The sequence below is a fragment of the Canis lupus genome, chromosome 6 (genome assembly GCF_048164855.1).
Source record: "Canis lupus baileyi chromosome 6, mCanLup2.hap1, whole genome shotgun sequence".
In the NCBI taxonomy this organism is placed as follows: Eukaryota; Metazoa; Chordata; class Mammalia; order Carnivora; family Canidae; genus Canis; species Canis lupus.
Window position 1 is genome coordinate 77,132,056 of NC_132843.1, and position 260,168 is coordinate 77,392,223.

General features: G+C 38.2%; 1 protein-coding gene and 1 long non-coding RNA gene across 6 annotated transcripts; one reads left to right on the top strand and one right to left on the bottom strand.

Moving 5' to 3' along the window:
* The first annotated feature begins 56,979 nt into the window (after positions 1-56,979).
* Positions 56,980-183,532, top strand: PTPRC (protein tyrosine phosphatase receptor type C). Of its 5 annotated transcripts, XM_072831315.1 has the most exons (33): positions 56,980-57,136; positions 57,218-57,333; positions 116,681-116,701; positions 120,177-120,368; positions 122,787-122,918; positions 125,079-125,219; positions 126,014-126,079; positions 127,258-127,284; positions 129,386-129,592; positions 131,705-131,833; positions 133,002-133,142; positions 137,272-137,391; positions 142,222-142,425; positions 144,011-144,222; positions 148,436-148,496; positions 156,650-156,758; positions 157,479-157,513; positions 159,394-159,503; positions 160,061-160,151; positions 160,242-160,318; positions 164,185-164,221; positions 164,316-164,413; positions 165,126-165,251; positions 167,703-167,860; positions 168,068-168,203; positions 170,121-170,270; positions 174,204-174,294; positions 175,556-175,689; positions 176,835-176,969; positions 178,779-178,901; positions 179,124-179,299; positions 180,812-180,947; positions 182,443-183,532. In XM_072831315.1, the coding sequence occupies exons 2-33, from the start codon at positions 57,261-57,263 to the stop codon at positions 182,719-182,721; spliced, it is 3,927 nt and encodes a 1,308-aa protein (XP_072687416.1). In that variant the 5' UTR covers positions 56,980-57,136; positions 57,218-57,260; the 3' UTR covers positions 182,722-183,532. The 5 variants fall into 5 exon arrangements, with proteins under 5 accessions (XP_072687416.1, XP_072687417.1, XP_072687419.1 ...); XM_072831316.1 differs by lacking the exon at positions 120,177-120,368; XM_072831318.1 differs by lacking the exons at positions 120,177-120,368; positions 122,787-122,918.
* Positions 183,533-247,016: 63,484 nt separating this feature from the next.
* Positions 247,017-251,211, bottom strand: LOC140635962 (uncharacterized). The gene is made up of 3 exons (XR_012033330.1): positions 251,087-251,211; positions 247,816-247,885; positions 247,017-247,375 (listed from the first exon to the last, which is right to left on the bottom strand). It is a non-coding gene; the product is annotated as an uncharacterized lncRNA (long non-coding RNA).
* Positions 251,212-260,168: the final 8,957 nt, after the last annotated feature.

Consider the following 260,168-nt stretch of genomic DNA (forward strand, 5'->3'; position numbering starts at 1 on the left):
GGAATCTTAACCATTCTGAATAAGGATTCCCACAAATTCATTTATGTTATGGTGGGTCGTGGAAATTATGTAACTGGTCTTGCATTGGGATGGGAATTTTGGGTACTGTGCTATCTTCAGTAATAGCTCACGCCCCATAAGGTTTCCCAAGGGTGAGTGGGGACTACCACCTGCACACGATCATCCAAATCAGGGACACCTGGGGGGCTCAACGGTTGGGCAGCTGCCTTCGACTCAGGTTGTGACCCTGGGGTCCAGGATCAAATCCCGCATTGGGCTCCCTGCATGGAGCCTGCTTCTCCCTCTGTTTGTGTCTCTGTCTGCGTCTCTGTCTCTCTCTGTTTCTCTCTCTCTCTTTGTCTCATGAATAAATAAATGAATCTTTAAAAAATCAGATCTAAACTTTGGATCTTCATTATCACTTCTACCTATTGGTTATTGGTTATTAGTTGGTTATTATTATTGGTTATTGGTTATTGGTATTAGTTGGTTATTAAGACCTGTGGTTTCTAGCTCCTACATATGTTTAATATCCATTGCTGCCTATCTGTCTCTCTGCTAATGGCTTTCTTCAAGTCTTTCTCAGGTCTCCCTTGGTCATTGATGCTTTTTCATTGGAAATGTCTGACTCTGGTTCAATCTTACATTGTCCAATTTTTCTTCTGTAGCAAGGTCAAATTCTGCTTGCTACTGCTGCTTGTTTTTGTAAGTAGAGTTTTATTAGATCACAGCCATTCCCATTACATTACATCTTACATGTGGCTGTTTTTGTCCTATAGCAGCAAAATTGAGCAGTTGTAACAAAGGCTGGCAAAAGCTAAAATACTATGGGACCATTTACAGAAAGAGTTTGGCAGTCCACGTTTTATAGTTTTCCCCAAATCATCTAACATGCACGTTTAATCTTTTAATTTTACTGTTTAATTCTGGATTCGCACACCATTGTTTGCAACATAAATTCTTGGCTGTTTCAACTGGCATATGCAGTTCTTTGTAGGCCCCCTTCTATGTCTCTGGACTCCTTGTCAACAATATCTGGACCATTGATTGGTTTCCCATTGGAGAGGAGACAATTGGGTGGGTGGAAGAAAGAAAGCAGAAAAGAGAAGTCGAAGGTTTATCATATTTACTTTAGAAGATACTCTAAATGCCACTCTCTGTTCAATGGCTTTTCATGGGACCACACTTTCTCAAGATTATTGAAACTCATTTATATTTGGACTGCAAATACAACTTACCCAACTGAATATTATCCAAATAGAAAAAATATTCATTGAGGAAAATATGTTTTCCTCAAAATGTAGTGCATTTCTATTAAGAATAACTAACATTTACTGCTTACTATGAGCTTAGATGTTATTCTAAGCATATTTGATGCACCCACTCATTGCAACTTTTAACAGCGCTATCCTGCTGGTGGAGAAAAGGAGGCTTGGAAGGGTTAAGCTATAATTAGTAGGCAGGAAAGTCAGAATTCAAACTCAGATATCCTCATTCCTGAAACTTCATATTTAATTACTATACTTGGGTCCTTCTGAAGTAAATCACTGCTTTTCCTTGGTGTGAGATCAGGTTCTCTGGAAAATATCATAAGGATAAATAGTTTAGAATTATTCCTAAAATAAAACTCTACATTTTGTTTAGGATGACCTACATGAAGCCAGAAGGGCAATCGTTTCCGCTGAGATTGAGGATGCCTATGTAGCCAAACATTTTATCTGTTGGAGATTAAAGGTGACTACTGGAATTTGTGAAGTTTGAAACCCCATGGTATAAGGGGTTGGCGGTTGACTTTGGGTTTTCTTATTTATTTATTCTCATCTACTGATGAAAATAACATATTTTGTTGTGGATTGAAAAAGTAACCCAACTTGACAAGCCCCATTAAACCCCAAATGGTTATCATCTCTGGAATTGAAATCAAAATATTTAATTTTACTATGTTCAACCTGGATCAAACTTTATAGCTGGGCATGGATGTTCAGCAAGGCAAAGATTCTTGGTCAAGGTCATTGGGCAGAATCAGAAGCAGAACCAAGGGCTTAATAGATGAACCAGTGTGCTTAATAACCAGGTCCTTCATTTCATGGTTGTATGTACTGTGGCTTATTGCTTGTGGCTTTTGACATCAATATAATCACTTACTAGAAACAAAATAAAACCTTGAGTATGTGATATTATCCATTGTCAGGCATATGAGGTTACAATACTCTATCTCTTTAATTCTTCAGCAAATCTACATCCAGCACATCATGTATGTGGTAATATCAAACCCTTGATAATTAAAAACGCTTATCTTTACCATGCTTGTGTTCACAATGCCAGTCAATTGCAGTCTTTTTTTTTTTTTATCATGACCTTGATGATAATACCAGAGACCTCAATTTTCCTCCTTTTCAGCTCAAAATGTCACCAGTCCTCACTCTTCTTTTCTTCTTTCTAGTTTCCTTTATGGAAGGTCTTTGGTATTTCTAAGACATCCATGTGTACCCTATTTCTTTTCCTCTTTTACTTCTTTCAAAACCTGTTTTTTTGTTTATTTGTTTTAAAGATTTATTTACTTCTTTATTCATGAAAGACAGAGAGAGAGAGAGAGAGAGAGAGAGAGACACAGGCAGAAGGAGAAGCAGGCTCCCTGCAGGGAACACAATGTGGGACTGGATCCCAGAACTCCGGGATCATGCCCTGAGCCAAAGGAGACGCTCAACCACTGAGCCACCCAGGGATCCCCAATACCTGGTTTTGAAATAGTTCACTATCTTTTTTCATTTCCAATCACTTTGTTCCTGGACTTCTTTCCATCATCTTGAAAGCATGCTCAGATGCTCCTTACCATGGAAAATACTCTCTTTGCCCCACCATCAGCTACAGCTACAGCCTTATTGTTTTGTTTTCAGTTAATTTCCAAATTTCTTGAAAAGTTCTCGGAGTTAATTGCCTAACTTCCTAACCATTCGTTTATATCCTCTGGTCATATGCCTTGTTTCCCCACCTGTCAGTTGAAATTGCTCTCTCAAAGGTCAACCTGTTAATTAGACTTACTGTGGTGATCATTTTGCAATATGTACAAATATCAAGTCATTGTATGTGCACCTGAAACTAATATAATCAATTATATCTTGGTAAAAAAAATCAACAAAAACTTATAATTGTCAAATCTAGTAGATCTTTCTTATATTTAAGCTGTTTTCACATGGCTGGATTATGTGATTTTTTTCTTGAAAATATTTCCTCTTTTAGCTTCTGTGACCCTGTCATTTCCTGGTTTCCTCTTACCTCTGTATTACTTCTCAATTTTCTTATTTGGTTCCTCCTCTGTCTCTTGCCCATTAAGCTCAGATAGTCCTCCAAGACTCTGTACTAATTTTTCTCATTGGCTTCTGTCCACTGTTTTTGAGTAATTTTTCCTTCCTTCCACAGCTTCCCTCATCACTGTTGTTGAATTTCTGAGTCATGGAACTCTTTTGAGTAGCTGACCAAAGCTATGGACCCCTCACTCAAATTTTGCCATGAGAATATAACATTTGTTGAGCTAACAGTTTTGAGCACTTACTACATGATCTACTAAATCCTCACAACAACCTCATGAGATTAGGTAAGGAATTTGAGTTGGGTTGAATAAAGAAACTTGCTAAAGATTCACACCTCCTAAGGTCACTTGGCTAGGTTTCAAACCTGAACAGTCAAATTCTGCACACATTGTTAGCCGAATCATGGCCTCCTGAATCTCTTTTAGGGACTTCTGAACTACCATCATCAAGATGATGGCCACAAAACCTCTCTCCCTAACTACAATCTGAATTCTATATATACTCGTCTTTCTGAAACAGGTTTTATTGAGGAATAATTGCCATACACGAACTGCACATATGTAGTGTACAAGTTAATATGTTTTGAAAGGTGCCTATATCTGCTAAACCATCATCGCGTTTAAGACAAAAAACATATCCATCATCTCCAAAAGTTTCCTGAGTGACTTTTGCATCAGTGCCCCCTGCCCCTCTCCAACCTGCTTTGCTCAGAGACAACCAATGGTCTGCTTTCTGATACTATTTTGTTCTATTGATATATTTGTCTATCTTTATACCAATACCACACAGTCTTCATTACTTTAGCCTTGAAATTGGGTAGTTAATCCTCTTTTGCTCTTCTTTTCCAAAAGTGTTTTGGCTTCTCTATGTTTCTTGAATGTTCATGCAAATTTTAGATTCAAATGTTAGAATCAGCTTATCAATTTGTACAGAAAAGCCCACTGGGATTTTTGAAAGGGGTAACATTAAATCTATACATCAATTTGAGTAGAATCAGTATAAAAAAAGTCTAGTCGTCTGACCCATGAGTAAAGAACATTATTTATTTAGATTTTCTTTAATTTCTCCCAGTAATCTTTACTGTTTTCAGTTTATATGGAAAGACCTTTTGTCAGATTCATCTCAAAGTCATTGTTTTTTTATGCTATTGCAAATACTATTTTTAAATTTTCCATTTCTGATTGTTCATTGTTAACATAGAAATACAATTTTGATTTTTGTATAGAGATATGTTATTCTACAACTTCCCTAAATTAATTTTTCCCCCTAGTAGCATATTGTCCATTAGATTTTTTATGAAGATGATCATGTTGTCTTCAAATAAAAAAAAACTGTATTTCTTCCTTCTAGTCAGGCTGGCTTAGCTATTCTTGCCTTAATTGCCAGAATCTTTCACACAAAGAAAGGAAGTGGTGATAGTGGGTGTCCTACCTTATTCCTGATCTGAAGAGGAAAGCATTTAGGTTTCACATTAAGAATACATTAGCTGTAGAATTTTCATGATGCAGTTTATTAGGTTAAAGAACTTTCCTCCTATTCCTTGTGTTGCTAAGAATTTTTATCAGGAATAGACATCAAATTTTGTCAAATATGTCCTCTGTACCAATTGAGAAGATCATAGAGGTCGTATTTTTTATTTTTTGTATATGGTAAATTATTACATTGATTTTAAAATGTTAAGCCAATCTTGTGTTTTGGGTGTAGACTGTACTGGAATTCAGTTTGCTAAAATTTTGTTTAGTATTTTTCCATCTATATTCATGAGGAATATAGGTCTGTAGCTCTTCATGTGAAGTCTTTGCTTAGATTTAATATCACGATATTGCTAACCCAATACACAATGTTGAGAAGTATTCCTTCTTCGACAGTCTTGAGTAGTTTATGGAGAATCAGTATAATTTCTTCCTTAAATATTTAGTGGAATTCACTGGTAAAGCCATGTGGACTTAAAATTTTTCTTTCTAGGAAGATTTTTTCTGAAGATTTATTTATTTATTTGAAAGAGTCAGAGAGAGAAAGAGAGAGAGAGAGAGAGAGAGGATGAGCATGAACAAGGGGAGAGGCAGAGGGAGGAGAGAAATCCTCAAGTAGATTCCCCGCTGAGTGCTGAACCCAATGTGGAGCTTGATCCCAGGACCCTGAGATGATGACCTGAGCCAAAATCAAGAGTTGGCTTAACCAACTGAGCTGTCCAGGTGCCCCCATTAAAAAGATTTTTAAGTTTGATTTATATAGTAGCTATAGAGCTATTCTGATTATCTATTTCTTCTTGAGTGAATTTGTTTGTTTATGTCTTCTAAGGAATTTGTCCATTTTACCTACTTTTTCAATTTTATTGACAAAGCTTTTAGTAATATTTTCTTATTGTACCTTTAAATCTATAAATTTTATAGTGATGTCAACTCATTCATTCATTTTTTTCAGGATTTTTATTTATTTATTCATGAGAGACACACAGAGAGAGGCAGAGACACAGGCAGAAGGAGAAGCAAGCTCCCTGCAGGGAGCCCAATGCAGGACTCAAGCCCAGGACCCCAGGATCACAACCTTAGCCAAAGGCAGACACTCAACCACTGGACCACCAGGTGCCCCTCTTTCATTCTTGATATTGGAATTTTGTGACTTCCCTATTTTTTCATGATCTAAATGGTTCAAATTTTATTAATTTTACTGATTTTCCTCAAAGAATGAGCTTTTGAGCTTTTGATTTTACAGATTTTTCTTCATTGTTTTTCTGGATTTTAGTTCAGTAATTTCTGTTATAATCTTAGTACTTTCTTTTGCCTACTTTGAATTTAAGTTGCTGTTTTTTTCAAGTTTATTAAGGTTGATGTTATCAGTTTAGAATTTTTTTTGGAACTATAATTGTTTAGTGCTACAAATTCCCCTACTTACTTCTTTCGTGGAATCCCCAAAATTTTAATATACTGTGTTTTAATTTTTTTCAGTTCTGTCATAATTCCATTTTCATTTTAAAATGCTTTCTAATTTTTCTCTTGATTTCTCCTTTGAACCATGGATTATTTATACATATATTATTTAGTTTCCACCATATAAAGATATTCTGAGGATATTTCTCTTATTGACTTCTAATTTAATTCCATGTTGTCAGAAAACATATTTTAAAAGAATTGACTCCTTTAAATTTATTGAGTCTTGTTCTATGACTTGGAATATAGTTTATCTTGGTAAGTATACCATGTGCAACTGAAAAAATGTATAATTTCCTGTTGTTGGAAGGAGCACACTATAAATGTCAATTAAGTCAATTTGGTTGATAGTGTTGTCTAAGTATTCCACATACTTCATGACATCTGTCTACTTTTTAAAATCAATTGTTACAGAGACATATTGAAACCTTTAATTATAATTATAGATTTCTCTCTTTCTTACAGCAATTACATTAGTTTTTGCTACCCACATTTTGAAGCTCTATAATCTGCATAAATATTTAGGATTGTTATGGTCTGTTGAAAAATACATCCCTTCAACATTATGAAAGCATCATGTTTATTATTGATAATATTTCTTATTTGAAATTGAATTTTTCGGATCTTCATATAGCCAGTCCAGCTTTCTTTTAATTAGTGTCACCATGGCACATCTTTTTCCATTCCATTTCTAAGCTAATTGTTTCTATTTAAATGTCATTTCTTATAAGCAGTATATATTTAAGTTTTGTTTTTATATCCAATATGACAGTCTTTGCCTTTTAAGTGGTGTGTCCAGGCTATTTACATTTAATGTGGTTGTTAATACTTAGATTTAAATATATTATTTGTTTTTTGCTTTGTATTTGTCTCATTTGTTCTTTATTCCATTTTCTTCTGTTGCCTGTCTTCTCTTGAATTGAGTAATTTTTTTGTTTCTATCATATCTTTGTTGACCTATTAGCTACATCACTTTTATCAGGGATTTTCTAAGATTGGTTCTATACCTGCTTATTAGTCAAATTTTCATGATATTATATTATATTATGTGTACTATAAGAACTTCACAATAGTATATTTAATTTATCTTCTGCTGTTTCTTGTGGTATTGTTGAATACATTTTACTGTTACATATGTCATAAACCCCATACTACCTTGTTGTTTTTTGTTCAGGTAATGAATTCTCTTCTAGATACATTTAAATAATAGGGAAAAACATGTATGCATTTACCCTTCTAGAAAAGTGGTAATCTTCATTCCTTTTTGTACATTAATATTTTTGGGTAGCATTATTTTCTTTCTGCTGAAGTACGTTAATTAATTAGTTAATTAATATTTTTGTAGTGTAGATCTGTTGGTGATGAATTCTTCAGCTTTAGTGTTTCTGAAGAAGTCTTTGGCCCTTAATTTTGAAAAGTACTTTCTCTATAGCATTTTCAATAGTTTTCTTTTTTTAATGTCAGCATTCCAACAATGCTATTTTCTCATATGCCTTGTTTCTAGTGAGAAGTCTGTGGTCATGATTATCTTTGGTCTTCTCTATGCAAAGTTCCATTTTTCTGTGGATGTTTTCAGTATTTTCTCTGTGTCATTGGTCTTGAGCAATTTGATTATGGTGTGCCTTACTATAGTCTTCTTGTTCTTCTTGTTCTTTTTCTTCTTCTTTTTCACTTAGGTTTCATCAAACTTCTTTTACACATATGGGTTTATGGTTTTCATCAAGTTTGGACATTTTCCATCCATTTTTTTCAAATGTTTTTTCGATCCATCCCTTCCAAAGGACTTCAATTAAATGCATATTAGAGACTGACATCACCAAAATGCAGAGTAGAAGAATCCAGCCTCTGTCACCCCACAAAAATAAACACTTAGGCAGCTAAGTGAACAAAAGTAGCTCTGGGAGAGCTCAGGAGTTCACTTAAGACACTTTGGCAACACATTGGTGCAAAAAAACCCTGAGAATAACCACACAAAAAGGGAAGGAAGAACAACTTCATTTTGCCAACCCCCCACCCCCACCCCAGACTGAAATTTCTCAGTGCCAAGAGGGAACTCCCCAACTAAAGAGTTTCCCTTGCTGGGAAAGGGTGGGTGATTAGCATCTCGAAACTTTTGGGGTCATGGAATAAAGGACCCAGTTTAGATTCACCTTACCCAGATATCAGCAAAGCTGAGGCAAATAGAAACAGCTTGGAAAAGGAAAAGGGCAGGGGCAAGGAGATTAGCCACATAGTGGAAGTGACCATGGTTCTCAATGGCCTGCTCTACAAAGGATCCCAGCAGATTTTGCTGCTGAAGAAATCAAAGGCCAGCACAGTCTCTTTGGACCCTGTAGATCTCACTGCTCATGTTTTCTTCCCTATAGGTTTCATTTTCATAGGTTCCAGCTGCTTGGATACCTTCTCTGTTCCTCCTACTACCCCATTCTCTGCTGGAGCCCAGGATTCACACTGGCAACCAGCCTTGGCCTCTGCAGTTGCACAGTAAAACACAAGCTCAGACCCTTACAGCTGGCTGTCACTGCTGTGTGCACACTCTGGGCTAACCTCTCCAGCTGTGTGCCTGCACTCTACTGTCCTGATTCCCACCTCAGGCCTCCACTGACATGTGTGTGCAACCATGGTAGTGCACACCAAGAGCCAGGGTTCTCACAGCTGTTTGTGGGCCCAGATCCAGCTCCATCTCTTGTTACAGGCATGTATCATTGGGTTTACTTGAAGCTAGCATAAATATCTGTGTATTTGCCTGCCCCTGACCAGACTCTTGCTACTGGCTTTCTCTTGTGCAAGTGCCATGGCAACAGCCCGCAGCCATGGGAGTGGACGCTAACAGCCAGGACCCCCACAGTGGTTGTGTCCTGGCAGTTGACCACAGCCCTTGCTTCTGGCCCTGGGCCTTACTCCTACATATATCTGAAATCAGCCATTATTACATAGAATCTGCAACCAGCCCTGCAGCCTAATGTGTGCTCACCACCTTGGCCACCACCACTGCTTGCCTTTGACCTGATGGACCTGGAGGTGTTCCTGCGGATTCCAACGGTCCTTGAAGCCAACTGAAGACTTACCCTACAGTGCTTGTCAAGGACCAAGCAGTTGTTGATCCCAGCAACCTGAGCCATCAAGACATCACACAGGTTGAACCCAGAGTCAGCACACATACCACATGCTCTTGCACCGAGCACCTTGCAACATTAGACCCAGGATCCTAGGATGCTCTAGTGTACCCCTACCCACAGACAGAGGCCTTTCTTTATGGAAGTCAATCTATAAAGACTGGGGAAGAAGACTATTTCTTCAAATATGCAAATACTTGCACAAAACGACAGAGATTGTGAAGAATCAAGGAAACATGACACCCCCATAGAAATACAGTGAGCCTTTAGAGACTGATCCCCCAAAGTAGAGATACATGAATTACCTGACAGAGCACTCAAACTAATTGTTCTAAAAATGTTTGGAGAGCTATAGATAAATAATTTAACAAAATTAGGAAAATAATATAAGAACAAAACGAGAAGTTCAGAACAGATAGGAACATAAGAAAGAACTGAAGAATACAGTGACTGAACCAGAGAATTCAATAGATGGTTCCAAGAGCAAACTCTATCAAGCAGAAGAAAGAATCAGTGAAACTTGAAGACAAAGCCTTTGAAATTATCCAGTCACTGGAGCAAAAGAAAAAAGAATGAAAAGGAATGAAGAAAGCCCTCAGGATTTTTATGATGTTATTAAAAGAAACAATCTATGCATTTTTGGAGTCCTGGGAGGGAGAAAGGGGCAGATAGCTTATTTAAAGAAATAATGTCTAAAACCTTCTCCAAACTAGGGAGACATTTGGAATCCAAGTTCAAGAAGCTCATTGGTCCACAAACTTGAAGTTCAACTCAAAGAGATCTTTTTGGGGACATATTATAATGAACTGTCAAAATCTTGAAAACAGCAAGAGAAAAGAAGCTTGTAACTTATAAGAGGAACTTCATAAATCCATCAGCAAATTGCTCAGCAGAAACTGCAAGATCAGGACAGTGGGATGATGCATCAAGTGTACTGAAAGAAAAAAAATGTCTATCAAGAATACTTTATTTGGTAAAGTTGATCTTCATAAACGAAGGAGAGATAAAGACTTCCCCAGACAAGTAGAAGTTGAGAAAGTTTATCATCATCACTAGACCCGTCAACAAGAAATGCTAAAAAGAGTTCTTCAAGAATATATTTGCAAATCATTTATTTGATAAGGGGTTAATATCCAAAATATATAAGCAACTCCTACAAGTTAAGAGCTAAAACACAAACAAGTAGATTTAAAAACAAAGAATTTGAATAGACATTTTTCCAAAACAGACATACAAGGAGCCAAAAGTACATGACAAGTTGCTCAGCATCGTTAATTATTAGGAAAATGCAAATCGAAATCACAATGAGATATCAGCTTACTCTATTAGAATGGCTATTATCAAAGAACAAGAGGTAAGTGTCGGTGAGGACGTAGAGAAAAGGGAACCCTTGTGTACTGTTAATGGGAATGTAAATTGGTGCAGCCACTATGGAAAACAGTACGGAGATTCTTTTAAAAATTAAAAATAGAACTACCGTATGATCCAACAACCCCACTTCTGGTTATATAGCCAAAGGTAATGAAATCACTATTCCAAAGAGGTATCTCCACTAGACACTCAATTTGGCTCTTTTTAAATAACATCTATATGTCTATCTAACTTTTTGAGTAAATAGAATGCAATTTTAATAACTATTTTAATGCTCTTGTTTGCTAATTCTGCTATCTGCATTACTTCTACCTCAGTTTTTATTGATTGGTTTTTATTCTCATTATCAGTCTTATTTTCCTACTTCTTTGCCGTATATGGTAAACTTTGATTCGATGCCAGAAACTTTGAATTTGCCTTGTAGGTGCTGCATATTTTTGGATTTCTACATCATATTGAGTTTTCTTCTTTGAGAAAAACTTTGAAATCATTTTGTATTTTTGAATTCTGCTTTTAAGATTTGTTAGGTTGGTCCAGATTGGCATTTATTCTAAGGCTAATTATTCTCTACTACTGAGGCAAGACTCTTCCAAGTATCCTATCAATATCTTGTGAATTACAATATTGTCCATTCCAATTGATGTGAGCAAACATTGTTCTCAGCATGTGTGAATGCCAGATACTGTTTCCTCTGATCCTCTTTAACAGTTCTTTCTCTGGCCCTGTATTGTTTCCTCACATGCATTTGCTGGTCATTATTTTGCTGAATACTCAAGAGAACCTTTTGGAGATTTCCTGTGTAGTTTTCTAATTTTCTTTACTCTGTCCCACACACTCTAGCTGTATTGGTTTTCCCAGACTCACAGTTCCATCTCCTCAACTCAGGGGATTTTTTTTCAGCTCCATACCATGGCCAGCAGTCTCATTCAAATTGGTAAGCTAAGGCAATTGTAAAGCTTCCCTTGTTTGTCTCCAGTCTTTCAGGGACTACTTTTCTTCATTGCCTTGTGATAATCTTCGCTTCATATATTTATTTAGTCCTGGTTTGGTGACTATGAAAAAAACTGAAAAAAATAGGAGATATAGATCATTGTGGAATAGAGTATAGATTTGGATAGGCTACTCAGGTCCTCTAAGAGTGATTAATCTGAAGAAATACTGAAGGAATTGAAGGAGTGAGCCATGAAGCTATCTTGAAGAACTTTTGAAGCAGGGAGATCAGCAAATTTAAGAACAATGATGGGAGCATCACTAGCTTGCCAAAGAACCCTATGTAGGTCAATGTGGCTTGAGACAGTCAACAGGACTGAGAAGATGAGACAGGAGAGAGAGCCAGGTACTCAAATAATTTGAAACTCATAGGAAAGGAAGGATTTTAGATTTTATTTTAAGTATTATGAGAAGCTATTATAGGATTTTTAGCAAAGGTACATGTTTAAAAGAAAGAGATTTGACATTTTAAAGGGCTATACTAGATGTTATGTAGAAAATGATTATGAAGGCTCAAGTGTAGACTCTGATTTAGACAAGGGTACTAACTTTGGAAGTAGTAAAACCTGATTAAAATCTGGAATATTTTAAAGGAGATGCTGAATATGAAATAAATTGTGAGGTATGAAATGAAAGAGGTATGAATACAGGGTATAAGAAAGAAAGATGTAAAGATGTATTACTAAGTTTTTGGTCTAAATAGTGGTTTCATTTACTACTACTACAGATAACAATGAAAAGTTTTGATGGGGAGATTTAAGTTTGTCAAGAAGGCAGTTGAATATTCAATTCTTCTGTGTTCACTATTCTCAACTCATCAGCATACGTATGATGTATGGGGATCACTAGGATGTGTGAGGCTTAAAGAAGTCTAAAGATTGAGTTCTGATGCATTTTAAGATGCGGGGCTGGAGAATTGAAATTTAATCAGCAAAAGACCAAGAAGGAGCTGCCAGCAAGGTGAGACAAAACCCAGGAAAGTGTGACATCCTGGAACCCAAGCACAGAAAGTGTTTGAAGAAAAAAACCATATCAACCATATCAAATGTTACTAAGAGATCAAAGGAGATAAAACTGAGAATTAACTGAGTTATTCAATATATAGGTCTTTGGTAATTGTACATTTATTATTATTCCACAAATCTTCAAGTTTGGGAAGCATTCCATTTATTTAATTAGATTAAGTTTCATGATATGCTCACTTTTTTTTCTCCTGAGTTTGGATGAAAATTTTGCTTTTCTTATTTGTCTGTGTTTAAATCAAGGGATATTCCATATTTCCCATTTTTTTACTCACTAGGTTGTTAAAGCTCAATAGGGAATCCAGTGCCCTACCATCTTAGGGATGATAGGATATGTTCCTAGAAGGACTGCCCGGTGGAGCTCTTTCTAACAGTGTGAGCAGAACCTCGTGGGGTAAGGGTTCACCTTGTGCCTAGGGAAGAGTTAACTTCTCTTCACCACAATCTAACGTAAGAAGCCAGTATTCCACTTAAAGTTTCTCTGTTTGTTTTTGAATATTATCATACTATATATATGTACCCCCAAAGATACTTGAAATCCGTAAGAACTCAAAGGTACAATTCAATAAAGAATACACTCTACTTTTCATTCCATTAAAAATACTTCACTCCATCTGTGATTAAAAATATAAGAACAAAATTTCAAAATAGAATAATTAACTGCAAAACCTAATATCCTGTTTGTGTGTTTTTTTACCTTAGATAATTTTTTATTTAAACACTAAAAAGGAATTTTAAAAGAAATGTCTATTAATAAGCTCGTTAATTTTCTCGATATTTTATGTGCCTGATTCAACATGTTGGTTTAATTTTAACTTTAGAAATGCAGTTGCCTCATTTAATCTACTACATTCTTTATATCTGAGTTGACTCTACTTTGTACAATACATCTCTTGTTTATTTAATCATTGAGACGCCATTTAGGGAGGTTTAAACGATCCAAGAGTAATATATTTTCTAAATAAAGCAAACACTTTATTTATCAGACATGGTGGTAGCCTCGGGGAAAACATAGTGTGAGATTTTTTTAAGGATTAGAAACAGAGTAGAAGTGGGTGTTTGGTGTCAATGTGTACTCTGCCCCCAGTGACAAGGGCCCTGCCAGTGACACTCTTCACCAATGAGAGCAGCGCTTCCATAGAGGTGCAAGAAGCCAGCAAGCCCACTTGATAGCTCTTCCTCCCAACCTCACAAAGGAAATATTCCAATTATCTGTCTGGAAAGTAAGTAAAAGAAGAAAATGGGGACAAAATCTATTATTTTCAACCATATAGCTTCAAATTTTGAAATAAATGGTACTGAAGTGTGATAAGAACCAGAAGCTACAGAACTTCTCTCACACAAAAGTGAAGGAAGTAAATAAGAACCTCTCTCCTGCTTTTTTAGTCTTTGTGTCATAGATTTTTTTTTTTTTAATCTCACCCTCTGTGATGGTTAATTTTATGTGTCAAATTCACTGGCCACAGAGTGCTCAGATTGAACAGTATTTCTGGGTGTCTGTGAGGATGTTTCTGGCTGAGATCATCATTCGAATCAGTGGGTCCAATAAATTAGATTGTCCTCCCTGATGTGGGTGGGCATTATCCAGTCTGTTAAGGGACTGAAAAGGACAATGCAGAGGAAAAGGGGATTATTCCCTTTTTTGCTTCCCCGTTGAGCCGGGACATTTTCTCTCAGGCTGCAATTTACATCATTGGTCTCTCTAGTTTTCAGGCCTTTGGACTCAAACTGAATCATATCACTGACATTCCTGTGTCTTCAGCTTGCAGACAGATATATAATACATATACACAATGTATATATGTAAGTGTGTGTGTATATATATACATATTTAATAGTTTATTTAAAATATATATAAAATTATCATCTATCTATCATCTATCTATCCATCTATATCAATGTTTCTTCTTTTTTTTTAAATTTATTTTTTATTGGTGTTCAATTTACTAACATACAGAATAACCCCCAGTGCCCGTCACCCATTCACTCCCACCCCCCGCCCTCCTCCCCTTCCACCACCCCTAGTTCGTTTCCCAGAGTTAGCAGTCTTTACGTTCTGTCTCCCTTTCTGATATTTCCCACACATTTCTTCCCCCTTCCCTTATATTCCCTTTCACTATTATTTATAATCCCCAAATGAATGAGAACATATAATGTTTGTCCTTCTCCAACTGGCTTACTTCACTCAGCATAATACCCTCCAGTTCCATCCACGTTGAAGCAAATGGTGGGTATTTGTCATTTCTAATAGCTGAGTAATATTCCATTGTATACATAAACCACATCTTCTTTATCCATTCATCTTTCGATGGACACCGAGGCTCCTTCCACAGTTTGGCTATCGTGGCCATTGCTGCTATAAACATCGCGGTGCAGGTGTCCCGGCGTTTCATTGCATTTGTATCTTTGGGGTAAGTCCCCAACAGTGCAATTGCTGGGTCGTAGGGCAGGTATATTTTTAACTGATTGAGGAACCTTCAATGTTTCTTCTATTGATTCTGTTTGCCTTGGGAACCCTAATACACCTTCCATTTCATTCTTGAGCTTAACAAATAAAATAATGAGGTTAAAACATGGCCTCCCTCTGAAAAAAATATACTTTGTTATTAGAAGTCTTACATGTAACTAGGGGATCTTTGTTGAGTGCTCCCAGGATGGCCAGACCTGATCTGTATATCTGAGTTCTTAAATTAGGGGAGAAGAGCTTCCTTTTTGTCTAGATAAGGCAGTTTTGTCTAGACAGTGGAAGCCAACAACCTCAGCATCTCAGATACGTAGCAGAACAGAGTTCTGTTTCTCGTTCATACCACATGGATTGGCGGGGGATTTCTTTTGCTCTCTGCCCACTGTAGTCATTTGGGGATCAGCTATGGCTGATCCATCATACAGCGGAGAATAGGTAGCCCAGTGAATCATATATGGCTCTTAATACTGCCACCCAGAAGTCACACATCACTTGCACTCACATTTTTATTGGGCCAAGCAAATATGCTGGTGAAACTATTCAGGCTTGAGTAGAGAACAACAAAACCACATCGTTAAAGTAGATGGTGGTTCTCGGGGTTCATGGCAGGGTTACCAGGCCGTGGTTAGAAACACAGCTGCCAATATCTTGGGCTATACTAGCTGCAAGTTTAATGATCCAAGGCCAGGAACCCAGGTCGGGAAAGCATTCGAAAGAGAGAAAACCCAAAGTGAGACTTAGCTGGGTTAAGTTCAAACTTCTGTTCTAGCAAAATAGATTGCAGAGGCAGATAGCAGGATCTCTTTAGAGTATGTAGAATGGATATCGAGAGGCTTTCTGTGCTCATCTCCTCTTCCTGATGTTTATTCAAATGTTGATCCCAATGGCAAAGAATGTCTGTTTTTTTTTACAGTCGCTGCATATTTAGATTCAGGTCCTGACTTCAAAGAACTTCAAACTAAGTCGATTCTGACCCTTTTCAAAGTATTTCACCATATTGTAGAAATAGACATCTTGACTGTGTGCTTTATTTCTACTAGAAATTACATATGAAAAGTTATATTTAATCATCTATTTACAGTCCCATAATAAAGCTGTTGTGGCTATTGTTCTAGAAAGAGAGTGAGGAATATTTATTGAGAACTTTCTCCCTGCTAGACATTTGATATGCGTTATATCCCTTGATTCTCCCATCACTCCTGTGAGTATATCATCACTAATTTGATGCTCAGAGACTGTTTACCAAGTGCTTACCGTATTCTGGGCCCTGTGCATTACATATTTTAACTGGTTATCTCATTTAATTCTCGCAACAACTTTAGGTAACTAGATAGCTATTGACAAGTGAGAAAACAGGCACAATAATGTTAGGTTAACTTTGTCAAAATATTAAAGTTAAAATATAAAGGAGTGGATTTTTGTACTACGTTAGTCTGTTTGGCAAATCCTATTCCATTATATCAAGTTGCTTTGGTTATTGAGAAAAAATCCTAAACTAAGAATGACTTTTAAAAATCTAGTTTATTCCATTATATGCTACCAATTAAAATTTCAGGTATGTTGAATTTCTAGAACTCTATCCATGACTTAACTTCCCTCTACTTATTTTCCTGCCTAAATTGCTACTTGAGTGTTCCTCTCTCTATCAGCAAAAGTTAATTCATAACTGAAAACTCTACTAACTATAGTTTCAAGCATAAAGATATTTATTGCTTTCTTAACAAGAGGTCTGGAGTAGGTGATATCAACGTTGATTCACCAAAATCCTGAGTTGGTATTCTGTCATTCTGCAGGATTTCTTAATGGTACTCCCCAGAAATGATACATCATTCCTACTTACATTTTATTGATCCAAGCAAGGATAATGGCTGGACAATTACTTGAGTAGGGCAACTATACCACATCATTTAAAAAGATGATGGCTCATTGCTCCAACGTCAGAGAGAATGGGTAGAAAGCAAAAAGGACATCTAAGGGAGAGCAAAAGAAAGACAATGGAGAGGGAAAGAGAAATCTCTTCTGACTTTCTTCTATCAGATAAAAACTTCCCAGAAGCTGATGCAGCAGGAGCATGCTCTCACATCTTATCGATGATAACAAGTGCACATTGCAATCCTTATCTACAAGGAAGGCTAACAAAGGAAATATGGCTTTTTCAAAGTTTGTTGTGGTTGGTATTTTTCCAAAATTTGTAGTATGTGCAAAAAAAAAAAAAAGAGAAGAAAGGTAGAAATTTATTGTATGTGGTGGAAAGGGGAGAAGAGTTAGGGAACTAACATGAGAAAGTTTAGCCAACTATGACTGCCCTATGCCTCCAATACAGTATCAAATGATTCAAAAATGGTTTATTTGTTCAGCCCTGAAATTCACCTCATGACCCAGTTTCAATATTACCTTCAATTAAAGATTTAAAAAAATCATCCAATTTACCAAAAATTTCTTCCAGTTTTAATATTTTCTTTTGATTCCTGCATTAAAGTGCCATTAAATTAGCATTTAATTTCAGTGGAAAGAGCCTTCCAATTTTGAAACTTTCTACCTTCAAATCTCATGCCCATCCTATCCTCACCGTCATATCCTAAATAGCGATGTCAAGTCCTGTCAATTTTACATCAAAATTATTTTCACAATTTTCTTCTACTCTTATCATGCTTATTTCCAGGCATCATCATTTCTCCTTTCAGCCAATGCAATAGTATCCAAGTTGATTTCCTCACTTCCCTTCCAGGTTCCCTATATGATATTCTTCTCAGAGTAGTTCAAGAAGATTTAGAAATGTAAGTCAGATTATGCTGCTCCTTGCTTAACACTCTTCATGATCTTCCTATTGTGTAACTTTTACAGCCCTTAATATGCAGCATATCCTCCTAGATGGAGAACTTCTTGAGGTGAAAGAAGTTAATATTCTAGTTAATATTCTACATTTAACAAACTGGGCAATGCCTGTTATATATGCAGGTGTGTGTATTAGATGAACGAATGAATGCTAGAGTTGTAAGTTTCTATCATCATAGTATATGAAAGATTTATAGTAGGAACTCTTTGAGCAAAGTTCTTCCTTTTCATAGAAAAGATATTCCAAAGGCCCCTTTACACAACCATTTGGATAATGAGATCATCTAGCCAAATGGGACAAAATAGTATTGACTGATTTAAACCGTGTTAACACTGAAATTAGGTAAATGAAAACCTAGCATCTCTAACACGGTATTTTCAATTCTGTTATATCACAGGATCTTCCTACTTTAAATGTCAACATTTTGTCTAAAAATAGTTCGATCCACCATTTTACTGTCTTAAAATGATACTTCAGAGCTATTCTTTTTTACATTCAACTATATTAAGCAAATAGGATAACTAGTCTGGCAGCAAAAACAATCCTCTACTATGAAATAATATGTCTAGTTTGCTAAACAGTTTAACTTAACCATAAACATGTATCTACTAGCTACAAGGAATATAAAAATTTAACTATGTTTTCTGTATTAGTTTCCATTTATTTGCATTAGAGTATTAATGAGAATCTTAAAAGCAGTTAATGCATTTTTTTTTTTTTTTTAGTTCCTGGCCCTATATGACAATTTTCTTCTTTTGACATCTCCCTGTTCATCTTTTGTGCCTTACTCTGGTCTATATCCCATGCTAAGCCAAAACAATTCACGTGGATGGTAATTTACCTCAGAAATCATACACTAATTAAAGATGATCTCTTGTCTCTCCACACTTACTCCAAAGTCAGTCATTTAAAGTACGGTGTCTTAATTAACCTTGAACTCTACTGTTGCAGTTCTGCTGTTGATGTTCGCGTTTGGCACCTCACAGATCCAGGCAATAGAATCCTTCCAATGGTAGTTGCTGGTTACATAATGCTTATGGACAAGCCTGCTTTCCTTTTTTTTTTTTTATTAAACATTTTTTTTAAATTTTTATTTGTTTATGATAGTCACAGAGAGAGAGAGAGAGAGGCAGAGACACAGGCAGAGGGAGAAGCAGGCTCCATGCACCGAGAGCCCGATGTGGGATTCAATCCCGGGTCTCCAGGATCGCACCCTGGGCCAAAGGCAGGCGCTAACCTGCTGCGCCACCCAGGGATCCCCCTGCTTTCCTTTTTAAATCTGCACAGCAAAAGAGGTTTTACAGAGACTAACATTTGTTTCTACTGTTACTCTGAAAACTCTCTCCAATATTACTCAGCAGCCCTTCATTCTACCTTATTTTACCTACTGCATGACAAAATGTATACTCTATATCCTACTTGTGCTCCTAGAAAAAGTAACAGTAATTAAAATCCATCTGCTTGCCATTCACTGGGGTCTCACTATGCAATTTTTTATATTTTATTGTGTGATAACAAAACTGTCCTCTCAATTGCAAAGCTACGAAATGTAAAATGTTGTGTTTTTAAATGTCACTATTTCTTTTAATTCCGTATTTCTTGATTTTTGTGATTTTTTTCACTTGTTACATATCAATCCCGATTGTCCCCACCATAGCTTTTCTTATGAATATATATAGCAAATGGCCCTTATTTAAAGTTTCTGTGTCAAGAATAATGCTTGTACACTGCAATAGGTAAGCTCTATTTGAATCCTTTACTTGAATTAGATCAGAAATTACTTGGTTGCATTGATACCTATGCCATTTTATACCATCAAAATGTACTCATTAAAAATAGTCTTGGGAGGGGTGTCTGGGTGGCTCAGTAGGTTGAACGTCAGACTCTTGGCTTGAGCTCATGTCATGAATTCATGGGTCATGAGATGGAGCCCTGTGTAGGGCTCCCCGCTCCATGGGGAGTCTGCTTGAACATCTCCGCCCCCCTCCCCTCCTCCCACTCTCTTTGTCTCTCCAATAAATAAATAAATCTTTACAAAAATATGTTTTAAATGTATCATATGTACTAGTGATATAAAAACTACATTAATTAACTAAATTTCGAAGAATTTTAAGTGGCATTATTTGACAGTTTTTGCCTTGGCAGTATTTTGTATTAAAATCTTAAGTCATCTGGTTCCCTATTATCTAATCACAAATGTATGATATGGACAAGTTCACTTATCTTAAGGCACAGCTTTCCCCTGAAACTCTGCAACACAGAGGTCCTGGACCTGGTCGGGGACACATGGGAGGACCAGAGGTATATGGTATGTAACAGACAGAGAGAATTGTCATATTTCTCTTGGCTGTGAAAAAATCCACTTTTGTTTAAGCCAAAAAAAAAAACAAAAACAAAAACAAAAAACTACGGCATCCTAATGAGTGGGTTTCTCTCCATTTCATATCTATCAAAATACCTGGCAAAATTTAAAAATGAACTCTATAAACATTTTCCTTTCAGGAGAAAGCAAAGCCATCTGATTTTGTGGCTATCATCATTTGTAGCAGTAAATGTAGAATAATCTTAAAGATCCAGCACATAATCAAACGACAAGTACTCACTCAGTCAGGGGTAATATTACCCCCAGGGAACATTTGGAAATAGTGATAGAAAATTTAGGTTGTCTCTCATGGGGGTGAGGGAGGGGGTGCAATGGGCACCTAGTGGGGAGAGGCCAGGGGTCCTACTGAACATCCCTGATGTCCAGAGGAGACCCCACAGCAAAGAAGAGCCAACCAAAATGTAAATTATTGGATTGAAGGAAATCTATCATTTTAAGTCATCAGAATGTGACATTTCTGTGGGGAAAAAAAAGTTAATTCTAAGAGTAAACCTTTTCTTTCTTCCTTTTTTTTTTTTTTTTTTTTTTTAGAGACATCTAAAATTTCAGAATCCAGATTAAAGCTGCTCAGAGTGACCAAGTCTGATAGATGGGGAATAATTTGGTGGAGGGGACAAAGTAGGGGGTATTTGTGGCGACTTTGGTAGTGCACAAACACAAAGCACCCCTATGAGCTGCCTTTTGAAGGAGGAAAAAAAAAAAAAAAACCCTGTATCTCAAGCAGAGTGTATGTAGCTCATTAGTTACCTAACTGGACTCTCTGTTCTTTTTAAGAGAAACTTCCTCTGGGGTTGGGAATGGGGGGAAGGGGGGCACTCAAGGGATGGGAGGGGGCGGGCCGTTTGCAAGTCTGAGGAATACAAATCTTTGAGGTGACTAAATTAAAAACATGCTATGAAGCTATAAACTCACTCCCGAAACTGTGGCCTGGGGTCAGCATCCCTGCAGGAGAGCCGTTTCCTCAATGCCTGCGCTTGTTAACATTTTCTGTAAGGAGCAGCCCGGGGCTAAGTCAGCTCGAGCAGGACTCTGCAAGCCCACATCAAACATGACAACAGGCGGGCGGGGGTGAGGAGGCCTCGGTGGGAGGCTCACCCTGTGTGCCCATTCCGTCCTGGCACACCCCGGGAGAGGGGCAGGGACAAATGTAAATGTTCTGTTGCATTGAAAAATCACTTTGGATGATACAAAGCCTATTCTTTTCCCCTTGAAAAGCTCCGGATTTCTGCAAGAGATGATGTCCGTGGGGCCCCACAGCTACCAGGCCACAATTCCTGGGCCTGTTGGCTGCACACAGTGTAGGTGGTGGCATTTGCCAGCCCTCCATCCCCCCCTGATCCCTTATCACCAGCACCCTTCCTGCTTCAGTTCTCTTAGGACAACGAAGGAGACAAAGAATGACATCACTTTTCATCACAATTCCAAGGGGATTGGAAATGGTTTTCAAGCAATGCCAGGGAAAAGATGATGTTCTCTTTCTATTGTGTTTTATCTGTTTTAGAAACCGCCTAGAGCAATTCATTGGTTTCATTTTACCTCCTCCCTGTCCCCTCTGCCCCACTCCAGGACTACTGCCATTACTTGGAGATGTTTTTTGGTCATTGTGATGGGCGTCTAGGGGGAATGCTGTTGAACCTGCTGCAGCGCTCAGAACAGACCCTCTCCAACAAAGAATTATCCGGCCACAGGATTAGTAGGGCCAAGACTGAGAAAGCATGGCCTAATCCAATGTCAAGGACACAAATGGAACTCAATGCTCAATAGTCCCTCTACTTATTAGAGAAACTCCGTAATAATGCTGCCAATCAAAGCAATAATGCCTCTCAAAGATAATCATGTTCTAGATTTTGAGTATGGAATTAGTTGACAAATATTTTCAACTGACACCCACTCAGACACATCACTTCAAGAACACCTCTCTGTCCAGAAGAGAAAATTAGTTTAATTAAGTTATGAGTAGTAAACAAAGCTCTAGAATATTCAACCGCAAAATACAAAATAATCACAGGAGTTCATAAATGAATGAGCTATCTCGTATAAGCCAGATATGGCAGTTTTGCCTATAAAGACACATTTAAATCCCTTTATGTTATAATCATTGTGTTACAATTAAGTCTCAAAGGCTCCAAAGAGATGTAGGCTATTAAAATTTCAGGACACCTAGGTCCAAACCTCAAAAGAATAAGTACTAATTTAAAAATATAAGTAAATACCACGTGTTTGTTGTTTTCTTTTTAATTATCTGCCTGCTTTTTCATACTGCAAGATCAAGTATAGAAAAGCAAAAGACCTGAGATGAAAATTATTTAGGAAAATACAGATTCTAAATCATCTTGAGTTAAGGTCCATGCACTGTTTTCTTGGGCCAAATTGTTGGTCTCGATCCTGTAAAATATAAAACTCAGCCTACATGGCTGGATTCGTTATGAATTATGTAAGTGCTCTATTGTTGCAATCACTTAGGTGGTCAGCATTGGTTATATGACTCAGTGTTCAAAATATGTACTTTATGTAATTCATCATGCTCTTGGCATTTTCTTACCTTTAACTGTTTATATTTTCTTTTATACTTGGAAGTGCTAAAATAAACGAGACACGTTTTCTGCCAAATTTAGCAAGCTCCCAAATAACAGCTTCTTTTACACTGTATAAATAAAGTCTTTGTGCTAATGGGAGATGTACTTAGCAACTTTCAGATTTCTACAGGTAGAAGCACATGACTTAACATTTGAAATCCTCATGTCTGTCAAATCAACACCATGCCATGATCGTGTAAAATACATGAGAGAATACTTGCTGTGAAAATTGAAGAGCTTTTTTTAACATTGTTCCCATTAATAGATTTTCATTAAACTCTTTCAAGATGCATTGTTTTATTAGGTGAGTTTAGGGGCAGCCTCTGAGCTATGATAATGAGCTGTCTCTATTTACCACTGGGTTAGCATTGTGACCGTGGCCACACCAAGTGCTCTTAGCAACCACAAAGATCCAAAGGCCACTCCAATTAAGTCAGATTAAATGAAAAAGACAATTATAAAATCTTTCTTTTAGATAGTACCTAGAAATGGTACTCTAGAAATATGATTCAACTACATCTGACAATAAATAGCCAATAGCCATTGGCCTATAGGGATATGAGCATCGGGCCTCAGTTGCCTCCCATGTAAAATGAAAGAACTGCATGAAACGGTCAGCTCATCTCATTAAGTATATCCCTTAGAAAATCTTATCCTTTTAAAATAGTTGAGTTTTTGGAAGAGTTATTTTAAATTTGGTGAACTATTGCCATTCCTGGAGTCATTATGTGCATAGTTGATATCTAACAGATAATCTCAACACTTCAAGCTCTTAAAATGGTTAGGGTTTTTTTTTTTTTTTAATTTTAAGTTACTACTTGAAATTTTAAGGCTTCTGATGCATTTCTAAGAGTTCAAGAAAATATAAAAGAAAGCTGGATTGATTTCTTTACTCGTAAAATGTGAGCAACTTATTTACATCTTGGGTATTTAAAGTTGACGTCCCAAAAATAACTTAATAATTAAATGTGCATATAACAGAACTTTCTCTCCACTTGTGATTTTGAATAAGAATTCTTACGAATATTATAGTATTACTAATTTACAATGAATTACTTGTTATTATCAAACACAACACTGCTCTATGAGAATCATTGTATAGCATTCTCATAAAGAAAGAGAGAGCCAAAAATCAAAAACAAAATAAAACAAAACAAAAAAAAAAGGGAGGATGTTTTTAGGAGTTTTTAGTCTTGTTGGAAAAAGCTCTTATTGCAGCAAATATTGAGATGTGTTTAATCACCAAGGCTTATTGTATTTACAAGAGGGTGTAAAAAATTGAACACATGGTTTATTGAGGTCCCTTTCCTCCGTCTCATAACTCCCTATACCTCTCCCCAACCATACACGTGCCCAAGAGGGATTGTTAGCTAACTTGAATCACCTTACTGTCAAGGAGCACACCTTGTCCAAATGCTGTCTGTACTCCAGGGGATCCAACCTCTATCTTCATTGTGCATTGCTATCCCTTATCACCACTCCTCGGAATTCCAGGTGGCAGACTGGGGGAAGGCCAAAACTCCTTCTCAACTGGAGCTTGAAAAATAACAGAGTGGAAGAGATTTTTTTTCAGCTTCTACAGCCCATTTATTTTGTAAAGGGCAAAAGAAATCTCAGAGGGAATTTGGAATGAAGGAAAGACAGAGGGTAAAGCTCTAGCCAACATCAACAACCCCATAGGTTTCATAGAGTAAATCTTTGAAAAGCTTAAGGCCTGCAGAGGGGGAGTGAGGTGGGGTTGATAGCAAGCTAGCCTAGGTCACATGGTCTTTCATTCATGTCTGTGTGTGCATTCCCAGATCTATTTCCTTCTAGTCCCTGGATCTGAATTCTACTCACTCTTCTACTGTCAGTAAAGCTCTATGTTTGCGCAAAGGAAGAGATCTCAATCTCAGGATCCTTTATGATGCCAGCAGCAGAGGATTTCCTTTATGTTCCTTTTCGTATTAGAGATTTTTGCCCATTACAAAACAAGTAAGTTTGCTTTTGCTGGCTTTTCTTTCTGTACATACCCCATACTCGGACCCGCTTGGGACTGTGCTTAATGAATATTGTCTTTCTCTAATGCAGAGTCTTTTAAAAACAATATTTGGGGAAGAGTTGTCATTATCTTCTGCACATAGCTGATATATTTATAATAATATGAACAAACTACATGTAAATAGTGATTTGTGCATTTTTTTATTTTTTATTTTATTTTATTTTATTTTGATTTGTGCATTTTTGCTGAAATACTTTTATTACGTAAGAACATAAATAATATTTGATAGTATTTTCATAATTTAAAACCCTAAAATTTGTCATTTTTAAAAACATTCTATTTTCAAAAGATTGCACTATTTTAATACCCATGCTATTTTATGTTTAGCTGGCACTATTTAAATGTGTGAAATAAATTATGTGGAAGAAAAGCAGATGTATTGGTGAACTGTTTTCTGACAGGCTTTTCAGTTGGATGTCAAGAATTCAGGTCATTTGGGTCGTTGAATATCCTATTACTTGGCAGCAATTTTTTTTTTTAATATTTTTTCCTAAGAAATTGTAGTAGCTATTTTTGGAAAGTGCCTACTTCCTTATGAAAATCCTGTCTTTGGAACATACATAAATTCAGTGTTATCCTCCTACCTTTTCTTGGTCTCTTTTTCTGTTTCTCTTTTTCCTTTCACAGTAGGAGTCTAAAGCTTTTATAATTTGGTGGCTCCTCTTTAGGGAACACAGAAAGATCTTACCGTTGCAAATGTCACTGAAGTATACAACCATGTAAACAGCTTGCTAAGACCCTGAAAGGGACCTGTATAAGCCAGAAGCCCTGAAACCCACTTTAATAGTTTCAAGGGAATTTTATTTCTGTTTCAAGGGAATGCTTTATTTCCGAACTTATGCACACTGGAATTTAATACTTGCCTTTATTTCTTTCATGTAGGAGAAAGCTCACGTACTAGCAAAAATGAATTCTTAGGACTTCATCAAGATAAAAACCTTTTGCACAGCAGAGGAAACAGTTGACAAAACCAAAAGACACAGAATGGGAGAAGATATTTGCAAAGGACATAGCAGATAAAGGGCTAGTATCCAAAATATAATGAACTTATCAAACTCAACACCCAAGGACAAATAACCCAATCAAGAAATGGGCAGAAGACATGAACAGACATTTCTCCAAAGAAGACATATGTTTGGCTAACAGACATGTGAAAAAATGTTCAACATCACTTAGCATCAGCGAAATACAAATCAAAACCACCTCACACCACTTAGAATGGCTACAATGAACAAGTCAGGAAATGACAAATGTTAGCAAGGAGGTGGAGAAAAGGGAGCTCTCTCGCACTGTTGGTGGGAATGCAAGTTGGTACAGCCAGTCTGGAAAACAGTATGGAAGTCCCACAAAAAGTTGAAAATAGAGCTACTAGCAATTGCACTACTATTTACCCCAAAGCTATAAATGTAGTGATCCAAAGGGACACCTGTACCCCAATGTTTATAGCAGCAATGTCCACGATAGCCAAACTATGGAAAGAGCCCAGATGCCCTTCGACAGATGAATGGATGAAGACGATGTGGTCTATATACAATGGAATATTACTCAGCCACAGAAAAGAAATCTTGACATTTGCAATGATGTGGATGGAACTAGAGGGTACTATGCTAAGCAAAATAAATCATCAGAGGAAGACAATTACATGATCTCACTCATATGTGGAATTTAAGAAACAAAACAGATGATCATAGGGGAAGAGAAGAAAAAATAAATCAGAGAGGGAGACCACCCTTAAGAGACTCTCAATCATAGGAAATAAACTAAGGGTTGCAGAAGAGGAGGGGGTTTAGCGGGTGGGGTAATGGGACGATGGACATTAAGGAGGGCATGTGATGTAATGAGCACTGGGTGTTATATGCAACTGATGAGTCACTGAATAGTACCTCTGAAATCAATAATACAGTATATGTTAAATAATTGAATTTAAATAAAAAATAAAGAAAAAATTACTGTGAGATAAGCAAAAGGATTCTGATATTAGAAACCCTCTTCCTCATGTTTAGACTGTATGTGACTCTTCCCTTCTCCCTTTTCCCTTCCAGCACAATCTACATCTAGTCAAGTGATCTACTTATTTTGTTGAGGACAGACACCAAAGTAGTCTAATTGAGTGGGAAGTTTCTTTGTCTTGGAATATGCTCAAGTCTCAGCTGACTCAGTTCTGGATTCAACCCTGATACGTATTCGGGAAATATAAGTAAAAACAAAATCATCTTTGAACCCAGAAACCCTCTCCACAAAAGCTGAGGAAAAAAAATCCCCACTTTTAGTAATGAATAAGTACTAATCCAGAATGTGATGTGTCTCATAATCCACTTAAAAGAATGGAAAGACAGAAAGAAATCTCATCTCCTAATATAGCCATATGGATATAGTCCATTGCATACATGTTTTTAAGATTCAAGATAAAAAAAATAGCTAGTCCTCGAGTAAGAGAACTTTGATAGTCACACATAGTTCATCCTAACTCTACCAGAATTGGCATCACTATCTATGGAAACTGATTGGCTTTATTCAGAGGAGAAACAAACTTCTACTATCTTTATGACAGAAGGTAGTTTGCAACTAGGAGCAAGATACCCATCACAGTTAGGTTCTTACCCTCCCACAAACACCGAAAGATAAGGGTACAATCTCCCTTAACATTTACATTTCCAAATGGTGGCTCCCAGGTCTTTGAGAGGGTCCTGGATCACAAAGCTAACAAAAGGCCCATCTAGTTTTCTTAAAGGATATATATGTACATTTTAAGGAGAGAGTACTTAAAATGACAAGTTTTCTAATGTAAATCCTCTAGGAAAAAGGATGGGGAAAAATCTTTTTCCTTATTTTCAAGAGAGAAGATTAAGCCTTTTATATTTAATTTGAATTTGCTCTTACAATGTCATAGATGAAAAATATAGCTCAATGAGAGAGGATTTTGTTACAGGTGTTTCATGTATCATCTCTGTGCAAGGACTTGTCCTATTGATGCTTGTCTTGTCTAGATGTTATTTTTAAATTTGAGAGAGAGAGAGAGAGCCAGCATGTGAGCGGGGTGGGGGAGTGGGGCAAAGAGGAAGACAGAATCTTAAGCAAGCTCCACACCCAGTGAGGAGCCAGACATAGGGTTCAATCACACGACCTGAGCCAAAATCAAGAGTTGGACACCCAACCTACTGAGCTCCTTCTTAGATATTTTACACAAATTCTTTCCAGAAATTTTTATGTTAAAAACCCAAAGTAATTTATATATTTTTGCTATGTGCAATCTTTCTTAATTGATCCTACCTCATGTTTATATCTCTGTAATTTTGTAATTCTATAACTATGAAAAAGAGGACCCGTACCTCAAGTGTCACTATCTGGCTGACAGAGGTTTATAGTACCTACCCCTGCTATGACATTCCTCAATTATGCAATACTGTTGGAGCTATCTCACTGAGTAGGGTTCCCTATCTACTTGAGAAAAGTAGAAAATCCATTCAATCTATAAAGTGGTATAATTTGGCTCCCACCTTCAGTAATACAATGGTCACTATGAAAAAATGCATTACCCTGTTCTCAAAGTATATATTTTTAAACTTTCTATAATATTTAATAATATTGATCATTATTTCCTCTTTAAAACTTTGTTGTTAGAATGGAGAGGGACATTGGAAATAATAAGACTATGTTTCTGTGTTGGAGATGAGGACAGAATGGCCATAGAAGATGGAAAGTGTTGTCCAGAGTCATAAACTTAGAAAATATCTAGACACAACTTGCCCAGTTCTCCTCTCTTTGCCTCCTCCAGAAGCTGCTTTTTACCTGGTAAGAAGTGTTAGTCAAGACTCTTTTATGTTTGCTTTTCTACTACCTCATTCTACCAAATGGCTTACATGATCAACTCTATATGACTACAAAAGACCATGGACTTAGGAGTAAGACAACTTAGATCTGAACCTTTGTTCTGTTATTTCTTATTAACTTATGAACGTGTCACACTGCATTCAACAACAATCATTCAACACTTGAAGGAGGTACTATAAATGAGTTAAGTTGGTGGTATAAGACAACATTAGATACTGAAAATCAATCATCTAAGTTTCCATGTCAAGAAACTAGAAATGGAATAGCAAAGCAAGCCAAAGTAAAGTACAAGAAAGGATAAATAATATATAGAAGAGCAAAAACCATATTAACTAAATATATGTGAGAACACCAACAAAATGCCCAAAATTGGTTCTTTGGAAAGATTAGATCACTAAAACTGATCACGAGAAAAGACAGAAAAGACAAAATATTAACACTGCTAATTTAAAAAAGAGATCACTACAGATCTTATGAACTTTAATTTTTTTCCAGTTTCATTGAGATATAATTTGAAATATAATACATGAAAGTGTACAGCATAATGATTTGATTCATGTATATAAGGCGAAATAATTACAACAGTAAGTTTATTTAACATACATCACCTCATATAGTTATAATTTAGTTTTCTTTTTATGACAATTGTTAAGATGTCCTTTGGTAAAAATTTTTAAATATACAATACTGTACTGTTAACTGTAGTCACCATTCTGTATATTACGTCTCCAGAACTTATCACCTTATAATAGGAAGTTTGTACCTTTTGATCACTTTCATCCATTTCACGCCCCCCATCCCTCACCTTCTCACCTCCAGCAACCACCAATATATTTTCAGTATCTATGAGTTCATGGTTTTGTGTGTGTGTGTGTGTGTGTGTGTACACACACAAGTGCCTGTGAGAATGTATTTAGATTCCACATATAAATGAGATCATTTGGCATTTGTCTTTTTCTGTCTGGCTTATTTCACTTAGCATAATGCCCTGTGGTTCATGTTGTGGTTCATGTTGTTGCAAATGGCTGGATTTCCTTTTTTATAGCTGAATAATATTCCATTGTATATGTACACATGACATTTTTAAAATCCATTCTCTCATTGATGGACACTTGGGTTGTTTCCATGTCTTGGATATTGTAAACGATGCTGTAATAAACATGAGGATGCAAATGTCTCTTAAAGGCAGTGATTTTGTTTCCTTTGGGTATGTATCTGAAAGTAGAATTGCTGGATTATATAGTAGCTCTATTTTTAATTTTTTGAGGAAAATCCATACTGATTTTCATAGTGGCTGTGCCAATTAGACGTTATGAACTTTAAAAAGGTGGTAAAAGAATGCTAAGTGCAATTTTGTATCAAGAAAGTTGCAGTTTTGTATTTTTTGTAAAAATGCAATTTTGTATTAAGATTAAATAAACAAATTTCTTGAAAACACAGTTTATCAAAATTTTCTCAACAAGAATTCGGAAATATAAAAGCCTTTTTTTAAAACAAGTTGATTCCATTATTAAAATGTTTGCTGTCCTCTTCCCTCAAATACCCTCCAGCCAAGGTAGTTTTTCTAAGTGACACCAATCTTATACAAATTCTATCAGGAAACAGTAAAAAAGAAAACAATTTCTAATTTATTTTAAAAGAAAAGTAAAATCTTTTTATCAAAAGCTTACACTGGCATTACAAAAAAGGAAAAATATAAAAGAATGTAAAAATACTAAATAAGATATCAACACACAAATACAAAGAAATATAAAGAGGAAAAATATTTAACCATGTACAAGTTAGTTCAAGAATGCAAGGGAATTGGTTTTAATATTCAAAAACCAATCAATATATTTTACTACATAATTAAGAGTGAAGAAGAGATAGGGATCCCATAATCATCTCCTCAGATGCAGGAAAAATAAACACACCATGCCACAAAAAACTCAGTGAACTATGAAGAGAGAGGCACTTCCTTAATTTAAATATAGAATTTCTGTAAAAAACCTATAGCAGATACCATAGTTAATTGTACATTAATGAAAGATTTTCTCCTGAGTTTGAATCTGAGAAACTCTTGCCAAGTATCATTACTGTTTTTCTTTTTCTTTTTTTTTCATTACTGTTTTTCAACAAGGTGCTGGAGATCCAACGTAGTACAATAAGACAAGAAAAGGAATAAAGACATAAGACTTTGATAATGTAAGAAATATGGTCAGGTATATGGAAAATCCAAATGAACCTGCAAATCATTAAAATTCACAAGTGAATTAAACAACATGGAAACTACAATTGATTAATATGAGGTCATTATACAAAAACCAATTACATGTCTATATATCAAGAGCAAACAAATAGAAAATGAAAGTAAAAACACAATGCAATTTACAATAGTATCAAATTACATCAAATCTTTAGGAAAGCAACTAATAAAAATGTGCAAGCCATCTACAATTTAAAAAAAAACCAGAAAATTCCTGAGAAAAAATTAAAGAAGTTCTAAGTAAATGGAGGTATATGCCATATTATTCATGATTTGGAAGGCAAATAATGTAAAGATATAAATTATCTCAAAATTGATCTATGCAATATAATCTAAGTCAAAATCTCACAATATATTTTAAGAAAATTGCCAAATTCTTTCGAAAATTTTTGTGGAAATGACCAAAATTAGTCAGGGCAGGGGTGCCTGTGTGGCTCAGTCAATTAAGCATCTGCCTTCGTCTCGGGTCATGATTCCAGAGTCCTGGGATCGAATCCTGCATCAGGGCTCCCTGCTCAGTGGGGGGTCTGCTTCTGCCTCTCCCTCTGCCTGCTGCTCACTCTGCTTCTGCTCTTTCTCTGTCAAATAAATAGATAATATCTTCAAAAACAATTAGTCAAGGCAATCTCATAGAACAACACTGGAAGGCTTATATTTTCATATATCAATGTTTTTAAAACAAAGTGACAGTAACAAAGTATTGATATAATAATTGCACAAAGAACCCAACAGAGTAAAAAATAAATTAAAAAAAGGAACCCAACAGAGTCCAGAAAAGACCCAACATTAATAGTGTAACAATTTATGACAAAGGTACCAGTGGAATTTACTAGAGGGAGAAATTATTCTTTTCAATAAATGGTGCTGGGTCAATTGTACATCCATATAGAAAAAAATATCCTGACCTGTACCTCAAAACCATGGATAAAGGTCAATTTCAGAGGAATTATAGATCTGAATGTCAAAGTTAAATAATAAATCTTCAGGAAGAAAACATAGCAGAATATCTTCATGAAGTTCAGATAGAAACAATTTTATAAACAGGACACAAAAATTTGTAGAAGGAAAAATAAAAATACATGAAATGAATGAATGAAAAAAATGAATGAAAACAGAATGAAATAAAAACTGGCAAAATGGATTACATTAAAAAGGGCAACTTCTGTTCATTAAAAACAAGTGTTAAGCGATACAAAGTCGAGCCATACAGTGGGAAGAAATGATTTGCAATACATATGTCCGACAAAGACTTAAATTTATAATATATAAAGAATTTCTACAAATCAAATAGGAAGGGAAGGACAACTCAAAAAAAATAAGTACAAGACTTTAACACATACCTCACAAAAGACAATATGCAAATAGTCAATAGTCTAGTGAAAAGTATTCAATTTTATTCATCAAACAGGGGATTCAGATTAACAGGATGAGGTGATAAGATTACACTCCTGTTGGAATAACTAAAAGGGAAAGGAGGGGAAGGGAGGAAAAAAGGAAGACAACTCCAAATATTGGTATATGTGCTGCCGAAGCGAGCACAACAACTCCAAATATTGGTGAGAACTGGAAGCAGTTGCAGTGCTCACACACGGGAGTGTAAATTGGTACAATCACTTTGGGAATAGTTTTGACCGCATCTAACAAAGCTGGAGATAGGCGTAACATCTGACCCAGAAATTCTAGCCTGAGACTGGGTCTCACAAGAAATTGTGTGCGTGCTCACCAGAACATGCGTCAGAGTATGACAATAGACATATGACAGCAGCCTTATTTGCAATAACCAAAACCTGGTCAAGAGCCGGATGTCTATCAATAATTGAGCGGAGTGACACAACTGATACACTCATGAATGGAATTCTAGAACACAACTAGAATGAACAGGCTACAAAGACAGTGCAACATGAATGAATCTCAAAAATACAATGATGCATGATGGACGCCCCCCCCCACGCAATCGATTATGTATTATCTCTGTGAAATTTAAAAACAAGCAAAATAACCAATCCTGCTATAGAGTTAAGACAGCAGCGACCTTCAGAATGGGGACCCAACTTTGGAGGGGGGAATTACTAGGAATAAGCACAAGGTGGTGGGAGGTTTGGAAATGTTGCCAAGGATCTATTTATCTTTTCTTGCCTTTTGGAAAATTAATTTTGTATGAACTTTGCGAAAATTCATCAAGCTGACTGTGATTTCTTTTGCGTTTTTCTAATAAATACATTAGTGGAAAGTTGGATGCCTTGTTTAAAGCAGGCAACCATTACTCAGCTTTCCCATATTATTCTTATGCAAAAATTAGGCCCTAATTACTACTACTGCATGTACAGTAGTACAGTCTTCTAGTTTTCAAGAGGAAAAAATTGCAAATTTTTAAGTAAATCCTTCTGTTATTTTAATTCCAGTACAGCTAACATCATTATCTTAGTTAAATCCTGCTTATTTTTCAACGCGAGCCACCAATTCAGATAAAAACAACCGCAAAAACAACAACGTGGGCCAAAAACAATAATAATAGCCACAAGTCTTTAGTGCTTGCTTTGAAATTCATCTCTCAGTTTTATAACAGGGATACTCCTACGCTACCCAATACTGATTTCAACATTTAAATGAAAAAAATGTATGGAGGGGTTTATTAAAATGTCTGGGGTAGAGCAAGTGATTGAGATATGGTGGCTACGGTTATGTTGCTGTTTGAAATCATAACGTGTCTCTTAAAATTTATCTTGATGATCTTTTATTTTGATGGAGCTTTTGCTAAAATCTCATTGTAATCGTACTATAATAGCATCGCATCTACCACAGAGTGGATATTCCATAGAGATTTGCGGCTTACGTATGTGTGAATTGATTGATCAATAATGACCTATATTTATATACTTCAGAGTTTCAGCATATTTGACATTATTTTGATGGAATATACTATATCGTGTTATACTGTCTTAATGTTAGGCTTCTGGAGATCGTGGGGGAATTTAGAGCTAATGATAGATGTTTCAGAATAGCTATAGATGATTTTCAGGTAGCTGGAGTTAGTTAAGTGTCACCAAAACACATGTAACATGTGTTTCCTACCCCACCTTCGGGAGGTGCTAAGAATTGGCTCACAATACCCCTTTTGCCACTTCTGAACTCCATCTTGCGTTCTTCATCACCTGTGATGATGCTCAGGAGAGGGCAGTCTCCCATGTGCCACCACCGACTCAGCCACATACGCCACCCCTCTTACCATCTTTGGTCTTTCTTATTTTCAGCTCTGATGACAGGTCTCCTGCACTGCGTCCCTTGTTCAAAGTGCTGGTGCTGCTGGCACCTGCCACTGCTGCTGTAATCCACAGCCATACACAGCGAGGCGGCCGACGCATGCCACCGAGGGGGGCACTGTCTACGCTAAGGGTCATGGTGGACACCAGCAGCACCACAGCCTGGGGCTGGAGAAGCGGCCGGCAGCATTTCTCTGACACCTTGTACCATTGCACTTTTAGATTTCAGCTGCATGCTTGCTGTCATCTTCTTTTCCATCGCAGGGATCCAGGGGACTTGAACTGGTGCTGGATGTTAGCAAGCAACATACGCTATTACGCAGGGAGGAGGAAGTGGCCAGGGGGAGAAGTCAAGTTAAAAAAAAAATACAGGAGCCCCAGAAACAAAGAGGGATGGGAAAAGCTCTTTAGCTGCAAGGAAGAAAAAAAAATAGCTTCAAAAGACAATTGAAATCATAGTCTAATGTTCTGATTTCAACCAGTCTATCTGCTGCATCTGATGCAAACAACCAAGAGAGGGGACCCTTGAGTTAGGAGGCTTAGAACTTGGTTGCCTTGAACTGATATAGAAGAGACCTGCCAGCATCAGAAGAAATCAGTTTATCTGGACACAGCCCCAGGACCTGGTGGTGCTGAATCGTCCTTGGGCATCACGTTCCTCTATTCAGAGGAAAGCCACCCCCGCACTTTAACACTATTTTCCAGATTTGAACGTTAGTATATGAGAACCTTGGAAACCCCTAAGTCCAAAGCATGTGTTTTTCCAATTACCAAGTTGACAGTCACTCAGGTAAATGATAAATGAATTTGTAGAACTCATTCGGCTAATTAATGGCAGAAATAAAACTAGATTCTAGATCTTCGATTTTCAGCTGCGGACCCCATCCGCTATAGCACTATTACAGAATTTGTCTGATCCTTTCTTGAGAATGGGTTTACTCAGAAGAATGAATGGAACAAACCAGAAGAAGGGCCCTAGTAATTGTGTCACTTTACCGTTTCTTGCTTGAACTGCCCCACGTACATTTGCAAGAACAACGTCAAACACATTCTAATCCACTAAGGAAGAGAGTAGAGAGTAATCTCTGTCCTTATCAAGCAAAAGTTGGTGTCTTATTCTGTTTGTTGCACGCTTCTGACTTTTTAAATATGTAAGCGTGCTACTTTGTAAGTAGGGGTCTGAGGCTAGCCCTGGTGAATATCTAATAAATACGACTGTAGAAGTTTAAAATTAAGAATACATTTCCTCCCTTTAATACACATGATGCAGGAAAGTACAAACCACGCAATAATGTGATTCGGGTTTGTCCAATTTCATAATCGGGTACACCTATATGGAAGCAATACATGTGCAATTCATCTGTAAGATATGCCAATGGAGTGGGAGTGAAAGTCAAATGTCAGCTCTCTGGTTATGGTTAGGCTTGCTTTGCTAATGGTGCTTTAAACAAGTAGAAAGAGATTTTCCTTGAAAATGTTAACAGTCACTTTGACTTTTCTTATGATTAAGCCTGCCTACAGTATATGAATAATTCTTTCCTTAGATATGGAGGAAAAGACAGTGTTAAGGAAGTTATTTATTTAGAATTTCAAATTCTTTGAAATAAAAACCACATACTCAAATGCCATCCTGAGTGAAAAAGGAAAAGAAATGTGAGTCTAAACCTTAAAAAGAGCTTAATGTCATTGTGTTTTGTTGAGAAAGTCAATACCATGCCCAAGCACAGCGTATGTTGGTCAACAGGATCATGCATTTTTCAAATAGGATGGGATTAAAGTCAGTGTGTTCTTCATGAGGAGCAAAACTTTTTAAAACGTTCGTGTTTTAAAATGATATAGCGCCCATTACAGAAAACTAAATGAGACTAAAATCTACAAAGGAGAGAATAATATCACTCGACAATCTGACACGCAGAGATAATCCGTGTTTTCCTCTCCTGATACATACTTCTGGACCATCTCTCTATGCACACATTTGTGTTCACACGGGCATGCACACACGTGTACACAAATGGGATCTCACAAAATGCGCAGAATCGACTCTCCCCATCCATCAATAAACTTGCCCATTTCACAGAAAGATGGACACGGTCATCAAGAATGTGCATTTGAGTCACCCCTTTCTACATTTTTAACACAGCAGCAAAGTGAGCACTACTGAATTATACAACACTGAAAATGTCAGAGGGTGCATATCAAATAGTTATGCTAAGACACCATCAACTGGAAGCCCACCCATGAGGCAAATTTGCATGTTTCTTATACTTACTCTTTTTTAAGATTTGTATTATGAGTATTTAAACAAAAAGAAAAAGAATTGTACAGTGACCATCCACACACCTGCACGTCGATTCACCAATTTGTTAGCGTTTTGCTGTATTTTCCTTGTCTGCCGGCCTACGAAACTCTCATTTTAATCTCCTCTATTATGTTCTGAGATAAGAAAACTAATAAATAACAAAAAAAAAAAAAACCCTTGACACTTTATTCTTAGACTTCAGCCTGAGTAAACAAAAAATTATGGATATCCTCCTACATCCACATTCATATCATCATACTATTACTGGATACCTAACTAAATTACCAGAAATCCCTTGACATTATTTAATATGGAGAGATGACTTGGTCTGAAAGCCAATTTGTACAAGTTAGAAAAAAAATTTCCTTTTCATTACAGTTGGGTCTGTTTGAGTCTCCTCAAACAAATAGTTTTTTAAGAGCTGGCTTTAAACTACCGTTGAGTCATGATTTTATCTTACAAGCGTGTTACGTGATTTCCAGGTGAACATAAACACAAATATAACCGTCATAACAGCATGTGCACATGTATAACAGCGCGATTTTTTTTCATGTCATGATGAAATTGTGTCTAGTGAATATTTGGTGGTGAATATTTGTGCGTGAATTTCACACGCAATTTACTTTGTGCTCGATTTTGTGTATACATAGAGGATCCTTTGGGTGTCAACATTTGTAAACCTTAAGGTAAAAGAGCTGTGTACATCCGTTGACATGGAATCACTATGTGTTTGTGCAATTAGCTCCTCTTGTGTTCAGAAAACCTAGGTTCACTTATATCCCTTTAAAACTATTACTGCAGAACATCGGGCAGCGGGTCACCGTCTTCAGACACAGTAAAACACGGGCCTGGTCCTTATATGGCCAACAAACAAAGATTAAAGCAACAAGCAACAAATACAAGCTGGCTTCCCAGGATCCTATTCATCTGAACCCTTTGGGATCACAGGGATCGAGCTAATAGAAGGGCGTTCCTTCCGCAGTCATTAGTCAGCTGACTAGGGCCCCAATAGGCGCTTTCCTTCACAATATACTTGAGGAGATAAAGTCAATTTTGTCATCGATATGTCCTCGTCTCCCCACTCTTTTTTTCTTTCCAATCATTGCCTAACCATGGCAGAGATGATCGATGACATGGTGACAGGGAAAGAGGTCTTTCCTCACGTATTTCTAGGCCTAGCGGATATTTGCGAGCCACCCCAGGTGTCCTCCATCACACATTCTTTAACTGAAGGCTCCTGTCATGAGTTAGGATGAACACATTAGCCAGGGGCGGGGACTGTGTGAGCTCTAGGGGTGTCACCAGAGGGGAGCAGGCTTCTCCTGTTTAGGAGGAGCTGCACATCCTGGAGAGCCAAATGCCCATGTGCTGTCAGGAAACAGGAAGGCCACTGGTGCTGCTCTCCTCTGCAACCACAGGGGGACTCTGACCTGGGGCACTGACCTCAGCTCCTGCAGCCGGGAGCTGGGAGCTCGGCCTCACCCTGGAGAGAACCTGTGCTGTGAGACTCAGCTGGTGGCTTCCTGCCCCACCGCCTACCCCCCACTCAGCCATTAGAAACAAGTCCCCCAGGAGGGCAGGGCCAAGACGACGGTCCTCTTGCCCATCCAACACAGAGAAGCTCTACGAGGCCGTTAGTGCACCCTAAGCTGAGCAGGTATGGTTAAAAAGGGAACCACTGACTTCCTGTGAGCGCGCGTTCCTGTGTCACCCTTGCTCTGCTGCAAAGTAGAGGCTGTTGAGTTCATCACAGAGGAGGAGCTCTCAGCACCCTGAAGGTGCTGCTCCAAGGAGTTTGGGTTGTGGGTGAGGAGGGCATTCTGTAGTGAGACGAAAGTCCACGCTCCCCGTGTGAAGGTCACTAGGCCTCTGGTTTGCTATGTCCCTGACTTACGGCCACAAGTCATGGATCTGTGACTCTCAGAGGTTTGCTCACAAGGTTCACAGCACACACTTTGCAGCTGCAGCACCCAGCGAGGAGGAGTGAAACCAGTGGAGCATTTCAGGCTGAGCTCATTTCCGCCCACATCAGAAGCAACAGAGGAGTTTGTGGAGAGCTGCACTTGGGCCCTCCATTAGCTGTTTTACATCTCACAGACTGAGATGCCACTTCCTACACCATGTGTTAGTGGGGAACCACGTGGACGCAGCGCTGTAGGGGAACCTAGCCCTAAGTGTGCTGAGGCTTTGAGAAGTCTTTCCTTATTCACACTTGCTTTCCAACAACGTCCTTCACAGATAAACTCCACTCCCTTCTCCCTCCTGGGATTTTATGACACTAGACCCGTTCTGAGTGCATGGAGAAAATGAAGTGAGGAAGGAAACAAGGAAGGAAGTGGGGAAGAGAGGGGTGAGATAAAGAAGGGGTGGAAAGAGAGAGAGAGGAAGAGGGAAGAGAGGGAGAGAGAGAGAGAATGCACCAACCAAAAGTTTATTAAAAGGGCCATGACATAAGATAAAATTTAGGGGCTCCTGGGTCACCCAGTCGGTTGAGCATCTGGCTCTTGGTTTCAGCTCAGGTCATGATCTCATGGGTCCTGAGATCAGACCGTCTGTGCTCAACAAGGAGTCTTCTTGGGGATTCTCTCCCTCTGCTCCTCCCTCTCCACTCTCTTTTTCTCTCCCTAAAATAAATAAATGAATCTTTAAAAAAAAAAAAAAGATAGAATTTTAAAAATGAGATGTTACCAAGTTGCACATTCTTTTTTTGAGAGAAAATGGAAATGAGTTGGTAGCAGTGAGAAAAAGGAAGCATTTATTTAAATGATACAAAAGAGGAGGAGATGGGATAGAGTCAGAAAAGGGAGGTCTTTACTTTTACCCACATTTACCATACCTTATAAGTCTGACCAGTATAAATACTGGTGAATACTCAGAGGTTTTCATTTCGTTGAAATGGACAGTCTCAAATGCATGAATGAGACATGTTTTAGACCCTTTGCTTCTGGCTCCTACCATCAGCTCCATGGCTTGTCCTATGGGTCTGGACCTCTTCGTGGTGTCGTGATTATTGTCCCTCCACTCAGTCAAATCTATTGACAAGAAGATTTAGCAAAGATACATTTTATTATATTCTTCCCTTACTTAGACTGCTTTGATGGTTCTTCACGACCTGCAGGCTGAAATCCAAACTGCTAGTAACACAGTCAAGGCCTTTTCTGGCCCGAGAAGGGCCTGCCTCTCCATATTCCCACTTTTGCACACCATGATTCTGTGAAATTGGAGCGTTTTGTTGGAAACCCCTGTGCAGTACACTTGTGCCTGTTGTTCCTCCAACCCCTCACCCCAGCTCGATAATCTCCTTTGTGCACCTTCTACTGACCACTCAAGCATAGTTGATCACTTCCTTCTTCTTGCCACAATGTTATTACATTTTTATCACACTGCACTTTAATTATTTGTTTATAAGTCTGTTCCCCTAACTAGACAGTAAGCTGCTGGTGGGTACAAGCTTTGCTCCTACTTATTCTTTGTGTTCTTATATCCTATTACCAATGCCTGGACTATGCTAGATGCAATTCTACAAGTATTCGTTAAAGAGTAAATACTTGAATACTCCACTGTAAGAAAGTCTTGCCCCATGTGGTTGCTCAGGGCACATTCTCTTGCAACTGTCACAAAATCTGACTTAGTCTAATTTAAGCAAAGAGGTATATTATTGGCTAAAGTGAGATAAAACACTTAGGGCTATCACTAGATTCGAAATAACTACATTGAATGCATAAAAATATCATGTTTTCCCACCCATGGTTGCATACAGGCTGTTTTGGCTTTAGCTTTAGAAATGATATGGTAGCAAGAGCCAAAGAAGGTCCAAGCCTTTTTAATTTTTTTTCAATTTTCAGTCCAGCGGACAAAAAAAAAAAAAAGGAAAGTTCCTTCGCAGAAATACCAGTTAAATTCACCTGAGCCAAACTGACTCTGATTGGGTTATGTGCTCATTGTGGAGCCCGTTTCTCTGGCCAGAAGAATGCTCTACCCAGAGGGGTTTAGGGCCAAATCTGTGCTCCATCCGTGAAGGCAGCTTCTTCCAAGCCACAGGGCTGACCGTGGAGAGGAGGACATATACTCACAGAGTCCCCAGAAGGAGGAAGAATGCCACTGGGTGGGCAAAAGCAATAGGTCAATTATAGAGTAATGAAGGAAATACTTGGTTCCTTAAACCTAAGTTTGAGAAGTTGGGAGCTTCATTTGTTGCCTAATTTTTAGTGGCAAGATCAGAAAAGTCATCCATTTGATTTTAGTGTGACTCTTACCACTCAATGTAGATCTTTTAAATGGAAATTTTGTTCATTTTGATAATGGAGTTGTATTTATGGCACCAAGAAAACAAAGTATTTTGATCAGAAAAGTCAAAATTGCTGATTCATATGGCCCGATGGGAAAGGGCATATGTAAGGGATAAGGCTAGTGAAATAGTCACAGTTTTCAAAAAATTAAATGTAGCTTTCACCATCGTGTTTATTATAAGAGCTTCTCTAGTGGGGCCTCCGGGTGGCTCAGTCAGTTAAGCGTCTGCCTTTGGCTCGGGTCATGATCCCAGGGTCCTGGGACTGAATCCTCAGTTGGGCTCCCTGCTCAGCGAGGAGTCTGCTTCTTCCTCTCCCTCTGCCCCTCCTCCCCTGGCTCATGCTTGCTCTCTCTCTTTGCTTTCAAATAAATAAATAAAATCTTAAAAACAAAACAAAACCCAAACTACTACTCCAGTTGTCTATTATTATTTAACAAACTATGCCAAAAATTAGAGCTTAAAACAATTCAGAATTATCTTATGATTCTGGGGACCAAGAATTTAGATCGGACACAGTGCAGATGACTCATCTTGCCCTGCTATTTGGGGCCTCAGCTGAGGGTCACACAAATGTCTGAGGGCTAGAGCAATTGAAGACTTTGCTGAATATCTTTTTTTCTCTCTAGATTTCACTCTGGCAAACCCAGTCTGCAATCTATTGTTGTGTGTACTGCGACCTAATATTTAAAAATTTTTTTAATGTAAAAAAAAAAAAATCTGAGGAGGATAATGTACCAAGAGGTCTGGAACATTTTTGTATCCCAGGATAAATCTTTATTGGGACACAGTTAACATACAGTTGCTTAAATATTGTCTACTCTCTGGAACCATATATCCTGCAAAACCCAACATACTTACTCTGATTCCTAACAGAGAAATTTGCTGACTTCTACTTTAAATGACTTCTACACGTGGCTGCCTTAGGCTTAAGGCTCAAGAGTAAGTATTCACAAGACAGGAAACGAGAGCTGCCATTAAAGTCTTTTCTATTGTTCAAGTGATGTCACAGACTGTGTAGCTGGGGTGGCTGGGTGGCTCAGTCAGTTGAGCGGTAGACTCTTAATTTTGGTTCAGATCATGATCTCAGGGTCCTGAAATCAAACCCCGCCCCTCTTCAGGCATGGAGCCTGCTTGAGAGTCACTCTCTCCCTCTCCCTCTGCCCTCTGGCTCTCTCTCTCTCTTAAAATAGAAAAAAAAAAAAAAAAGAGGAGTGTGTGGCCATCTTTGATCTCTCACACTTTCCAAAAGAGAAAATGTTTGGAGGGCGGAGGGCATTTGTTGAATTATTTTTTCCTAAGTAAGTGAATGTTTTTGTAATTACTATTGAGTTATTCAAGTGATAACATTTCTTTGCCTCCAAATGAACAAAAAAAAAGCTAGTTCTATCTTGTGTTCACCTTTAATTTGGAAATGATGATAAAATGTAGGACTGGAGGTTTTAGCATTTTAATGAGTGTCAGTGTTCTGGTCTCATTCTAATAAACTTTAAAACATTTTGTTTTTGATCTTATCACAGTGTGTTCGTTATTCATCCAGATGTTTCCGAACTGGGAAAACCGATTCCTTTTTAATAAAGGAGTCAATGATTATTAAATAGCAATTCCCTTATTTTCTAGTTCATGCCAAATCACAATGAAATGCAATATTAGCTGGTAACACTTTCATGTGTCCAGGCTGAACAATGAAATCTGAGTGTGATTCTTGGCCAGTGTGCTGACTAGAAAATAGGTGGGTAGCTTCCTTGGCCCATTTCCCCAAAACATAATGAAATGATTAGAAACGTAAAAACCCCTCACAGCCCATCTGAGCCAACTGATTACATATGAAAACAAAACACAGGTGCCATCCTGATGCATGGTGGCAGGTTCCTTCAGCTTAGTGATTCTAAAGAACTTATACATGGTTATTAAATTGTTAAGTAAGAGGTTGGAAAAGTTGGACCCCCGGTTTTTGAAACTCATGTTTAAAGATGGTTACAAGTTAGGCGTTGGGATATTTTGGAACTATGACTAGAATCTTACGTGGAAAAAGTTAACATTTCAATTTTTGTCCTTTTTGCTACCAGTAAGTTTCACTAAGAAACTATCCTAAACTTTTCCAGTTGAGACAATAATGGATTGTGCAAATCATTAGCTGAGGAGGCTAAGGTATTCGAGATAATTTTATAGGTAGGAAGAGGTGACTAATTTCCCATAAATAGAGAAATAAGAAAAAGAATGGCCAAGTGGTCAGAGAACAAATGGAAATGCAAGAACAGAAAGAAGGTCTCTTGGATCCTGGATCCTTGTCTAGATCACAAACTGTTCTCTAAGGAACTAGCATTTCTTGAGCCAATTCCGTGTATAGGACATGGCTCTGGATGCTTGACATATCATTTCCTTTGGTTCACATTCTAACGCTATAAATTAATAGCTACCATGAGGAAACTGTGCTAAGAGAAGGTGCCAGTCAAAGCAGATAACAAAATAGGTTTTCATAAGGTCTCAAAACTTAGTGGCAGCATTTAAATTTTTAGGAAGAAAAACTGACTAGAAAGTGTGCGTTCTCTATGTATTACGCTGTATCGCCATCTAACAAAGTTATTTGTATGTTAATGTTTCCTCATGTGGGAAAAAAATGCCCATTTTTCATGTATCTGTGTATTAAGTTACTTGTTCTTTTATACATACCATCATTCTCTCCTTCCCTAACACATGCATACTGGGCACCTTCTAGAAGTCAGGCACTGTTCTGGCACCATGACTTAATGGTGGGCAAGACAAGCAGGCCCCTTGTCCTTAGGGAGTTTAAATTCAAGTGGAATGAACAGATGAAAGGCTAGTAAATAACCATACAAATAAAACATCACAATTATTGAAAAATGTTACAAAGGGGAAGATGAAAAAGTTGAGATGAAGGAGAGGATGAGAATTGGCCCTCTTCTTTTGAACCTGGTCAGGGACCAGGATAGTTAGGTCATGGATGGTTGAGCCATGATGTAAAAATGAGAAGGACCTGATGATGGGAGGTCAGAGGAAAAGAGCATCGTTCAAGTAAACAGCATGTGTAACAACCAACGTCGGACCAGAACAAGCACTGGAGAACCATAGAGTGAAAGTCAGTAGGCTCAAAGGTGAGAACCAGGCTGGGGCTGGAATTTACAGGGCCTCATGGGTTCTGATCAGGGGTTTGGGTCTGGTTTGAATGGCAAATGGAGCCCATTAACAGATTTTGTGCAAGGACACAACATAGACATATTTACATTTTAAGAAACTCTCTTGCTGCCTCGTGGAGAATGGATTGGAGGAGAGGAAGAGTAGAAGCAGAGAGGCACTCCAGGAGAGGAGTGATGGCCTACCGGCATGGCAGAGTGGAGGGGGGAAGAAGGAGATGGCATCGACATCCAGCTTAGATGCACAGTTGAGAAAATGCATTTCTGGATTGGGCTTGGTAGCTCGACATGAAGATGAAGAAGAGCGAGGAAAAGGGAAGATGCGAGGTCATCTGCAGGTGTCTGAGCTGAGAGTAACCGGGTAGGTGGCTGTACCCAACATGAAGCTGGGGAAGTATGCTGTGGCAGGACAGCAGGCCTGGGGTGGGGTGAAGTCGAGGGTTCAGATTCAACACGGTTGCCTGTGGAACACCCAAGCGCCTTGAGCTTTCGGGCCATAGGAAACAGGGACACACACACGTGAGGTCTGCACTGAGCATAGGAAGTATGAATGGATCTGTGAATCCATGGACATCTCTGGTTTTTCAGTTCACGGAAGTCAGTAAGATTATCATGAGAGAAGGTGTGGAAAAAGACGAGGGCTCTGCGCCATAATATTTAAAAGCTGGATGGGAGAGTTTAGGTGGTAGACCCCTGAGAAATTGCTTTTTGTTTTACATGTATTAGCACTGTTGATGGCTTCTGAGAGACAGGTAGGTGTGTTTGATTAAAAATGTTACTTGATTCTGTGTCATTTCCATTTCCATTTGAGTTCCATAGATTTACATTCACTTGGTTTTTTTTTTCCTCTTTTTTCCTTTTTTTAAAAAAATAAATTTATTTTTTATTGGTGTTCAATTTGTTAACATACAGAATAACACCCAGTGCTCATCCCGCCAAGTGCCCACCCCAGTGCCCGTCACCCAGTCACCTCCAACCCCCCGCCCACCTCCCCTTCCACCACCCCTAGTTAGGAGTCTTTCATGTTCTGTCTCCCTTTCTGATATTTCCCACTCATTTTTTCTCCTTTCCTCTTTATTCCCTTTCACTATTTTTTATATTCCCCAAATGAATGAGACCATATAATGTTTGTCCTTCTCCGACTGACTTACTTCACTCAGCATAATACCCTCCAGTTCCATCCACGTCGAAGCAAATGGTGGGTATTTGTCATTTCTAATGACTGAAGAATATTCCATTGGATACACAGACCACATCTACATTCACTTGTAAGTGAAAACTCCTGAAGGCAGGACTTTGGGGAACTGGGTTGGGCTCAGATTCTTACCCTCGGAACCTGGGTTCAAATTTAGGTTCTGTCTCTTATAAATGAACAAGGAAATTTTCTTTCCTAATCTGGGCCTTCTAATGTCTCTGAAAAAAATGATGACACAACACTTCCCTCATAGAGGTGCAACGATCAAGAGGGTAAATTCACATGAGTGCTTAGCACAGTGCTCGACACATAGTAAGTACTGAATATACTACCACCACCTTGTCACTACTACGTCCAAGCAGGATGCTGTGGTTAGGAGTCACGGGATTGGAGAAAACATAACTAACTAGAGCTGAGACTTCCGCTTGGGTGCTTTAAATTATATTCCTGCCCTGTGAAATTGTACAAGTACATGCTCTTTTTCCATTTTTACTCTAGTTCACTCACTACTGTGGTGTCCTTCGATAGTGCTTAGTTTACAATTTTTTACCACGATAACTTGTTACCTTATATATTAAATATATCAGCAACGCACAGAAACTAAAGCATCAAGATTACTTGATGAGTAATACTATCTTCTCTTAGAAACAGGTAACTTTTTAAAGATAATATTCCTTCAGTACTAAGAAAACCCCAATGCTTGACAATTAGTCGGAGAGAAAACTAAGCAGATCTTAAGACCTGAGTTGAGTATACCCTGAAGCTTTGAACTGTCTCATATTCATCAAAAAATTAAACATACACACACATGTACATGTATTTGTTCATACGTGTATCACCTACATATATATTAGATTATACTGTAGTTAGTTGTGCATGTGTTATTCTTCTCTCTGACCAGAACTCCTAGAGGGTGTGGATAATATACTACTTATTTTTATGTGCACTGTGCTCTACACATAGTAGAATGCTTTGACACTCTCATTTCTACTACTAAGTTTTTATGGAAATTCTTTTCTTATCCAAAGTCAGAGCATTTTTGGTAGAAATGTCTAGCTGGCCCCCAAAACTGATATTTATTCTCCCCTGCCATAGTGTGCTGGCCAGTAGATGCCCAACCGAGACTACATTTTCCTGCTACTCCTCCTCCCTGTATCTGGGTCTGACAATGTGACAAGGTATTGTCAAGAGAGCGGGAGGCAAGGTGACGTCTGTCACCTCCAGGCCTAGGTTTTTAAGAACTGTCTGTGCCTTATCCATGCTTTCCTTCCCCTTTTGCCACTCAACAAAGATAATAGCAAGGCCAAGGAACTGGGTCCTTTCTACCTTGAGGCTTCAATCACTGTGTGGAGAAGACCAACAGCCAACCTTGGCACCGCAGCTTGGTCTGTTTTGTGAGAACGAAGCTCTGTCTGTGTTTGAGCTTCTATAAATATGAAGTGCAATTTGTTCCAGCAGGTAGCACTAACCCTAATGGACCGAGTGCTCATGAGAGTGAAAGGGACTTGCATTAAAACAGAGCTACACCTCTGGAAGCTGAGTTTGGTTTTACGTGCTTATTCTGTTTCTTTCTGCACACAGTGCAGAAAATGAATTTTTCTTGGTAAACAGGAAGACTAAAGGTGCCCAACTAAGCAAGTATAGCAGATAGAATTTTGTAACCTTAATCCAGGTGTTCAAAACTTGCCATACTTCTTTATTTCTGTGACTCAGTCTAGCTCGAACCCTCTGCTGTATTTTATACCAGAAAGGGCAGGACATTTCACTCCCTTCTCAGGGTTGTGAAGAAGTTCTGTAAATCTCAGGCTTTCCAGACACGTTAAGAAGGATGCTGTAGTTAGCTATGCATTTCACAACGAAGGACAATACACCTCTGCCCATGGGCTGGAGTAGCAGTCTTCATGAAACATAAGGTGGAAGAGACAGATGGAAATTAAGTAATTATCCAAATAATGTGACAAGTGCCATGAAACAGATGAAAAAAAAATAGTGGGAGAAGAATGGGAGGCTGTTCTGTCCTAATCATTGAAGTAAAGGAAGACTTCTTATAGACAAGGACAGTAGATCCTACCTATAGGATTGGAAGGATATTGCCAGATAGGAGAGTTCTTAAAGGAGAGAGGGCACCGTATATAAAGTCTCTTACCTTGATGAGGCCATGGGAAACAGGAGGGGCCGAGCCTGACTGAGGCAAAGTTGATGGGAAAGGATAGGCTTGTGGAGGGAAATGAACATTGGGCCCAGTAGGCCTTGGGGTCCTCTTAAGCATTTTTCTTTGAATCCAGATTCAGTGGAGAAATACTGATGGGATGAGGGTCAGGTGCACGAGACACATTTCATTTGGAAGAGACCTCTCTCACTAGAGGGTGGAGAATGAATGGGGGAGTGAGAAATCGTAGTAGGGCAGAGAGAGGCAAACGTGTCAGAAGGCCACTGTGGATGTTTATTCAAACAATGTTAGTAGTTCGGACTAAAGGGCGGTGGGGTACATGGAGAGAAGTTGCTAAGTCGAGGCTATATTTAGGAGGAGATGCGGAGAGAAGCTAGTGATGGATTGAAGGAATTCAGTTTTGGGAGCGATCCCAAGGTTTCTATTTTCACAGCGAGACGGCTGGTGGTGCCACAGACCGAGGCAGAGAAGCCAGAACAAAATCGTATTTGGGGAAGAAAGATTAGGAGTTGAATTTTCATCCTTTCTCTTTCACTGGTTTTCCCTCAATGTGGCCACAGGGTCCATTTTCTGAGCATATAAGGCCCTTGGAATGGTAGCTACACTGCTAGAGCTCTCATTATTTTACCAGATGCTCTCACGCCAGACTAAGACACTCTCATTTTAACTACGGGGGACAGAGTCAAGTATACAAAAATAGAGTGAGAAACAAACATCACAGAAGATCAGACCAAAGGGAGAGCTGAGTGTGGGTCTCTCACACACGTGACTCATAAAATTATATACCACACATCTCTTCTCACTCTCCAAGGAAGTTTGGCTTCTCAGAAATCACACAAAGAAGTACTTTTGCCCAACTCGGTGGCCCAAGCAGCAGGTTTTCTCACCTTTGTATTCTCAGAAGCAGCAGCTCGGATGCTTTGTGAGGCACAGTATGGCAGCTCTCGCCACTCTCCCTCCATTGGTTTGTAAACTAGTGTGTGCGCCTTCAAGGCCCAGGACATTGGCTCTGTTCCTCAGGGGCAATGCGACCCGTCGAGTGTTCCTCATCAAGTACTTCATCTTGGCTATAATTCTGCACACAGGGGCCTGGAGGACCAGGACTCCTCAGAAGAAGTGGCATGAGGCCCCTCCATGGGACCTTCCTGAGGCGAACACATGGAGCGATTTATGTTTTTCAAACTGGTTTTCTAAAATAATACAGGATTTTCCACCCTCCAAACAGCATGTTGTATCCCATGTTGTCAACCTAAGAGGAAATTTAAGATTGCATCTAACTAAAACCAACATAACCCGAGCTAATGTGTTAAAGGCTTTAGACAAATCAGAGTAGAGGGTGAGCCTTTTTATTTATTTATTTATTTATTTATTTATTTATTTATTTATTTAGGTTTTTGTTTGTTTGTTTTGTTTTGTTTTGTTTTGTTTTTTTGAGGGTGAGCCTTTTTAATGTGTTTCAGTGATTGGCCAAAGCGATATGCAATGGCTCTAAGATGCCAAGGACCTGCCTGTTAAAAATCGCAACAGGGATCCCTGGGTGGCGCAGCTGTTTGGCGCCTGCCTTTGGCCCAGGGCGCGATCCTGGAGACCCGGGATCGAATCCCACATCGGGCTCCCGGGGCATGGAGCCTGCTTCTCCCTCTGCCTGTGTCTCTGCCTCTCTTTCTCTCTGTAACTATCATAAATAAATAAAAAAATTTAAAAAGAATAAAAAAAAAAAAAGAATCGCAACAGACTGAAGTTCTAGGAAGTCATTACATCAAATTTGCACATTCTCTCATGTGTCTGGCCCTTGTTTTACTTAATTTAGCTTTTTAAAATTTAATTTAGTACAGTCCAATCCACAGCTCATCTAACACCGTTTACTTTGTGACTCTGAGCCTGGGAACATCTGCACACCTATATGCTTTGAAATTGATGAGATCTGCTGTTAGCTTTTTAGAAAAAAAAAAAAAATCTGTTTTTTTTTTTTTCTGTTTTTTAGTGTCCATTTATGCCTTTGCCGTAATTTCAAGCTGGATTCAGAAATCATAACTTAAACCTGCATACTTTGCAACTTTATTTGGTTTATAACACTGTCTATTGGTCATTTATTGGTGTTATGCCGCTGTTCCACAGCGCTTCCAAGCACTGAGTGATTCAAAGATGGGCTTTTAGAAATGTTTTATGAAAAAAAATGAAACAAATTATGCCTACTATTTAACATCATTTTCAAATGGTCAGAGCTACCAAGAAAGAAGTTACCACCAGCCCCTGCTTCCATATTAAACTGATGAAAACTTGGAGAGTTCAGTGATAGAAAAGTGCATGCACAGGCAAGCACATCCACGCAGGCGGTGAGGACTGCAGCTGAGGGGACAGGGTGCAGGGGAAGCATCAGTAACAGTTAGGATATAGAAAAGTGTGCATCACCTCTTGCTTTTGATTTTCTATCTGTTGAAAAAGAAAATATATTATCCGAGTGCTATTGTGACACTAAGTTAACTAATTAAACAAGCATGCAATAAATGACTTAGAGCAAACCAGTTATAATTAATGCACATGGAAGAGTCATTGGGGGGAGTCATCTTCCATCACATGCTGTCATTCTATTTACCAACATCATATTTCATCATAAATTTGGAAGCTGATATATCAGCTCCCGTGCTACATTTGCTATGTGTTATTTATATATATATATATAAATCTTCCAATTGGAATAGTCCAGAAAGGAAAGTCCTCTGTTGCCAGGAGCCAGCATAGAAAGAAACGCAGAGAGAGGGCTTAGCTTCCTGAAGCCTTCAAAGGAAGCAACAAGTGTTAAACGTGGTTTGTAATCCGAGTGTGGGGCCTGAAGTAAAACACATACATCTCAGCTTAGGCCTTTTGGAACAAGAATAATGTGGAGTCCACAGAAGATCAGGTCAATAAGTGGAATATTCTCTTAGTTTGATGAAAGCTACAGGGCTTTCTTAGCAAGGCCGATTTGGAAACTGGTATGAGAACTCACTGCCCATCTCATAGTTCTTCACATGTATTACTCATTTATCACACAGCCTGAACTCACTGAGACATAAATAAAATAATCGCACGTCCTGCCTGCCGCTGGTTGGCTATCCTGCTACATTCCGTTGATTCTGAGATGCACATTTTATAATACATATTTTAACATCACTGAAATCAGGATGCATCTTGTAAGTGACAGCACCTTGAAGTCCATTAAAGGAAATAGAATAGGGCATTTCCTTTTTTCATGCCTTAACAGTATATAGGGCAGTTCTCATAACCTCCTAGTTACTTTTGGGTACAAAAAAGGTTTGTTCCACCAAGTCAAACCCTTCCATTTCATATTCAATTTAACTCCTTCACCCCTCCCAGAACTTTGCCTGTGTGATTTGCAGAAGGAACTTGTAGGGTCAGGTCCTAGGGGAGCTCCTCTCCACCCCTCCCTTGTGTCTTTCTTTCTTTCTTTCTTTCTTTCTTTCTTTCTTTCTTTCTTTCTTTCTTTCTTTCTTTCTTTCTTTCTTTCTTCTTCTTCTTCTTCTTCTTCTTCTTCTTCTTCTTTTTCTTTCTTTCTTTCTTTCTTTCTTTCTTTCTTTCTTTCTTTCTTCTTTGTTATGGTTGGAAGAAGGAATATAATATATATTCTATTGTACATGCTTTTAATTAAAACCCAGTGTGTTTATAATATTAATTGGATGCTTGCTTCATTAACTAGTTTGGTTCTGAAAGCAACAGTAAGGTAGTACGATCGGCTCCATATTGGAGAGAGTTAATTCTAATTCTTGCTAGAACTCAAGTTTAACTCTGTTTCTTGACCACTAGGACTAAATATATATATCTAGATATATATATAGATATATATATCTAGATATATATATCAGTATTGTATCTTTTGCATCAGTCAGCATCAGTTAAAGTTCTGGTGTTCAGAGTAAGAACATCTGTAAAGCAGTGCTACCCACCCCCCTTATGCAGCTTGATGCTGGGGAGACTTATTTTTGTCTGGATTTGCATTTTACACAAAGACAGAGGGGCAGATTTATCAAGTAGCACTGATTTCTTTGCTCAAGAACTAAATTTTCAAAGGCAAATTGGCAGAATGCAGGAATGTATTTTTAGAGCAAATCATAAAGATGTACAAGTATTCCCTCCTTTACGCTCTTCTAATATTTTGTTAATTGATAGCAGTGTGTACCAAGTTCTATAAGTGCTGGTGTTCGCTAGTTCCGTCATTGATTTAACTGGTAAACATTTCCACTGCCATTTCTACTCTGTTCTACAGCAAAGCTTCCCAACCATTTTGCTCGCCCCACTCTTGCCGATTCCCAATATGTTGGCCACACCATAGCTTCATATGTAAGTCTTCTTTCATTCATTTGTTCATTTATTCATCTATTCATTCATTCAATCATTTATTCATTCAATAAGTATCATTTACGGCAACCACTGTACTAAGCATCCCTCACGCTTCATGGTTTATCATCCGGAACATAGGTTTATGTTCTAATGGGGAAGATGGGTAAGAATAAACAAATATGTCCCTAGATTTGGAAAAAAATAAAAAATGAACCAAACATGATTTTGAAATAGAAAAGAAGAAGGGCCAGAGTTTAGTGTGAACAAGGTGGCAAGTGACATTCCATGAGTTGAGAAATGTGTACCGAGGCTGGATTCTATGTAAACATGTAGATTGGAGAACCACTGAGAGGCTAGGATCTACCACAACTTGCTTTGTATTTAGAAAAGATCAGGGGCGCCTGGGTGCCTCAGTTGGTTAAGTGTCTACCTTCGGCTCAGGTCATGATCCCAAGGTCCTGAAATGGAGCCCTGTGTTGGGCCCCCTGCTCAGCAGAGAGTCTGCTTCTCCCTCTCCCTCTGCCCCTGCCCCCTCCCTGGTCATTCTCTCTCTCTCTTTCTCTCTCTCTATCCTCCTCTCTCTCAAAAAAAAAATAAATATCTTTTTAAAAAAAAGTTCAAATCTATTGCTCCATGGGAGAAACACTGAAGGGAGATAAGATAGAAGCTTGAAGATCAGTTACAAGATGGTTTCAGCAGTGATGGGAGCTTGGTCCTCAGTGATATAATTGGAAATGGAGCACAGTTAATATAGTGGAGATAGACTAAATGGGACTTGATAATAAATTGAATGCAATTGTGATAGAGCAGGAGAAATGAAAAAAAATTACACTGAGGTTTCATAAGTCATTTGATACACGTTGGTGCATTTGCAGATATGGATAAGATGGGGAGTTGGGTGAGATTTAGAGAAGGCTTTCACATCCTCTGGAGTTGGCCATGTGGCAATCTAGAGTACAGGTCAAGAAGGCAGGACCCAACGGGAGTCCAGAGACCTGGACTGGAGCTCTGATGGGAGGTAGTCACCAGCATGGAAGAGCTCACCCAGGTAGAGAGAAGTAGGCCCAGAACTGGGCTTTCATGTACCACAATGCCTAGAAGTCAGGTACAGACACAGGACTCAGCAGGGAGCTGCTGAGGGTAAGACCTAGTGAGCGTCAAGAAAAATCCAAAGGCAATGGTGTTTTGGAAACTGGCAAAAGACAAGGGAGGGAGGGAGGCTGACCATAGTTAATGGTCCTGAGAAATCACATAAGATGAGAGTAGAGAAATAAGTGACGGTACAAGATCCTGCAAAATGGAAATCATTGGCAGGACGATTCAAGAATAATGCTTAAAAAATTTCAACAACTCCCCGTATATCTCTTAAGATAAAGTCAAATCTCTTAGAACCACAAAGCCTCTCAGAGTTTGGTTATCATCTCCCTCTGAAACCTCATGTGTTTTTCTTTGTGGTTGTTTTTTTTCCTTCTTTCTTTTTTCTTTCTTTCTTTCTTTCTTTCTTTCTTTCTTTCTTTCTTTCTTTCTTTTTCTGACTCCTTTTTTCTTAATTGAGATGTAATTGATACATCACGTGGTGTAAGTTTAAAGGATACTATGTGTTGACTTCATATATTGACATTATATATTATGGAACACACATTCCAGGCTCTGCTTCTGTCTGTGCCAGCCACACGTGTCTCCTTCTGTTCCTTGGACACTTGGACACACACACTCTCCTTCTTTAAATATAAGGTTCTTTCTGCCCAGAATGTTTTTTTTTCCCTCCCCATGCCCACTCACCTTCCATTATGTTTTTTTAGGTCTACATCCATTGCTTTTTATTACAGGGAAACTTCACCCACAACTTGGCCAAATACCCTATTGTACGTTTCAATAATAACATCAGGAACGTCCTGTGTGCTGAACTTGTCACGGTGATTAGTTAATTTCTTATTGTCCCTCCCACCAACATGGAGTAGGGAGGGGGCACGTCTGGTCTTGCTCACCATTCTCTCTTCACATTAGAAAAAAATAATTGTCTTACATGCTAGGAGACAACTATGTATTTATTGAAGGAGTGGATGAATAATGTCTGCTTCTGCAGTTTATCTCATATAATCTGTTTCTTTCCTTTTTTAAAGAATTTATTCATTTGAGAGAGAGAGCATGAGCAAGAGGGAGAGGGGGTCGGGGGGAAGATCAGGGGAGAGAAAGTCTTAAGCAGATTTGGTGCTGAGTGTGGGCCTGACACTGGACTGGATCCCACCACCTGAGCTGAAACCAAGATGCCAATGACTCACTGCCCCACCCCGGGGACCCTCTGTTCTTTATGTAACCTTTATTATATGTGACTGAAATATCTGGGCAATGATGCTTAATTTAAATAAAATGTTATTTACCTATTTAATAGTACAGCTTTTAAAAATCTATTAGAAGTTAGTCAGCTATGATTATTCTGAAATCTTATTGATCAAGCTTGGAGATGATTCTGGATTCGTACCATCTCAACCACGCAAGAAGTGCCACACTCTTTACTACATTTAAATTCTGATGCTGTTTCCTGGTCCCTTTCCAGCCTCAGCTGTTCTTGAATGTATACATTGGTCAGCAGCCTGCCCTTTCTCTCTCTTTCTCAGAATCAAGAGAGTAGATCCCATCAGTTTGTCACAAGAGTCCCATTTCTCTGAGGCTGTTTTGCTCCTCCTGGGTAGGGCTTGGATGCTAGGCCTACACGTGATAAAGCAGAGGGTTCCTCAGCTGCCCTGTGGGAAGGCCAGCTCCTGACCAGCCTCTTGCCTAGAGAATCCAGGTTAGTGCTGTCCACTTTCAGAGGGGAGCGGTGCTCTTTCCCCCAGCTAACTGGGGGGGGGGGGAGGGTCTTCCTTTGTGTCTCCCTACTGACGCTCTGCGTCTCAGGAACATCAAGCCTCAGGCTCACCTTCGCTTCCACCCTGAGGCTCTCTGAACTGAGCACATACTTAGCCACTGCTCTCTGTCTTCATGAGGCTCTATTTCTTCACACCTTTGTAGGATACAACATGAATTTTACTACCCAAAGTCTCATATTTCCCATAGACACCAAATTCAATTGTAATATGCTTAAAAATGTATGTATAGAACTCAACTCATGTGTTGCTAATCAATCTCAGTGTCTCTTGGGTAGAATCTGCCCACTTGTCTAAGATGGAATTCAATCTCCTAAATTCTTCCCACTTCTTCAAAGTCATGATCTACAAGCCCCTTTAAAAATCTCTTCTGAAGGCTTCGAAACCCCTCCTACCTTGAGCCTGTTATAGAGCTTACTTTTAATACTTAACTCCCTTGCATGTCAGGGGCTCTCTTCCTGGCTTCTAGTTTTTTCTGGCCTCTCGTTTTGCCAAATAAGCTGCCATAACAGCAAGTGAAGAGAACACAAGTATTTGATTACAGATACTGAAGGCTAACCCCAGGTAGTTTTCCATTGCAAATGTCTTTGGAGAAATAGGCTCTGGAGCTGAGTACTTGAATTTCTGACTCCTGACAAGCCCTTCTCATCAGGCTTATCTCCTGAAGAGTAGTGCCCACATTTGCAGCTATTTTATTTAAGAAGACATTTGCAAAAAAAAAAAAAAAAAAAAAAAAAAAAAAAAGAGAGAGAGGGAGAGAGAGAGAGAAATCAAAACAAAAGAGAACAACATGTTTATGGAATCAATATTCTAACTTTTAGAGATTAAAAATTGTTTTAAATACATAGAAGAAAGATTAGGGAAAGAAGTGAGAAAAATGAAGAAGGTTAGTAAAGCAAGAAAGGAAAGTGACATGAAAGTTGGAGATGATTTGAAACATAACCGGTCTACTTCTTAGCTCTGAGAACTTAGGCATAGCACCTAAGCCCTCTGACCTTTATAGGTAAGATGGGGAACAACACCACGGTCCGTCTTACGCATTATTGTACAAATTAGAACACACAATTCAAGGGCTAAGCATATTCCTGGACTTAGCAACAGCCCAGTAACTTAGCTGTGGTAATAATCATAATAAAATCAAAATCATACCCCCGAATATCTCATTACAATGTCATTATTCAGAATTTCAGACGTGAGACCATTTTCATTTGCTCAAAGGAAGGTGTGCAAATTTGGCTCTGGGTTCCCAGTAGTCAGTGACAGAATAAGACAGTAAGTTTATAAATATGAAAAGATCTATTCCCTGAAACACAAGAACCCTGCAGTAGTAGGTTTCTAACCCAGGATCGTAGAGTTACTGCAAGGATTCGGTTTGTCTGCAAGTCTCTTAAGTATCGTAGGTGCCTCAAATAATAGTGTCTTTGTACAGGTGCACTATTTTTTTTAAAATGAATAGGACACTGTGATAATGATGCCAATTGGTTTAATTGTATGACTGAATTCCTAGTAGCTTTGTGCCAGTACCATTTTCCCAATCAAGGGACTTGCCAACAACACAATCAGAATCATGAAAAGTGCCATATTTTAACCTGCTGTCTTTTAATAAAAAAGATTGGGAATGTGTCACTGGGGGAGTGGGGGGGAGAAAATGTTAGCTTTTATTAAAAAAAAACAACAACAACACAAAAACCAGTTCTCAATTCATTGGCCTTCTTTCCCTCACCAATAGCACCAAGGAGACCTCAGGTCACAGAAGCATTCTTTTTTTGAAGCAGGATTTGCTGCTCTAGATGTGACTGATCCCATTGCTAGCCCCACCAGGGTATCTGTGGAAGATTAGGGGCAAAGCTGTTCAGCTTCCTGAGAGTGCTTTTGCAGGGAAAATGGGTTTGACTATTGGTGGGGGGTTGAATGTCTTCCTAGTGAATGATACTGGTTGCAAAAAAATAACCAGATAGGTAATTGTGCTTTTTTTGTTGTTTTGGTTGTTGAAACAAATACAGGTAGTTTCTACTGATTCAATCAGTATGTCATCTTGCCAACCCCCATTTTGTCATCCTTCCCCTGAATCTGTTTTATCCTCTTAGGTAAGAGAATTATTGATTATTTGGGGGGTGGGGATATGATTTTTTTAAAAGCTGCAATGAATATTATAAGGGTGTATTATTTGGAGAGTTAAAAAACATCTTCCCTGAAGGAAAAAAATGGTTTAAAAGGCCTACTAACTTGGTCTAATTACTTGAATTAAGGAAGTAGGAGGCTTTTGCACTGACTTTGAACAACTTTCTTGACTTCCTGCAAAGAAGATCCTTTACAGTATTTTTGGAGAAGTTAGTAAAACCGAATCTGACATCACTACCTAGCAGTTTGTGTAGCTAGCAAAGTGGTTTGTCCTTAGGGTTAGCAGAGGAGGAAATTGCTCCCTCTCTGATAAGACAACAGCAAAGAGTATGCATTCATTTCTTTTATTTTTGATTCAGTTTCACAAAGAAAACCTTTTGCAGAGATAACTATTATTTTGCTTTTCAGAAGGACGCATGCTGTTTCATAGGAATACGGCTGATCTCCAGATATGACCATGTATTTGTGGCTTAAACTTCTGGCATTCGGCTTTGCCTTTCTGGATACAGGAGTGTTTGTTACAGGTAAGTACAAGTATATTTATATATCCCTAGTTATTTTTTTTTTCTTTGTGGCGGGACATTGGTTTGAAATAGGCAAAAAAAATAAGTTAAGTGTTGGAACTGGAAATGAGGAAGCTCACCATAAAATGGTCAAGGCTGTTGTAGCTCAGAGAGACATGGCTCTATGTGATAGGATACATTGTTACTGTTTAAAAAGGCATAAATGTTTGGGGAGAAAAATCACAACTTAAAAGAGACGCTGTCTCTCCGTATCTTTGTTTACAAACTGTTTAAGGATATTACAAAAGTGATGTTGTTGCCTAACCCTCAGATACATGAATGTAAATTTATGAAAGCCTAAAGAACTCTTAATGACAAAGTAAATGAATTTTCATCCTTTTAACAAAAAAATGGTTTTTTGTTTTGTTTTGTTTTTTGTTTTTTAAGTCGTAATATGGCTTTGGTTGCACGTAAGCCACTCTTTCTTTTTGAACTGGAGTTTGCTTCCTCAAATTTTGATTACCACTAAAATATTTTTGTTGAGTACTTAGCTATATATGATAGTCTAAAATTGTACATCTGGGTATTTAATAAAATATTAATTTGATGCATATTCTTAACACAGATGTATTTTAAAGAAGTATATGGTTTTCTTCCTCATAGTTTTAATGATTATTTGCTTTGGAAATTTTTACGGGGCCACCGCCCTTCCTGGGTGATGGGTAAATATCAGAGCCCTAATGAGATAAAAATATTTAAACTCTTAATATTCGTGCAAATGTTGTATTCTATAGGAAAGTGTAATGGGGATTCTCAAGCACTCATTTAAGTTGAAGATCTTTGTATACTTATCTATTTAATGGACATTTCTTGAATAGTTTTAGTTTGAGTCATGAGTGCATTTCGGTTGATTGTTAAATGTAACTAAAAAATTGGTATTTAATATGACTCCTTACGATGTATCTAGAAGCTGTTTTTCATTATTGAAAGGGCATTGAAAATGACATTTTTGTAGGAATTCCAAATAAGTCAAACAAAAAAAGAAAATCTTTGCTAAAAGTCTCGCCTACTGGAATTCACTTTGAAATCTGTTTTTGACTTTCCACCACTCTTCTTTCCTCTGAAAGGCAGGGCAGTAGTTACCTCTTGAGCTTGTTACATTGCTCGTTGATATTTTGTGTAACCAAGAAGAGTGGAAAGTAGCATAAGACACTGTTTTGTTTTTTACTGCAAAGATGGGTTAAAAATTTTTTGATATAGCATTTTTGTCTTAGTACAAAAAATGCTTAACAAGCTATCTTCCTTATAAAGTTAGTTATCATAATCAAATCCAAATTGTAATGAATAATGATTTTAACCAGGTGACAATATGTGTACTCTCATAAATCAGAGTGAATATTGATTAAAAATTCCCCCTCAAGAACTATTGTGAAGCATTTTTAAATGAGCACAAAGAATCACTGAAATATTTTGTAGGACACAGAGCAAATCATCATAAAATTTCAGCTCACTCTATTAAGGATTTTTACTGTAAGGAATATCTTTGCATTTATGATCAAAAGTATAAAATTATCTAGAAAACTTTAAATCAATTGTGCCGAACAATTTGTACTTAAATAAGTGGATAGATGTAGATTTATTTTGAAGGATCAAGCTTAACTTCAATTGCTTACATATATATCTAAAGCAAATACTTTTTCTAAAAGGTATTGATAGTCTTCCTGAAATTTAAAGTTAGTTTTAGAAAATAGTATAGGTCTAATTATCTGTGTCTGCAAATCTTGTTTAACATATAGATCTAATTATCTGTGTCTGAAAATCTTACTTATCACCTTTGACGTGCTGAGAGACATTTTGTGATTCAATGTATGATTTGGGAAGTTGTTAGTATTTTAAATTATGTATTTTTCCTTATTAGCAACAAATGAGTTTGATTACATGTTTGATTTTAACATGTTAAAATTGAGTTTAGTGATCATAGGAAATAATAGGCTTTTGGGCATCAAGTTTGTATTGTGTACTATAAAGGAATTAAAAAAAAACCCACAAAGCCAAATGTAGAGAGACATCAATTAATGGATAAATATATGCATAATTCAGTTGTGTTATTTAATATCTAAACTACAAATGCAGGCCAGGCATAATTAACTTTGCCATGGCACCAATGCTGGGTTGAGCTCTACCCAAATGCTTATAATCTCCTTGCTCTGTGCCTCTTTGCCACGATAACTGGAAACATTTGTTGAACATTTCTAAATAATTCTAGGGGACAATGATAGTTTTGAGAATGCAGGTAGAGATGAATGTTCCCTGACTCTAAAGAAGGTGTAATGCTGGGCAAATCTCTCCCTCTATAACATACCAGCTAGAGTATATGAGTTGTGTGAGTTACGAGTTATAACAGTTTAGCTTCACTTCCTGGTCATATTCTCCATTTCCCCAGATACATTAAAGACATATTTCATGTTACAAACGTGTATTATGCCTTGCACATCACAGGCTTTCAAAACAAATTGCGAATTGAATTTAATAAGCAATCTTATTAAGTTCTAAATTCTCCACAATTTAGAGATTTGGGGATGTGAACATTATTTTGTATGAGTCTTTTACAAGCATTTTTCTAATAAAAATCTGCCTGTGATTCTTATCATTGCTTAGAATTTGAAATGCATTTTGTTTTTTTTTTTTTGAAATGCATTTTGTTTGAGAAAGGGTAAAGTGCACTTGGGGAGGGGCGTCTGTCTTTCCTATTCCTGTCTCATTCTATATAACTAAGTAGAGAGGCAGAGAGGTTAGCTTGAACTGGGTCTTTTCTGTGTTCTGGGCTACTTGATATCCTTTCACCGATGACAATTAACTAGTGTAGGAATATAGATATTTCTATATTCTTCATATAAATATACATATACCTATACACACATTATAGTCTAGTGTTTATGTGTGAGTTATATAACACACACACACAAATATCTACTTATCTATCTTCTGGTTCTTCATATTTGTCTACTTTTAAATATCAGGGTTCTATGGGCTCTAATTCTTGGCCAGTTTTATTCTTGTTTTCTGTGCTCAGAGTTCCTTACCATTACCTGCTACGTATTGATGATCCTGTTTCTCATCTCCATACTCATTCCTGTGAGGTGCAAAAAAGAAAAAAAAAGAAAAGAAAAGAAAAAAATCTGAAGTGTATTTAATGCTCCTGAGTCTTATAATTTTACTTTTTAATAATCTCTAAAATCTTTTCTTCTTTCTTCTTCTCCCTTGACGTCATCTTAATTCATGCCTTTATCATTTTTTACCTGGAGTATTATTATAGTTTCCTAATCTAACTGAAGTCTCATTCATTTCTTTCTATGCTCTACACCTTAAGAATCTAAAAGGAAGGGAGAAGAAAAATCCCTCCGATATCTTCTCATTGCCTTTGGTAGCTATGCAAAACACCTCGCCAGAGCAACTGAGTCCACCAATGAGCTAGGAGCTGGGCCTGGAGCTGGGCAGGGATTGTTTTTTTTCTTTTTTCTTGTATGATTCATTAAAATAGAAGCCACAGTAGGCAGTTTCAACACTCTGCTTGGCTTCTGTACACTTCCTCAGGACCTCGAAGGCTCTGTGCAAGTCCTATTTCCTGTTGAATGTTTCCTTCCGTCACTCATGCCACAAAATATCTCCACTGAAATCACACACTTTTTGCCACTCTTCTGTGGCATTTTTCACATACTATTTCAATTTATTGTTGATGGTGGTATTAATATTATTATTTACTAATCAGTGCGTTTACTTTCATTGCAACCTGTGTATAAGGAAGAAACTATGTCTTATGACTCTTTCTGTATCATCTGTATCTGATTTCTTACCAGACACTAAAAAAGTAATGGGTGGGTTTCTTTGACAAAACTGAAGATTATAATAATGAGAGAGAAAGGGGAAGAATATGAAAAAAATTCAGAAGTAGAGGAGAGAGAAAGAGAGAAACATGAGATGAAAAAATTAGCCAGAAAGGGGAAAGATAGAGGGAGTTAGACAATGTCATCAAGATTAAATAGAATAATTTTGGATCTGGATCCCTACGGGCTTTGCCTTTTTCAAAATTTAATTGATTATTTTGCTATTTCCTTCTTTCATCTCCCTGTTTTCCCTTCTTATCTGGAAGATCTTCCTAATTTCTTAAAAATCCATAGTTCAGTAGTGTTATTCCTAAATTTTTCTTGGCCTGCTCTTTGGACATTTTTGCTAATGGCATTTCATTTGGTGGGGTAGTTTTGTTCTTCAGGTACAAATAACTATAGGAAGAAAAATAAGGAATGAGGCAGGGAAGGCGATACTCATCTAAAAGGGGGATGAAACACAGAGTCAGGTCCAGTCCTTGCAGGTACAGGCATGGACACTGGTAGTGCTGTGGGACTGTTTTCAAGGGCTCACTCTACATATTGCGTTGCGTGCACACAGAAAGTTTGCAGGGAGTCTGGACATCATTTCTTACTAGATAACAAGATAATGAATTTCAATTTGAGTAGGTAGAAAGCAGAGATTTACAGTTAGTTTGATTAATTTTGCTGGTGAAAGCAGAGTGTTAACACAGACAAGGTTTTCTGTTCAGATCATGTATATATGTAAGTCATCTGGGTTCAGAGTAAGAAATTTGTCATCACCAAATACCGTTGATCTTTTTCTGTCATCTTATAAATTTAGGGAAATATTTGCACAATAGAATGGAAATTGAACTTAATCTCAGTTTAAATTTAATTTCAGCCTAGTCTAAATAGCTGTGTCAGTGCTGGATACCTAACTACATACTATTTGCCTATTACTAATGGATTAGTGCTGTGACTTTTATATATGTGAGAAAAATACTCTTTAGGGAAGGATGGAGAAAAAAATGAAATACTGTAAGCTATTTGTTTAGCCATATGATGTGATATCTATTTCTACATAATACTGAAATATATAGACATATTTTGTGTACATGGCTATAACCAATATTTAGATGGGAAAATATCTAATCATTGCCTCAAATGTTTAATATGCATTCATTTTTATATGTCCAAGTGCTACTTCAATTTCAGTTTGCCTGGAGTCTGGGGAATGGCTACTATAAGCAGAGTATTGTGTATTCAGGAATAATAACAAAAATAAGAAAAGATAAATAAAATTTTGACATAAATAAACATAAAGCCAATGTTAGTGAAATATATAAGCACCTTCCACGTGCCTTCATAATATCGTCAATTGACTCCCCTTTGAAAAGATCATCAGCAAGATTATCAATACTTTTATTAGATTCTTCAAACTCAAACAAACTAACATCTTCCATGGTGCTTAGCTATAGAATACTGTGTTTAAAAAGTAAATGTTTATTTCCTACTAAAAATGAGCCACAAATATCTGAAATGAAAAAGTTATTTTACTATAACTTCAATTTCTCCTGTATATACTGCACGTGTGATAAAACTATAACTACATGCCATGATATTCAAATGAAAATGATTGCCATTCACATAGTTAAAAACTACTTCCAAGCAAAACATGAACAACTGCAGGAAAATCATCAGCCCTCCAAAAAGGTGATCTGATAATGCTGGAGCACAAATCAAGAGCTAAGGGCAATTCAGCATCACACTCACATGTATTAGAAAATGAACACCTACTCTGGCAAACGTAACAAAAAGCACTGATATGCAAGAAGAAATTCTCTGCATTGTAAATAATAGTAATAATAAATTGTCCTGATAGTCATGAATATAGACTAGAGAATCTTATATAAATAATAATGATGTTAAGAGATGATAGCAAAGGGCCGATATCATAGCAGTAAAGTGTGGTCACCAAATTTTATATGCCTCCACTTAAAGAAAAAAAAAACAGTAATTTGTTTACTGATAAAAGAAATACCAACCATCACAGGAAATGAGTCAGGCGCCATTCTGCACTGGAGATGGCATTTGGATCGAGAAGCATTTTGAAAATCGAATTCAATGAATTATATGATCTCCATTCAAATAATTTTCTATCTTTGATATACAGTGTCCTCACCTATAATGTGCTTTAAGCACTAAAAGTGATAACACTTGTGAAAATGCTTTGAAAACTATGAGATATCATGCAAAGTTGTGTGTTTTACTCATGTGATCCCATAAAATCACAGCACAGAGCTCTTTATCATTGACACATGATTCCAAATCACATCTCTTCCTTTGAGAAACTGGGAGGAGATACAGTTTAAGGCTATGTGACAGAGGAATAAACCCTAATAGATCTTTGAATTCTTTTAACTTTGCACCCCCTGTTTTAGGGATTTTCAGGCTACTCTGGATTCTACCTCTTAAATAGTCTGTAAATCCAACTCTTTGCTAAAGGTTCTCATTGTTTATTGTAACAAGAGCCTGCACTCTTGCCTCCTTTCAATCCATAGAGTTTCCATACCCACCTCCACCAGGAGGATTGATGTAAAAGGGTAAAACTTACCTTTGTACATCCTTCCTTCAGTGGCTCCCAATTGGATAGAGAATATACTGATCCCATGATTTTGATCCCAAGGATGTTTAAGAAAATAAGCATTTAATTAAAATATACCTACATTTATGAGTTTTCCTTGAGAACAGCTTCTACAGAAAAAAAAAATATCTGTTAAGCCAGCTTAATTCCTTGAATATTATTATATAGCCTGATTAAATCATGACCAATTTTTTTCATGAAGAGAATTTTACTAAACTTATGTTCAATAGCATTACTTTTCATTCAATTTTTATAGTTACTATTAAATTCATTAATCAAGTTTTATCCACATCCAATTTTACTGATTAGAGACTTATGCCTCTGAGAATTTTCCTTTGTGGTTATAATATTTCTAAGTGAATTTTTTTGTCAAATAATAGAAATATAAAATTTCCCAAAAATGTTTTAATTCTTCTATTTAGCCAGAAACAACATTACTTGTGTGCAAATTTAGCCATTGCTTCTTTCTTTTTTCTTTTTTCCTTCTTTCCTTCCTTCCTTCCTTCCTTCCTTCCTTTTTTTCTTTCTTTCTTTTTTTTTTTATATTTCAATGTTACACAAAATGTAATGGATCTAATGTAATTATTTACTTCTGTCAATTTTTTTTTTTACTTCTGTCAAGTTTTAAATTGGGCCATGTTAGACATTTTCAAATTTATATTGTGTTGAAATTTCTATCAGCAACAATCATTTTGTTATTGAGAGCTCTTTAAGCAAGATTCATTTTGAGATTTTAAGGGTTTTGATTATTTCTCAAGTAGCCAATGGAAACTTTAGAAGTACTTACCAGATTGCTATATAGACTAGAACTGTATTTTTATTCTTTTTTTTTTTTTTGTATTTTTATTCTTATTCATGTGCCATTCTTATTAGTTTACACAGCTTATGCCAAATTCTTACTAGTTGCTATAGCAAAAATTAGAAGAATCAAGATGATAAATTTAATGTTTTCAATGTACATCGGGAGTGAGCTCAAAATAAGGTGTCAAATCATTCTACTCTTGTCTCTGCAGTTAGGAAAAATAAAGTTACTAGCATGGTATGCGCAACTTTAATTTAATCCACACAGATTTCTTTCTAGCTTTATCTGTAACTACTTTGCAACGTGTACTCCACAGTCGAACCTTAACAATGGAGGTTAAGGATACTGATGCCCTGCACAGCCAAAAGTCTATGGTTTAACTTTTGATTCCTCCAAAACTTAACTACTAACAGCATACTTTTGAACATAAGACTTAATGATAATATAAAAAATTGATTAATACATATTTTGTATATCATGTGCATTATATACTATATTCTTACAATAAAGTAAACTAGAGAAAAGAAATGTTATTAGGGAAATGAAATCATAAGGAAGAGAAAAAAACATCAACTGTATAATCCTCTTGTAACTTGCATTTTTTCCTAAAAATAGAATGTTTTCTTGTCTCCAAACTGTTGGCCATGCTGTTTCTTCTTCCCTCCACATTTTTCTTAACTGGGTAAATTATAATTGCTCTTCAAACTTTAGTTCAACTGTCACTTCCTCTGGGCAACCCTCTTGGATATTCCCTGCTCTTCCAGTCCTTTCACACATAGGCAGGTGTTTGTCTGCTGCGATGATCCTATGAATAATCCTCTTGGAGAGCTTTTTATTTGGGTGTCTTTCATAGTAGCTGGTGAGCTTATGTAGATTATCATTGGGTCTCTGCTTTATTTATCAATAGGTAGATAAGTACCCGTGGATCCTTGGAACTTATTTGTTAAATGAATGGATAGTTGTCTGTATAGTCCAACCCTGTATGTAGAAAGTACTTAACAACGTATAAAAACACTTTTAAATCTGTCCTTTTGTTGTTGTTATTTCAGCAAATTATTTATGGTAAAGTTTCTATATGATAGGAAAGCTCAGGAAATAGGAGGAAGAAAAAATTACTTAAAATCCTTGCTCACATTTTTTTCTCTTGGTTTCTATCTCTGTTTTGATTATGTGCTATATTATGTGCTATATGTTAAATTGCATATCCCATTTTTTTTCTAAGTAAACCATGATTATTCTAGGCAACTTGAGAGATACAGAAATGAATAAATAGGAAAAATTAAAATCTCCCAGATTCTCAAAACCCATCACTAAAATCATCCTGAATATTTATTTCACCAGTCTAGCTAAATATGTTTATTTATTCATTAATTCATTTCATGCACAAATATTTTATGAGTGCTTTCCCTGTATCTTCAGCTGGGAATATCATACTCTATGCCTAGCCTCGGAAAATCTATACTCTCATCATGGCAGTGGCTGCTTGGAGATGGGGTTTTAAATCTTCCAAATTCTCCATAAGCTTTCTCATCAAAGTAATAATATACCTTGCAGCAGATCATTAATTATGTTCTCCATCTTTTATAAATTTGGATTAAAAATTGTTATTTTAAAAATCTACATATAACATACCATTTAAGTAAAAACTCTGTTCTTGCCAAACAACATCTAGGCCCCTGTTCCAACTAGATTTCTTCTTTATGCCTTCAGTTATAGAAGTTCTGAAGCTGCCATTGAGTTGCGTAGATTATTATTAGATATTTAATAAATAAAGGTGGTACATGCAAAGAGGAACTAGCCAAGAGTTCCAATTCCCTTTGGTTTGTTTGTTTGTTTTTTTGTGATTTAAGCTGAAAATTAAAGCTTCATTTGGAGAGACATGTTAAAACATACACAGCATGCAAACTAATCCTTAAATTTTTTCAATGATCTTTCATATTAATTTTCCAAGGTCATTGGTTAATAAAGGCTGATATTTCATCCTTTGATGAAAGGATGTCAGTCTGATTCTAGGTCTTTTTTTTTTTTTTTACACTGGATTACTCAGCCTGGTTAGTCATTAGCCTAGTAACCAGGTAATGAGGACATGACTACTTGATGATACACAAATCACACCAAGATGAAAGGTGCTTGGTAGTGTCTCAGAGGTCATTTGTGTGAAACATACATTTCAGCCCAATGCACCTGATTTAGCTATGTAGGTGAAACATTGGGCACCCAATCACTTTCATATCTTTAGCAAGATCTAAGCTAAGATTTTGTCTCATAAAAGACAAAGGACATCTTTGATTAATTTGTATTTACTATGAATATTGATGCTGCATTAATAATGCAAAAGTAATGTTGCCATCATCTTGAAATGGAGCTTAAGAAGGTACACCACTGAGTCTGTCCGGAGGTGAGTGATATGATGGAAAGAATGGATTTTCCCCAACCTAATTTGTTTTTGATATTACATAAAGTGAAAGCCATTGAATAATTTACCAAAGTATCTATCTATATATATATATTTTTTTTTTTTAATTTTTGAAGTGCAAGGGAAGTAACTTGACCTTTGTTAAACTCTTTGATCATGGAAAACACATGAGGTTCTCATCTTATTCCAGGAAGTGTAGACACCAGATACGCTTTTTATAGTTATCCAAGAGGCATATTAAATAAATCTGGTAGAGCTATCTTATGGTTTTCTACTTCAGGGACAGGTTGGCTAAAACTCAAGGGGGAGGAAAGAAAAAAATATGTTTATTGTTTGGTTACTATGATAAATTTGGGCTGTCAATCAAGTAACTTAGGTCAAGTATTCTACTTTAAATTCTTAGACTCAGATTTTCAAATCCCCCCCCCTTTTTTTTTGGTTTCAAAACTATGATTTTTAACTTATGCCTAATAAGTCCTAAGTCTTTCTGTCTTTTTAGTGACCATGTTTTTATTTCGAAATTTACTGATGGAACCTTTAGGTATGTTCAAGATACATAATAGCTAAGAAAAAATAAAGCAGAAGATATCAGTTCAGAGTATTGACTGTGAGAGGGAGTGATGATATGTGGGAAGTAGATAAGCAAAACAAAAGGGCCAGGATGCTGACAAAAATAATTTAAAGAGATAATACTAGAAATATTGGATTCAAACAAGCTCTAACCTTTAATATGCTTAAGAAATTGGCTTGGAAATGTTGCCTGGATTCCATTCTGAGCTTTCCAATTGGAAACATTACCTTTTAAATCCTCAGTTTCCTTATGTATACAATGGAAATTATAGCAGTAGGTATTAAATGAGATAACTTACTCATTGACTTAGCCATTTTAAAAATAGAACCCCTATTATGTGCTAGGAACTATTCTAAGTGCTGACACAGTGGTAAATAAAACAGAAGTACCAACCTTTATGAAGCTTACATCTTAGCAAAAGAGATGAAACCAAGTGAATAACTGAGAAGGGTTCAGATATTGATGAGTTCTGTGAAATAAAACAGTATGACATGATGGAGACAGGCTAAATTCGGGGAGTGACTGGCTCTTTAGACAGTGATCAAAGAAGGCCTCTTAGAAGTAGAATCATTAGGCTGCTAACATTGGCTAACAAGAGTTTAAAGATTTATGTAAAGGAGAACTGGCAGGTGCAAAGTTTCTTCAGAAAAACAAAAAACTTGGTGGGTACTAAAGGAAAGGAGGTCAAATGCTTGCAGTATGGTGAGTCAGAGCTAAGTGGTTTGTGGTGGAGCTGGAGAGATATGTAGAAGGAGAAGGCCCTATAAGGCCTTATTGAAAATGGAAAGAATTTGGATTTTTACCTTAAGTATAAAGAGAAGAAGCTATTTGGAAGTTTTAAGCAGAGAATGACTAATCTTATTTCCATGTTAAAGAGACTACTCTGGCTGCTGTGAGAATAGATTGGAAGTGAATTAAAACCTTGAGACCAGTTAGGAGCCAGTTGGATTGATGGAAAAGAGAAATGGGTTGGTATCTGGACTAGGTGCTGGCAGTGGAGGTGGAAAGAAAGGACAGATGTATATTGGATCAAGAGAAGTTTCTGTGTGGAAGAAAAATAGGAAATTATACAGAACAAGACATTTTTTCCTCCTGAGCAATTAGGATGAGAAACACCCCAGTTGGAGTAGGCAATCGAGGATTCTATTTTATTCATATTAATGTTTGAATTCTCATTAGACATTCAACTTGAGATATCTAGAAGTCAATTGGAGTTAAGAGTGTGGGGCTCATTAGGACTAGATTGGAGTCATACCTTTGGAAGTCACTGTATACAGATGGACTTTAAAGCCAAGGGACTGAATGTGATACTGTAAAGGAATGTTTAGAGTCAGAGGACCTAATTCTGAGCCCTGGGACACTCCATATTTGGAGGGGTTGAGAGGAGAGACTAGGAAAAGAAAAGTGAGAAGGGGTAGCCAAAGTGGGAAAGGAAAAAAAAATTGTTTTGGATGTTGAGAAAAAGGGGCTTAGCATGCTTGCTGGCATATAATAAGAATCCAATTAATTTCACATAAAAGTCCAAATCCGTGTCTCTTGAAAAGTTGATTGAACAGTGATTGTGAACTAATTATTGTCAAATATCCCTACTTAACTTTAATACTGTCACAAAAGTATGAAAATAATTTGTAATAATATTTGTAAGAATTAAATATATATGTATGTATGTGTGCATATGTACAACATATATCTCCTTTGCTAGCTTGGCTATTCAAAAAAGAAAGATATGACTTAAACTAATTTTTAAAATAAAATCTATATAAAATATATTGAGAGACAAATTAATTAAAAATTTAATTGAAAATGTCTTGAAAAGACAATGTTATGTTGAATCCCTTGTGTGGTATGGTTTGTTTCGATGCACACTGATAGAAAACTTTAAAAGTACTATTTAAGCTAATACATGGACAGGTTAGGGGGTTTGTTGAACACTAATAAGTTACACAAAAGGCTTATCTCTAAATCAAATTTAAAATTTTTTACTTCTTTGAGGTATTTAAAAAATAATTGGTTATTACTTAGGCTTGTATTAGGTAGGACCAAATAGCCTTCATAATTATACAGCTTACAAATAGAAATTTGTCCTTTTGGGAATATATGTATTTCCAAAGAAAAACTGCCAAGGCTGAAGTTAAAATATGTTCATTTCAGCCTTGGCAGATTTTCCTAAAAGAGATATAGCTGTAGATATAGCTCAACTTACTTTTGTACCAAATGATAATTAATTAGTAAGGTAAATTGTTCATTAAAAAGAAAAATAGTGCTACCATGTGCCAGGCACTATGCTCATACTTTATAAATATGATCTCATTTAACTTAAGTATGCATATGCAAATCATTATGGAGTCTAGCTTATACTTGACTTTAATATCAGTAAAGTTGTCAGTTTCCTGATATTTTTTCATAGTTTACTGATTATCATGACCTAAAAGGGAATAGCTAATTGTAATTTTTCTTGTTCTAATTTTAAATACTAAAATTGAGAAAGGAGTGAAGAAAGGGAAGTAATAATGAGCTTTTCCCAAGTGCCTGTTACTCTGTAGGATGCTTCGCCTGTATTGTGTTATTGAGCTTTATCTTTCTACATTTTGTTTCTAATCGTTCAGAGTATTAAATAATGTTCAGATAAACCTTGGTCACTAGTGTGAATAGCAGAAAACAGAATTATGGCTAGGCCAAAAGAATAAGCAATCTAACTATTCTTGATATTTGTTGTTGTTATTATTATTATTATGGTATTTTGCTTAAGTTGAAAATGGGTATGTCAGATGTTTGGGCAGCTTACAATGATCTCAAAAATGAAATCATATTGAAAAGGCTCAGCACAGGAGAAAGTTGTGCGGCTTTCTCTTCCTGTCCTACTTCATTTTCACAAGGATATAAAGCCATAGTTTTAGCACATCTGCTTCATAGCATGTGAGAGACAGAACGAGAGGGGGAGAGAGATTGAGAGTGGGAGAGAGGAGAGAGGAAAGGGGTGGGGGGCAGAGGCCAGGAAGGAGAGAAAGTGAATCAATTTTTTGCAGACAATATTTTAGTGTGTGGAAAATAGATAATCCTGCATGTAGGCACATGCATAATTTACTGGAATGCAGGAAATCTAGCTGTATGTAGGTAGTAGGGAACTAAAAAGCCTGGGAAACCTCAGCCATCCATTTTAAGATGTGTTAACTCAGTTATGCAAGAAAATGTCACTATTTGGGTTTGGGTTTTTTTTTTTCCTCCCTATTTTGAGAATAAAAGTTTGAATGAAGGAAATAACTTTCCATCTTGGAAAAAAAAAAAAGGAGTCAGTATCATTTCAATGTGTAGAGCTGTGATACCACATGGCAACTTTAGAACAAATGGAACCCACAAGCCCATCTATAGGTTCAAGAAGGAGAGGTTCTCACACAGAGGGAGATTAAAAATATTTTCAGGGTGATCTACACCAGAAGATCATGAAGGCCTTTGAAATAAAAGATTATCCCTGTTTCAAGAATAGAAGGTGGTTTTATGTGGAGGGCAGCGAGAAGGCACGATAAAGAACTATTGGGAATGGCTAGTAGGAGATCAAAGACCAGTAGAACCTCAAAATTCTGGAAATGGAACAAGTCAGATACAATATAAGGAGTACTTCAAAGATGAGGGAACAAGAATAATAAAAATATCTTTAGTTGTCAGATGTAAAATTTGTGCCAGTTTTGCCACATTTTATTTTTCAAGAGAACTGTAAAACCAAAGATATTTTTTGTTGACATCAATTTAACTGTGCATATTTTTCTCATCTATCATAATTAGTCAACTTTCCTAAAGAAAAAGAAAATGCATTATGCTCAGAGTCTAAAATGTCTTTTTTTGGTTATCCTTAATAGAATGCATTCCCTTAAACTAAATTTTAATATTGACATTTCTATGTAGAGGGTGGCCATAGAAAATGAATGTGAAATCACATAATAAAGTAGGGTGAAATGAAATAATAAAAAGATTGTTGCATTCTTTAAGCATTTGCAAAACTATAAAGGAGTGTAGAAGTTGTTATTACTATTATAATTAGCTTCTCTTTTGGTTTTTCACTTTGAGAGTTGGCTTACAAATTGAAATCTCGATTTTAAAAAAATAAGAAAGTGTTCTCATCCTAACTCTAAATCAAAGTACAGAAATATGGAATGTTCAAACCACTGTCAGTGTAGATTCCTATTTTGTAATTACACTACCCTACAAACGTTTGTATTTGTTAAAGAGCTAATAGAATAAAGAGAAGAAAGAATCAGTGCAATCTGCAATGCCATGATTTTGTAGAATCTTTGCTCTGGTATATGTTTTGTCAGTTTATGAAAGGAAATGCTTGCCATGGACTTTTGTTTTTCTAAATTATGACCTTTAGATTTCAAATAAAAATATATACAGAATGATGTTTCTGGAAAAAAATCAAGTGCTCTTTATTTTAAATCATCCATTATTCTATTCCTTATTTAATTTAGAATATATTTCTATAATTCCTTTAAAACAAAAAGTAAAGCATGATTCATTTAAAAATCAATTCTGGCTTTCCTTATGCATGAATTTTCTCTGAGGTAGGACTTCTGAAGGATATCAGATACCATAACTCGTCCTTCATTCTAGGCTTCCATTTTATGGGCTGAACATCTGGATTTGATGGCCAAGAAAACATTTCCTTCCTCTGACTTTTCTAATAATCTTCTCTATCAGATACACATGTTTCATGTTTGTCAGTAAAATTGACCTAATTTTCATGTCTATTGTTTTAACATGCAATTAGAGAATTTTTACTGACCAGTTTTTAAAATACATTTTAATTTTGTATGAAAATAATATTAAGAGCCAGTCTAAAAGTAGTATTAGAAACACAGATATTTTCCTTTATTGTGGTCATTGATTTAAGATCCACCAACATGTTGTTAAAAGGTCCAGAGGTTAACAATAATGATGGCACATGGGGCGGATTAAAATTCTTTTTGAAAAAAAATTACTTAAATTTTATTTAGTATCTTATTTTCTTCTGATTAAAAACAATATAGCTAGTGGAATGAAACACTGACATCTAAATTTTCACTCTCTTGTTTTACAAGGAAAGGGGATTTGAAATTAGGATTTAGGGGTTATGTGGCAACCCAAAATTTATTCACACAGGTTACAAGTACTAGTTTGTTTTCAGTGAAGAGAGGACAAGGAAATGTTTTCTCTTGTTATCTATTGTCTTATTTTACAATTGTAGCAATTGATCTACTGAACTCTTCAGTCTGCAAAATGTAACAGGTAACAAGCAACTTTGGTCCCTCTCTCACTCTAAAATACATGAGTATTAAAATGAAAAATTTAAAACTGATCAATTTTCTTGCCTACAATATTTAAATTACTAAGAATGTATTTAAAGATGCATAAATACTTTGGGGAACTTTTATCTCAGGAAATATATCAATGGGTTTTACCTGTCAAACCCAGTCAGTGAATTAATTAACAACACTACTATTCAGAGGCAGATTTTCTCTTTATTTTTATGGTCTTTGTATTGCAGGTATATACTCAAAAGAAATTAATATACACACAGGATATAAAAGGACCAGAAAAACGTGTCTTCACATTAAAACAAAAGACAATGAAGATGCCTTTTATTTTTAGATAATACATTTAAATTTTATTGTATTCTTCACTATTTACCAAGAGTCAAGAATTGTACAAGACATAGGATTCTATTGAAGTAGCAATGTTATTTCCTGCCTGTATTTGGGTTTGGATTCCTAGAGAAGAAATTTTAAAGAAAGAGGAAGAGAATTTGGAAATTTGGAGGCTACAATAATACAAGCCAACAATATTTACATAACAGTGCAATTTTAGAGAAAAAGGAGACTAGAAATCATCTAATGTAACTCATCTATTTTACAAAATAATAGAAAACTGAAACTCAAAAACATCTAATGACTTGTCCCATGTTTTACCAAAAATGAAGGGATTTCATTGGTCCAGCAGTCCTCCAGTGGATCACGAGGTTTTACCCATTTATCAAGTTTGCCTGATATAATGAAATGAGTATCAGATTAGACTTTCTGGGACAAGTCTTGAGTCCTTGATCTATCACTAATTCTTTTTCACTAGACTTAGACTCTGACATGTGGTGTTGGATACGTTATTTAACTTAATTAAACCTCAGTTTCTTTTTTAATGAAATGAATTGCTGAGTTGAATTGCTCAGCCTTGAATGGACTGCTATGTTGGCTTGGATAAAAGAGCTGTCCTGAGGATGTTTTGCAGTATCCCTGGCCTTGCAACTGGATGCAGTAGCTCACCTCCTTTCTCTCTTCCTGCAACAGTCATGGCAACCAATAAAACATGTCATCAATGTCCCTTGAAGACAAAATTTCCAGCCCTCACCACCTTCCTTTAGAAACACTAATTTATTTGAAATCATTTCTTTAGGACTTACCCAATAATAACACTGTGCTAGTCTAGACTATATGCTTAAGTCTTGGATGCTTCATTAGAAAGTGCTTGCTAAGCATTATTCCATGAGGTTTGTTGTGTACTTGTTACATTGACCAAAGGGGGCATCCTATAATTTTTGGAAACAACAACAACAAAAAAAGATCAGGGGGGCCAGAATGGCTCAATGGTTTAAGTGTCCAATTCTTGAACTTTAGCTCAGGCGTTGATCACAAGGTTGTGAGTTCAAGCCCCACTCTGGGCTCCATCTTGGCATGGAGCCTACTTAGAAAAAAAAAAGATCAGAAATATTCACAAGTAAGAAACTTAGAGTAGCAATGAAATATTAAATATTAGAAAGATTTTAGGAAGACTTAACAAAACAATATCAAAACTATTCAATGTAATTGGCATAATTTTTTCACATAAGAATTATCTGTGTATTTACCAGTTGTACCAAAAGGTACAACAACAGTTTAGCCATCGTTGAGACTCACTACACATCATAGGTGTCCACTATCCATGTTTCCTTCTAAGACCATTTTAACTGTTAGGGCAGTTATTTCCAGTAAGACTTCTCTAGAACAAATATTAGGTATTTCATAGTGAATAGGATTGCAGGTATATTTTCATCCTTTGCACAGGGAAGAAATAGGCTCCTACTACTCTCAGTTTACATTAAAAGATTTTATCGTTTCCCTTTCTTTCTCTTGTCCACCCCCATTTTTCCCGCAAGTGGGTTCAGGTACCTGCCAATTGAAGACAAGAGCCTCTTATAGAGACAGTGTATGCTCAGGAGCTACAAAGGGACATTGGGAATTTGCCTCTAGCAATCGATAGCTGACCAGAGAGCTAGTCTGATGAACTGGGCAACATGCCACAGGGTGACTTTGTCATACATTGCTACAAATTCCCCTAAGGAACTTTATTACTTGTGATTTGAGGAGGAATGCATGTCGGGGAGGTGGTGTGGGGGGTGGCTGCACAAGGAAAGTTTAGTTGTGACAAAGTGGGAGCTGAGAGCTCAAATAGGTTGGTTGTGTTTTGCCAGATGGAGATAAAACCTGAGGCAGCCACATCCTGTGACTAGAAATTGTTAAAGTGGGCAGACTTATATCCGGAAATAATAGTAAAGTGCACAAGACAAGGTGACTAAATTAGAGAGAGGAAATCGATTTTGTTTAAATTAGAAGATCTTTTTCTTGACTTTATAGAATATTTTAGCACCATGAGGGAATTAAGGTCATCATACACTTAGTGTATATATGTGTGTTCATATGTAAAATAAATATTGTGATTTATCTTGTTTTCAGTAAAGCAAAGTTTAGACTGAGATCCAAAATACTTGGTTACTGGAGAAGAGAAAATTAGCTGGGTCTTTTTCCTAATTACAGTGTTTATAATATTTCAGAAATGCAACTTTTCTAATTTTACTAGTTGATAAAATATGAATGGAGAAAAAAATCTTTTTCTGATACTGTATACTGTCATCAGATTATTACTAGTGCTTTAGATTTTTTCCATTAAAGAAATTCAACGTTAATAAGACTTACCATTTTCTATTTTTATTGGGGTCAAACAGTGGAGGTTTAATTTTCCCCCAAGCTATAATAAAGGATGTCATGAATAAACTACTTTTTTTCATTTTACATAAAAATAGATTCATTATAGATTTTCTTTTTTTTATTTTTATTTTTTTAATTTTTATTATTTTATTTTTTATTTTATTTTATTTTTTATTTTTATTTTTTATTTTTATTATTTTTTTTTATCATTATAGATTTTCACCTAAAATTCCAAACATACCTGAATAAAGCATAGTCAGTTTTGTGGATGAAAATCAGTTGTCATTTTAAAAAATAAACGTTTTCATTTTGATCTCTGTTGCTACTTCTGGGTTATGACTGAGTCCGGAAGCAGAAGTTGCAAAACACTGTGAGAAAATTTTTACTCTATTTTTTTTTTCGATCTCCACCCGAATGGAAATACCAGAAGTCTGAGAGGAAAGTCCAGTTTTGCTAAATGTCCAATTTGGTGTTGCATCTCCACATCTGGATTATGTCTTCAATTATGTCTTTAGAGCTCCCCTCTATCCAATCAGAATTGCTGCTCATGTTTAACATCCCTGTCCTCATACCAAGAGAATTCTTTTAGGTTTCTTATCGCCACTGGCTACCTCTGTACCCCATAAAGGTATGCATTGGTGCCATCTCTTCCATAATTATACAGAAAGAAGTGTAATCATGGTTATTCAATGAGTGTGTTAGACTGAGCTTATCCACTAACCAGCTTGGTGCAATAGAACAGTTTTTTTTTGTTTTTGTTTTTTCACTTTTCCAGGGAAGAGGTGTAAGGTCATGTAGATTGAAGCCATCCCACGTGCCAGCAGGGGCATCTTTCTGACCCCCGTCTCACTAAAATGCCCTTTCTTTTTTTTTTTTTTTTAAATTTTTATTTATTTATGATAGTCACAGAGAGAGAGAGAGAGGCAGAGACACAGGCAGAGGGAGAAGCAGGCTCCATGCACCGGGTGCGTGGGATTCGATCCCGGGTCTCCAGGATCGTGCCCTGAGCCAAAGGCAGGCGCCAAACCGCTGTGCCACCCAGGGATCCCCTAGAATGCCCTTTCTTATTCACTTTTTAGTTTCTCTGTGAGCTCCACTGAGGGAGAAAGTTTTCCTTCTTTGCTTTTATATCTTCTGTGCCTGACATTGGAGAGTAGGTTTTAAACATATATTTATTGAATTAATAATGAAATGGATGAATGAATGAAACCCTATAATTTTTTCAGATAATTCGGTATCATGGGAATATTTTAGATTATTTTGTGTAGTAGATAGACAAATACTCATGACTGATATTCTAAAAGAATGATGGAGAACTCCTGAACTTGAGTATTATTTTACTATATAATGTTCTTATAAAAGGAGGGGATAAAATAAGGGAATATGTGGGTAATGGTATTCATGAAAGGAGCACAATACATCAATGCTTCACTTTCTTGAGACTAAATGAAATGGATAGCCTAGAATGTTCACCCTGACTCATTAATCTCCAGTATATGGAAAAAATATTTCTTCTATGTGAAGTGGTACAAGTTGTGAAGTTTTTTTTGCTTGACCTTTTAAGGATGAAGGTAACACATTTTCTATGCCTCTTCTATGCTTTCCTGTCCCTCTCACCCCCAAAAAGGTGGTTAACACTTCAGTATTTGGGATACTAAATGGAACATATCACACACACACACGAGTACATATGACAAGACTTAATGGAATTGCTTTTCTGTTCTTCTTATGCTTCTTTTTGGTAAATTATGATAATTTGCCCCCCCCACCTCCCCCGGTGAAACTTCAGAGAAACTAGCACAGTTATCTGGTTGCTTTTCTTAACAATCAGAAAAGAAATCCAGTTCCCCCTTCCCTTTGGAGTAAAAGTGTTTAGAAGAAAAAGTATTTTTTGCTCCAACCATTGGAGAATGTTAAGTGGCATGCACGGTATGGGCCTACCTTTCAGAAGCGTGCAGCAAATACCCACACTGGCAGGCCACATTCTGCATTTGGGGTGGTAAAGGGGGGGAGAAAAGAGCTTTTCCTTCCCGACAAGATGTTTCAATATAAACATTTTTAAAGAGTCTTAATGATGAACTTAAAAATCAAAGACCAAGTTATTTCATGTAAAACCAACACTTTTAGAGATGTGACATTCTATTTCATTAAGGTCAGAAACTCAGAGGCTGATTAGAATGGACCAATGAGACCTGGGCCTAAAGTAGTATCCAAATAAGTCTGCAGTCTTTAAGAAGGAGGTGGAAGCGTCTTCAAATTTTGACTTCTGCTTGTTACCACCTGGCGCCTGCTTTGTCATAAGCTACAAATTTGCTGATTTTGTAGGAAAAATAGACGTCCTTTCTACAGATATTCAGGTATCACTCTATGCCAGGATATTCATGTATCACTCTATGCCAGGGAACGAAATACAAAGCAGTGACAAGACATGTGCCCCTCCCTCTTGTTCCACATGGGGAGGCCCCGCATGCTCACTCCATGACCACCATCGGTGGGGACTAGCTGAAGGAATGGATGATGTATGTTTGATGACCAGCCCATTTGGGCCTGAAGGGTAGTCTGTTTAATTTTCCTGTGGAGCAGAAATGTGATGTGATGAGCACTGGGTGTTATACGCAACTGATGAATTATTGAACACTACATCTGAGACTAATGATGTACTATATGGGGTACCTGAATTTAAATAAAACATTTTTTTTCCTGGGGAACTAGTTCATTAGTTTCCAGCCAAAGAAGAATATTTTGGCAGTTTTTTTTTTAAATGCATATAGTTATACAGGAACCCTTGTCCATAGGCATTTGACCATTTCTTTAAGATAGAGTCCAGACTTGGAATGACTGTCCTCAAAGTCATTGACTTGACATGACTTGACATGACTTGACATGACTGTTCCTCAAAGACCAGGAACATTTTAAGTCTCCTCATGCATAGTAACAAACAGTTCTGCAGAAAGATTCTCTTGCTTCTGCTCTTCCTGGCAATGTCTGAGTTTCCTTTTGCACATATTTGCTAGAATTTATTTCATCATTTTAAAACATATATTCATTTTATAAGTGCAACTGGTATTTCTGAAAATTTCTATTTTGCATTTAATGTGATAGCTATTGTTTTCTTCCTACACATCATTTGCTTCTCTTCTGTGAATTGCATTCACGTGGTTTGCACGCTTATCTTTTGTGCAGCTGTGTTTAAATTTTTATTCCAAGTTATATAGAAGAAGAGAGGAATAGATATACTCTGAGTTGATACAAATGTTAGAACGAGGACCATACGTTGAGGTTACTAGGTTGGCAGCTGTGATGTAGTCTAGAGAAGGAAATACATGTGCGTCTGTCAATTGTCCTTCTTAAAAAACTCTTAACTGTTAGTATCTGGAACGTTTAGGGTATACTTGGGAAGCCATCATGGAGACCGGTGTCCATCCTCCCAGGAAGAGACCCCCTTACAAATTCTGGGTGACTTTAGCAGTAAACACTTGAGCCTCCTTATCTTCAGAGAACCTACTGGCAGCACAGTGATTCAAAGTGCACTGTATCTTGCACTGGGATTCTTCACTTTTTGCTTCACCCCAAAACTTCCACTCCTAACCACATGCCTATCTACCAACTTTCACAGCAGCCTTTTGAGAACAATATTCTCAGTAAGCTCAATATTCTCAATTCCTGTTGGAGGGGCATTATGCTATCTGAGTGAAAGAAATCTTAGAGGCCATGAAGGTCAATGCATGTAATCCCTTCTACCACAAACCCTCACTGTTTGAATATAAATTCAAACATGGCTTTTTAAAATGAAAAGCCCAGTGTAATGGTGAATAGCTCAAATTATTTGAAATCTGTGGTTTCCAAATCTCCTATGCTAAGGCTGAAACTTGTGGTTCTCAAACATTTTAACCTCAATATACTTTAAATGGTCTTAAAAAGAATATAAACTCCATTCTTAAACATAATTATAGACCCTGAAGAATTTTTCTTGATTCGGGTTATATGTGTATTTATCTCAATGAATGTTAAAACTGAAAATTGAAGAATACTTACTTACTATTACTTTAATAATAGTAAACCGAATACATGTTGATATAAATAGCATACTTTTAAAAGATTTTTATTGATTTATTTGAGAGAGAATGAGAGAGAGAGAGAGAGAGAGAGAGAGAGAGAAAGGATGAGCAGGGGGGAAAGACAGAGGCAGAGGGAAAAGTAGACTCCCTGCTGAGTCGGGAGCCTGACGCGGGACTTGATCCCAGGACCCCGGGATCATGACCTGAGCCAAAGGCAGATGCTCAACCAACTGACTGAGCCTCCCAGGTGCCCTAAATAGCATGTTTTTATAAAAGATAATGACAAATTACAAAACAAAGATTTAATAAGAATAGTGGTGCTATTCCACATTTTTACGAATTTCTTGAATGTTTCCCTGAGTAAAAGGATATTTAGACTCTCCTATCTGCTTTTACATTCTATCTGTTGCAATATCCTAGGCCATGCAACACCTAAAAGCATGTATTTTCTACTAGTAAGGGGAAAAAAGGCAAATAATAGTATCATTATAAAAATAATTTGGCCTTGAAGTCCCCTTAAAAGGTTTCTGGGGAACCCTCTGTGTCTCCAGAATATATTTTGAGAACCAATGGCTTAAACCAACTGGATAAAACTCTTTCCCTCACAGCTGCATAGAATAGGACTATACTTCCTCCATACAATACTTTTTTAAGTATTGAAATGTATTTCTTGTATTCTCACACATCTGTTCTTAGAAAAAGATATCCTGCATTTTCACATAGCCTTTCTCTATTTGGCAGGCTATATGGCATCCCATCCTACCTCCTGCCCTCGGGTTAACCTCTTCTGAATACTCCTGGGTGTCCACTTCATTGCTGATGTATGATATCCTAGACTGGACTCAGCAATTCAGGGATCTGGGATGGACTCAGCACACATACATTCCAAAAAATGGCTAGCGAGAAGCTACCGTGTTTATCTGGTTATCCAACTTTTTATATTTTATTAAACTCCAGCCATCTCAGAGTCAAACCTCACCAGGTTCAAGTAATGTGTTTCCTCCATGCTGTATTTGTTATTTGAATAACAATATCAACGAGAATAATCATAACAATCACAGACAATAGTCAGTATTTGAAATGTGCCAGATGCTATGCTTAATGCATATATTCATCCACTTATTTAAATCTTACAATAATCCTGTGTGCATATATTTATTATCCCCCCTTTACGGATAAAGGATGGGAGTTACAGAGGAAATTAGATAAATTGTTTAAGATTACATAGCTCAGAGAAAACAAAGCCAGGATTTTGTCCAAAACAACTCCATCCCAGAGTCATTTGGAGTGGGAATATTCTGGGAGCTGTGTGTTCAGATAAACAGACAAAAATAAAACAGAAGCCTACATTACTATAAATATAAATAGCGATATTTATTTTAAAGATTCATTTATTTTAGAGAAAGAGTGCAAGCAGGGAGAGGGGCCGAGGTGGAGGGAGGGGGCAGAGGGAGAGGGAGAGGAACAAGCAGACTCCCCGTTGAGTGAGGGGATCCATCTCAGGACCCTGAGATTGTGATGAGCTGAAATCAAGAGTTGGCCACCTCACCACTGAACCCCCCCAGGCGCCCCTTATTTTAAACTGGAATGTCATCCATAGGAGTGGCTTATTGGGTAGCGATGAGAGACATGGAAAAGGATGGAGAGACAGGGAGGAAGGAACCAAGTAATTATGAAGACATGAAGACCTCTCAAAAAGCATCCACTCCTTATTCCAGATTCTCTTGCTTTTTTTTGTTGTTGTTGTTGTTGTTTTTCAGCTTTACATCCACAGTGCCCCTCCACCCACTGGGTAGTTTCCCTCTCTCCTCTGTGAGGACAGCCTGACAGACAGGGGGCATGTTCTTAGCTGCTTGACCGCTGCAGTTGTGTCCTCCAGGCATTCCTGCCCCTGTACCTGTGTCATCTAGGTGTTCTCAGAGGAGTTATGAAAGTTGTGGCTTCTCCTTGAACTCTGAGGACTTGCTTCTGGACTAACCACTCCCTCTGTGCAGCTGCTGGAACTGCCCTGTGCCCACTGTGCAAAGGTGGGAGACAGGAGCTGAATGACCGGGGTCCCAGCTGGAGCAGCAACCCCTTTGCGGTGGGAGGAATGGAGCATCTGTGTCTTGCTTCCCAGGTCTCCACAACTGGGAAATGCAAGAGACTCCGAAGTCTGTGATCACTCTCTTGTCGCACGAGGGTGTCCTCCCCACACAATGGCCTGGCAGGCAGGCCTGAATTTCCTTCTTCTGTGTCCTGCTGAATTCCCTCGACCTGGGCTCTGCTGAGTACACCTGCTCCCCTCTCTACCTGTCCGCATTTCATTCTTTGCGGTCCATTAAGGGAGCCGACCCAAGCTGGGAGTGGTAACCATTTGAATAATAATGGTCTTTAACTTTTTCTCTTTCCTTAAAAAAAAAAAAAAAAGAAAGAAAAAGAAAGAAAAAGAAATAGAATTCATGAGAGGACTTTTAGCTGCAAGGTTTTTCTATCTAATTAAATGAGCTTAAACTTCTTGTGAAGTGTAAAAAGGCACAGGTGGGTTTGTGGAAGTAACGGAAGCAATCCTGAGCCTGAACAATTCAAGGTGCTGGCAAGCTTCTGGAACCAGTCAAAGGAAACTTCCCTGAGCAGCTTACTTAGTCTGCTGAGTAATGACCTGATGTGGACATTGGTGACCCGTGGCCTCCCCCTGAATGCAGAGCTGACCTGGTGGTCTTGATAAATCATATCAATTACAAGGTAGTTTTAGGGTTGGTTAAGACTTTATTTTTTATTATTATTTTTTTATAAGATGGCAGACTTTAAAAACTAGACCACCTGGATTACACCGTAGCTCTGCCCCATACTATATTCCTCTGGGAGAGTTGCTCCGCCTCTGTGCCTTGTCAGTAAATGGTGATAATTCGAGTATCTACCTCTCTTGTACTGAAGAATAGATGATTGCCACACAGGAAGAATTAAATATATGTCAGTAATTATCATGATCGTTGCTGTGCTATTATTCTTTTTATTATTATTCCTTTTTGCGCGACAGCAGGTTATCTGTCTACCAGCAGAATAAGAGAACACAAGCAAAATAACTTTTCAAAATTAATAATAGCAATAACACTTGCAGCACTTTGGAACTGTGCCTCCTCCCCAGTCCCCCACCCCCAATACATGCCTCGAGGTCCTCTAAGGAATAGTATGTCAAGTAGCAGGAGGACCCGGGGATGAAGAGGAAGGAAATTATAGGATTTAAGGCAGTGTCTACTATCATGTTGATATATCCAGGTCAGCTTGCATATTTTAGGAAGGTTGTTCTGTGGATAACTGAGGTGAGAATGTGGGATTTTGATCTGCTTCTTCCAGACGATGCCTGTGGCCTGAGAAATAAGGAACAGACCATCTTCCCACATTTGAAAGGGAAATGTATAAGAATGGGAAAATATTTGTCCAAAACAGCTGTTTGATATGAATTCTGGCCTATGAAGTGTCTTGACAGCATAAAAAAATATTTGGTTGGCAAGAAAAGACTTAGAGTTGTCATGTGTATAGAAAACCCAAGCCCCTACCTATGTTTCTGAGAACAGGTTTCAGAGAACACGGTTTTTCCTTGTACCCTTACTACTGTCTCATTGGGGCCCAATGTGGGAGCTGTTTCCCTGTAGGAAACCACTGTTTTTTGTTTTTTGTTTTTTTTTTCCTTTGTCAACTAATGATTTTTACTAGTCATGCTACTTGATGATAACATCAAGGAGAATGGTAATACTTTTTGGAAATTTCAAAAATCCCAACTCAGATATTTAGCAAATACTTTTTGAAAATTCCGAAAGTGCCAACTCAGATGTGCCAGGGGCTGTTTTCCATCTTTGTCTCAGGAGTTTATTGCAGGCTTGTGTGTGCGAAGCTCTGGGTCAAGGCTGTTTGGAAAGGAGCCCCAAATCTCCTTTCTGAAGCTAACCTGACCCTGAGGGTTGCCAGATTGCCAAGAGAAAGACTGACTCTCCCACTGGCCCGGCCCTCCTCCTCGCTCCTTATAACTCTAACACTGGATGAAATGCTTGAATAACTCTTTCCATTTGACCCTCAGATACTCCTATATCATTAGTGGTTTATGATAAGAGAAAGAAAAAAATATGACCCTTATCCTCTTGAGGCTGATGTTCTGGGGGACCCGTCATGAAAAATTCAGGTCTCCCAACTTGGAGAGTACCTTTGGAATCTGAGTGGGATTGGAGCCAGGACAAGGGGGACTCCTTTGGAGTATTCCTATCGCTTTTTATAGGGCCCTAATAGATCATTTGACTATATTTCATAAGGGAATACATTCTATTATTTGGTATCATTTTGATGGGCATGTTTTGACACCGGGATGGGCTAACGGAGTCCAGTTAGCCACGAGTGCAGTGAGAGCCACGTGGAGGCAAAGACAGTAAGTGATGCACAGAGCAAAGTCCCCAGGGTACCATGTGCAGTGGCCAGCCCAGTGTGAGCAGCTTCCCATCGTGAGGTAGCGAAGGTAACTGTAATGATACTTGTATCCCAACCTCTCCAAGCACTTACGTGTCTCCAAGAACAGAAAAACTCTGAACCCAGTTGGTGTGACCCCTTTTCTTGGATCCTTACCCTCTGGGGTTGATAGACCCAGGAGACACGTCCCAGTACGTCCCATATAGAGCATGGCAATAAGTACCATGGCACAGCCCAAGAAGTGTATTTGGCAAAGTGTTGCACTGGTTGGCAAGTAACTTCTGACTGGCACACTGAGGATAAAATGGGAGTGGGGGGCCTTCCAAGGAAGCTTTTCCTTGTCCTGGAAAGACAAGCTCATGCCTGCGCACTGTTTATATTGCCCCTGGTTTATCTTTATCTGCGAAGGGCAGCTCCCTCTCTCTCAATCTGCTTCAATAAAGTTGTAGGTAGCATCGTGGATTTCTACTCCGAGACGTTTGAACAATAGGACACACACGTGCATGTGGAGGAGCAGGTTTTCTCACTGGTGTAGGAAGGAGAGGGCAGGAAACAAGGGAAAGATCTTTTGGTGACCATGGTGCCCCCCAGGCGGATTCTTGGGCCTGAACAAATCTTTTCAGGGCCAAAGTTTTGCAAGAAAATATTCATAAGACCATTCTATTTTTATGAAACAAGGAAATAATGGAAGCAATTGCCAAACATGTCTAGATGCTGAAGCAAAGGTAAAACTAAAGATTCTGTGAATCTATGAAACTCAGCTTAAGAGATGATATATAAGAGCGGGTTTTGCATATGCAGGGGTCTGCAATAGAGCTTTTTTATCCAGCCTTAGTGAGGCCGGACCCGGAAGTTAACAGCATAACATAGTCCATGAGCAAAGTGATCCTACAGCACTATTTTCAAGGTAGACTATACATACTTCTGCCGTGGATCTACTTTTTAAAATAGTAGATTCGTTTTTATTTGTCTTTGTAAGTTAAATGCAATTTTTGCTTGAATTCAGAGGACTGCAAGAAACTTCAGCAAGAATGCTGCTGTAGGTCGCTGTATCAGTCAGCTTTGTATCCATTTGGCAAACAAAACAGAATTACTGGTGGCTTAACAGTAATTCTATCTTAAATTAGAATTTCTAAATTTCGAAAGAAGAGCTACACAGCTGGGGATCTAGAGGAATGTAGTCCCTGCCTGGCACAGAGGCATCAGGATGGCTTAAGCAATCCAACCTCTTTTCATGTGTCTTCCCTACCATCCTATACTGTAGGCCTTTGTCCTTGTGCTAGCCATCTCCTGTCTCTTGATGGCTGCTGTGCATCCACACCTTTCATCTGCATTCCAGGCAGGAAGAAAGAGAAGGACAGAGCGGCAAGAGATTTTTCCTAACGAGCTTCTGTCTTTTTATTTGGGAATGAAAGCCTTCTCCAAAAGACTGTGTTCCCTTATTGGCCAGAAATACATCATTTGGCCATTCATTTCTGTAAGGGGTGGGAAGGAAGCTCTGAGAAAGGACACGTTAGCTTTCCAGACTCTACTGTAGAGTTAGACAATGAAGAATGGGGTTGTGAATGGCTTTTGAGTACTTACCCTTGCCTCTTAGTTGCTATAGCTGGTGGTCACTGCCTATGATTGAATCTGTATCAGACCATTTGTTCAGATAAGTTTCCCAATATATACAGATTTTTTTAAAAAATGGTAAGCTTGCCTCAGATGGGAACAGTTCTCTCTTACAATAAGTGATGATGTAAGATCCCAACTTCTTTGGCCAAGTGACTTTGGAAATTCAAGATTTCGGCTTGCTGGCATTACCAACAGATAACAGAAAATGGGGCCATTTATCCACTCATTCTGTCATTTGAGCTGTGTTTCTGAATTCTTACTACCCGCAAAGCAGTGAGCATGATGGGAAGAGCATAGAGGGAAAAAGTCACACCGTTTGCCTTGAAAATATGTTGCTTTTATTTGTTGGACAAGACACATACACAGGTATGCCAGCCAGGAGTTGTCAACATGCTATGGAAACAGAGAAAAAAAAAGAGAGAGAGAGAGAGAGAGATACCAATGAAAGCTGGAATGTTCAGGGAAATATTCAGGTAATTAATAGAATTTAAACCCTAAGATGTCACAGGCATTGTAGGCAGCATAGGGCATGAGAAAATATGGTGACAAAAGCAAAACCAAGGGAGAGGGAGCCAACTGGTACCATATTTGCTTGCAGAGCAAACAAGGAAATGTTAGAAAATTACTCAGGGATTTCGTTTGTAGCTAACCCTGGATGCAGAAGCCAGAGGTAAAAGGACAAAACAGTGGAATGTTAATTGTAGCATGGTCAGCATAGCTTCCAGAGGTGGGCACTGCACAAAGGACAGAGAGTAGAGGGTGGCTCAGCGGTTTAGCGCCGCCTTCGGCCCAGGGTGTGAGGCCTGGGATCGAGTCCCGAATCAGGCTCCCTGCATGGAGCCTGCTTCTCCCTCTGCCTGTCTCTCTCTCTTTTGCTGTGTGTCTCTCATGAATAAATAAATAAAATCTTAAAAAAAAAATAACAGAAAGTAGAGCCAGCCCAGTGGCTACCTGGGGGAAGAGCATTCCAGGTACTCAAACCAAAGGTAAAAACACAATGTGATGAGTTTTATATAAACATATCCAGAGGGACGCAGTAGCAAAATACTCTGTCATCTAACGTAGGGTTTTATAGGCCATACGGGAATTAGCTGGCTGAGGAAGACCAGGGAGGACACGACTCACAGAGGAGATGGGGGGTCGGTAAGCCCTCTGACGTATGGACTTGCTTACAAACTGAGTGCTTTGATTTTTGCCAAGCTCCTCCCAGACCACTACTCAGAAGGGGAAAAAGTGTTTAGAAGAAGGAAGTAAGGGGACCTGAGGATGTACAAAAGGGCCCTTGCTTTTGGCAAGCAAATACCAAGTGAGGTTAATACTCCCAATAGCCTAGTTTGGAGGAAAGACAAAATGATCAAGATCAAATGGTCAAGGTTAAGATGAGAATGAGAGAGACAGCATTAGGTAGATTCTGTATCAAGAAAAGTGATTTTAAAAGAGAAGAGAGGGGACATTTGGGTGGCTCCGTGGTTGAGGGTCTGCCTTTGGCTCAGGGCGTGATCCCGGGGTCCTGGGATCGAGTCCCACATTGGGCTCCCTGCAGGGAGCCTGCTTCTCGCTCTGCCTGTGTCTCTCTGTCTCTCATGAATAGATAAATAAAAATCTTTTTTTTTTTTAAATGGGGAAGACTGAATTATAGCAGCAGCTAAAATGTACTCCAGGAAAAATCAAAGACATTTCCAGATTAGGTGGGAAGGGTACACATTTAAGAGCAGAAGTAAAGGAGAGGAGAAAGATGGAGTCACAGAGACACCAAGCCTCAAAGGGCACAGATAGATGTCCTAGGCTTTCAGGATCGAGGAATCCATTTCTCCCAATGGAAGAATTGGAGCCCCGTGGTGAAGAGACATATGCTGATGGAAGATTCGAGGCACACAACACAACCCTCCCATCCATCCGTAATACAAGCAGCCACAAGAGGCATTTTCATATATGTTCCCTGGGTGACACGTGACATAAGAGCCTGAAACGTGGAACCGATATGTGATCATTGCTGGTGACCTACAAAGAAACCCTTTTGTATGATTCAGCCTAATGGGAAGAGTTTCAAAGGAGTGACTTCTGCGCAAATAGCACGGTTGAAATAGTGCCCACAACTATCGCAGTGGGCAAAAATTACAAAGAAATAGCTAAGTGTTTGCATAATAACCACAAAAATATGAACACACTTATTTTCAGAATTCAAATCATGGTACATTTTAGAGTATGTTTGGAAATGACTAATTCTTACTGTTGTTTCCTCTGGCGCCAGATTCCTGTGCAAGGTTCTTTATCTCTGACTGGTCACGCTCACATTGGTTGTCTGCCCGCTTTTCCGGTGCTCTCACACACCCACCTGCACACAACATCCTCCTTTTATGCTTTCTGCCTTCCTTGCTTGCACCATGGGGGCCTCCCTACCTCTAATCTGCTATGTCCTCATAAAACTAGATTTAAATTAAAAAAAAAAAAACCTTGAGTAACTTCATTCTTTAACCTTCATACGTCTTAATATTACGTCCAACCAGTTGTTCATGAATTGCTCTCTTCAGCAGGTGAAGATAATGTTTGCTCGTGGGTATGCATGTGTCTACAGAGAAAATGAGAGCACGTCTGTTTTTTTGACCATAACTAGAAGCTATTACATGCTGAGAAAAATAAAATAACTTATTTGATTCTCTAAGAAATGATCTGATGACTTAGAAACACTTCCTTATAGACTTCATTTATGTAGGGGGTGGGAGATAATGGAGATGTGTGATCCAGATTTTTTCAACTCATAATCTGAGATGTACATGGACTGACTTCTTTTGAAATAAATTATTTAATTAGATTTAAAAGCTAAATATTTTTAAAAAATATTTTCCTTCAGTTTTAAAGTTTCACGTTTTTATAGTTTCAATTTAACTGTCGTTGAACATCCCGCTGCTGAATCCTATGGGAAAATGAAGGATATGACGAATCCTTGACTTGCCCGTTCTGTTAAAACAGATGCAGCTTCTCATCCAGAACCTCTTCCCCACCCCCAAGCAAATGAAAAACCTATTTCTTGGACAATGACATTTTTGGGGAATGTTTTGAGGAATTTTTAAAAATCAAGTTGTATTTTAACTTAACTAATAACCTAATCTTTGAGCTGAAAAGTCCAATGAATAATGGAGTCATTTTTTCCCAAACTATACTTTCTTCTCTACCTTTTGTTCTTATCATCCTGAAAATTACGTTTGTAAAGAGAATAAATTTCAATCAAATATTTCTTTGGCCTCACTCAAAAGACTTTAGTAAAGAAAAATTAAAATATGTTCCCCTTTTAATTTTCTGTTATGAGCATCTTAATTCAGAACTGCAAGGGCAAATGCTATTTTTTTCATGCTGAAGGAACTCAACTATTATTATTAGCTTCTGCTTTGAATTTACTTTTATACTTATCTCAGGAGTTTTGACAGTGACATAGACATTTTATAAATTAGGTCATGAGTGAAATATACTCCTGGCATAGCTCAGCTAGGGTCCACATGACAGACCCAGCCTTCAATGCTAAATATGAATGTTTCTATTGTTGATTTTCTTTAGCATTTTAAAGGAAAGACACTGGAAGACAAAATCTCCATGACAACATTTTTATAATAACTTATTATTGTTATCCAACCCCACTAGGTATAAAAATTCCTAAATATGAAACCTGATCAGTTTGGGGTTTAATGATGGCATTAAAAAGAAACATCACTGAAGGAATACGTAGAAAATAGGATGCGAGGTAATTTTGAACACATTTGATACTTAACAGAGACTTCAAAAAGAAAAAAACCTTAAAGAAATCCCCTAAGGATCTATTGCATGCTAAAAGCATTAGGAGATTTCTCTATTTTTTTTCTTAAAGATTTTATTTATTTATTCATGAGAGACACACAGAGAGAGGTAGAGACACAGGCAGAGGGAGAAGCAGGCTCCCTGCGGGGAGCCCGATGTGGGACTCGATCCCAGGACCCTGGGGTCACGACCTGAGCCAAAGGCAGATGCTCAACAGCTGAGCCACCCAGGCGTCCCCGAGAGATTTCTTTAAAGCTTTTTTTTTTTTTAAAGAATTTTAATTTCACATTACATTTGTTAAATCCAAACATTTTTTATTATTTTTTTTATTTTTATTTTTTATGATAGTCACAGAGAGAGAGAGAGAGAGAGAGAGAGAGAGAGAGAGGCAGAGACACAGGCAGAGGGAGAAGCAGGCTCCATGCACCGGGAGCCCGACGTGGGATTCGATCCCGGGTCTCCAGGATCGCGCCCTGGGCCAAAGGCAGGCGCCAAACCGCTGCGCCACCCAGGGATCCCTATTTGTTAAATCCAAAGCTTTACTTCCAGAGACTCCAAAACCATTTATAAACACAATCCTCAAAACACAATTTTGGGACAATTATAAGAAGTACAATGAACAAATAACAACCTTTTCTTCACTCCATGTGTCTATCGAATTATTCCTCACTAGCTCTTTCTTCTCCTTTCCAGACTCTTTATTTTATTATTATTATTTTTATTTTTTTAAGTAGGATCCATGCCTAATGTGGGGCTTGACTCATGGCTGTGAGTTTGGTTGCATGCTCTACCAACTGAGTAGACTTTTCAAAGTTTTTTTTTTTTCTTTTCCAGCCTCCCAGTCTATACTCTCTCACTTCCCATTCACTTACCCGCCTACCTCTTTCTGGTTTTTTCTCCCAGCACGCCACTGAAACTACGTGCATGCTTACACTAGAGTTGCCGGCTCTGCCCGCAGGTTCTAAAAAATTAAATCCAACGGACCAAGCTTGAGCATTTACTTCACCTCTCAGAGACGTTGGCCATTATTGACAGTTTCCTTCCTTTTGAAACTCTTTCCGCCCTTGGTTTCCATAAAACTGATCCCAGCCTTCTGGCTCCTCTTTCTGGGAGAGCTCCTTAAACGATGGTGTTGGCATCTTTCTGGGTGATATCACCCACCCCCATTGCTTCTTTTGTCTTCTGTCAGTGGTGGCTTCCCCACCAACCTCTCTAGCTTTGCCTTCTCTTCTGTGTTTAAGGCTCATTTGTCCACCCGTGTGCCTGCGAGGCATCTTCAACAGGTACCCACTGGCATCTCGAACACAACATTCCCAAAACCGAACTCAAAATTTGCTTCCCTTAACCTGCTTTGCTGCCATTTTACCTATGCCAGTGAATTCTATTGGCTTCCATACTGCTGCCCAAGCCAGGACTTTAGAACAGGTTCTAAATTTCTTCATATCTCTTGAAATACCCTGTCTGCTTCCATAGCCACAGCCTTGATCCAGACCACTCTGCTGCCTACAGTAGTCTCTGAGGTTGTTATTATCCCCCATGCCTCTGTGTTTTCTAGCTAATGGGACATTCATTAGAAAAAAAACAACAAAAAAAAAAAACCAAAAAAAAAACACCACTTGATTTTGTATTTATTTAATTATTTAGCTCTTTATGCCTTTCTATGTGACTTGAAGCTCAACGAGAGCTCACTGTTTCCATGTGAGCTAAACTTGGGTCTTGACTGGTCCATGTGAATCATGGCGACTACATTCTCTTTGACTGTGATGCAGTTTAGAGCAGCAAAATATAAAAGGAGTTTGGGGAAACTGTCCTTAGTCTTAAAAGGAAGGCAAAGGAAGCCAAGGCCCCTTTCCTGTCTCTGGCTGTTATTGTCTGAAAATGTGACTCCTTGTCATTTTGACACCTTCAGAGCAGTTAGGCCCATACCCTGTGAAGGTCAGAGAAAAAAATATGGAAGAAATCTGGATTCTGGTACTATTATTGAGTCACTGAATAAATTTTTTTTAAGAAATAAATAAACTCCTTACTGTGTATCCTGTTTGAGCTTTTTTCTTCTTCTGTTAGTTGTGGCTGAAAGTATGTTAACAGCTGTTTAAAGACCTTCTACAACCTCCTAACCTATATGCTCCTCCTCTTGCATGCCTAAACTCTACTCTGCAACCCCTGAGTGGGATTGCTCCGTGCTTAAAGCTCTACAGTAATTCCTGTTTCCTGTGGATAGTGTTTAAACTTCTGGGCATATAAGAAGATGCCTTCATCAGCAGCATCTCACAGCCCTTCCAGAAACATTTCTAGCCCCTTTTCCACCTTACATCTTGTTTTCTAGCCACAAAGAGCTCTTACTTTCTGAGATGAATTAGGTTCTCAGCTCTGAACCATAATGTTCTCCTTCTCTGAAGGACCCATCTTCCCTTCCTGCCTAATTCCTTTTCAACTTAGATATTCCTTTTTGTCAGGGGGTCTTCTATTGCTACCTCAAGAATGGGTTAGGCACTCTCTCTCTCTGCTTCCATCGCACACTGTGCTTCTCTCCACCGTAGCACTTAGCACACTGCACCTGTGGTTGTAGCCAAGTGGTTCAAAGAATTGACCTTGAGCCATACTGTCTCTGCCACTCACAAATTCTACATACCTTATATGATCATGATGATTGAGAAAGCTTATATATGTATGGTACATATTTCCAGATATTGTAGATAGCCTGGCATAGTGTTTGATTCACATAAGTATATCCAAGCAATACATCGATAAGTGCTATGTGCACATTAGTTGTTATTATGACTGTGCCTAGATTAACTTGCTATTTCTATTAGGCCGCAAGTTGGCTGAGGCCATGGATTGTGTGTCCATAGCACTAAGCATGGTATCTTATACGTAATAGAGATTTGAAAAGATTTACTGAGTGAATGAAGTGTTTATTTTAAATAAATGAAAAGACCTTGCTTTTGCTTCCATTACAGAGGTAAAACCCCCTTCCATATCCTCAGTTTGTTATTCACAAAAGTGAAATAGCTCATTTTTGTCACTCCTCCAGTGATACTAAGGAAAGCAATCTATGGAGAAAATAAACAAATTATGATGAAAAACTACAGAATAATATACATTCAAAGTGAAAAAATATTTCCTGAGGAATACAGTAGAATAAAGTATACACACACACACACACACACATATATATATATCAGCTTTAATATATGCATATATATAATAAAATATATATATTTTTTACTTGTTGGTATTTTTTAAAGAACAAACTCAATTTTAGGAATTTTGAAGTCATGAGATGTCCACAATATACTTCTCTCCAGACATTGCCTTAATTCAATGAATTCTGCGCTATGTGTGAACTATGTATTCCTATGGGGCCAAAAACCCTTAAAACCAAGCTTCTTTAATTGATCAGCAAACTTCTGTGTATTCCTTTGGCATACTGTAAAGTAGCAATCAAAAATGTTTTAATGCAAAAATTGTATTTAAACACTTCCAACCTAATCTAGATTTATCTTCTTAAACCAAAGAGCTTTATTTCCCTGCAATCATCTGCTCCTCATGTGCAGTAGAAATGACACAGCCCCTTTGGCCCAACGACCACGTCCCTTGTGATGTGCACTGGAGCAGCATCTCATGGTCATTGCCATTTTGCTGTTAGATAACACAATACTATAAACATCCGTAAAAGTTTTGAGCACATTTTCAATAAAGATATTTAAGAATGAACTCACAATTAGGGAGTAGGGATTTTTTTCTATATTGAAGCATAATTAACACACAATGTTATCTTCATTTCAGGTGTAGATACACTGATTCAACACTTCTAAGTATCACTCATTTCTCACCACCAGAGGTGAAGTCACCATCTGTCACCAAACAACGTCATTGCAATACTATTGACTATAGTCTGTCTGCTGTACTTTTTATCTCTGTGACTTATCTATTTTATAACCAGGAGTTTGTACCTCTTGATGTCCTTTAGCCTTTTCACCCATTCCCCTACCCACGTCCCCTCTGTAGGGATTTTATAAAACATTTCAGGTATTAAGTAGCTGGTTGGCTAAGCTTTATTATATCTCTCAGTTATGACATTTGGATTCCTTAACCATACCATGACATATAACATTGTCTTTTTAGGATTGTGACTTGCAGCATCTGCATTGTGACTTATGATGACTGGGCCAGGATTGCAAACATGTACCAGCTGTGCGATGACAGTGCCCAGTCTCAAAAATATCTATTTTTAAAATGAAAGGAAAGTTGTTTCATTTTTCTTTGAACTACAGAAGCATTTTTTTTAAAGTAACTCTTAATTTAAGAATAATTTCGGATTTACAGAAAAGTTGCGCATAAAGTTCCCATTGACTTTTTACCCAGCTTTCTCTAATGTTAACATTTTACAAACCTTTGTCAAAACTGAGAAATAATCATTCGGATTTCACCCATTTTTTTTTCACTAATGTCACTTTTATGCTAGTGAATCTAATCCAGAATACCACTTTGGATTTCTTCCTCCTGTCTCTTTGATGTCCTCAGATCTGTGACAGGTTTTCAGTCTTTCATTGTTTTTCATAGTCTAGAAACATTTGAAGAGTTACTGGTCAGATAGTTTGTAGAACATCTTTGAACTTGGGTTTGTCTGCTGTACAAATTGAATCGTAATGCTCTTTCTTGAACGTAGAAGCTAATCATAAATAATTTTCAAGAGAATTGTATTAAAACTAACATTTTTAGGACTGAGTACTTTACAACATCATTACTAGCGTACATCATTTGATTTTCACGATGACACTGAAGCTCAGAGATCTGTGATTCTGAGTCCTGGTCTTCCTCATCAGCTGTATTGTTAGCATAGCTGTTTTTTTTCCCATCAATGTTACATTTGCTTGCTCTCTGTGAAAATCACACAGTTGAGCATACATCACAGATTCACTTCACAAATCTTACTGAATTCAGATTTCCTTACAGAAACTTCCCACCAGAATTTGCTATAGCTTTTCTGCAGCTGGTCATTTCCTACTTCAAATCTGCATCCCTGGTAATGGCAGCAGCTATTACTCTGAATGCCTCCATATATCTGACCCTGTACATATCTCTGATCTTTACCACACCACTGCAAGATACGTATTATCTACCCAGGTTTCAGATAAGAAGGCAAAGCTTACTCTCAGTGGGGAGGCCTTATCCCAGCAGGGGTAAGAAGCAGGCGTTTACCACATTACCGTGGAGCAGGGGACCATCCACTCTATCTATATGGCCCTCCAGTCCATGGCCTTGCCTCTCCCAGGACATATATTAAAGAAATAGTGATCTTGAAGAGATATTGGATTGAGACATATATGGGGGAAGGGAACAATAAGGGAGGGAGATTATAATATTATACAAAGAATGCGCAGAGAGTGGCATGATGCTACCTGAAGTGAGGGCTTATTCAAGCACGTCAGTGTAATATTAGCACATAGAGAGGGCTCAATATTAACTCCCATCATTATTATTACTGCCACTATTTCTACACCAGGGAGAAGCGCCAAGTGATTTTAAGTATTTTCTCATTTTCCTGATTCTTCCATTCTATATGCTTCATCTTAAAAGGATGTTCCTCTCTGTTCTAAGATACTCAATGGGGCAACTCTTCTGATTTATTCAAAATGTGTTGGCATATTATTGAAGCCTCCACAAGTAAAGGATGCTGTATAACATGATCTTTACCTTCTAAAAAATATCTATGTTCCTTTTTATTTTGTTTCCATCATTGTATCAAAACCAAATCAGCAGAACATATAGAGATTAAATATGGTTTTAAATAATATTTTCTCAGACACATATAATCAATATTAATTCTCTAATTACAAATGTAATAGGTTCATTTTAAGAGTTTTAACACAGAAATATGTGAGTTAGCTGGCTAGTCATGCTAATAGTTGATGTTAAATAGTTAATGTTAATGTAATGACACATGTGCTTCTAGACTTCCTTCCCCAGGCACTCATCAAAGTGTCTGTATTTAACTTACCAAATTATTTAATTGTACCATATATTTTAAAACCAAGAGAATTCACACTCTACTTTCAGAAATTGATCATTGCCACCATTAGTTTGCATAACCCTTTAAAAGTTATGAATGTCATAGAGTATGCGATTCTCACCTATTCCTGATCTGAAGGCCTCGTTTCAAGGGTTTAGAGCAAAGAATGACTCTAACAAATCTTGCAGCCATCCTTGCAAAATTGAATTATTTCTCAATTCTATTCATTTTATGAATATAGTAATTGTAGGGTTTTTTTTTAAAGATCTTCTTAATTTATTTATTTGAGAGAGAGTACGCGCATCAGAGAGTGCAGGCAGGGGGAGTAGGAGAGGGGGAGGAAGAAGGAGTGGAAAGAATCTCAAGCAGACTCCCCAGTGAGCGGGGAGCCCAACACAGGGCTTGATCTCATGACCTTGGGGTCATGACCTGAGCCGAAACCAAGTCAGATGCTTAACTGACTGAGCCACTACTCTGCTGTCCTATAATTGTAGTCATTAACATGGAATTAATTTTTGTGAGTAACAAACATCTAAATTTTAAAGAAAATATAATTTTGTTGAAGTATGTGATAGACTGTGAACGAAGCATTTATTATTAAAAAAATCCTAATGTTTTCTCAATAAACATGCCTCAAATTTACCTTTATTTCAATACCGATATTTAGCTTTTATTCTTTTAAAAAGTATATGCCTTTGGTAATATCCTGCTGATAATAAGAATCTACTTAATTTTAGCCTCACCTCCCACTTTATTAGGATCAACTGGAATAGATTATTATAAAGAAACAAAATAATGTCCCCCTAAAAAAGAAAGAAACTAAATCTATGAACTTCTTGTGAGATTTTCCATAAGAATTATTGCAGTCCAGGGACACCTGGGGTGGGGGGCTCAGCAGGTGAGCGTCTGCCTTCAGCTCAAGGCATGATCCCAGGGTCCTGGGATCAAGTCCCGTGTCGGGTTCCCTGCAGGGAGCCTGCTTCTCCCTCTGTGTGTCTCATGAATAAATAAATAAAATATTTAAAAAAAAAGAATTATTGCAGTCCAAAGTTACTCTTTGTTTTGTGACATGAAATGACGTACTGCGTCAAGAACCAGATTTCCCTTGTCATAGGTTAGACATAAAAATATTTTTCTTTCTCTGTAAATTCTGATATAAGTTATGAAAATATGCTAATCAATTGATCAATCAAAATATGGGGGCCTTCTCTCTTGGGAGGTATTATTACTATGAACAGGAGGCAGCACCTCTTTCCTTCATGTTTAGCCTCACCCAACCAACAGCTACATTCCTGGTTCTGAAATGCGGGGGTAATGTTTCTTGTACCTGCTGATTTCATTTGAAAGGATAACTGGAGAGTATTAGAAGCATTATTCTAGAACTGTGCCAATGACTGGCATACTATTCCCGCCTCAAAATCAAGGACTATACCTCAAAAGTGAGGCTGTGGGTGCTATATAAGATTAAAATAAGATTTTATCTTAAGGATAAAAATAAGTAAAAGAAATGGTTGAAATGAGTCATTTTATTCAGGCCGTTGAAAGTCCACAGAGATCTCCAAACATAGCTGAAGGACTCACCATTGTTGTGGTTGTTCTTAAATAACTTAATTCAGTCAAACCAGTTTTAAAGGTAATACACGGGGTGTTGGTGGCCTCTCTGAGGCCCCGGTTAGCACCGGACACTACGAGGACCCAAGTCCAAAGGAGCCATGTCCTGAGGTTTTAAAATGGTGACTATTTGAGCAGAGGCCTGACATGAGCCTAAGTTGTTCTTTTGACTTCGGGAGTGCCTCTGCTGATCAATAAGGTGGAAAAGTAAACTAAAAATGAAGCTGAAAAAGGGGTCACATCCTTTTCTTTCCAGCTGCAAAAAAACTTTTTTTGTTTACAGTTGTTAAACTTAAGAAACAGATGGCAGATCTCTATCAGTCAGTGAGAGCGTTCTGAGGTAGTTTTGGGGATGGTTGCCAGGAAGCTGGCCCTCGAGACGGGAGGGCACAGGCATTGTCCGAGCACCTTGGTGAGGGGAACCCTGGGTTCAGAACCCGTGGGAATCTATGGGAGGCAGCTGTGTCCACTGCTGGCAGGAAGATCGAGTCATAGAAGATAGGTCATTGGAAGATCCCATGGGTTTGACGGTTGAGATCTTTACCATGACCTGTAAGACTTGGACTTGATGAAATGAAGCCTTCCAAAGGATGAGGGAGAGTGCAGAAGGAATATGATAAAATACAGCATTGGATGTGATGGAGCACATTCAAGCTAAGGGGATATACTCAATCCTATAAGCTGGCGATGCAACTGTCTTTTATTCCTTGCTGGGCAAAAATTGACTAATCATAGAACAATTATGCCCAAATCCAGAATTCAAGACACTAGGCACAGAGAGATTCTTTTTTTTTTTTTTTAAGAGTTTGAAGATTTTATTTATTTATTCCTGAGAGACACAGAGAGAAGCAGAGACACAAGCAGAGGGAGAAGCAGGCTCCCTGTGGGGAGCCCCATGTGGGACTCGATCCCAGACCCCGGGATCATGACCTGAGCTGAAGGCAGACACTCAACCACGGAGCCACCCAGGTGCCTGAGATTCTTACCTAACTCATAATTTAAACAAAAGAGAGCGAGAGAGAGAGATTTTGTGTGCCAGTTATACAAATAGATGGCTCAGCCCTGATAAGGTTCTTAAAATAGTTTGAACTATTACTGAATTTCTGAATTTCATTTGAAAATTGTCCCGGAGCCAAGGCCTCTTTGCCCCTCGCCCGTATTTTGTCCACTGATGGGCAACAAGTGGAAAAGGCACAGGGATGGACTGGTACTAACTGTAATGAATATTTTTTTTTTACCACCACCTGGTGCCTGCTAGCCATTCTGGAAAGCTGTCTACAAATATTCCTCCACCTAATCCCCTTGTCAACCTCTCATCCACTAGGTATGATGATCCTGTCTCCACGTACAAGGACAGTAAAGCTCACAAGCATTGTTGAACCCACACAAGGCCCCAGTTGGCTGGACCAGGATTCAAACCCGTATCAGTTTGAGTACAATGCAAAGCCCAGCCCTTTCTGGGTACAGTTTTGCATTTTGTTCTTCCTTGCATGACATAAAGTAGATAGATATGAAAATCTGAGAGCATATGAAAATGCCAAGAGGAAATGCAATACCATCTTATGAAAGGAGAAATTACACATGCCGTGTGTTACAATGAGTTTCAAAAGTATATTGCTCAAAGTTTTATTTCCATAGGACCATGGGCCTATATTAAGATTAAAACCAAAAATATATAAAAAAACTATATTAAGATTAAGATTAAACTATATTAAGATTAAAACCAAAATATAAAAAACTATATTAAGATTAAAACAAAAATATATTAAGATTAAAACCAAAAATATAAAAAAACACAAAAATATTTGTTATATATCTTCCGTCAGCTGGCTGTTGTGTGGGATGTAAGGGATGCCAACTTCACCGGTGCCCTTGAGCAACACAAATAGAGTCAAATGCCTGAAGATGTAATCATGATGATGAATAGCAATGGTTAGTACCCAGGTACTGAGTTCCAAGTGAGGAGGTGCTCAGTGCTGACTTGCTTATTTGGTACTTCACAGACATGGCCCTGTCTTATTTAGTAGCCATGAGAACCTTCTGAGTAGGTATTATGGATTAACTGATGAGGAACAGATGCTCAGAGACAGCAAGTCGTTTTTCCCAAGGCCACATACCTAGACAGTTGCAATGGAGAGATCCAAACTCTTGTGTGCTGGTTCCAAAGTCTATGGTCTTAACGGGAACCACTTCCTGTAAAAAGATAGCTCATCACATAATCCAATTTGTGATACGCATCCCTAAGAGTGGTACACGTGATTATCGCTCTAAACATTAGGGGAATTCGGTGGCCTTGGGAGATCAGGAAAACTGTCATGAAGTTGGAATTTGAGCCACATCCGAAAATGGCTCAGATTTAGGGTCATGAAAAGAAGGAAAGATATTCCAGGCTAGGGTCACGGTAAACCGAGAGAGAGAGGGGAGGGCGTGTGCTGAAGCCTTGCTGGGTTATGATAAAATGCCTTTAAGCTGAATTTGAAATGAAAAAAAGGGATTTTGTTTAAGCGTATTGATAATGTCAGAGGAAAGGCAGGTTGGAGATGGAGTGCGAGGAGCTTTCTACAATAATAGTAAAGATTTGGGAATTTCTAAACTATTTTAACAGGAAACATATCGGTACATTTAAAAAGTAGACCGATGTGGCAATCCTCCAGCATGTGTGGAGAAAGGGGAGGAAGCTGCAGTTTAGAAACTGAGTATAGAAGTCAGTGAAGCAGGGGCACCTGGCTGGCTAGGTAGGCGGAGCGTGCAGCTCTTGATCTCTGGTAGTGGGTTCAAGCCCCACACGGGGCATAGAGCTCAGTACAAAAAGAAAAAAAAAAAAGTCAGGGAACTAGAACATGGGCAGTACTTGGACTAGGGTGAAAGCAATGGAAAGGGGAAGAATGCAGAGACCCCGAGTGTTAGATATTCAAGGGTTAGTTATTGAAGTTCAAAAGAATACTATGACATGCGTGCTCTGAATCCTCTCCTTCCAGGACGTGGCACGAGCTGGTTAGTAGGAAATGCAGGAGTTTTGGCATCTGGTGGACTGGGATTGAGCTATCGTCTTCATGTGTCTTCACTTATAAAACAAGAGTAATAATACTGCATAAAGATAGTATAAAAATAGGAGGCATTCAAAAATTGTCTCTTTTTGACTCAAGATAGAGGATGAATTCTCTGACTTAAGGAAGGCATGGAAAACTGACCCACTAGAAATTTTTCCAAAGAAGCTAAAGAAATTATTATCTCATGACCTTTTCTGGGATATGTTATTTATGGATTTTAAACTATTTTTTAATTGAAAAAAATTTTTTATTCTTTTAATATTTATGTATGTTAATACATTTAAAAATATATTTTTCTGCATCATGAAACAATTGCTTTTAGTCGAATATATGAGACAATTGGTAGAAATACTCAGCTTGGATACCCGTCGGCAGCGAGGGTGGAAGCATGGCCTGTGACAAGGCAGCAAATGCTCGCATGCACTTCTGTGTTGTCTGGCATTACCTCTCAGGAGGCGGCAGTGGGATTTGAAGGAAGTCACTCGACTTATTTACATCTGCCTGCAAATGGTGTGATGCAGACCGTCCTGGCAGTAGAGCGACGAAGTGACGAAGGGTTCTGCTCATGTAGGAAACACCATGGCCTTGTCTCATTTCACAATCTTGAAGTCCAAGGAATGCGGCATCTATTAACAAATGACCAGACTTGCCTTATTTTTGTTGGTTTGTTCGTTTGTGATCTGTCTTCTCCAAGTTTCATTGGGCGACTCACGAGTCCAATTCCATCGCGGGCCAAAGGGATGGTGACCTTCTATGTCACGAACGATAAGATTGGATCTAGCTTCTTTGGTCTTTCAAACACCATTGGCAAATGTTTCCCAAACGAAGTGTTTTCTCCAGGAAACAAATCATCATAATAACCCACCTTATCTTTGAGATGCCCTTTTGGTGAAATAAAAGCACATCGACCTGATATTCTGTTTTCTTTCTTCCTTTTATCTTTTCGTTTCTTCTTTCTTTCTTTCTTTCTTTCTTTCTTTCTTTCTTTCTTTCTTTCTTTCTTTTCCTTCTTTCTCTTTCTTTTCTTCTTTCTTCTTTCTTTTTTCTTTTTTTTTTGTAGCAGTTAAATGTATAATCAGACAGCTTCAGCATGAACTGGAGAAGTTGTGGTTTAACCCTGAGATAGAACTGATTATGCCGGTGCTATGGCAACCCGTTTCACCATTCGGACTGCTTGTGTGTCTAACCACAGGAGCTGCGCCTCTTCCTTTCCTATAAAGACTTAGAATCAGAAAAACAGAAGTACAACGAAGACAAGAAACCACAAGAGCAGCAAAGACACTGCTGTTAGCTTTTAGCTGTGCAAACAGCACACTCGTGAGAACAACACACTGAAAACCTTCTCTGTTTGAAAGTGTACCTTTTCCCGTTAAACCTGGGATTCCTTTAATGATTCTGAAAGCAAATCTAAGGTTTCTGTTCAGAGTTTTCATTAAGAGGAAATGAGAAGTTAGTGTTGCATTTATCAGCCTTTGCTTCTATTACCCTTCCCTTCAGGAGAGAAGGCTTTTGTGCAGCTTCAGCGGCCATGTGATTCTGTTTGGGAGATAAGGGCCTGGTTTGGTAGGTGGCCTCCCCCAAACCTAGCATTTATTTTCTGCTTATTTCCTATTATCTTGTACGTAGCTCACACACACACACACAATTACTATTGTTTAGAGTCCACTCCTTGTTCATTAAAAAAGGTCTCATGGGTGATGCTGTGAGTCACTAACTCCAGAAGTGGACTCAGGACACGGTGCTCCCCCTTCCTTGTTGGCTTCCTTCCCCACCGGGTGGCTCACCTACCCATTCACTCCTGCACCCATTTCTTCTAAAAGATATAGGTTCCCTTTTTTTTTTTTTTTTTTTACAGCACTTAAAAAAAAAGAGATTTATTTATTTGAGAGAGAGAGAGAGAGAGAGAGAGAGAGAGTGTGCCCAGGGAGGGGGAGGAGGAGAGGCGGAGAGAGAACCCCAGGCATACTCCGTGTTGGACATGGAGCTCCTTGCAGGGCTGGAGCTGCAGCCACGGGGGGCTGGATCCCGGGACCCTGAGATCATGAGCTGAGTCGGAGCCAAGGGGATCCCTGGGTGGCTCAGTGGTTGAGTCGGAGCCAAGAGTCAAGAGGCTTTATGGACTAGCCCCCCCTCCCCCCCGCCCAGGTGCCCCTACGAGGTACAGATTTCATTAGCACAAGCTTTCCGTGCTGTTCCGTGTTACAGGTGGGCATAGTAAGGCCAAGCCATTGTCAAGCATGTTTTATTTTTTCCTTCCTTGAGGACTTGCCTAAAAAGACTGAAGGGAAAGCTCCATACCTTGGCTTTACTTGGTCACAGGCCTGTCCACACCCTCCCCTCTTTTCTTTTTCCTAAAGAAATGTTTTTTTTTTCTCTCTCTCTCTCTCTCATAGTCATTACTCAGCATTTTGCAGTTCTTAAGAATAAATTTTCATGTGCGGCTTACCTCTGAATCCCATTTTCATGGTTCACACGTGATATTTGACTCCCACCTCAGTCTGCGATAGGTCTTTCACCCAGAGACTGGGTTCAGCATCCCAGGTTTTCCCTTAAGACACAGTGTGGTTGGAACAGGCCCGACGCTTTCGGTGTCAGGCAGATGTGCATTTAAAAACCACACTCTTTAGCCTTGCACAAACATATTTATTTTTTGAGGCTTCATCCATAAAAAGAAGATAGTGTTTTTTACATTGTGGGGTTCCTGTAATGATTACCTGAAGTCATATGTAAAATTATTTAGGGCAGTGCCATCTACATAGTGGCTGATTATTAAATAGTAATTATTATTACTACTACTAAGGACACCGACAAAGCAAATTCATCACCTAGACAAACATCCTTCGGTGACTCTTTCTATTTCTTTAGCTATGATCTTGCTCTATTCCTACAGAAAACCCACAGCTACAAAAACAGACACAAAGGGACTAATATATTTAGAAAGTTTTTGCTATCTGAGGTATATTTTATAAATTAGGTACTTATCCCTGGATTTAGACAAATAAAAACAGGTATTTTGCCAAGAAACAAACTGACATTTAACATGAGAATACAGGCATACTTCATTTTATTGCACTTTGGCTTTAATGTGCTTCACAGACACCAGATTTTTTTTTTTTTTTTTTTTAACAAATGGGAGGTTTGTGACAATCTTGCTTCCAGCGAGTCTGTCAGCGTCATTTTTCCAACAGCATTGGCTCAATTCGTGTCTCTGTGGCACATTTCGATACTCTTTGCAGTATTTCAAACGTGTTCATTATTATTATAGTTGTGGTGGTGATCTGTGATCAGTGACTATGATTCGCTGAAAGCTCAGATAATGATTAGAACTTTGGGGGGGGGATAAAGTATTTTTAAATTGGAGTCATGCACATTTTTTAGACATATGGTATTGCACACTTAACAGACCACAGTATAGTGTAAATATAACCCAAGCACTGGGAAACCAAAAAATTCATTTGACTCTCTTATTGCACTATTTGCTTTATTGTGGTGGTCTGGGGCTGAACTGGCAATATCTCCGAGGTATGCCCTGTAAATCTATTCTGGGAAATGTTTTTAGAGTCCAGTTGACCCTTGAATGCCCAGGGGGTAAAGGGGGCCAACTGCCCTGCACCGTGGAAAATCCAAGTATAACCTCTGGCTCTCCCAAAACTTAACTACTAAGAGCCCTACTGTTGACTGGAAGGCTTACTGGTAAGAAAAACAGGCTACTGGCACATATTTTTATATCTTCATACATATCTTTATATGTTTCCCATGCTGTCTTGTTACAATAAAGTAAGCTGGAGAGAAGAAAATGCTGTTAAGAACGTTACAAAGAAGGGCACCCGGGGGGCTCCGTCTGCCTTCAGCTCAGGTCACGATCTCAGGGTCCTGGGATCGAGTCCTGCATTGGGCTCCCTGCTTCTCCCTCTCCCTCTGCCCCTCCTCCTGCTTGTCCTCTCTCTCTCTCTCTCACTTGTCCTCTCTCACTCACTCTCTCTTTCAAGTACATAAAATCTTAACAAAAAAAGAAATTGTAAATTATTAGAAAAAAATAAATTACAAAGAAAAAATGTTCACAGTACTGTCCCATAAAACAATCTGCATGTAAGTGGAGCTGTGCAGTGCAAAGCTGTGCTGTTCAAGGGTTAACCGTACACGCACAAGGGAGGTACCTTTCCGGATCATTCTCAATCCTTGTTCCCCACGGTAATCTCCATTAGAGCTTTCAGAAACTACCCCTGCACAAATCACACCTCAAATCTCCTGGAGAGGTGCAGCCCAGAAGTTTGACTCTGCTTTAATCTGAAATTTTAATCTGGTGCAAATACAAATCCTAATTTTGTATTAATTGGGATTATAATAGTGTTTATTCTTTCTCGCTTTCTCTCTCTCTCTCTATGTGTGAGTGTGTGTGTGTGTGTGTGTATAAAGTTATATGTAACTGATACAAACCAGATTCATAAAGTGCGTTCCACTGAGGTTCCACAATCCTCTTGTTTCATGACAATGTTTATACCATGTCCATGAAAAAAAAATGGGTAGGTGGCAAATGGTTCTGGAAGATTCTGGGTTAAACAAAGCTACATAAATTTCTCTTTGCCTTTAATATGTTAGCACTTTATAAAAGTCTCTGAGGGACATCTACCATGAAATACTTCCGAAATAAATTTGACTGTGGGATTTTTTTAAGACTTGAGAATCTAAATCAAAGACCTCAGGTTGACCATCAGTACACAGGAAGTGTTAATCTAATTTTTTGTCTTTCTCCCTGACTTACAGATAACTATTTAAAGATAAAAATAAAGGCAAAATAACTAATCTTTTATGGAAGTTCATCTTGTATTTATTAATTTTTGTTGGGATTTGTTTCATCAACATGGCTGAACTTGATAATATAATGTCTTAAAGCCAAATGTAAAAGACATATAAATGCATGCCTGGTTTTAGAGGTGAATGTGTTTGCGTGCTCATATGTCCTCACAACTGAACAAGAATATCTGTGGTGTTTCACATAAAAATTCTTTAGGAGACCGCTAGATATGATTGCTATATTTAATAATGAATTCCTTGATTTTATTCTACTCCAGGCCTTATGCCTTTTGCCCTCCTTATGCTCAATTCAGTTTTACATACTGATAACTTTATTTGTATTTTTATTCAAATGTGTGTGTGTAGTTTGAAAGTTTGAGGTTTATAGTAAAAACGATCAGTCTTTTGTCCCCATCCTGGTTCCCATCCTCAATTCCTGCTTTCCAGAAGCAAACAAACATAAACCCTTGGAGATATTTTGGCATTTTAAATGGCTCTTTCTACTGTACTGCTGTTTTGTTTTGTTTTCAAGTATTTGATCCGGTATCTGTTGGCTTCCTTTCTTAATCTCGAAATGTTGGTTTTTATAACCCTTTGCTCTCTGTTCAGGACAACACCATGTTGTCTCAGTTTTTGAGGATATGAATTACAGTTGGTGTCAGGGCTTCGTCGGCTCCTTGCGTTGTCTCTCTTTCTCCCAAGTCTCTCTTCTGTTTATCTCCATCTCTGTCTTTCTTGTTAGAGGCTTTGGTCTAGTGTTTCTCGAATGTCCATTTGTATTTAAAGTGTGTTGCAACTCTGTGGTAATTGGTGGAGCTTGGGAATTATGGGTCTTACAAAATTGCATGAAATCAAAAAAGCATTGAAGCTCACTGAGTTTTAATTTCCTTATCTATCAAAGGAACTACACGTCAATGGATGTTCACATCCTATGTTTCCACATGTCTGGAAATCTCTGAAATTATTTTCTGGTGGTGAGCAGTAGCTGTTTTATTCGTGAGATTCCAGGCATAATAACAATACAACCGATGTTTTAACATAAGGTCTGAGTAAAGAAGAGGAAAATAAATTATGAGGAGGTGGACACTCCTTCAAATCTCAGATTTCCTAGGTGTGTGACTATGAGCAATTTACTAAACTCTGAGTCTCAGTTTCTTTCCCTATAAAAGAGGAAAAATACTTGCTAACCCACTGGCTTGCTTGGATGACTAAATGCAAAAACATGCAAAGCTGCTGGCATAATGCCTGATACATAATAGCATTTCAGTAAACTGCTGCTGTCATTATTATATTTACTGACAAGCTAGTGGAGGAAAGACTATTTCCTATGTTTCTCTGAAATCCAGATCAAAACTTGTTTGTCCCTTGCACAGAGTGCTTACCCCATAGATACTTATTAATTTGATGTGATTTGTGGGATTTGTGGTCTGTGGATCATATACCAGGTCCACAGAGTAAGTAAAAGTAGGATCTTTTGATTTTTATTTATGTGCTTTATTATTATCTTGCCTTACTAAACAAGGAAAACCATGCACATCTGTCTTAGCCAATCCTTTTTTTTTTTTTTTTGTCTTGATGTGCTTATTTCACTTTTGTATGGCCTTTATATTTATAGAGGTCAGATATACATTCTCAGCCTTCAAAACATGCCACCGTTCATTTTAGGGCAGATGCTGAGAATAAGTATTTATTTCATCTATTCTGTTTCACTCTTCTGTCCTTGCACTGTTCTTAGATTTGCCGTATTAGACGTTTAAATTCCTTTGGAAATGACGTTCCATTTCTTTGGGGCGGGGGCCAGGGTTGGGGGTAGGGGTGATGGTGGGAACGGGTGGTATTTAAAGCCCAAGTAGGTCCTTTGAAATGTCATTTTCACTCAACCGATTCCCAGTTTTTGCTGAAATTTCTGATCAGGGACTTAGGGGTGTGACTTCAAGGTAACTTTGATTCAGGATCACTTAAACATTTTGAGTCCTAAAGGAAACATATTGGGAAAAGTAAATTCAGTAACAATACATCTGTTAGAATAACACAGCTTTGAAGATCAAGTGCTCTGTTATCTACATTTTCCTGTGTTTAATGTACTTAGTCAATTCCACTGGTGATTCACAACAGGATTATAATGGAAAAGAGCGCTCGGCCAATGATTTACAGATTTTTGGAGCTTTGGTGCCACCTACTGGAATGTTTCTAAATATTCCCTTGTCTAAATAACGAAAATAGGTGCTTACTTAAAAAGTGTAGAAAATGCTGTCCCAGAAGACTGAAGTTAAAAGAAAAAAAAAAAAAAGATAATACGTAGAAACACTAAGTAGCTTACTATGCTCTAGTTCATTGCATTTGTTTCCTATATTTATAGAATTTCAGAGTGCTCAGTGCAGTTTATACTTTTAGAAGAACTGATGCCTTCTTTTTATTGTCACACACACATAACCCCCACCCTCCTGTCTACACACACACACACACACACACACACACCCTCTTAATCCCCACTAACATATCCTAATGCTATTTATATATATATATTTTTTTAATGCTATTTATATTAATACAACTTCTTAATATTAAATAGGTGTTTATTATGTCCTGGTTATTAAGTCCTTTATGCAGACGTCTATTTGCTTTTTCCAAGTCTAGTTGGCTCCACTAACAGGATATGATTACTTTGAAGTTCTACACGAGCCAGGGCATAGAGAGTCCAGGGGTGTCTGCCTATGGCAAACAGGTGAGATAGCTCCGTGAGTCCTCTTGCTTTGCACTGGTCTCACAGATCACTGTCACCATGTGCTGCAGCAGAGGGAGTAGGACAAGAAATAATTAAATATTGCACGCGACAGGTCTGAGCAGGTCTTCTTAACGATGAGGCTTCGGCCAGTCGCTCCATCCTATGATTTCTATAATGTTCTGATAATGTCTGCATATGTACAATGCAATAGACAATTGAGGTCATTGCTCATCTACTTTAGGAGGAATCACAAAATGTGATGGAAGGTGTCAACCAAGTACTGCAGACATTTGGTACCGTCGCCTCTAAATATTCAAGTAACTTCACCTATCTACCTTATCTGATAGGTAGAAACAGTCTCCATGGAAGTATTTTTTCCTGTACTGCTTGTATTTATATAAGTCATTACAGTGTTGTAGTTTTTTTTTTTTTTTAAGAGAATGTGTCCTTTAGATATTAGTTAGATTTTAACTAGGCTATTTAATGTGGATTATCTTTCTAGGTGTTCCCCCATGGAGATTTGTAGTTAAGTTTTTTGACATTTTAAAGATAATTGAAAGCCTTTTTAATTTATGAAATCTAGTAGATAATGGTTTATTGAAATTAATGTCATTTCAAGTTGCATTGCTATAGTTCCTGAATATTCTCTTAAGGACATTAACTTAAATTAGGAAGTGGTTTGTTGTTTTTGAAAGTTCATGTTAGTGTGCTTCCGTAAGATTTATTGAGTGCCTAAGTAATTTTCATGTGATTTATCATGTTGACTAGAAGTGGTACAGGGACTGAAAAATCTGTTTATAGGGATTTTGTGACTATGGGAATAAGTTTAGTCTCATATTGAGTCTAAACAGTGATGCTAAAGACTTGGAATCTTCTTTCAAAGAGATAAAAGATTGTGGGTGTACTACTCTATAAAGAAAATGAAGTAAAACATAAAATAAGCTACAGTGTTGCAAAATATCCTGAAAAAGCACCCAGCAGAGGAATTTAGAATCAGATTCTGAGATAAAAGGGTGTAAAGGAAAACGCATATTCAATTTGAGAAACTTATGGAGCGTAAGCATGATCATGTGAACCATCTTTAGATATTACGTTGTTTGCCACGGATACTAAATTTTGTTGCATTGAAGATTAAAGGATTTGGGGAAATGTTGAACGGGCCCATGATTAGACCAGAAATACATAGATGTAGATATACACTTAGAGAGAAGCTATTTTTCTGTTTCCGAGCTATGGAAGCCTCTTCTCAGATAAACACGAAGTCTGTGAGCTGCACTACTTTTTGTTGGATGTCACTGTAGTTTGGTTGACTTTCCTGTCAAAATCATATTCTGTAGTAAATTAAATTGACACACCTCTGATTTTTCTCTGGTATTTACCTCTGCCATACATAGAGCATGTATCCAGCAAACTATAATTTAGCCTAAATGTCTACATTTAGGGTCAAGTTTATTTTAGCACTTGTAGCACCATTAGTCATTTACTCTGTAGTCCAATCCTGATTAAGATGCTTCTTTATTTAGCTAATGAGCTTTTAATACATACCAATCTTTATGTAACCTCACACATTGGCTTAAAGAATTTCCATGCTGAAAGGTCAGGTGGAGAGGAAAGGCGATAAGGATCAATTAATGAGGAAAGCAGGAAGCCCGAGAGTTGACAGCACGGTCTGCAGAGTCAGACCTGCTCAGGTTCAAGCCTGGGCTAGTATGTACTGGCCTTGTGAACTTGGCTAACGTACTTGATTTCTTCAGCTTCATAGGGTGTTGTGATCCTTAAGAGAGAAAATACAAGCAACAGACATAGTATGTACGGTGCCTGGCATACCGTGAACACTCAATAAATATCAGCAATTAATGATAATAAAATATCATTTCAGTGTGATTCCTCAAAAAGCTTTAGAACTCAAGGAATTGTCTTCTCCATTTTGGTAATTTATCTTGCTCTCCTTTTCACCTCTTGGATTAAAATATTATATACCACATATTTCGTTTAAAGACATTCCCTGAAAAAAAAAATAAAGACATTCCCTGCCTTAAAAAAAAAAAAATTATTTATTTATTTATTTATTTATTTATTTATTTATCTATTTATTTAGAGCATGAGTGGAGGGAAGGGCAGATGGACAGGGAGAGGGAGAATCCCAAGTAGATGCCACACTGAGTGTGGAGCCCCATGCAGGGCTCAATCCCAGGACCCTGAGATCATGACCTGAAACTAAATCAAAAGTCAGACATTTCGCAGACTGAGCCACCCAGGTCCCCCCCCCCCCAAAATTCATTGCTTTTGAAGCAGTTAGAATTAAATTAATATCTCTGGGGTATTTAACATGTATGTGACCTGATGAATAATCTACTGTTTAGAATCATTTCCAGCATATTTAGTCTAGTATTCATGGTTATGTGAAAAAGGAAGCTACCTGGGGCACCTGGGTGGCTCAGTCAGTTAAGCACCTGCCTTCAGCTCGGGTCATGATTGCAGAGTCCTGGGGTCCAGCCCTGAGTCCTTGGGCTCCCGGCTCAGTGGGGAGCCTCCATCTCCTTCTCCCTCTGCAGCTCCCCACTACTCATGTTCTCATTCTAATAAATAAATAAATAAATAAATAAATAAATAAATAAATAAGCCTACCTTAAAAAAATAGAAAGCTTCTTTATTATCCCAACAATCCTTTTTTTTCCATTTCCATACTAAATATCTGACAAATGATAAATCCGTTCCATAACAAGTCCTATATCATTTGTGCTACATATTTTGGTGCAACAAACTAGTAAATCAGAACAATAGAGTATAGCGCGGTCTGTCGAGTTAGTGACGGATCTAGTACAGGCAACATTAGGATTCCTCTTTTCTTTGTCATCAAATCTACTATTTGATTTCTGTTCTACATTTATTGATCCAATGGCTTCCATCATTCTCAGGAACAAAATTTAATGTCTTTATCATAGCCTATAAGGAGGCTTGCTCCTGGCTTCTCTCCCAAAGGTGATGTCATCAGAGCTGTTGGATTTCTCCTTTGCATTTACTCCTGCTCAAAACCACTCACCAATTACTTATCGACCACTTACGGCTAAGCAGGGCACTTAGCTACACATCTGTGGCTGCTTCTCTTTCTCCTCATCTTGTTGTGTGACTTGCTGATCACCAATGGCAAGAATTTTATTATGAGTCATCATCAGGTTCACCTATGACCGAAATGTCTTTTCAGATCATTGGAGTTATCTATTGATAAGGATATAGACATCTTACAGATTGTAATATTTCCCAGAGCAAAGGACCATGCCTTTTACGTTTTCAAACTAACACCTAATATCACACCAGCAAAACAATAAATATTTTTGAACTTACTGAATAAAATTAACTTGTTTCAAGTTCCAAGGAGTTAGGACTTTATATTGAGAAGGAGCATGTCAAAATCGTTTTAGATATCTAAAAACTTATGGACTTCTTAAAGAAATGTATCATATGAAATGTGTTTACACACTCAAATTAACTTGAACATTTTGAATGTGGCAATATGCTAAACTATTTATGCTTATGAGGATTATTTTTTCTTTCACCTAAAACACAAGAGCTGTCAGCCATTTCTATGGTAATATATATTCTTTAATTTTCCTAATTACTTCCTATGGAAATCAACACAATTTTAAGAACTTGATTTAGAAGAAAATAAAAACAAATGAGGAGAAAACTACTAACGGGAAAATAAAAATTAAACAAAAAATTAAAATATTATTTTACATGTGATAGAAAAATGAAAGCTAACTAAACAAGAGGAGGGACAAAACTCCAAATCATGTAAATTAAAAACAATACTTAAGTATGAATTATGAAGGAAAAGTAGAGAACTTTCTACATTAAAAAAGCTTATGTAAATTACACGAATTGCAATTTTCATAAAAGTCAAAATGAGATGTTCTGCATAGGACAAAAGATATGCTTAAGCAACATAGCATATCTGCACAAGGCCACTGAATGTCATGGATTTTAGTAACAAATGAAAGAGCTTAAGTCAACTCGGGGGCCACTAGAACAAAAGGCTTCGATACTCTGCCTCCTGTGGCCCTTTCCTCCTTTTTTTCTTGCCTCTTTGACTCAAATCTTGTTCAGCTGTGCTGTTTAGTCTATTCAGAAGCATAAGTGTATGTCCTCACTGTTAAAATTTGCTCTATATTTTCGAACAGAATAATGTTTTTCTTATAATTTCTCAGTTGTTCATTAACCACTCTTAATCCTGTATAATTACTAATATTTGAGACTTGTTTAAGTAAAATGAACTTTATACTGAAACAAATCCTTGAGAAAGTTGGCCCAGGAACCCATGTCAGGATGAGCTGAATTCTGGTAAATAATTTTAAGTAAGCTAAGTGAATTATACTTGTGACCTTTAGAGTCGTTTGTGTGGTAGGTGGAACATGCATTAAAATATTAGATATTTTGCTTCTATAGATGTCACTTTAATAAAATAACCAATTTAATTTTACTTGTGGTTTATCTAGTTAGTAAAGAATTTTAATTAACAGACTTCATTGGGATATATTTACTGTTCTTTTAAGAGTTCTTCCCATAGGTGATATGCTATAGCATGACAATGAAGATCAGTAGCCTGAGATGATAGTATTTTTTTCTTTGTCTTTGACTTGCACAGGACCTCCCCTCTTTTTCGATCCAGGCATCTTTTCTAGATCATGGCTCCATCTGTGTACTTGCTTTCCTATGACCCCAAATCATTGTAAATGGTGCCTTGAGCATAGCACCTGAGCTTAAAGGCTGCCTAGCGCTCTCAGTGAGACTTGCTGATGATCTTCCTGCTCCACCCACCCCAAAAGGCAGGAAAGCAATGAAATCAGTAATGTTCTAGTTTGTAATTTTAAAGATCAGTTATATATAAACATATTTATGATGGGAGCAAGTAGATTATTCCACAATATGTATGATCATTGTAGGATCCATTTAAGAATAGGCAATACCCCAAAGTAGAATTTCTGTGATATCTTGTCTTTTTAAGAAAAAATTTTGGTGGGTACTTGCAAGCTGTCAACATTAAATTTACACATCTGAGATGATTAATCTGAAAGATCACAGAGACCATGTTATTCTTGACCATGATAGGATTCCTGCTAAAGTTTACAACAAGTGATATAACCTCTTAAGTTTTATTTTGTAAATTACAATGCTGATATTTAACCTACCTCAAAACTTGTTGAGGATCTGTGAAATACTGAGTAAGTGCCCAAAATAAAATACTGTTGATTGCCTTTTTATTAAAAGTTTCCTCATTAAACCAACCTGCCTTCTGTAAAGTCACAGTACTTAAAATCTCAGGATTTTCCATTAGGAAAGACCTGTCAACAAGAATTTGTAGGTATAATTGCTTAGCCTCCATTATTGGTGCTTGTGATAGGTTTTTAATTTTTCTATTTTTTATTCTGCCTCAAATCTCAGTTTATTGACATTATTTGCAGACTGTTTCACCATTGCTTGAATGAAGATGTTGACTAGATGAGTTTAATTGTCCATTTCTCTAATTTCAGAGTTGTGGTTTGAAAAATGGCTAATTTTAATTGTCTTGCTTATTACAAATGAATATTGGAGTGTACTGAAGTTGAGGGTAACAAATATTTCATGAAAATTGGCTAACGTCTGGAATAAATTACCTGTTTTGTGTCCAGTAGCTCCTACTTTGGTGGTACACTTTGTGAAACTTTTGTTTTTGGGAGGCTACATCTAACTAAAACAACTACAGTTCTTGGCATGTTGGGATAGTAAGAAATTGTTGGAATGTTTTGATGAACTGGCAGCAGCATGTTTGCAGTCTATTTACAAGTTATTCAATATTCATGTGCTGCTGACCTAAAAATAAGTCTTAACTATTCATCACGGCAGGCCGAGGGAGACCTCTCTACTTGTTCTTACTTCAAAAGTTGGAATTAGTTGCTCTTTTCACTTGATGTAACAAAACCATACTTGTGAAGTTTTATCAAAGCTGAAATGTAATCTCTGCTTAAATTGTGCTGTAAATTTGGTGTTTGGTGATCCACAGGCAGGTAGCCTAGAGGAGGAGCACACTTGAGTGTCAACTAAAGGAAGTTTCTCTGGTGGCCTTTTCACACTTCCCAGCATTAAACACATTTCTTGTACTTTTCATTTTCCTTTTTCACCTCATTTTACTTCACCCTGCCCCCATCTTGCTTACCCCTCAAACCTCCAGATGGCTTTCATTAAATGGTATTTAGGGCTGATGAATTATCATCCTTGAATGTCCTTCTCAATATGCCACATTTAGGACACATGTTTAATTTTCTAAAACACTATCCTAATCTGGATGACTAATTTGAGCCACTGTCCCAACTCTGAAACTCAGCATGCACTGCCAGTCTTCTCGCCGCGCCCCCATCCTTTCTCCCCCTGATCCCCCACCACACCTTACAAAATTGAGATCAAAGAAATCTCGTTTTGCGATTGTTAATTTAAGGATTTAAAAACCAAATTTAATACTGTTTCACTAGTTTTGGCCTTTGAAGTAGGTAGACTTACGGGTTTTATTCTGCAAATTGCTGGTGGTCATGAAACCATTCATGTTATGTTTGTATTATGTTATCAACCAAATAACGTTTGGAAAAAACACCTAATTTCTTTTAATAAGCTCTCAGATCTGTTACTGCATCTCTCATTTGTGATGCAATAGGACACTCTGCCTGTATTAAAAGGGCCAAGAGTAAATGCCTTTTTTGTTGAACATGTATATAGAGTTGGCAGTTAATGCTGAAATTTGTCAAATGGCCCTTCCAAAATTATACTTGTGAAATATACAAAAAAATAAATTGATCTACTTAATTTCTATTCAAAAAAAAAGAAGAGAAAAAGTAGAGAACTTTAATGAGGGGCCGTTGGGGGGCCCAGTCGGTTAAGTATCTCCCCTCGGCTCAGTTCATGATCCCGGGGTCCTGGGAATGGGCTTCATATCAGGCTCTTTGCTCAGCTGGGAGTCTGCTTCTCCTTCTCCCTCTGCAGCTCCCCCTGCTTGTGCTCTGCTCTTTCTCTCTGTCAAAGAAATGAATAAAATCTTAAAAAAAAAAAAAAAAAGTAATGAGAAAGTAAGAAAATATTTGATACAGTATAAATTTTAATAATATATACTTTAATAATTTGATAATTATGATTTATATATAATATAAATAATACATGATAATATATAACATATAATACACAAATACTTTTTATATTAAGGAGTAAGCCAGGGAACATCATTGAAGACTACTGGGTCATACTCATCTGATGATACTTCTGAGGGGAAAAATTTTTTTTCAGATCAGAAAATAAAACCTCAAGGCAGGAAGGTGCCTTAAATACTAGTGCACCTGTTATTTTATTTGATGCTTGATTCCTTTTCACATCAGTTCACTATCATTTGGGAAAGAACTTTATGATCTTGTTAATAGCCATTACAAAGAAGGGGGATGAAAACATGCCTCACTCCCCTGCAGACTCAATCCAGTTCCCATCACAGCAATAAAACTAGATTTTCCAACATTCCCACCAGCCCACTTGATAAATCCATCCAATCGATCCACGTTAGCTCTCATCTCATTTGATTTCATTTATTTCCTTCTTGATAACACCCTCTATTCGTAACTCTTGTTGACTTCAATTTCCCTCCTACATAGAAAATTAAGTCACCTTTGCTGTCCCTCTCCTTTAATATTTATTCAACTTCGGGATTCTATCCTGGGCAGTCCTCTTTTTTTATGACTGGGGATCTCCTTCCCCTTTGTAGCCACAATATCCATTTATATGCTGATCCAGAGCCTTAGCCCAAATGCACATCCTGAGCTACCAACCTCCACCTCCACATATTACTAAACATGTTTAAACAAAAGTCTCAAACATACCAAATTTTCCTGTGTCTTTTGCTTTTCTTTCTCCTTTAGCTTGGTGAAAGCCTCCATAATCTACCTAACTGTAATTGCCTAGTATGCTAAACCATCAACCTGAACGTTTTCCTTTTGACTCAATCCCTGCCTTTCTTACTTGCAAAGATCCACAAAGTCTTTTATTTTATTTTTAAGGATCCACAAAATCTTGATAACTGCTTTCAAATATTTCACAGATTTTTTTTCGTGTCTTTTTCTTTTTCTTTCTTTTTTTTTTTTTTTTTTGGTACCATTTTCCTCATGTAGAACATCATCTTTCTCACGTTTTTATTTTGGTCTCCCGATATTTCTGTCCCCTGATAACCCATTTTCCATTCTACAACAGGGTCAATAAAAAATTAAAATGCTTCTGCATTAGACCTCCCTTAAACACCTTTCTCTGATGGCTATCGAAAGCCTGTAGGACAAATCCCAACTTCTTACTCCTCTAGGACTAAGCTAACTGTCCATAATCCTTTAGGTCACACCTTAAATGTATTCAAGAAACCCTCTCTATTACCTCCTCCACCAGCTGGCCATCAACCCTGGAAGTCTAAATTAGATGATCCCTCTATGTGCTTCTATAGCACATTCTGTCTCATTGATCACATTGTATGACTTTTTTTTTTTTTTTGGTCTATATCTCACACTGAACTCAGCTCAATGGACAGGAAATTTCTACATCTTGGTTATGTTATATCCCTAGAACGTGGCATAATGTCTAGCACAAAGTAGGCACTCAATAAATAATCGTTATCTAAATAAATGAATCAATTTGGGGGAATCTTTTGCAGGCTTGAGATTAATTCTAATAGCTCTCCTTTATTTTATTATTTTTCTTATTTTACCTGAGATTCAAAAACTAATAACATAGTTTTGACACACACACTTGGGCTTTCTAAACATGACATTCAGCGAAGGAATGTAGCTTCAGTGGGGTAAAATGTACTGAAAATTGCCACTTTGTGAATGTTAACTAGCATGGAGAGTATATATATATATATATATATATAATGTGTATATGTATTCATGTATGTATACACATATATATGAAATTTGACATTTTCTAAGAGATGTTTGTTTTCTTATTTTCAGGAGTGAATGTTTCCAGTTCTGGTAAGAATTAATATTTGCATTTTATTTATTTATTTTTTTGCAAATTTACGTATTTAATGTTGATAGAATTTTCTATTATTATCTAGTAAAATCATTTTATAAGGACGAATGTTATAATAATCATTCTTGATATTTTCTTGTTCTTAATATTCCTGCTTATAAGACATAAAGTTTGAAACTACTTGAATGTATCATTTGTATACATATTATTGTGTATAATTTATAGCTTTTCTTAAACTTGGTAATAAATTACATGGCAGGATTCCAATCTCTTTAAATTTTATCGTTACAAACAGTTCAAGTTAGATCACAAAATTTTGTAGCTCAAAAATTGGTTAAGGAATTATCTGAGAAATTAGACTTCTATACATATTATATATATGTATATACATATATATAAAAATGAGAAACTTTGAGTTTAGTAAGATATTTTATCATAATCATGTCTAAGTTCTATTGTCACAATGGAATTAGTAGCCTTAATGAATATTCTAACCCTGAGATAAGTTAAGTTTAAACAATGAAAATGTTAAAAATAACTTCATACATACTACATGCAAAATAAGAAAATAAGTTATATCACTTAAATGTTATTGTTGTTTAAAATGTATTACTGATTTCTTGATTCACCATATGGTTGACGTTATACAATAAAAAGGTAAGTACAGCCACTACGATAATTCTGATTTCATAATTCTAATGCAGAGTTCCAGTTAGGTGCATTCAAAATGTTCTGGGAATTGGGTAATTAAAGGAATTATTTGTGTAATTAAAATTCATTCCAAACTATTAAAACAAAGAACTATGTGAAAAATAATAAAACATTCCTGAATCTGTGTAAGTAGTATACTCTCTTATTTTTTAAAAGATGTAATATTAAGATTTTATAGGTGCATGGTATGGCAGAGAAGTTTCATAAAAACATGAAAATCATTAGTGCATAGATGTGATTGGTTTATGCCGGCTACTCTCATGCATTTTAGCATCTCCGCCTTTTACAAAAGATTAAGTTCATTTCAATCATATAAATTAGCTATTGTTGCAGGAGGGGAGGAAGAAGGGGGTAGGATGGGGAGTGAATGTTTAAAATGGTAGATGACTCATCATCTTCTTGAGAGAGTTCCCATTGTGTCTGAACTGTCAAGCCTCCAAGTGATGACATCAGGTAAGTCAAAATAGTGACCCCAAATGCAAACGAGAATGGCTCTGGTGAATGTTGCCAGCATGAAAATGATCAATGGAAACCAGTAGTATCTCCAAAGTGAAGATGAAGGACAATGTAGAATTGGCAATTGGAGTGTGGTTTTTTTTTTTTTTTGATCCTGAATTAAATTCTTATTCCATTGAATTAGGGAAAGTGCATTGAGCTTCAGACATATGCAAGAATATTAAGGCTTCTAGGTAGGAAGGCAATTTTCTGAACACCATTTTTTCATAGATCTTGAAGTGAATTTGCTTGGTGAGATAGAATCTTTAGGAATGCTACTCTTCAACGAAGCACAGCACTATTATGCGAGGTATTTGGAGTGATTTTCCCATTAGTCTCTTTGTAATTCAAATCTAAAAGAAAAGTGGGAGTGGGTGATAAAGGGACGACATTAGGACGTTTCTCTCAAAGTGGATGTATCAGCGGAATCCTGCCAACACCAAAGATAGTTTAACCTGAAAACAACAAATGAGAAATTGTTCAAGTCTCTAATGATGAAAGTGTACTAATGTTATTGCATAGAATTGTAAGCTCCTCCCTCTCTCCCTTCCCTGTTCTCTCCCTCTCTTCCTTTCTGCTGTCTTTTCTTCCACCCCCATGCCTCCCTCTTACTCAACAATGAGCAGATGAGAGAATAAGTCAAGCTAGACTTACAATTTTACACTGAAAGCCAAGAAGGAGCCACTTGCCTATTACTTAGCTAGATCTGTTGACTTGTACTATGGGTGAAAGTTTGTCAGTAAATATGTTTATTTGGGAGTTATTGGGTTACGACCTTCTAGAGACTGAAAATTTTCCCTGGAAAACAAAGATAGTAACAACTGTACTATCACTTTGGATTTCTGTAGCCACAGAAGAGTTCCACATTATTTCATGTGCATGACCTTGGGGCAGTTCAAGAGGGTATAGATGTTTTTTTTACCTATTTAGCAAACATCAATTTCACTTTGCCTTTGGTATTAGGGAATGAAATTAGGACTTCTGTGTGTCCTTTCTACTTCCATTTTCTTAATTCCCTATTCAGTAATCTTTTAATTTTGGTTCTTGATTCTTATCACTTCTACTCTTTACAGTTTCTCCCCTTCTTTCTCTTCCCTTATTCGTGCCATGTTCTCTTACCCATTCTTGTTGAACTGAATTGTTAAAATACTTGTGTAATATCATGCAATTTTTTGTTCATTGAATATTGAAAAACATAAATTTGGCTATTCGTAGAAGCAAATGCATGGTAAAGATAGATGATGTAGAAAAAATACTATAACCTCAATATCCAGAAATCACAATGTGGCACTTTTTTTGTTTTGTTTTTTAATAACGTTTGGTGTAATCTCTGCACCCCCTCCCCCCATTCTTGTATAAAGAAATACACATTGTGAGTAAGAGAATACCAAAAATTTAAAGGCCTTTAGTATAGGGTACTAATGTGCCCTGCAGAAAGCTTTTACCAATTATAGACTCCAGTCAGCTGGGCCTATACCTATTTCAACACCACCTTTTCACATGGTTTTTTCTTCCAAGGGGAATTGAAACTGCAGAAAATGTTATTTCAAGTTCTCAAATTGTATTTCTTATATTCTCAAAAAGTTGAAAACATTTTTGTAGACTTGGGCCACTTGTGTACCTGAGACTTTGTTTCCCTTTTACCCAATCTTTGCTTTGTTTGACTCTGATTTTTTAAAAAATAATCACTTGTACTTAGGATTTTATCTTTCATTCTTTCTCCTGGAACACTAGTCCTCCTATAATCTCCTTTGGAGTTTCTCTTTCTCTTTTCCTCATTGATAAGTCATATATATTATATGCATATGTATATCCATATATTTTTTTTACAATTTCTGTTGATCAGTTTTCTTTCTGCATGTGCTCCACCCTTCTGAGAATCTAGCAATTAAATGGGAAGAGGGCAGGGAATAATTGCTTTCAACTTCACTTCCCCATTTGTATCTTTAGCCTCTGTTCTATAGCTCATTTTATATCTAAGTCTATGCATCTGTACCTCCATATTTATATTTATATATATACGCATGTGTGTATATATGTTTTGGTATTTACTAACATATACACACACCGTGTACACATATATGTATATATACACAGACCATATATCATGTCTGTATGTTGTGCGTGCATATACACATATATGTATAAATATTTATATGCGTGCCATAAAGGACTGGGCAGTTAGTAAACTCAGATGAATATATGTTGCAGGATATGATTCACACACTTATTTTGTTTTCCTTCTTCCATCTCCCATGAACACAATAGGACTGAACTCAACAGAAAAGCCCAGTGCTCCAGGAGACCCCTTACCCACCCGCACCACTGCATTCTCACTCCCAAGCATCTCTGAAAGAGAAAATTACTCATCAGAGACCACGCCTCCTCTTAGTCCAGACAGTACATCGACTGAAGAATCCCGGAATTCTTTGGATAATGCTAATTCTCATGATGTGAAAGGTTGGCACAGAAGTGTTAATTGAAATGAGTTTGGGAGCACTCGTCTTTTTGAATTCGAAAGTTATCAGAACAGCTTTTCTCTAAATTCTATGTGCAGTTTCTATGTGTGATGTTACTCAAGTGTGCAAAGTGTAGGACGTCTAGGTGTTCATGCGATACTGACTGACCAAAGTAATGAATGCATACTGGCAAGGAGGGGTGGAAGGGGGGCCCCCACAAGTCACGTTGGGGGGTAGGAGGGGAGTTTCTTGGGCAACCTCTGAGCTACACGCTCTGCATCATCGGCCCGGTTTCTGCTTACTTAAGTTTTTCGCAGCTCTGGACATCAGATTTCACTATTTCAAGGCTTTGTCAGTCTAGCCCTCCCTGGCTGTAATTCAGAAGAAGAACCTTTCTCTGTTCAACTCCAGATTCTCAATATCAGAAAATTAGTGGAGATAGACAAATTATTTTTTTAAAAAACCACACTGAGGATGAATAATCCAGTTTTGCTATGTGCACTTCCTCCAGGGATATTTTCATTATTAAAAAAATAATCAAGGTTGAGAGTCCTAATGGTTTAATTTAAGGTTCTGTGGCCACATTCATAACAAACTACCAGTGACGTGGGAGGCATTTTCTTTCCACGGAAGACCATGGAGGCTCTTCGGAATCCCAATAAATCTGTGATTTGCTCATTCTATATTTATTTATTGTTAGTTCTGTCAGCGTATTCAGTACCTAAATCAACCATCGTGAGGTTTGTTTATGCCTTTTCTGAAATAATGTGCCATCCTGTCGTTTTCTGAGGCAAGTAGGTTTATAGACATACTCCGATCAGAGCCTCAGCTATTTGCTTAACACTGCCATTAATCTCGGTTTGGAAAACACGTATGTATGGCACTATCTGAGAAATTTTTTTGGGGGGGTACATTGTAATGTTTTGAATACCATATTGATAAAGTTTATTGCCTGTAATATGCAGTTAAATAAATGATAAATGCCTCCTTATGTTGATTACAGAACCGAACATTCCATCTTTCTCTGCTGCCCTAGCAGAGTAGTGGCCAGGACCTCTGTGAACATTGCAAGCAATCGGTTTCATGGCCCAAAATTAAAAAAAAAAAATGAATGTGAGGATGAGGGTGTTGATGGCTAAGTAGAACATTTCAGGCTCAAGGTTTTTCCTAAATAAATGGCACACTTCAGAGGTTCCATTTCAAAGGTTCCGCATTTACTTCTTGTACACAAACACATGCATACACCATTCCATATGAAGCAAAATGTGAGAGGAAAAGTTTAAAATGGAATATATTGGGAATGAAGATGAACAATATTAATACTAACTTGCCCTGGCACAATAATACTGCTAGTGAGATTAGCTTGGAAGGTTTTCTTACACTTTCCAATAAAAGAACCCATTTTTTCTCCTCTAGAGAGTCATCTTGCTATCAGGTGATATTTCAATTATCTACTGGGGTAAAATCTGTATGTGTTATTTAATTTTTGTTTGTAATTGATGTATGCTGTGGGATACAATCGGAATTTCCTGCTTACTGATAAGTATAGGGGGGAAAATTCCCTCAATCCATTTTTCTAACACTGTAATATCTTCAAACGTTTTCAGAATCGTTCAACAATAATTAACATAATCATTTAATATTATTTTTATAAAAATGTGTTATGCCTTTTGCAAAACACCACTATAGAAGTCTATACAAAGTATATACTTATGCTTATATATACTAAAACGTATATATATATATATATATACACACACACAGTATTTACTTTACACACAGGCACAATGAAATCTGCAAATCCTGATCCTTTAAAGATACTGTTTATATGGGTGGTAAACCCTCCAGACTCTAGACATGGATTCTGTGACAATGTGTATGTGTGTGCGTGTGTGCAACTGTTTCCCCACATTTTTTTCCAATACTAGATATAATAAACCTAGTGTGATAGTTAAAGTATTTCATTTTTACATTGAAAAACTGTCATGTGATGAGCATTTTTGCATATGCCTTTTGGCCACTGTATATATTAGATATCTGTTACATGTCTTGCCCATTTTTCTTTTTTCGATTTGCATATTATATATTGTATATTGAGGGATTCTTTCCTGATTCTTCCTACAAAGCACTCTCTCAACTTTCAGTGTGTCGAGTTGAAGGAGAGTTGGTTCAAAAAGCTCCTAGGGCCTAGGGGGTCCAAAGCCACCTGGAAACCTGAGTCATCTGTGATATCATGGCCCAAAGGGAGCCTCTGGGAATATGTAAATCAAGGACTCAGGTGCCACCTTCCTGCCAGGTGAATTTAAGTAGAGGCAGACACACATTTCACGGTCTGGTAACCAATATAGTTATAACCTCCTAGTATTTAAATGTCTCATCTGCGGGGAAATACTGAAATGATCTTGCTTTCTTACCTTAGGTGTCACACAGCCGCCTCTCCTCACGCACACAGGCTCGCAGGCATCCTCTGCCGGACCCGACCCGCAGACACCCAACAGCACTGTTGCCCTTCTCGCACGCACCCCTGCACCAGGCAGGAATGACCCATCAGGTTTGCGGGGTTGTCAGGCTTAAGACCAGTGTGAGGGAGTCCAGCCACTTGCTAAACGGGTAGCACCTGCCAGTTGGTGAATTTGCAATTTCCTACTTTCCTGGTTACGCTTAGTCTGTGAGGCCGCACCACTCAGGTCCTTGTGGCAGAGAGGAGATTGCCCAGAAGGAATCTTTCGAGAATAAAGGACAGACCTGTTTTGGGGGAAACAGTTATGTAGGGTGCTCTATACGTTTATATTTGAGGCCAGCACCGTTGCCCAGTGAAAACTTCTTGCTGGCAATAAAGAACAGTATATGTGATTTGTTGCTTAAAGACCTCTGACCAATAAACAAAATCGTGAAGGGTGAATGACTTCCATCATCAATGAAGGGCACTAAGAAATCATAACCACAATTTAATTGCTTTTTTTTTCAAGAATGGAAAAAAAAAAAAAAGAAATAGATGCTTCCCAGTCCCCATTCAAACATTAAAGCTTCTTTCCAGCTGAGCATCTCCGTGTATAGAAACAAGGCAAAGCATCCTCCCCCTGGTCTTTCCAAAGTCAGCATCTCCATCGCTTCGTGGTGTCTTTTTTTATCCCGAGAACCGCGATGCGGGCAGACACCTGCAAGACTGTAGTGGCCCGAGGGCCTCGGATCATTTCAGAGATCTAAACGGGGGAGCCCACGGGGCTGGCACCGCAGTGGCCTTGCCTCAAGCGGGAATTGAACACGGAAACCAAGCAAATCACGGAGAATGATGGGGTTTTTTTTTGCAGTATTAACGCTCTTCCCTTGGTGCAAAGATCATGACAGGCTGTGCACCTGCTTTAAGAGCTGTCAAGGGAGCTGCCCTCGGCCCCGCCTCGCTCCACCCAGGCCAGCTGCCCCAGAACCGCAGGGAGAAAAAAAAAAAAAAAAAAAAAAGTGGAGCTTCCAGCAAAGCCAGGAATTCCCAGGCGGTGCGTGAGCTGGGCGGTCCCTCACCGGAGGCGCCCTGCCCTCCCCAGGGGACTCCTCCCCTCCAAGCCGCTCCTTGCACTGATTAAAAACTGATTAGGATTAATTCCCCTAATTAAAATTGTAAAAGTCACTTCGAAAGCAGCTCAGAGATTACCTACGCAAGGGAACTGTAGTTTTCCTATAAAATAGGAAGGTAGGGGATTTAAGGAGGGGGCGGGGGAGGGGGGAGCTGGAGAGCAAGGGCCCGGGCAGGGAGGTGGGGTGGGGGGGAGGCCAGGCTTGCGCAGGGGACTGGGAAAGAACACGCTAGAAGGCAAGAGACAAACCCGCCGATTCTTAAAACTTGGCAGAGGACCAGTTCTGGGTCAAAAAAAATATATATATTATTATTATTTTTTAAAGCAGGAAAGGGCCTGGGGAGCGGCTGCTGACGGTTTCCGTGGCGGCGCAGTTAAACCGGGGGCGAGTGGGGGGGCGGATTGGGGAGACGAGCAGAGACCCAAACCCAGAGTCTTGGCAGGTGCGGTTGGGGTGCGCTGGGTGCGGCCCCGCGGTGGGCGCTGCGCGATGCCCGGGGGCGGGGTTGGGGGGGCCCTGAGCTCTGACCCCCTGACCCCCGCCTCTCTATCGGTGTGCTCCTGGGGGGGCTTGCACCCCAGGGGAGGGGTGCCAGGATCGTCGGGCGCCGCGGGCTCCAGAGCCACCTGCTTTCCCCCGGGGAGGGGCTCCTACGGCGGAGGGGGTGTCCTGGGGGCGGGGAGGCAGAGGCATCCGACAGTGGCCCGAAGCACCTGCACCCACCACCCCACCCAGCTCCTCTCTGCACCCAGAGAGGCGCACCCATGGGTGCACAGGGCAGGTTGCGCTTCCCCGTCCGCCACCCTCCACCCGGGCTTGCACACCCGGAGCTCCGCGGCCGGCCTGGGGTGTCAGCCCCCCACGCGGTCCCCTGGGTGCATTCCCACTGCCACCCAAGGCCACCCGCCACCCAGGGGGGGCTTCTCTGGGTGGGGCCCCCGGACCGGCAGTGCTCGCCCCGATGGCACGTGCCGCGTGCGCCCGGGGTCCCACGCACCTTGCAGGTGTCCGCGCGGTTCTACAGAGCAAGGGCCCCCCGGGGCTGGGCCTCGGGGTCCGGGGTCCGCTGGGGGGCCCGTCTGGCCGTCCCCTTGTGTGGGAGACACGACGCCAGCGGCGACGGCCTTTGTGCTTGCAGGGTCCTCGGGAGAGTGGACCACCCCTCGCACCTTCCCCGCGGACCCAGCTGCCACCCCAGTAGCCTCCCCCCCGCCCGCACGCAGCAGCTCCGCGGCGCCTCCGCGCGCCTCCAGCATCCCGGCCAATGCCAGCTCCTCAGGTTCGAGCCCCGGGTCGGGGGGACAGTGACGTGCAAGCTAGGGACGCCCTGCAGCCCTTTAACCTCAGGCCGGACATCATTTGGAGGTTTCCCGGTTTACCAAGTTTCACATATTGATATTAAATTAGACAAAATAAACTTGCCAGGAAGCTTTTTTCTTTTTTCTTTGCATATTTTATTTTGTTATTCGCACCGTGAACGTTGATGGCAAAGAAGAAAGATAACAGGCTCTTGTGTCCTCTAGCCCCACCCGGGGTCAAATCCAGCCTCGTTGACTTATGCATAAGCTACTCATAATTTGTGTGTGTCTCCTCTGTTAAAAAGAAAAAAAAAGGATATTATAATATCCATGTTATAGGATTGATATGGGAACTGAATATGTAGAAAGGCTGGCAGGCAATTAATAATAATAATAATAATAATAATAATAATAAAGAGTAACTGGTATCCGTATTTGGAATCCGTATTTGAATTAAAATAAGGAAGTTGTAATTGAAGGAGAAAGGAGTAGTGTGAGGAAGATGGCACATCAGGTAAGAAGCGCACCAAGGAGTGGATAGTTTCTCCAGACTTACATGACGTCAAGCTCTAATTATTGGAAATGTTGGTTATCTTAAAAGGCCATTGGCAGAGAAAGTGCTGATTCATTTTCTTATTTTAAAAATAAGCACAAAAAAAAAAAAAAAAAAAAAAGAGCAAGCGTTCATTCCAAGGAGGACTCCTGTAGTGAAGATGCGGTTGCCCTTCCGTATGACAAACTCATTAACTTTTATTCTCTGTTCATTTCCTTGCAGATGAGACTCATACGTCCACTTCACCCGCAACAAGCACTAACCATACAACTGCTCCCACAACAATAGGTGACAATCTTACCCCCAGCCATACAATCACACCACCACCATGTACCTGGGATGGGCTCCTAGAAGGGTCTTCCGTTTGCTCTACACTGGGCTCCTTCTCTTGAGAAGTTCAATGAAGTATTCTAACCACGGGGGCTGTGGCATAGCAGTGAGCCTCGCACCACGTATTTTAGCAGGGCAACAGCTGGTGAGATCAGGGCCAGCTGTTGTAGGGCATTCCTGCTACCGGAATACCCTACCACCCCACTGCTCTAGTGAGCAGCCCCCAGGAGTTGTGTACTGTGTGCAGATGCGTAGAGAAATAATCGCATACACTGAGACTTCTTTCTCCAAGAGTGGGCTGAGGTATTAGTATGAAAAAGAATGATTCTATCAATGGAATTCTCCATTCCAAGTGGTGAATAGCAGGGGATTGTTTCTAGAGCCCCAGTCATGCGATGTGGAGCAGGAAGCCAAGGCGAGGGGCCTCTAGAGAACGAACCCAGCAGTCGGCAGTGCCAGTGGGTGGGTCGGCGGTGGCGGAGACTGCAGGCCCACCGTTCTTTCCCCAATTCTTGCAATGCAGAGACCAGATTAGCAGAGCTCTCTCGGCTTTCACAAAGCACATTTCCACTCGTTGTTTAGTTTAGTACATGTGCTTCACCCAAGATGTGTTTCAGTTTCTGGAAAGAGCCATTAATTACCCTGGATCCAGTAGATGCGCAAACAACTTAGCAACAGTTAAACTAGGGAATGAAGCAGCCTGTGCCTATTTTCTGAATTTTTAAGCAAAGGTGTAAGCTGAACTCTCCAGGGGTTATAATTATATAAGTCTGTTTTGAGATTAATCAAGGGGATGAGGAGCTTTAAATGTCTTTGGCTGCGTGGATAGTTGGGCATGTCACCACCCCGTAATCAAATGTGTGCTCAAAAATCTGAATATTATTACGATCACAATCACGTTTAGTGGGGAAATTCATGAAAACGTTTTTCTAGAACTAGCTCATGAGTTTATAACATTTGAAGTTTTGATGGGAAAATATCGTATTAGGCAAACCCTGCACTATTAAACCTAATTCATAGACTTGACAATTTATGAACTTGAAACATGATAAACCACCCTTTCCCACAATGACTATAGCAGAGATATTGTAAATGAAATTTTAATAATTTGCACTCCCTTTTTTTTTCTCTTACAGTTTCCCCAGAACCTAGGCAAACATGTGGTAAGTTTATCTAGAGGTTGTGTATATCATTTTAGAATATCACTTTAATTATTTCCTTCTTCCTTCCAAGCTTCAAGACCCAGTAGTAGTACACTAAATCCACTGGCTCTCATTTCCCAGCAATGATTAGTCCCAAATCTTCAGAGCCAGTGACCTTCAGGGGCAAGAAGCTTTGACGTCATGTCCAAACCTAATTTGGAGCACCAGGAATACTAATTACTAGCTAAACGACTTTGGTGAAGCCACTTAACTTGAGTTTGGGTATGCGTGAAATGAAGATAGCAAGTTTGCTTTAGGGTTGCCGGGGGTGGGGATGCAGTGTGATGATACACGTGCAATGGGGAGCAGGCCTTCAAGGCTGGTCAAGAAGAATCTGTTTTTGTCTCTGCCCCTGTCTTTCTGTCTTGCTGGGGTTTTGGCTCAAAGCAGGTGCTTGAGGACAGTTTGTACAACTCTTCCCACCTTCCTACTCTCCTCTCGGAGAAAGTCTTCCATGGTGGGGGCTTCACCCTACAAATGTTTGGGAATCTCACCGCTAAAGTTTCCGCCTTCAGCAGCTCCCCATGCACCTGATGCAAAGATCAGCCCTCATATGTTGGCTTAATTAATATGGCCTTTTTTTTTTAAGATTTTATTTATTTATTCATGATAGTCACACAGAGAGAGACAGAGAGGCAGAGACACAGGCAGAGGGAGATGCAGGCTCCATGCACCGGGAGCCCGACGTGGGATTCGATCCCGGGTCTCCAGGATCGCGCCCTGGGCCAAAGGCAGGCACCAAACCGCTGCGCCACCCAGGGATCCCAATATGGCCTTTTATGATCACATTCCTCCTGTATTTTTGCCTCCTTACACTCGTCACTTAACCAGTGTGAAACTACTTACCGTTTTCTAAACACACAGTGATTGCACAATGCCTCTGTGCTCTTCCCCGCTCTTCGTCCCCCACACTTAGGACCCCACTCCATCTTTACATCTTTATCCAGCCCCCCCCATCTGTTTTGCTATGTCCTGCTTGTATTTTAAAACACAAACTGAGTCACCCATCTCCTCTGGAGAGCCTCTCCTATCCCTGCAATCGGAATAAGTGTCCCCCCACCCTACTCCCATATTATTTTGTGCATAATCTTGTTTTAGGTGTTTGCATATCTTATGCAACTCACACCTGTGCTTGTCTCTATGTTAGACTCCATGTTTCTAAAAGCTGATCATTCCTAGGGCTTGGGACTTCTTTTTTCTTTTTTAAAGATTTTATTGATTTATTCATGAGAGACCCAGACAGAGGGAGAAGTAGGATCTGCCCGGGGAGCCCGATGCGGGACTCAATCCTGGGTCCCTGGGGTCACGCCCTCAGCAGAAGGCAGACGCTCCACCGCTGAGCCCCTCAGGGGTCCCGGGACAATGTCTTAAACAGAATAAGGGGTTAATAATGTTCTTTGGATTAAAAATGAGTGAATAAATTAGCATTTGTGGAAAAGATATTTTTACCAGTCAATGGAATGTGTTTAAATAAAGGAGAGAATGCGACATGGCACCAGGAGAGGTACTTCGGAGGGTTTATTATAAATAACTTTACATAGGTAAAGGAATAATAAAGCCTGTGGTCCTAGAATTAACGTTCCACATATTTGGAGAAACAGGTAATCAAAAACTGCATTTCAGAAAGAAAGGAAAACGATAAGCAAGAAGAAATTTGCTAGACACCTCATTCATTTGTGCATCATTCAACAAATAATTCAAACAAATGAGCCCGTGCTAATGACAAGTTTCATGCAACAATTTGGGTTTATGATGATCAACGTAGACTGGACTTTGCTGTCATAGAAAATACAGTCTAGTTAGAAAGACAGTAATCTATTAACCACCCAAGTATAAACTTAAGAGCTGAGGTCCTTGATGGGCAGCAATAAAAGGGAATTTTGAAAAATCAATTAAGGATACACTTGATGTGTTTCTTCTCATTTTAATGTTTCTGGGGATATTTTGTTAGATACTTGATATTTTTGAAAATCTATATTAAGGCGTTTGCATTTGAGGTAGGTTTATTTGTTCTGAAAAAAAATTTTTAAATGATAAATAACCCTCACTTTTTTTCTTTCAGAGGACAGATACGCAAATATCACCGTGGAATATTATTATGAACCTAACTCATTTGTAGCAAAACTAAATGTTAATGATACCGTGAATTGTGACCAATGTAAGAAAAATGAGATCTCTAACCTAAAAGAATGTGAAAACCTGAATATTACTATAAGTCACAGTTCATGTGACAGTCCAAATAAAACCTTAACCTTAGAGGTACCACCAGGTAAATATAAATTGGTTTCTATTTGTATATATGCAAAAAAGTACAATTCTATGTGTCTTGCATTCTAGTGGTTGCTGGAATCTGTCGGCTGAGTGAGCAGGGATGAGGGACAGGAAGTCAGCTGGAGGCCAGTGGGTGAACTTTCCATTCTCCTGACCCAGTGAAGTTAGAAACTCTTATAAGCCTTCTTAATTATTTTCCCTTCCTTACACTCCTTTTACACAGTATTTCGTGTAGATTAGGTGTAATTTATTCCACTGTGGATAAGTGATTATCCACAAGCTTTCTAAATACAGGTGTGTCTGAAGTATATTGGGGGAAAACATGAAGTCAAGGATTTGATGGTAGTGGAAAGAACAAAAATACTTTCACACAAAAAAAGAGAGCTATAATCACGTTAAGGTGATCAAGGCAGGTTTGCTCCTCAGCTACTGCTGGGAAGAAGGGCCTAGGGCCTCGGGCCCACTCCACTACAGCCTATCTTAACAAAATGTGTTTTGGAAAAGGGATTCAGGAATTGTGTAAATTTGTTGACTCTCTGCCATCACCTAATAATTCAAGAACATTGATTTGTTAACATCTAAATAGGCTAAAGTTTGCTTTCATATCTTGGCTATTGTAAATGATGCTTCTTTAACCATAGGGTTGGATGGATCCTTTTGAATTAGCATTCTTGTATTCTGTGGGTAAACATCCAGCAGTGAAATTGCTGGATCCTAAGGTAGTTCTAATTTTAACCGCCCTACTGTTTTCCACAGGGGCTACACCCATTTGTATTCCCACCAATAGTGCAGGAGGGGTCCTTTTTCTCCATATCCTCACCAACACCTCTTGTTTCTAGTGTTGTTGCTTTTAGCTATTCTGATGGGTGTGGGTGTGATGCTATAGCTCATGTAGTTTTGATTCGCATTTCCCTGATGATAAGTGATGATGAGCATCTCTTCATGGGTCTGTTGGCCATCTGCATGTCATCTTTAAAGAAAAGTCTGTTCATGCCTTCCGCCCGTGTTTTAATTGGGTCACTTGTTTTTTAGGCGTTGATTTGTATAACCTCTTTATATATTCTGGATGCTAGCCCTTTATTGGATATGCCATTTGCAACATCATGGATATAGCTAGAGAGTATAATGCTAAGTGAAATTGTTAGAGAAAGACAAGTACCATATGACTTCACTCATATATGGGATTTAAGAAACAAAACAAACAAAGAGGGAAAAATAAGAGAGAGAGAGAGAGAGCCAGAGAAAGCAAGAAACAGATTCTTTTTTTAAAAAAGAAGATTTTACTTATTTATTCATGAGAGACACAGAGAGAGAGGCAGAGACACAGGCAGAGGGAGAAATAGGCTCCCCGTGGGGAGCCTGATGCAGGACTCAATCCCGGGACCTGGGATCAGGCCTTGAGCCAAAGGCAGTCGCTCAACCACTGAGCCACCCAGGTGTCCCAAGAAACAGACTCTTAAGTATAGAGAATACTCTGATGTTACCAGAAGGGAAAGGGGATCAGTAGGTGATGGGGATTAAGGAGTGCCCTTGTTACTGTATGGAATTGTTGAATTGCTATACTGTACACTTGTAACTAATATTACACTGTATGTTAACCAACTAGAGTTAAAGTAAAAACTTTAAAAATACATAGGTCAAAGTTTGATATATTTTTGAAAAGTTACTGAAGTTAATTATCAATTAGAAACAGAAAGTGACAACTTAAAAGACGCATTCCCTGAGGCAGAAACCCCCATAATTCTGTGTAATAATCATTTAATAAAAAAATCAGAGTAATTAAAAAACTGAAGATATAAGTAAGAAGAAGAATGAAGAGAGTGTTTTAAAATGTGCAAAAAAAAATGCAATTTCATCTATACATTTGCTTGGGTCCCATTTTTTAAAGGTAAGATAAATTCTCAATAAAATGCTGCCCAAATGTGTGATATTAAAAAGAATAAGCTAAAAAACTGAGACATGCCTAACTCTGAATTATTAGACTCTGTCAAAAGCACTCTAAACGCTTGCCAAAGATTATATTATGAATATAATTTCAGTCATTTTAATTGAGCATGCGGCACACATTATGAAACACTCATCATCTATTTCTATATCTGGTTTTTGACAGATCGTGGAAATTTTGATCTGGAAGACTGTACACAGAAAGAGAAAGCAAATACTTCTATTTGTGTAAGAGTAGAAGAAAAGAAAAACTTTACTTGTGACAAAAGTAAAATTAAATACAGACTTCAGTGTGGTAAGAATATAGCTTTGATTAGAGTATTTTTATGGTAGAAAGTTGTTCTAGATATTATCTATGCCTTCCTTCCTTCCTCCTTCCTTTCTTCCTTCCTGTATCCTTCCCTCCCTCCTTCCCTTCCTCCTTCCTCTTAAGCCCCCCACCACCCTCTACCTTCCTCCCACCCCCCACTCTTTTGATCCATAGTATACTTGGAGTCAAAACTTTGTATTCTTTATACCACTCACATTCACCAAACAGACAAATACATTCCCAAAAAGATAATCTTTGAAATAGTAAATAGTCAATTAATTTACAAGAATTTTCTTGGCAACTGTTATACACAATGCCCAAGGCATTGTTGAAGGATTATCAGAGAAGGATGTTATAGGATAATTATGATACACATACTGTAATAAAAGCAAATGTAAAAAAAAATAAAATAAATAAAAAGCAAAAGTAAGGTCATACTACTCAAGAGTTTATGTGGTCAGCCCTCCATCAACAAAATTTATAGACGACCTCAAGAACACTTACATGAAAGACAAAAATGGGAAAAGTACAGTAAGTACCCCGAGGAATAGGAATTTGGGTTCATATGAGGGACAATAATTGAGATACAGGTTCTTTTTAATAACTAATGACAATGATTTATTTATATTGGAATTTCTTAAAGTGGAAGCTCCTTTTTTTTTGGTATAAATCCATCTGCTGAGCCATACTTGGCAATTCAGATAGACAGACACACATACACACATACATCAAGGGTGCAGAGTGACTCTGGTTGTAGTCATCATGCTAAAAAGAAGATTCATGGCTATAAGACAGGTAGTGTGAGGAAAGCAAGAACAAACTCACGATGAACTGATGGCAAAACAATGATGTATCTAAAGTACCTATTAGGCAAAGGCTAGCACAGATGCAGTCTCAGCTTCCGAACAGAGAACTCATTCCATCAATTAAATTAGAGACACTCTCAAATTCAGTTAGACTTCTTAATATTTTCTTTAAAATTGAGTGTGGGAAAATTGTGCATTATGATGATAGTTCCTAGTATCTTTTACATATTATTTACTATTTGTAAAAGTTTCCCATCTGACAGATATTATAGTTATGCAATCTAAAGAGAAAGTTAAATGTGATATATTGTATTCATATACTAATATGGGATATTTATTTCTTTCAGATAATCGTACTCCATCTAAAGACATGCAATTTGAATGGGAAGGCTTTGTACCTGAAACAGATTATTCCTGTTACTTGAATGTATCCTATAATGGCCAGCTTGTTTTGAACTTAAGTAAAATTATTGAAACAGATTTTGGAAGTGAGTATATTGCTTATGCGTATGCGTAAAATTTCTTCTTATATTCTTACAATTCTTTGAGGAGCACAGAAAATGATGTCGTAGGTGTGAAGAGGTTTCAGGAAATGGATACGTACCCCTTTTTAAAGTAGGATTTCAAAACGCATGAGCAAAGATCCAAACTTTTGTCAAGTTTTTCTGTGTGTGTGTGTGTGTGTGTTTGCTTGTTTGTTGTTTCAACTGCAAATTGTAGGCTGTTGTGAGATTAAGGTAGAAACAAAACTGAGGTAATGATATGGTTTGTTCACTCACTTCCCCTTTCCTCCTGCAGCATCATTCTCGTGGTGTGCTACTGCACCCTCTGCCCTTCTGTCAAGCGCTGCCTTTGACAGGAGTGAGCACATGGCTAGTAAACACAGCAGCGAATCTAAATATCAATGGCAAAATAATAATTAGCACTACTAGGATGCCGGCAATGTAAATCACAAGACTGCAATAGCCAATAACAGTTGGAAAATACCATTCTGGAAAAATCATAGCATTTGAGGGGTTGGAGATTCGGTGAAGGGAGGAAAAAGTGCTAAAATCCTACTCCTATTCAACAGAAGGATGGAGATTCCAAAATGTAGACTCTATTAGGAAAAAATATGTGAATTATGTGTATGACAATTGATGAGTAACCACCAAAGAAAGACAGAGAGAGGAGGAAAAAGTAGTAGAGAAAAGGAAGAAGAAGCAGAGGGAGAAGAAAGAGGAAGAGGAGGAGGAGGAAAAGAGAGGAGAGAGAGAGAGAGGGAGAGAGAAGAGGAGGTGGAGGAGTGGAAGTGTCAGGGAGGGAAAGAGAAAGGGAGAGGAAAAAAATACTAGTAGAAAGCAGTAAGACAGCAGAAATATGCCACGATATATCAAAAATCACCACAAATAAATATGGCCTCAATTTACCTTTTGAAAGACAGATACTCAGACTTGAGTAAAGACATAATGTGGCAGGATTTTGTAGCCTGAAGGGATAGCAAGTGATATTTTAGGAGAAATTTTATCACTTTGCTGTATGCCGAATGACAACCAATGGAGAGTGCTTTTAAGAACCAAAACAACAAAATGCAAAGATAGTAGAAGGGAGAAAATAACCAAGTGTAGAGTATCAAGTTACTGAAAGAAGAGAAAAAAAAAGTTATTGAAAGAAGGAACAAAATTATAGTAAGAATTTATTCAGCAACGTAAAGACTTGTTTTTTAAAAGAATAATAAAGTAGTCCTCTAGCAAAAAAATGAAACTCTCCTATTGACTGAAAAAAAAAAAAGAGAACTAAGAGTAAATTATTTTTACAAATTAAAAGCAATTCTGCATCCAATATGAAAAGTCAGGTAAAATGAATAATTTTCTAGAGCTTACAAATTATGAAAATTTACCTGGGAGGGGTTAGAAAATTGGAATTAACCTTACAGTACAATATCTCTCTACTCATTTCCCACTCACTGTCCGCTTCTCTCGCTTGCTCTTAAGAAAACATGAAGACAAAACAAAACAAAACAAAACAAAAAAAACATGAAGACAAATTTGCCACGTGTTCAAACTACTCAACAGAATAGAAGACATGGAACTCTATCAGCTCATTTTGATTATTCTTAAGGTTTGGGATAGGCTAAAGGTTAATGTTCAGTGAATTTGCAACTTGAGAAAGACTCAGGCAACTATAGGCCAGTCTCTCCTGTGAACATACATACCAAATAGTAAATTAAGTATTAGCAAAGTAGGATCCTTCAGTGTATTAAAAATATATATAATTACCAAAAAAAAAAGATATACAAGTGGCAAATAAGGATATGAGAAGATGCTCTACATCCTATGCCATCAGGGAAATTCAAATGAAAACAAGAATGAGATACTACTACATGCCTATTAGAATGTCCAGAATCTGGAACACTCAGAGCATCAGGTACTTACAACACACGGAACAAGGCTGCAATCAAAAATAAAAGCATTCTTGACTAGTAGGAATGCGAGTGGTACAGCCACACTCTGGAGGACATTTTGGTGGTTTCTGCAAAACGAAACATACTATTACCATACAATCTACACTCCTTGGTATTTACTCAAAGGAGTTGAAAAGTTATGTCCACACAAAAACCTGCACAGGGTTGTTCATAGGAGCTTTATTCATAATTGCCAAAACCCAGAGGCAACCAGGATGTGCTTCAGTAGGTTCATGGGTAAACTATAGTATAATCGGACAATGGAGTACTATTCTCACTAAAAAGAAATGACCTGTCAAGCCATGGGAAGACATGAAAGAACTTTAAGTGCCCATTACTACCTGATGAAAGGCTACATACTGTATGGTTCTGACTCTATGATATTCTGAAAAAACTATGGAAGCGGTAAAAAGATCAGTGGCTGCCAGGAGTGGGAGAGGAGGGAGAAATAAATAGAGCACAGAGCATTTTTAGGGCAGTAAAAATACTCTGTACGATACCATAATAATGGGTACATGTCATATGATACATTTGCTCAAACCCGTAGAATATGACACCCAGAGTGAGCCCTAATATGAACTATGGACCCTGGGAGATGGTGATGTGTCAGTGTGTGCTCATCACTGGGACCACCCTGGTGGGGGAGGTTAGTAATGGGGGATACTATGCATGTGTGAAGGCAGGGGAATATGAGAAATCTCAGTACCTTCCCCTCAATTTTGCTGTGAATCTAAAACTGCTCTTAAAAAAGTAAGTCTTAATAATAATAATAAATAATAATAATAATAATGTTTTTAAGTAAGTTTTACTCCAGTAATGTAAGAATCCTTCAGCCTTAGAAAATAGCAGTTCAACCATTTTACATAGCACTTAATTCAGGAAACAAGGCATTTCTCCAAGACCATTGCAAAAGGAGCCACATTCTTAAAAACAACAAAGAAAAAGCTTTATTAATTCACCTACTTCATGATTCACCAGTTGAAAGCATGTAATTCAGTGTTTAAAAAATATATTAAGACTCCCCATCAGAATCAACTGTAGAACATTTTCATCACACCAAAAAGAAACCTCATCTCTGTTAGTAGTTGGTCCCCATTTCCCTCCTACTTTCCGCATCTAGGTATTTACCAATCTATTTCCTGCTCCAATGGATGTGCCTATTCTGGATATTTCATATAAATGGAATTGCATAGTATGTTGTCTTTTGTGACTGGCTTCTTTCACTTAGCATAATGTATTAGGGGTGCTTCTATGTTGTAAAATGTATCGATACTTCAATTTGTGTATCGCCTGATAATATTCCATTGTATGGACACACCTTGTTTTGTTTGTTCGTTCATCAGTTGTTTAGGTTGTTTCCACTTTTTGGCTATTACGAATAATGCTGCTATGAATGTCCATTTCTAAGTTTCGTGTAGACATATGTTTTCATTACTCTTGTGTTCACACCTCAGATTGGAATTTGGGGATCATACGACAACCTTATGTTTTGAATTTTGAAGACCTGTCAGTCTGTTTTCCAAAGTGGTTCCATCACTTTACATTCCCGTGAACAATGTGCGAGGGTTCTAATTTATACGCATTGATTATATTCTTCATCTCAAGTTATGATGACTAGTTACTGGAAGCTTCCAAATAATGACGGTTAAGTTTACCAGTACTACCAATGGCAGATTTTCAGCACAGTGAAATCTAGAAATCCCAAGACAAGTCAACAATAATGTATATGAGAGGAAGAGGATGTTCTTTTTTTTTTTAATTTTTAATTTATTTATGATAGTCACAGAGAGAGAGAGAGAGAGAGGCAGAGACACAAGCAGAGGGAGAAGCAGGCTCCATGCACCGGGAGCCCGATGTGGGATTCGATCCTGGGTCTCCAGGATCGCGCCATGGGCCAAAGGCAGGTGCCAAACCACTGCGCCACCCAGGGATCCTGAGGATGTTCTTAAATATCTTCATGTCAGTAGAATACTTTGGGTCCACAGTGCCACTTTAGAGTGACGTTTCCTCTGTCAAGTGACCTCTAAAGCAAATTGAATAAGACCAGATGTCTTTCTTTTAATTTCATTAATTCCATCCTCAATATGTGGTTTATTGATCATCATAATTATGATTTGAAGAATGTATTTTCCATGTCTTACTTTTAATATTTTGTATTCTTATTCTTTTAACAGGTCCAGACCCACCTAAGAATCTTATCTGCAGCAGTAAAAACGCAAATAGCGTAGTGATCATCTGGGAACCCCCTATAAATACTTTTCATGGTTACAATGTTTGTTATCACATTAATGAAGGTAATTTGTATGCAATTTAATTCTATGTCAGGAAAAATAAATCCAGAAGTGGAAAGCACTAGAAATGTGGATTGAACTAGTGAACCACAGAGTGACTGTGATGGGCACTCAATCTGCCTTGATTTTATTTTTTTAAGATTTTATTTATCCATTCATGAGAGACACAGAGAGAGAGAGGCAGAGACACAGGCAGAGGGAGAAGCAGGCTCCACACAGGGAACCCGATGTGTGACTCGATCCCAAGTCTCCAAGACCACACTCTGGGCTGAAGGCAGCGCTAAACCGCTGGGCCACCAGGCCTTGATTTTAGAACAGCCTCTACTCACTATGGGCTCTCCAGCCTCTGACATGACTAAAGCCCAGAACATCCCCAATATTTGCTTGTCTTTCCTGATGTAACTTCCAATCTTTAACTCCAAAGTCTGGAGAAAGAAAATCTCCGGAAGATAATACTCATTATTGTCTTCCAAATATATGTGAGTTGCACGGTTTGAACTCATTATTCAGGCCTGGAAAGAAACAATCAAACAAATGCCTTCCAAACCTTGCTCCTGGTGATGCACACAAAATATCGGGTAAATAAAAATGAACATGTACCCATTTAGTCATGGAAGCCAGTTTGGTGGCAGATGGAATCTTGGAACATAGTTCTAGTTAGGCTTTGGGGACATAAATGTTGCCCCCCAAAATGTGCTATGTCTCGTTCAACCATGAGTCCTCCAAATGAGAAGCTATTTAAGAGAAAAACATCTCCCAGATAACTTAAAGTATCCAAAATGCTTGTAGAAAAATGCAAGCATCAGTGGACCCTCTCCAAGCAGACTCAGCACATGACATGACCCACTTGCCAATCCCTTACTTGCAGCTCTACAGTAGCGCCGAGCCAAACATCACACAGAGTTCCATCTCTCTGTTTGGTGGGCAAAACAGACATAAATTTAAAATGCTGAAATCACTTATTTTTAGCATGTTGTTTTATATTTTAGTGACATTAATGCTGCCGATTGTTTGAATCTTAATAATGAAACTAGTAAAGCAAAGTCAAATACACAATGCATTTTCAAATTAGCAGAAGAGGGCTCAACGGTTGTGGAGAAGAAATATATGTCTTGTATTTGATGTTATGGTAATTTCAAAAGTTAAGTCTAAGAGAAAGGAAAAAATGGAAATCGCAGGAGGAAAAAATAGCAAGATAATTAGATACTTGCTGCTTCATCAGACATCACTTGTACAAACTTTCTTGGTTTGGATTCTGCGTGGACACATTGTCTGGCTTTCTTTTCTCTCCTCTGAATCTTCTACTCACTACTCCTTGCTCTGCATTCTTTCTTTTCTACACTGTCTGCCACAGAGTATTTTGTACGGAAGGGTATATGGTGAAAATTTATGAGCAGTGTTTATTGCCCTTTGTACTCTGTACAGTTTTTTAAGCCTGTATTTTAAGAAGTCAGGTTAAGGGGGGTGTAATTATTTATTAGCAGACTGACAAGTTTTTTATTTTTTATTTTTTTTGCAACTAGTGTGGCTCCTTTTTATTTAGAGCTACCCAAATATGTGGCTTAAATACATTTAAATAATGTAACACTTGAACAGGATTGGGAGGAGGAAAAGGGCGAGCGGGCCCATATGGCGGTATGTGTGTTCTTTCCTCCAAAACTGTTGATTGATAACTGAATCCAACCTCTGCCTTGGATCCTGCACCTGCTTGAAGAACCATTTGGAACCAGCCTACACACAGTCCGTTCTCCCCTATAGCTATCAAAATCAACTGCCCTAAGCAGAAGAGCATTCTTCTGTTCCTCCACTAATCTCAAACATCTGCCATGGGATCCCCTTCCATTTTATCATGAAGTTGATAGGATTATAATATTGTTAAAGTGATTCTTTTAACCATTCTCATTATTTCAAATAATGTCACTATTCAAAATCCACAGGACTGGGGCTCCTGGGTGATTCCGTTGGTTAAGCCTCTGACTCTTGATTTTGGTTCAGGTCATGATCTCAGGGTCCTGGGATCAAGCTCTGCACTCAGAGTCTGCTTGAAGATTCTCTCTGCCGCTCACCCCTCCACGCTCTCTCTCTCTCTCTCTAAAATAAATACATAAATCTCTAAAAAATTCACAGGAATGAAGCTATTGCGGTTTATATTACTTTTTAAAATTAGGTATTACATTTGATTTCATTATTTCAAAATTCATTCATTTCAAGGTCTCTGAATGTTAGGTATTGAAAGAGGAGGAAAGTGGTATTAACATTTATTTAGTTTCTTCTGTTCATTGGGTGTTTTTGTAATTTTTTTTAAAGATTTTCTTTATTTATTCATGAGCGACACAGAGTGAGAGAGAGAGAGAGAGGCAGGCAGAGGGAGAAGCAGGCCCCATGCAGGGAGCCCGGCGTAGGACTCGATCCCGGGTCTCCAGGATCAGGCCCTGTGCTGAAGGCGGCATTAAACCACTGAGGCACCTGGGCTGCCCGTTTTTGTAATATTTTAAGATTCTCTTAAACATCTCAATAATAATGCTGAAAGGAGAGCTGCATAAATGTATTCATAGTTCATATGATGCAACTGAGGGTCACAGAACTTCTGAAAAATGTTCAAATTCAGCAGCTCTTTTTGTTACTGTGTTGTGATGTTTTTAGCATGAGCTACTTTGGGGCACTGAAGTATTTTGTATTAGCTTAATTAAAGGTGCCAAGCTCTCAACAATGGAGAACAGACTTCTATGCTTTGTTGCATCCAAAGTATTAATTTAATTTTATTTTTTTTAAAGTATTATTTTTAAAGGTTACTGAAACCAGTCTGCACCCTTCAAGATTGTAATAATGTTGCTGGAAATTTTGTATAATATCTTTTTTTCTTTTTATTCTTTTCCCCCTCCTCCTCCTCCTCCTCCTCCTGCTCCTCTTCCTCCTCCTCTTCCTCCTCCTCTTCCTCCTCCTCCTCCTCCTCCTCCTCCTCCTCCTCCTCCTCCTCCTCCTCCTCCTCCTCCTTCTTCTTCTTCTTCTTCTTCTTCTTCTTCTTCTTCTTCTTCTTCTTTTCTTCTTTCCTTCTCCTTCTCCTTCTCCTTCTCCTTCTCCTTCTCCTTCTCCTTCTCCTTCTCCTTCTCCTTCTCCTTCTCCTTCTTCTTCTTCTTCTTCTTCTTCTTCTTCTTCTTCTTCTCCAGGAAAAGGCTATTTTTTTTTCTTTTCATTCCAGCACAAAATTCTTTGGGGATCAACAGGTTTACACTATGTGGCATAGTGTTCAAGAAGATACTTTAGAGCCATCTAGGAAGCTGTTAATGGATTTCCTGAGGTATTGATATATTAAAAAAAAAAAAAAAGGAAATGACAAGTAAGGAAGCCAGTGTCTTTCTAACCCTTAAGTGTAACATATGTGACTTGAAAGTTAGGTCTGTCTCTCTGTTGCTCTAAGAAAAGACAAATTTCAAAGTACTATGTCAAGTTAATCCTTAACATGTTCTGTACACCATGTGCTTTTGGATTCAGTGTCCTTTAGACAAAGTAGAAGAGGTAGAGATGTGCACATAAAATATCTTGGCATTGCAACCAAAAGCTTGAAACCCTTTTCAACTGGAAATGAACATTCTGAACCACCTTTTTAAGCACTGAAAACTTTAATTCCCAAATAGCAGTATCTTTTGAACAACACATTCTTCAAAATTAAATCAGAAATTTGACTTTTATCAAATGAGCTAGGATAAAAGCTTCATAGAACTACATAAATGAACCATTTTGATACAGAAAGGTTGTGAGGTTATATATGCAAACATACAAAATTAGGTCACTGAGTGGAAGCCAGAATGGCCTTGATAACAGCATCTTGATATTTAGATTTTAGCTGAGTAAGAAGTTGGGCATCGTTCTAGCTGCCAGATGCCATGGAAGGAGCATGCAGAAGCTGTGAGAGGGGGTGGGGAAGTGGGGGTTTGGGTGCCTGCCCCTCTCGTGAGCTCACACCTTTCCTGCCCTCAAAGAGAATTCTAACTGGGGAGAGAGTAGAACTGAGCTGGCAAGTGTGCCTCAGTTAACTCTCGCTTTGGGGATTTCTGGGAAAATAGACCCTCAGGTTGGAGCACCGTATCTTACTTATTTAGGATTCCGTGGTAAAGTAGAGATATTATGTAGAATCTCCGTATTATGGAGACAAGAAATTAGTACGTGTTAGATCTTTTCTGATACTATTTTGGCAAGTCCACAGGCACAGCAAGCTGGACCAGAGAAGTGAGGTGTCCAAGACCAAAAAACCGTCTTGGCCCCACTGCAAACCCTTGTCCCTTCTTCCGCACCAGACAGTATGCACAGTGGTGAAGACAAGAGCATAGATTCTGGAACCTCAAAGCCTGGTTCCCATCCTGACTCTGTTCCTCCTTTCCTGTGAGCTCACGGGCTGATTGCTTAGTGTTTCTATGGCTCAGTTTTCTCATCTGTAAAATGTGATGATATTAAGAGAACTGGCCTCTGGTGCTAATGAATCCGTGTACACCACGTATGATTGTGCTTGGCACATAGGATGATCTATCTATTCATTATTTTGATCATCATCATCATCATCATCATCATCATCATCAAGATCATCATGTTATCACGTAATTGCTATCCAGCCTCATGATGTCAACTTTGATCTTCTTTTAATACGTCTTGACTGATGCCACTCGGCTACTCAAAAATAGTAGCTGGTGAATTTGCAGTTTAACAAATGCTAACTCTACGGCTTGGTCCTATGTCCCCTACACCTTCTGGCCAGAATCTGCTGCTCGTGTCAGGCTCATCCCTACATTCAGAATGCTCCTTCTTTCATTTGTAATGCTTCCTTTTTTTCCCTTATAGAGATTCAGTCACATGCCTCTGGCCAAGAAGAAGCTTACTTTCATCAGGAAATGTGCCAAGAGTTGGGTGAAACAGTGAAACAACATCAACTGCAACAGTTGAACCCTTATACAAAGTACAGGGTATCAGTAAAAGCCTACACCAATGGAAAAGTGCGACGTGAAGGAAGTTGTGAAGTGTGTGATGTTAAGACAAATGAATCAAGTAAGTTATATGCTTTGTTTTTTTGTCCTGTGAAAGGCAAGGAGCGAAGTATGAACTTTTGAGTACAGCATCCATCCATCCTTATGCTTCATTTGGGAAACACATTGACGTGGCTCAGTGGCTCATGTGTTAACATCTAGGGTTTATAATGACTTAAAATACAGTGATTTGAAAACTGATACCCTGGGTTCTCTGTATTCCTTGTGTATTATCATAGAATCATAAGAATGAAGCATGAGGGCATATTAACTGGTACAATTTTTAAGATTTCAGGCCATTTAGGTACCTAATCAACTTAGATAAAAATGCATGATCTATTGTTTTCTTTAGTATCTAGAAATACTAACTGTAATCAGATGCCCAATAACGTCTCACTCGGAGAGCAAATCGTTCACTTGCTAACCTCTGCTTACCTGACAAACCACCTTATAAAACATACTACTTTATTGGCCTTTTCTTCTCTTTGTTACGCTTAACTACCTATTTTATTTTATGGCATATTTGCATTCGAAGTTTCCTTTCAAAGGCCTCTTGCCAACTGTATGATGTAGTTATAGTTTCCAGGATCTAAAGCTAAATCTATCTCTCAGGAGAGGAAGGAAGTCAGGAAGGAAGAAACGCCCCGGTGTCAGCCAGTATCTGGCACCAGGCTCATGAAAAAAAAATTGTCTTATTCGGGGCTGACAGTAGAATGCTTTTAATGAAATGTAATGTCGGTTAGGTTCTGGTTTTAAAAGTCCAGATCCTCAGAGTGCCTGGGTGGCTCAGCTGGTTAAGCACCTGCCTTCAGCTCAAGCCCTGACCTCAAGGTCCTGGGATCGAGCCCTGCGTTGGGCTCCCTACCCAGCGAGAGCCTGCCTCTCTCTCCCTGCCGCTCTTGCATGCACGCTTTCTCTCTCGCTCACTCTGTCTACTCAGATAAATAAATAAAACTTAAAAAAAAAAAGTCCAGATCCTTGAGCTTTATAGGTTTATTTTCCTAAATTTCTGTGAAGTCACAGAAAACAAAGATAATTTGTTGCTGCTCCTGAAGAAAGCAGCCAGCCAGGTGGTTACTAGGGTCCTGTACGTACCTCAAGAACAGAGGAGCTCGGGGCAGCTGGCTGGCTCACTCAGGGGGTAGGGCATGCAACTCTTGATCTTGGGGTTGTGAGTTCGAGCCCCATGTTGGGTGTAGAGATTACTTAAAAACAAAAATCTCAAAAAAAAAAATGGAGGTACTGGACTTTATAGAGGCCCTCAGGGTCCCGTATCATTCTCTTCTCTCCCTGCCCCTTCCTTCCCCTCCTCTCCACTTCCCTTTCTTTCCTTCTCTCCTCTAATTCTATATACTCCCCTTAGGGGGTGGCATAAACTCTCATGACTTCAAGTACAACATATATGCTAATATTTATTAAATGACTAGGTGGCTTATCTTTAGGTGTTTTGTTACAGCGTTTTGATGTATATGCTATTATAACTTCCTCATCCATAACCCGCAAAATCAACACTTAAGATAATTTACATTGTACACGTATATTGCCCAGTGATTTAAATATGCATTTGCAAAGGGACTAAAGTAACAAATGTTTCTTCATTTTGATAGATCCAGGCCCAGTCAGGGACTTACATTTTTCACGGAAGTCAGATAATAGTGTGCAAGTGAGGTGTAAGCCTCCTGCTGCCTATAATGGCCCCAAGAATGGCAACTACCACCTGCAAATCAGAATTGGAGATGTCCTGGTTAATGATTTGCTTAACAAAGCTTGCGAATTCCTTGTAGAAAATCTTCACTATTCAACAGAATATAAGTTTAAGGTAAGAGTATGACTTCTATAGTCACTGTAGTACTGATATACATCATATGACTGTTAGGTCCTACTTAAATAATACTAAGATCAGCGTTCATGTGAGCTGGAGAAACTCTGTGTCTAATGAAATCACATTTAAAGTCTAATGAAGACTTAGAAATGCCTTATGTTTAACTCCAAACTCTGCATCTCTAGTTCTTAAAATAGTGGTTTCAGGTAAATATTTTGTTGGAATATTTTTGACCTTCAAAATGATTTACTTACAGCAAAAGTATTGCTCCTGTGTCAAGAAGCACAACATTTTAATGCCGTGGCATATGACTTTGTCAAATCTTGTATTTACCTTGACTTTTTGTCTTTGTTAACATGAATTTTTTAATTACAAAATATCTTACAGGTACATCCAGGTTAGAAAACAGTAGAAATAGACATTACGAAATACCAGTGAACATGGGGAATGAAAAGACTCACCCGTAAGCTTAGTGTCTACTAATCATTTTGTGAATGTACCTCGAAAATGAAAAAACTCCATCTTTGCCCTGGTTGTAGGGAAAAACCCCAGCTCAGTCTTCTGTTCTGTGTCCTCTGTGAGTCTCCTGTACTGTTCACAGGCAAGACTACACTGATGACACCTCAGGTCACTAAATGGGTGGGGGCTTTTCCCCGTATCAAGCAAGTCTTCATGGCACCAGCTGGGTGTCCTACAATTTAGGTCAAATCAGACACTATCCGCCTGGAGATAGTTAAGGGCTCAGTCCCACAAGACTGCTCCCACCCCACTTCAGATGCCAAGTGCAAGTAGTTGGTCCCTAGGTTACCTTCAACTTCTGTCCAACTTCGCTACAAATCAGGGATTCCCATGACCCTCTCCTTAGGTCTGATTATTTGTGTGGCTCATGGAACTCAGGGAAATGCTTATTTACATTTACCAGCTTATTAAAGGATCTGATAAAGGATGCAAATGAGCATTCAGAAGAAGAGCTATGTAGGGTGATGTCTGAGAAGGCTCCACACACGGGAGCTTCTGTTCCCATGAAGTTCCCATGAAGTTGGGGTGCATCACTCTCCTGATGTGGGTGTGTTTGCCATCTGATAGCTCCCCAAAACTTTGTTCTTTGGAGATTTTTAAAAAATCGATTGGAAAGATTAATAATCAGCCGTTAACTTCATTTTCAGCCCTTCTACCTTCTTGAGATAATGGGCGGCGGGGCTGAAAATTCCAAGCTTCTACTCATGGCTTTATCCTTCCAATGACTAGCCCTCGGTCGGGAGCCCATTCATTCACCTCGTTAGAATGAAAGACACTCCTATCAGGGAAATTCTAAGGGTTTCAGGAGTTCTGTTCCTGAAACAGGAACCAGGCAGAGACCAAAATATATTTTCCATTATCTCACAACTTCCATCCCATGTGATGCATATTTATATGTACGCAGCTTATATATTATCAACATTCTGAACACACACTTTTTCATATATCACTACATCGTGAACATTTTTCCACATTAAATATTCTGCTACTATGCAATTTTTAATGGTCGTATAAGATTTTTATCATATGGCTTTATCACGTTCTATGAACTGTGTTTGTTTTCATCTCTGCTATAATCAACAATCCACAAACACACTTACGGGTAAAAAGCAAAATCTTTGAATGTGTCTTTAGCCATTTCTGTTTAAATGAATTCCTGATAACAAATGTTTGGGGTCAAAAGGAATTTACATGTATTTTAAGAGTTTTTGCGATGATTTTTTTTTTCTGCGATAATTTTACCAAATTATCCTTCCTATTACAGTATATGAAGTGACTGCTCTTGAGAGTCTCACCAATACTGGGCATGTCCTTTTTCTTTGATGTTTAGTAGGTGAAATATGGTATTGACGTCTCTTTGTTTTGCTGTTGAAGATAAATATAGTTTTTGTTGTTACTATTATGGCTCCTGTGGTAACATACTCTTTACATCCTTTGCCTAGTTTTATTTGGGGAACTTTTCAGATATTGATGATATTCAAATCTTTGTCTTATGAGTTGCAAGTTTTATTCCCAGTCTGGAGTTTGTTTCTAAATTTTATTTATAATACTTTAAGACACACAGTTTTTCCTTTTACCTTTATTTAGCCAAATTTATCAGTTTTATTTCTGATTTAATGAAAATTTCCACAGTCAATAGTTGACTCTTCAATATAATGTTGACAATTGGTTTCATATCCTTTATCACTTAAAGAAATGTTCATATATATAATAATATATTATACATATTATATACATTTATATATACATATGTATATATTATATATTTCTTATAATATATTTTATATATTATAATGTATATAAATATGTAACCTTTCTTCTTGTTTGTTTAATCAGAGACATCAAATGTTTCAATTGCACTATATTAGATGATGCCATGGTTGTGATGACATGATGTGATTTGTTTATATGGTGAATTATAGTAATAGGTTTTGTGATGCTAAACCATGTCACATTCCAAGAGAAAATCGTGCTCTGTTGTTGTGCATTATTCCTTGAAAGTATAATTGAATTAAATAGCTTATTTTTTTTTTGTCTTTATGAATGGATATTCATCAATGAGATCACTCAATAAGGGGGTAGAGGTAGTGGGCATAGGCATTTGGCATAGGCGTGGCCATGCATCATTCTTATTATATTTTGGTATAAAGGTTGTGCTAACCTGATAAAGCACATTGGAGACATTTTCCTGTTTTTCTACATTTTATAACTTTAAATAGAACAGGGATGATTTGTTCTCTGAGTAATTTGTTTTAATTAAGCCTTTTAACACAGAGGAATTCTTTCTGAACCATTTACATTTTCTTTCAATATCATTGTGCTTTCAGATATTTTACACTTTTTTTCCAAAGAATAGTCCATATAAAAGAAATATTTTGTTATCACATATCATATACGTTATATTTCATCTCCCATTACTTTTCCAGCACCCACCCATTAAATTCTATTTCTTTTTAGTTTCTCAAGTACATATATTTAGGTACTTTATCTGATGCTCTTCTCTCTCTAGAATTTTCTTCTCCTATTTGTCAATATGATAAGTTATTCTGGAAAAATACAGGTAAACATCATATTAAAATACAATCTTCAAATTTAAATTGGTATATAATTATTTAGTAATTCATTCTTTTCTCTGCCCTCCAGAAGATTGTCTCTTGTTTTCTTCATTGCACATTACATAATTCATTTTCATGTTTCTTTTTGTCTCCACTACAAAATTTATGCCATCACAAGGAACCAATCACCTTAGCTTTATTCTTCATTGTGATCTCTGGTTAGTAGATTGATAAAGTTGTTTTCATCATACTTAATTAACGTGGATTTATTTTTATGTTCTCCTGGTAATTTGGGATTAAAAGTACTTTTCTGTCCATCTCTTTCTATCTTTATTATCTAACAACAAAATAACAAAAAAAGAAAAGTTAAAGCTATGAACTGTCCTTTGGTAAAATTTTGACTGTATGCCATGACTGTGTTATTTGTTACTAATTTTTAAGTGACTGACATAAAGTTTAATGAGTGGATTTTAAAGTAGAATGTTCTTGTTATTGATAACTTTCAAAGAATTTATATCTGCAATTTGAAAGAGTTTTTAATTTATCTGTTTTTAAAGAGAGTGTTTTTGCATTTCTGGTGCTTGGATTTTATTGTTATTAATTATTAGCTGTAAAAAGATAATTAGCTTTTACAATTCCTACTTTTTGGAATTTATAAAGTATTTTTTATAGCTCAATGTATAATGAATGTTTACAAATACTCTGTGAATACTAGGGATTTTTATATCCTCCAAAGGGTAAAAACTTAGATCCATATTTTCCAAATTTGCCAATGTAAAGATATTAGCTTATCAATAGGGAATTTTACCTTAAAGATTTGAATACTTTGATGTGTGGATTTTATATCTTCAGTTTCACTTATTCTTGCTGATTATAACCATTATTATTATTATTATTATTATTATTATTATTATTATTATTACTGCTAAATAGGCTAATATTTCCTTGACTTTTTCACTGTTAAATATTTTCTGTTAAAAAATATTTGATAACAACATATTGACCTAACCTTGATTTTGATTTTAAAGTTATCCTGTATATATTAAATTAAATAGCATTGTATGAGAAGTAAGGTATGTGCTACATAAATAAATTTACATTGGAAAACTATTTTCTCTTTTACTATTGAAATTCAGGTCTACTATAACAATGGAAAATTTGATGGAGCTTCACAAAATTTTTCTCACACAACATCTTGTAAGTCATTACATGGCTATTTATTATAATTCTATTAAATATATATTAGCACTTAAGCTTTATTTTATATTCAAACTTATATTTAATTTTTAAATGTTCATATATTTTCCATAAACATAGTATTTTAAGTTGTCTGAAAAACATGTATAGGTAAATAAAATACAGTATTTTATTTTATTTTTAACTTTTTATCTGAGTATAGTTGACACACAATGTTACAGTAGTTTCAGTTGTACAACACGGTGATTTAACAATCCATACATGATGCTGTGCTCACCACAAGCTACCATCTGTCACCATGCAAAAAAGCTATTATGATATCATTGACTATATTCTTTACGCTGTGCGTTTTATTCTGATTTATTTTATTTTATTCTGATTTATTCATTTCATAACTGGAAGCCTGGCCTCCCTCTCTCCTTCTCCCATTTTACCCATCCCCCTACCTCTCTTCCCATAGACAACCATCACTTTGTTCCCTGTAAAATACAGTATTTTAAATTCAATTAGGAGATTCAATTATTAAAGGGCTCATTGATTTCATAACATAATTCATAAGAGGATTTATCTGTGTAGACTTAAAATTCAATTAGGTTTATGACATTTTTTCATGTTTGTTAACACGGCAGGTTTGTTTCGTGTACTGTTTTAGAGATTGTTACTCATTTTATCTTATTCTGTCCCTCCAAAGTAAGCTCGGTAGAAGCAGGCCTTAGATACAAATCTGTCCTGGTTTAACTTAACTAAAGCTAAGATAAGCACTGCTTAATAGCAATATGGCTATTTAATTTTTTATCATTAATATTTTAAGTAGTTTAATCAAAATAAAGCTGCAGATTTTAAAAATCACTTAAATTTAAATGTCATCATAATAATGAAAATAACAGGTGCATATCACCACTCCCCACTCCTCATTGTCCTGCTCGCTGAGATGACCACTTTTCACCATTTCTATTTTCACTTCTCCTTATAGCTCCCTCAGTATATGTCAAGAGTATTAGCTGCTATTCTTTCTAGAGTTACTAACATTGCCCATTGATCTGATCCTATCGAGGAAGAAGACTTACTACACTATTTTAAGTTTCTCTGGTTGTTGGCTTGTAAATTAAATTAAATTAAATTAAATTAAATTATTTAAATCTCTATGTGTTGTGTTATCAACCGTAGACAATTTTTGATGCTATCATTGCACCGTCTCAGTTTTACTCTCTTACACACCTATGCATCTGCACAATCACTAATGCCTTCTTTTCCAAAAGCTATGAAAGCTCGTGTTCCAAATAGCTTTCCTAAGGCCCTTGTACAGTTTTCTTCTTTCTACTCAAAGGTCAAAAGAAAAGCTGCCAATATGAAATGCCCGCCAAATTCAGTGAGAGGGCTTTGATTTTATTTTCATATAAGTCTTTTTCTTTTATGATTCCTTACAATAAAAACAGCTTCGTTGAATTGTTTTCTACCTTGCAGGTCACTTAGAGCTGCAGCACCCACTCCTGGGGGGGGGTGTCGTCACAGACTCAACTGGACATTGCACAATCACATCTTAATAAGCCAGACATGACACCACTTCGCTCAGAGAGACACAGAACAGGAAACAGAGCGTGCCAGCAAGGAAGGCTGGCAGCAGCAATGATAGTAGCAGTGCACATGGCAGTGCCAGAGCTGTACTGCCACCCTCCCTGGGGCAAGTGAGAGCATCAGATCATGTGTGTGGTGGTGAGAGATGTCCTGGCTTAGCAGCTCCATGTTAAGAAAGGAACCAATATCTCTTAGAATAGTTCCACAGGCAGGGCTTCCAGACACGTCAGCAGGAGTGTGTCCAGAGATGAGATGTGCTGCCCTGGGTGACTCCGCTCAGGGACACCTAAAGCTAGGGCTTCTCCCAGGACAGTGTAGTTCATACACAAACCTCCCTGTCCAGATTCAGGTTAGCAATCAAGGGTCTTTTTCACCATTAGGAATGTTGCCTATTAACAGCTGATCACCCACTTTTACCAGATTTCCATGTCCGTGGAGCTAGAGAGTCATCCCATGGCCTTCCTTCCATAACACAGAAAAAGTTTTATTGACTTTTTGCTCACAATGGCATCTTTATTAGAGATAAATAATATAGTGACTTTTTAATAGTGACATCGTCTCCAGGGGAGGTCTCAGGTTGTGACTTGCCAAGAATACACCTTCTAGAAAAGTATTGCTGAGCTTCTCTGGCATAAGATTTCATCATCTGTATTTTGACAACATTCCCAGTTGAACTGCTGGGGCCCCTTTCTTCCTGCACTGAAGTGGACTCCCTAGGTGGACAGCTCAGGGGCTGTCGTAAAACTTACCTTCTTTGGTTTCCTGTTTTAGAATGGCTACATCTGAATTTCATTTTTAAAAAAATGTAGTGGTATATATTCTCTAGCGTAAGAAGAAAATATTCTAGTTCTTGCACACATGAAAATGCAATGCTTGGTTCTACTCTGGCACTTGATCAATATTTTGACTTGGTGTAAAATTCTAAGTTAAAAAAATCGAGACTTGAAAAAGTATTTCTGTTTTGTTCTCCTACATCTGGCATTACTTTCTAATGCCATCCCATTTCTCGTTCTTTTTCTATATTCCCATACTTTTTTTCCCTTTGGAACTTTTAGACTTTCCTCTTTATTCTCGGTCTTGCTTGGGTCTTTTTCATTTATTTTCCTGGATACTATAGGCTTTTGTGACTTCAATCTCTGAGAAATTTTCTTTGCTCCAGTTTTTTTTTCTCTGTAGTCCTTTTGGAGCTCCTGTTAATCTCATTTTGGAAATTGTATGTCAGTTTGTTATTTTAGAATCCCCCTTTCTTGTTGAGGGTTTCCTTGAGAGTTTGGTTCTTATCAGCAGTCAGATGAAAGCTATTGTGAGACAATAGGAAAAGTTGATTAGAAGTTCTGTGATCCTCAGAGGGTTTGTTGACTGAGATTCTTTGTATTATTATTATTTTTAAAATTCTTTTTTTTTTTTTTTTTGTTCATGAGAGAGAGAGAGAGAGAGAGAGGCAGAGACACAGGCAGAGGGAGAAGCAGGCTCCAAGCAGGCCTGATGCGGGACTCGATCCTGGGACTTTAGGATCACGCCCTCGGTGGAAGGCGGCACTAAACTGCCGAGCCACCCAGGGATCCCCTGTATTATTATTATTATTATTATTATTATTATTATTATTATCATCATCATAATTATTATTATTTTCTACTTTTATGTAAATAAAATCTTACTTAACTATTTACTTAGATAACATCTACTTTTTACTTATTTAAATTTTTTTTCTCGTTTTTATTTAAATTCAAGTTAGTTAACTATATAACGTAGTATTGGTTTGAAGAGTAAAATTTCAGTAATTCACCACTTACATATAACACCCAGTGCTCAACACAAGTGCCCTCCTTAATGCTCATCATCCAGTTAGCCCATTCCCCACTCACCTCCTCTCCAGGAACCCTCAGTTTGTTCTCTATAGTTAAGAGTCTCTTATGGTTTACCTCTCCCTGTTATTACCTTATTTTATTTGTCCTTCCCTTCCCCTCTGTTCATCTGTTTTGTTTCTTAAATTCCACATATGAGTGTAATCATAAGGTATTTGTCTTTCTCTGACTTATTTCACCTAACAATACATTTTAGTTCCATCTCTGCCATTGCAAATGGAAAGATTTCGTTCTTTTTGATGGCTGAATAATATTCCATTGTATGTACACACACCACATCTTCTTTATCCATTCATCGAGTTGATGACACATGAGCTCTGTCCGTAGTTTAGCTATTGTTGATAATGCTGCTATAAACATCAGGGTGCACGTCCCCCATTATATCTGTATTTTTGTATCCTTTGGGTAAATACCTAGTAATGGAATTGCTGGGTAGTAGAGTAACTCTATTTTTAACTTTTTGAGGAACTTCCATACTGTTTTCCAGAATGGCTACACCGGTTTGCATTCCCACCAACAGTATATGAGGCTTCCCCTTTTTCTGCATCCTCACCAACTTCTATTGTCTCCTGTTTTTAATTTCAGCCCTTCTGAAAGGTGTGAGGTGGTATCTCATCATGGTTTTGATGTGTATTTCCCTGATGATGAGTGATGTTGAGCATCTTTTCATGTGTCTGTTGGCCATCTGGAGGTCTTCTTTGGAAAAATGTCTATTCATGTCTTCTGCCCATATCTTGCCTGAATTATTTGTTTTTTGTGTGTTGAGTTTGATAAATTCTTTATAGATTTTGGATACTAACACTCTATTGGATATGTCATTTATAAATATCTTCTTCCTATTGAATATGTCATTTATAAATATCTTCTCCCATTCTATAAGTTGCCTTTTAATTTTGTTGATTGTTTTCTTTGGTGTGTAGAAGCTTTTTATCTTGATGAAGTCCCAGTAGTTCATCTTTGCTTTTGTTTCCCTTGCCTCTGGAAATGTGTCTAGTAGAAAGCTGCTACCGCCCAGGTGAAAGAGGTCACTGCCTATGTTCTCCTCTAGCATTTGGATGGTTTCCTATATCACATTGAGGTCTTTCATACATTTTGAATTTATTTTAGTGTGTGGTGTAAGAAAGTCATCCTGTTTAATACTTCTGCATGTGGCTGCCCAGTTTTTTCAACACCATTTGTTGAAGAGACTTTCTTCCATTGGCTATTCTTTCCTGCTTTGTCAAAAATTAGTTGGCCATAGAGTTGAAGGCCCATTTCTGGGTTCGCTATTCTGTTCCATTGATCTGTGTGTCTGTTTTTGTGTCAGTACCACACTGTCTTGATGACCACAGCTTGCTAATACAGCTTGAAGTCTGGAATTGTGATGCCTTCTGCTTTGGTTTTACTTTCTTTCTCTTTCTTTCTTTCTTTCTTTCTTTCTTTCTTTCTTTCTTTCTTTCTCTTTCTTTCTTTTTTTCTTTCTTTTTATTTTTATCAACATTAATTTGGCTATTTGGAGTCTTTTCTAGTTCCATATAAAATTTTAGATTATTTATTTTAGTTCTTTGAAAAATGCTGATGTTATTTTGATGCAAATTGTATTGAATGTATAGATTGCTGTAGGTGATATATATGTTTTAATATTCATTCTTTCAATCCATGAGCATGGAATGTCTTTTAGTTTTGTTTGTTTGTTTGTCTTTTTAGAGAAAGATCAAGCTTAAATGTGGTGGGGGTGGGGAGGACAAATGAAGGGAGAGGGGCAGAGGGAAAGGAATAGAAAATCTTAAGCAGTCTCCGTGCCCAGGGCAGAGCCCACGCAGGGCTAGATCACATGACCTCAAGATCATGACCTGAGCCAAAATCAAGAGTCAGTGGCTCAACCCAACTGAGCCACCCAGGCACCCCTCAAATATTTTTCCATTTTTTTGTGTGTGTCTCTTTCAGTTTCTTTCATAAGTGTCCTACAATTCTCAGTGTATAGATCTTTTACCTCTTTGGTTATATTTATTTTTAAGTATTTTATGATTTTTGGTACAGTTGTAAATGGGATCAGTTCCTTGATTTATCTTTCTGATGCTTCATTATTGGTGTACAGAAATGCAACAGATTTCTGTATGTTGATTTTATATCCTATGACTTTGCTGAATTTATGTATAAATTCTAACAATTTTTGGTGAAATCTTTTGGGTTTTCTACATAGAGTATCATATCATCTGTCAAGAGTGATAGTTTGATTTCTTCCTTGCCAATGTAGATGCTTTTTCTTTATTTTTGTTGTCTGATTGCTGAGGCTAGGACTTCCAGTACAATGTTGAACAACAGTGGTGAGAGTGGACATCCCTCTTGTGTTCCTGACCTTAGGGGAAAAGCTCTCAGTTTTTCCTCATTGAGAATGATATTTGCTGAGGCTCTTTGGTATATGGCCTTTATGATGTTGAAGTATGTTCCCTGTATCCCAACTTTATTGAGGGGTTTTATCAAGAATGGATGCTGTAGTTTGTCAAAAAAATTTTTTTTTGCCTATATTGAAAGGATTGTAAGATTTTTATCCTTTCTTTTATTAACGTGGTGTATTACGTCAATTGAAGGGCAGATATTGGACCACCTCTGTAGCTCAGGAAAAAATCCACTTGATCATGATGAATAGTTATTCTAATGCACTGTTGGATTTGATTTGCTAGTATCCTGTTGAGAATGTTTGCGTTCATGTTCATCAGAGATATTGGCTGATAATTCTTTTTAGTGGGGTCTCTGTCTGATTTTGGAATCAAGGAATGAGTTTGGAAGTTTTCCTTCTATTTCTATTTTTTGGAACAGCTTCAGGAGAATAGGTATTAACTCTTCTTTAAACATTTGGTAGAACTCCCCCGGAAAGCCATCCGGCCCTGGACTCTTGTTTGTTGGGAGATTTTTATTACTGATTCAATGTCTTGGCTGGTTATGGGTCTGTTCAAAATTTCTATTTCTTCCTGTTTCAGTTTTAGTAATTTATATGTCTAATTTCTCCCAGATTGCTCAATTTGTTGGCATATAATTGCTCATAATATTCACTTATAATTGTTTATATCTCTATGGTGTTGATTGTGATCTCTCCTCTGTCATTTGTGTTTTTATTTATTTGGGTCCTTTCTCTTTTCTTTTTGATAAATCTGGCGAGGGGCTTATAAATTTTGTTAATTATGTCAAAGAACCAGCAATGTTTAAACTGTTGCACCCACAGTCTTCCTGATCAGTCCATTAATTGTAACTCTATATAGACTATTTCTCCTAACTCTAGAGATGCCAACCTGGTCTGAACCACTGCCCTACTTTGCTTAGATTATAGTATTCTCAAATTGTCATAAAAATCTGTAAAATGCACTAGTCAGAGCATATTACTTCTCTGTTCAAAATCTTGCAGGTGCTACCTGTTTAACTCAAAAACTAATGTATCCTTAAAATGGTTTCAGGGCCCTACAAATCTGAGCTTTGCCTCCTCCTACTCCCCATCGTACTTTCAGGTGGCAGCTCATGCTGCCTCACTCTCTCCATTCCAGCCGCATGAGTCTCCCTGCTATTCCTTGGACATGCCCAGCATGCTCCTGCCTTTGGGTTCTTGCCCTAACTATACTCTGCCTCAAACATGCAACTTTCAGATACCTGCTTCGTTATCTCCCTCACTTTCTCATAGTCTTTATTGTCTTCTAACTTCTCTTACCAAGTGCTTATTCATTATGTATATTGTTAAGTGTCTGTTTTTCCTCTCACAAAGTTATTTCCATGAGGACAAGGATCCTTGTTTTGTTCTCCAAGATATCTTAAGTACCTAAATCAGTGTTTGACATACAGTAAGATTCAACACTACTTTTTGCAAATCATGAATAATTGCTATTTATTATATCCCAGACACTGTGTCACATTTTTACTGTAAATCAGCTCATTTAACCTCATTTTAAGAATTAGGGAATGGAGTCACAAAGGTAATAAAGATTCTAGCCAAGGTCGCACCTTGGAAGTGGTTGAGCTTGGATTGGAACCCAAGCAGTCTGGCTCTAGAAGTGAGGCCCTGGATTTCACTACATTCCTTTCTGCACTCCCATTGTATGTGAAAAGTGTAAGATATTAATCCAGGGCAAGGGATATTTCCAGTACATTCTCTGTTCTCTGGCTTTCTTCCAGAAAAGGCATGGTTTCATGTCAAACTTTGGTGAAAATTTACATCAGGATAAGTACTCCTAATGGTAGAGTGAAACAGTTTTGTCCCCTGTTAAATTGATTTTATACCTCAGTGAGCAGGTGAGAAATTTTATCTGTGTGGGACAGAAGCCTTTCGGATCCCTTTGGGAGACTATCTACTTCTGCACATAAAGTTAAACTATATGAGTTTCTCTCTGAGATTTATAATAACTAGATTACCTCTCTGATGCCTTCAAAATGGAGTGACTAAAAGAAAGAAGTAAGCTGAAATGATAGTATCACAGAAGGAATAGTATTTTGTGGAAGGAGAGTTTCTCTTCTAAATTCTAATTGTTCTCTTAAAGTATCAGATGCTTTTATTTGTTTTGAATAATATAGGCAAAATATGCAAAATCAGGGATTTATTGTATCTAGTATTATTTTAAAAATTTATTCTTTGAAAGCCTCAAAAGAAATGAGCATATTAAAATGAAAATACTTTAAAGGTGATTATTCAAAGAACTCAGCAAAATATCTGACATAATAATCTTTCTTCATGTTATTTTTCATTTCTAGATAATTCTAGAGCACTGATTATATTTCTGGTGTTTCTCATCATTGTGACATTCTTAGCTCTGCTTGTTGTTCTCTATAAAATCTATGACCTACGCAACAAGAGGTCCAGGTAAGAGTTTGATTTCAATATAATATAATAATGCTGAAAGCACCAATCTAAGAGGTAAGTTTAAAACCAATTAAGTGAAGAATGAAAAGTAGCACAAAGTTCAGTTCATCAATGAACTTGTGAACAAAAACTTACTGTAGTCTTCTTGGTTTATAGTAAATACTAATATTTTCTACATTTACTAATAATGTTATAGAGTTTTAAAAATAATAACCAATGAAAAGAATAGATATTTATTCTTTTAGTACAAAGTAGGTCAGAGGAATCTAGAAATGATAAAGGCAAAAAGAAAAGAGAAAATACCTAGGGAATTATGTATTCCTTTGGCCAGGAACAACTGCATTTTATGAAAAATAATTCTAAAATAAAATAATAAAAAAATAAAATAATTTAGTCACTTACCTGAATTTAGCAGACAACCCTTGGTTGATGTCTTCCTCCCTTACTTTTTCTTTATTCCTCTCTCTTTCCTACAACTCTTCTTCATTCTTTCCTGCCTCCCCTGCCATGATCCTTCCTCCTCTCCTCCCCTTCTCTCCTCGTTCCCTCTTCCTCTCCCCTCTTCTCTCTTCCTCCTCTCCTTTCCTCTTTACTCCCTGGCTCCATTCCCTCCTTCCTTCAATAAATATAAAGTGAATTGATTCATTAAATATACATTGAACCCCAACTGAATTCTATGTTTCTTAAAAATATATAAACTTACGCTTCTTATTTTCACAGTGATTTAGATGAAGAGCAGGAACTTGTTGAAAGGGGTAAGTATACTTACTTTTTACTGGTGAATATCCCCTTCATGTTTGAATCCATTCATTTTAAATAAGAATTCAACATTTAAAAATATAATCTGGACTTATTCTGATGATATAATGATGAAACTTAATTCATTTATTATACATATATATATTTTTTTTATTTATTCTATACATATATATTGTGCTAGCACTGAAGATATGGCAGTGACAGGCCACAGACTCCACTCTTAAAGGGTTTGAAATCTAATAGAGGAAAACAGAAATATCAACAAATATGACAGTAGTTTGGTAAATGCCATAGAATTGAATGTATATGGTTCTATGGAAAGATAGAAGATAGAAGACTGTGAGTGGCAAAGGCAGCCATCTGGGTCTTCTAAGATTGTGGGGAGACATTAGATCAACAAATGAGGGAGTGGTGGATGGAAGAACAGATTGAAAGTCACAAAGTGGAAGACTTGGTAGTATGTGTGTACAAGTCCGGTGGGATGGTGGCTGTTTCCACTAAAGGACCACTAATGGACATGACAAAAAAGTTGCAATTTGACTTAGAAGAGGAAAGGAATTTCATTTTTCTCTTCTTTTTTCAACTGTTACATTGTTCCTTTAATATTTTAAATGTGATTTTTGATCTGGTAAAAGGGGGTGGAGTTAAAGATTGGAACTCTGTTTACAATAAAGAAAATGTATTTTCTCATATTCAGGACAGGAAAAATTTAAGTACTCCTATTACCCAAACTCCATAAAACCTGAAAGGTGGCCCTAATTTCAGAATGAATGAATATCAGAGGTTTTCGGAGACCTAAAGGAGCAACTGTACATGCCCAATGTGATACTCGTATTTGGATAATAAATTTCCACAGACAATAAGATACCCTAGTGGACATCTTTCTTGATCTGAAAAGTAGAGAACACTAACATGAATAGAAGGAACATATTTTTTACATGTGTGACACTTCACATTCTCTTATTCTTCTGAAATTTTTGTTTTTCAGGTGCCATATACAATTGTAGTTCTTTATGGTTAATATATTTTTACTCTTTACTAAGTTATTATAAAAGCAGAGCATATAATATGTTCCATACCCTGGAGGCATAACAAATTAATGCAACTTGTTTATAGCATAGTGTAAAGGGAATATCAAATGAAGCTGAGTCTTGAGTAGAAGGTATTAATCGTATTCTCTTATAACTATAGTATAGCTAATAAAGTATAGTAATTCTTATATTGCATTACATATTCAAACTTTGGATTTAGGCAATGGAACACATAATAGTATTAGAATCTTTTTAACAAATAGAGTTACATGCTCATATGTGTATTCAGAAGACAAATTTGAGGCAGTTGAAAAGATAAATCAGGATGAGGAAAAAAACAGAGACAGGGAGAGGAGTTAGGAGGTTGTCATTCCACAGATGAGGAGGACTGCTTGCACCTGACCAGGGACAGAAGGGATGGGAAGCACCCAGTGACCTACTGGATATGCGGAGGGAGGGGGAAACTTTGGATAGCATGAACGTTACAGCCTTAAATTAGTTTGCAAGTGGTGATCTTGTTTCCTGAGATTTGAATACTAGAGTAAAGGAAAAATTATTTTTACTTTGAATATTTTGACTTTGAGGTAAATGTAGGATAACTGTGTGGAAACTCTGGGAGAGAGTCTGAAAGGTTATTATAAAGTCCAGAAGAGGGCTGGAGCACAAGATTCAGATGTCATAGGCTTCTAGGTGAACCCTCGTATGGGAGTGAGATTTTCTGGGTGAAGTGTGTGAGGGAAGGAAAGAAATGAAAAATGGAATCCAAGCTATAAAGTTAGTGAAATTCATATGAACACTTGAAAGATAGACATAACCCTTGTCATGAATCCTTAATATGTTTAAAGATGATGAAAAACAACTGATGACTGTGGAGCCAATCCATGCAGATATTTTGTTGGAAACTTATAAGAGGAAGATCGCTGATGAAGGAAGACTGTTTCTGGCTGAATTTCAGGTGTGTGCTCCTCTTGATATATGATGAGAAATTTACTCAATTATTAACCTAAATTCTGTTTTAAAGGTATTATATAACTATTTGACTTTGTAGTTTGTCCCACGTAACACTACAACATAGTCAAAGCAGATATTATTAACATATTTATAGAACAAAAGAGAGACACATAGTCATGGAACTAGAAAATATTTCAAAATAATTCTTCCATATATCATTATCAGTTATGAAGCTGTGTCACAAAACATATTTGGCTGGTTTTGTACTTGTAGTCTAATTAACTATCTAAGTATGTGTTTTTAAATGAATTTTCAAGTGGCAATTAATTCTGAATTTGCTCTTGCTCGTGGGTTTTATTCTCAAAGTAGCCCATCATTCATTTTCTAGGTGTTTTTTGCATAACAGTTAATAATGCTAATTTCAATTACCATACAGGACTTGTTCATGAGCATAAAGGAAATACCTTATAGAATGTCTCCTTTGCTCAAAATGATCAGTGGCCAGCAGAAAATTATTTTTCTTGAATCTGCTGTGACCCAAAGGATCTTTATGTCTTTCAGAGCATTCCACGGGTGTTCAGCAAGTTTTCTATCAAGGATGCTCGAAAACCTTTTAACCAGAATAAAAACCGTTACGTTGACATCCTTCCTTGTAAGTACTCATTGAGAATTGGATTTACATGTATTTAGGCTACTTGATTATTCATTATTTCATTTGTTTATATTTCTTTTCTTTGAACAGATGATTATAACCGTGTTGAACTCTCTGATATAAATGGAGATGCAGGGTCAAATTACATAAATGCCAGTTACATTGATGTGAGTAAAAATGCATAACTGCCAGATTATTTTACATCTTTGTTATTTTGCCATTGATCATTTTCATTTTCCTTATAATCATGCATTCCATCCGATTCCTTCTTTGTCATGGCAAAATTTTAGAAATATTATTAGAAATAATTTGTATGATGAACACTGGGTATTATACAATATGTTGGGAAATTGAATTTTAAATCAAATAAAGAAAAAGAATAAATCTTTTTAAAGATCAGAAAAAAGTTAAAAGAAATGGTTTGATGTAAACCCCTATTGTCACTGATATAAACAACAAAATCGTTAATATCTGCTAGGATAGCTATTGATGATTTGTTATTGGTACTAGGCACATTGTAGAATTTTTCTCCACCAAAAAATGATAGTAATAGTTAAAGTACTTGGGTGACCACTATGTGTGGGGTGTTAGACTAAAGGATCCATGTATGTATTTCTCATAAGAGCCCCACATTTGCCCCGACCACGTGCACCATGCTCACTGCAGAGGTGAGGACTGGGAGGCTCTGGTGAATTAGTTATCCTTCCCTTGCTCAATCAGTACAAGATTGAGTTGGGATTTCAAACGCAGGTCTGTGTGACTCCAAACTTGTGCTTCAATTATACAACATTGCCTTTCAGCAGAGGTGTTCTCCATTGCCCCAGATCATTGTATTTACTTAAAACCAAATATTTTGTATGGTTGACTTATCCAAAATATTTTAAAATGTTACTTATTATATAATTGTAAAATAAGTGATGAATCACACAATTTTTAAAAAAAACTTGAGCAGTATAAAGATAAAGACTGAAAAAAATCTTCCTTCTGCCATTTGCCCAAAGCCCCCGTTTACCAGAAGAGGTAACCTCTATGTTGCTTCTTCTTTATCCAGGCAATTTCTTTATAAACAAGAAAACACCAACATTATTTATCATCTCCTTTACCCAAAAATGTTAACATACTATTCACATTGTTCTGTGCCAGGCTTTTTAAATGTAGGTGATATATGTGTAAAACATCACTACAAGAACAGGGAGTGGCAAATTTTTTTTTTTTTTTTTTTTTTTTTTTTTTTTTTGTATAAGGGGCCAGACAACAAGTATTTTGGGTTTTCCAGGACATACCACTCTGTCACAACTACTTAGTTCTGAAGTTTAGTGGCCACACTTTAATACATAATGTGAATGTGTTCCCATTTTTTTTTTGTTTTTGTTTTTTTCTTTTTTACAAAATCAGACACAAGTTGTAGTTTGCTGACCCTGGTTAGAGCACTTGTACCTCTTTCTTCTATATTTTATAAATCATTCATGGTGTAGCCAAATTGTGATTTAGTTAATCAGTTCCTATATTAATGGACATTAAATGTGTTTTCTAATCTGCTTTTACCCACAATGGTTCAATGAATAATCTTGACTCATTATTTTACATGGGGTTTTAGTATATCTAGGATAAATCCCTCAGAAAAATTTCTAGGTCAAAGAGAATATGCATTTGCAATTTTTTTTAAGATTGTATTTATTTATTTTCGAGAGAGAGAGAGAGCATGAACAGAGGGGAGGGGGAGCGGGAGATGCAGACTCCCTGCTGTGCAAGGAGCCCCCTTGGGACTTGATCCCAGGAACCCAGGATCATGACCTGAGCCAAAGACAGATGCTAAGCTGACTGAGCCACCCAGATTACATTTGTAATTTTAAAAGACATTTCCAAATGGTCTTCCACTAGGGTCATGTCAATTTACGTTCCATCAGCAATGTACGAAGGGTGCTTATTTCCACAGACTGCCAAAAGGGTGACTAACAAAAAATTTTTTGACAGTCAAATAGTTGACAGTGTATATCATGCTACTACTATATATGCTGGCGTGTAAGGTAATTCACAATCTTTTCTTAAAGAAAAAAATTGAAATTGAGGTTTGTTTGTTTGTTTGTTTGAATCTATGTGAATACATGAACGTTTAGTGGAATAGGTAAAATGGTCAAATCATATTTATCTATTTATTCACATGATGTATTCATTTCCTAGCGCTGATATAGCAAAGTGCCACAAACTGGGTGGCCTCAAAACAACATAAATATATTCTCTTTGAAGTTTCTGGAGACAAAAAGTCCAAAATCAAGGTGTCAACAGAGCCATGCTCCCTTGGAAGGGTCCCAGGGAGATCCTTCCTTCATCCTAATCTATGTTTCCATCATCCGTGACCTTCTTCCTTGTGTGCTTCTACCTCACTGTGTCACCTTTCTCCCATAGACACAAGTCATTAGGTTTAGGGCTCATCCTCCATGGGTATAGCTTCATCTTCCACAAAGATCCTATTTGCAAATGAAATCACATTCTGACTGGATATGTGTTTTTGAGGAATGCTATTTAAGCCTCTACACACAGATTATGCAAAATGATAGAAAAATGTAAAAGTATTTTTTTACGTGAATCATTCATGAGAGCTGGGATTTTTCTTCTAAAGCATTCTGTCCCTAGAGACAGCGCTCTACCCTATAGAAATGTCCAGCCTCCCATCCCCTTTGTTTGATACATGACACGTTTTGTAACCTTATTAACTGTTGCCCCTGTAAGTTATCTCCCAAGCAACAAATATCTCTTCCATTGACATGTGGTCCTGGTAGTCACAGTACAATTACTTACTTTATTCCTTTTTAATATGATTATCAAAAGGCTTGTTTATAATGACAAGCAAGACTTACAAATGTGAGGTCATCATTTAAAAATAATCACTAGTACTGCATCATAATTTTGACTTCTATTTTAACTGCTTCTGCTGGTAATTTCTGCAGGCTTTCACAATTAGCACTAATAATCTTTATTTCAGTGCATAGTGTTTCTTCCACATTGTTTTTCAACATAAACTGAGAACAGATTTTTATAAGGATTTAGATAGTCTCTGGGAAAAAAAAACTTATTATTTTTATTCAAATATATATAATAATTAGGGTATTGAGTTACACTTATTTTTCTCTACCAGAGCTGGGAGTTCCTGAAAAGCATGTCTTCAGCCTTTGGATAGTTGCTTGACATATTGTGGCCCCTCAATAAATGTCAAATGAGTTAATATATGAATAATACCATGTCATAAGGTAGAAGTTTCCAGAAGTTACTAATATTAATCCTGAATTTTTGTGTCCCATGTCACTATATTTCATCTAATGGGCAAAGGTTATCTCTCTGAAGGGCTTCTCTGATTGCTGAGGTGAATTTAAGGAATATGGTCATTTGGAAGAAATTAGCACAGTGTTTTATCTGCCTCTGTACTCCTTCTCTGCTTTGGTGAAAGGAGTGGAAAAAGTAGACATTGTAGGTAATGAAATGAAAGTTATCGTGTCTCTTATCTACAAAGGCAGAGAAGAAGTCTAGGGAATCTGTGGCCTATCCCAGAACTAGTTAAAGGAAGAAGTGTGGGGATCATATCAGAATGATTTATTGAAAGAAATTGAATAAAAATCCCAAAAGCAACCATACAGCTTGTAAGAAGGTTTAAATTGTAACAGATGGCACTCTAACGGTTGGCAGGACATAAAATATAAGAATGTCTAGATTACTTTTGTAAATTGCTGCACCATCCCTGATGAGGATGAAGTCTAGTTTTTAAAATTGTTTTTGGGAAAAAAATAAAATGAAGTTGTTTTGGGTATATAGCAAAGACACACGAAAGCCATGAATATTGTCTGTAAATGCTAACACGTTTGGCACAGTTTAATGAGTGAGCTTGAGTTAATAAAATCCCCCTTATAATCTGAAAATGTTCAGAGAAATCCACAAGAAACGGTGGGTCTAAATCAATTTCCTCTAACTCATAGTTTTGCATGTACATGAGTAATTGAGTGTTCAATAAATTATATGCCTTTGTGTGTGTTTTGAACAGGGCTTCAAAGAACCCAGGAAATACATTGCTGCACAAGGTAATTTATCTGCTAGTCTAACATTCTTTTTTGAAAATTGTTTCATAGCACCTTGAAGAAGATATTTATCAGTTTGTATTTATTTACCTCCTAGGCCCAAGGGATGAAACTGTTGATGATTTCTGGAGGATGATCTGGGAACAGAAAGCCACAGTCATTGTCATGGTCACTCGATGTGAGGAAGGAAACAGGGTAAGAGTCATAGGGTGAAGATTGGGGTTAGGAAAAGGGGGTTGGATTGCATTTCGAAAAGACCATATATATGTGCTTAGTGACAAAAACAGACAGTTCTCCATTTTAGTCAGTATAACACTTGATTTAAAACTTTTTATACCTGTAGAAAAATAAAATGTGTAATACCGAAAGAGATGTATACAGGAATACAGTTTAAGTGTTTCTGCTTACTTGCTGGACTTACATTTGATTCCTATTTCTTTGCAGTATTGTGGTAAGAGTGGTGCATCTCAGTGAGGTGATTTCACAAGGACTTGTGAAAACTTAAAACTGTCCTTGGGGATATAGGTGGTAATTTATGTAATAGAACTTTAGGAAGAGTGAAAGCCTCCCCATCTTCCAGCCTGAAATCAACTGCATGCAATCACATCATTTCTACTGACAACCCAGCACATCCCCTTTAAATATGCAGCTAAGCCTGGCAAGATCATCCTTTTACTAGGTTTACTAGGTAGTATGAAGAAATCTTTCAGGACACATTAATGGGAAATGGAATACCTTTCAAGCATCACAGCTTCAGGTGTACATGTGCTGAAAGGAGAATACACCAATGGTTTGAGACTTTCAGATGGATGACTTTTGTTGTTTTGTTTTTAAAAGAATTTTAACAAGCAAATTTGTTTAAATAACTAGCAAATTTGTAAAATTCTTAATGTTTTCTAAAATACAGAACAAGTGTGCAGAATACTGGCCATCAATGGAAGAGGGCACACGGGCTTTTGGAGATGTCATTGTAAAGATCACCGAGCACAAAAGATGCCCAGATTATATCATTCAGAAGTTGAACATTACAAATGTGAGTTTATTACATGACATTTATTTCCATATGGGTTGTCTAAAAACACAATTATGGAAGTAAGTGTAATATGAGAAATTATAATATATTTAAGAAAAAATATATTTAACAGCCTACGGGAGGAGGATTTGCATTGGAACAATAACATGGGCCAACGGGGTCAAGTTAAACCTAGTCAAATCTACTGGTATCAAAAGTATTTGTAGAAGCCCCTGAGTGGCTCAGTCAGTTAAGCATCCAACTCTTGATTTTGGCTCAAGTTATAGTCTCAGGGTTGGACCTGCTTAAGATTCTCTCTTCCTCTTTTCCCCATCCCACTCTGTCTCTCAAAAAACAAATATATATATGTAAAATGCTGTGACTCTTGATGTATAAACATCTCATTAATTATATTGACTAAATGATTGAATTATTGAATGAATGGTACAATGGCTCTTTTCTCATTGGTCTGTTATCATTACGGAAAGAATATTTATACAAATGGCACAATTGGAGAGCTCTTTCTGTCTATAGGTCCTTTCCCCTGTGCTTTAATAAAACCACCTTCTTGCACACACAAAAAAACCCAAAACCAAATGCCAAAATTAAAGACTGTAAGAAATACAAAGTTCTAATTATGTAGTAAAGATAAAATGTTTAGTTCAGAAAAGAAAACTGTCAATATAACCTTAGATAATAGTTAAAATAGAGGTCCTCACGCATGTTATTGGATTTTTAAAAATTTTTTGGGGGGGATTTTTAAAAATTTTTTAAATTTACTTTTAAATTTATTTTTTAAGTAGGCTTCACTCCCAGCATGGAGTCCAATGTGGGGTTTGAGTTCACAACCCTGAGGTCAAGACCTGAGCTGATATTAAGAGTCAGACACTTGGGGCGCCTGGGTGGCTCAGTGGTTGAGCATCTGCCTTTGGCTCAGGTCGTGCCCTAGGGTCCTGGGATTGAGTCTCACATCAGCCTCCCCACAGGGAGCCTGCTTCTCCCTCTGCCTATGTTTCTGCCTCTCTTTCTTTGTCTCTCATGAATAAATGAATAAAATCTTAGGAAAAAAAAAAAGAGTGGGACACTTAACTGACTGAGCCAGCCAGGCACTTCCTGGGATTCCATGTTTATGAAAAGTTCTATAATAGGCAAATTTTTTTTTTTTAAATTTTTTTTTATTTATTTATGATAGTCACAGAGAGAGAGAGAGAGAGAGAGAGAGAGAGAGAGGCAGAGACACAGGCAGAGGGAGAAGCAGGCTCCATGCACCGGGAGCCTGACGTGGGATTCGATCCCGGGTCTCCAGGATCGCGCCCTGGGCCAAAGGCAGGCGCTAAACCACTGCGCCACCCAGGGATCCCTATAATAGGCAAATTTATGGAGACAGAACATTGATTAGGATTGCTTGGAACTGTTGGAGGTGAAGCAGGAGGAGGGATGACTACTAATCAGTAAGTTTCTTTTGGGAGATAATGAAAATGTCCTGTAGTTCATGGTGAGGATTTTACAACTCTGGGAATATAATAAAAAATGCTATACTTTAAATGAATACATTTTATGGTATGTGAATATATCTTAAAGTGGTTTAAAGATGCAAAAAAAATATCCCTACCAATTGTACATTTCTTCCAAGGCCTTCTAAGGCTCCCATGGCATTAGGCCCCCAGAGGGCTGTGAGACAATGAATCTACCACCAATAGTTCATGGTAAAATACATGGTGGACTTGAGGCATGAGATCTCCAGGCCACATATATGGGTCCTATTTAGAGCTGGCTGCATTGATTGGTCTCATTATTATTCTTAATTATATTCCTATCAGAAAATTAAAACCAACCAAGTTTTGTTGTTTCTTCTGGTATCTAAATGTAGATGGTTCTTCTTCGTACCAGGTCAAAGAATTCATCTTGTAGTGGTTACTTTGACGTTGGAGCAAATATGAGCTGTAGTCTGGGGCTGACCTTCCTCAGGTGTCTCTCCACAGTTTGAGCTGACATTTCTAAATATAGGACGGCCTAAGAAATATAGCATTAACCAAACAATTTATCGGACTTTCTTCACATGAAGAAAATTAGCTGGCCTACCAAGTGGAAGTATTTCAAACAGCTGTGAGAATGGCCTTTACTTTATGTCTTTTTCCACCCACCTACATCTCCATTTTTTGGTGTGTGTGTATTTGTTTTTGTTGTTTGTTTTCGGTGTGGCGGCATGAAAGTTCCTAGCAGCTTCAGCTAACTTGTCATACCTTACTTACCTTACCAATAAGTTATTGCTCACTGGTTCATGCATGCCAACCTTGCATGACATCTCAGCTACCAGTTATTAATTGGAAAGGAAAATGCAATCATGGCTGAAAAAGTTGCATGAGGAGTTTTGGGCCCTGATGTTCTCTTTTACTTAATTTATGTCAGGTAGTCTGCCCTGAAAAAAAGAAAAGGAAAAAAATCTCACAGAAAATATTATCTCTTGCCTAGAAAAAAGAGAAGGCCACCGGAAGAGAGGTGACTCACATTCAGTTCACCAGCTGGCCAGACCATGGGGTGCCTGAAGATCCTCACCTGCTTCTGAAGCTGCGGAGGAGAGTGAACGCTTTCAGCAACTTCTTCAGTGGCCCCATTGTGGTGCACTGCAGGTAAGGGAACTCCCACAGCAGGCACCAGGGCTATTCCAGTCCTTCCTCTGGGGCTGTTAGGGACATCTTTCCCTTTGACAATTGCTCTTTTGGAAAACAGTTTGCGAGGAGAAACTTATATTCTTTCCTCTGCTTCTGCCCTTGTCAGCTTTTCTACTCATTTCCCTACCACGATCATGCCTTCACTTTGTTTGTTTGTTTTGCCAGTGCTGGTGTGGGACGCACAGGCACCTATATTGGAATTGATGCCATGCTAGAAGGCCTGGAAGCGGAAAACAAAGTAGATGTTTATGGTTATGTTGTCAAGCTAAGGCGACAGAGATGCTTGATGGTCCAAGTGGAGGTATGTGCTAGCCTTCAGTTACTATTCTCCCCTTTGATAAAAGGGTGGGTGGGAATGGTCATCTTAAAAGAAATCTAAATTCTTCTCAACTTTAAACAGTGGGTGAAATGGTTTTATTTTCATTTCCTGAAAACTCAATCAACTGATAGGCACCAATCATAGTCAGAAGCATTTTGCATGTGGCTAAATGTGGCCATAGAGGAAGGATGATTCTAAAATATATAAACAAATAAACACATAAATAAATAATAAAATACCATTTAAGTGTGTCAGAAAGGAAAAATAAATAAATAAAAAACCAAAAACTGATTTGGCAGCAGCTCATTAAATTAAAACGAAGGAGACAGAATAGTATAGTGATTAAGAGCCTGGATTTTGGAACTCGGCTTACAAAGTTCATATCTCACTTTTTGTTCTTAACACTGTCTATTCTTTCACACATTTTTAATGTTTCTGTGCTTCAGTTTAGTCATCTATAAGCTGGAAACAATGATCTATTTACCCTACAGAGTTATGATGAGAAGGAAAGTATGTAGGAAAGTATGTAGGCAAGTCCCTGGCACATGTATGTAGTCAGTAATTGTTTGTGATGGTTATTATTGAAAATGACTGCATTCAAGCCAGCAATTTCACATGTATGTTTATATCCAAGAGAAGCACTTGGAAATGTGCACAACTAGAAACATGTGCAAGAATGTTCTTTGAATTCAGCACTGATAGAATAGAGGAGAAGGAGAAGAAGAGGAAGAGGAAGAAGAAGAAGAAGAAGAAGAAGAAGAAGAAGAAGAAGAAGAAGATGGAGGAGGAGGAGGAGAAGGAGAAGGAGAAGAAGAAGAAAGAAGAAGAAGAAGAAGAAAGAAGAAGAAGAAGAAGAAGAAGAAGAAGAAGAAGAAGAAGAAGAAGAAGAAGAAGAAGAAGGGAAGGAAGAAAGAAAGAAGGAAGAACAAGAAAAAGAAAAAGAAAGGAAGGAAGGATGGAAGGAAGGAGTATCTTTATTCATATCTCAGGGAGAAAAGGCAAAAAAATGTGGACATATGGACTCCATACAATGTATGCTCTGCTGCAGTTGAAAGGAATAATCTTGGTCTGTATCTATCTATGTGGTTAGATGCTCAGCTGTAAACCATGAGTGAATAAAATCACTGAATAAAACATATAAGATACAATTTATGGAATTTTAAGGAAGCACACAAAAATGTACAGTGTTTAGAGATACATAGATATTAGTGCAGAAGTATAAAAAAAATTCAACCAGGAGAAAGAAAAAAAGAAAAATTACTTCCTGTGGAAAAAGTAAATGGGGCAAAAGAATACAAAGTCAGGGAACTGGAGCTAGTGGTTAAAGAGGCTTGAGCTTTATCAGAAATATGTCATTTATTTAAAAATATTGGATTCAAATGTGATAAAAAAAAAGTTAGAAGCCGTTAAATGTAGATTTGGCATATTGTGGGTTTTTTTGATAAATTCCTCTATTTTAAAAGATTCTAAAAGACTCTTTTTAAAAATGTGTTCTATGGAATTTTAACGTGCATTCTTTTCTTCTTAGGTCCAGTGTGAAATTTGTTATAGTTTTATATGTCAGTGACTTGACTTAGTTGCTCAATAATAGTCACTGAAGGAAGTAACAGACAATGCTTTCTAATTTTTAGAAATAAAATAAAAGGCATTATATAGTAGATATTTAATCTTTTTAGCAAGCTATTTTTTCCTGGAAAAATATCTGATATGGAATTTGCTCACATTCCAGAGAACTGTGAGAGCCAAATTCCATAATATTCAAATGTCACATGTATCAGTTTTCTTTTGCATACATTGTATCAATATGGGCAAAATTATGGAGATGCATAATTTATTAAATGTGATTTATAGAACTGTAAATTATCAGTTAATTATCCACATTTTTCTTTGAAATTGTAGGCCCAGTATATCTTGATCCATCAAGCCTTGGTGGAATACAACCAATTTGGGGAGACAGAAGTGAGTTTGTCTGAATTACACCCATATCTATTGAACATGAAGAAAAGAGACCCGCCCAGTGAGCCATCTCCACTAGAGGCCGAATTCCAGGTAATAATAGCGATAGCAATAATGATAGTTATGGATAGCTTTCATTGAGGGCTGTTTTCTAGCACTGCACTATATGTTTGACATGGTTCTCGAATTTGGGCCTTACCATAACCAACAGAGCACAGATGAGGAAACTAAGACAGAGAGTCTAAGAAAAATACCTGAAAACACACGGCTGTTAAGTAGGAGACTTGTTTTAATCTACAAGCATGTCTTCAGCCCACACTTTTAACCATTCCTCATTAAGCTGGTATATAATAAAGTGTCAAAATAATAGTATATACCCACAAAATTGGTCCGCCAAAGGCAATGTAGCATCTCACCTTTTAAAACGACATCTGGTTTTGGTTTGTAAAGGAAATAATTAGAGGAGTTTATGACTACTTAGGAAGTTTAACTGGCTGAAGCTGGTAGACAGAAACTAAAAGATAAATACATGTGTCCTACCCTATTTATTGGGCCATTACTCTGAAAGCTAGCTTAGGATGTAGTTCGCTCATTCAGAGTTCTTTTAACTATCTCCAAATTAATTGTTCAGTTGTCAAAAAATTTTTTATCATTTTTCTCTTATGATTCCCAGTATACTGAAACTTTCAGTAAACTACCCAACTGGTCAACTTGGAGAGTTTATAAGACCAGGAACATGGTTTTAATCAGATGCAGAATTGTTTAACGTTTTGGTTCAAAGAGAGGATGAAGGGGGGGTGCTGGTGGAGGTGGAGCATACACTAATCACCACGTAGCACAATCCACCCGAAGACCATGGTATCCTGGAGGAACTAGCAGGCTCCCAGAGTAGTCTTGAGTAGAAGGACGTTTAATTGTTGTTTTCTTGTTCTTTTAGCTGACATGTCAACCACATTTCAGTACGCTCACCCTGCTAAACTGCATATACTTAGATACTGTTTGTAAATACTTGTAACTTGAACATTCATATGTAAAGTCACTAAAGAAAAGAGTAAATTCTGTGACTGAACAAATATGACTTGGTACTTGCTCTGTGTCAAGTACAGTTCTGGGCACGAGATTCAAAGTGGTTTGCAGGTAGACATGGTGATAGAGTGTAACCCAGGTCACAGGTACTGACTGTAACTGATAGAAACAGTGAAATTATTCATAAAGGAAGACAGAAAATAAGAGGAGAGATGTAGGTTACTTGGTAGATCTGGTGATAGGAAGTTAAGACAGTTCTCGTCAATTGTCTTTTTTTCTTAAGAGAGTATGTAGCAAAATCATCAGTTAAAAGTTCAAGGGGACAGGAATGAGTAGGGAAAAGAAGAGCTTATGCTTGAGGAAGGGAAAAGTATATGAAACAGTTATATCAACATAGGAAAGCAGTCTCCCTAGACAAAGGTAGTAGATTGCTGGAAATTGTTGCTGGGTCATTTGAAATGTATGGTCATGAATTTAAAGAGAGTCCGTTGGTTTTATTGTTTTCTACAGAAACATTGAAAATAGGGGCTGTGTATACAGATAGTTGAGTTAAACTCATCTAGAATTTCTTAAAGTGACTGAAAGTTGGAGACAGACAAATAGAGGGTGTTTGCACATGAATGATACAGTGGTGGATGATACAGAGAAAACTGGCCAGAGAAGGGCATGGGGTCCATAAGGAAAGTAGTAAGGCCAGTATGTGGAAGGTTTTAATAGAATCCCACCTTGAGAGGCTGAAGATACTAGAATAAAGGAGTAGGGAGAAAAGAGGTAATTTTCAATAATCAGATGGTTGAAATTGTAATTTTTAAATGAATGTTTGAAATGATTCTTACAAAGCTAGATGGAGAAACATGAATGGCAGAAGAGTGGAGGGAAAGGTGATGATAAGAGGTAAAGAAGCTAAGAATGGACCAGAATGTTGCATAGATCATCCTTGTCAATGTTGAAGTAACCAAGAATGATGACAGACAGATCTGGGGAGACAAATTAGGCAAATCTAAAACTAAGTGAAGTGGAGTGATCCAGTAATCCGTACCCGAAGCCTCTAAGAAAAGCCAAAGGAATGTGGCATGATGTTGGGAAAAATCAAAGCAGTTGGGCTTTTTGAAGGAGAAATGAATAGAAACGGTTTACATGTAGAAACAGCACATTGGATGTGATATATATGGGATATAAGTGGGGAATTCAGTGTTTTTTAAAAAGAGCTACTGTTGCATTTTTGGTGGTGCTCCCAAGGGACACTCAGGTTTTACCTGGTGTGCAGGCCCCCATTCCCACCCTTCCTCTTCCTCTTCCTCCTCCCCCTCCCCCAAGAAATAATAGGTGAAGGGACCTGTTGGGAGATAAGCATTAAGATGGATAGCAGTTTGCTGCTGACAGACCCTGAGTACCAGAGACTGGTGAGATGTAAGAGACTGAGTTGCATTTGAGGAGGACCATCTAGGTAATTATTCAGTAATAGAGCTCTAGCAAATACAATGCATTGGGGCTGAGACTTGTTGCAGGGACTGAGGTGTGAAAAACCATTTGTGTCTTAAATGAAGGTAAGCCTTTGGCTTTATCTATAATACTGGGTATTGGTGGGAGGACAGGGGCCACTGGGTGACCATTTTGACAAGCAAAAAGTGTGATGCCTTCCAAGGCAGTCAGCCTTCATGCAGTTCATTGGGGTGAGTTCAAGTGGCCTGGTATTCCATGATGAGGTCTTCATTCACTCGGTGACACAGCAATGCATGGGGTTTGAAACAGGATGCCATGATTAGTTTGAAAGAGCGCACCATGTTAAAAGATACATATATAGACCACACATACATCCATATGCACGTATGTTTGTGCGTGTATAAAATCCTACTAAACTATATATGATGCAGTCTTTTGGTTTAGATTATTCATCCGCATGACAAATATTTATTTAAGGACCAATGGGAAGACAGGGCTGTAGGCAGAGAGATCGTCCAGAGGAAATGACATTCACGCTGATAGCTCAAAGGCAAGTAGATGTTAGCAGAGCGACAATAAGGGAAAAGGGTGGGCACAGGACACACGGAGTGAACGGACAACTCAGCCTCTTCCCAGAGTTGAGGAGGTCGTGTGGCTGAGGTGGAAGGGGACCATCAAAGGGTGAGGCTGGCCTGACCATCAAGAATGCACCCGTAAAGACTGCTGAGGAGCCTCTGTGGGACTCTGTTTGTTTTTTGTTTTTGTTTTTTTTTTTATTTTTAGAAATTTATTTTTTATTGTGTTCAATTTGCCAACATATAGAATAACACCCAAGGCTCATCCCGTCAAGTGTCCACCTCAGTGCCTGTACAGTCACCCCCACCCCCCGCCCACCTCCCCTTCCACCACCCTTAGTTTGTTTCCCAGAGTTAGGATTAGAGCAGGTGAGATTGAAGATCAAGAGGCCAGTTAAGAAACTGTTGATGTTGTCAAGTGAGAAATGAACGTGGGACGTACCAAGTAGAGGGAAAAGCCAGAGGATCTGAGAACCTCACCAGCAGAAATGAGAAGTCTTGCTGACTGATTAGCTACTGTAAATGGGAGGGAAAGCAGTAGGGAAGGCATAAACCAATGAAGTATCAATTATTGGAAGCATGAGACAAGCCTTCTGTATCTGGAGAGTTTATTACTCATCATTTACAATGATGTACCGCTGCAATATGGATAATCATCACCATCTGTACAGTGCTTCAACTTGTACAAGAACAAACCATACTGTTTTGTTCTCCAGCAGCTCTTAAGTAGGAAACCTATTTTGTTATAAAATTGGATGCATTGAGTCCAAACTTGCCAATTCAAAAATATTAAATGCCTGAAAAAAAATAAAAGGAAAAATTCAGAGGCAAACTTAAAAATTATGAACTATAAGGAATGCATACAAATTTCACAAACCTTAATGACATACTTTTCTTTAGGGAACATCTTTGGCCACAGTAATAAACAAAACCACTACTCACATCTTAACAATGGTGTTCCATTCTATTTTCTCACTCTCAGAGACTTCCTTCATATAGGAGCTGGAGGACACAGCATGTTGGAAATCAAGAACAAAATAAAAGCAAAAACAGGAATTCTTACATCATTCCATGTATGTAGAGTATTTTATGTTATTTTTTTTGGTATCAGATAAAATTAAACTCTTTTTCAGGTTTGTTTAATGTAAGATGTGCACACACAAATGATTTTGAAGCAAGTTTTCAACATTGGGTTGACAGTAAAAAATAACTGTCTATTTAAATTTAATTATAGCAAACACTTTGCACCCCAAACCTTTACAATAGACTTTGGAGGATAAACTGAATCCAGTATTTTCCTTCTACCAGTTATTTTAGAAATGGGCTGTCAGAAAGACATAACCTCTGAAGCTGAGAGGAAAAAGGCCAAGTCTTCTTTACTAGTTCTCTCTCATCTTTAGCTAATTTCAGGTATTTGCTTCAGGGGAATTGCCAATAGCAAACATTACTTCCTTTTTTTTCCTTTCTGTTTTCTTTTTATCCCTTCCTCCTATCTGGGAGATTAACCGTAGATAAAAAGTACCCTGTAAACTGTTAATCATCAAGTTTAGTAGATCAACAAAAGTACAATTTCAATACTTGAATTCTGTTACCTAAGAATATTACAGGACTATATCTGGTACAACTTTAATTTTATTCATTTGCATAAACTAAAATTAGCATGGAGAAAATATAACCCACGCTAATCAACTAGACAACCAAATACATCATATTAAAGATTGGTTGACCTAGTTAATTTCTGAAGTCCTTATAAATATGCGTTCAAAATCTGGAATTGATGGTGATGTAGCTAATCAGATCACTTGATCAGGATATTATAGACTAAAGAAATAGAAAAACAGTGAGAAATTATGGACTAAATAATTTTTTTGATCAAATAATAAATCAACTGAGATACCGTTTTAACTAAGGTTGTTAATTTGCTGTTAGTGGGATATAATAGAGAAATTAGATTTTTTACCTAAGCTATGTATTTTTAAAATTTTATATATGTATTTTTAAACATATCTAACAGAATGATGATATTTCATGGAAAATGAAAGTAGGTGTGTCAAAGATTGAGTGATCATATGGAATATTATGATATCTATTTGTTGTTTAACATGGTGTTTTATCCCATTTTTTTTCTAGGAACTTTTTTGAAAGCTTCTTTTTCTTAGATTTCTTTTTTATAATTTGTTTATCAATATGAACTGAATTTTATGTAGGGTCTCATTTCATGTACATCAGTACATTTGCATAATGCAATCTGTCACTTCTTTAATTTCACATGACAATCAAGCAGAGATTTGAATTTTTTTAAAGAAAGACTTACTACTAATTTATCTTACATAGATGACTTTAACAGAGTGCCACTAAAACATGAACTGGAGATGAGCAAAGAGAGTGAGCATGATTCAGATGAATCTTCTGATGATGACAGTGACTCAGAGGAAACAAGTAGATACATCAATGCGTCTTTTGTTATGGTAGGTACTTAAATTTCCAAAGCCCAAGATCTAACCCTTTAAAAAATGTATTTTGAAATACATTGTAAAAAAAATCTATATTTTTATGGCCATTCATTAAGTGATTTTCTAAAAGAATGATGAGCTTGGCCATAACTATATATTGATTGATACAAAAGTTTCAATTTTATTTTAATTTATTTATTCATGAGAGACACAGAAAGAGAGAGAGGCAGAGACAGAGGCAGAGGGAGAGGCAGGCTCCTCACAGGGAGCCCGATGTGGGACTCGATCCCAGGACCTGGGATCATGACCTGAGCTGAAGGTAGATACTCAACCACTGAGCCACTCAGGTGTCCCTCAATTTTTAATACTATATTTTAACTTACTGAAAGACTTAAAGATATTAAAACTTAATGTGTTGATATGAAATAAGACAATGCTTATTAGTTACAATTGATGGACCAATAGGACTCTTCATACGAATTTGAAAAATAATACAATTTGAGAAAATACAAGTATTTGAAAATGTTTATACTTACTCAGATACACAAATTGTAGGCAAGTAAGAATTTGCATATTTGCATAGCTAAAAAATTTCATTCAGATTATCTAAATTATTAGATGAGTCTGTGTCACATAACCTTTTTTCTTTTTTTAGTAAATAGAATTCTAACAAGGAAAAATACTTTTTGCATATATACCAAGTTGGATTTATTTTCCAAATTTTTCTAAAACACACTTATAGAATATTAGTTTATATCTAAGTTATCAAAACAAATAAATAAATAAATAAATAAATAAAGTTATCATAAGACTGTGTAGACATCAACTAGATACATGATGAGGATCAAATAATTATGTATTTTTTTTACAACCACATTTACTTTTTTTAGTTCTTTTTGGAAAAAAAAACTTGTTTTGTTAAGATGTTCTAAACTTGACTTCATATTATTAGCTAAGTATTATCATTAATGAAATAAGATATTAATTAAATAAATATAGACATCATACTGTTTCTTGGGCCTAAGGATCTTAGGGTTTTTATGTAACAACATTGATATCAAATTAAGTGACGATATTTTCAAATGGTTATTTTAAGAATCCATTGCTCTCTCATCAGTGAGCGAGAGTAAAAGAATCTTTTTCTCCCTCTCTTTTTAAAGAGTTACTGGAAACCTGAAGTGATGATTGCTGCTCAGGGACCCCTAAAAGAGACCATTGGTGACTTTTGGCAGATGATATTCCAAAGAAAAGTCAAAGTCATTGTTATGCTGACACAGCTGAAGGATGGAGACCAGGTTTGTGTCTTTAAGAATATTTTTTTTTTTTTTGTCTTTCTGTCATAAAATATCATTCTCTATTCTCGGATGACTTGCTTGATTGCTCTACCCTAGGATTTTTGACCCTTCTGTCACAAAGTTGCCTTTGTTCATTCTTCCCATCTTCCATCCAAGTGTTGGCAGTTGGCATCTCATGTCTGGGTTCTCCTGCCCTCCTTTCTCTGGTCCTACACTCCGTCTGTGGATCGTCTAGTGCACAGCAAGCCCAGCATCACTGCTTGCTACAAACAAGCAACAGACACATTTTCCTTCTATTTTCTTCAAATGAAAACCAAACTCCTCAGTGTGATATTTAAGATCTTCAATAACCAGACCCTCATATATCATTCCATTTTCTTCATTTTTTTAATGTTTTCCATAATTTCTATTCTGGAGAAGCAGATTTCCTGACTGAATCTTGACACCATTTCATTTTCATCACTGAGACTTAATTTAGTGGCATTCCATATGTCTAAATGTGTCCTCTATTCCCATTTTGATCCTTTTCTTCTAGCTAAATAGAACTCCTGAAAAATTTATCTACAAAATGCCTTCTTTATGTTCATATAATATTTATAATTATGAAGTTGGAGGTGAACCTAAGATCTCATTTGATCTGCTTAATGTCTGAGCTGTGTATTTGATCTTTTCCTTAATACCTTGAGTTATCAAAATCTCATTGGTAGTAGACGCTCCATAGTTGTGGCACATTATGTGGCATATGTTAAATCCTATTTAATGAATACTCTCATAAACATGCCTTCACCTTCTTTCTTTTCTTTAATTCCCTACCCCTGAACATAGGACCTGTTTTATTTTAGGTTTTCTTTCTCTTTTCTTTTCTTTTCTTTTTTTTTCTTTTTCCTTTTTATTTAAATTTTATTTTATTTTTTTATTTATGATAGTCACAGAGAGAGAGAGAGAGGCAGAGACATAGGCAGAGGGAGAAGCAGGCTCCATGCACCGGGAGCCCGACGTGTGACTCGATCCCGGGTCTCCAGGATCGCGCCCTGGGCCAAAGGCAGGCGCTAAACCGCTGCGCCACCCAGGGATCCCTCTTTTTCCTTTTTAAAAAAGAAATAACATGTTCAGATTTCCGGCATGGAATCCTAGTGATCTTTTCTTTCATCTAAATTGTGAAAGCCAGGTACCAAATGCTGGTTTAGGCAGGAACACTTGTTGCTGTCAGCGGTTGTGAGACTGTAGTTGGTGTAGGACCATTTGCAGAGAGAGAACACATTTTTGTAATTCACTTGCTCTTCAGTCTGACCCTTTACTTAGGTACACAGTCAACTCATATAAAGCTGCTCAGGGTGATGGTCCTCAAGGTACAGAGACAAAACTCCCAAAGATGCTTTCTCAAGGACCACTGGAGGGGCAGTGACACTTGTGATTGCAGTGGTCACGATCAACACCAGCTCAATCTATAAATCTCAAAGAGGTGAAAATAAGGGTATGGAAGGAAGAATCAAATCTCAAAGACCTACACCAGTGGTGACAGAGCCATCTCTGTGGTGTCCTGGCCACTTTGGTTATTCCTCAGTTCCCTTGATTTGCACAAGGAAACACCAGGTACTGTGGAGTGGACGCCCCACATACGTAAGGTAGATTTAGAGTTTTATGGCCAGCTTTCCATTTTAGAAGACAGTTAGTCATTTCCACTTAATAAAATAGAGGGAAAGAGAGAGGGGAGAGAGACAGAGACAGTAAGAGGTGCACTGTATACCTTAAAAGCAAACAGAACACTTGTGTGGAAGTTGTTGAATCTTGAATCTTATTCTTTCTTAGGAAGCCTGTGCTCAGTACTGGGGAGAAGGAAAGCAAACATATGGAGATGTACAAGTTGATATGAAAGAGACCAACAAATCTTCAGCTTATACCCTCCGTGTATTTGAACTGAGACATTCCAAGGTATGTAAATCATTTCAGGAATACCTATTTTTGATCTGGGAATTGATCTTCTAGAGAAACAAATGTAAATTACTCTCTAAAAGCAAAGGAAAATCCACCTGTTTTCAGAATCAAACTTTAAGAGGAGTTAAAAGAAAGTAATTGTGGCCAAAGTGTGACTATCAAATTATTAAATGGACTGAACCTGACTTGAATTCACATTCCCTTCTTTTCTGGTTTTAGAGGAAAGATTCTCGGACTGTGTACCAGTACCAATATAATAACTGGAATGTGGATGAGCTTCCTGCAGAACCCAAAGAACTAATCTCTATGATTCAGGCTCTCAAAGAAAAATCTCCCAAGAATTCCACTGAAGGGAATAAGCATCACAAGAATGTGCCTCTCCTCATTCACTGCAGGTGGGTGGGATTTGATAAGATATTCTCTAAAAATCATCACAATGCTTGACTTCATGGTTTACACTTCCTGTTAAATTCTCTTTATCCTGACCTATAAAATGCATGACCACAGTGAAAGCCTCCTGTGGCGTCACTCTCTCTGTTTCACTCCCACAGCTTAACTATATAGAAATATGAGAGCGGTGATTATGCTACAGTTTTAGTGTTAGTTTATAAGTTTCTTAATGCCAGCGTCACCTCATGTTTGACTCCCAGTGCCTAACATTGAATCTGGAATGTCATGTGTCCTGGGTGAATTAATGAATGAATGGTAGGATGCGTGAACAGATGGATGGATCCCACATTTTATTTATGCTTATGTGCATTGATCCACTCTGTTAGGTACTAACAGAATCCAGAGGAATGAATGCTTTCCTTCGGTAAACATTTCTTAAGTTATGTATTCACCCAAAAGACTTTAATAATACGTATAATTTTTGACCTTATTAGTTTCTGCTCTGTAGGCTCTTAACTTTCCTCTGTGAGAGATGCCTACATATCTACCTTAAATAAGAGATATTGAAAGACGGATGCATAATATAAAATGTTTACATAAAACATATTAAAGTAAGTGCAAAATGAAAAATATAAAGTAAAATGAGAAATGTAAATTTAGCAAGATGCTTTTAGAATTTTTGAGAAAGCTTTGTTATTATTATTACTATTATTAGAATTGCATACACTATTATCAAGTCCTTAGAGATACACTATTTTTCAGCCTTTATCAGCATTTTCAAAGGTGAAAATTTATGCAGAAAGAAAGCTAAAGAAGGCAAGGTTAAGCTTTAAAACTATATGTGTTTCCTAGGATATGGCTGAAAGCCTATTTTATGTCCTTTAACTAAATTTACGTGCCATAAATAAAATCCTGCTAATAACATATTCTCTACATTGAATCTTTATTATAACGTACTTACCTACAGTTAAGTAAATCATTGAATTGTCCTCTTTTTAATGAATAATTCTACTACGTATCATTTTTCTATTGACGCAGAAATCTGGACATTTGTGAAAACACATGAGAGAGGCAGAAGAAAGGAGAAAAAGCAGGCGATCTAGCAATATACAAAATATTGGGTCTAGTATTTCTGGTTTTATTGATTTCTAGGCATGTCTTTATCTTCCCTAAATCTTGACGTCCTCATCTGTCAAATTGGCATTCTGGCACTTGTCCTAGCAACTTCCTTACAACTCCAGATGTAAATTAAAATGCATTATAACCCATAAGGTACTAAACAGAAGAAAACAAAATATTTTTAAAGCCTGAGACAAGTATTTTTTTTAAAACTATAGGATTATTATAGTCTCAAACTGAAAAAGTTTGTCCAAATAATGCTTTTAGCAGAAATGTGTTGCTCTTAAGAGAACACGAAGTGAAGAATGCATTCCATCTCTTTCAGTTTTTATTCTCATATGACTTTCTCCATAAAATGTAGGATTTTTTTCCTTTTAAAACTTTTCTTCCTTTTATAGAGATGGATCTCAGCAAACAGGACTATTTTGTGCTTTGTTAAATCTCTTGGAAAGCGCAGAAACAGAAGAAGTAATAGATGTTTTTCAAGTAGTAAAATCTCTCCGCAGAGCTAGACCAGGAATGGTTCCCACGTTTGTAAGTAGACCTCACAGTTGCTTTTGAAGTGTTTTGCATTCTTATTTTGATGGCTTCTTCTCTCTTTCCTTCCTCTTCCTCTTCTCCAGTCCTCTACTTCTTTTTCTTCCCTTCCATCCACCTTTCTAGTCTTCTTTTCTATCTTCCTTTTCTACATAAGTCACATGAAGTCATTATTAATATAAATAAAAGAACTAATTAGAGCCTGCCAGCAACTTGTTGTGGCAATCCACGGAGAACGTTTCTTCAAACGTCCATGAATTCCCTAATTTCCTCCATCTTCACTCCTGTATTAATGTGTATTGCTATGTAACAAACCACCCCAGAATTAGGGACAGAAAATAAATTATTATAGTTCAATAGTCTATTGGAGCAACTGAATAATTCTGCCAATATCAACTTCAGCCAGTTTGGACCAGGCTTGCTCATAGTTTTGCGGCGGCTGATGTGTCTGCTAGGGTTTGGCTTGTCCAAAATGATCCCTACTACCAACAGATGGTGGCTGCTAGCTTTTAGCTCCGGCAACGGAGGTGGGTAGACACCAGGTCTTTCCTTCTCCAGAAGACTGGCCTAGGTATATTCATATAAAGGCAACCGAGTTCCAAGAAGTAGGCAGCGGTGTGTGAGAATTCTTGAGGTACAGGCTTGGAACTGGCCCAACCTGCCTTCCTCTGCATTTTCCTTATCTAAACAAGTCACAAGGCCAGCTCAGATTCAAGGAATGGGAAAGTTGGCTCCACCTCTCCTTGAAAGGGTCTGCAAAGCCACACTGCAAACAGGTGTGGATACAGAGGATAATGAGCGTGGCATTTTTGTAGTCAAGCTAACATGGATCATCTGTAGAGGGTAGTCTGGAAAGGCATAACTAGTCACCATATCAACCTAACCAGTCACTCAGATCTCTGCAGCATGTAATCGGGCAGGACCTTGAGCTGGCATATAATTGATTTTAAAAGTGCACTGAGTGCCTGTTATGTGCATTTGCCATTAAGAGACTCACTGTTTAGTGTGAGGAAAAGGCAAAGATTTACTAAACAATGTAGTAATCGAAATGACAGAGAGATTATGCGAGGAGCCTGAATGACAGCACCAAATTTAATCTGTGGCTACCCAGATTGGCTTCCAGAAGCAAGTGACTTCTGCTACGATACTTAGATGAAGGATGCATTGGCCTTAACCAAGAAGATAAGCACAAAAAGTGGCCTCATGGGCCATGGAAAGGAGACACCACGTGGTGGTGCGTGAGGGGTATGAACATGCTTGATGTTGCTCCACAGCAAACTTTGAGGACTACCCCACAGTAAGGCCTTTAGAACTGTAAGGGGACTAAGCCATTTAAAATGCTCTTTTGATAACAACATAGAGTAGTTCCTGTTATCCAAGACTTTCAAGTCAACGACTAGTTCTTGCTGCTTTTCACTTGACATAAAAAATCATCACATACACTTTCTTTATCATAATTACATACGCTTTCTTGCTTCTTTCTTTTTACCAGGAGCAATACCAATTCCTCTATGATGTCATTGCTAACACCTATCCTGCCCAGAATGGACAAATAAAGAAAAGCAACAATCAAGATGATAAAGTTGAATTTGCTAACGAATTGGTGGACAAAGCAAAGCAGGATGCTAATTGTGTTAGTTCTCCTGGTGCTCCTGATAAGACCAATGAAGGAAACAAAGAAGATGAAGGTACTAAAGTCACAAGTAGCCCTGAGGAGCCAGAACATTCTGCCAATGGTCCTGCGAGTCCAGGTTTAACTCAAAATGCATAGGAAAAGACATATACAGGACTCAAGCATTGTATTAGGTGTTATTTCTGTTTTTTTAGGAGTAGGAGGACAAAATAGATATACAGTGGATTAATGCAGTACATTGGACCAATATGTGAGAAGCTTCTATTTTACTACTGTAGAAACATATTTAAGACAATTTTGCTAAAAACTTTGTACAGTTTTATGCATATTTTAAAATTTTACCTATCACTTAGCAAAAAAATAACTTCTTTGTAGTCTTTGGGTGTGTGTGTCTGTGTGTGTGTGAGAGACAGAGACAGCAACAGAAAGAGAGAAAGGGGTTGCTTTTAAGTGAATTTAAATGCTTTTGAGAAACCTTGCCCTTTTTTTTGAAGAAAAAATACATTTTATACAGAACATATTAAGTTAGTTTACAGGACCTACTTTTTAAATCATAAATTGTGTGTGGCCTCTAAGGATAAAATGTACATTTCTAGAATGACCTCAAGATGTCCTCCTTGTTCTACTCATATATATCTTATAGTTTACTAGTTTACTTCTAGAAATAGACATAAATGTAGTATGTGTGTGTGTGGTTACTACAAGAAAGTTAACAAAATTAACATTTGGAAATCTTATATTCCATATGTTAACGTTTAGTCCGTATCTTTCAAGCTCATTTAATCTAATTTAAAATTTTCAAGCAAGCTTATCTTGTTAGATTCACACGGTGTTTATAATTTTGCAGCCTGGGTTATCTTCTGTATAATATGTGAAATTCATTGCTTGATACTTTTGACCAAGAATTATGTTTGTTGCAGCTGAATTTAAATAAACATCTTTAAACAAATACCATATATATTAATATTCATAGGCGAAAATAGAATTATGTCAACATACTTGTGTGAAATATTTACATTTGAAACATGATCTAGCTATTTTTATGGAATACAACACTGATATGAGAAATGCAATATTGCACATGCATACTTTTCATGTTAAAATCCATCCTTAACTTTCACTCAAGTGCCTTTACTTTGTTTTTTATCCATTTGATTTTAATTCCAGGATAGTTGATATACAGTGTTATATCAGTTTCAGGTGTACAATGTAGTGATTCAACAATTCCATACATCATCCAGTGCTCATCACAACAGAAATGCATTGGCATTGAATTTCTCAAATGTTTAAACTGCAATAGCTGAATTCTGGAAAAAGCCCAAGGGCCGTAGCTTGGTGAACGGATAAAGAAGATGTGGTATATATACACAATGGAATACTACTCAGCCAAAAAAAAAAAAAAAAAGACTGAAATCTTGCTATTTGCAACAACATGCATAGAGCTAGAGAATATTATGCTAAGGGAAATCAGTCAGAGAAAGACAGATACCACATGTGGAATTTTAGAAATAAAACAAACAAGCAAAGGGAAAAAAAAGAGAGTGAAAGACAGGCCAACCAAGAAACAGACTCAACTATAGAGAACACACTGCTGGTTACCAGTAGGGAGGTGGGTGGGGGATGGGTGAAATAAGGGATGGGGGTTAAGGAGGGCACTTGTTGCGATGAGCACTAGGTGACGTATGGAAGTGAATCACTGTATTGTTACACCTGAAACAAATAAATACTGTATGTTAATTAACTAGAATTTAAATTAAATCTTAAAAAATATTCTTAGACTGCTTTTACCAGAAATTGACACCAATAATCATAATGAAATTGAATCATTATCTTTTCTTATACATCATGTATTGTGTTACATGTTCCTATATGAATTATATAAGTGCATATTAAGTTGTAGGCATAATGCAATGAACATTTGTGGGACATTTCACAGATCTCCATTTAAAAAAAATTTTTGAGAGAGAGTGCACCCCATGCATGGGGGACGGGTGGGGCAGAGGCAGGGAGAGAGAGAATCTCAAGCAGACCCCCCACTGAGTGTCAAGGCTGACAGGCGGCTGGATCCCCACGATTGAGATCATGACCATGAGCCGAAATCAAGAGGACCGAGCCACCCAGGTGCCCCTGTCACAAGTCTCAATTTTCATTTTAAAAGATCCATAATCTAATTAATTGTTTAGGATCATACAAAATTTAAGAAAAATGTCATTTTTTTTTTCAAAAAAGTAATGAACAACGCTGTTTCTGGTGAATTCTGCATCAGCTTATGACATTAGTCACACGCTACATTTAGGTTAGGTTGGTTTTCTATATCTTCACACTCCTGAGTGATTTTAAATGTCTTAACTATACATCATCAATTACTTTCCATTCAACTCAATTTATCTTATTCATCTTTCTAATTCTTTTATTAGACATGGGAAGTTAGCAATTAATTCTTACATTATTGGACAGTACCCTGTTCACATAAGAAAAGAAGTGAATTTTAGAACGAAAGGGTAATTTTTAATTTATATTGGGTTGACTTACTATTGCCTTACTTATTAATGTGAAAGGGGAGCCTAGAGTCACCCATTAAGGGGACCACGAAGAAATAAAGCTTGCTTTCACTTCTCTCGTTAGTCACTCAAACTTTTATGCCTTGGTTTCTCCAACTGAAACAAGATCAGTTGCCATTTACTAGATAATGTTAAAAAATACAGTTTTATATGTGGCAGACTAGTGTCTATTTTATCTGCGAGCTGCTTCAAAATACAACCAGCAAAAGTTCTGAATTTTAAATAGTGTACAAGTAAAGTTTTCCTCTGAGATCCCAGCTGCAAGTGGCATCTTCCAAATGTGGATGTTGTGTGTTTTCCATGTGTATTTTTTACTTGAGTCTATTCCTTTGAGATACAGAGTAAATACTTAGAAAAATAGAGCCCTGGTAGTTTCTGTTAGTTTAAGAAGCAAGTTGGAAACTTCATTTTTTTTCTTTTTTCAATGAGAAGTTGTGGTAAAGGAAGAGCTAGAGGAAGGGGTCAGAAGGCCTATTACTCTGTGAGACTATCAGAAGACGGGGCCCTTTGTGTTAGAACATGGAATTATATGTCTATGATTTTTATTTTTAAAAAGAAGATAACACCTGAGTTATAGACTTATGTCTAGGACTATCAGTTGCATTCCTAGAGAACCTATCATGAGATGTAGAAGATTCTTTTTCTGAAGTTTGGCACTGCCATTAGGAATTCCAAGACCTCGTTAGAAAAATTAAGCAAAAAGCTCCAGTTTAATAAAGCTTGGTCCATTTTAGGGTTAAAGCTGCGGGTCCCCTTGTGTACTTATTGGGCAAAAAGAGACTATGCTATGTTTCTTTCGGAGTTTACTTTATTTCTGGTACCAAGATTAATTGGAGATACATTTACTATTCTTCAAATTCAGCTCCCAAGCCATTAATTTTTTACAGTTACAAGTAAATATTTGCAGAAAAGATTTATACATTTTAATAGTCCCTTGCAATTATAAAACTTTGTGTAGCGATTACCTGAATGTCTTTGCAATGATTTAGAAGTATAAGCTTCTAGTCAAAACTCTAATACATGTGCAGTGAAATTTTCACATCTATTTTTTTCTCTTTTCCCCCTAAAAACACTGGATACAAAGTTTATTATTTCTTTTAACTAACTAAGATTGATCTTAATTTTTAATTGACACCAGAGATTTGTTATAAAATGTTCTCATTGCACTATAATAGGTCAAATTAAATAGGTGGTAATTGCTCCTGCTTAATCATAACATGTTTCTTGGTATGAAGACTTTCAAATGTACAACTTCAAAGGAAAAGAGCATTTGTTAAAATGAGTAGAATAGGCTATGCTTTCATTCTCTTATACAAATTTTACAACTGGAACTATCTGAAGGGTCTTCAAAGAGACACATTTCAGAATTGAGCTTTTTCATTTCCTATTACAGGTGAAAAGATTTACATTGCTAAAGGGTCTATTTTCTGTAACCATTCCTTTGTGAACTGCTTTACATTTCTCTTTACATTTTCTCAGCAAACACTTTTTTTTTTTTTGTTCACTACTAACCCAAATGAAAGGGTGTGCATGCTGTGTCATTATTTTTAAATAAAAAAGTAATAATCATCGTTATAACTAATGTTTATCCAGGCATTATGCACGCCTGGTATTTTGTTAATTGTTTTGCCTGCATTTGTTTATCAGGACAAATTCTGTGCAGCACCGACTCTTAGTATCTCCATTTTATAGACAAGGAACTGAGGCTTAGAAGAGCTTGGTAGCCAGCGTGTGTTGACACATGTAGCAGGTGACAGAGCCAAGATGTGAACCAGCTCTTACTGGCACCACAGGCTGTGTTCATAACCTTTGGCTCTTCTGGCTCTGAGTATCAACTATGTTCATGCGTTTTTGAAAAATTAGTGGAGAAGATAATCTGAATTTATTTTACGTCTTTTCTTTATTCATGATTAAAACAAAAACAAAACAAAGCCACGTGTAACATGCGCTCTCAACAGCATTGCACAAGGTAGTCAGCTTGGTTGAACTCACAGCACTGAAGTTATTACACAAAATAAACACACTCTTAAACATCCATGGGAAAGGATCGTTCTCATAATGCATATAAACAAAGATCACCTCATCGCTAAAGTGAGTGCCAGGAAATAAAATGCAACAATAAATCACAAATGTCACTGTTCCATTGTCTCTCAATTTGGTAATCAGAACAAGTTCTTACTGTTTGGATCACATTTCAGTGTGTTTGTCAGAGAACCCATCAATCAGTGCTTGAAACAAGTTAACAGGGCACCATAAAATGCAAACCACATTTATGGAGAGAATGACTCATCCAGTCTCTCTGGTAAGCGAGTCCAAGGGAGCTTGGTTCTTTTGACCTATCGCTGTCCCCAAACTTAGGACGCCAGGTAACTGGCAATGGACTTTCTATGTAAAATCACACATGCATTGCCCTTTAGAAAAACCAGGACCTCCTTGATTCATAGGCACCTTTGTATCACAGTTAACGTGGGACCTCTGTCCACATATTTAATTCTCCTGGAAAGAAGAACTTCCTGGGTTCATTACTATCTCTCCTACATAGTAGGCAAACCAGATCTGCAGAGGCTGATGAACTGTCAAAGAATAAAAGTATTGTCTTGAGTTTTCATGCAATTGTGCAATCTTTTTTCAGGCACACTCTAAGAAGTGGGGGCAAGATGGGGCACTAGGAAGGGAAATAATCTGCCCATTATAATTACATGGGATGGAGGGTGGGATAGTATCAGGACACCCACAGAACCTGTCCCCCCCAACCCCACTGGTTGACACAGACTCAAAGCAGAGGGTTCCTGGCAGTATACTTAGGTAACTGTGTACTGAGAATTTTTACTGGTAATCAATAATTCAGATTTTTCATTAATTCAGACTATATTATCCTTCATGAATTATACTTCATGGCTTTTGTTATGTGTTATAAGTCATAAAACAGAAAGGGGAGAAAGGAATTATTATATTTGTAAGAAATTCGCATGTAGCAAATCCCATTTATATTTAATTTAATTACTTATTTTCATTGCATTGACAACCTAAAGACCGGGATGGATATGCAGAAAATCTAATACCATAAATTAGGATAGGTTTTCTTTTTTTCATAACTGAAATAAATAAAAAAGTAAACTTAATGGTCACTTATTAACTGTTTTAACTTACTTTAAATTGTCTTGGCCAAGGGGCACTTGGGTGGCTCAGTCAGATGGGCATCTGACTCTCGATTTCGGCTCAGGTCATAAGCTCAGCATTGTGGGATTGAGCTCCCTGGTAGGCTCTGTGTTCAGTGGGGATCCTACTTGGGATTCTCTCCTTCCTCCTCTGTCCCCCCCTCTCAAATAAATAAAATAAATCTTTAAAAACTAAAAAAAAATAAATCGCTTTGGCCAATACATTTTCCATCATTTATCGCATCTTGAGATGGATCTTCATAAAGAATAGCAAAGAGCGGTTGGCTATCTAAAGTTGAACACGCTGTAGAACATTTTAGCAATTATTATTTTGACATTATCTCTTGAAAACATGCTTTCCTTCCTCTACACACTATTCTTTTCCCACAGGGGTGCATACTGATCTGGTGACAAGTCTTTAATAATCCATGAGATCTTTGTCCTTGAAGCTGCACCTTGACTTTGTTCCCCATAATATCTTTGATTATCTGGTAATTCTAAATAATTCTCCCTCCTTATTGAAGGACACAAGGACACCATAAAGAATTACACTTGGTTACATACAAGAAGCACTTTTTTTAAGAACCTGAGTCATGTTAATTATGTGAGCATATATGTATCAGTGACATAAATCCAGTACATTTGGTCTGGATTTTTCAGTGTGTGTGTGCAAGCGTGTGGGTTTTCCTTAAGATGGTCTAATGGTTCTCATCTGGAATCACAGTCCGTTTTAGTTTTATAGAATGACTTCTTAAAGGAAACAAGTTATTTTTGTAAATAAAACATGATTTGGCAGTTTTCTCTTTGTTTAAAGTAGCGTTAAATCATGGAAGTCAAATTTCTTTTTGATGAGAATCAGTAGGAAATAAACTCTATTTGTTCTTTCAAGAGGTAGCAAAATATTTGTTCACAATTTAAATGCAGGAAGTTAGAAAGGTCAAGATCAGTCAAATCCATGACAAGTTTAGCCAATTTACTAAAACCCACTGAGTTTCTACAGATTTTATTATTATATTTTTTAGTACGTTTCAACTGAATGCCCTATAGTTATTTGGAGAATATATGAATTTCAGAACTAATACCAATTCTACATGTATACAGTGTTGAAGGGAGAGATTAATTTTTTTAACAATATTTGGGTTTTTTAAAGATTTTATTTATTTATTCATGAGAGACCAGAGAGGGAGATGGGGGGACAGAGAGAGGCAGAGACACAGGCAGAGGGAGAAGCAGGCTCCATGCAGGGAGTCCGATGTGGGACTCGATCCCAGGTCTTCCGGACCACACCCTTGGCCAAAGAAGATTCTCAATTACTGAGCCACCCAGGCATCCTTGGAGAGATTAATTTTATGTAGCATTGCAAGATGATACACTTTGTAGGCTATTCATTATCTGACATAATCCTATGGGGATTTACGTATAAGATATCTCTGTGGGAATATCGCCTGGGATTTACGTTTGGTAATTTTATGTAGCTGCTGAAATTATGTCAAGGGCAAGACGTGTTTTGGTAATTCATTTTCACAAGAGAAAACAAAAAACGAGAAAAAAAAACAAAAAACAAAAGAAGAAGTCTGGGATTTCTAGTTCCTCCATGGAGAACTCTAAACCTTCTTTCCACCCTGGTTCTTCTTTTCTCTCTGTACCCTGACTTCAAATACTTATGCAACAGCATTATCAGGTCCTTGTACCACCTTGGGCCACGAGCACTCCTGTCCAGCTGACAAGTAAGTGTGTATTAGTCCGATTTCTCAGATCTCTGTCTCCACTTCCAGCCCTGCAGCTTCTCTGCTTGAAACTACTATTATTTAAAACAACAACAACAACAGAAACTTAAATTTCCTACTGGTATCATTAAATATGGATGACTCCAAATTTGATTCAGGACCACACTGGATTATTTTCTGTTCTAAATTGATCTCTTTTACTGTCTTCCTTGGTGTTCTTCCAAACTCGAACCAACCCCAAGGCTACTACTTTCATCAAATGCCATTGATTTTTTTTTCCTGGGGGAAAAAAAAAAAAAAAGAGAATCCACTCACCTGAATTTCTTCTTATTCACTTCTTAATATATATATATATATATATATATATATATATATATATATATATATTTCTATCCTTACTATACTCACTTTTTCTTTCCTTTCTCAGAGAAGGCTTCCTTACACTTTGTCAGGCCAAACTCTTTATCCATACATTTTTATGTTTTTTAGAATAAGCGTTGTTTTATACAACTGATAGATTCTGACAGAAAAACAAGCAATCAGAAAAGCACTAATGTAAAAAACTACATTGAGATAGCCAGTTCATAATGATATATATGCAAAAAAAAACCACAAAATGAAAAATAATGCTTGTCCATATGCTGTTGTTTTCCCATATGCTGTGGGAAAATAAGGACTCTCATGATTTTACCAGTACAAAGAACCAACCCTGTAGCAATGTGGCCATAGCTATCAAATTTACAGACAAATTTCCACTTTTACCCTAGAAACCCCACATCTTGTAATTAACCATCCAAACATATCTATAAAGTCATAAAATGTCACATGTACAAATTTTATACCTTTCTTGCAAACTGGAAATTATTGGAAAAAACCCACGTGTCCATCTATAGATGTCTGGATAAATAAATTAACGTATTACCATTCAGTGAAATATATGCTTACCTACAGGGGCTGATGAGGGATAGTGACATGAGTAGAAGCTTGTATGTCTTGGCATAAATTTTTGAAATTTAAACTCAATTTATCACCTACTTGAAAAACAACACATTTTAAAGAAAAAATTCCCAAACATACTTTCAGATAGGAGTATCATTACAATTTCGTGAATATTATTGTAGTCATTTCTCCATATATAGAGAGGTTAGGAAAGAAGGAAGAAAGGAGGCAAAGAGTGAGGGAAGAAGATCAAAATAGATATTTTCAGATCAGGAAAAGTGTAGAAAAATTTAGGATAACAAAATTTTGACAATATAGATTTTCTTCTTATTCTTTTAATAAAAGGATTATGTTTAATTCGATTGAACTTATTGAAAGAGGGATTTGAATGAGTTGAAATAGACTTTAACCTATACTTAAATTTTCTTTTTTACAACATGTACTAAATTTAAATAACTTTACATCAAGCTTAAGGCAAAGTTTATAAAAGTTTCAAACTGTTTTAACTTCTCTTGTCATTATTTATCTCTCTGCTATTGAAAGAATCATGTCCACATATCATCCAACACTGTCTCTCTCCACCTCTTGATACTTCTCCTGCTTGTATCCCTAATTTCACAATACAAGTTCAGTTCTGGTACTGAGTTAGATCTCTATCTAAACCAAGCCAGAGTCTTGAGTCCTTGCGAGAGGTTCTAAATTCCTGAATTTCTATTTTTGATTCATCTCTAATTAGCTTGATTTCATTATGAAATGAGTCTTATCAGATATTCTTTATGACGCTGTTTCCCTCTGATCTGATAGTTAAGAATGTGCACAGTTGTCTTTATACTGGGAGGACAGCATGCAGGAGGTATAAAATTTAGGAGTCACGTTTTTCATTCCAAAAAAAATTTTATGGACTGTGTTTCAATGAATCCTGTCTTTGATGCAGTGGAATGTTGGCACCGACCCAAACGTTTCCTCTTTTAAGCATTAACTTGTGTTTTCTTCCTGGGTAATTTCATAATTCTTTCTTGATCTTTGAAATTCAGAAACTCCTTCTGCCCAATCTTGATCTTGATCAACTGTATGAGGTCTCCCTGGGACACGGTGTAAACTTTCAATCTTTAGGTGCAGATTTCAGTGTTTCCATAAGTTCCATAAGCTTTTTTTCTTTTAATGTATCTTTGAATTTTTTCCTCCATCTTGTTGGTTTCCTTCAGGGAATCTTGTTCAACTTTCTTTGTCCATCGGATTCTTTCAAATTCTTTTCAATTTTTTTTTCTTCCAGATTCCTTTTTTTTTTTTCTTCCAGATTCTTAAAGGCACCTCTCTTGTTCTCCAGCATTGACTTTTGCTTCTGTGAATAAGTTCCTGATGCCACTTCACTCCTGATTCCTGGTTACCGACCTGTTTTTGTTTTTGTTCCTAAAATCTTGGGAATCTTTTCTTTGCCACCAATTAAATTTTCACAAGGTGACACGATGTGGGCAGGTGTTGTATGTTTATGTTTGATGATTGTTTTACTCTTTTGGCGGACCCTTCTATATGAAAAGAATATTGTTCAGTTTGGATAAATCTCCCTAAATTATTTCTCCCCTGGCTTCTTCCCATGCTCTAACTCTCAATCTTTCTTTCCTACCTGCCCCCATCTTGTCCTTTTTTTGTTTCAAGTGTACATTTGGGATAGCTGAGGATCACCTTTCTTTTTAAATTGAACCTCCAAATTCTCTTTCTCACATTTACTTTGCGATTTGCCCAATCTTGGTGCCCTTTTAATATCTCTCTGAGGGTCTTCAACGTTATTTTTCGAGCTTATATTGACTTATTCTCTCTAAAATATAATTTTATCTATAAGAATTTTTTGTTTTTTTTTAAGATGTTTATTTGCGAGAGAGAGAGAGAGAGAGAGAGAACATGAGCAGAGGGAGGAGGCAGAGGGAGAGAGTGAAGCACAGTCCCCACTGAGCAGGGAGCCCAACACAGGACTCAATCCCAGGACCCCAAGATCATGACCTGAGCAGAAGGCAGACACTTAACCTACTGAGCCACCCAGGTGCACCAAGAATTCTTATTTATTTATTTATTCTCAAAATCTTCATTTTTAATGAGCTCATGTTGATACTTGATGGTGGGGATAGTTCTCTGGGCATATTAATTACCCAGAGATATCCCATCCCAGATATTGTCTTTGCATCTGCGTTATGGTTGCTCCACTGCAGATATTTCTCCTTTTCTGACGCGGTAAGGTGAGTTCTTTTCACTGAATGCTAAATATTTATGTTAAGACACATCCTGAAGATCACTAAACTTGTAAATATCTCCTTCCTAACCTCAGCCAGAGTTCAATGCTCCCTTCATCTGACTCTTACACCACAGTGATTACAACTCTACCATAGTGCTGGTCATGCTCCACTGTAGCTTTTTTACAAGTGTTTCTCTCAGGAAACATAGTCCCTCAACTTCAGGAGCTGTACCTGAACCCATCTGTGTAGCCCTTTTCCAGCACCTTGCAACAGCAAGAACATTGGAAGGGTGGGTAAGCATGTTTTAGACGCTGCAAGTTACCTCCCATTTCAGTCATGGCATTCCTTTTTTTTTTTTTTTTTTGAGTATAAATTTATACCAAACTCAAGTGAACTATTTCCTGTAGATGATCCTCAACTTAATTACCATGTTTTTTTCAACCAAGTACCCCACATTTAAGTTCCATGTTTTGGAACAAAAGTTGTGCTATTCTCCTCACTTTCTAGAATTCTTAGCTGCTTTAGTTCTCCCCCTACTGCAGATTATTTCCAATACCTCCTCCAGCCCCTGGGATTTTTCTTCATCATGACTTATCTTAACAGAGCTGAAGGCTCAGTGAGCTTGTCACTTGTGTTTCAAGTACCTGTCACATGGTAGGCTCCAGAGGCTTTTTCATGAAAAAGGTTAATAAGTGAAAGGAAGCAGGTTTGTGGGGGACTCTGTGGTTTGCCACAAACCCCATCCAGAAAGCAGAATATAACTGCTCAGGAGACAGTGTGGCATGCAGTCTCGGGCCATCTTCCTGCCACCAGACAGGAAGGGGAGGGCTCAGAGAGGGGAACGCAGACAGGAACTTCCAGGAGCCACTTAATGATGCTAAACGAACTTAGAATTGCTGTTCTGAGGCCTCTTCTGGTTAGGAGCTTTTGTCCTGGAGGGAAGCTTCTGGTTTTAGGTCCTTTCTGTCTAGTTTTCTTATCTCATAAATAACTTCACATTTTTCTTACCATGTTTTAAGATAAGAAGTGGGGATTGATTGGAAACTACTACTAAAATTCAGTGCCTCATGGGCGCCTGGGGGCCTCAAATGTTGAAATCTGCCTTCAGCTCAGGTCGTGATCCCAGAGTCCTGGGATCAAGTCCTGAGTCCAGCTCCCCACAGGGAGCTTGCTTCTCCCTCTGCCTGTGTCTCTGCCCTTTCTGTGTCTCTCATGAATAAATAAACAAAATCTTTTTAAAAAAAATAAAATACAACACATCAGGTGTCAAATGACATTTTTTTTCTATTGGACTTGAGCAAAATTAAATATGTGATTGACTTCCATTTGGATACACACTTGACAATTCCACTTTACCCAACTACACAGGTATTATTACCATTGCAATAAATAAATAATAAACACTATGTATAAATAGTGTAATGTCTCATGAATTTTACAGGGTCTCAGTGAAGTGATTTTATTACTAAATAAGCATTTAAAACTGTGATTCTTTTATAAGTATTCTTAAAAAAATTTTTATTGGAGTTCAATTAGCCAACATATAGCATATCACCCAGTGCTCATCCTGTCAAGTGTCCCCCTCATTGCCCATCACCCAATCACCCCAACCCCCTGCCCACCTCCCTTTCCACCACCCCTTGTTCATTTCCCAGAGTTAGGGGTCTCTCATGTTCTGTCTCCCTCTCTTACATTTCCCACTCATTTTCTCTCCTTTCCCCTATAATCCCTTTCACTATTTTTTATATTGCCCGTGTGAGTGAGACCATATAATGTTTGTTGTCCTTCTCTGATTGACTTACTTTACTCAGCATAATACCCTCCAGTTCTATCCATGTCAAAGCAAATGGTGGGTATTTGTCGTTTCTAATGGCTGAGTGATATTCCATTGCATACACAGATCCCATCTTCTCTATCCATTCATCTTTCGATGGACACTGAGGCTCCTTCCACAGTGTGGCTATTGTGGACATTGCTGCTATAAACATCGGGGTGCAGGTGTCCAGCGTTTCACTGCATCTGTATCTTTGGGGTAAATCCCCAGCAGTGCAATTGCTGGGGCGTAGGGCAGGTCTATTTTTAACTCTTTGAGGAACCTCCACACAGTTTTCCAGAGTGGCTGCACCAGTTCACATTCCCACCAACAGTGTAAGAGGGTTCCCTTTTCTCCGCATCCTCTCCAACATTTGTGGTTTCCTGCCTTGTTAATTTTCCCGCCTTGTTAATTTTCCCCATTCTCACTGGGGTGAGGTGGTATCTCATTGTGGTTTTGATTTGTATTTCCCTGATGGCAAGTGATGCAGAGCATTTTCTCATGTGCTTGTTGGCCATGTCTGTCTTCCTCGGTGAAATGTCTGTTCATGTCTTCTGCCCATTTCATGATTGGATTGTTTGTTTCTTTGCTGTTGAGTTTAATAAGTTCTTTTTTTAAATTTATTTATTTATGATAGTCAGAGAGAGAGAGAGAGGCAGAGACACAGGCAGAGGGAGAAGCAGGCTCCATGCACCGAGAACCCGATGTGGGATTCGATCCCGGGTCTCCAGGATCGCGCCCTGGGCCAAAGGCAGGCGCCAAACCGCTGCGCCACCCAGGGATCCCTAATAAGTTACAGATCTTGGATACTAGCCCTTTATCTGACAGGTCATTTGCAATTATCTTCTCCCATTCTGTAGGTTGTCTTTTAGTTTTGTTGACTGTTTCTTTTGCTGTGCAGAAGCTTTTTATCTTAAGTCCCAATAATTCATTTATGCTTTTGTTTCTCTTGCCTTCATAGATGTACCTTGCAAGAAGTTGCTGTGGCCAAGTTCAAAAAGGGTGTTGCCTGTGTTCTCTTCTAGGATTTTGATGGATTTTTGTCTCACATTTAGATCTTTCATCCATTTTGATTTTATCTTTGTGTATGGTGTAAGAGAGTGGTCTAGTTTCATTCTTCTGCACGTGGCTGTCCAATTTTCCCAGCACCATTTATTGAAGAGACTGTCCTTTTTCCAGTGGATAGTCTTTCCTGCTTTGTTGAATATTAGTTAACTATACAGTTGAGGCCCACTTCTGGGTTCTCTATTCTGTTCCATTGATCTATGTGTCTGTTTTTGTGCCAGTACCACACTGTCTTGATGATCACAGCTTTGTAGTACAACCTGAAATCTGGCGTTGTGATGCCCCCAGCTATAGTTTTCTTTTTTAATATTCCCCTGGCTATTTGGGATCTTTTCTGATTCCACACAAATTTTAAGATTATTTGCTCCAAATCTCTGAAGAAAGTCCATGGTATTTTGATAGGGATTGTGTTAAATGTGTAAATTGCTCTGGGTAACATTGACATTTTCACAATATTAATTCTTCCAATTCATGAGCATGAAATATTTTTCCATCTCTTTGTGTCTTCCTCAATTTCTTTCAGAAGTGTTGTGTAGTTTTTAGGGTATAGATCCTTTACCTCTTTGGTTAGGTTTATTCCTAGATATCTTATGCTTTTGGGTGCAATTGTAAATGGGATTGACTCCTTAATTTCTCTTTCTTCAGTCTCACTGTTAGTGTATAGAAATGCCACTGATTTCTGGGCATTGATTTTGTATCCTGCCACACTGCCACAAGGCTATATGAGTTCTAGCAATCTTTGGGTGAAGTCTTTTGGGTTTTCTATGTACAGTATCATGTCATCTGCAAAGAGGGAGAGTTTGACTTCTTCTTCGCCAATTTGAATGCCTTTTATTTCTTTTTGTTGCCTGATTGCTGAGTCCAGGACTTCTAATACTATGTTGAATAGCAGTGGTGAGAGTGGACATCCCTGTTGTGTTACTGATCTTAGGGGAAAGGCTCCCAGTGTTTCCCCATTGAGAATGATATTTGCTGTGGGCTTTTTGTAGATGGCTTTAAAGATTCTGAGGAATGTTCTCTCTATCCCTACACTCTGAAGAGTTTGATCAGGAATTGATGTTGTATTTTGTCAAATGCTTTCTCTGCATCTATTGAGAGGATCATATGGTTCTTGTTTTTTCTCTTGCTGATATGATCTATCACGTTGATTGCTTTATGAGTGTTGAACCAGCCTTGCATCCCAGGGATGAATCCCACTTGGTCATGGTGAATAATCTTCTTAACGTATTGTTGGATCCTATTGGCTAGGATCTTTTTGAGAATTTCTATATCTGTGTTCTTCAGAGATATTGGTCTGTAATTCTTCTTTTTGGTGGGGTCTTTGTCTGGTTTTGGAATTAATGTGATGCTTGCCTCACAGAACGAGTTTGGAAGTATTCCATCCCTTTCTATCTTTCCAAACAGCTTTAGTAAAATAGGTATGGTTTCTTCTTTAAACATTTGATAGAATTCCCCTGGAAAGCCATCTGGCCCTGGACTTTTGTGAGGTTTTTGATGACTGTTTCAATTTCCTCCCTGGTTATCGGCCTGTTCAGGTTTTCTATTTCTTCTTGTTCCAGTTTTGGTGGTTTGTGGTTTTCCAGAAATGCGTCCATTTCTTCTAGATTGCCTAATTTATTGGCGTATAGCTGTTCATAATATGTTTTTAAAATCGTTTGTATTTCCTTGGTATTGGTGGTGATCTCTCCTTTTTCATTAGTGATTTTATTAATTAGAGTCTTTTCTCTTTTGTTTTTAATAAGGCTGGCTAATGATTTATCTATTTTATTAATTCTTTCAAAGAACTAACTACCGGTTTTGTGGGTCTGTTCCACAGTTCTTCTGGTCTCTATTTCATTGAGTTCTGCTTGAATCTTTATTAACTCTCTTCTTCTGCTAGCTGTAGGTTTTATTTGCTGTTCTTTCTCCAGTTCCTTTAGGTGCAAAGTTAGCTTTTGTATTTGAGTTTTTTCCAGTTTTTTGAGGGATGCTTGTATTGAGATGTATTTCCCTCTTAGGACTGCTTTTGCTGTATCCCAAAGATTTTGAACCATTTTATCTTCATTCTCATTAGTTTCCATGAATCTTTTTAATTCTTCTCTAATTTCCTGGTTGACCCTTTCATCTTTTAGCAGGATGCTATCTAACCTCCACATGTTTGAATTTCTTCCAAATTTCTTCTTGTGATTGAGTTCTAGTTTCAAAGCATTATGGTCTGAAAATATGCAGGGGACAATCCCAATCTTTTCGTATCAGTTAAGACCTGATTTGTGACCCAGTATGTGGTCTATTCTGGAGAAAGTTCCATGTGCACTGAGAAGATTGTGTATTCAGTTGCATTTGGATGTAAAGTTCTGTAAATATCTGTGAAATCCATCTAGTCCATTGTATCATTTAAAGCTCTTGTTTCTTTGGAAATGTGTGCTTAGAAGATCTGTCATTTGTAGAAAGCGCCATGTTGAAGTCTCCCAGTATAAGCGTATTATCTATGTCTTAACTTTGGTTATTAATTGATTGATATACTTGGCAGCTCCCACATTAGGGCCATAAATATTCATAATTGTTAGGTCCTGGTTAGATCCTTTTTTTTATGATAGTCACACACACAGAGAGAGAGAGAGGCAAAGACACAGGCAGAGGGAGAAGCAGGCTCCATGCACCGAGAGCCCGACGTGGGATTCGATCCTGGGTCTCCAGGATCGCGCCCTGGGCCAAAGGCAGGCGCCAAACCGCTGCGCCACCCAGGGATCCCAGATCCTTTAAGTATGATATAGTGTCCCTCTTCATCTCTTACTACAGTCTTTGGGATAAACTTTAATTTATTTGATATGAGGATGGCTACCCCTGCTTTCTTTTGAGGACCATTTGAATGGTAAATGGTTCTCTAACCTTTTATTTTCAGGCTGGATGTGTCCTTAGGTCTCAAATGAGTCTCTTGTAGACAGCAAATAGATGGGTCTTTCTATCTTATCCAGTCTGAAACTGCACCTTTTGATGGGATCATTAAGCCCATTCACATTCAGAGTTACTATAGAAAGATATGAATTTAGTGTCATCATAATACCTATTCAGTCCCTGTTTTTTGTGGATTGTTTCCTTGGACTTCCTCTTTCTTTTACAGAGTCCCCCTTAATATTTCTTGCAGAGCTGGTTTGGTGGTCACATATTCTTTCAGTTTCTGCCTATCTTGGACGGTCTTTATCTCTCCTTCTATTCTGAATGAGAGCCTTGCTTGATAGATTATTCTTGGCTGCATGTTCTTCTCATTTAGACTGGATATATCCTACCAGTCCTTTCTGGCCTGCCAGGTCTCTGTGGAGAGATCTGCTGTTAATCTAATATTTCTCCTGCATAAGTTAGGGATCTTTTGTCTCTTGCTGCTTTAAGGATTTTCTCTTTATCTTTGGAATTTGCAAGTTTCACTATTAAATGTCGAAGTGTTGAACTGTTTTTATGGATTTTGTGGGGGGAGTCTCTCTATCTCCTGGATCTGAATGCCTGTTTCCCTCCCCAAGTTAGGGAAGTTCTCAGCTATGGTTTGTTCAAATACACTTTCTGGTCCTCTGTCCCTTTCGGCACCCTTTGGAACCCCAATTAAATGTAGATTTTTCCTTCTGATGCTGTCATTTATTTCTCTTAACCTTTCCTCATGATATTTTAATTGTTTTTCTCTTTTCTCCTCAGCTTCCTTCCTTGCCATCAACTTGTCTTCTATGTCACTCACTCTTTCTTCTACCTCATTAACCCTCGTTGTTAGGACCTCCAGTTTGGATTGCATCTCATTTAACTGATTTTTAATTTTGGCCTGATTAGGTCTAAATTCTGCAGTCATGAAGTCTCTTGAATCCTTTATCCTTTTTTCCAGAGCTACCTATAGTTTTATAATTGTGCTTCTGAGTTGGCTTTCTGACATCAAATTGTAATCCAAATTCTGTAACTCTGTGGGAGTGTGGGAGAGAGGACTGTTTCTGATTCTTTCTTTTGTGGTGAGTTTTTCTTTCTAGTCATTTTGCTCAGTGCAGAGTGGCTAAAAATGAGTTGTATTTCTTAGAAGCACAAACTCTTCTCTCTGTAGCGTTCCAGCTATTCTCTTTAAATCTCAGGCTAAATTCATAGGTTTTCAGGATGATTTGAAAGTTATCTAGGTAAGTTGGTGGGGACAGGTGACTTGGGGACCTTACTCTTCCGCCATCTTGCCCTGCCCTCCCTATAAGTATTTTTAATAAATGATCATTTATAAGTTTCAAATATCTCATCTTTATAGGACTAAACTCCCAAATAAGGGAGTTTCACCAAGGGAAAGTGTAAATGCCTTGTAGTATTTTAAAAAAGAAGCTTTTATATTTTTTTTTCATTGTATAAAGCTCTTTAACATTGGGGAGCCCATGATACAGAGTTAGTTACATATTCTACTCCAATTTCAGTAAGATAGTCATTTTTCAGTTATTGAGATACTAATATTTAGCTATTAATTTTTAACATAATTCATTAATTTAGAAATAAACTGATTTTTAATCCTTTAAAAACCATACCATCTTTAAAGAAACTGTAAAGATCACCAAAGAGGTATGACTGTGGTTTCATAATACACGCAATGGGGACATTCTGGGCTTTACTTATACATTTGCTTAATAAAAATTTCCTTCAAAAACTATAAAAAACATCTTAGAAAAAGATTCAAAATTTTTAGACATAAACAGTTTTGACCCTCAATAATTTGTAATCTAAAATCTCAGAAGAAATAAGTCCCTGAATGCCCCCTGGAAAGTAAATCTTCTATTGGTAGCTTCATCCTTATCTCAACCATATTAACTATTATATCCCTTGCTTTATGAGAAATAGAATTTTTTTTAAGCTTATGAACTTCACACACAACATAAATGATTTTAGTGGGATTTGTATGGTAGGATGTGAAAACCAGGCAAATAAGTTATACAATTACTTTAAACTTACTTTTTTATTAGGCTAACTATAATGTTCATTTATTGGTGAAACAAAATGTAAATATTCAGTGTTTAAATTTGGACTTTCTAAGACTTTTTCCTTATATAAACAAACCATCATTAACTTATTTTTGGACCCCAATTTTTCCTTTCTTTGGCTAAGACCAAATAATTAACTTTAAAATATTTTTAAAAATTAGTTCTATGGAAATAACTAACTCTTTGAGCAAAAGGAAAAAAAAAAGTCTGTGAAGACTGGACTTTTAGCCAAAGACAATTTTTCATCCAAAATCCGTAGACCCTTTTGGAATGAATGCTACATAAAAACAAATTTGAGAAAACTCGTATTTTATTTTACTGATCTGTGCTCACATCTTAGTATTAGGTAACAGAATAGTAACTTTCATGGGAAAAAATGTATTTTTTTCTGGTATGATTTTCTTCAGCTGAAGTGTTTTTACGTAGATAGATTTGAATACTTTCCATTACCTTACTGTAGAATGTAGAATGACCACCAGGTTGTGCTAAAACCTTTGCAATGGTTTTATTCAGAAAGAGACAGGAGGGGGTGCTTCTAAATACTACAACTTATATGCGTATTAGGTCAGTAAACCACATAGTATATTCATACATGTTTCCATTACAGATTTCCACGTGCATGCTGGTATTTTATGACATCTGGTTCATTCACACTTACTTAAGAATGATACTACTAGGGTAAACCAATCATATTCTTTCCATGGAAAATTATTTTGCTCTAGACCAGATTCCCCATACAACCATTCTACGGTGGACCAGGTATGATATCTCCACTGACCCATTACAGAAATCCATCCCTATCTCACTGTTCTGACAGCAGGAACTCCCAGGAAGTGAGTGCCTTGTAGGATCAGGGCTTCCATGTTTAGATCTCATACCTCTCTCTAACAGGCATATTCTTTGATCTATCCCACATGTTACCTCCTTTCTATCCAAAAACAGATAAGGAGCTCCAGGTTGACCCATATTTTGCTTTGTCCCAAACCAGAACAATGTTACAAAAGCCTGTGTTTCTAACAAGTATAGAAATACAACCATGGAAGTCAACATGTACTGCGTATTTTGGGATACTTGGGAGACTCACTCAAGGGCTCTTACTGCCAAAACAATTAGACGTTTATCAGATGGCAGATTGAGTTCATGTAAATTTAGGTACTTCAACATCCTCTTTAGATACCTCTTGAAACGAAAAAATTGAAGAAAACTCAATAAAATATGACGGTCAATTTGATATATGTTTCAAAAGATAATTTAGGAGTAGTGTTATTAGAAAAAAAATACATGGGTATAAACCCGGGTGGTTTATTATAAAAATGTGAAACTGCCATGATAATTCTTAGTAACAGTACTTCCTTCCTAGAAATCATTTCTGCCTTCATGCTAGTTGTCATCTTGTTTTTGTACATTCCTCTCCTTAGGCTCCAGACTTATCTCTGTGGGGCTGGCCATCTTTAGAGGTCATGCCTCTAAAAATGCTGGCTTCAAGGTCTTCCCAGAACTGCTTAAGAGCTGGAGTGTGCAAATCCAGATATCTTCAAAGGTTAAAAACACTTTTTTGAAAGAAAAAAAAAAAGAATGAAAAAGGTTTGTGAAATGTTAAGTGGTGGCAACTTCAAAAACATAAAAATTGCATACCTTACCTATAAAAGCACTCAAATTCAATTATTCTAAAAACGTGGCTCTGGCCTGACAAAACACACCAGCAGCCTGAACATTTGCCATCCCTGCGCCACATCTTACAAATGCCTCTTCCATCATGTGACTGGGTGGTAGGTCTGTTGGGTCTGTCCTCTTCGCCTGCCTCGGGCCTTCCTACCCAGTAAGTTCCATGCCCTGAAGAGGAGCAGGAACCGGTGGAGGAAAAGGAGGAGAAGAGGAGAGTGTCTCCTTTGTTCAAAGAAACAGTGGCTTCTTTTGCTGTTCCTCCGACTGGAAACATCACTTTAACCTGTGCTGGGCTCAGTTTCTCTCTACAACCGTTTTCAGGCCTTTCTAGTTAGCTTTGATATTTGTTTCCAGCCATTTCTTCTGCTGTGGGAATATCTGCCTCTAAGGGCAGTTCTCTCAGGAGGTCTCAAGTCTCCCCCAAGCCAAAGCTTCTCAACCAGGTAAGCGGGCCACCTTAGTCCACCTCAACATTGACCTGCATAGGGTTCTGAAGCCACAGGACTCTTGACCCTGGTCACCTACAGGGATAAGAATCCTTGTGTAAAAACTGGCTTCTTCGATTTGCTCTTCGCTCCCATGTGCCTTTCAACTACTTTCACTTAGTGTCTTGCCCCTGAGGTGGCCAAGTTTGGGAAGCGGACCCTTATGAGACACCGGTCAGCCATCACTTGGGCCAAGGGACTGTGGTCTGCGGAGCAGCTCACGATCGGCGGGTCCTCAGGGACCGTGCTGGGTTGGGACTCGCTGTGGCCCCGAAGTGGCCTTGGATTTCTAGCTCCCGTGATGCAGACTCTGTGCCTGGGAGCCTGCGGCCTGTCCTCTCGCTGCTGAGGCACCTGCTGCCCTGCGGCCCAGGGGGAGGCAGGACACGCTCACCCTGGGGTGCGGGGTGTGGAGGACTGGGCCCCGGGGAGGGAGACCATCTTCCTTAAGGTGCCTTCCTTTCTTCTTTCCAAACATTCTCCCTTTTTCCACAGCTTCGTGCCAAAAGGCCAAATGACCTTGCTTTTTGTATAAATGCATTTTTTTTCTCCCTTTTGAGCTGCTGTGTCTCAGGAGAGGGAGGTTCCTTTTATCATTTGTAAACACTGTAGGTTTTCCTTCACGCACTATTCCTGACCCACCCTCTAAACCAACTGACCTCACAGCTTGGATTTTTAGACCCTTCGCTGCTTTTGTGTTTATCACTTTCCTGCCCTTTATTTTAGGGTTTTATTTGTCCTGCTGACCCCTCGCCTGCTCTCCACTCAAGTAACTGCCCCCTGCTTTCCTCTTGACTGGCGACCCTAACATCTGACCATCTAGATACCCAGGTGGCTACTTCTCGGTGCTTGATTCCTACAGTTTTTAACTCTTGCCTCATTTTCTTGGAGCCGCATTCATCTCTCAGACCTCAAGCCTTCCACCCTGAATGATCTCCGACTGCTTTCTGGGTTTCCAGAAAGTCTGAGCACCTGTCTTGAATGCTACCTTGCTTCCGCTCAAAAAAAAAAAAAAAAAAAAAAAAAAGTTTCCTGGAGCATTTAGAGAAATGAGCGTAGGGGAAATCTGCTTTCTCTCCCCTGTGACTTTGCTTCTGAGAAAATAAATTTCGCTTAAAGGTAAAGTGTCAGATCCTGTTTTCTTCCCTGTCCTTGCCAGCTCTCCCTCCTTTTCAGTTTTAGAAATTAGGACTCGCCTGGCTGCTGCTCACCTCTCTTCCTAACGGGGACCTCTGGGGGCAGAGGAGCTTTCGCCTCCAGCTTCTATTGCTTTAGCGAGTCATTTATATTAATGCACCTTGGGGTAGGGAAATTTGTCAGGTAGCACGAAATTCATTAAGTCATGTAAAACATGAGGGAATCTGATCTTATTTAGATAGATAGATGATAGATAGATAGATAGATAGATAGATAGATAGATGATAGATTGACACATTGATAGATAGATGATAGATAAATGATAGATTGATAGGTGATAGGTGATAGATAGATGATAAATAGATGATAGATTGATAGGTTGACAGATAGATAGATGATAGATAGATAGATGATAGATGATAGATAGATTGATAGATTGATACATTGATAGATAGATGATAGATGATAAATTAAAAGAAGGTAACTGTTCAGATTCCTTCAGAAATATTTGTGTTAAAACAATAGACTTTTTTTTTTTAATGGAGGCAAAGCCTCTTAAGTGTTTGATTCTAGTTTTTAACTGTATCGATGTTTTTCCCCTTACATGTTCAGACCTTCTTTCTATATTCCCACTGTCCATGGCCATTGATTCTTAGAGACACTGCTTGACTCTACCTCACACCTTTGGCTAAAAATATAAATAAATAAGGAGTTACTTAACTCTTTACATAGATTTTTCTTTTATCCTAAGGAGTGGATAGACTAACTTTTTACCCAAGAGAAACTCATGAAGAGAATTAGAAGGAAAGGAGAAAAGAAAAAAAAAAAAAAAAGAAGAAGAAGAAGAAGAAGAAGCAGCCTAGCGTTTTTAATCTGCTTTCAGGATCCAAATTCATGAATCCGATGAAACCAAGCTCTAGGCATTAACCTCACAAACTAAATATACGGCGCACAGAACCGGTTTAGACATCTTCCCTCCACCAAGTTTATTTAAGGCTCTCTGGCAGGAACTTGTGCTGGAATAGGCAGCTTCTTGGATGCTTTCTACTTGCAATTTGACACCTAATGGTTTTCCTCTTGGCTGAGAAACTCCATAAACAGAAGTGAGGAGGGACCATGTGACTGGAGCCCTGCAGGCCGCTGATGTGCGGAGGGAGGGGGTCGGGGCAGTGGGCTCCACGCTGCTCTTGGCTGCTGTGGGCGAGATGCAGCAAACAACGAAAACATCCTCTCTGAGAAGGATGAGGTCGTGTCCTTAAGAACCCGGGCATTCTGTTCAACCTCCCAGCGCCGGTTGACCACGGCTGCTGGGCCCTGGGGGAGGCGGCTGCCTGGAAGCATCTGGAAGCTCTTGAGGTGCAAGGTGGAACGTGGAGGCCAGGTAGCGGCTCGGCAGCTGAAGGCTCCAGCCTCATTCCACCAACCCGGCCACGCGATTTGGAGCAAGTTCCTGAACTGTTCTCAGCTTCCATTTCTGCATCTCTATAATAGGGACAATATATTTTTTTAAATTACCTTTTATTCAAAGGCAACAGCCCCAGCATGGAGTTGAGCACTTTAGGTTTTCTTACATGCTCCTGCCTGGAAAAGCAACCATGCAGTAGGGTCTGGTGACGGCCCTATTCTGTGACCTGCCACGGCTCCAGAATCATGAGGGTTCTTACCTCCCAGGTCGTTGTGAAGAACACCTGATAAAATGTGCAAAAACTGTTTACCAGAATGATAGACTTGTAATGAGAACGCAGTACCCAATGGCTCTTAGTGACAGTCTCCACAGGTAGTCATTCCCCGACTTTAAAGATGTGCAAGTTAGTATCAAGGACAGTTGCTAAGTAATGTCGATCCGGGATTCACGCGTAGGCCCATTGGCTGTTACATAACCTTAGCTCACACCACCAGGCCCATAACTCCCCGCTGGCGGCCCCCTGTTGCTCCCTTTGCCTCATTTCCCACCCCCGCGACCTCCGCTGGGCCCACTGGTCTCTCTGAATCATGCTAACATTCCATTATCCTCTTCTGGTTTCCAGACCTATCCTGACTTGAGTGGGGGAAGTTCCAAACCAGACTCAGCTTCTCCATCCTTGGAGGCGGGATATTGAGTCACTCTTCCTGTTACTGTGAATTCAGGACACAGAGGCCAGCACTGACCACAGGGCCCTGTCTTGTCCACTAAGGAAACCCCCGCAGTGGTCTCACGGAGGGAAAAGCACCTTCCAACATGGGCCTTGGCGTCTGCTCCCAAGCGTCCCTGGCCTTGCCACCTTCCCCAGTCGCCCCCCCACCCCCGGGACTTACTAACACTTACAGCAATCTTTTGCATTCATTATTCACGAGTGAGGCTAAGTCCCCTAGAACGTTCCCCAAGCTTGGAGCCACTCGTGTCATACTCTGGTGGGAAGTGAGAAGGGGAGGATGGGGCACCACTGCCTCGTCATGGAGTAATTGGGGGGCAGAATCCCTGAATCCTACCCACGTTTCATTGCCTTCAGCCTCAGCCCATCAGCCAGAACTTGGCTGTAGGGTCACATCTAGATGGAAAACAAAACAAAACAAAACAAAACAAAAAACAGGCGAGCACGTGTGGTCTTTATTTGTGTCCATATCAAAATTAAGGATTGTGATTGTTAATTTTGTGCATCAACTTCTCTGGGCTGAGGGATGCCCACACAGCTGGCAAAATATTATTTCGGGGGTGGGGGTTGTCTGTGAGGCTGTTTCTGGAAGAGGTTAGGCGTTCGATCCAGGCGACTGAGGTAAGGAGACCCGCTCCCCCAGAGTCACAGGCATCATCCGGTTTATTGGGGGCCCAACAGAACAAAAATAGCCATCTTTTCCTGCGCTAGGACAGCAGAACTGCTGGTTCTTAAGCAGTTCGGGCCTGTCCTGGTCCTGCAGCTGCCAGCTGCCTCACTGTGGGCCTCTTGGCTCCCCGACCTTGTGAGCCCATTTCTAGTACCCCCTTCATCTGTCTCCCTACACCTGCAGCTCCCTGGGCCTGCAGCTGGCCTCATACCTGCCTTAACCATCCTCTTAGTCCTGCTCCTCTGGTGAACCCGGACAGACACAGACACTTCACTGCTCTAGATAAAACCACACACACTCACAGAAAACAACGCATGGGCCTCGGGGACAAGTAGGCCTGCTGCCAGGGCACCGCAGCGCTGTCCTGGGGAGCGCAGCATGACCCCTGACCTCCTCGGAGTCGCAGGCTCCTTCTAAAGAAACCCTTGCCCTGCAAATCTTGAAATAACCAACCCACTCACCCAAGGAGAACGTGGCAAGCCTCCCCCCATCCGGCCTCCCGGGGGGCCGGGCTCCTTGCAGGGGGAGCTGCAGCCCAGGCCTCGAATGCCCGCTGCCCAGTGAAGGGCAAGCGACCCCGGGAAGCCTGAATTCAGGAGGTGTTACCGTTAGCTGTGCTGCGAGTCATTTGATTCCTGTGTGTGTCACCGTGTCCCGACTGGAGGCCCCCCCGAAGCCTCTCGTTTCCTGCTGTTCTCAGGCCGTGGCCTGCTGAGCAAAGGGGGCTGTGGGTCACGCAGTTCGGGAAGCGACTTTGTCAAGGGGGAGCGAGGGGCCTGCGTCTCACCTTGCACCTCCCTCACCTGCAGAACTGGGGGTGGCACCTGGTCTTCCCACTGCACCCGAGCAGGAGCCTTCTCTGTCCACCTCTGGTTTCCCTGTAGCCACCACATACAGGCCAAGACGCAGAGGGTGCTGGGGAAAGGGCCAGGGGCTCCCTCTTGGTGGTCGGAATAACCCGGGTGGCTCCCCAGCAGCCCTCGCCCGCTGGCAGCACTGGCCCAGCCCAGGTCCAGGCATAACAGGCCCGGCTGCAGCCGCGGGCCGCCGTCCAGGGGCCCAGCCGCGTGGGGCTGTTGACCCAGGGCCTGCGCGCCTCCCACTTCTCCGAGCACTGGAATTCCCCAAATTTTCCCCCAAATTAAAAGAACTAACAAACCGTATTACAAAAACAAACAGAATTTGTTTTTCTTTTAACAACTAAAAGCTAATTTATGCTAAAGCTTTGTTGCCTCGAATCAAGCCAACCACATTATTCACTGCCAACACTTCTCTGTATTAACTTCTCGGGTTCGTCAAGCTTAGCCCTTGCTGGAAAAAGTATAGGGTTTGCAAGCCACTAATTGGCCTAAAATGCTCCTCGATTTTATATAAACACACAGCATAGTATCAAAAATAGAGTTGTATTCATTAGCCTAAAAATCCAGCTTCCCATGTGAAACCTTTTTTTATACCCCTCAAGATGTAGGTCTGCCTCTAGAGTTAAAGGAAAACTTGTTTTTTAAACGTGGACTCTGTAATTTCACATAAAAAAAAGAAGGAGAGAGAGAGAGATGGCTTTGATTTATATTTTTGCCTATTAGCATATTCTATAAGCAGTGGGGCAGAAAGCTGAAATCTTTCCCTCCACTACTCAGTGCTGATATTATGAGGGAAGTAAATCTCTGAAATTATGAAAAAATGTAACGAGAACAGCAAATCTGCAGCATAATAAAAAAAGAGAGAGAGGAAGGGGTGCATTCTCGTGCATTCCACCACAGATCAGTGATTAAATCTCTATCACGTTTTGCAAAGCTATTGTTTGCAGTCCTTTGTGATTCTCCGGCATCGGCATTGAGTCCACTCCGCCCCCTTACTACTCAAAGCAGATGACTCTTCCTTCTGCTTCACTGAGAGCAGGATGATTCCATGTGTCTCCTTGGCAAGCCTCTTCCTAACTCAGAATCCCTCTGCCTTCCTTCCCTCAGCCTCCTTCCTTGGGTGGGAGGTGTTGCTTCTCTGTCCTTCTTTCCACCAGGCCCCCTTACCTGCGTCCTTGGTCGCAGGGCCTCACACCCCCTCGCCACTTTTATCAGCCTCCACGTCTTCAGATTTGTTTCTTCTCTGGCTCTTGCTGAGCTACAAACAACGGTTCCCCCATCCCAACAACAGTTTTCTCTTTTGCCATCCCCCCCCCCAGCTCCTCCCATCAGAGCTTCCCCTGGATCAACTCCAAGTTCTCAAAATAGTGGCGTCAGTCAGCTGCCTACATTGCTTCATTTGTCACCCTTACTACCCACAATCGAACGTCTATCCGGAAACCCACTCTTGAAACCAGCCTTTCCAAATCTAATAATCTCGGGATTATCGAATTGAATGATTCCTTTTAGTCCTCTGCTTCTTGACTTCTGTGGCAGATGGCACTGCACATTGATTCCTTCATCCCAGTCGCCCACTAACCTGGACCTAGAGACGCCAGCCGCCCGCTGCTCCTTCTTCAATGTCATGGCCTGGCATTGAACACTGGACCTGGGGAAGGACACTGATTTCCCCAAGGACAATAGGTCCTGCTGGCCTTTTCCCTACTGTAGGATGATGACATCCATTTTGGCCATGTTCAATGATGCGGTGAATTTTTCCTTAGCTTCCTCCACAATATAGTATTACTTTTAATATGGTATATTTCAATGAACAAAAGTTCTTACTTTTAAGTGTATGATTTTTTTTTTCCTTTATGGGTGGTGCTATTTGTGTCTTATTTATATAGACTCTAAACAAAAATGTAGACATCAACTCCTTCTCTGAGGACCCATACTTTCATTTTCAACTTAGTACTGGATATTCCCGGTTAGCCTTGGTAAATGGACTCCAGAATCTCCCAATGTTCCAGGATTAAGGCTCCTGTGTTGTCTTTGACTTATTCCTCTCCCTCACTGCCCAGGATCACCAAAACTAGTTGATTCTCCTTCTGCAAAGGACCTGGCAGGTATCCATTACTTTGATACCTGCCACCAAAGCTCCGTAGATGCCCTTCCCATCTTTTGACTAGAATATTTCAAGACTAATTTATGATATCCTAGATGCCATTTGCTCTCATCTTTGGTTTATGTGACACTTTGCTGTCCAATAATATTCCTATAATATATCTCTGATCATAACATTATCCTTTTGTGGTTCTCCAATGGTTCCCAGGGGAAGGTCACTAAGGTCACTCTCTCATCAGCTTGACACCCTACATCTGCACCCTATATACTAGCTGAACAGTCTACTCACTGCATACTATCATCTACCATTTTTGTTCCTAGAACTTATTTCAGTGTGTTCCCTTGCTTAAAAGGCTTTGACCCTGGTGAATATGCACCTTAAAAGGGATCTGTCTTTTTAAGTCCTAACAAAAATGTTGTGAGAATGATTTCTGGATCCTGTTTCCCTCTCCTTTTGTATATATTCATCTTGGAAGTTATTTCCCCCTCAACTCAAATCTTACTCAACATTTTTGTCTCCAACTCAGTTGACATTTATTTGAGTGGCAATCCAGCTTTTACTGACTTCAAGAATAAAGTAATGGAATGGGCATCTGGGAATAAAGAGAGAAGGAGGAGAAAGAGGGAGAGGGAGAAAAGAAATATAATGAACTGTAGGGGGAGAAGAGAAGGGGAAAGGTGGGATGTGAGGGAAGGAGAGAAGGGGAGAAGAGAGAGAGAAATAGGTGGGAGAATAAGTTGGGGAGCCGGGTAGAAGAAAGAGGATGACAAAGATGAAGGAGACAGATGATCATCAGAAAGACCAAACAAAGAACTTGTATCACCAAATATGAACATATATGTATTATTTATTTGTTCATGAGAGAAACAGAGAGAAGCAGAGACACAGACAGAGGGAGAAGCAGGCTCCCTGTGGGGAGCCCAATGCGGGGCTTGATCCCGGGACCCTGGGATCATGACCTGATGAGTCAAAGGCAGATGCTCAACCACTGAGCCACCCAGGCATCCCTGAACATATATTTTAAAGCTATTCAGCTTCATATAGGATGGCAGGGAGCCATGATAGACCAATAGAACTGATATGTGGGAGACATAATTCACGATCCACCTGGCAAAGCAGATCAATGGGGGGAACCACTGAGATAATTAGTCATATGACAAAGAAATAAATTGAATTTCCATCTCATATCATACACAGACATTAATTCCATTTAGTATAGGGATTTAAATGCAAAAGGAAGAAATTTAAGTTTTTAGATAAACAAATAGGAACATAACTTCATTGGGTAGGATGGACAAGGATTTTCATTGCATTAGAAGTATGAACTTCTGTTCATTGAAACATACTGTGCGAAGAGTGAAGAGGCAAGTCTCAAATTTGGAGTATAGATTTGTCACATGTATGACCAGTGCTGAATTAATATCTAAATATGTACACACATGCACACAGATATAAACATACACATACATATAAGTCCTATGGAAAGTGGAAAACATAACGAAAAGAGTTGGGAAGGTTTTATATAGTAATGAGGAGAAAATAAATGGTTTCTAAACATGCGAAAGAATAGTTTAGCCTTATTAGTAACAAGGAAAACAAAAATTAAAGGTATGACCCAAAGGTTGGTGAGGAACAAGAACTCTCATCCACTGCTGTGACGTACTTTGCTACAACTGCTGCGACAAACACTTAGGTTTAAATGTGCAAATTTGAAGATGTACATGCTCTGTAACCCAGTGATTTCATAGATACTTGAAAACGTCTTGCATGACTATAAAATGAATGAAAATGAGTGAACGACAGCTACAGGTATGAAAAACAAAGTAAAGAAAAAGGAACTGTAGAAGAGTATTTACTGAATCATTAATTTTTTAGAATATTTTTTATTTATTCATTTGAGAGAGAGCACGAGCGAGTGAGAGCACAAGCAAGGCGGAAGGGCAGAGGAAGAGGGAGAAGCAGATCCCCACTGAGCAGGAACACACCCTGCCCTGCCCCAATGCAGGACTCATCCCAGGATCTCAGGATCATGACCTGAGCCAAAGGTGGATGCTTAGCTGACTGAGCTACCCAGGTGCCCTTGAGTCATTTAATTTTTCTAAAGGCCTAAAATGAGTAAAAGTAAATAACATACAGTTTAGAGATTATATATATGCATGAATCTATGCATGTATACAGGCATGTAGTATGTAAATAAAAACCAGTAAACTAATGAGACAACCTCAGAGCGTGCTTACATTTGGACACAGAAGAGGAGCATGCAGTTAATGAAAGCACACGGTGGCATCCAAGATACTGTTAATATTCTATTTCTTAAGGGGGATGTTGGGAACTGTTTATTTTATCATTCTTTGAATAGAACCCATGCATCCTGTGCCCTCTTTCATTTACATTATCTATCTAGTGTGTGTGTGTGTGTGTGTGTATATTTATATATGGTGCTGTGTATAATACATGTGTATATGTAATGTATGTAAATGTACATGTGATATATATGTATGTAAATACATCTAGGAGAATAGAAGAATTATTTTGAAGCTGTAATCTACAATATTTCGAGAAGTAATTTTTTAAGCAAGCTTTTAAAAAAATATTGATTTTACTGATTATGAAAGAAATTTGAACTTCAGTCTATAAGAAAACAGCCAGCGTAAGTGAAAACATTAGGAGAGACCAGTCGGGAAAACAGTGGAAAAGCACAGATTTTACCAAGTGTATTGCATGTCCTCAGGGATAAAACTACTGACTTACTGTTTGGGAAAATGGTTTTTGGGCATGTTGTTGCCTGTGGGAAAGACCTGAGGGTAAAGAAGGGAGATGAGAAAGAGGAGGAGGAAGACACAAAGCCAAGGACTGAAGTGGAGTGTGTACAGAGAGCCCACGTCTAGGAGGAGAGAGGAAGAGTGCAGGTGTGTCATCTGTGCAACTGAAAAGCAGAATGCAGATTATGGGATTGACAAGTGATGAGCAGCTGCCGGAGTTTACCAGCTGATAATATGAGAAGTTTAAGTGGATTTTTATACACATAGACATAAAACCTTGCATTGAAGAACATTCCACTAAGGGCAAATAAATTTCGGATGCTCTGACTGTTCTCTCACAATATTTTTTTAAATAAATTTATTTTTTATTGGTGTTCAATTTGTCAACACACAGAATAACACCCAGTGCTCATCCAATATTTTTCCAAAAATTGATGGTGCTTTCAAATACTCAAAGAGGAAACAACATACTATGTATACACAAATATGACTCAGAAAGAGAGGAAGGAATGGCAAAACAAAGTGGTCACTGAAGAATACAGATGTGAAAAGATATCACCACTAAGGAAGAGTTGGATAATCTGCCCCAAGACATTCCCTAATAACTCAAAGGGAGTTGTAGAAAGATCTATTGGATCTACCATTGAAAGTACATTTGGTCCCTGATTTATGATCATTCAACTTTTATGATTTTTTTCAACTTTAGTATGGTGTGGAAATGATATTCAATGGAAACCATACTTAGAATTTTGGATTTTGATCTTTTCTCAAGCTAGCCATATACAACATGATGATCTCTTGGAACGCTGGGCAGTGGAGCCAGCTGCAGCGCCCACACGTGATCACGAAGGTAAACAATTGATATACTTACAACCAACCATTCTGCACCAATACAACCATGTTGTTCTTCCCTTTCAGTACAGTATTCAATCAATTACATGAGATATTCAACACTTTACTATAAAGTAAGCTTTGCATTAGATGATTTCACTCAACTATGGGCTAATGTAAGTTTTTTTTTAAACATATGTAAGGTACCTTAGCCTAAGCTATGAGGTAAGTAGGTGCATTAAAAGCATTTTGACTTATGATATTTTCAACTTACAATATGTTTATTGGGACAGCCCCATCATAAGCCAAGGAAAACTTGTATTTAAAGAAGAGCTGGAAGGAAAAAAAAGTGACATTTAAAATGTCGAATGAAAAAAAAAATGTCAAATGGACAGATGCCAGAAAGTACATAAAGGAGGAAAATAAAGTGATCAAGAAGCAAAATGCAAAAGAAGTTAGACACCTAATCAGGAACATGGGGAAATTTTAAGAGAGAAAAATAAAAGTTAAAAAAAATCTATATTTTAAAATAATTTAAGTGATAGGGAAACATGATAGTTACAGAAAATAAGCCATGGGATTCAATATACAAAAATATGGTTAATAAAAAAAGAAATGGAAGGGAATGAATATTAAAGCATAGTTTTGTGAAATACTGGGAGATGAATTTATGGATGTCTAGGGTATACAGTGCATGGCAAAGAGCGAGAGTGGATGCCAACCACACGTCCCCTCCCTGTGTACATACCACGGCTCACATCAAGAGGTGGAGGGGATTTCCTGCCCACTGGAATCAAAGCTTACCTTGTACCTGGCTTCTACCAACAACCTGTGGTAGAACTGATGTTCTGGAACTTCCAAGCCCAGGCCTTTAGAGACCTAACAGCTTTTACTTTAGTTCAAAGAATACCACCTCAGGGGAGACTTCCTCTCCTGACCTCTCAGGGAAGAGTAGGATTCCCCTAATGCTCAGCAGCTACAGTGAACTGTGCCTATTTCTATTTTAGTGTTTATTACATTGCAGTCATCCCCTGTCTAGATCTGATTTTTTTTCAGATTTTTGTCAAATGAATAGATGGATTGACTGATGAAGGAAGTAATTGCATAGAAGTAGTAGTGACCAGCATTGGAAAGAATAACACCACTAAAGACAGATTATGAAAAATGAGTAAACTGTATTTAAAGAACAAAAAGTAGCCTGAAGAGTAAGCCAACTCTGGAGGTCCTTTTTGCTACGATTAACTAGATCTTGGATAAACATGCTTAAAAATATTACTGGACTCAGAAGGAAGCAATAGAGGCCAGTTGAACTAAGTCACAGATTGAGCTTACCCAAATATGAGCTTACATGCATAAAAAAGATAACCAAACAGTAAAACTTTAATAACCTGCTTAACTCTGTCTTTTGCTCCCATTATGGACTTGGATATTTCAATTATTCCCATTTATCTCTCATCCCTTAAATAATTAACTGATTTCTGTAGGCAAAATTATAGTTATAGATCTATATATATCTGTTGTATCTGAATATCTCTATCTATATTTGTGCATATAATTGCCAGGTTATATGTTTTCAGGGCATAAATAAGCCTAATCATTATTTCTTGTTTCAGACATTCACCAGGCTACTGGCTATTCCCTCATCCAAATAATTATACCACTCATTTTGATGGTATCAATTCATTCATTTATTTTTTTAATAAATATTATTGAGCACCTACGATAAGCCAGATCCAGGGCAACAAGCTAGGGATGCAAAGGTAAACTATATAAACATGATCCCTTGTACTTATCAGGGTACAGGCTAAGCTTCTGTAACAAAGAGCAATCAAAGTATAGAGAAATGAATTACAAAGTGTTTATTTCCAATCACAGACTGGTAGGATCACCCTCAACACTTACAGACTCTAGAAGTCTGCCCCAAGTTTTGACCTATTTCGGTTAATGCGAAGGGAAAGTTCATGAGGAGAGACCATATGGACAATCATATAGGTAGAAAAGACCTGAGAGGATCATACACACCTCTGCTCATATGCTTTTGATGACAGTATAGCCACAGGGTCTCAACCTAGCTGTAAGAGGACTGGAAAATGTAAGCTTTAACCAGCTGGCTTTGGGGTCAGCTAAAAGTCTATTGTATGTAAATGAAGAGCGGAGTTTGGGTAATTAGTGGTAGTCCGCTACCCCCCTTGTCAGTCATCCTATAAACTCCATGGTAGCTACAAATAGTAAGTGATGTATAGTGATGTTTGCCTTTAACACAGACTTTGGAGACCATGGAAGTTTACCTGAATGCAACTCATTTAAACTGGGACTCAGGATGTTCAAGAATCTTCAGATAAAAAGGCAAAAGGAAGAGTACGCAAAGATCAGGATATGAGGGCAAGTATGGCTATTTCTGGAAAGTTTCACTGAATCCTAGATAGATCTCTGGTGCCTAGTAGTCCCTGGCATATACCAGACAATACATATATATGAAATGAAAAAACAAATAATCCATTGAGTTCAAATACCAACACCTCTATAATATTCCCAGCAGGTGAGTTTTCAGTCTCTGAATACTTCCAGTGATACAGAATTCAGTCTATTGTCGATTTGTTTATTCAACCAATCAGTCAGTCAACTATGGTTGGTCAGCCAATCATTCAATTAACTAGCATCTATTATAAATCCTGTTGTAGATCTTGAGATATAAAACAATGAACCAAAAGAGAGCCTCTGTTCAAATTACAGTTGGGGAACTGGAGGAATGAAAATTGGCCAGTCACAAAGTTGATACTGTAACAAACATAGTAAATGATGCTATGAGAACTTGTCTGAGGATTTGATCTAGGAAAGGAAGCCCGAGAAAGCTTCCGTGAAGGTAGGATTAAATGGCACCCTGAAGAATAGAGAAATATTAGCTACTTAAAATGAGAAGAAAAACAGCATGTAACAAGGCCCTCTGTAGAGCAGAATTCTGGTGTTATATAAGAGAAAAAGATTAAGTCCAGTTTGGCTGGATTGGGGCTGGAAAAGTTGGTAAAAAAAATAAATCAAATTCTGGGTTAGAACACATTAGTGAGTTTGTTAAAGACTGGTAGATCTCGCCAAATTTCCCTGTGTTCTTCTTCCACATACATATGAATGAAGGTTACATGAGTAATTCTTACCAGGAGACTGTGAGCAGCGCACTGCTGGCCAACTTAACTAACAAAGGGCTTACCTACTCCCTACTCTCTCCTTCAGCCATGCACCTGGAGATAAAGAACTCCGACTTTGGAGTAGCATGTCTGAACCAGCTCAGGTACTGAACTGTTGCTGGTGGGAAGGCGCCGATTTACACTCTCACTCATCCACTCCTCCTCTCCTGGGATTAGAAGATCCTCCTGTCAGAGTGTTATGCTGAAGCAAAACGAGTCAATCAGAGAAAGACAATCATCATAAGGTTTCGCTCATACGTGGAGTATAAGAAACAATGCAGAGGATCACAGGGGAAGGGAGGGAAAACTGAACGGGAAGAAATCAGAGAGGGAGACAAACTGTGAGTGACTCTTAACCATAGGAAACAAACTGAGGGTTGCTGGAGGGGTGGTGGGTGGGGGGATGGGGTAACTGGGTGATGGGCATTAAGGAAGGCATGTATGTGATGTGATGAGCATTGGGTGTTACATGGAACTGATAAATCACTGACCTCTACGTCTGAAACTAATGATGTACTATATCTTGGCTAATTGAATTTAAGGAAAAAGAAGGAGGAGGAAGAGGAGGAGAAGAAGAAGAACAAGAACAAGAAGAACAAGAACAAGAAGAAGGAGGAGGAGGAAGTGGAGAAAATGAGATCTTCTTGTCCCAAGTCTACTCATCATCCTCTTGTCCCATCCATTTCTCTCCCTTTGGAGAGCTTGCCCCATCAGTGATTCCATTGCTTTGCGTCATCTTCAGCTCCGGTTCTTGCTCCTAGCATCTTCTCCTCCACCCTCGATACAAGGATGGCAAACGGTATTATACCCAATCATAGAAAAGTTTTTACAAAGAAGGTATAAAGGCGAGGTGAAGGGGACACATTCTGAATCCAGATTGTCTGGATTTAAATCAGCTCTGGTCACTGGCCTCACTTTGTAATGTTCAGCCCGTAGTGTAGACTCTCTGGGTCTCAGTTGCCTCATTTGTAAAATATTAAGAATAAAAATACTTGGTTTTTGCTTGATGTAAGGACTAAATGAGAAAAAAAAAATATATATATATATATGAAGTCTCTAGCACAGTAACTGACACAGCATAAGCTCTCCATAGATGTTAGCTATTATTCTTGTTTTCCTTATTAAATATTGATGAAGAAACAAAACCATAACGACACAACGAAAACAAATAAGAAAACAAAAAAATGAAACAAAACCTGCTCTCCCAGCTAAAGATATTGTTCGTTTCCTGGTCTAATCAAGACTTTTCTTTCTTTGATGTGCTAGAGCCCAACCTTTCCTGGACAGATACTGATCTAGATCGGAATGCCAGTTCCTTATTTTCGGGCCCTCGTGGTTATTTGTAAAAAATTGGCTCATCCAGTTTATTTATTATTTGTTTTTAACTGAGTTATTTTTCCAGTAAATCTTCGAAAGGCTGCCACTGGTTAATTATCAGCACAGGAACGGCCTTTCTGTTTGTGTGGCCCTCCTGTCTGCTTTGTGTCTTTTCTCCCCTCGCATCCCTACGGCCTGCACTTTAGTTGAAGTAAGTTTTTCCCTGTCTTGGCTCTTTCAGAACAGATGACCGCTCGCTCTAGAGACACAAAGATGAGATGTCACTAAATCTGTAACCCAGTTCAGCAACCCCTTCCTACCAATGCAGCTTAACGTCGTTGTTTCATGTTTCATGAAATTTGGAAAAGAAGGGCAACAGGAATCCTGAGTGGGAAGTATATTTTGGGGAGGAGGAAGGGATGCCATGAGGGAAGGAGTCGGGCACACTTGAGGCAAGAAGTGACATTTGAAATATGATTAGAATTTTCTCAGGAGGAGAGAAAAGCACATTCTAGACAAAAGGTCACTAGGACGCCCCAACCCCTCTCATGAGCTGTGGCCTCTCTCCGGTTGCCCGGGTAATGTATTGAAGGCACACACCAGTCAGGCTCACACTGTCTAAGGAAACTTTATTGACCTCATGATACACACTGGCAACACGAAATTAAGCAGTGTAACATCTCAAGCCCATCACAAAGGAAACCACTTTTACAAAAGTTTATAGAGGTTAAGGGCCCCTCCGCATTGCAACAGCTGTCACAATCCTCTCCCCATTGAGCAGCCCTGGACGAAAACCATAGCAACCCTTCTCCCGAAGCCAGCAGTGTGGCCCTGTCTCTGCAGAGGACAGGACTCACCTCCGACCAACCTGAGCTCCCTCATCCCACTCCCGGGGGGGATTTCATCCAGAAATGTCATGGGAGTCAAATAATAACATAGACCTGACTGAGGCTTGGGCCTTCCTGAGTCTTCATCTTGTCTGAGTTAGCTGCGATCTCTATTATACTTTAGGACACATCTGGAAAGTCATATATCACCCCGTGTACAGGAAAGGGCTGCAAATCAAGTGATATTCAAATATAAATCAAATGTATTCAGATATAAACATTCAGTACGTACGTGAGGAGAGTGAAGGACTTGGGACATTCAGCTTACAAGGAAAAGTCACAGAAAAAAATATCTCAAACACATCTCGCAAGTCTGGCCTGAAGACTCTCTCTGCTTCTTTTCTCGTCTTTTCCAGTTTTTCTCAAAGGTGCTTTGCAACCCCCCCCCCCCAGAGTTTTGTGAAGCCCTCATTCAGTGCTGTTGGGGGCCCGTGGGAGGGCTCCGACAATGCCAGTGAGAAACAGGTGAGCCAGGAATGATGAAGGCCAGTAAGTCTGCAAAGATGGTGAAAATCAACTGCACAAAACGCTCTGCATACCTTGGAAAAGAATTATTTTAGGTTCCTTAGCTCCCTGCTCACCACTAAGCAGAATGTTTTCTTCCCTTCCCTTCCCTTCCCTTCCCTTCCCTTCCCTTTCCTTTTTTTTTTTTTTTTAAGATTTCATTTATTTATTTGAGAGAGTGAGAGCAAGAGAGAGAGGGAGAAGCAGATTCCCCTGCTGAGCAGGGAGGTGAGCCAGGGCCTTGATCGCAGGACCCTGGAATCATGACCCAAGCCAAGCACAGAGGCTTGACTGACTGAGCCACACGGGTGCCCCACAGTGGAATGTTTCCTGAAGAAGAAAACGTAATGCTCTATGGATCGTGATTTCTAGATCAAATTAGATCAACACTGGAACTCTCACTCTCCTTGATGGATAGGACTGATTTGCACTTACCTCGTGCTTTTCGATAAAAATCTTTTCCAGTTAAACCCATCTTCTATCACTTTTCAAATCAGCTACCATCCTAGCTAACGGGTTATGATATATATATATGTAAAGAACGAGATAACATAAGAAAAAATACTCTGAGCACTACTAGGGGAGATAAATGTAAATAATAGTATGAAAAAGCATATCTCAAGTAAATTCTGTATCTCTTCAAGAAGGCAGTGTGTCTTATTTATTTTGCAATAATTGATTTTGGGATAAGACAAAAGACTGGATGTATTTTCTTCAATCTCAACACACTGTAACAAATCTCTAGCTAAACAAGCTGTCTTCCTTCAGGAGTAGGAAAATGAATCTGTTAATCTGAATATTACTGAACTTACTTCATTTTCCTAACTTTGTACATTCGTGTTTGAACGTGTTTGTGAATTTATTGCTCAGAATTATGCAGTATGGCTTATCAGCTGGCGACCATATCAATAGGTCTTACTGTGTTATTTATGTCCCTACACTGGCAAGATACATGTGATATTGGGCCCTCCTGTCCTCTTCCACGGTTTCGGAGAACACTTCATGTGCTTCTGATTCCCAAATTACTGTCTTTAAGAGTGGCCAACACTGGCTAATCTCTCATCAGTTCTGTTTCCAGGAGTCGCAGTTAGAATATATTTCCCCACCTCTCTTGCAGTTAAATGTGACCAAGTGATTGCATTGTCCCATCTGAGCAGGAATGCAGGTGACATGCACATCTTTCATGCTGGCCAAGCATGCTCTTCCTCCACGTCCTTCCTTTTTTGCAGCTTGAAGCTGAGGAGCCAATTTGACATCGGCAAGGCCACCAGTCAACTCTCAGTGACCTATTGATCAAGAATACCTGTCTGGAGCTTTGCATGAGAAAAAAAAAAAGTCTGCAATGTAAGGCAATGCAATTTCAGAGTTTACCTATTAAAACAGCTTGTACTGGGGATCCCGGGTGGCTCAGCAGTTTGGCACCTGCCTTTGGCCCAGGGCGCAATCCTGGAATCCAGGAATCAAGTCCCGCATCGGGCTCCCGGCATGGAGCCTGCTTCTCCCTCTGCCTGTCTCTCTCTCTTTCTATCATGAATAAATAAATAAAATCTTAAAAAAAAAAAAAAACCCAGCATGTGCTACCTTAACCAATCATCTGTCCCAACTCCTATCTTGAACTCCAGACCCATATTTCTGAATATCCACTTGGCTATGCTTTACTTAAGTCAAGTATAACATATCTAAAACTGAAACAATTATCTCTGTCTCCCAACACCCCTTCTCATTTTTTAAAAAAGATTTTATTTATTTATTTGACAGAGGCAGACTGCATGTGTGCATGTGCGTGCATGAGTGGGGAGAGGGGTAGAGGGAGAAGGACAGGTAGTCTCCCTACTAAGTGGAGACCATGGGGCTCGATTCCAGGTCCCTGACATCATGACCTCAGCTGAAGTCAGAAACCTGACCATCTGAGTCACCACTACTTTTCTCATTTTCCATTGCTTTCCACTCCCCTTACCAACCTAGGAATTTTGGTGCACCCTCTATATTAAACTGTGGTGTGCATACAAGTCAGCCAGCAGACTTGTTCTAACAGGGGCTCTACTCCCCCTCCAGGGCCCGGTAATTCTGATTCAGAGAGTCTGGGATGCAGACTGAGACTCTTAGGTGATGCTGATACCACCGATCCACAGACCACACTCTGCGTAGCCCTGCATGCACCCTCCTCCCCCAGATCATCTCACCTTCCAATCTGCTGAGTGCCCAGTAGTGTACCTCAGATTTATCTCTAAAATCTGTCTCCTTTCTGTTTGCACTTGGCCTGTTTTCAGCTTCCGTAACCTCTCACGTTGAATTGTTGCACTGGCTTTCACAAGTGATCTGTCTTCCTCAAACCCATTCTTCGCCCAACTGTCAGATTGGCTTTAAAAACTAACCAACCAACCACAAACCGAAACATTGTGTATCTGTGGTTTCCCCACTTCAAAATACTTAATATAATAATGAGTTTTCAATTTCTTCCTTCTTTTATTTATTTATTTTTCTTACACAGCACCACCCTCTCTTCAATAACATTTTTGTGGGTGAATAAGGTTTATCTCTGGAAAAATGAAATCTGAATGGGGACTGGGGTCCTGGGACTTATGTCCTACCTCATCTCACCCGTTTGGGAGTCTCTGGTGGGTCTCTTGATAAACCCTACAGCCTCTCAAAGCGGAGTTTGCAAATAAAAGATTGATTCCAATTTCAATATTTGTTTGAAAAAGTTAAAACAGGGGCACCCGGGTGGCTCAGTCGTGTAAGCATCTGCCTTCAGCTCAGGTCACGACCCTGAAATCCAGAGATCGAGCCCTGTGTCAGGCTCCCTGCTTAGAGGGGAGTCTGCTTCTGCTACCCCTTCCCCACCTCCCACCCTGGCTCCTATTCTCTCTCTTAAATAAATAAATAAAATCTTTAAAAAAATAAAAATAAAAAAGTTAAAATGTGAAGGCATGGCATTGATGACTGGACATAATCCAGCTTCAACTTAGGTGTTTGCTTTCATGTTCTTTCTCTTTCCTTCCGTGGGTATGAGTGCCACACCGGAGCCACACTGGATGCTCACAGTTATCAACCTTGCCACTGGTTACATGCTTTCCTATCTTGAGGACATCCTGTGCACACATTGCCCAGTGTAGCACGAATATCCCATCACCAGTAGAGCTCCTTCAGGTTCTCAGCCCCCTATCTTCCCACCACTCCAAGATAGAAATCATCATTTTCTTTTCATTTCCAATTGCATCCCAGTTGCAATTGTTGGTTTGTTTTCTGACTGAACCCTAATACAGTATAGCCCATGTCCCTGTATACTGTTATATAAATTCATCATTTTTGAATATAGACTATGGGCACCTCCATCTGCCATAAATATTTGCTGTGTGCTCTGGAGCAGGATGTGATGGTTAGCAATCATGATGATCCTCATAAATATTGTAGGATGATTTAGAGTAATTACAATAAATAATTTCCCATTATAACAAAGAAATTAAGTAGCATGTAATATTCCTGTCTATAATTATTGTAAGCCTTTTGTTTATAATAAATAAGGGGAAAGATAAATGAGTTGTTTTGGTCATTGAAGGGGAATTCTTTCTGACTGGAAATCTGTCTTTTAAGGAAATCGTTTATTTTAGCCATCACACGTGAAACATTATCACCACCGTGGCCTCAATGAATATGACACTGGAGGAAACACGCCCATTCTACATATTCCTGGGGTGTGACAAATAGAGTTCTTTTGCCAAGAGAGTCACATGTAAATTTAATTCTCTTTCAATCTTATTGGACACCAGTGGTTCCTCTGTGACCAGTTCTAGCAGCCAATGATTGATGAATTAAGAAATATCCTGTGCTGGAAATGAATACTTTTTTCCCCTTAATTTGGAACAACATGCCCTATACTTCAGTGCAAGACTTCTTAGTGTGGTGCCATTATATCTTAGCACGAAAGGTAAATGTTACAGACCTGACAAGTTGTCTCCAAGAAAGCTTGAAGTTAATTCAAAACAGGAATACTTCTTCCCTAGTAAATGTAAAATTGCCACAATCCCTAATGTTCTCACTCCCACATGGATCATTAATTTCCAATAGCATTAGTGGGAGCTACACAGAACCGAGGAAGGAATAGGATCCCCAAAGTTGGAAGACCCATTCTGTTCAGGGAATAAAATATATGGTGCTTTTGCATTTTCTGACTTAGGAAGGTAGAGATTATTGTTTGTCTTTCCTTCTTTCCTTCCTTCCTTCCTTCCTTCCTTCCTTCCTTCCTTCCTTCCTTCCTTCCTTCCTTTCTTTCTTTCTTTCTTTCTTTCTTTCTTTCTTTCTTTCTTTCTTTCTTCCTTTCTTTCTCTCTCTCTCTCTAACACACTTCACATCACATTAAATGTATCAGTTTGAATACATGGCGCAACCTGCATTGTTTTCTTCGGGCTTCCAAACATGTGGGACCATTTATGCTGTTCCTAGCATAGCACTTTCCACATGAATAGTGTTTACGGTGCTTAGTAAAGTTTGTCTCTTTAAATTTTGAATTGGTTGCCGGTACCAAGCTGGTGCATTCTAAGCAATAACTTTCCATCAACTGATCCAACGGCATTCTTTCTCCCTTTTGAAAATCATGGCTGATTAGAAGTCTAATGCAACAGCTGTTAGTGATCATGTGATTGATATGTTTTTAAAGACAGATGTGGAGTATTAAAAGCAGAGCCCTTCAGATTTCTCTGTAGTCCATGAATATTTTTGAATGGCTGCTACTTTCATTCTCCCTTCTCCATTCGACTTTTTCTCCTTTTTTTCCCTCTTCTTGTCTTATCTTGTTCTTTTTTTTGTATTGTCAAGCCAGAAGTAGCTTTAGTAAACTGAATTAGTTAGAAATATATGCGATACCCTTCATTCTCCAAAACAAGTACTGGAATACAATCCACTTTTGATGGTAAAGAGCTTTATCAATTCCTTTTTAAGAAAACGTATTTAGGTTCTGACTAAGAACACAGAAACAGTGGAATCCAGTAACCATGTACTGCTCCAGCTAGGGAGTTTCTAGATGGCCTAAATAGCCCTAGAACAGAACATATGTTAATTAGAAACCGTATGTCTAAGTAACTCCAACTTTCCATGTTATGGTTTCTTGACGTAGTCTTTCCCGAAATAACCCTCATATTAGAAATGTTTAAAAGACGTAGCAAATACATTATATTGAACTCTTTTTGAATGTTTCAAACCATCTTGCTTTAATGGCTTTCACACATTCAGACTTAGTTAATGCTGGTCCCGATCCAGTGGATCCTATGCTGAAGTTCTTCTGTCTGAATTTATGACAAGAGGGTGATGTTAGTGATATCTCAGGAACTGCTTCATCTGGCAGGACCCACTAGAGGGAAGAAATCACACCATGAAAACGAGAAACAATACTGCGTATAGAGATAGAACTGCAGAGAGTGTTGGAAAACACTTCAGAGAGAGTATTTAAAACACTCTATTAAAGCGCTGAGGAGTGAAAGGTGATTAATCAACATAAGCCACAGAGCCCACAGGAATTGCAGGACAGGACATTTACCATGGTGGTTGGAACCTTATAGCATTCCAGTTTGGGCAATCCCATAGGGTCCCGCCCCTTTCTAGTGGTTACCCAGCAAGAGCCCAAAAGCCATTAGCTAAGCCCAAATGAAATCACCATGAAAGTCAGAAGGTCTGGTCTCTTGGTAAATACTGTAGGGTTTATGTAGTACCCTTCACCCTTAACTGATCTGGGGAATGTCCCAATATCATTCTCACTTCATATACAGAGAGTGAAACTTATACAGAGAGAGTAACTTATCAAAGTGAATGAATAACTTAAGATTGCTGTGAATAAAGGTATATCATTAAAAAGTAAGTTATGGGGGTGTCTGGGTGGTGCAGTCGGTGAAGTGTCTGACTCTTGGTTTAGTGATCTTATGGGTTGTGAGATCAAGCCCCACATGGGCTCTATGCTCAGTGTGGAGTCTGCTTCTTCCACTACCCCCCTGCTCTCTCTCTCTCAACTAAACAAATCTTGTTTGTTTTTTTTTTTATTTTTTTTTTTTTTTTTTTTTTTTTTTTTTTTTTTTTTTGTTTTTTTTTTTGTTTTTTTTTTTAATAGTTTATTTATTCATTTGACAGAGAGAGCGCAAGCAGGAGGAAGGGGCAGTGGGAAAGGGAGAAGCCTGATTCGGGGCTCCTGGGATCATGACTTGAGCTGAAGGCAGATGCTTAACTGACTGAGCCGCCTAGGTGCCTTACATAAATATTTAAAAAAAATAAAATAAAAAGCAAGTTACCCATTTTTCTCAGTCCTTAGAAAACAAGTACACATTCAGCTCAGGGGGGGAACGTACACATTCAGCTCAGGGGGGGAAAATCAGTAGTCTTGCTCTTTCCTCATCAGCATTCAGAAGCTGTGTGCAATTTACATGGATTTCACATCTCTACTCATGTCATTACTATTATCCTCAGCATCGAAATTAGTTTTCATTCAGTCTGCATGAATTTAGAGCACTTTTCAAAAATTTCCACAACCTTTTTATGTCTATCGGTTTTGTTTTGACATGTGCAATATTTGGTCTGGGACTAATAACTTATTGTTGTTCTCCAGATATAAGGAGAAGTAATCGTCAATAAGACCATTTTCACCAACAAATGTTGATTGAGTAGGACGCCATTCCAGGAGTATGTTATCAAAGAATATGCTCAGGGGGGCATCTAAGCCAAGTCTGAGCTCTGCAAGAAACCATTTCCAACCTGATCAATGAGTATACTTTATTCTGAGCATTGGTTAATCTACATCAATTTCCTGGCACTTTTAGTGAGGTTGTGGCCTCTTAAAGCATGTTAGCTGGGAAATCAAATGCTTAAGAATATGATTTATATTTAAGGATTGTACTAAACAGCACAAACATTTGATTTTTCTGCAATTTTCGGGGAATTTAATTTAAATATAATCCTAAACTGCAACATTTTGACTATAGCTAATACACTCTCTTATTGTTCCTATTCAAAGGTTCCTTTGATTTCAATCAATGAAGAATCCAAAATACTTAACCTCTGTTCCATAGCTGATCATGTTTTTAATCACAAGCAAAGAAGCCAAAGAAATCCCCCTTTTCCACAAACAACTTTATTTACTTTAGCAGGTTTGTTTGCATGCTAAAAATCCAAAATGGAACAAAACAAAACTCGTGACTGCTATTAAAACTAGTTTAATTCAGAGTTTGTCAATCTCGGCAATATTGACATTTGGGGCTGAAGGAGTCTTTGCTGTAGGGGTTTTTCCTGTTCATAGAAGGTTCTTTGGCGGCATCCCTGACCTCTATCCACTTGATCCTGGGCAAGCATTGTTAAAAGATAAACTGAGGCATATTAAACATTTTAAGAGCTTATTTGAACAAAAATTGATTCAGATTGGGCAGCATCTAAGCGAACAGATAGAAAAGAGCTCCAAGTACAAAAGGAAAAATTTTTGTAAGCAGAAGGCAGCAGGAACAAAGAAGTGATACTAGGCAAAAAATTGGGTTGGTTGTTGCAGGGTTACTTTCCTTCAAGGACTGGCAGGGGCCTACCAGGCAGATTACCCTTGAGTGCCCCTCAGGTGATTCCTGGTGAACTGGTTTAAGATTCCTTTTCTAGGGGATCTGAAACTACAGTGAAGTTAAATCTTATTTTCGGTTGGAGTTTAGCAAAAGAAACTCCCTTTTGGGCCAGTTGTATTGTTTTGTTGTTGTTGTTTGTTTGTTTTTAACAACTCCCAAGTTGTGACATCAGGAATGTCTCCAGACGGTCCCAGTGTCTCCTAGGGACAGATGCACCTCCCCAGGCTGGTGACCACTGGTCTGATATGTAATTTCTGTCTTCAGTGCTCAATGCTGGTATCTTCCCTGCACATATGGCATCTACATTGTCAGGGTACTTCAAGACCACTGGCCCGATGGGTGCATGGATTTCTGAAGTGAAAGATCTGACTTTAATTTCTGTCCTTATATCACTAATCCTGAGCAAAAATTGCTCCCAAACCTCATCATAGATAGTTTCAGAAACAGTCACTGACTAGGTTTAGGCAATCAGGCTTAAGCTTCAGGGGTTTTTGTTTGTTTGTTGAGTTATAGAGCTGAATGCTAAAATAATAAACAATAGTTCCAGAAGTTAGGATTTCTTGTGATTTAACATGTGTATATACTAGAAAAGTTAAAATGTGCAAATCTCAATTAAAAACACCAAATTATAAAAGTTTGATAAATTTAGGCAAGTGTCAAAATAGAGGAGAAAAACTATGATTTTTTTTCTAATAGCAAATACTTATAATTCATTTGATTTCTATGTAGTTTTAGTTTTAGTATTCTATTAAAATATATCACTATATTTTACAGAGCTACAAGGGGTGTCCCACCCAAGTCTCATCATTTCGTTAAATAAAACAGCAATAAACTCGAATTTTTCTCTGGTTTCACCCCATATTATAACAAAATCCACTTGATACATTTACGAGAATGAAGCTTGTACACAAAGAGCCTCTTGCCTTTTTGCAATTCTCCAACAACAGATGCATATAAGTCTTAGATAAAAAACAGTGCTTTGAAAATCTAAAGTCAAGCAGCTGTTTTGCTGGAAGCCAGTGCATTCTGAGCTGGATTTGAGAAATCTGGATTTTATTACTTAATGCAAAATTAATCTCAGTTTTTCCATCTGTAAAATGGTAAAAATATCTGCCTTGAAAATGTTTAGGGAAATAATGTGATCATCGTGATGCGTGAGCTATGCTTTCAACTCTCCCAAAGAGAAGCAATAGTCATTGTGTTTTTATGTTTGCACACGTAGACTATGCCAAATAACTTTACAATGTTGAACTTATCTGCTTAATAAATGTCCTTTGATGATTGTGAGAATTCTAATTGAGTCAAAATGTCATTACACTGGTGTTACTATAAAGTTGACGTTTTAAAATGCAAGTTCATATTGCTCATTCTGTAACTTTGGGTTGGGTGGAAAAGGCCTGCTTTTTTATGATCTGGAACAATAAGAGTGAAATCAGGTATGGTTTATATTCACATAACGAACAATGCTTGATATGCCCACTTATGATTGTTGATTGTTTCCCTGTTGGTCGTAGTCACAGGGTTTATCCGTTGCTTTTTTGATGGCTCCATTCATTCCAGTTTGGGAATAGTGCTCTCAGACTAATCATGTTCAAATTGGAGAACAGAAAGGCTCAGATGCATTGCTTTGGGTTTTTGTGGACAGATAGTGAATAAATGGATGAGAAGAGGCAATACCAGGAAGATATTTTATATATATTAAAATTATATGTGTTTTGTATATACTGTATTCATGTACTATTATATAAACATCATATAAAATTACATTTTATATAAATTTACATATAAAAATATAACATAAATAATACATGTGTATATACATGATATACTTGTATGTCTATTTATATGTTTTACATATTAGCTAAAAGTTGCATTCTTACCGTGCTGCCCTGATGCATATGATAGGAGCTTAGTGAATACTTGTTGAATTATTTATCAAATGAATCAAAAGTGAAGACTATGTATGCAAAATGACAACCACTATTAAAATATAGGGAAGCTATGGGTTCTGGTAAAACTCAGAATCCTGGCTTTAATTTTGGCTCTGGGTTTCATTGCCTACCGCTTCGAGAGTGGTCTTTGTTATTAAGATATAATCTTTCCAGAGTCTCACCTGAATGCCCAATTTTGCTCCATGGCTGGTCCGAAAATCTGGCATCTCTCAGCAGTGCACAACATCTGGTGTCTCCATTCAGCACCACGCAGTGTTAAGCCTGCTTAGTCCTGCTTATGTGTGCGGAACCTGGCTCTCAGGTCAGAGCCTGAGAGGGAGCCCCATGAAAACTGCAGACACCTCTCCCTCTGGGTAACCCCTCCTTCCTGATACGTTGCCCCACAAATTCCAGCTGTCTCATCTGCCCAGACTCCACTCTCAGCCTCCTTCCTAGAACGAGCCCCTATTCTCCACCTGGCCTCTACCTCCCTGACTTCTGAAGGATGGGAAGGTCCTCCATGTTTCAACCAGGTTTTGCATGGAGGTCCTTTTGTGTATCTCCTTCTCTCAAGGATCACCCCCTTCTGTTTTCCCTTTTCCAATATGTTACAGTGTTGCTTTGCACATTTTATTCAGTTTTAAAGTTATTTTCTGCAGCAAGGAGTGAGTAGGTGATCTGGTCCGGGAGCAGCACTCCATCATGTCTGGAAGTGGAAGTTGAATGTTCCGTTGTTGGCTGTTAGGTCAGATATAGTGGACTACTACAATTCCCATTTACTTGAAGATCTTGATGAGGATTTATCTAAAGAAAGTTCCCCTCTTTGCAGGTAAGAATTGTACTTTCATCTCTTAAAAATCAGAGCAAAGTTGATGCCGTTGTATCTGGGCAAGTGCTGTGTACGTGCACATTTCTTCTTTGTTCTGCCTCACTCGAGTTGATCTTTTCTCCTTTATTTGAAATGATAACTGAGTATGGCCTTTGAGCATAAGAATAGCAAGGGCGAGGCCTAAAAATCAATGCAAATAAAGGAAAATAAAGCTCTCATGAGAGGCTGGATTCTTCAAAAACAAAATTGTTTGACCTGTACATAACCAATGGAGGCAGATTAAGTAGTTGTAGTAAAATAAGTCAAAGAGAATTCTGGTTTCTTCTTGAATTAACCTTCCGTCTGACGTGTTCATAATGTCTGCAAAAGGCAACAGATGGTATTAGAACGGTAAGTTACATTAAAATATGTGTTCCAATGGGAGTATTATGTTTATGTATTTATTTAGTCACAAGTTTAAAAATAAAGTCACCCAGCATGGCAGGTGCAGCTTACGTATAAACTCATAAGCCTGCAGGTCTATTTCAGATTTTAGGAAAGAAGATCCCACATGAGGACTGATAAAGCTGACACGGCCTTCCATAAAATGCAGATCTTTTGACAGTGAGTTGTTTCTACCCAAGAGTTAATAATCTCCTTTGGATGAGGAAATAATATAAGGCTACCAAGTTGCCTTTGGTCATGCATAGATCTTCATTTGTTTCCTGGAATTTGAAATGGATTGGAATGAATTCATCCATACTTGTGTTTCAAGGAACCTTGATGAGTTTAAGGATTTAACCTGGAGTCATGGAACACAAAACTTCCTGGCTCACAGTACAATAAATATATTTTCCTGGACTCAATAATTCAGTATAATTAGAAGCATGAAATAACCAGCTAACTAGCTACAGGGAGACAGCGTAACAACTGGTTTCTGCTCACATGAAAGAGCTTTGACAGTAGAATCCGAAAACTTCCAAGAACCAAGACCATACATGGTCAGATCTTGGGTGGTCATAATGTCAAGGCATCTTAGGTTCAGGAGAGACTCACATATCTCCTGTTTCAACTCAGTGCTAGTTCCTTGCCAAATGGTTCCCAGCCCATTGAAGTTTTTAGAAATCTAGAAAAAAAAAAGTGCCTTATGGTAAGGCACATGATTTTAGAGGAAAAGCATGAAACAGAAATTACTGAGTTTAATTTAAACTTTCTTACTTCCTAGTTTTCTCACCTGTCAAATGGATTTAACAAAGTGTGCCGCTTAATACTGTTTGCGCTATTTCTGAGAAGATGAAATGAGAAAGTCTGTATTGCTTCTTCAAATGGAGGAGATAAATACCATCCTTATTTTTAGTAAACAATAAAGAAACTGAACCTCAGGGGTGGTAAAAGAATTGCTCCATGTCCCACAGGTAGAGAGGCCGAGCTCATATGCCACGTCTTCCGGAACCCTTACCCTTCGTAGATGTTTAAAAGGTGCTTGGAGTGTTCAGAGTAAGTTCTCCATGTGGAGTGAGTCCTACTGCTGTTTCTCCTTTGTAAGAAATTGGCCTCTAGCCTCCTCAGACCACTTCACACGTCTTGCTGTGAGTGGGAAGTAGTACAGGCTGGACACGTCAAATTCCCATTTCAGCATTTTCTTTCTCAGGCCAAGTCCTCATTAAATGGAAGTTTATGCCCCAAATTGCTCCATAGCATAGTGGTTAATCACAATGCCATTGTGTTCGATGCCCTAGTTCAAGCCCAAGATCTCCCGCTCGCTGCGTATGCCACCTTTGGAGAGTTATTTCATCTCCCCTTTTCTGCTTTTCAGTGAAGATAATACTCAAGTCACAGAGTGCTCACGTGGATTACATCTGATGATCCCTCTGACTGGGAGTGATCAGAACAAAGTGTTGGATAAACGCTGGTTGTTCCTATCATTTCCCTGAAGCAGGCACAAAACAGGGGCAGGCTCTGTGAGGTACTTTCCAAGTGGTAAGACAGGAAGATGGCCTACCGATGAGGCTTTCTTTTCTTAGAACGAGGGACACTCTTTCTTCATAGGGTCCTGCCTTTCTGTAATCTTCTATGACAACAGTTACCATGTGCCTGGTACCAAGAAGGTACAAGCCATGAAGGATGCAGTTGAGGAAAAGCTTCAAGTCTGTTCACAGATACCTCTGGGATCAAGCCTCCTTGGTTAGTGTGTCCTGTTGGTTTCCTGACTTCTTGGACTTAAATTAGCAGAGCTGAGAAGCCTTCAGATGTAGGAATAATGAATATATCAGAAGCACTCACATATACTCATTCTTTCGGGTTATCTGACAGATTCATGACTCTCCTGACTAATCATTTTCCTTGCAAAATGCATTTTCTGACTGATGCTCAAGACCCCAACGACGTCATGCTACAGATGACTGTGGTAATTTCAGCACATAGTAATTCACTGGCCACATTCATTTTTAATATATTAATTTCATATTTTCATGTTCATCCAGAAAGACTAACCGTTTCTGATCACAGCCTGGAACACATGTCTCTAATAACAGCTCGTGTTGTGCCAATTTTTTTTTTTTAAACATAAAGATACACGGGTTGTTGAGTAGTTTAGATATTCTGAGATTAAACTGATGAGATCAGGCAAGCCTGACTGCTTTGTTTTCTAGAAGTCAAACAGACTGCAAATTTACAGGATATAAGTAGTTCAGTTAGACAGCGAGGCACCACCAGGGAGACAAATGCTTATTAAGTTCATGGATTAATGCAGAAGCGGTGTGGAGAACGCTGGTGCAAGGGCTGAGTCTTTCAGCTGAATGATTTGAACATCACAGTTGTGGTTGTAGTGACAGGCTGCCGGCCGGCACAAACACAGCCAGTGTGCAGGGCACTTAATAAAATCCCTACAAATTAGTTTTGCTTTTGTTTGTGTGCTGATAGTTTGCTGTATATGAGAATTTTTTACATGAATTTCTTCAGCTCTCTCAGACTAAGATACGTATGCGAGCAAAGCTGATTTAAGCGGGATTCTAAGGTAGCAAACGAGGTTTTGAATTAATCATAGGGAAAGATGGTGAACGGTTCACGGCCAAAGTTACTTTTTCCCCTAATTTTTAGGTGGCTGGCAGATAATAAATAACCTTTCTTTTCATGTTGCATGGAGTTAGCCTTTAAGGAAGAAAAAAAGAAAACAAAGAATATTCTGAAAATTGAGGGTGAATTACTTTTCTAGCCAGTCTTTGTTTTCTTCCTTTTTCTTTTACTTACTCCCTTTCATTTTATGCTTTTTGTATTATTTTTCTTCCTATGTGTCTTTATTTTGATTTTGTCTTTAATCCCATCCATACCTTATTATGCTAAATGTTTGCCTATGCCCCCTGCCCCAAATGATGAAGCACATTTGGATGGAGGAAAAATGAGCTTGTTGACTAAAGAATCTGGTTCTACGTGCAGCTCTAACATGAAAGTGTTACCTGGGATCATGGGCTGAATAGTGTCCCTTCTCGCTAAATTCATTCATTGGAGTCCCACCCCTCCTTAGTACCTCAAAATGGGACTGTATTAGAAAATAGGGCCTTGAAGATGTGGTCACATTTAAAATGGGGACTTTAAGGTGAACCCTAATCCAATATTTATGGTGCTTTTATAAGAAGAGGAGATTAGGACACAGGCATGCACAGAGAAGGACCAGAAAGACCATGTGCAGACACAGGAAGAAGGTTGTTTCTCAGAAGAAACCAACACTTCTGAGACCTTGATTGTGAACTTTTAGCCTCCAGAATCGTAGGAAAATAAATTTCTGTTATCTCAGCACACAGCCGGTGTACTTCAGTAAGTAGCCCTACCAAACTAATGTAACTGGTTTAATATATCATCGTTTCTTCACAAGACTCAAGGTTGCACGGATAAAACATTATTCTATTATTCGTTCAGTCAACAAACAGATGCCAAGATACATCTCATCACAGTAACCAAGACAGGAAGCTAGGGATTCCTACCCTCGTGGAGCTTACCAAAATATTACATGCAAAGTGCTTTGTAAATAAAATTGTTAAACACACTTACTCTATTATTGGAAATGTTTTTCTTTTCAAAAGCATTAATGGAAAGGGCTTGCATCAATAGGGCAGTCAAATTCTAAAGCTTGAGATTATTACATGTATTTGTCTCCATAGTAATGGCTCATTGAGCACTTAGTATTTCAAAAGCTTTATTAGCAATAGTTTATTTTCATAATACCATAAATGGGTAGCCGTTCATTCTTTCCTCATTATACAGATAGGAAAAGTGGGACAAAGAGAATTGAAATAACTGGCCCAAGATCACACGGCTAAAAATAGCCACAAGTAACAAATCAACATGTGGAAGTTGAAAACAAAATCATAACACCATAAACCCAGCAAGTAATGAAGAGTTGTCAGAAGTAACAGTTGGAGGGAGTCTTCCAGTGAGCCAGGCTCTGACCTTGGCCGCGTGGGCAGCATATTTCAAATACCAAAAACATGGTCAATGAAAAGAATATGACTAAACTGGGAAAAGGGTGAGATATGTTGTGTCTGCTGATCATTTTAAAAATGCATCTGCAGGAGTTGATGCAGAAAGAGAATGGAAACGAGGCAGCAAAGGAAACAGTGCAGCATAATCATATAACCAGCAGAAAGTTTAGTACAATGTGACATATGCCCCCCAGGACTTTGTCAATGGGGCTTTTTAAATATCAGGTGACAGAGAGGAAGGAGCAAGACTATCTAATGGTGGTCTCCAATCTTGCCTCCTCCAGAGAATCACTTTATAAAAATGTTCAATTTCTGATCATTCTGAATTCCTAACTGGCGAATGAAAGAGAAGATACCAGAGCTTAAATATGGATTGAGTAGAAGACCTAGACTTTAGCTATATAACTAAAACAATATTAAACAAATCCTGCTAAGAATGCATTCTGGAGCATGTGTGTTTATGTATAAATTCCTTCCTATTTAAAACAAAAAATAAAACAATGACAAACATCCAAAGACCGCATTGGTTGGTTTTGAATAGGTAGCAAAACTGTAAGTCCATTTTCCTCTACGACAATTTTTTCTTCTCATTCAAAACTAAATAACTTAAGTCTTTGGAACTTAAGGGCACTATAAAGTGCCCTAAAGTGCCCTAAATTATTTTAATCTTTCAAGTAGTATAAGCATGATATCAATGTTCAAGAAACTCAAATATTGCAAAACTGAAAAAATGCTATGCATAACACATGACGCATTTTCCGTTTACGGAAGTGTTAGCTTTCCTACGGGGCTGATTTGTTATTGCTTTGCAGGAAGCCAACTTCATGCACCTGTATTGAACAAATACTGTGCTTTCTAGACTTTCTAAAAACCATGAAACTTCAAGTTTAAAAAATCGTACAAATAATCCAAATAGGTAATACAAATAAGAGAGAAGTGAAAACAGTCACCATGTATTGGGAGCAAATGAAGGACAAGCTTGGCAGGGGTTGTTGAACAGTTGAGGATAATACAATGAGCAGAATATGGTGGTTTTGCTACTTTGATTGGGGCAAATTTAGCCCGAGTTTGTAAGAGAGCTGGACTAGGAAGACATTTAATACTAATCTCTTTATATGAAGATAGTCAATCCGTAATGGCACTTGTTTATGACACAATTTGACTTTTATCCAATGTCAGTGGTCAGAGCCCTTACTTTTCTTATGGTACCACTTTGTTCAGTTTTCATAAAAATGTTACTGTAGTTGATTGCTTTTTTTGGCACTAGTTATTTGAGGCTTTCTCTGCAAGAGGATTGTACTCCTTGCCCCATCAAATTCAGACTTGGCCATGTGATTTGTTGTGGCCAATAAAATGGGAGCGGAAGGGAAGAGTTCTTCTTTCGCTTACAGGGCCCTTGTGTGGTTTCACCATTTGCTCTTTTCCTTTGATTTGAGAACGGCGTATCCTTGAGAGAGAGAGAGAGGGGCTGCTCCTTCGGTCTGGGCCCAGGAATGAAGAAAATGTGAAGCAGACACAAAACCAAACCCTGCTGGATGTGTAATATATATTTGAAGAAAACCTGGTTGTTGCTGTTGTATGCCACTGATAATGTGGGGGTCATTTATTACTGAGTATGATCTACTTTAAGTTGATTGATACAACTTTCCAAATAAAGTATCTGATTTGGTCCAAGTATGGTTCAGATACTAAAATGAGTCACATGACCTAGGTCCAACGTTTGTTCTGGTTCTCCTTTCTTCCTTCTTTCTTCCCCTCTCAACTGTTTTCTGTGACCTGTTATGGATTGTAACCTCGGTTGGTACATTTATAGTCCTTTAGTATATCTAGCAGAGTTCAGTAGGGGTCCTCACATAAGTAAATATTTATTTAAAAGAACTATAAAAACAGGATTAGAGTTAATCCGATCTGATGCCCTCATTGCACGTAGGCCTGTAAGCTGAAGTCCAGAGACACACATTGCTTTGTCCAAGTTCCTGCAGCAAGGGAGTGACACAAAGTAAACTAGAAGGCTAATATCAAGGCTTTTGGTCCAAGACGGTTTCTATTAGAGGCTTCAGCCTCCTCAAGGAATTTCAAGATGCTGCAATGAGCTCTGACACAATATTTTTGTCTTTTAAACATTTGGAAAATGACTCATATATATAACAGACACAGCAGGAAAACAGGCATGAAGGATTTAGGGAACAAAATTATAACTTCTCGGTCTGTTTCCAGGAATTGAGAAGAGACACTGGAGAAGCAGGAAGGCAAGCAGAGTTGGCTACCTACCCTTGCTGGATTAAATAGGAGAGCTCATCAAAACAAACTCTGTGGGGCCCATGAACACATGAATCTTCCCATCCAGATATTTCTCCCCCGCAAAAGTAAAAGGTGGTGGTACAAATGTACAGTGAAGATCCATTTTCTGGTTTCACTTCACCTGGGAAAATTAAACTTCTCTTCTCCCTCTGATTGTTATTATAAATGTGTTGGCACCATTATTTTTCTACTCTTCTCTTCTCCTTCATTTCTCTTATACTATATTATTTTATATAAAATGACATGGATCTGCCCTTAAATTTTGTGCCTTCTTCCAGAGAATCAGACCATGAGAATCACCATGACAAGTTTATTAAGAATCCATGGCCAGGACCTCCAAGTTCTGTCAGTAAAGGGCAATGCTCTGGCTCATCCCCGGTCTCATTGCATTCTCTTCCAAGGTCCAGTTCGAGTAAAAATAGAGATTAATGCATTTTTCAGAGGCTTCCCAGTCACCAACCTTCTGATTTTCTTCAAGGACCCTGGCTCATGCTGTCTCCTTCCTCAGTCTATGCCTTATGAGGATACATCCTCAAATTTTACAAGTAATGCAGACTGAGTTTTATTACCCAAATGAAAGGTCCATTTTATTGAAGTCCAGTATAAGATGAGGTAAGGCAGGAAAAAAATATTTCTAAGTTAGCAAAAACTTAAACCCAACAGACTTTAATATTTAGGAATGTTTTAAAGTGTGTGCTTTCCCTTTATAAAGTATTATTCCAGTCATGCCATTCCACATACCCCAAACTGTTAATGACCCCAACTGCCTTTGCTAATAAGCACACCCTTCTTATTCTGGCATTCTGGAATCTCCAGAGCACAGCATATCTGATTTTTATATGCCCCTGCTTTCTCAGGCTAGAATCAATGTGTTATTCCCCTACCCCCCTACACCTTCCCTTCCCACAACCCCTTGCTATCTCTGAAGGAGTTAAAGAATGCGTTCCTTTTTCTTTATATTCACTTGCATGACACATATACATCACTGCCATTTCTCCCCTAGATTGGGAAATAGCCTCTTAACCACATCAGATCTTGCCCCCTTCCAACCCATCTGCAATCCATAGACTCATTTTTTTGAAAGTATAACTTCTATCAAGTCAGCCTTCTGGATAAACCATCAGTCTTCCCCTAGACATTAGGGTAAAATCCTACAAGTGGTCTCCAAGTACTGATTTCATGTAACTCCTTTCTAAAACACAGCTTCATCTTCCTTCTCTCTTCTGAGCTCCAGCCATACTGGATTTCTCTCAGATCTTCAAACAAACTGTGTTTTCTCTCACTCCAGGTTTTTCATACATTATTTTCTTTGGCTGGAATGTTTCTTCCATCATCTTCCCCTTATGTGTCCTTCAGGTCTCAATTTCCTCTAGGTATCTCTGGCCAAATGCTTCACCCAGTAGAATCTTACACATTTCAAAGTATTTATTATATATGTATGTTTAATAGAGTGGAAAGGGAGGTATCCATCCTGTCTATAGATATGTCTCCAGCAGCTAACAAAATGCCTAGAATGTAATAGCTACTTAAAAGCACATTTGGTGTGTGGCTATTTTATAAAATTGTCACCATGTTGCTCAGATTTCATTATAAATAATCCTTTTCATAAGGCCTTTGCAAAGGGAAAATGATTAGCTGGGGTGTGGTGGGAAAGGGAAGGAAAAATAGAGGAGCAGGAGATTTGTAGTGATAAAGATGTAGAGGATGAGCACAACAAAGTCCAAAGAAAGTTGTGCTTATGGTAAATAAACCTTAAAGAGGAGAAAATGCAAAAGGGGATATTGACCCAAAAAGGGAGGATGACAAAAAGGACTCTGAAGAACAATAAAAACCCTTAGACAGTTAATTGATTTTAGTGGTTCTTGCTTTCTCTAAGAAATTTGAGCAATACCCAGAAATCAGCCTAGAAAGAAACTCAGTGTTCCAGGCCACTAAATAGAGCTTCCAGGGTTTATGTGTCTGTTATTTCCCCACATCCCAGACCGGAAAAACACAGTCAGAGAAGCACAGGCTGCTCTACAGTTCATCAGGCATAAAATGCTGACAGCTCTCTTGGGATCTCCATATCGACAAGCAAAGCAGCCCAGCTTGTCAGATATTATCATTCCTAGCTCAGTCAGCACTGTGGGTATCTGGCCCTGTGCTATTCCATGGGGCCCTGAACATCTAGACCAGATGATTTAAGTTCTCACCATGTATTGCTAAGATTCCTGTTTTAGCTTTGTGATCTCAAATCTTTCATTGGAGGTTATGTCTATTTACTCCATTGCAAGACAGAAAATCCCATTATCTAAGTCTGTACACACAAAATATTTAATAGCTGCCAAAATGTGTCCTAGGCTATAGAATGTCATAGTGTGCATGAATAGATGTAAAAAATGGACATTAACACCTATTACTCATTTGTTACATACATATGTAGCTAGCGGTGCATTAAACATTTTCATATTTATAGAGAAAGTACCAAATACTATTTTCCCAATGTTAATAATATATCTTTGGCTAGGTAGTGATTCTATTTTTAACTAAACACTGGGTACTGTTCATTTGGATTACAACTCAATGCTGGATCTCCAAAACAACCTTGAGAAGGAACAGAGTTGGAGAATCCACACTTTCTAATTTTAAAATTTACTACAAAGCAACAGTAATCAAAATAGTCTATCACTGGCCTAAAGTTATAAGTGTAGGTTAATGGAAATACCAGTGTTCTCTAGATTGAAGTAGCTTTTGATGAGAGAAACAGCAAAATTGCATTACGATAGAGGACAAGGTGAACAACTGTGGGCATTTTTGTCATTGATATACCACAATCGACCTCCTTTCATAGCTACTCACGTTGTTTCCACATACAAAATTTCCCCATCTCCTCCCAGTGTCCCCAAATTGTTATCTAATTGCAGCACGAGGTGCAAAATTCAGTATCTTCGGTTCTCCTTCAGGTCCTGATATGGCACCTTTTGATCCAGAGAGTTAAGAACTAAAAAAGACAAGATATCTACCGCCCCCCCCATCATGTTAACATACAAACATGAAAGAGGAGCTTGATACCCTTAACAAGAACTCTCATTTGAAAAGGTGATGAATAAGAGACATATCAGTATCCGAGTCACGGTTCTCTGGAATCCTATTGAGTAAGTATCAGATTCGAGGCTCTGGTTGTGAAGAATATTCCTTGATTAGACCCTGGTTCTTCTATCTGGAAGTATTTCCTAAGTCAGTTGTTCTCTATGGCTTTTGGCTTCTCCTGTAGGATCTTGGCTTTGCTGTCTGAGACTGACTGCCTCTTCTCCCCTCCTTGATCACTTCTGAAGACAATACTGGAAAATATAGCCTTCGAGGAAATTTCTCAGTTCGTTCTTGCCAACAGAAAGTCGAAAGCCAGGAAGCCTTTTTGATTTTTGCATAATTTCACTTTTAGAGTGGTGGCACTTTTGCCGATATAACTCCCTTAAAAATTTCTTAGGTTTTCTATGAATCTGGTTCCATCCTACTCTAATTGTGCAAAGGCCACATCTACAGGTCAAGAGATAAATCCCTCTCACCAGAATTAATTATAGTTATTTAGGGCATATCAAGTCCTTGTGGGATAATAGCCTTACGATTTCTTAAGTCCTTTTCCCTGGGTGAGATGACCCACTGGGAACCAACTTAACTTTTTCAGAGGTATTACTGGGGCTTGTATAAGCACTCACTTTAGTTAATCTCTTCTCCAAACCCTATTTTACTTTCAGAATCTTTTGTTTGCTATAGAGACTAGAGATAAAAATCAATTTTATTTTTTAAGGCAGTAAGACCTTTCTCCTCCATAATTTCCCCAAATTCTTCTTACAAACCTCGGTTCTATCTTCAGTTTGTCTCTTCCTATATCTTATCATACACGGCTTCAAGTAACAAATTAACACTTTCAATATGCTACCTGAAGGTCTCCTCAGCCAAATCTGAACATTTGTTAGGCTTTTTAAATTTTTTATTTATTTTTTCCATTTTCCAAATGAACACAGATTTTTCTGCTACTACTGCATAACCTGGCTCTCCTTTTTTCTAGCCTTATAATACCTTTACTTCCCCCTTTTATTTTCTTCCAGATTTTGCTAACTTTTTTTTGGCAGGGGGGCATTTTTTCAGCTTCTTCCTGCCACCTGGTTCCAAAGACAATGCCATATATTTTAAGTTTGGTCTGGCATCATTTCTTCCAGGTAATAATTTCTGTATACATTATTTATCGCCACAATAAGACACAGTAACACCCCAAGTATAATGGACTAATTAGCAAACATTTATTTAATTCAGAAGTCTGCTTCTTTGGGCTGGTCTTGGCTGATAACCCACTCGTGTGTCTACTGTCAGCAAGCCGATCAACCGAGGGCCCTCAACCTTCAGCAGGTTATCCTTGGCATATTCCATGGTGTTCTTAGAGTCCCAAAAGAGTGAATGGAAGCATACATGTCCTCTGGAGGCCTAGCCACAAACTGGCACCCAGTCGCTTCTGCCTCATTCTATTTGCCCAACAAGGCTAGCCCAGATGCAAGAGGAAATAGACTTCAACAACATTGCTACAGACATTATAAAGATAGAAGTAGAGAATTTTGGCCAATGTTGCAACCAATTTACCACCAACCCCTCTTATTTCCTCAGGATCCCATATACAAATCCCAAAGGGAAGATCGTGTCCATAGGATCTTCCTTCAAAATATAACTGGAATCCATTCACTTCTCACCCTATGCTCCCTTTACTGCTTATGCTCAAGTCACCTCTTTTGCTGTTAACTCCCTGTTATATATTCTTCCTGCATGAGTCAGATCGCATCTTTCAATTCAGAATATGAAGTCAGATCATACCACTGACCAGATTAAAAATCTTTGAATGATCTTTCTTTTTAGACATAGCGAAATCCAAGTTGTCTACAATTGCCTACAGGTCCTACAAATCTGGCCCTCTCACTCCTCTCTGATGTCCTCTCCCATCTGCTCATCCTTGTTTGCTGCCCCACCATCATACCAGTTTCTCTGCCCTTTCTTGAATAAGCTAAGGTTTCACCTTGGCACCTTTGTGCTCACTATTTTTTCCATTCAGAATGTCATCCTCTCACTTTTATCTGATTTCTATTAAAAAATAAATTCTTCAGAGGTATCTTCTATGATCCTCTATCATCTCTATCATAGCTATGCCCCTGATCCCACTCTATTTCCCTTTGGACTTATCTGATACATTATCTATTTATTTGTTTATTTTTTATAGCACAATTTCTTCTAAAAAAGCAAGCTCCTTGAGTATGATAATTATGCATCTTTTTAAAGTTGCTCTATCTTTAGTGCTAGAAGAGTACCTGGCACATAACAAGTACTCAAAAAATAGTATTGCTGAATGAATGAATGGATGAATGAATGAATGAGTTGATGGAAACTTCAGGCAAAAGCGTGGACCTGTAAAGCTGTTGTACTTAAGAGTTTTAGGTAGTCGCAGCTGGGGGTTTTAGGCAGCTCCCAGTGAGAGCTAAAAGGTATCTGAAAACATTTGAGAGTTTAATGGTTTATTAATATTTTGTGCAGGTGTAGACACAATCCATGGGTGCTCTGAAAATGTTGCAGTTCCTCAAGGCTCTGCCTAATTTTCTCAGCAATTTCCTGTATACTCGTGGGTTAATTTATTCTGTCTACACAGAAATGCAAAATGTATGCAACCATTCCAGCCTTCTTAGCACCTAACTGCTTATCTTTTCTGCCTATTTTGATCAGTTATGGGGGTTTTCATCTCAACCTGACCCAGTCTACACTCATGTTCTTTCCATTGAATTTAGTCCCCCTCTAGCAGTCTCTCTATGGATGACACCATCATGTCCCCAACTGTTTAAGCCACAGATGTAGGTGTCACCTTTCTCCCGCCCCTTCCACATCCAACTTCTAAATCCTCTGATCTGTCAACTTCTCATGCTCTCTAGAGTCATAAACCCACCTTTTATCTGTTCTTCATATTCTCTATTCTGTGTTATATTTCAATAAAGGATCATGTATCATAGATGTTACATAATCTTGAAATCTTTTTCCTCATAAAATTTTAAAATAGCAAAGCATATATTCTGCTTTTGATTTATTATATTAATAATTATAAAAATAATGTTTTAACAACATTTGTAAATTATTATTTATGATAATTATTCGTTATTATACCTCTCTATATTCTGTGTTGTGTTTCAATTAAGGTTATTTATCATAAATGTTGCATAATTTTGGAACTTTTTTCTTTATGAAAATTTAAAACAGCAAGCAAACATTTCTCTTTTACAGAAATTCCAAAACTAAATTCCCAAAGAGTATTTTTTTTTTTCTTTAAAAGAGGCAGGGCTTAACTTGACTTAAATAAAATTAAACAGACTTCTTTTTTTTATATATAGAGATATAGACAAGAGGAGATTTATTTTTTATTTATTTATTACAGACACACAGAGAGGGAGAGAGAGAGGCAGAGACACAGGCAGAGGGAGAAGCAGGCTCCATGTAGGAAGCCTGACGTGGGACTCGATCCTGGGTCTCCAGGATCACGCCCTGGGCTGAAGGCGGCACTAAACCGCTGAGCCACCCAAGCTGCCTTAAACAGACTTCTTAAAACATTTTGCTTTCTTTATTATTGCTATTACACTAGAATATTTAGAATTGAATATAATCTGATCTCTATTATTCTGCTTTGGATCATTATTTTATAAGAATCTATAACATTTTTTTTTGGCTTGAAGAATATTATGTTCCTTGTACAGTTATCTACTAACAAATGCTTATGATTTGTATTAACTGTCAGTCTATTCTCTATTTATTAACCCAATCAAAAGTCTAATTGTTTTCACAGATGAGATTAATAGCTTTCACCATTACTATTAATTGCTACATCATTTTACTAATCACACGTGTATATTTTTCTATTGATGATTTCGATATATTTAGTGCATAAAGAGATTTTTTTATCAACCCAAATTCTTTATAGATTGCTCATCTACTTATATTTGAAGGAGAGTAGATATCACTGGCAAACCTTCAGGCATGCCTGGCTTATATTACTAATGTTGAGATGCCTAGCAATTATGACGGCAGCTTCCAGGATCACACAATCCGTAATCATATGCAAGTGCAGTAATTCCTCTAATGACAATGCTCTAGGCATTCTTGGCCTATTAGTGGTCCTCCAGAGGCCAAGGCTGAAGTGGAATGGGAATTTGAGTCCCAAACTCTCTCGCTCAACATGCTAATAGTAACTCACAGTGACCTCGAGGAAGGTATTATCATTCCATTCCATTCCAGATGAGAAAACTGAGACTTAAGAATGTGGGATAATGTAGCCAAAGTTGCTGGGCTGATAAGAAAGAGGTGGGGCCAGGACTTAACCGGTTAAAACCTGTTTTCTTATCTGTTATCTTAAGAGATCATTGTCTAGTGAGAGGGGAAAATATAAGATGACAAATAGCAATAGTACAGACTGGACAATAATGAGAGCCGTGACAGTTCCAAAGCTGTTATCTCATCATAGTGAAGTTGGTGACCTCAACTTGCCCTCATTCTTTTTGGGTTCTCCTATCCTTAGCAACTCAGAGCACTGCATGGGCCTGGCAGATTATCGATAGATCTAGTCTATCTATCCATTATCTATCTATCATCTATCATCTACCTATCATCTATCTATCTATCTATCTATCTATCTATCTATCTATCCATCTATCAATCATCTATCACCTATTTATCTATCAATCCATCTATCATCTATCAACTATTTATCAATCTATTGATCTATCATCTATTTATCTATCAATCATCTACCAATCTATCTGTCATCTATTTATCTGTCAATCTATTATCAATCATTCATCATCTATCACCTGTATCTATCATGTATCATCTATGTATCCACATCACAGACTCCCTTAATTTAGCGTTTAATCCAGCTGTTCATTTTTATTAAAACCACATAGAACACACTTATCTGTCAAACTCAAGCATATCTCAGCTCTTTTCTAATCTGCGAATCCTCTGAGGTAGGGACTGAACTAAGCCTGGCCTGGCTGCCTGGGGGGAACGTGTTTGTTGCTTTTAACAGTCTAATAGGGCTATAGAAAGTAGGGCAACCAGCTGAGCAACACTCCTAGAAAATTTGAAGCGAATCCAAGGACCAGAAAGATGGCTCCCACATGTTTCCAATTTCCATTTTTTTTTGTTCTAATCATTTTTGTATCATTATCATGAGGTTAAAATAATCATCATGAGTCTTAATTCATTTTATTGTAGTCCTGTCATTATGCAAAGTAGACATAATGGTGATTTCTTTTAGTAAATAAGTATGCTGAAAGGATTTGCTTTATTAATAGTTTACAGAGCTCTGTAGAGCAGCGAAATTTCTTCAGATACAGTAAACAGTGTTTCCATCGATGCATTCTTCATGAGTCCTAGAAGCTTGTCGCATCAACTGAGGCCCCTCCGATCGCGGCTCCATACTTCTGAGTGAAGAGACGAGTTGATGAGTTATGTAGAGAAAACAGGAGGTTAAAATTATTTAGATAATAAGCTACATCTGATAAGTAATTTTCAAAATGCAGGTTAACGATGCACACAGATTGTCACAAATATATTTACCCGTGGGGATATGTTCTGAGAGAGAAGTGAAACACTTGTTTGTTCTATGCCAAGGCACTTTTGGAAGTCAACAAAAATTCAGATGCAGGAAAACAAAAAAGACGGTAAAATATTTTGAAATTCTTTTTTAAACAAAGAATGCATTTAAGGCATGGTTTAGTATCATGTGTTCACGTGAATTTCTTCAACAAAAGGAAATCTATTGAAGATTCAAATTCTGTTACCTGCCAGAATGAATGACTTCCCATTACTACGTATATGATGTACATGAGACAGGAAGCTCTCTTGGGGAGGGTGGTTGTGGTAGTTATGTTGACCAATTCGTACTTAAAAACTGGTCAAAATGACATTTTATTCTTGTTAGTTTAAAAATTGATATGATTAACCTACGTGTGTCAACAAGTTAAAATTTAGGATAAGTAGAAACTTCGAGTTTTGCCTGTAGATGTTCATGAATTTTAATGGCAAAAAGGTAGGATTGTCTTTCTTGGTTCATGGTAATTAAACTGTGTACTGTTAGGATTGATTTTGCAAGGTGAGGTCTCCAGCTTATTGAACATTCTTACTGTGTGTCCTCTTTGGCAGGCGGGGAGGGATGAGAGAGCTTTCTAAGGCATTTGGACAGCAGGTGTTCCTCTGATCTTGCCCGGTCTTCTCTGTTACTACAGATACAAATCAGAACTGGAAGCAAAAAAAAAAAAAAAAAAAAAAAAAGAACTGGAAGGAAGATTTCTTTTGGTGCCTAACCATCACCTTAGCTCCACCCTTGCTCTAGTCTGGGGTTCCCACACAGAATTCCCATTGGGTACTATGCACCTTGGGTTTTAACTGGTATCATTGCTTATTAGTTTCTACTTCATGTGACTGATATTTTTTAAAAGTCTGCCCAAATGTAAACCCAATTAAGTCATTCTCCATAGTTCCCTCTATTGTTCAAATTCCTTAGAATGACAGACAAATTCTTCAGGGGTGTGAGGACCACCTGTAGCTTACTTTCAGCTCCTGCACATACATATCTCTTTCTCACAGGTATCTTAACATTTCATTCCAGAAAACTTGTCATTTTCCTGGCCTTAATGCTTTAGAATTTATCGTTCTGTTTGATGGGAATGCGCACTCTCTGATCTTTCCACTGAATTCAAACTTCAAAAGTCAGATCAAACATAAGTCCTGAATTAGTGTCCTATTGTTGCTATAACAAATTTCCTTAAGTTAGTTTCGTTAAACAAAGCAAACGTGTTATCTTACAATTATGAGAGCCAGAAGTAGAAAATGGACTTATGGAGCTAAAATCAAGGTGTCGACAGGACTATCTTCCTTCTGAAGGCCCCAGGAGACAAGCTGTTTCCTTTTCTTTCCCAGTTTCTAAAGGTTGCCTGCATTCCTTGGCTTGTGGAATGGATGGACTCCTCTCTCCATCCTCAAAGCCCCCAGGATGACGTCTTCAAAGCTCTCCACCTAGCTCTGACCTCCTTGTTCCACTTAGAAGAACCTTTGGGATTACATTGGGCCCACGAGATAATCTTCCTCTCCTCATTCTTCATTAGCCTCTAGTTTTATAATTAAACACATTTAGAACTAGATCCTATGTCTACTGTACATGCAAAATAGGTCATTTGTAGGATCCATTGAAATAGAAATAATGACCAAGGATGCAATCGCTGTCATGAATTATAGAATTTATCGTTTATTTATGATAAAGCTTAACATTATTTTAAAGCCTTCAGGGTAAAATCTCTCTGTTACTAAGGCCAGATTTCAAAAGAGAGAAAAAAAAAAAAGAATTCCAGGGCTTGCCATGATAAAATTGAGGAATCCTTTGAAGTGTTTCCATCTCTTAGGGAAATGAGAAGTACCTCTGGTCAGAGAATGAGTTCTGGAGCAGCTTCCCAACCGAGCGCTGACCTGCGAGGTGTCGGTATCCGGGTCCACAGCAGAGTGTTGGCTGCTCCCAGGCCCGGCCAACCTTCGCTCTTACCAAACATTAGAAGTGAATCCAGGCTTCTGGGCTGAGTTTCTCAAACATATTGTCTTTGTACCATGTTAATATAATAAAAAGGCTTTTTGTAGCATTTTCCTGCCATATCCTATTTAAAGTCCACAAAAACAAATATTAATTGCTATGTTTTAATCCAAATAGTCATTATAGAGCTAATGTTCTTAAGAATAGAAAACACATGTTTAAAAAGCATGTTTTTTTTTTTTTGTTTTGTTTCTTTGGTTTTAATGAGAAACCACATTTGTGAATGTCTTTGGGACTTGCCCACAAATGACAGAGCTTGATTTGTGTTGTCTTTGCACAGATGGTGGGTATGTGTTGGGGGGATAGACTCACTGACTGTAAGCTACTGTTAGAGCTTACTTTTGCCTCTGGGTGTTATTTCACTTAAAAATGGGGTGTGGCCTTCCATAATAGAAATCCCAAGTGATAATGACTTTAATAAAAATCAGAGTTCGTTTATTCTCTCACTCGTTTATGAATCCATTCACTTGGTGATAATAAGAAAGTGAGAGGTAGGCAACTCACAGCTGGCGCAGGAGCTTAGTGATATCCTGATGGCAGGTGTTGGTGTTCCCTTGGACTTTCCCCAGTCATCCTGCCAGACAAAGAGAAAGGGAAAGCAAAGGACATGAGTTGGTTCTCTTCTAAAAAATTTCTTGATGTAAATAAATAAAGTTTCTTGGCAAGCCTATCCAGAGTCTTCTCTTTATATCTTGTTGGTGAGACTATAATGGCTCCCTTAGCTCAAAGGAAGTGAGAAACACTTGTGAATTGTTTCTGTTTTTTTGGGGGGGGGGGAGGTGTTATGTGTTTAATTTTTTGTTTTACATTTTGTAAAAGATTTTATTTATTTTTACTTGGGAGAGAGAGAGCATGAGCTGTGGGGGAGGGGGCAGGGAGGAGCAGAGAGAAAGGGAGAGCCAGGAGCAGGCTCCCCTCTGAGCAGGGAGCCCTACACCGGCCTGAATTCCAGGACCCTGAGATCACTACCGAAGCCAAAGGCAGACACCCAGCCTACTGAGCCACCCAGGCACCCTCGTTTTACATTTTTTAATTAAATCTTTTTGTTTTTTAATTCCAGTTTGTTAACCCAGTGTAATCCTAGTTTCAGTTGTATGATATAGTGATTCAGTACTTCCATACATCACCCGGTGCAAGCGTACCCCCTGAATCCCATCACCTATTATACTCAATGTTTACATTACTTACTTTCTTATTAATTTATAAATTAGTTCATAATTGTGTGGCTGGACACACTACCCCACAATGTCCAGTGTCCACCGGAGAATGTCGCAATCTCTCAAACTAGCCATTTGCAATACTATTTTACTGTATAGTATCTTAACTTTGTATTGTGACTCCGAATCACATAAAATGCAAGTTAATATAACCCTAGGATGATTATTCCTCAAGATTTATTATAGAGTTCCTGTGTAGGCTGGGTTTCTCCAATGATCTTTAATTGGTAACAAAGAAATTGGGAATGATGATTTTAAGGAGAAAAGACCTTGACTATAGTTAATAAATTGGGCCCTCACTTTTATAATTAATTCTGTTTGCTTAGAAGCTTTCAGAAGACTTTAGCGTCAAAGAGAAAAAGTTCCATTACTTTTAAAGGTGATTCTAGGTGATTTTGAAGTCTTTTCTTCCTTGCTCTCTTTTCCTCATCAGGGGAAATGTTCCCCCCAAGTGGGCTAAGAGGAGATACTCTAGTTTACTGATGAGCAAAACACTGTCATGTTGTCTGTCCTCCTAGAGGAAGATCCCAGAGACTAAGAATTAGAAGACAGAATATCTATTCTTCCTTTTGCTGAAACTTCTCTAACTCACTTTCTACTTTTGTAAATAAGAGTTGTAATATTTAGCTTCCCGACATCACAGAGTTGTTGTAAATATAAGGTAAGGTATGTAAAAACACATCAAGAAATTTTAAAGTGCTACGTAAATTATAGGGAATTATTGACTTCTCAGAGTAGTTTATAAAATGCTTCTTAGAGATAAGAAGAGTACTTTGCGTTAACTTCTCCCATAAATGTTTTATTGTGAGAAACAGAAAGTAAAGGAGTAATTCTATCTCCTAGGCAATGTAAATTGTAGGGGGGAAAGTAGTGCGTCACATGGATTATTTATACCTCGGTTACAATCATGTATCTTGAATATAATGATAGCCGTTGGACAAGCTTTATCATCTAACTTACATTTTCCAAGTTTTAAGGAATGTTAATGACCATCATAACAATAATTCTCAGTGAGGATTCAGTTAATCATTATAACGATTCTACGGCCTAAGTGCTGTTATTATCCTCGGGTTATACGAAAGGAAAATGAAACAGAGATGTTAAGAAACTTGCAGAAAGTCACAGAGCTAAAAAGTCACAAAGGCAGAATGATCTCTTAAACTTCCCACTCTGCAGCTTGAGCTACTTATCAGTAAAAGCTACACAGTTAAAAGCTTTCTTTCCCATTACTGGAAGATAAGTTTATAATATTAATCATTGATTGAGGAAGCATATTGCACGTGCTCTGCATTTCTTCAGGTTCCTGAATCTGCACGCCCAAGGCTATGTTACTCAAATCTCTGTTCTGTTTGGCTGGCTAGGGATCTGGCTTCATTTAGTTCCCAAAATGTTTTGGACATTATGGTCTTTACACTTCGGACACCACAAGGAACTGCTAAAATAGATGTGTAATGGCTAATAGGCTTTGAGGCTTAGGGAAACAATCTATACAATTCTGTTTTCTTCTCAAAAGCCTAATGTAGGATGCATATCGTTACCCAATGCCTGACCTTGTCAGATCCCCCATGTGTTCTGGGTCTCAGCTTCCATATCTGTAAAACAGAGATAATGGTACCCAACCTACAGGGTTGTCGGGGATTAGATGAGATAAAAGCCACACAGTAAGATTCCTGGTATATGGAAAGCTCTTAAAGAGTGCTGGCTGAACTCTAGCAAACTCCTCTGTGGAAATGGAGTGATTCCATGACCCATAGTGTTGTCAAATTGATTGACTTTGGATTTTTTTTTCTTGTTAGCCAAGTGAGTAAAAATAGAACTGCCAAAGCACAACAGGAGGATGCCTATAGGATTAAACTCTATTTTAAAAATAAATTCTAACAGAGCGAATATAACAACCATTAACACTTTTCCAAAACATGTGATACAAAGTAACTTGATCAAATCCTTGTCAAGCATATGTTGTACATGAGGGTTTATGATTTGATTCTGAAAGGAATTCCCAATCTGAGAAAGAATATCAACTTGTCGCTCTCAACATTGACTACATCTGACCAGATATAGATAAGCTATTTTAAACACTCTGGAATATAGTCACGTAGCCAACTTTAGGCACCAGCTTAGTAGATCGAGTTAAGAGTAGAAAGAATTTGCAGCATTCTCAAAATGCAATAAACAAGCTTGCACTAGGTTACAGCTCTCCTCATATGCGTAGTGCTGATCTTTCTCTGCCGGGGGACTTTTCAGTTAAATCAGTTGAAGGAATCCAAAGATTGGGCCTCCGAACATTAACACACACACACACACACACACACACACACATACACGCATGCATGCACATGCGTACACACATTCAAACTGAAATGGCAGCTCTACACTCAGAAAGTAATTTTATATGCAAATACCTACTGGGACTCTAGCTCTGCTTTTTAATTGTTCATCTAAATATAATTCTCATGATAAAAATGAGTTCTGATCCTGTATCTTATTAAGTGTAGGGGACAAGATTAGGAGTCCGGGCAAAACTTAAAATAAAAAAAAAGCTCATCATCAAGACTTACCTATTTTGTCTTGTTTTGTTTAGAGCACCTTCTTCTTTCTCCCACAGGACTTGTCTCTAGGTATGTAAAGGTTCTGGACGCAGGTAGATCTAGGTGGTTTCTTAACCTCTTTGAGTTTTGTTTAGTAATCTGGAAGATAGGACTAATGACAGCTGCCTCTGAAGGTTCTGAGACTGATCTTACAAAATTACCTGGTACAGTGTTGGCATTCACAGAATAGTACTTATTATCATTCACTCTGTCACCTGGCTCGGCTGGATTTATAGCTTGGTCCTATTCATGTGATGCTGGATTTTACTGAAGGACACGCACATACACAGACACACATTCACATCCACAGAAATATACAGACCAGAAACATATATACAAATGCTAAGCAGTGGGCTTTATCAGACATCGCAGAACCAATGTAAAAATATGACTAAAACATGGTTTCTACCATTGAGCTAATTCACCCTTAATAGAGGGGGCAGTGACTAAACAAATTAATTAATTTGCATGCAAGTAGTCCCACGAGTAGACTAATACATCATGCACATGAGCAATGATAAGCAGTGAAGCTGGGCATATGGTCAGAAAGGTGATAGAGGAGGAGGAGATGAGATACCAGAATCAGCCAACAAATGTCACATGAAAGATAAGAAGATAGAGACAGCGCTGAGGTTTTTATCCTAGGTGCCTCAACATGGAAAACACTATGGAGCTTGCTCAAAAAACTAAAAACAGACTTACTTTATGATCCAGCAATTCTGCTTCTGAGTATTTATGCAGAGAACACAAAAACACTAATTCAAAAAGATGTATGTTCCTTATGTTCATTGCAGCATTATTCATGCAGCTAAGCTGCGGAAATAAGTGAAGTACCCATCAGTGGACGATACACATATACATTCATATATAATAAGGAATACTACTCAGCCATAAAAAAAAAGAATTAAATCTTGCTATTTAGGACTATGTAGATAGTATTATGCTAAGTGAAATAAGTCAGAGAGGAGAGAAAAGATAAATACTGTATGATTTCACTTTTGCGTGGAATTTAAAAAGCAAAACAAACAAAATAAAACAAACCAAACTCAGATGGGCCGAACAGATGAGTCATTGCCAGGAGGGCAGGTTGTGGGGCGTAGGCAAAACCGGAGAAGGTAGTCAACAGGTACAAGCTTCTGGTCATAAAATAGGTAAGTCGTGGGGAGGTAAGATGCAGCATGGCGGCTATGGTTGATAAGAGGGGACTTATGACTGGATCTCTTGTGGTGATCATTTCCTACTACACACAAATGTCGAGCCATTATGTTGTACACCTGAAACTAATATGATGTTATATGTCAATTATACCTCAATTAAAAGAAAAATCACAGCACATTGGTTCCCTGGTGGTGCCAAATGAGTTTCGCAAGTGTTCGAAAGCCCAGAGAGACCGAAGTGGAGTAGGTGGGAGTAGATAAATCCGTGCATGTACAGATTACACCCCCAAAAAATCAGCAAATGAGGATTCAACACCACCAGTATGGGTCTGCTGGATAGCTCAGCCAGATATAACAAACTATGAGAGAAGGATATATCACTATTCATTTCAAAATCTGGTCCTACCTTCAAATTAGCCCCGAATCTACTTTTCATTCTATATGTGGACCAAATAAAAGATGGCCTAGTCATTGTTTATATTATAAAGATTATCCTAATCTCAGAAGAGCATTAAATCTTCACAATTTATTGAAAGTCCGATTGCCATGGATTGATAGTGGTTTGCAAAATTTCTTAATCCTTATTGAGCTCACCAACAAAAGTGCTGAGTTCAATAATCACTACCAGGCCTCCCACAGTTGTGAGATTGAGAAAGATAGCTCTTGTGCAGTTAGATTCCCTCCTCTGAGCTCAGATATATATGTGTGGAGAGGCTCAGGCTGGATCAGAGGCAGCCTCAGGGTGGGCACCACATAATCATCCATCCCACTAAACGTTCCTATGCATCATTTTTGTACAAAATCTGTTAGCTCAAATATTTTCCTTCTTATTTCCACATGTCTTTTTGAGTGCTTGCTGTTATATTGCAATTGGCAGGTTTCTTTTATGAGTATCAAACAGAGCAGGACAGTCTTCCACCCCTACCATGAGAGCAGAGATTTCCCAGAAAATTACAAAAGCTTCACAATCACCCTGAAAATTGGGCTGCATTATGAAGACTTGTCAATACCATGAACCAAAGGTGAGTAGTTCCTGGAATTGCTCAAACAGTAAATAAAAATATTTAAAAAACACCTAAAAGGAAGAGACAAGGAGCTTTTATCTTTATCATAACTCTATTACAAAACCCTAAAACACAAACAGTCAGTTCCAACCAAATGTCTTTTCGTGCTTAAGAAAGAAACGAGAAGAAAATGAGTTTCAATTTCTTTATAGCTTCTTCTGTACAGGAATGTATAATACCCAGTCATCCCTACTGAGTACGCTGGCTTTCGTACAAACATGAAATCGAAACTCATAAAATGATTTTACTGTCTTACAATTAAACAATCCTATCACATACGTAACACTGTGGAGGGAAATCATGCAGTTGAATTCTCTCCCTTGACTCCCCCTAAAAACTGGCAAACTGTATATGACTTGCTTTACATTAGGGGGACCCTCTTAGCCTTCTGGCATCATTTAATCATATCAATATAGTCAACGCTCAAATGTCTGGTATTAATAATCAGTTTGTGAATTATACACACTCTGATCTTTTTTTTTCACTTCAGACTATCCTTGTCTCTTAGTTTTGGGTGTCGTTTTGTTTCTGTTTTTGCTAGTGACCCTGACTGTGCTTTGGTGTCTCCAGAAGTGGAATAAATACAAACCGGACACAAAAGAATCAGGCTTGGGTTTTTTTTGTTTTGTTTTGTTTGGGGTTCATTTGTTTGTTTGTTTTGGCTTCTCTATTAAGGCCTAGGAGAAAGCAGGCTCTAGAGAATCTTGAGGTTTCAACCAGTTTCAGTCACTCAGGTTTTCCTGCCTGCCCTGTCTTCCTGGCCTCTGAAACTAACCCCACTGCCATCAATGAGAGTTGACTGAAGAACTGTCAAAGTGGTATCAGAAAGAACAGCGTTACCTGAAACATGGAGACTGGTCACCCTTAATTCTATGTCACACTTTCTCATGTGTATTACCCACTTTGCTTTCAAAGTGAGGCACACCAACACCGAATTCCAGGGGGTAACACAAGGGCAAATGGCAGAGCTGTGATTTGCACCCTATTGCAAAGCCAGTGCTCTTTCCTTGCCTCCAAGTTGATTCCTCGTGAAAGTGAACGACAGTGACAGTAGATGTCAACTCAGGTTTAACGATGTGTCTGGAGGTCTCTAGTTATATCAAATTTGATTTTGTGGATCTCCCAGGTCCCGAAGCCTTGATCTAGTCTCCAAATCAAAGTTTCTTGTTCCCCATGGTTATGATTGTGTTTTCACATATTATTTCAAATATATATTGGTAAGAACATACTAGAAAACCGTCTTCGACGGTGGACTTTTATTCTCCAAATAATGTACTTGCCCTCACTGGGCTTAATCAGATAATATGCTGAAGAGTTTCTGGGAAATGAGTGTCTTCTGGCTTGAGTTTAAGAGATGAATTTGGGTCTCTCATTTTCTCGGTATTTTTCTTAAAGATTTATTTATTTATTTATTTTGAATGAGAGAGAGAGAGAGAGAGAAAGAGAGAGAGAGAGAGTCCATGAGCACATGCACGGTGGAGGGGAAGAAGTGCAGAGGGCCAGGGAGACAATCTCAAGCAGACTCCCTGCTGAGTCCAGAGCCCAATGCGGGGCTCAAACCCATGTCCCTGAGATCATGACCTGAGCCAAGATCAGGAGTCAGTTGTTTGAGCCAACCAGGCACCCCAAAGTGTATTTTCAGTAGGTCTCCTATTAATTTATAATTCACTAGTTTTGGCAACTGTAGTATATGAAACCCCCCTCCCTCTCCCTGGAGTAAAGAGAAATGCCATTTTAATACAAAGACATGATGCTAAAAATTGGCTGATACTTTAAAAATCTGACTTTCTTTTATAATGACACTTCAACCTCAGTTATTGTTTTAAAGTTAAAATTAAGACACTTTAGAGATGCCAATAATTTTAAGGCAAATGATTTTCAGAAACAAATTCTAGGATAAAGTCAACATAGTTTCATTTCCCCTCATTAAAAAAATTTTTATAGGTTGTAAAGTCAAAACATACAATTTTTATAAAAAGAATTAAATAGAATATTGTAGTTTCCCAGAAAATAACAGTTGAATAATGAAATAATTAGTCATTTAGCTATAGAGGTGCTTTTCTTTAAATCATAGAAACTAACATTTGTGGTGTACTAACCTGTCATTCAACTCGTAATATTTAATCTTCACAGCTACACAAATGGGGAAAATTGAGGCTGAGAAGGATGGACAAACTCTAAGTTCACGCAGCCCATAATTGATGGTACCAGTTCTTAACTCTACATCTTGGCACAGGTTCCACTCTCTCATATCCCTCTGACTCTTCCTCTCTCCTCAAGATAAGGAAATTAGGACCAGGGGCCAAGAAAGAAAAATCCCGTGAAATAAAATGGTTCAATGTGGTGCATTTCTCTCAGAATTGGGCATAGAATTCAGTTAAAAAAAAATCTCATCTTCAAAAACACTTACCACTTGGAAATATTTGTATAAAGTGTACTTGCGACTGATAAAATGAAAGCAGTTGCCAAATCAGTGTTTAATGCATACATATCATTGGAAAACATAGGAATTACCATCTTAGGAAGGAGGTCTGAATTCCAACTAGATCTGAAGGGAGGAAGGAAGCACCAAGTTTGTGCTGCGTTTCTCACTCCAAGGATCCTGCCTTGATTAATGTGCCTGTGTTGAACTGAGGAGTAAGTACTTGAAAGTGTATTTACTGAGTTTGTTTTCAAGTGTGAGATTCATGAAATTCAAATATATTTATGAGCCGATAAACACATCTATGTCTACCAAGGATCATTAAAATGAAGAATAATTCCTGTAACCCTAGTTTTAACCCCCATCCACTGCTTCGGGACTTTGGGTTGCCTTTAAATTGTTGTTTGGTCTGGCCGAAGTGTTCCTAGGGTGAGTCGTGTGTGTCCAGTACTACCTACTACCTATCCTCCCGTATTTGCCAACTTCCCCCTCTCCAGACCAGGACCTCTGAGGTGGGAGGTATCTTCTTGACATTGCTCGGCTTGCTAGGGTGAGAGCCTCTCACGTTAACACTATAGTGGGTCAGAGGAAAACCGACTGAGGTTCCTCACAGATTCCTGTCTTCTGACGATGCCACCTGAAACATCCATGCTGGGACTGCTGATGCCTTGGAGACCTCAAGCTAGACAACTGACTCCCAGGGGAAAGAGCTCAAGGCTTCCCTATGCTCCCGTCTCTGCTGACTTCCTCCCCAAGGAGGAGGCTTTTGATAGATTGGTCAGTTTCCAACTCACAAATTGGGTTCAATTTTCTATGGGACAATATTTTAAAGAAAATAAAAATCTAAGCCCTCCTCATCATAATTTCTTTCTTCTTTCCCTCCAACAGGACTAGCAGCTGAGGTAGTCCAGCCAAAGAGCCATTCTCCCTCTCCTGAGATGTCATTTTGACCCATTTGGCATCTACACCAGAGTTACTACCAACTGGGCTCTAGCACGAGGGCAAATGCTTGTGCTTGATCTTCCTCTTTGACTCCTGGTCTTCTGGCATTGCTGGTGGTGTTTTGATTCAACCTGTCCTGCCAACGGGATCAGAAGTAGGATCTGCCACTGCTTAAAGGAATGTGAGTTTTCTAGTGCTGCATAAAAATTAGCACAACCTTAGTACCTTAAGGTGATATCCACTTACTGCCTCATCATTATTAGGTCAGACACCTAGGAGGGCTCAACTGGGCTCTCTGTATGGGGTCTCATAAACCCGAAATCAAAATATTGGCCAGATTAGTCTCTTATCTGCAAGCTCTGGGGAAAAATCCACTTCCAAACTCTCTCAAATTGTTGGCAGAATTTAGTTCCTTGTGGTTGTAGGGCTGAGGTTCTAGCCTTCTTTCTAGCTATTAGCCAAAGGTCACTTTAATTCCCCAAAATCTGCTTACAGATCCTTATGCCTCCATTCCCCCAACCCAGCTCTGCAATGAATCTCTCTTTTGTCAAATCCATCTTAAACTTTAAATCTCCCTGACTTCCTCTTCTACCACCAGCTGGAGAAAACTTCTTTCTGTTTTTGAAATCTCACGTAATCAGATTGGGCTAGTCTAGAGACTCTCCCTATCTTAAGGTCAACTGCTTAACAACCTTATTTGTATCTCTAAAATTACTTTGCCATGTAATATAATCAGGATAGTGACACTTTATCAAACCCATGGGGGGGGGGTCATTTTAAAATGCTGTTTACCACCCAAGGTATTTTGAGGAGGCTTACTTCAGCTCTCATTGCCTACTTCTCCTGGGCCCCTAGGCTCCACTTACCTCTCCCTCACACTACTTTGTCCCAAATTCATCAATAGTATAGCAAATAAAAAACTATTGTATGCAGCGCACTTTACTTTCAGTTAGGGTATTAGTATGAGATTATATCAGAGCATAATAAATACAAAAGAAATTTAAATAAAGATGAGAAAATAATAAACTTTCCTCCCAGTCAAGTCCTGATAGTTGGTTCATGACCATCTTCTCAGGGTCAGTTCTTCTTCTTAAAGACTTTTTTTTTTTTTCCTTCTTCCATCTCTAGCTGTCTATGACTTCTTTAGAAGACAAAGTCACAGGGATGCCTGGGTGGTTGAGTTGGTTAAATGTCTGCCTTTGGCTGGAGCCATGATCCTGGGGTCCTGGGATCAAGCCCCGCATAGGCTCCCTGCTCAGCTAGGGAGTCTTCTTCTCACTCTCCCTCTGCTCCTGCTTTCTCTCTCTTGTTCATTCCTTCTCTACAACTAAAGAAGAGGAAGAAGAAGAAGGAGAAGGAGGAGAAGGAGAAGGAGAAGGAGAAGGAGAAGGAGAAGGAGAGAAGGAGAGAAGGAGGAGGAGGAGGAGGAGGAAGATGACGACGATGACAAGGTCACAGTTTACTGCCTACCCAAATTATCCAAAGTTACCCAGGCACACATTCTGGAGCTTTCTTTAGCAAAAGAGTCCTCATTCTCAGCAATGGTCTCCTCCCTGCCCTTACCTCCAGCGGAATATAGAAAGTGTTTTTTTCAAAAACATTTATTCTAGCTCTGCATACAGCAAAGCACTAGACATAGTAGATTTGTCTGTTTTCTTCCATGTAGAGAAACTCACAATCAGTCCCACCAGCGTCTAAGTGGAGCAGCGCAAGCTGAAGCCCTCGTGCACCAAAGCCTCATGTTTGAGAGAGGCCTGGAAAGTTCATCTCTATATCCTGGTGCTCTATCGTGTCCCCAGTAGCATTGCCTCGTGACCTATGTCTGCACTTTCCTATAAACCAGTTCTCTCATTTCTACTTGGAGGCCTCTCTCTTTCTAGAATACATAGGTGTCTTTTTGATTCATCTAAAAATGGAGAAGAAAACTGACAGATGTGATATCCTACCTTGTCCTCACAACAGAGGCTTGGCGGGGTGGCCTTTTCCTCCCCGTGGCTTTCTACACAAGAGGCTTGCCCAGTTCCTCGTGGAAACCCGCTCCTGGGGGTGCCACGTGGCAGCCAAGCAAGGAAGGATGCACAGACATGCCTGAAATGCTGCGAAGAACACAGACTCTGCTGGTTCTGGGATCACCTACACAGAGGAATTTGCAAATTGTTCTTTTCCCCATGTACCTAGACATACAGTCTTTTAATCCCAGCATGTAAGTGCTTTACCAGTTTTATTGGTCAGATTTGCAATTGCCTCTTTCACTTCTGGTTTATATGGTTGAGGTCAGAGTGTGAAGTTTTATGGGTTAACTATAAGAGACTCACTGTTCCTTCTTGTTTTTCTTGTCATAAAGAGTACAGTACTGGAGTGGCACGACTTAATGAATCGGGTCTTTGGACTGACATCCAGAGCAGCACCTGCTGGCAGCTGGAAGTGACACTGGCTATAAACCTTCTCCCCCACGGTCAGGCGGTGTTCACACTGGAGCCTTGTTAACTCACTAATCTTTAAACCGATGATAAATGCTCTTTTTTTTTATAAGGTGTTTTAGATCAGAATCTTATTTTCCACGTGTTGATTCCATCTGTGCTATCAGCTCGAAGTATCTATAACCATAGAAAAGCCAGAGTGAGTTGCTTTTTGTGCGTGTCTTTTTATTGTAGCTGCAAAGATTTATAACTTTTATCGGCCTGGTCCATATTAAATTAATACCTAAAATAAACATGGGAATTTGATTCATTCTGAAGAGTCTTACACAGGCCAGGGAAGAGAAGGAAACTGACAGACCTGAGATTTAGATCCTCTCCCCACAGCGGAGCCTCCGGTAGGGTGGCCTCTCCTTTACCATATTTTTCTGCCCACAAGGTTTCCCCCAGTCCCTCTTGTAAAACGACTCCTGGGAGAGGGGTACTTTTTCTAAGCACTTATAAACATGCCTGAAATGCTGCAAATAACACAGACTATACCAGTTCTGGGATCACCTACACAGAGGAATTTTCCAATTGTTCTCTTTCCCATGCAAATGTTCTTTATCTTCTTTATTCCAAGAGGGAAACCAAAGGCCTGTAAAACTCCAGAAGCGCTGGTTAGGATTCCTATGATCTGATAAGCCTTACCTGTCACAAATATTCAGGAACTGAATGGTTGGCTTGACGTGAAGAAAATCTTTCCTTTTTTCAAATTGGCAAAATGTGAAATTCTTTCCTTTGTTCGTCTCCTAATCAAATGCATGTAAGAAATGTGACAGTTACTTCTTCAAAGTCTTCAAAATAAAATGTGATTTTTTAAAAAGATATATTGTCTTTTAAATGAGTTCGGATAAAGACAGCTTGCAAGACAGCTAAAATGATGTGCTACTCACCCCCGGGCAGAAAAAATTATAGCGCCACCAATCTTGCATTGAGAAAGTGCTCATGGAAAGTCTTTTTACAACCAAAATTTTATCATCATGTAAACAAGCATGAGATTTGATAAAC

Coding starts and splice junctions, on each gene's coding strand:
- PTPRC (XM_072831315.1), top strand. CDS start 57,261: ATGACCATGTATTTGTGGCTTAAACTTCTGGCATTCGGCTTTGCCTTT. Junction 127,285..129,385: donor AGAACCTAGGCAAACATGTG/GTAAGTTTATCT, acceptor TTTTTCTTTCAG/AGGACAGATACGCAAATATC. Junction 178,902..179,123: donor TTGAACTGAGACATTCCAAG/GTATGTAAATCA, acceptor TTCTGGTTTTAG/AGGAAAGATTCTCGGACTGT.